Genomic DNA, 239,504 nt, shown 5'->3' with positions numbered 1-239,504 from the left:
CAGGAGGCTGGACCCTGGGGGTGGAGAAGGTGGATGAAGCAACCCAGCTTATGTCATCCCACAGGGGAGAAAGAGCACTTATGCCTCCAAACCCCTCAGGCAGTGGGGTCAGCTGTGACAGAGCTGACCCCACTGCAGTGACAGTGCCTCAGGACAAACTAGACCTGCCAGGAGGAGAGGAGCCGCTGTGCCCTAATCTGCCAGGCAGCCCCTTCCAGGTGGGCTCTACCCACAGGGTTCCTTCCTGAGGATTAGATGGAGATGCCCCTTCCTCCCAGTTCACTGGCTACTCAGGACTGCCCAAGCTGCCAGTGGGGCAGGGTCATCACAGGGTCTCACACAGCAGCCTGGATTGGGGGAGGGGGAACCACAGCACTCTTGGGTTTGTGAGCTGAGAGCCTTGTGGGTTCTGTAGGAGGCACCCATCATCCTTTGGTGGAGTGCAATCCTTAATGTCCCCCCGCCCCCAAAAAAACAAACGTTGCCCAGAGTCATCTGGGGGTTGTGGCATCTGTCTCTGAGGCTTGTGGGCCACTTTGGTACCTCAGGGCTCCTGCACTGCTCCCACAAGTATTTGAGGAGGCTCGGTCAGGCCAGTTCCAGAGCTTGGCACGTGTCTCAGTCTGGGAGCTGCCGCCCTGGGGGCAAGGGGGCTTGCCCTCAGCACTGTGGCCAAGCCTCTCCCCCCACCCCCGCCCCCACCACCTTCAGAGCAGGCCTGAAACCTCCCACCCAGGCAGGGCTGAGAGGTCAGGTCAGGGGCTGGAGCACAGCTTTCTCCTTGTATCATGTCCAGACAACAAGCACTGCGTACAACATGGTGGGGTCGGGGAGTAAGGTTGGGGGGAGAAACCAGTGTTCTGTGTGGTGTCCCTCCAAGGCTACCCATGCACCTGTGTGGCTGTCAGTTGAGGTGGGGGGACCAGACTTCCTGGGGTGGCTGTGCTGTCCTTCCTCTCACATCACCCCCATAGCCCATTGGCTCTGTGTCTTGTCCCATTCAAGGCTAAAAGATAAGGACCCCCCCCAGCCCCAGCTGCCCCCTCTGTGGGGCCGAGCTGGGCAAGGCCTGTGACCCTGAGAGAGGAGAACATGTCTATGAAGTCTGGGCACAAGCACACCCCCTGGCCAAGCTGGCTCTCCTTTCCACCCCGGGTGCCCATCCCTTGTCCCTCCCCCCCAGCTGTGTCAAGGCCACCACAGTCCTGCCCTGCATCATCTGTGCTGGCTGCCCTGGTCTTCCTGGTGGCCTGGAGCACAGTGCTAACTTACTCACCCTGGGGAGATCCGGCCGGGTGAGGGGTCTGGGGTGGGGGGGGCCTACATCCTGAAAGTACATGTTCTCGGCAGGAGAAGCCAGGCTGATGTGAGCTGAGAGCCCCTCCTCTCCCAGGCACCCCCTCAGGCCAGCGTGGAGAGGGGAAGGACAGGGCCTGTTGATGGGCAGATAGGCCTGGCCTTGATGGTGGCTAAGGCTACTAGACCCTAATGTCCCAGCCCTGCCCACGGGCCTTGTCTGAGGTCAAAGGTTGGGTCCAGAGCCCTTGGAAGGGCTCCAGGGAAGAGCAGCAGAACAGGAATGGTCCTGACAGGTGGGAGGGGAGGCAAGGGGAGGGGATGCAGGACAGGCTGGGGATGGGGTGGGGTGGGGTGGTGAGAGAACCCAGAGGTCCCCAAAAGACACTGAGCCAAGGGAGGGGGGAGCCAAGGGGGAGGAAGGCCAGGTTGTAGGGGGCTGGCAGCAAAGTCCAGGCTCCTGCAGGGAGGAGGGCAGAGCTGATCTCCCCCTGAGGGGTCTTCCCAACCTCATGGTTCCCAGGACTCAATAATGAGCACCAGAGCTGCCCTGGCCTGGGGACAGAGCCAAAGGGCATGGGGAGGGCCCAGCCAGAGCCCAGGAGAGGTCAGGGTCTGGATGGGCCTGAGACCAAGAGTTCAGCTTGGTTCTCCTGGTAGGGTAGGAACCCAGACCAGCCTGGCCTCCCCTTGACTATGCTGTCCATGACGGCGGGCCAGCCTGCCAAGCCCCCACAGAGGCATCGTCTTGCAGCCAGCAACATTCCCTGTTGTCGGAGAGGCTGGGAACCCATCCCAGAGTTGGAGTAACGGGCAGCTGCACAGGAGGCAGGGGCATCCCACAGCAGGCAGAAAAAATGGGTGTCATAGTAAGAAAAGGCCTTGACCTCACTGACCCCAGTTAATCACAATAAAAACAAATACTATTTTTCTCTTTTAAAAGGCTATAAATATGATACCAAAATTTCACGTTAAAGAATAAATAAGTTGAAGTCTTCAGTTGTCCTCAATCACTTTCCAGACCGGAAATCCATGCCCTCACCAACCCAGACTGGACAATGGGCTTCTGTCGATGAAGGGTGATCAGGGTGCCCCAGGAAAGGCTCTGACTGGCTGCTCCCACACCTACCACCGACTTTCTAGGGAGGGATTGCCCATCCCTTTTTCTTTTTTCTTTTTGGCCCCGCGGCTTGTGGGATCTTAGTTCCCTGACCAGGGATCGAACCTGGGCTCTAGCAGTGAAAGTGCTGAGTCCTAACCACTGCACCACTAGGGAATTCCCAAGGGATTGATTGCCCATTCCCATACCCAAGCTTGGTGAGTTGAACAGCGGCCCCCCAAAGATACATCACCCAGAACCTCAGAACATGACCTTATTTGGAATAATGATCTTTGCAGATATAATTAAAGCAAGGATTTTGAGATCAGGTTATCCTGGATTAGGATGGACCCTAAATCCAATGATGAGTGTCCTTGTAAGAGAAAGGAGACGGATATTTGGACACAGAGAGACACAGAGGAGAAGACCAGGTGAAGGCAGAGGCAGAGACGGCAACGAGGTGGTCACAAGCCCAGGAACGCCTGGAGCCACTCAGAAGCAGGAAGCTGTGATCATGAAAGAGCTTCCTATAGGGCCACTGGAGGAAGCTGACATCTTTATTTTGGACTTTTGGCCTGTAGAACTGTGAGAAAATAAATCTTTGTTTTAAGCCACCAAGTTTTGGGGTCATTTGTTACAGTAGCTCTAGAAACTTAACATACTGGGGGAAGTGGTAGTGGGTGAGGGAACAGGAGGTGAAGCACCCTGGGTGCAGCACTGGAGGGCTTGGGAGCTCAGAGAATGGTGGGCAGGTGGGCCTGGACCTCAGGAAGGAAGCTGGGCCCTGCTGTTGGCGCAGCACATGATGGGGCAGTACTGGGGGGCTCACTCCACAGCCCTCTGTGATGAGCATGACTAGCAGGAGACAGCCCTTATGGCTCCAACAATAATTCTCCGGAGACGTAACCCCGGAGGTACCACTGAGTACAGGCCCAGGCGTGGGACACTGCCAGACACTTCCATGTTCAGCATCCCCTGGGGATCTTGGACCCTCCCAGAGCCTGACACACATCTGGGACTTTACAGAAAATGTGTGCTCACCCATGTTCACACAGCTCACACATGCTCACATTCACACACACGCTCACAGGCACTGCAGCAAAGGCCACCGCTTAGCTGTGTCCAACCGCTTCTGTTCCAGGCTCTGAGCTTGGTGAGTGCAGAGAGCAGGTGTCAGTACACACAACATCCAATCCAGAGCGAGGTCTAGTGCTGTTAAACAGAAGATGTTGCTGGGCATGTGGGCATTTCCTCAAGAGGCACCATACAACATGGGGGAAGCAGGCACCTTCCCTCTTACGTGACATAGCTACAAAGGAAAAACTTCTTTTCCTGTACTCACAACACTACTGACACCAAAAGTGGGGAGTTTTCTCACTAAGCGATTCTCTAGTTCTCTTCGGACCAACTGGCTGTCCTACAACCTAACTCGATTCTAACGGGCTGAGGGCTCAGTCCCACAACACCACCCCCACTTCAGATGCCAGTCACAAGTCCAGGTCATCACCTGCGCTTCTGACCAATCAGCTGTAAATCAGGGTTCCCACCACCCCCTCCATGGGTTCCATAACTTGCCAGAATGGCTCTCAGAACTCAGGAGAACACTTTGCTTACATTACTGCTTTATCATCAAGGACGTGACTGGGGAACAGCCAGATGGGAGAGATGCCCAGGGAAGGTGTGGGAAGGGGTGCGAAGCCCTCACGCCCTCCCCGGGAGCCACCCCCCCAGAACCTCCACGTTCACTGGCCGGAAGCTCCCTGAACCCCTCCGTTTGGGGTTTGTGTGGAGGCTCCATTACACAGGCAGGGCTGATTCAATCCCTGGCTATTGGAAATGAGCTGCGTCTCCAGCCCCTTCCCTTCTCAGGAGTCCGAAGTCTGAGTGGTGCAGAAAGTTCCAACCCTCTAATCACAGGTTTCCCCTGGCAACCAGCCCCAATCCTGCTAGAGTCACCTCATTGGTATAAACCCAGGTAAAGTTGAAAGGGGCTGGTTAGGAATAAAAGATGCTCCTCTGACCCCATCACTCAGGAAATCTCCAGGGTTTTAAGAGTTCTATTCCAGGAACCAGGACGAAGACTAAATATGTTTCTTAAGTGGTAATATCACAGGATGGCCCGTGCCCAGGAATACCATGTGAAGTCACCAGGAAGCTTGGTGCCTCTTCAGTGGGCAAGGAGGGCTGAGGGGCCTGGGAGGTGAAGCCTCAGATGACCACTGATCATCACAGGTGGGGGGGCAGGGATTCACATTGAGGGACACCTCTTCTCCACTCAGAGACACAGAAAGCGCTCAGCCAACAAACCAGGAGGTGAGGCAAAAGTGAGTCAGGTAAAGAAAGCTCAGGGCCATGAAATACTAAAGTCAGCTAAGGAAAAAAAGTGGTCGTAATGCAGAATGCCAAAGGGGCTGTTTGGAGGAGGCCCACTGAGTGGAACTTTCCCAGGGAGTTGTGTCCAGACCGACGAACCCAACACCACCTCCCGTCCATAACATGCAAGGGTGTCCTCCGCGTTTGACCACATTCACACCGCAGCCTCTGGTCCCACGCTGCATGATCCCTAGACAGCTATCCCAGGCTAAAGTCCCAGTCAGTGCCATTCTCAGAACTCTTGCCACAGCGACGTTGAGTATGGGGGCGGCGGGTGTCTCATGCGAGAAAAACCGCCCAGCAAAGGAGATAAGCCAGTCCTGACTGCGGAGCACGGCCTCCAGCCTGCTAAAAAGGGCCACTTCCGACACAAGGGGCCCAAGAAGACAACCAGGGAAGAATACAACAAAACAGCCTTCGACTTGACTCAGAGGTTACCGACCCCTCACAACATCCGTGAACCCCAGGCTGGCGCTGGTTATCTCAGTGTCACAGATAAGCCGTGAGTATGACAGGCTCAGTTCCTGTAGGCTGGGCCCGCCCCGCCCACCACACAGCTTCCGCCCCTCCCAGAGGCCCACCCACCACAAACACACCCACCGAGTACAACCCCGCCCACCTGCAGCCCTAGCCCCGCCCCAGCGAAGCCCAGTCTACCACAGGCAGATCCACCACGCAATCCGACCCACCCGCAGCCCCCGCCCAGCCCCGAGCCCCCGGCAGCCACAAGGCCCGCCCATGGCCCCGCCCCCACAATTTCCGAAATGCCGCAGTTGCCATAGTTTCCACGGCGCAAAATCGAATCCAGCCTACCGCAAACCCGCGTCCCTCATCCCCTTTCCTTCCTTTCGAGCGCTAGGTGCCCGAGGGACACCGCGAGACCCCCACCATCGGGGACTCCGCCAAATCTGATGCTCCTACCCCTGCTGTCCGCGCGGCGGCAACGCATGCGCTCTACTGTTTCTGCGTGGGGCCGCGAAAGCGGGAGAGGGACCCGGGCAAGGGAAGCTGGTAGTTGCATCACAATCTCCTAAGTCTCGCGGGCGAGATTTCCGTCAACAGCGCCGCTGGTGTAGTGGTATCATGCAAGATTCCCATTCTTGCGACCCGGGTTCGATTCCCGGGCGGCGCAACTTGAATTTTTCCCCCCCCAACTCAAAAAAACCCAAGAGATTTCATAAAGAAAAGAAAACCAGAGAAGGGGTGGCATCCTTTCCGATGCGACAGGAACGAGCTAATTTTGGAGTAATAAGCGCTATGAAAATGTATTAGGACAGCCACGGGCACCTGGTTCTGAGCCAATGGGCGCCTGTAAACCAGCGACCCAAGCTTCTCGCCCCGTCCCCGGCCGGAGGCCGTGGCTCACTTACACGCCTACCGCAGCTGCGGGGCCTTTAAGGTGCGGCGCACGTCCTCCTGGGAATTGTAGTCCGGGTGGGAGGGGCGGCGGTTGCTCGGCGGCCAGGCCACAGCCCCCGACAGACCCCGCGGCGCCCGACCAGCTCTCCCGACGGGCCCCGCGGCGCCGGACTACCACTCTCAACGGGCCTCGCTGCACTGGGTTGGAAAGATGCTGGTGGCGGCAGCCGCCAGACGGAACAAGGAACCCATCCTGCGCGTGCTGCAGCAGTACGTGGACCCAGCCCAGCGCGGCGTCCGCGTGCTCGAGGTGGCCTCGGGCTCTGGCCAGCACATGGCCCACTTCGCGCGGGCCTTCCCCCACGCCGAGTGGCAGCCGTCTGACGTGGACCAGCGCTGCCTGGACAGGTGCGGCGGAAAGGCGGGACCCCGGGGGTGAAAAGTGGGCCCCGTCCCGCTGCCCTGGATCCCCACGCTATTGCCATCCCTCTAAGCCTCCGCCAAGCAGGGTTGCAGGGGCTCAGAAACGGCTGCACAGGCCACCCTCACCCACGGGCTGCCCTCCCGCAGCATCTTGGCCACCACTCAGGCCCAGGGACTGCCCAACGTGAAGGCCCCGCTGTACCTGGATGTGACCTGGGATTGGGAGCAGTGGGGCGGGATCCTGCCGCAATCTCTGGACCTGATACTCTGCATCAACATGAGCCACATCAGCCCCATGAGCTGCACAGAGGTCTGTGGGAGAGTGGGCGAGCCACCCAGGGGCCACCCACCTGTGCCCTGCGGCATTCCCTCCCCTGCATGGGGAGGGAGTGGGATGCCAGGTTTGCCCTGAATTAGAGACAGGGCACTCAGGCCGGGAGAAGTCAGGCTGAGATTCCAGTCCTGGGCCCAGGGCTCTTTTGGGGGCCTAGGGAAATTTCCTCACTGCTGTCTTGCCTCCCCCGCTCTCCAGGGGCTCTTCAGAGCAGCAGGACACCTGCTCAAACCCAAGGCACTGCTCATCACCTATGGAGTGAGTTCTCCTGCCTGAGACGGGCCTCTCCTGGCAGGACTGCCCCAGTGGGCCTTGGCTTTCCCCGCCTTTCTGGACTCCCTTCGTGTCTCCTATTTTCAGTTGCCCTTTTCCGCAGGTTCCTGTCATCACTGAAACACCCAGGCCCTCCCCTCTCCAATATTCCCCTGTCACCTGTCAGTCTCCCTGCACTCCCTTGGCTCAGCAGCTGCTCCTCAGCTGTCCCCTTTCTGGGGGGCAGTGAGGGGTGTGTCCTTTCCATTCTGTGGGTGCCATCCTGCAAGTCTCTCCAGTGGATGACTGGGATGGCCGAGCCTGGGGACAGAGGGCAGAATTGTGTCCTCCGTCTCCACAGCCCTACGCCATCAATGGGAAGATTTATCCCCAGAGTAACGTGGACTTTGACCTGACCCTCAGATGCAGGTCAGAGCTGGGTGGGTAAGGGGCTTGGTTGGGGGGCAGGTGGGCTGGGCGACCCCCAGGCCACAACTCTACCTCCTTTTCTCCTGCAGGAACCCAGAGTGGGGGCTGCGGGACACAACCCTTCTGGAGAACCTGGGCCAGGCCAATGGTCTGCTCCTGGAGAGGATGGTAGGTGGGGAGGGCTGTGGTCACAGGCAGCCTCCCTGGGGACCAGGACCAGCTTCTCCAGTGAGATATCTCCCGCAGGTGGACATGCCAGCCAACAACAAGTGCCTAATTTTCAGGAAAGAGTAACCCCTTCTATGCCATGCTTGTGTCTCTGGGACAAACCCAGACCACCACCCCTGCCACCCTGGGCCAGACTATGGGGACTGGCCCTCTCCAGGCTGGGGATTCTTAGCCAGTGGCCACAGGGCTGCTGAGAGCCTGGGAATAAAGTGTTTCCTGCTGCCCCACTGCTGGTATCTGCCATACCTCCTCCTGGGAGCACCCCTGCAGGGTGCCGGGTGGGCAGGCTTTGTCGCCCAGGGTTCCATACTGGGGACAGAAGGGGTCTGGCCTGTGGGTCAGGCCTTGGGGGGCAACCTGGACTCTTGCTGCTCCACTCGGACAGTAAGGGGAGGGAGGGAGGGAGGACCAGGGACTGCTGAAGCAGGACTGAGCTGGCTGCCTGGCCCTCCTGCCATGGGAGGTGGCACCCGCCTCAGAGGCTGGTCCTCATCGGTGCTCCCTCATGACCTCAGACTGGAGCCAAATCCCCATGTGGTGGCAGGCCCCCCAGCATCGTGCTCCATGAGGTCCAGGAAGCTTTTATTCAGGTGGAGGTCGGGGCCGGCCAGGAGGTGGGGGGTGTGGGGCGGACGTGGCCGTCAGGGGTGTGGGTGTGTGGGTGGGTGTGTGTGGGTGTGGGTGTGGGTGTGTGGGTGTGGGGCGGGCGTGGCCGTCCGGGTGTTGGTGTGGGTGTGGAGGGCGGAGCCGGCTGGGAGGGGAGGGGTGTGGGGAGGGCGGAGCTGGAGGGGGAGCCACATGGGGGGCTGGCCTGGTGGGCAGGCTAGTCCTGGAAGCGGTTTAGCAGCTCGCAGGCTTTCCTCTCTAGCAACTCCGATATCTTCTTGACGCGCTTCTCGCTGGCTGCACGGACGTAGCTGCCCGCGTCCAGCATGGCCACGCCGTCTCGCACCTCGCCCATAATGACCAGAGGGCCATCGCCAGCCGTCACGTTGGGGCAGGGGCAGGCTCGGTCCATACCGCTCAGCGTCACCTCCAGGTACTTGGTGCCCAAGAACCTGAGGCCCATCTTGTCATCCTTGAGCACGTCGTCCAGGACCACGCGAGCGATGCCACCGCCGCCCGCCTCAGGCTCCTCCAGCACCTCGGTGAGCCGCCCCACGATGGCGAAATCGCTGCGGCACAGGCTGAGCGCCAGCTTACTCCGGAGCCGGCAGGCCTGGCAGGGCGGTGTCCGCGGCACGGGGCAGGCGTCCTCGCAGCTCTCGCGGCTCTCGAAGTTGTTGCCGTTGCCCTCGCAGCCGCTGTACTCGAAGGGGTGGCACTGCTGCAGCAGCGGGCTGTAGGCCCAGCGTGGCTCCCAGCCCTGGCAGGGGCCCTGCACGGCTGGCAGCACGCAGGTGTCCCTGGGGCCGCGGGCGCAGGCCTGCTGGCATGCCTCGTAGGTCTCGAAGCCCTGGGCACTGCCGGCACAGCTGCCAACCTGGAAGGTCATGCATCCGCCCCGCTGTGGGTCAAAGTGCCAGAGGACCCGCCTGGAGGGGGGACCGACACAGGCCTGCGTGCTAGGCAGGCACTGGGCCGGGGCGGTGGCTATGGGCGCCCCATCCTCCGCCGGCTCCCGCTGAACCACGGAGAGCGGGAAGTCGGCCCGCAGCAGGCCGGCGGCATTGCGTGCAGTGCACGTGTAGAGGCCAGCGTCCTCTGGCCTGGCGTTGTAAAGCACCAGCTGCCCAATGCTGGTCACCACCACGTTGCCATACATCTGGTCTGGCCGCATGATCAGGTTCTCCCGCTGGTCACTCTGCTTCTCCCAGGTCACAGCGGGTGGCGGGCGGCCACTGACGTCGCAGTGGAGGCTGGCTGTGCCCCCCACATACACCGCCTGCGGGGAGGGGCTGCTGTAGAGAGCAGGTGGCACCGGGGCATCTCCAGGTGTTGGGCGGGCGGTGGTCTCCGGGGGCCCGGGGCTGCTGGGTGGCCAGCTGAAGACGTGCTTGCAGGGCACAACGTGCAGGTGGAGCCCGCGCAGGCAGGCCTCGGCGTCCATGTAGCAACGATTGTAGTAGGTGAGGCCATCTGAGGCGCAGGTGAAGCTGGGCTCCTTCTCACAGCGGTCACGGCAGCGGCACACAGGCTGCCCATCCCAAATGTCGCAGTCGGAGCCCTGCTGTGGGCACACGAAGCCCTCGCATGAGGCCGCCAGCTTGGGTGTGGCCAGGCCACCGTCAGGGAAGCGGGCCGCCACACAGCTCTGCAGCCCACACACGTTGGTGCAGCACTTCTCTGTCGCTGTGCAGTCCTGGGGGGTGGGTGAGGACAGCTCAGTGGGCACCCAAATACCCCTTCCCCTTCAGCCCTGCCCCAGCATGCCCAACAAGGGCAGGGGTGAGCCCCCTGCTGCTTCTCACTGAATCTATTTCCCCTCTGGGAGCTGAGCAGGTTAGCAGGTTTGCTTTCCATCTGGACAATGAACTACAACTGCCTAGCACACCCATCATATAGGTCATCTCATTGGACCTCACAGAATCCTCAGGCCCCTAGCCCCCAGAGCAGCTTTTGTTATTGTGCCATCATACACATGAGGACACCAAGGCCTGGGGAAGATGTAAAATGTGCCCAAGGCCACTGCAGTGGTTCAGGGCCAGGCTGTAAGGGTGGGATCTCCAAACAGGTCCCCGCCTCTCTGCCCTGCTGGGCCTGAGAACAGCTAGCTGCAGGGTGGGGGTGGGCAGGTCCTGGGAGTGAGAAGTGGGCCTTCAGTCTTTAGACACATTTAGGTAAAGGCTGGGGGTGTCTGTCCCCAGGACCCCTCATAAAGAGGACAGAATGAAACCCCAGCTGAAGAGTGGGGAGCCCGAGGAGGAAGTGACTTTCAGGGTTGAGGGCTGCTGGGGTCCCCTCTGCAGGCAAGGCCCCAGGCAGGCATGAGGTCTGGGCTTCTCCCATGCTGACTAGGCCCCCAAGATGCCCTGAGCCCCCAGTGTAGTCTGTCTCCGCCCCCCAGCTGGGCCGGTGGGGACAGTGCCTGTGCTCACCTGGTCTCCAACGCACTCCCGCTCACAGGTGCTCTGGGCGTCCACCCACAGGTTAGGGCTGAGCTGGTTGGGGCACACACCCGGGTGGCTCCCGGGCCCCGGCGGCAGGCTGGCCCCCACAGTCGGCCCAACCAGGAGCAACAGCAGCAGGAGTGGCCTCAGGGCCGGCATGGAGACCGCGGGACCAGGGGGTGTGGCCGTTAGCCCCTCCTCAGGCTTTGCCAATCCCCACTCCCTGCAGGCATCCACCTTCCCAGATCTGTGGTCGGTGCCCCTGCCCCCCGCCCCTGGACTCCCCTCTGTCCCCCAAGGTCGTGGAGCTCAGAGCAGACGCTCAGTCTCGGGCTGGGTGGGTTCCAGGTCTCTCCAAGCTGAGTCTGTGCATGTGGCACCAGCCCCTCCCCCGCCTGGCCCCTCTGGTCAGCTCGGGGCAGGGGGCGGGGAGAAGAGAGGAAGGCTGGGGAGGGGCCCGCGCCCAGGAGCACAGAGACACTGGCCGTGAGGGTCACCAAGGGGCGGAGAAGGGCGGCTCTGGCCGGAGAGGGGAGGGGTAACACTGTAACCGGAGCCCCTCCTCCCTCCAGGCCCTGGGCTCAGGGATGGAAGGGCCCCGGCATCAAAGCTGCCCTGCAGGAGTGGGCAGGGCTGGCCAACCCCTCTGGCTCCCCCACCCAACCCCAGGTCTGGGTCTTCTGCAAAGCAGGCCCAGACTGGCCCGCAAGCTGGTAGTCACTACATCCAGGCAGAGGTGCAGGGGCTCTGCGTTCAGCCCAGCAGTGGTGGGGTTCTGGTGCCTTTCCAGGAAAGATTCCACAACCTTCCCCACGCCCCATCTCATGGTCACCGTGCCAGCAGGTCTTGGAGTCAACTCTAAACCCTTTCTGCTAGGGGTGAGGCCTTTGCAGCACAAAGGTACTTGATGGGTGCAGCCTGGACTTCCTCTGGCGATCAGTGGCAGATGGGGGTGAGGGGAGGTTGATGCACTTAAGAGAGTCCGCTCTGCGTCCCTGCTGAAACCCAGGCACCTGACTCCTGGTCCAGGCCCTTTCTCAACTGACTATGGGGGAGGGGGGTGCCAAAAAAGCAGGGTCCTAAGGCAGCAGGCAGGGAGGAAACAGTGTGTGCTGGCTGCCGACACAGGCGCCAGTCACAAGGGCTGTGGACACTAGAGACACAGCTGAGGGTGTTTACTTGGACTGATTTGAATCTCGGTGGCTGTGTGTGGCGCTACGTGGGGCGGTGCAATCCTAAGAGAGATCAAGGGCATCTAAAAGCACCCTCAGAACAGCATGTCCTAGGAGAGCTTAAGGAACTTCAAGGACCCCCCGTGACACGGAGCCTCCCTCCAGGTGGGATGGAAGCCCCTCCTGGGCAGGGGGGGCAGCGGGGAGATCAAACGCACGAACCACCAGAATGTGCTCTTCCCAGAGGTCTGGGGCCCCAGGAGTGCTGCTCTGAGACTGGATGGGAAAATGTCCTGTGACCCTGTGTCTGACCAGCTGACCTGAGAAGCAGAGTAATAAAACCCTGGTTTGGTCCAAATGAGACCGAGACACCCCAGGTGTGAGGGCACATGGGCCCCCCTGCCCTGTAGAGCCACAGCCAGAGGCAGTGGTCTCCAAGTGTGGGGGCTAAGTTCAGAACAACTGCCCCCCCCCAACCCCAGCCCCGCTGACCTCCAGGGCATTTGCTGCATCCCTGAGCCGAGCCCTACACACCCTTGTAAGTGGGTGGCTCTCCCACTGAGGGTGCTGATCCCAGGGCCCAGGTTCTCCCCGTTGTGGTGAGTCTTGGGGGACACTCCTGACCCACCACCCACTCAGGCAACAGAGTGAACTTGGTGGTCAGGCCCTGCCCAGGACACTAGTGAGGGCTCAGTGTCCCAGGTTCCAGTCCCAGGGCCAGGAGGAAGCAGAGGGTCCCAGTGGCTGTGGGTTGCACTACTGCATGGACAGAACATCTGGGGAGAGCTGCTTCCAGGTCCACCTAGAAACACACGGAGGCCTGAAACCCCGCGGAGCTCAGCAAGGCAAGTCACAGCGGGGTGGAGTGGGAAGAAAGTGGCCCTCTGCAGCACCTCCCTCCACCCGTCACTCAGCCCATTCGGTTAAAGCCAGACTTCATTCATTCACAACACAGCCCGGACACCAGAGCTGAATTATGTTTACTGTACAAAGAAACTAAAACCGTCCAAAACGAGCCCGGGAATGGTGCAAGTGTGGACAGCAGCAAAGGGTAGTGTTGATATGGTGAACGCAGGATCGTCCATTTCCTCAAAACAAAGTCCAAAGAAGGGGCGCCCGTTGGCAGGACAGGACGGGTGGGGCCTCCTCTGCCCCACCCAACCCTGCTGGCAGCCAGGCTCCTGCTCATAGGCACTGCAGCCCCTCCCCACTTTACCTCCCAGAACAGCAGCCCCCTGGGGCACCCACCACAGAACAGTCCCAAGCAAGGGGGTCACATGGCAGGGAGGGGCCCGCAGGCAGGAGGTAGAGTTGAGCACCAGTGTGACCCGTGGCCACGTCACCAGCCAGGCGGATGGACGGAGGCCAGGCCTCCAGCTCAGGCTGGCTGGTGGGTCCTTGAGGAGGGGCTCAGCGTCCACCACTAAGAAACGAGTGAGAAAGGTTTTGGTGACGTGACCTTACAGAGGGGTGAAACCAGGTGAGGAGCAGCTATGGGATCACACTCAAGGTCAGGAGACAGAAGCTGGCCAGAGCAGGGTCTAGACAGCCCAGGAGGCAAGTGGGGCAGGCTCAGTCCAGACTTGCCCAGGGCCTGGTGGCCCCAGCGAGCACTGACTGTCTACAAATAACTGTATCTTCAATTCGCAGATGCTGAGCAGTTTCATGTAGCAACAGATGTAAACGGAACGGAAGGGGCAGTATCACAGAAGGAAGTTGTCAGCCCCCATGTGGGGAAAGAGGGAGCTGGGGAGGGATGTGGGGGTGCACCCCACTTCCCCTTTTCCAAGCAACATGTGAACCTGTGAGTCACCCCGGCTCTGAACCCGCAGCTCCGTAACACATGGGGATGACATCCAGGAACACTGGCAGGGGCCCTGGCAGCTGCAGCCCCACCGCGCAGACTACTGGGGCCCCCACCCTAGAGGGCACACCGACCAGTACACTCAGATAGGCCAGTGCATGTAGCTGGGGAGTCCAAGATTGCTGCCCAGGGCTTCCACGTGTTCCCCACTAGCCACTGCACAGCCCACAGTCCCATGTGAAGTGTTATGTGAACTCAGATTCAATCTTTGATGCTGGATTCCTTCCCATCTTTGCCTCAAACACCGCCCTTCCCCATGTCCCAAAGCTCGGACCCTCAGCTGTCACGGGCTCACCATGTGGTTGCATGGAGGCCTCCCTGCTGGTCCTTTAAAAATGTACAAAAGGCGTGAACCATCTTTTACATTAAATAAGAAAGGGAACCTGGCCTCCCAGTCCCCAGGGACAGCCCCCTCTCTGGGGCTCTTCTCAGCCACACCTCGGGGTCTTGAGCGTGTCCCGCCACCATCCCAGCAGCATGGCTGTCCACTGTCCTGTGGAGCTGGTCTGGTTGAGACCACCAGCTTACTAGGTGCATCCCCATGCTTCCCAGGAAGGGCTGTGTGGCCAAAGTTTTCCCTGCACGTGGTGCTGGGCCCAGTGCCCAGCCAGGAGCACTCCCCAAGCGTGAGCCCTCCCAGAGTGCATCTGGATGGGGCGCAGCCTTCCGGGCTAGGAGATCTTGCAGTTGCTCCGTGAGCAGTTCTGGGGTGGGCTCTGGGGTGGTCGGATGGACTTGGACCGCTTGAGGCTGTTGCCCTTGCTGCCGCCACCCCCTGCTCCACTAGCCAGTGAGTAGGAGCGCCCATGCATCATGACAGCATTCATGCCATTGGCCATCGAGAAGGACTTGAGGTGGCTCTTGATGGTAACAGGCAGTGGGAGCTTGTCGATGAGGTGCACAGGGGTGCAGGAGACGATGGCCCGGCAGCAGAGGTCCTGCAGGCTGAACACTGCGGGGGGGGGTCAGGAGATGGGGGGGTCAGACCGTTAGGAGGGGGATCAGACCATGGAGAGGTGAGTGTGAGGCGTGGAGAGATCTCGGTGGCAAGTGACGATCTTGCCAGCAGATGAGCACAAATGACATCTAAAGGGGGCTGGGGATTGGGGAGGTCTGCAAAGCTCCCAGGGTTCCTGAACTGCAACAGCGATCCAGCGCTAAGCACGCCCAGGACAGCCACTGGACACCCTGATCCTGTTTCATCCCCGGAGCCACGGCACATCGAGAGGTGCCTTGGGGGACCCCGCAGAGCTCTGCGGCTAAACCCCCAGCCCCTCAGCCTGGGTGGGTACTGAGCTTCCCTGGCCTCCTTCGAGCTCTGCTCTGGTGGGACTGCAGAGTCCAAGGGGCTGGGGGCAGGGGGGTGGAGGCTGGAATTCGTTTGCCTGCTAGGGGTGGGACATGGCCCTGCCCCTCCAGAGCCCCACCCTTCCGTAGCCAGCCCCGCCCAGCACACGCCTCACCTCGGTTGGGCCTCCAGATCTTCTCCATGCCGTGGCGCATGAGCACAATGCGGGACAACTCAGTGAAGGACTCGATGACATTGAAGTTGCACAGCGGGCTGACCTCAAAGAAGGTCATGCAATTCTTCTCCGCGTAGGCTCGCGCCTGCTCTGTTGGGACTTGCCGCTTGAAGGCCAGGTGCAGCCGGTTCCCAACCAGGATCCGGGGGACCCCGGGTGCATGCTAGGGGGTGCACAGGACTCAGCAGAGACACGAACACGGGACCGCCCTCTCTGTGCTGCTCCCTCCCCCAACAGGCAGGGCCCTCTGTCGCTTCTGTGATGAAGTGGGCCCCTTGGGGCAAAGGTCACCACCTGTAGACGGCCATAGCAGTCAGTGCCACTGCCATAGCAGTCAGTGCAGGAGAGGACGCAGAGCCAGGGCATCGGAGGGGCTGCAAAATGGGAGCCACAGAGACTCCCCATGGGGGATGGGAGCGCACATGCTGGGGAAGGAGGTGACCCTGGAAGGAGGTGTCCGCAGAGCACACATACCTCATCGATCTCCTTGATCCACCGGTCAATGCCGTCAAAGGACCAGCGGTTGGTGATGTCATACACCAGAAGGATCCCCTGCAAGGGAAATATGGGCATCACGAGGCCGAGGGGCTGCCCGACGGAAGGGGTCTTGCTCAGGCTCAGCCCTACACCCCTCCCTCCCGGCAAAGGCAGGGCCAGGGACACCCGGGCACCAGCCAGACAGCTGTGAGGTGGACTGAACAGTTTACTCAACAGGTGGCAATGTGGAAAACGCATTTTGAACTTTCCTTTTGCGTGTCAGGGGGGGCTCTGTGCGCAGGGCTCAGCTAGCCCTGTCCCTGTCTCCTCACTGTGGCCTGGCCCTGTGGCCCGGGATGCCATCTGTGTGGGGGGGCCATCTGACTATCAGGGGTCTTGTGGGCTCAATACTGCCTCCTCCGTCCCCTTGAAAACTCAGCTGGGGTAGAACTGGCATTTTTTTCAGTGTCTTCCCTCCAAGCGCGTTGTATTACCCTATGATCATTTAAAAGTCACTCAACCTGAGACAGGTGCACACAGGACTACGTATGGTGACAGGCCGTATAGCACTCTGTCCAGCATGCACTCCTCCGGGGGGGGCACCAAGCAGAGGTGTTTCTAAGTTTTCCAACCCACATCTGCAGAGGGCTTCAGTCACTCCAGCAGCTGCCCCCAACGAGCCTCGCCAAGGATTTGCTGCAGACTTTCCCGTCACATCCCTTAGAGACCAATTACTCCATCTGCCTGATACATCTCAGCGGCGAACTGTCACGAGCCTCAGGAAGGTGACTCCAGCAAGTGATCGTGGCCCCCAAGCCCACTCTGCCTGTCTTTGGCCTCACATTCCACTCTGAAACAGGCTCCACCAGAACCCATGCACAGGCACGACTCACACCCTTCCCGGCCCAGGAAGTCTTCTTCATTCAGCCCATGTCTCCATCACACACGGGTAGGGGAAAAGTGCAGCTGAGATGGAAGGAATAGGGCACCCTCCATCACAAAATGAGGAATTTTAAAGCCTTTCCCCTTAAAAATATCCTTCAAATTCTGAAGATGAGGTCTTATTAAAGTCGAGATTACTTTAACCCGGGCCTGGTGGCTCCTGCTCCCTGGAGGGAAAGTTTTGTGCAGGGCAGGGCGGAGCTGCCTGCTAGGGAGGAATGCCAGGCCTGGAGGGAAACAGTCTGCTGTGGTGGGCGACAGAGTACACTGAAATGGAATTCAGTTCTGTTGCCTGGAGCACAGGGACCAAAGCCCTCTCCCTTGGTGTGGGGGTGGGGGTAGAGGGTCACCCACCTCCAACTCAGAAACCCCCTTCTAAGAAGTAACTGAGGATGTAACTAAAGACCAGCCTTGCTCATAAAACAAAGATTAGGAAACGAACTAAAGGTGTGGCCCCCAGGGCTGCTGAGCAGTCAAGCCCCGGCAGGCAGGCAGGCAGGCAGGCAATGAAAGTAAGGATGCACCTGAGGGCACCAGTGCTGATCACATGCACAGGAGTCTGTGAGGTGACACAGATCCCAAATGTTACATAAAGGGCAGTTTTTAAAAAATAGAAATATAAACAGTCCACACACCACACAGAAAAGGTTTCCATGGACATGAGCACACATGGAAGGGCTAGATGGAGACTTACTTTCTTGCTTATGCTTCCTATGTAATGTCTATTTTTTTATTTTTTTGGATGCAATCATCTTTATTAACCTATCAGTGTTACATTTTATAAATGACCTCTAGTTGTGTTCTCAAAGGGCTCTACTTCAGGAGACTTCCCTGGAGGTCTGGTGCACGTTTCCAGAACAGGGGGCGTGGGTTCAATCCCTGGTCAGGGAATTAAGATCCCGCATGCTGTGTGACTGGGGGAGGGGGGGAAGGATCTACTTTAGTCCATCATGTTAACAGGAAAAAGCCAAGTAAGATGGCTGAACTTCAACCTAGCATTTTAATACCCTCTGGAAAAGGCAAGCTAGAAAGTCAATCACTTTGCACACATGTAAGAGTAGTGTTCCAAAATGACTACAAAGCTGCTACTTTTAAGCAGGGGAGGAAAAAAAACTTTCATTTTGGTCTTTTTCTTTCCCAGCAAATTATTTCAATTAACAGCAACAATGATATCATTAAAAAAATGCTCTGTTTTTTGGGGACTTCCCTGGTAGCGCAGTGGTTAAGAATCTGCCTGCCAATGCAGGGGAGACATGGGTTCAAGCCCTGGTCAGGGAAGATTCCACATGCCATGGAGCAACTAAGCCTGTGCGCCACAACTACTGAGCCTGCACTCTAAAGCCTGTGAGCCACAACTACTGAGCCCACATGACACAACTACTGAAGCCCGTGCGCCTAAGAGCCCGTGCTGCGCAACAAGAGAAGCCACCGCAATGAGAAGCCCGCGTACCGCAACAAAGAGTAGCCCCCGCTCGCTGCAACTAGAGAAAACCCATGTGCAGCAATGAAGACCCAACACAGCCAAATAAATAAATAAGTATATTTAAAAAAATTAAAACAGTAGTACTGGAGTCTTTTGGGAGTGTAACTGAGCCTCTTTATCAATAACCTGGTCCAGGCTGGGTAGAGTCCTGACCAAAGGGAGGATGGCTACGTGCATAAGGATTAGACCCACTCAGTACTTGCAGGAGGTGGAGTGAAACGCAGTCTTGGCTGATAGGCCCTGGGTTCACGTGGAGCCACACCAGGTAGTGAGGCAGGGGCCACAGTGTAGTTACTGGGCTCTAAGTCTGTGGAGGGTGGGTAACTGCTCGCCTGGTACTGCTGAGCCCAGTGAGCAGGCAGTCGCTGAGGCTGACCAGAAAAGGCAGGAATCGTTGCCTGGGAAGCTGGTTGCTGGCCATACACCCCTGGAACTGCTGCAGTTGTTGGGGTGCAGTTGGCTGATTACAGCCTGAATGCTGGACAACATTCTGCTGCGGCGGCTGCAGGGTGCCTGTGGCTGCTGAGTGCCATGGCCGACCTGCTGCAGGTACTGCCAGTACATCTGACCTTCACTCTGACCTGCTTGAGTCTGAGCTCCTGGCAGCTGCTGTGGCTGAACTCCTGGAGGGTGAGCTGCGGAGGAGGAAGCAATGCTGTGGGGAGTTCCTGAACAGTCTTCTGCAGGAGCACTGGGTGGCCCTGAAAGCTGATCATCTGTTAAGCCAAATGCTGGCAGGACATTTTTATTGATTTCACCTCGGTTTTTGTTTGTTTTAATTTATTTTATGTATTTATTTGGCTGTACCAGGTCTTAGCTGCGGTATGCGGGATCTTCACTGTGGCATGCGGGCTCTTAGTTGCAGCATGCAGGCTCTTAGTTCCCCAACCAGGGATCGAACCTGGGCCCCCTGTATGGGGAGTAGACTTTTCCAGAAGAATCAGAAGCAGGCAAGCTTTTTTATTTTATTTTTTATTTTTATTTTTTAAATGTCCTTTTTTAGCAGCAGGCTTTTCTTCCCTACCATCCACAGCATCATTTTCAGGAATGATGGTAGATGGTCCTGGTTCTCCAGCTTGTTCCAAGCTATCCAATAAGCGATTCACTTTACTTCGAAGTTCTGTCAGTTCTTGACGAAGATATTTCACCTGACTTGATTCAGTTTCAGTATCCTACTACACTGAATTGCAAAGGAAAGGTCAGAATTATCAAAAATTGTTATAAGATCTCCAAGTTTATATTTTACTGTAACTTCATCATTACTCAGAAATTTTCCTCTGAAGACTTGCATCATTAGCACTAATTCATCCTATTATCTTCATTATGAATGGGAATTCGTCAAATATCTTCCCCAAGTTGAGCTTTGATGATCAGCTTCCCACTCAGATCCAACTGCCCGATCATGGTGGACTCCAGGATGTTCTATCTGTAAATCTCTAGAGAAAGATGGTTTGCCCAGGCCACCACTGCCGCCCCACCGCAGGTCGCTGCTGATCCGACCAGTGCAAGGCCACCACTGCCGGACTCTAGGGCACTGAGGGAAGGCTGTGGTCACGGCCCACTGGGTTGCCCTCCAGGGCTGCCAAATCTTGCTGGCAGGCTCACGCACAGACCCACCAAGCCTAGTGAGAGCTCAGGGCCCAGTACGTGGCAGGTGGGGAAAGGAGGGGCGGGTCGGTGTACTGTTTAGAAGCTCAAGCAAATGAGGAGAAGCCAGTCTCTTGGGTTCAGCCTTCAACTGCACGTGAGGCTGTGGAGGAGCCCCTGGCTGCTCCTCCTGCCTGGCCCCAGCCTCTGCCCACCACCACCTAAGTCTGACAGGTCAGGGTCATGACAGAGAGGTCACAGGAGGAAGGACACAGAGCTGGTCACATTGCAGGCGGGGACCAAAGTGATCACGGACTTGGCAGGGAAAAATACCTGGGGTCGACCACAAGTGGGACAGCTGAGAAATCAGAATGAGGCCCCTGGTTACCAGGACCACCCTTCATAGGACTTAAGAGTCAGCTGTGTATCACAAAGGGCCAAAAGGAGGGGCAAAGACATTCTCACTGTATTTCTTTTCTTTTTGCTTAGCTTGTTAAAAGTTAGTAAGTACTCTAGGGTATAAACAGAAGCTCTGGTCCCCTAACTACCACTACCCACCCTGCCTTGGAATCACCTGTCTTTCAAGCCTCTCCCAGGCATTTCCTAATCCAGACAGGGTCATGGTGCAAACTGCCCAGCACCCCCAGGGCCCTTTCCCCACAGCAGCCAGTGCCTCATGCCAGACTCATCAGCTAGCACTGCTGCTGGGTGTCAGGTAATGCACTTAATTTTATTACAAACATCGGCAATGAACCGCTGAGCACATACATATAACTCGAGCTGTAAGAGAAAATCTCTAGATGTGGAGCTTGGGGCTAGGAGTGTGCACCCTTATTGCTACCAAGGTGACCTGTTGAGCTTATACACCAAAAAAATGCACAGGTTTTAGGTTTGAACAGTTCGATGAGTTTGGACAAATATATATACCTGCGCAATCACCACCCCAACCAAGGCACAGAGGTGCGGTTTTTAATTAAGTTGGTTTTGGAATGAGTAATGCATTTGCGTGGTAAAGCTGCCAAAGAACCAGAGGCTGTGGCTGAACACACCTGCCCACGCCCCACAAGCACGGGCTCTGCCCAGAAGCCAGCGCACTGACAAGGGGTGCAGCCGTCAAACCTGCTGACCAGCACATGCCCCACCCACGCAGGGACAAGTGTCCTAGAAGCACACACCCAAACCCCTCTCCACGTGAAACCTGAAACCCTCCCTCCAAACCAGCCTGGCTGAGTGCTCCGCTCTGTGGTACTAACCCAGCTAACCCCAAACCCCAATTAAACAGGACATCGCCCACCCCTGGCTCCCTCCACACGCACAGCCTGGGGGGACTGGCACAAGGGACTGCTCTCCCCCCGCGCCCCCAGCAGAAAGCACTGGCCTCCTGGGCCACGAGGGGCCATCTCAGGCTTTGGCAACAGAAAACAAGGTCCACAAGTCAGGAGGCCCAAGACACAGAGGGCCGGGGTTGGTCACTGGCTGTGTGGCCTGGGCCCTGAGGGATCTGCGAGGTCTCTTCGGTCTTAACCGAGGGTGGGAGGGTGACAGGAAAAACAAGACTTGAGAAGAAGGTGCTGCTGGTCTGCACCATCAGGCCTCACAGAGCCGCACTGCTGCCAACTCTGGAAAACACCAACAGAAACGAGTCAGGCGAAGTACTGCTGTTTAGGCAGGAGGACCCGAGGTCAACTTCGTGGCCAGACACCAGCTGCCCACCCGCCACCCAGGCCCGAGATGCACACTCAGAATCTGCAACTGGCTCCTCCAGCCCAGAAGTAACAAGAACGTCCGGAATTAGCACAGAATTAAGTGCAAGCAACAGCATATACACACCGACTGCTGGCTGCTCTGGAGAGGATGTGGACGTGGTAAAGGTGTTCCCTCCCCAAAGCGCGGGCTCTGGTGAATGCCCAGGCTCTCAGGTGTCCCCTTCTGTCCTGCTCCATGTTCACATCTGAGCAAGCGGATACCTGGGCCCACTCAGGTTCAGTCTCCCAGGACCTTCCTTGCTATTTCCCAATCGCCCAGTTATCATAACCCAAGGTAACTACTCCCCTTATCTCTTCATTTTCTTTTTTATTGAAAAAGTAACAATGTGTGTGCCATAAAAAATTGGGAAATATTCAAAAGCAAAGGGAAGACAACAGAACTCATCAGCAATCCCACGGTCTAGAGATGATGAACGCCGCCCCTTGAAATACGGCTTTCTCACCTTCTTGTACATATATAACCATTGTCATGGTCCCTCCTCTACAGGAGGGTGACCAAGAGACACTCCTTGGTGCCCGAGTGCTCCTCTGAGGGCACAGGCTGTGGGAGCCTTGTCCTTCCTTAACCTCAAGTCAGACGCAGTCCACACCTGAGGGCTGCTGTTCCTGACCATCCAGGACCAGCTGCTCCAGGTGGAACTGCCAGGTTAAGCACCACCTCTGTGGCCCCTCACACCAGGCACACACTGTGGGGTGGAGCCAGTGGACAGGTAGCACCATTGCTGGACAGCACCCCCAAGCCCAGCCTGGGAGTCCTCCACCCACATTCATACCCTCAGCAGGGAGGGAGGCACGCTCATCACCCCTGAGAGGCTCCAGCTCAGAAGGGGAGCCTGCGTACCTGCAGACTCCATCACCTCCCACTCACCAGGCAGAAAGTACGCCCCAGGCTCCCCACTGCCCAAGCCAGAGTGAGGGGGTGACAGGCCCCACATAGCCAGAGGCCCTGACACGGGCTCACAGGTGCCCCCCACCCTCTCCCCAGGCCTCCTGGCAAAGCACCTTGTCTGGGGGGCATGGCTGGACAGGACTGACTGAGGGGTCTCCTCAGCAATTCCAGGTCATGGCCCTGCCCTTTGCATAGACGGAGCTGATCTTGAATCCAGTCTCCACACGCTGAAGCAGTGAGTGGGTAGCTGGTTTGTTCACACAACTGCTTCCTCCCCTCCTTCCAGCCTCGAATCACACACAGACCCAGTTAGCATGCAAACCCGTTGCAGGGAGCCCAGGAGACACAGAGAGGGGCGAGCAAGTCCCCAGGCCCCTCAGTGAACCCCTTTCGCACCTGTACACACCTCAACTTAGCTGCTCTTCCACAGCAGGCCCCACCCAGGGCAGCCCCCATCTCCGCTCCCTGCTGACACCTTGCCTTTTAAGACCTACGGCAGCCCCAGCTCCCAGTCCCATGGTCTGATGAGTGATCCAGCCCGGATGGCCCTGGGAGCCCTGGCAGCCTCTTCATTCAGCACAGGGAGACGTCACCTCTGGTGAACCGGGTGACAGGGTCCCCCTCCACAATATGGTCCCCACACACCTCCTGCAGCAGCTCTGGGCAAGGGCCACAGGAGCCTGTGGAAGGCTGAGCCCCTCCACTCAGGGGGCATCCTTGTCTGGGCTCCTGGATGGAAGCCTGATGTTCAAACGTAAAACTTCCTCAGAAAGAACCCTGCACATGGAGCCTGACAGCACCCCACGCATGAGGACAGTGGCCTCTCTGGAGAACAGCCCTGGCGGCACCGCTGGTCTTACCTGCGCACCCCTGGAGTAGGACCTGAAGATGGTGCAGAACCTGCCCTGGCCCGATGTGTCCCTGAAACAAAAGGGGTTGGGGATGCGGCCCGTGGGACCCCAGCATGCGCAGCATGACCCCCTCCCACTCCGCCACGCACCCTGACCAAGCTCTGTGGGCCTGGGCACCCGGGGAGACTGCCCTGCAGGGCTGGAGAACCCCGCACCCGGGGGAATTTACAACTCAACTTTGAGGTTCTGGAAATGCCCTTAACGTGGGGCCCAGTAAAGAGCGAGGTGAGAGGGGCTGTGGCCCCTTGTGGAAATGAGTTTCTGTGGGCAAAGGGAGCTGGGCTCTGTTCGAACAAGCAGCCCTGGACCTGCTGGTTTCTGCATCATGTTCCAGCCTGTGTTTACACAGGGGCGGCGTCAACAGCTATTCTACTGACATGTAAACAGGGCGCCTTCCAGTTTCTTTAAGGATTCTTGACTCACTTCACCCACCTTCCCGGCCTCGCACAACAACTGAAGCGTGGCAGCCCCCGCCCCAAGCACCTTGGCCGCACAGCCCAACTCACCAGAGCTCTAGCTTGACCCGCCGTCCGTCCAGCAGGATGGTGGTTGTCTTGTAGTCGATCCCTGCAAGCAAGCAGAGGGCGGCTGAAGGACCCACCTGGCCAGGGCCCAGTCCCTGAAGCTGAGCGGAGGCATGGCTCCAGCCCAGGGAGCCCAGCGACCCCAGAGGCCCCAGCCAGGTGCCGATGGCACCAGCCAAAGGGAGGGTGGCTGGTCTCAGCACCAGCCCATGTCATGTAGTTCTCAAAGCTCGTGTGGTTCTGAGTTCTTGGGCTCACTGCAGCTCCCAGGTACTGACAACAGGAGCGTGCCTGGAGCATCATTAAGGATACAGTAATGTCTAAAATGCCATTTCTCTGGAGAGCCTCTGCTTGACATGTCTTTAGTTTTTATTCTTTATACTTTAAAAAGCTGAAGTATAGTTGAATTACAATTGTTTCAGGTGTACCGCAAAGTGATTCAGTTATACATACATATATATATCTTTTTTCAGACTTTTCCATTATAGGTTATTACAAGATGTTGAATATAGTTTCCTATATTATACAGTAGATCCTTGTTTATTTTTTTTTATACTTTTACGTGAAAAAAAATCAGTCCAAGAAAGGTTGGTAGCTGGACGCATTACCTTACATGTAAGATCTTCAACTGGCTTATGGGCCATTGGGAAGCTTCCTGAAAGCTCAGTCTTTCCTTCTCCTCCCTTAAGCCTTAAAAATGTCATCAGTTTCTTGGCTGTTAATAACACTTGCTCCAAGAAGGCTTGGAAATGGACATTTTTAATGCAGACACTGCTCTCATACATTGTGTGTACATGTGTTTGCATGTGGAAAGCCAACCTCAGAGCACTGCACGTGAAGCCTCTACCCCAAGGTCCTTCCATCTGGCTGACTTCTAACCATGTGTCAAAACCTGGCTCCTACCACCAAAGACATTCAGCAAAATGAAAACACAATTCATGAAATGCGAGATAACATTTGCAAATCACACATCTGATAAGGGACTGATATTCAGAAAATGTGAAGAAATCCTACAATTCAACAACAAAAATCCAATTAAAAAATGGGCAAAGGGACCTCCCTGGTGGTGCAGTGATTAAGAGTCCACCTACCAATGCAGGGGACACAGGTTCAATCCCTGGTCTGAGAAGGTCCCACATGCTGCAGAGCAACTAAGCCCGTGCACCACAACTACTGAGCCAGACCCAATGCAGCCAAGAAATAAAAATAAATAAATGTCTTTTTTTAAAAAAAGGCAAAAGACTTGAATAGATTTCTCCAAAGAAGATATGCAAATAGCTAATAAGCACATGAAAGGATGCTCAACACCACCACTTATCAGGGAAATGCAAGACAAACCACATGAGCTACCACCTCACATCCATTAGACGGTTATTATCAAAAAACCAGAAAACAAGCAGCGTTGGTGAGGATGTGGAGAAACTGGAACCTTTGTGCACTGCTGGTGGGAATGGAAAATGGTGCAGACACCATGGAATACAGTACAGCATTTCCTCAAAGAATTAAACACAGAACTACCATGTAATTCAGAAATTTCACTTCAGGTTTATACCGCAAAGATGTGAAAGCAGGAAATCGAACATGTATACATTTGCACACCCAGGTTTACTGCAGCATTATTCACAATAGTCAAAAGGTGGACGCAACCCAAGTGTCCAAAGATGAATGAATGAATAATCAAAATGTGGTCCAGAGACATTCCTGGGGGTCCAGTGACTAGGATTCTGTGCTCCCAATGCAGGGGACCCGGGTTCCATCTCTGGTCAGGGAACTAGATCCCACATGCCACTACTAAAGACCCCACATGCCACAGCTAAGACCCAGCGCAGCCAAAAAAAAAAAAAAAAAAAAAAAAAAAGTGGTCCATTTGTACAACAAAATATTATTCCACCTTAAAAAGGAAGGAAAAGGACTTCCTAGGTGGCGCAGTGGTAAAGAATCTGCCTGCCAATGCAGGGGACACGGGTTTGAGCACTGTTCTGGGAAGATCCCACATGCCATGGAGCAACTAAGCCCTGTGCGCCACAACTATTGAGCCTGTGCTCTAGAGCCCGTGAGCCACAACTATGGAGCCCATGTGCCACAACTATTGAAGCCCACACTCCACAACAAGAGAAGCCACTACAATGAGGAGACTGCATACCACAATGAAGAGTAGCCCCAGCTTGCAGCAACTAGAGAAAGCCTGTGTGCAGCAACGAAGATCCAAAGCAGCCAATAAATAAATAAAATAAATAAATAAATTTAAATTAAAAAAAAAAAAAGGAAGGAAAGTCTGACACATGCTACAACATGGATGAACCTTAAAGACATCATGCTCGGTAAAATAAGCCAGACACAAAAGGACAAATCCTGTATGATCCCGTCTACAAGGTCCCTAGAGCATCATTCAGAGACAGAAAGTAGATAGAGGTAGCCAGGGGTTGGAGGAGGGGGTGGGGAGTTAGTGCTTAGTGGGGACAGTTTCAGTTGGGAAGATGAGAAAATTCTGGAGCTGATGAGGGTGCCACTAAACTGTGCACCTAAAAATATTTAAAATGGTAAATTTTATGTTGTGTATATTTTGCCACAATTTTTTTAAAAAGTGAGAGAAGATTCTCCTGCACATATTCTCAAGCTAAAGAAACACTCTTCAGGGAGAAACAGAACTCAGGCTCATTTCCACCATCCTTCCTCTGCATCCACCCCTTCCCTCCAACTGTCTGCTGATAACCCAGTTCTTTGGGTGGAAATTCTTGGAATTCTCTGTCAAACAGGAAGCTCAGATTTGGCCCAGGACACCCTCTTTTCACAGTCCTGGCTCTACATCTGTCATGAGCCAGACCCCATGAGGACAGTGTTAGAAACAGCAATTTCCAGGAAGGCTGTGGATGGAGATGCCCATCCTCTATGCAACGTCACCTCCATTTGGCAGATCAGCCCAGCAGGTCATGGGGACTAGACACCGTCCACCAAAGCCAATCCCCACAAAAGGACCCTGACCGAGGTGGCACCATGGTCCAAGGGTCCAGCCTGGAGCTGCGGGGAGGAGCAGGTGCCTAGGAAGGGCCCAGGAGGATGCAAGGCACAGGTAGCCGGGCTGCTGCCCTCACCAGCCTCTGGGTAGGACGCCAGCTTCCACGCACTGTGAGGCTGTTTATAGCCAGGAACCTCGTCCATGCACCTGCCCTCATCCGCCCGACCCCTTACAAAGGACTTCAACTTCAGAAAGGGTGACCAGATCCCACCCTCCAGGCGGAGGGACCTGTAGGGACAGGCACTCAGAGCTGGGAGCGGGCACCATGGGGGGGATCAGCTCTGCTCTCCTCCTAGCATACTCCCACAGCCCATCAGCTGGGTCAGAGGGCTCCCGGAAAACAGGGTTCCCAAGGAATCGGCCATAAAACCAGCGAGACTCCCATCCAGGAGCCCTCCCCACGGCCTGGCACTCGCACCCTCAGGAAGGCTGAGCGGCCATGTGAGGGGACTGAGGGCAGTGGTCGGCAGGTCCCCACAGCAGACAGCAAGGTCCAGCTGAGAACACCAGGGAGCTGGCCGTGCAGAAAACACAAGAGAGCCTGCAGGCTGACACGCTCCCTAGGAAGTGAAAAAAACCTCAAGTAGGTGACTTCCCTGGTGGTCCAATGGTCAGGACTCTGTGCTTCCACTGCAGGGGGCAGGGGTTCCATCCCTGGTCAGGGAACTAAGATCCCACAGGCCGCATGGAGAGACCAAAAAATTAGAAACAAAACAAACCAACCAAAAAAACTCAAGTATATTCTTCATGCTTGCTCTGCCTCTCACCTGGCCACCTCCCAAATGTGGGTAAAAATGTATCGTGTGCTTTATAAATTCATAGAAAATCCTGAGATAGAAAGTCCAAAGAGAGGCCTGCCCAAAGAGGCAGCACCTCCTGTAAGCGAGGACAGCGCCAGCCAGACTGCACGGCTGAACCAGCCCTGACAACTCTTAGGGCTCAAGATCTGCTGTTGCACAACCTCAGTCAGCCCTCTCTCACCTCACCCCACTCGTGTTTGACAACGTTTTGAACAGAGGTTACAGCACAGGCATGACCGCTGAGAACACAGACCAGCTCTCAGGAGCTGGGGCAGCTGCCCAGCGCACAAGGGGGCGGGGGCAGCTCACACCTTGGGCCCCAGGACTGCAGACACTCCCTTGATAGACACAGGACTTGGGAGCCCTCCAAGAGCCAGAGCAGACCTCCTGTGTCCCTGCTGGGGCCACCCAGCCACTTGGCCCCTCACAACCCAGGCTTCAGCTCTCTGAACCTCCCAGACTGTCAGCCCCTCTCATCTGAGGGGTTCACGAGTTCTTAAGAAGGTCTTTCTACTGTTTCATGAGGTTTCTGAAGGGAGTGCAATTCCCTTGACACAAGTGGCTTTTTACACTTCTACTGTCTACCCGGCACCCAGCTGTCTTGGGCAGCACCTGGCCAGAAGGTGCAGCCTGAGCGTTCAGATTCCCACCAACGTGCAGCACAAGTGCTCCAGCTCTGTGCCGAGACCCTGACCTGCCCCACACAACATGTGGGCCCCACCCTCACACCACGTTTCGCAGGGATGCTTCCACCTTGTGAATCACAAGAGGCTGTGTCTTGTTTGTTCAGAATTTTAATAAGAATTGTTTACCATTTTGGAAAAAAATCACATCACCCACAGTAATATCTACACCAGGTACATTTTCAGTGTCACCTTCTCAGCATCCAGCACAACTGTTCCCAAGCACTGACTTACTTAACCACAAACGATCTTATGACATTGTACTGCACCCCTTTCTTCCTCCTTTATGTTACAGACGTATGTACATGCACGTGTGTGTTTTAGTTCCAAGAGTGGGCAGAACAGACGATCTACTAACTTCATTCCTTTTCAGGACAGTAAAGGGGTGCTGCAAAGCACTGGTCCAGAAGGGCCTGCCAGCCTCTCGACCCCATGTCTGCATTGCTGGCCTCACGCCCAGCAGGAAGGAGCTGAGCACCAAGCAGCTTGCCAGCTCTGGGGAAACGTGACAGGCTGGAGACACAAGGGCACTGTAATCACCTGGCTGCGGACACTGCTGCCCGTCCAAGAGGGGCTTCAGAGCACAGACTCAGAGGATGGAGCAGGTGGAAGCAGGAAGGCTACAAAAAAGGTCACTCAAGCTTCATCCTGACAGCTGCCCACGTCCTAATGACTGGGAGAGTCTACCAGGCACCTTCTCAGGCTTCTCGAGACGGGGAAACACTCAGGAGGAAGGCTGAGTACTGGGTGGCACTGACCAGCAGGACACCCCCTCTGTCTTCGCAGCCTCCCACACTCGGGGATGGGGCATTTCCACCTGAGTGGGGCACCCACAGCCACGGAGCCAGCCTGCCAAAGACAACCTGGTGCAGAAGCCACCTTCCTTGGGCTCCTTTCCTCCCACACGATCCTCCCTCAGGAGTCACACTTCCCACGTCTGTTGGCAGCAACTCAGGACAGAGAAAAACCTATCTTCACTCCACCCCTAGGAAATTACAAGGTAATCAGGGCAAAGGGAAAAAATCAAGTTAGTTCTCAGCTTTAGCTGGTGTGTACTAATAAAGACTGCAGATGTTTTAAAGCCCGAGGGAGCAGGAGTCGGTCAGAACAAAGACCACCACCAGGCACAGCCTGACTGACCTCCAGGTGGAGGCATTTCCCACGCACCTGTCCAGGCTCAACTCAGACCCACCTGCAGGGAACAGCAAGGAGGGACGTCCATCCACACAGCACGTCCCCCAACCTCCCTTCTGTCTTTAAGTCAGTTCAGTCTTTATGGAGGAGTCAAGCAACACAAAGTGCATAACCATCAGCTACTTTCCAACAAGAAGAAAAGCCACAGGACAACCTGTTAAAAATTCATAACAACAAAAAAATTCATAACAACGAACAAAGTGATAAAAGACTGGGTCAAGAATGAAAGAGAAAATACTAATCAACACCCTCCTCTGCTGTGTTAAATCCAGCACCTGAAACTGGCGTGCAGTCCTAAGCAGCGTGGCCCCAAACACACGCCCTCCCAGGCAGCAAGGGAGCCCACGGTTTCACGCAGTGGGCAGGGGTGGGGGGGGTGGGGGCCTGCTGCAGACACAGCACGGTCCCCACACTGGAAGAGTTGGTCTTTCAGCAGACCTCCGAGACCTCGCCTCCTGGACCCAGTTAGGCTCCCTGTGCGTTTCCAACACGAAGCCAACACACAACATCAGGGCACTGCCCCCAAACCCAAGACAGGCAACTGCTGTTTCTTAGTGTTACTCCTTAGGGAGGGAAAATAAAGTCTCACCAAGTTCCCAGAGACACACAAAAGCAAAAATATGTCTAGGTCCTCTTGGAACCAGAAAAACCTTTCAGTGACACAGGCAGACACGCAGAAGTGCCTGGGACCTACACTTGGCCGTGCAGGCAGCACCAGGCCAAGCAGTCCTCCTGAACACACCTGACCGGTCTTCATGTGTCCTTTCCCAAGGGGGAGGCCATAGCACAGGCCTCTGTCAAGGCCACACCAGGGTGTATATGAGGACAGAGGAGGGTCTCGGTGCAGTGTGGTGGGCACAGGTCCCACCTCCTGGCACTCGCACCCCAGACACGCCCCTCCCCTGAGGGTCGTGGGAGCTGAGTCTGGCTTCTGACCCTTGGAGTAGGGCGGAATGACGATATCCTCTCCACGATCACATTGCACAGGACTGTCCCTCCTGCTCCGTGAAGTAAGGCGAGCCAGGGAGAGGTCCCTGGCCAGGAACGGAGGGTGGCCGGATGCTGCCAACAACCACACGCGATCAGAAGGGATTCTGCCCCAGCCCACACCTGAGCACAGCCTGGGAAAGACAGAGGCCCCCTGAGGCCCAGTCAAGCTGTGCCCGGACTCCTGACCCAAGGAAACTGGGTGCTAATGAGTAGGAGCTGTTTGAAGCCACTCAATTTGTGGTATTTCTTGGTCGGCTCGAATTCCACAGACTGGGACTTACGGACAGCAGACATTTATCTCCTACTGTCTGGAGGCTAGGAGTCCAAGACCATAGCAGCTGCCGATTCTGTGTCTGGTGGGGTGGCTTCCCACTGTGTCCTCAGGAACAAACCGGGCAAGGGAGCTCTCCAGGGTCTCTTTTACAAGGACACTAACCTGCCCTCCTGAATTGATCACCTCCTGAAGGCCCCACCTCCTAACACCATCACCAGAGAGTCAGGTGTAAATATGTGAATTTGGGGGGACACACGTTCAGTCCACAGCAGTAACTAATCCTGGCAGTATTTCGCAGAAATGCAAACGTGCACTCCTCTGACCAGCCTGCAAAAACTTACCAACACAAAACAACAAAAAGAACCTTTCATCAGGGTGTGGTGGGAGAGTCCTAGTCCCTGGAACCTGTGAACATGCTTTCCACAGGGCAGGGGGCTTTGCAGATGTGACGGGTTACGGGCCTCAAGAGGGGAGAGGACCCTGGGTTACCCACGTGGACCCAATGTCAGAGAGAATCCCAGAGGTGGGAACCCTTTGCCGGTGAATCTGACAGATGAGATGGAAGAGGGCCCTGACATGGCTTTGAATGTGGAGGAAGGGGACATGGTGAAGAGTGCAGGTGACCCTGAGAAGCTGGGACAGCCCTCTGTTCACAGCCAGGAAACAGGGACCTCGGTCCTACACTGTGACTGATCACTATACCTACTGAACAGTAAGATGACAAGACACAGCAGCAACAGAGGGGGAAAGTTCCAGGGTACCAGTAACCAACCTTATTGACCTCAGCATCGTTTTCTATTATAAACAGACTTGATACAGGCCCAAAATCCACTCACTGGGAGAATTTAACAGGAGGTGATCCACAGATGGAACGCTATAAGGCCTCAGCATGGTGAGGATGGAAGCGAGCACAACTCTCAAACCCTCCTGATGGGAGAAAGAATGCTTGATTGCTCTGGAAAACCGCTGGGCGGTATCTACTAAGGCTGCACGTGCAGCCCAGCAACACCCACCCCTCACTGTTTCCTTGACAGAAACAGGTATGCTCACTCACAAAAAACACATGTGACAATTTTCAAAGCAGCACTACTCAGAGTAACCCAAACACGGAAACTCCCAAGACCCACGTGCAGAGCAGATTAACACACTGCTGTCCTCACGTGTGGAACACTGCACACGAAGCAGGCACGATCCACAACTACACACGGCAACATGACCAAATCCCACACACAACTACACACCATGTGGTTCCACTTGTAGAAAAACTCCAGCAATGCAACCAGCCTGTGACATAAAGGTCAGCAGTGGCCAGGTCTGGGGCAGAGGGTATGGTCTGAAAAGAGTGGAAGAAGGTGATGGCATCTCAGGTGAGCAAACCTATCAACACACCTGTCTACAGCCACTGAACTGCAGGCTTTACACAGATACAGGTTCTTGTTTATATAAATTATACCTCAATAAAGCTGATTAAAAGGAAAAGAGGCCGAGGCCTCCCTGGTGGCGCAGTGGTTAAGAATTCACCTGCCATCAACAAATGAATGGATAAAGAAGATGTGGCATATATATACAATGGAATATTACTCAGCTATAAAAAGGAATGAGGTGGAGCTATATGTAATGAGGTGGATAGACCTACAGTCTGTCATACAGAGTGAAGTAAGAAAGAGAAAGACAAATATTGTATGCTAACTCATATATAAGGAATCTAAAAATGGTACTGATGAACTCAGTGACAAGACAAAAACAAGGACGCAGATGCAGAGAATGGACTGGAGAACTCGAGGTTTGGAGGGGCGGGGGGTGAAGGAGAAGCTGAGACGAAGTGAGAGAGTAGCATAGTCATCTATATATACTACCAACTGTAAAATAGCCAGTGGGAAGTTGCTATATAACAAAAGGAGTTCAACTCGAGGATGGATGATGCCTTAGAGGACTGGGACGGGGAGGGTGGGGGGGAGTCGAGGGAGGGAGGGAATATGGGGATATGTGTATAAAAACAGATGATTGAACTTGGTGTACCCCCCCCAAAGAATAATAAATAAATAAATAAATAAATAAATAAATAAATAAATAAATAAAAATATAATAAAGCTGAAAAAAAAAAAAAAAAGAATTCACCTGCCAATGCAGAGGACACGGGTTCGATCCCTGCTCCAGGAAGATCGCACATGCTGCAGAGCAACTAAGCCCACGGGCCACAACTACTTATCCTGTGCCCTACAGCCTGCATGTCACAACTACTGAGCCCATACGCTCGCTGCCAACTACTGAAGTCCGAGTGCCTAGAGCTTGTGCTCTGCAACAAGAGAAGCCACCGCAATGAGAAGCCTGCACACCACAACGAAGAGTAGCCCCCGCTCACCACAACTAGAGAAAGCCCGTGCGCAGCAACGAAGATCCAATGCAGCCAATAAATAAACAAATAATTAATAACTTAAAAAAAAAGGAAAAGAGGCTGACAACACCCAACGCTGGCCCAGATGTAGAGTCACGGAACTCTAAGCATTGCCGGTGGAGACTCAAAGAGACAGGCCACTTCAGGACCCAGCCTGACCATTTCCCGTATGGGAAGCAGACACACATGTGGCCTGCAACCCCACTCCCAGAGACATGTCCACATGAGGACTTGTGCGTTCAAATGTCTCATGCCACTGAACCACACACTTACAAAGGACCAACATAATAAACATGCATATTTCACCACAAAAAAACTTTTTTTTTTAATTTTAAAAGATTTGTACAAGAATGTTCATAGCAGCATCATTCAGTAGCCAAAATCAGGAAACAACCCAAACTGTGTTGATAGGTAAATGGACGAACAAATCGAGTGCCTGTGTGCATAGGAGTGCCACCAGGGACAGGAAGGCACGTGCTGAGGTACCGAACATGAATGGACTTGCTGAGAGAAACAAGCAGACGAGAAAGGCCATGCTTACAGGAAGCACTGCCGAAAGGAACCTAGAGACTCAAGAAACAGGCTAATGGGGGCTCGAAGGGGCACGAGAGAATCACAGTCAACATGCTGACCACGTGGACGTTCTAGGGACAAGGATGACCTGCTGACCCCAGTGCCTGCCCTTCTCCGGCTGGGGTTGGCACCACAGGTGCATGCGCCAGCCTGCTGCCAGGCCTGGTGAGGCACGGAGAGGACACAGAGGCACCTCATACAATTCAAGACACCCTTGTACGCTGGTGTGTGGGGTGGGGAGCAGCTCAAGGGGGGTTTGTGGGCTGATTTCCTCAATGCCTTAAAAACCACGCCAGATCAAAGCAAAGCAAAAGCTCTCTGCTGTTCATAAAAAGCAAGCACACTTCACACAATATCTGGCAAAGCATGGAACATTATTAAAAACAAAAGCACAACTACTCAACCCCAAAACTTGAAGATTACCATTAACGTTCTCCCGTATTTCACTCAATGATTCTGTCCTTCATTTTACATACATTTATACCCTATGTAATTAAATGTGCTTTTCCCCCCAAGAAAACAAGATAACAGAAATTTCCCCATATCATTGAATATTCATTAAACATTCCTCCAAACCAGCATTTTTAAAGGCTCTATAATATCTCACCTTACAAATATACCATATGTCCACTGCCAGACCCCTGGGCTGCTTCAAGTTTTTCATTTTTATTAAAAAAAAAAAAGCCTTGCTTTTCTCTACTGTGTCCCCCTGTGTTTGCCAGGGTAGACTCCTAATCACTTGGTGGGAAGGGAAGACTCACAACTTTGGACACAGGCTGCTGAGTCCTCCAGCGAGAATGCGAGCATCATCAGACTTGCTCTGTGAGGAGCTCAAAGGTGAACATTCCACCCCGCTGGATTTTAAGGTTAAATGTCTTCCCACATATTCTCACCAGGACCTCTTCTGAAGACTCTACATGTTGCCAAGTGACTTGAAGTGAGGAAAACACTCCCAGCAATGACAACACGACGAAGTTGACCCCACTCGTTGAGGGACCTGGTTGCTGCTGACCGGGATCCAAGTCAAATCCTTGCAACCCCAGCCGTGTGCACAAGAATGTGTGTACGTGTGTGCCTGTGCACATGTGTGCCAGTGAGCGTGCGCCACGCTGACAGGGGCCTCTGCTGGCCATGCCACACCTGAGCCCTGTGTTCAGGGACACACCACTTCCTGCCCCAACAGCATCAGCAGGAAAGTCAGACTCAGCTCCCAATGCACTCCAGCAGTCTGTGGACCAACAACATCAGACCTAGGAAGAGAGAGAGGACTAAACAAGGGAAGCAGAGGTCAATGCAAAACAACTGGCTAAAACCAAGGGACTGCTATAAGCCACACCAGCCCAGGGTTTAGGGGGCAAGTGGCCGGGCAACGCTGCTGCCGAGCTGGAGCTCCCAAATCCTCCATGGTGGCTTCTGGACCTAAACACAGACCTTGGCCCCCTGTTAGACGTCTCCATGTTTCCTCAAGGCTGCACAAGGCACCTTATGTCCCTATTACCAGCCCTCCCAGCGAGGTGTCACATAGACCTTATCTGCAGGCACCCACCCTACCTCGGCCCAGATGACAGACAACCACTGCCCGGGAAGGTACAGGCCGGAGACAGCTCAGCTTACACCCCCAAGAACCACCTTAGTCTCAGTGCGTCCACCCAACCCGGGGATCACAATGCCGTGCTCTGATTCAAAGAACTCACCAAGTGACCTCTCAGGCTCGCAAACGTGTTTATCACCAATCAAGACCACTGTCCAGGGGTGACACTGACTCCCTTGCCCAGACCTGGCACTTGGCTGCCTGTAGAATGCCAGCTCATGTCAAGGGCCTGGGCCTTCTTTACTCTGTTCTTCCTCTCTGGGGATGGGGCGTCCTCTCTCTATACTGGGCCTGCTTACACCACACCCTCTGCACTCCTTGGTGAAATGATAGTTAGACCCTCCTCACTTTCCTTCTCCCTCACCATCCTGGAAGCCTGTCTGCCAGGCAGCCCTCCATCCCTCTTGGCGTTCTAGCTGAAAGGCCATGAAGAGCCGAGGATGCCTGATCATGCCCCCACTGCTTCCATCAGCAATAGGTTTACCCCATCACCTCTGTTCCCCTGTCCTTCCTCTACCTTCTGAAGGACACATGTCCACCGCCAACGAGGTCCTGAACATTCTGACCTCCACAGAAAAAAACTGTGCACCACGGACACTGGAGTCTGCCCATCACTATCAGACCCCAATCATGACCGGGAAACCTAAATCACCACCTCATCCTTAGAGTTCGAGTTCACTTTATTCCCAGCTCATTCCCAAAGGACTTAAAGGGCCCACCTTCCCACCCTAAGGGTGACCCTGCACACCCGGCTTTGGCGCGGACACCCCTCCCCGATCTCTGACGCTTGCATCCAGTTCCAGCACCCTTCTCCTGAGTGCCCAGGGAAGTAAATCCAGCCCCACATGCCATCTTTCCCTCCCTTTGTGCACTCCTCCTGTAGCTCACTCACTCCAAGCCAGGGTGCTGGACACTGAGATCTTCCCCACTTTCTCCAATCACCTGATGGACGACACCATGACTGATGTGGCCCTGGGGCCCCATGACACCCTGTGAGAGGCGTGTCCCCTACATTAGGTGCTGCCCGCTCCTAGGCTACAACCCCATCTCCTCCTCCTTCACCCAGGCCCAGACCAAGTAACTGGCCAGCTCTTCACAGACCAGCCACTGTGCATCTTGCCAATTCCAATTCAAACAGAACAAGAGGTGAGAGTGCCACCTGCTTCCCCACCCCCTCTTAGGTCTTCCTCCTGGAACACACCCCACCTGGCTCACCATCCCAGCCACACACAACCCTCTTGCTGATGGGAAGGATGATGTCACATGCACCGGACACAACACAGCAGTGTTGCTAGGACCACACAAACCCGCAGAGGAGACCAGCTCTGTGCTGCCTGCACTGCCACTGAAGCTTTCACTGTCCTCTGCTCAAGCTTACTCATGTGCTAAAGCTGAGGAAAAGCTTTCTAAAGTTGAAAATATTCTAGCTACACACTTAATTGTCTCCTGAAAATCTAGCAAAAGCCATACCAGTCCAAATTACAATCAACGGGACTTCCCTGGTGGTGCAGTGGTTAAGAATCCATCTGCCAATGCAGGGAACACAGGTTCGATCCCTGCTCCTGGAAGATCCCACATGCTGCAGAGCAACTAAGCCCATGCACCACAACCACTGAGCCTGAGTGCCAGCCACTACTGAAGCCTACATACTTAGAGCCCATGCTCCACAATGAGAAGCCACCACAATGAGAAGCCCATGCACTGCAACAAAGAGTAGCCCCTACTCACCACAACGAAGACCCAACACAGCCATAAATAAATAAATAAATACTCAAATGACAAGTCAATGTAATTAGCATAATCTGAATCTGCAGCAGGTACCAAAATCTGTCCCTCAAAGCCTGCCACCCTCTCGGGTAGGATAAGGTAGGTTGATCTTTACATCACATGTAGCACGTGAGTGCCTCCCACAAAGGGGCAGACTGGATGAATCCCGCCATGCATGCAGATGGGTCTATGCGTGGCCCCTTCTGGCTTCCAGAAACTTCTCTGCGAACTGGTGGTTTGCTCTCTTGGTTAGTGGCTGACCCCGGGGCATTCTTGGGGCTCTGCTCTGCTGGCACAGCCAGGAGGGAGGCAGGCAGGGCAGGAGCAGCACAGTGAAGGGAGAACAAACAGGCCTTGGTGACTGGTCCCAGGCTCCAGAGCAGAGGGAGGGGCCCCGAGACCCGGGACAAAGATGCCAGGAGGGCAAGAAAGTGCAGGGAGGAAGGAAAGAGCTCAACCTGGGATGCACTGAGGACAGGAAGCACTGGAGAGGAGGGCTGTGGTCATCAGAGAGAGGAGCCAGGCCCGGGCCCAGGGTGGAGGTGAGGGTAAGGACCCAAGAGTGAGTGGTGAGAAGGCGTCATCCTTGCAACCACAGTGCCAGGCTCCTGGCAGCCAGACTCTGACCAGGGGAGCTCAGCACCCAGCCGTCCAGCGCTGTCTAAGTCTCTGTTCCTAACCTATAAAATGGGAGGATGCTGGTGCCTCATCCAGGGTGGTAGGGAGGATGGGATGAGGAGTACCTGGCACACATCACAGTCGGGCCCACACCTCACTTCAGAACCTGGCACCTGATAGAGGAAAGGGAAACCCCCACGTCACCCAGAAAGATGGGTGACATCCAGACACAGATGCCCAGGGAAGCGCAAAGGAAGAGAAAGGGCTGGGAGGGATTGCACGGTGACTGTCAGCACAGTGTGCCACAGCAGGCTGCTCTCTGCGCCTCCCGTGTGCAGGTCTCAAGCTAGCACTGGGGACAAAGCAACGAAGAAAACACCAGGGATGTACCGTCCAGCACGAGAACATCTGAAGGTGCAGTTTGCTTTGGATCTGCACTGAGGACGGAAACCAATTTCCAGCCAGAGAAACACCTGGAACTGTCCAAGGACATGGTGACCCTCCGGCACACTGGGGTGCAGGCACACGGCATCAATGGGTCCCAGAAACATAGAAACTCTCAGCAGGCCCCACACGTTCAGGGCAGACCTCCATGCTGGCCATGCTTTGTACACACCTGTCAGTCACCTCGCTGCTCTGGCCACCAGACCACCTTCCTTCCCTCCCCCACACCCCGGAATCAAAGAAGGTGAGCTCCCGCCAACCCGGACCCCAAGAAGTTATGCCCACTCTCTGGCCTTCCAGGACGTGTACACATCAACCATGATGCGTTTTCCTGCTGGCCCTCAACCCTCCACGTGAAGACTCATGGTAACCAGGGTGCAGAGAATGGAATTGCCTTAACTGAGGGGTGGTCACCGGGAAGGGCCCGAGCTCCGGGGTGCAGTGGACATGCTGCCTCGGGGCCAACACGTACCCGGCGCCCCAGGACCCACCAGGCCAGAGTAGAGTCTGGCGGTGCACTGGGGAGAAGCTGCTCACAGAGCCCGGAGCCTCCCTCCTGCCAGCTTCCACCACGCAGACTCCTGCTGCCTGTGCGCGCAGAGCCTAACTCCCCAGCGGCTGGCCCTCGAGGAGCCTCGAAGCCGAGTCTTGCCCCTCCCCCTCAAGCCACTGCTTGGTGTTGAGAGAAAGGAAACCAGAGCTCCGGAGGGGAGCGAGCTGCCGCCTTCATCTCCACGAGGGCTCTCCTCACCGTTCCTGGCAGACAGCCCACCTCCTGGCCCAGGCCACCACGAGTCCCTGCTGGCTCCGCCGCCTCAGGCAGGCCTCAGCCTGGTTTTGGTCAATGTGTCGTGGGAGGGGCGGCAACACACCGCTCCCCCACAGCGGGGACGGGAGGCGGGTCCGCCTCTCCACCTGCGGCTGTGTGTCCCTGGGCGCTCGGCTGCACTGCCTGGAGGACCCTCGGAGGCAAAAAGCACATCTTGGGAAACTGCTGCTGCCCTGACCCAGCCCAGGCCCTCACGCACTGCCAGCGTCCTGGGCATGCGGCTCCGGAAGCAAAAGCACCTCTGGGGAGACAACTCAAGCGCCCACCGTCTGCCTCTGGAGAGACACCCAGCAGGGGCCGCCAAGGGGCCGACTCAGCCCTGGAGGCCCCCCGCCCCTAAAACGAACCCAGGGCCCTGCTTTCTCGGCTTCTGCACATGCTTGGAGAGGGGGCACAGCCCCCAGGAGGAAGGGTGCTCGGCCAGCCCAGCTCACCCCACGACCCTAAGCAGCCCTAAAAGGAAAGGGTGGGAAAACAGCGCCCACACTCCCGGCTGCCACAGAGAAGCGGTTTAGTAAGCAGCCGCTGCTTGTAGTGGTCAGGAAGGACCCACAACAGCCCGAGACACAAAGCCACGAAGGGTGTGGAGAATGAGGACGCCAAGAAGCAGAATTCCTCAGGAGAGACGGCCAGGCCGGGGAGGGAGCGCCCGGGAGCCTGGGAGGGACCGCAGGGCAGAGGAGCCGGCCCCGTCAACCGCGGAAGCTGAGAGGAGCTCAGGCAGGTGCCAGAGATGCGTATTTGCTGTGTATTTTGGCCACACGTCCAGAAACATGGAGAAAACGTTTCACCCCGTCAGGAACGGGCGTTTTCCTCCAGCACAACGCGCTGTTGCTCTGAGCCCTGAGCCAACGGCCTGCTTTTGAGGACGCCCAGGTGTGCACACCTGGTGCGGACCCAGAACCAAAGAAAAGCCCTTCTTCCTCTGGAGGCCCGCGGCCAAATCTCCGCCCCAAAGGCGCCACGGGCCCCAGAGGGCCTCGGGGAGCTCGGGTCGCTGCTCTCCCGGCCCCCGCCTGGCCCCGGCCCAAGACCAGGCGGACCGCAGGTCGCTGGGCGGCGCCAGGTGCGCGCACCGGCCAGCAGGCCGGCCTTACCGTTGCTGTAGGCGTACGGGGACTCCGCTGCGCCGTCCTGCAGGCTCTCCAGGATCTCGCCCTTGCCCACGTCGCTGTCGCCCACCAGCAGGAACTTGAGCAGGTAGTCGTAGCTCTTGACCGGGCTGCCCTGCGTCCCCATCGTCGCTCACGCGCGCGCGGGCCGCGCCCGCATGCCCACGGCGCCGCGGAGCCCAGCGGCGGAGGCCTCCGACCAACCTGCGGGCGCCGGCGCGGGTGAGCGGGGCCGGCGGACGGCGAGGCTGCCCCGCCCGCACCTGCTCCGCCGCCCCCGCCTGGCCTCCTGTCGACTCGCCTTAGCGCCGCCGCCGCCCCGCCGCTTTCCCGCACGGCGCCGCGCAGCCCCACCGCCCCGCCCCGCCCCACACGCCTCCATTGGCCTCCTGCCACCCCTCTTCCCGCGGCCATTGGCCGGTGCCCACGTCCGTCAACACCACTAGAGCCCCAGCCCCCCCCCGCTTCCCAGACTTCACAGCGAGACCCCCGCTCGCTCCGCCCCATCACCGCCCCACCCCCACGTTGTCGCCATAGGTCTCCCACCGCCCTCTCTTCCCGCGGCCATTGGCCTGTCGCACGTCCATCACATATGCCCCGCCCCCACCCTTCCCACGCAGTTCAGCAAGGCCCCCAATTGCCCCGCCCCATCGTTGCCCCACCCCGCCTGCCCACCGTCGCCATTGGCCCTTCGCCTCCCGCTTTCCCGAAAGCACTGGTCCGCCTGCACGTCCGTCACAGCACTACCGCCCCCGTCGCTTCACGCAGAACATCTTGGACTCACCGGTAACCCTGCCCACAGCCTCACAACTCCTCGGCCCTCTCCCGCCCCCTCCTCTTCTCCATTGGCCGCCGCTAACGACCCTCCCAGAACCATTGGACCGCCTGCACGTCGATCACGGCCCTCTAAGCCCGCCCCGCTCGCCCGGAGCTTCCAGTCCCCTTCCGAGACGCTCACCAATCAAGAGCTTGGAACTCAAGGTTGTTTGCATACGCCCCCTTCCTCCCGCTGACTGAGCAGGATGGTGGCAGTCCCCGCGGTGAGGAGAAGCGGCTGGGTTCGGGAGGACCCCTAGAAAGCTGCGGCCGCTGCTCCCACAGAGACCCTGGAGAGGACAGCGCGGCCCACCCGGAACCGCGCTCTCGGAAGCCGCTCTCCCCGCGACGGGGGCGTGGCGGGATGAGGACCGCCAATTGGCGCTCGGAGAGGCCGGAAGGCGAGACTTCCGTTTCCCCGTGGGGGGCGAGGCCGCGGGGGGTGGCGAGGTAAGGTAGGGACGCCCGCGGAGGTACTGAGGGGCGGCGCAGGTGTGCTGGCGGGGGCGCAGGGCCCCCAGCGCGGCGGCTCTGCCCGGGCTCCTCGCGTCTGCCCCTCCTTTGGCCGGGGCCTTCAGGTGACAGCTGGGTTCCGAAGGCCCGACGCTGCGGAACGTGGTGGTCACCTGGCTGGTTGCCCTCCAGTCCAGAGACGACGGCAGCACCGGCTCTGAGCTGTCTACCTCGGGAAGAATCGGGGTCAGGCCGAGTGGGGGACCAGGAGGGCCCAGGAAGAGGGTCAGTGCGTGGAGTTTTGAGGCTTGACTAGGAGACCTCATGGAAGAAGTGACTTCGGGGTTGGTTACAGAATAGATGGGTTATGAAAAGCGTGTAAATTCGTGTGAAGATAAGAGTTTTGTTCTGCAAGATGTAAAGTAAAGCAAAATAATACCTTTTTCACCTAACAGATTGGCGGTGTCGCATGTGGGGAAGGATTGTGGCGAACAGCTCTCTGGCAGGGAGGTTGGTCAGCATAGTAGTTCCATATCTCATTTAGCCTGGAGAAGTTCTCAGAAACGAGCTCAAAGAATTTCGCTGTAGCTTTGTGGTGATGGTGAAAGTAGTGAAACCATCTGGAGCCCCCCAATAGGGTACCATTAAATCAGCCAGGTTCACACAGCCCCTTCAGTGAACAAGATAAGGTGCAGACAATAATTGACCTGAGAAGACAAGTGAGCAAATGATAGTACAGTATACCCAGTGTAACTTCAACAATTATGCTTTAAAAACAATTCATTTCATTCAAGATTTATGTATAGAGAAATGTGATGTGTGCACAGGGTAAAGTCTGGAAGGATGCTCACCAAATCGACAGCATTGTTTCCTTTGGGGTTGGAGGTGGAGAGATGTTCTCGTTGATGACATTTTCACTAGAACATATTCACATAATAACATGTAATTCACAACTAGTAACTCAAAAAGTTCAGCATAAAAGTACCACACAATGCAGCTATTCCTGTCCTACAGGAATGAAAATACATGTTTATACAAGAACTTGTGCGTAAATGTTCACAGCAGCATTACTCACAATAGCCAAAATGTGGAAACAACCCAAACACCCATCAACAAATCAATGGATGAACAAAATGTGGCCTATATACACAATGTATTTTCATCCATGAAAAGGAATAAAGTGCTGATACCTGCTACATTTCATTTATACGAAACATCCGGAATAGGGAAATCCACATAAAATAAATTAGTGGTTGCCAGGGCCTGGGGGAGGGGGAAATGGTGATTAACTGTTTAATGGGTACTGCATTTCTCTTTGGGGTGATGAAAATGTTCTAAAACTGGTGATGGTTATACTACTTGGTAAAGCCATTAAAAATCCTTGAATTGTACACTTGAAATGGGTGGATTTTATAACATGTAAAATATGCACTCAGTAAAACTGTTAAAAATAATAAATCAATCAAAAGCAAAAGGATACGTTGTCAAAGTTGAGCCACTACACTCAGCTAGATGAGATGCTGAGGGTGCATGCTAGGGAGAGGCCATGTGTGAGTTGGGGGTCCCTAAAAAAGCAGATTTGTATAGAGGGAACAAGCATGTCATCACAGTCCCAGGGACTGCACCAAGGACAGCTGGGCTGGCACATCTGTCCAGTAGGTGAGAAACAGGGCAGCAAGAACTCCTCCCAAGGGGTCACTGAGCCCAGGCCATGTCTCCAACAGCAGGTGGTCTTCACAGAGAGCAGACCCCTGCATGGGGGAGGAGGGCACAACAGCAAGTGACCACCCCCACAAGCTGCAGGTAACCCTCACTGGACAGTGAGCCATGTGGACTCTGCTGTTTCACTATGGTGGGTTGCCTAGGGAGGCTTCCTGAGAAGCTGGTCCCTCTGCTGGGTGGGCAACAAGCACCTGGGCCCTTCTCACCTGTCTTCGGGGAGAGGCTCTCCTGGTGTCCTCCTGGCCCTCTGGGACACTTAAGGGCAGAGGCTGGCCAGGGACAGGCAGGGCCACCTGCTACTTCATAATCCACAGAGTGACCACACCTGGATTGCTGGCTTAGAGCAGACATGGCCCATCCACCCACAACACAGCATTTAGGGAGACAACAGCCAGTGGGCAGTCTTGTTAGCCCTCAGCTGGTGGGGGCAGGAAGCCACCCCCTGCCACTCCCACCACCTGCCACCCGCCAACTGCAGCCAAGCCAGGCCTCTCCAGCAGAGGTCACTACACCCATCCTGGAGCCCACCCCAGCCTGGCCTTGCCTATTCCCTGCTCTGAAGTCACTGAGGCCCCTCTCTGGGGCTGGAAACCGTGTGGAGCTGACGTTTCTGTCTTGGTTTCTGAGGCTGCCCGGAAGGGATGGTGGGTCAGAAACTATTATCCCACTTTGCAGAGAATTTAAACCGAAAGCACCCTTTGTACCTCAGGACTTCCCCCAAACGGGTTCCAGCAGCTGTAGGCCCCACTTTCTGGTTCTCCATCACCAGAGACGAAGCAAGGCCACCTGGGTCCTTCCCAGCACAGCCTGTGCAGCAGGTGTGACCATCCCTGCCACCTGTCCACAGGGTCTGATCCTGGGAGTGAGACTCAGCAACCTCTATCAGGTGCCTCCTAGCCTCCTGACTTACCAGTTTCCTGTACTGCTGCCATCGCCTCTGACCCTTGTCCTCCCAGCCTCAGAGCAGAAAGGCAAGAACCCACAGGGTCTGGGGCAGTGGGGCCCAGTCGAGGAAGGGATGGCTGGAGTGGTGCCATTCCCTGCTGTCCAGGAGGCCCTGTGGGTGGAGGAGGTGGCCTCCCATGTAGCTGCATGCCCTTCTGCAAGGACATCCTGGGACCCACTAAGTGCCAGGCCTGGCCCCAGGGGACCACAGAGGAACCTTAGGCCAAGGACAAAGCAGCCCAGAACAGCCCTCTGCTCACAAGTCCTGGGTCAGCCCTGCAAGGTGCCCAGGTGTTGGGTGGTCAAGGGTAACTCTGGGCCCCTCTGGAAGCCCGGGAGGTGTCCGGTGAAGAGCCCCGACAATCTCCCCTGCGGTTCCCACACCCACTGGCTCGGAGCGAGGATGGGAGTCAGGCCTCCAGACCAGCCTCTGTCCAGGAGGGAACAAAGGAGTGGTCTGGGGTGTCTTCTCCCCTCCTCTCCAGGATACCTGAAGCCCTCCCCTCTGAGAAGGGCCTGGGGACCACCCACTGGGGCAAACAGACCTTGGACCCAGTGCCCTGGGAGCTCTCACACAAGTGAGCGGCCCCACTGAAGTCCCACAGGTGGAGAATGCGGAAAGCTGTGTGCACCCAGCAAGAACCAATGGTGGACGCTGAGACTAGTGGGCCGGTGGCGGGGGGGGGGGGGGGGGGGGGGGGGGGCTGTCACATGGTCGCAAATATCTCTGCACTAATCACTTGTTACATAAAAGGGAGAGTAGCTTTGCAGAGGAGAATCTGGTGAGTCAGGCTGACATCACCAGCCTGGACAATGTTCCTCCCAAGGCGATGTCTGAGGACATAGTTCCCACCAAGAGCACAGGAGCCAAATCTCAGAATCATCAGACGAACTCCATATAGGGACAGGCTGCCAAGTGACTGGCTGAATCTTTGAGGACCCCAGTGCTGGCGAAGGCAGAGACGTGCTGTGGGGTGCTTGAGAGCAAAAGACCCTCCAGACTGGTGCCCGGGAGCATGGGAAGCAAGATGGCCCCACCCGTGTTCCTGACTGTGCCCTGGTTACATAGGTCAGTCCTTGGCCTTACAAGATATACACTAGGCATTTTAGGGGCACAATTAGGGGCAACTGATGACCAGGTGATTCAGAAAACTTAGAGCATGAGCATGAAAAAATAGCTGTGGTGAAACATTAGCCACAGGGAATCTGGTGAAGGGTGTGAAGTATGTGCTAGCTGTTTCTCTGAGTTGAAATCACATCAAAATAAATTTTCAAGAACAGGAAGGAGTTGGCGGGAGCGAACAGTGGGACTCAGACCACCTGCTTCAGCAGCTCACCGCCCCTCTCTGAGCTTGTCTCCCACCAGAAGAGCATGGGACCCTTCTCTGTGGGTGGCCATGTGGCCCTGTCTGGGTGGTGGCAGCTCCAGCTGAAAGAGGAATCGTCTGCTTCTCAGGGCAGCCTGAGGGCCAGCCCTGGAGAAATTGTAGCACAAGGCTCTGCCAGGTCAGCATGGCAGGGGTGGTCAGAGCCCCCTGGGTTGGGGATGAGGGGCCACAGCTGAAGGCGATCTCTAGGCAGAGGCTGAACAGGTCCAGGGATGACAGACAGGATGGGAACAGCCTGGGACGTGCGGGTGGCATGTCTTGGTGGCTGCTAGTGACTGGAGTGACCAGGGCTCCCTTGGCCAACTCTAGTACCAGGCCTAGGCTGACCATCAGGAAATGGGCAGGCAGCCCCGCACCCAGCACAAGAGTGACAACTGCCAGACAAGGCCTGGAACATGGCCACCACTGCCCAGCCGGTTGGGCAGAGCAGGGGAGAGAATTCAGTGGGAGGTGAGGCAGGCCCCACGTGCTGTCTCCAAGTCTTGGCATCTGGTGACCGGGAAGGCAGCCCCAGAAATGCAGGTGATGGAGGCTCTTCTCAGCAGGCTCTGGGGTGTGGTCCTGCCAACCAGGACCCATGTGGGGCCCTCTGCTGACCCTCAGTGATGATGCAGGCCTGGTAGTTGCTGAGTGATCTCTTTGGGCTCCAACCCTTCCCCTCCATAACCAGGACAGCAGGCACAGAGGAAGCCACCTGAGGGTCCCTGGAAGCTGCAGGTCAGGCAGAGTCCATCTGGGAGTGCCCCTTCCTGCATGCAGTCCACAGGTTTCAGGTGGTGATATATACATCAAAGCTCACCCCTGCTCCCAGAGAGGCCTGCACCCCTGCCCCCAGCCCTGCCCTGGGAGCCCCTCATGCCAGGGCAAGGCCAAAACTGGAAAGTGAGTGGCCCTGGGTCCATCCATCCACACCAGTACATCTTCAAGGGACCAGAGCCTACACACCCACCCACCAGACCTGCAAAGAGGCCTGCTCCAGAGGACAGGGGGCCCAGTGCCCCCCAGCCTGGCATCAAACAGGCATGTTAGTCATTTCGGGGAAAACAGTGGGGGCCAGCTGTCCCGCTCCCCAGACCCACTGCCCACATGGTGATGGGAAGGCAGAGTGGCGCACTCTAAACACGTGGGAGGCTTTATTGTCCGAGCAGAAAAGACAGAGCCAGGACCCCTCCTGCCCGACCCTGGGCTGTTGGGGACTCCCCCAGGCCAAGGAGCTTGGGTGGCAGAAGTGGACGGTTCCGAGTGCCCAGGATGGATAGGGAGCACTGCCCCGCTGCCTACAGCATGAACATCTCTGACCTCACAATAACACACCGCATGTGACACCACCAGCGTCTTGAGGCTTCCTCCCTCTGGGGATTCCGGGGCTCACACCCACACTCAGATTCTGACTGCGGCCAGCAAGCAGATGCAGTCTGAGTGCTAGGACCCCTCCCTGGGGGCTGCAGGAGTGTCCACCCAGGAGCTGCCTGATTCTGCGAGAAGCCAGTGAGTGATATGGAAGATCTGCAGGGGTACAGGGCAGGAATAGGGTAGCCGGGTGGGTGGGTCTCTGCTGCCAGCTCTGGGCACCCCATGTGGCCTGGCTTCACACAGGGACACCCAAAGGCCTGTGGGCAGCTCCTCCTGCAGAGCAGTCTCTCCAGGAGCATCAGCAAGTAAGCCCTGGGCGAGTCAAGGTATGAGGGGCGCTGCCACCTAGCTTCCTGGAGCTGCTGGACTGGGCTGGGAGTCAGCAGCGGCTTGGATCCCCAAGATTGGCTGGCTGTGGCTCCAGTGAGACAGCTGGAAGGCACTGGGGAACTAGGAGGGCATCCCCCAGGGAAGGAGATGGTTGGGGGCCAGAGTCTCAAGGACACTTGAGCGCACCTTGGGAAGGGACCCCCCACTCCATAACAGGGTGGGGTGCTGGGGAGCAGCGAGGAAGACCTGCCAGCCCACCCCACTGGGAACAGGCAGAGTGGGCAGAGGTGGGGCTCTGTACCCCCTCCTGGGGTCTGGGTGTGGACTGGGGAGTGGGCAGGATGGGGCTCTGGGGCAGGCGGGCACCAGGTTAACTGTGCCATCATAACAGATCAGCAGGGGGGTCCCAAGGCAAACGTGCTGGTGCTGGAGCATGGGCCGCTGACCCGCTGGCCACTCCTACGTCCTCCTGGTCACCACTGCCACGACCTTAGAGTCAGGAAAAGACGTGACGGGCAGGGTCCCACCAGGGTGGGCAGAGGCCCCAAACAACCAGGGGCAGGAAGGCAAAGAGCAGGACCCTGTGCTGCCCTGACACCCTGGCAGGCAGCAGTGCTAGGTGGGCCAGTGGCCGGGGTCCCTCAGTCCTGCTTGTCCCCTCTCTGCTTCCAGGGGTAGATGAGCTCCCCGAAGAACAGCTTGCGGCACAGTGAACCCCAGGAGTGCTTGGGGTGGCAGCCACAGCTGGGGAGGCGGTAGGTGTGCACCACGCGACTGTAGGGCAGGGGGTTTATCTGGAAGCACAAAGGCAGCAGTCAGCCAGGACTAAGCCCCCAACTCCCTGGGAGTCCAGCTCTCTAGGCCTGGCAGGCCTTCGTGGGGAGACCCTGGGCTGGATAACCATGGGGCAGGGCCAGCTCTGTGCCAGACATGCTTGTGCCTGGGGTACACGGGGGTCTGAGTAAGTGGCTTGGGAGGCAGGCTTGGGCCACAGTCAGGTGTGCTCTGCTCTGGCCTGGCTGCAGGGCACTGACCCCTCCACTCCAGGACTCACTCAGCTCCCAGAAGCCTCCTCAAGCAGGACTCAGGACATCCCAAGAAAACCACACGAGCCCAGCTGCCTCAGCATCTGACCTCTCCCCTCAGGCCACCCTGCCTGCCTGGAGCCAACACGGCATCAGGTGCCACAGGCAACTGGTCTGCTCCCTCCCGCAGCACAGGCCCCAGACTGCTTAAGATACAAGAGCCCAGCAGAGTAGGCCTGTGTGTCCTGAGGCCTTCACCAAGTCTGCACTTTTTCACCTGGAAGGATAGTCCAGGGGCCCAGGGCAGGAGACAGGGATGCAGGGCCCAGCAGGCAGGAGCCCTGGGTGGCCGAGGGTATCTGCACAGCACATGGGATCCCATGCATGGGCCCTGCTGGGGGAGGTTCCAGGCACTTAGGGTCATGGTGCCCAGAAGCCTTGGGGGTGGGGGATCCTCACCAGGGCCCCACCCCTCAGCTCTACTGGGCCCTCCTGCCTGTACCTCACCTGGGCCTGTGAGGCCCACACCCAGGGTGGCACAGAACATGCCCCAGAACATGGGTGACCTCATGGCAGGCAGCAGCATGAGGGCTGCGTGGAGGCCTTACCTGCATCAGGAGGCGGAGGGGCCTGCCAGCCTCATGCTCCGAGACTTGGAACTTCACGCCGGCTGTAAGGAGAACAAGGTCCCCATGAGGGAGAGCAGCCTCCGCCAGGGCTCCTGGGGCCCTGCAGGCCGCCCCCATCAGTGCTCCTGATCTGAGCGGCACTCCCAAGGGCTGCCAGCTGCCCAGGCAGCAGCTCGCCTCTCCACCCCTGTCCTCCCCGTCTGCCTCCTGGAGCTGCTGCGGGGCCCTCGTCAGGGCCTCCTGCAGAACTGCGCTGAGAGACCAAAGCCGCGACAACAGGCTGTGCTGCTTTCTGAGTAGGACGTGGGTTTTCCCAGAGTGGACAAGGCACTCTCTGGGTGGTGAGCACCCGGCTGGCATCTCAGTGCCTTCCAACTGCTGTGTACACGGCTGACTCAGGGACCCACCATGCTCAGGCCTGCAGTGTGGGCTCCCAAGCCTGGGGATTCCCAAGGCGGAAGGTTCTTGAAAGGAGAAACAGGAGTTAATTATCAATTGATGAAGAGGCCCCAAGGCAAACTCAGTGGAGAGAAGAGGCGGTATCTGTGGCCTTTTACGTGAAGTTAAAAGGACTCCACTCCAGCTGTGAGCTGAGACAGTGTCGGGTTCAGGCTCTCCACCTGCCTGGTCCAGGCGTGCTGAGGTGTGGGTGGGGGCTGAGGGCCCATGGAGCATGGGCAGCACTACAGATGGGCCCCTGGCCTCCGCCACCTGGGGTCTGTGAAGAAAGTGTCTGGGAAAGGGGGTTTGAGGACATCCAGCAGGCAGACTCGAGGCCCAAAGCCCATGGAAAAGGCATTTTCATGTCTTCTGACTCGGAACTGGCTGGGAACAGTCACCATGAACTCTGGTGTGCAGCTGAGCTGCCAGTTGCAAACCAGTCCAGGGCCTCCTGGGCATGCTGGTCAGCTTGAGGGCCGTGCCAGGAACTCCCCAAGTTCTCTGATATGTTCAAAGCCCCTGAACCAGGGGCTTCCTAGGTGGCGCAGTGGTTGAGAATCTGCCTGTCAATGCAGGGGACACAGGTTTGATCCCTGCTCCAGGAAGATCCCACATGCTACGGAACAACTAAGCCCATGCGCCACAGCTATTGAGCCTGTACTTTAGAGCCCGTGAGCCACAAGTATTGAGCCCATGTGCTGCAACTACTGAAGCCCATGCGCCTAGAGCCCGTGCTCCACAACAAGAGAAGCCATGGCAATGAGGAGCCCGTGCACCACAATAAAGAGTAGCCCCCACTCACCCGCAACTAAAAAGAAAGCCCGCGCACAGCAAAGAAGACCCAACACAACCAATAAAATAAGTAAATTAATTAATTAATTAAAAAAAAAAAGCCCCTGAACCAAATGGGCCAACCCATAACTCTGTGACCACCTGGGTCAGGCCTCCCTAAGCCTGCTGTGTGGACGGCCTCCTGTCAGGGGCATCTAGCCAACCCGTGGCTGCTGTCAGCGTGCAAACAGGGGTATTGCCTATAGAGGGTAAGGCGGGGGCAGCTGGGTTGGTGAGTGTTGTCCCCAAAGGCAGTGGCCTGCTGGGGGCGGGGCAGGAGGCACGCCTGTCTCACAGCTCCAGCCAGCCAGCACCCTCCACCCTGGCCAGTCCCCTCCAGCTGAAGGGGCACCAGCAGGCACACACAGCTCCACACAACCACACACAACACATCTTTTCTGAGCCACATTCAGGCACTGCCTTCACTACTACTGCAGACAGACCTCAGAGCAAACATCCACACTCGTCACAGGCAAGGCTGAGCAGGTGGGAGGGCTACCTGTGCAGCCTCTGAATCTGAGGGCGGGGGGCCTCTCCCTCCAGCTCACGCCCCAGGGACCAGAGTCTTGTCCTTCCTGTCCCCCATGCACACGGCTGCTTCCAGGGCCCACAGGTGTACTGCCCAGCCAATGCACAGACCCACCTGCAAGCCTGTAGGGTCGACAGAGCCGGAGGCCAAGCGAGTACAGTGGCAGGGAGTTGATGAGGTCCACAAGCAGATGGATCAGGCCCTGCACGGTGACCACCAGGAGCCGGAGCTGCAGCACAGACAGTGCTCAGGGCCTCTGACCTGGGACTGTGGCCAGAGCCATGCTGCATGCCACTGAGCAGAGCAGCCCGATGGGTCCCAAGAAGAGGGCAAGGACCCTGCCCTGAACCTGAGGCCTGAGCACAAGGAGGCAGAGAAGCCGCAGATGGGAGCAGTCTGCCCTCCCGCCAGGTCAGAGGAGGTAATGCTCCAGCCCAGGGAAACTTGCCACTGGCCCCTAGGCCTGGCCACCTGGGGGCTACTCCCCTCCTGCTATCTGCACTCACCGCCCCTGTACCACAGGAGACCCCTGCCTGCTGTGCACTCAGCCGAGGGGCCCAGAGGAGTAGTGGGTGGTGTCCCCCCAGGGTGGGACCCCTGCCCACTTCAGGGCCCAGCACACACTGTCTAGAGTCCAGAACAGCCACACCCTGTGTGGCCAGCAGGGGTGGACGGCCTGCCCATAGCTGCCCGCTAGCAGTCACCACTCCAAGTACTGTGGGCCAGGCCCATCGGCCAGGTGACATGCCCAGCACCCCCATGGTACACGGCCCTTGGCTCACCAGGGTGAACACCAGGTAGTACAGGGCCGTGGTGGGCAGAAGGAAGACCAGGATGGTGAAGAGCAAGGTCCCGATGAACAGCTACAGGGAAAAAGGATGCTGGCATCAGCGAGAGCCCCGGGCTGGGCTGCAGCCCAGCCAGCACTGGCCACACCCCTGCTGCTCGTGCCATCAAATCTGTCCTATAACTGAGCAGATACGGGGCGCCTGAGACCACTTGGGAAAGCCCGCTCAGAACAGCTCTCTCCACTACTGATAGGGACGCCTACCTCCAGGCCTGGTGACACGTGGGGAGACAGGTTGGGGAGACAGGACCAGCTGACAGGGTGTGCAGTCCATATGCCAAAGACGGGAGGGTGGTGAAAATTAGGCAGGAAAAAACATGCCCCAGAAGGCAGCACTCAGGGTCCCCGTGTCAAGTCTGAGCACGCTGATGGGACGAGCCAGAGCCAGGCCCCGTGCGCAGTCGCCTCGAGCGCCTGCGGCCCCACGGCCTCCCGAGAGCAGGGCCCATCCCCATCTGGAGCGAGGTTCTGCCCTGTCTGAGGCCCTGCGTACACCCTGCCCCTTGTAGCTCCCCGTGGCCCCCGGGGCCCTACAGATCAGGACTGAGACTGCCCCTCGTATCGAAGCAGCTGCACCGACCCATCTGGAGGGGCAGCTGGATGGGAGCTATTACCTGGTCCAGGTCGTAGGAGCAGGAGTCCACGCGCTGGCGCAGAACATTCCACTTCTTCCCTCGGAACAGGCGCCAGAGCGAGGACAGGCCATGGATCTTCAGGCAGTACAGCCTGCAGGACATGGTACCAACAGGGCTGGGCTGGTAACCCTGGGAGCCTTTCTGTGGTGCCCAGGGCTCAGGGGGCTGCACTGGGCCAGCACGTGGGGTTGGGGGCACATACCCACCTGGCGCCATAGACATAGAAGCAGTAGATGTGGAAGGTGAGGAGGGCGATGATATCCGAGAGGATGGACAGGGCGACTGTCAGGCCCAGGCAGGCTGAGAGGCCCACGTGCCACAGGATACGCTCAATGAAGGGGGACATGAGGTGGATGTAGCCTGGCAGGATGGGGGTGAGCCTTCAGGGGGGCACCCAGGAAGGTTCTGGTCCCCTCAAATCCACCCTGTGGATGGCTGCCCCAGGCTTCTGGAAACTGTGAGTGGCCAGCACAGCACAGCAAGGCTCCACACACAGGATGCTGGGTCAACAGGAAGCAGAGACCAAGGGGACAGGGCCTGGCTGGGTCCCACTGCCCCCCTCAGCCGGGGCCTGTGTCCCTGGGGGCATGGGCTTTAGGAGCCGAGGTAGGGGTCAGCGGGACTGGTGAAGCCCTGAGGCAGACCACCCGCCCACTGGCACTCACTGATCCACAGGTGGATGTGGTACAGGAAGAAGCGGCCCAGCACCTGGTCCAGCGCCCGGTTCATCTTGAGCCCAGCGGGTGCACCCATCAGCCACTGCAATAGATGCTGAAGCTCTTCGGCCACGTGCTGCAAGGACACAGGAGGGGCACACTGTCCATCAACTGGCTCCAACCCGGTTACCTGTCTGGGTGACCCTGAGTGAGCATGAGGGGGTCAAGCCCATCAGGGGCCCACGTAGCAGATGGAGGTTGGGGGAGGGCTGGAGGGTCCTGCAGGGGGGAGAACAACATCAAGTGAGGGCCAGAGGGACCCTCACAAGCAAGCAGGGGGCCGACCACTGTCCTGGGCGACCCAGGAGGAGAGTTGTGCCAGCCCCGGCAGGCAGGCTCTGAGGACCCCTGACCTCATCACCAACACTGAGCCCACAGGAGTGACACCCCTGCCCCACAGTCTGCCACCTCCCTCCCACCCACCCACCGTGCAGGCCTTTCCCAGCCCTGGGTGAAGCCCTCTGCCGTGTCAGGAGCAGCGAGAAGAGGAACAGAATGATCTTTATAAATAGAGCTTATTTAATATTTAAAGGATAAGAGCTTGGCGGCAGGAAGAGGCTTTCATTTTTAAATTAAATATTTATATTTCTGAGCAATTTTGCTAGGATGAAGCTGGCCAAAAGGCAGAGCGTGGATGAGCAGGGCGAAGCAGCCAAGCCCCCAGGTCCTCTCTCCTCCTTCTTGGGCCAGGGCTCCCTGAGAAGCCGTGGGGCTCTCGGCCCGTGGAGGCCCCTGCCCTGCAGCGTCCTGGCCTGGCCACAGCAGGCCCAGTGCATACTTGTGGCTGGACGCTGATGACGGCAGGCAGCAGCTGAGCCCACAGGGACCTTGCAGCCAGGCCTCAGCTGCTTGACCACACCCAGGGCCAGGAGGCCCCCACAGAGGCAGGGGGAGAAGGGGGTTGAGGGACCAAAGGGGCTGCCCTAGGCAGGAAGACAATCTCCCAACAGAAGTGACAGGGCCTCTAAAGGAGGCAGAGAAGATGAAGGGGCTCAGAGCCGGCACAGCCGGATAGTGGGAGGATGATGGTGGAAGGCAGAGGAGACTGGGGTGGCGTCCAGGCCCTGGGAACGGTGCACAGACCGTGCAGGGAAAATTCGGGTGCACGGCCGATGAGCTGGTACCTCTGGCTCTCAGCACGAGAGCTGCAGAATAAGTGCTGGGAGCAGGTGGGAAGCTGAGCTCAACCACACAGACAGCCCTGGACGCACGCAAGGTCTCCACAAAGCTGACCGTGCAGAGGGTCCAGGCCGAAAGTGAGCCACCCTAAAGAGCCAGGAGAGCAGAAACGATCATGCACAGTGGGGAGCTGATGGGGATGCCATGACACTGGGCCTGGCAGGGAGGTGGCTCCCCCTCAAGCCTCCAACACAAGGGGACTCCAGGCACAGCCACCTTCAGGAAGGGAAGGCAGAGGCCAGGAGCTGGAGGTCCCAGGTCTGCACACAGCCCCATGGATTCTGTGAGACATAGCAGCTCCTAGGGGACCTACCTGGGGTCAGGGGCAAGCTGCCCCAGAAGGGGCCCTGCCCCCTACCCCTGGGAACCAGGTGTTCAAGTCTAGCCTGGGCTCCACCCCAACCAACTCACGTCAGCCACAGGGATGAGGGCGTCAGCCAGCTGCCCAATTCGGTCCTTCCTGTGGAGCCAGGACAGAAGCACAAGGCCGAGGGCCACGTCGAGGAGGACAGACACAAGCGTGTTGGCCTTCCTGGAAGGAGGGGTCCAAGAGGAGTGAGTGGTGAGGGTGGCGTGGCCAGAAAGGGTCAGCATGGCGGGCCTGGTGCAGGGAAGGGGCTGGGCCTGTGGCACGTCTGGCCACTGTGGAGACCAGGTCAGGCCCCGCACCTCATCAGCTGGGTGGGGTTCTTGGCCTTCTGGGTGCTGAAGATGAGCGTGAGCTGCTCCAGCCGGTGCCTGAGCTGCTCGCACGTGGAGAGCTTGCTCCAGATGAAGGACAGCGGCCACAGCTTGAACACCCTGCGGAAAAGAGAAGGATGGGCCTTCGGGTCCTCTGGCGCTCTTCTGCTCACCAGGGAGGGAGGGACCATCTTGGCCGTGGCCAATACCCCTCAACATGCCTAGAGCAAGGGCCCTGCTGCCCCCAAACACCAGTGGCCACACTCCTGAACTCAGCAGGGTGGGGACACGGCAGGGAAGGCCCAGGTGGGCAGCCCAGTGGGGGTCGAGGTCGCTCACAACTCTCAACTGGGAGCACGAGGTGCTGACTCTAGGCACTGAAGCTGAGTGCCTGCCGGACAGCTGACCATGTCAAGGGTGTCGACTGATCTGACTGCACAACAAGACTGGTCTCTCAAGAGGCAAGGAAGCACCAGACCCTTCACAGACATGCAGATGTGGAGGGAAGATGTTCTCAAGCAAAGGTAAAGAAAGCATCCAACAGCAACTCAGAGCCTGGCTCCCACCCAGAGCCCTGCTGCCAGCAGGAGGGGCCCAAAGGGCTCATGCAAACTGCAGAACCACCAAATGACCACACTCAGGCCCTCAGAAGGAAGGTCTTAACCTTGAAGGTTCTGTCCTCAACCAAGTGACTGTGACCCAGTTCCAAGAGTGAAATGTGGTCCACACAGCACCCTGCATTCCAGTCCAGTGGAAGGCAGTCTCTCTCATATGGGCTACAGAAACCCCCATGCAGGGTCTCCCCAAGGTTCAGACCAGCCCTGGGCAGCACCCCTGAGGCTTAGCTCCTGCAGCAACAGCCATCCTCACACAGATGTCATGGGGCTCCTGACCACTGCCAATGGCCAGCACCTGCCGACCTAAGGGGCAGATCGGGATCTGGGGCACATGAACAGTTTATAACTTTCCTTGCGTCCTCTGAGAGCTGACAAAAGCAAAGGACCTTCTATTCCCAAAGTTGCACCCAGGCCCAGACACACTTTCACATGATTCATTCCAAGGGGTCGTGAAGCTCTGAAACCTACCCCTCAGGCTGAGATACCCAGCAGCTCCCACAAGCCAAGGTGTTGTCCACACACAGCTGCTGGAGTCTCTCTGCAGGGACAGGCCCAAGAGCTCCCAGAGCCCTGGTGGGCTGGCTAGGGGCTCTGATAACTTCATACCACGAGGTGCTACTGGGGAGGTGGTTTCTCACAGAGAGGGGGCGCTGTGGTTAACTTGCCAGCATCCCCAGGGCCCCTGCGGGCTTTTACAAATCCCTTGACCAGGCCCACAGCTGGGAGTGTTCTAGTGATTCTAGAGAGCAAGCACCACAGCTGAGCGGTTGCTGCCCCAGAGCCTCCCAGGGCTGCCTCTCCTGTGAGGCTGGGGCCAGAGAAGCAGGTGGGCCTGTGTGTCTGCAGGAGGACAAACAACTTCCCAGCAGGGCAAACAGTGGCCTCTGGGAGGTGACAACTGGGTCTGTTCATCATGTAATTCCCCTTTTAGAGGCCTGAGCTGTCTGAGGGTCACCACGTATCTGTACTTGGTGGGTCTCATGCAACCACAGTGGCAGCCGGGAAGCTTGGCTTTGCCCTGGGAGTGAGGGGCACCAGGACAGCAGCCACCACCGGGTGTCCTCTGAGCCACAGTGGGGAGGGAGTGTAGGATGAGAGCCAGGGTGCGGCGGGGGGGGGGCAGCCCCAGAAGGGCCATCTAGGCCTCCATGACTCCTGCACACCAAGGAGTGGGCTAGGCCTCAGGGGCCCGACTCTCTCCCACCCAGGCTGCAGGGGCACCTACCGACAAGCGCCGGCAGCAGAGACGAGTGACAGCAGGAATGCAAGCAGCAGGCACACAGGCCCCGCTGCCCACTTGGCCAGCTCCACAAGGATGCTGGCCTCCACGCCCTCCGACTGCCAGTGGCTCAGCTGCACGGGGCCGTCATCGAACCGGTCACTTCGGAAGAGCACCTCACTGCGCGCCACTGTGTCAAAGACAGCAGCCAGGCCCCCCGCGCTGGCCGTGGCATCCCCAGCCTGACGGTTGGGCAAGGCCGCGGGCGGGTGCAGCTGGGACAGCAGCACCTTGCGCTGGTCGTAGAAGATGAGCATGACCTGGTCCTCGCCGGAGGCGGCAGAGGAGGCAGGCCCCTGCCAGCGGGTAGCCTTGCAGCTCCAAGACTTGCTGCCCCTCTCCCGGCACAGCTGGAGCCAGGGCTCATGGGAGAAGATGGTGCCCAGGCCCTCCAGGAAGTGGCCCAGGCTCTCCTCCGGCTCCTGCCGGCGGTGGCACCAGGTGCCCAGCACAGCCACGCGCACCCGACTGGCCTGCTGCACCTGGGCTAGGAGCTCCTTGACCTGGATGGGGATGAAGGGAAAGTGCACCACAGCCAGGACCACGGCGCTGCTCTGCTCCGGGACCCACCGTCCAACCAGGAGGCCACTGTCCGCTGAGGCACAGCACGTGGGGAAGAAGGCCTTGAGCACCATGCCGAGGCCACTGGAAGAGAGGAGGGGCTCAGCTCAGAGCTTCTGCCACTGCCACCATGCCCCAGGGTGGCTGGCAGTGCCAGGGCTGCAGGCCCTGGCCAACACATGACCCTGACAGACACATCCACATGGCCACTGAGCCCACAGGTGGGGGCAACGCAGCTTTGGGTCTGGTCACAAGGTTGGCAGGGGCCCGGGCTGTCCGTCTGCGTCCATGTCCCCACCCCCTGCTGTGAGCACAGGCCCAGGCCACTCCCACCCCCATCTTGAGGCAGGTCAACGCTTTCCCCCTCCAGACACAAGAAGGCTGAGACAGGTGAGGTCATGTGACCTGCTCAGCACTACTCACAGGCTGTGTGGGGCTCAGCACAAGGCTTTAATTTTTGTTTTCAAGGAACCAATCAGTTTTTGATGTGTAGCACATGGAGAAATCTACAATCTCATTAACAAAGTAATTTAAATTAAAAATCTAACAAACCTTGATTTACTTACTAAGGTAGCAAGAATAAAGGTGAACATTTAAACAAATTGCCGCTGAGCTGAGGGAAATCAGATGCGTGCACACAGCTGGCAGCTGTGGGCCTTGGTGCAGGTGCCCCAAAAGACGCCTGGGGACATGCCTGGTGCCCAAGTCCACCTCCCTTCCCAGTGAGACCCCAGGGGGAGCCTTGGTGCTCAGGGAACAGGTTCAGCTCCATGGGGCTTCTGCCTCTACCCCAACCCTCCAGGCTGCAGCTGTGCACATCCTTCCTTGGGAGCCCCATCCTCTTGTCACAGCTGAGCACCTCCTTCAGGACCTATTCCCCCAACCAGGTAGTGTTCTAGAAATGGGTGTGGAAGAAGTTCTCTAGCCCTGGAGAATGGCTGAGGGGATGCCAGCCTTCCCAGCCTGCACATGACCTCTGAGCAGCAAGAACATCCCCAAGCGGCTGCAATTTCTGAATCCTGTGGGACTGTGAGCCCTGCCTTGCACAGGAGTCAGCTCACTGTGGATGTAGATTCTCAGCAAGCACCTCATTTCCCACTGAGCCCTCCCGGATGGGGCCTAACGGGCAGGAGGTTCACATTGGTGAAGGTTCGCCGTGGAGCTCACCCTTTCCTAGACACTAATGACCCCACTGTGTTAGCACAAAGGACAGAGCAGCTGCCCTAAGCTAAGACCCCCAATTTGGAGCCACACCTGAGGGAGGGACATAGGCCTCAGACTGAGCCTGGCCCTGGGGGCCCAGTGCTTACCAGGCCCTTGGGGAAAGGGGGAGAGAGAGGGACACACATGTTGGGGAGGTGTGGCATTGAGGGAGCCCTTTCCTGAGGGTCAGGGGGGCTCTGGGAGGGGTCTCAAACGCCCAGGGCTTAAGAGGCAACTGGTGTAGGTGCTTTCCTTCCCTGCAGGTAGTCCAGAGCGGGAATGGAGCGGCGAAGCCTCTCCCACCCATGAGTTTTGACTGAAAAGGGTCCCTCTGAGTCCAGCAGCAGCCGGACTCCCAAATGCCCCTCCCCTCAGAGACCAGAGAGAGCAGGCAACATGGGTATCGGTAGGGAAAAGCCTGGAGCCCGCAGGCAGCCCCGGGCCAAGTCCCTGTGGCCGTTGGCAAAGGCATCAAGGACCACCCTGTCATCCTGACACTTCTGCACAGGCATTGTGGGAGAGGGAGAGAGCAATTCTGCCTGTGAGGGTCCCATGTGCCTGGCTTGGTGACCACCATAGGGAACCAGTCAGCATTGTCCAAGCCTCTCAGTACCAGCCTGTCAGGACCCACCAGCTCAGTCAAATGACACAATCACACCCTGCCTGGGGACTCCTTTCACAGGAGCTAAGGAAAACTGCCCATAGCTACCATCAGAAAATAAGCACAACTGGTCTAACAGTGAGCAGATGCTCTGGGCGAAGCTGGTTACACGGTGGGTTCACTTTCAGAAAATTCACTGAGCTGTACACATACGATCTGTGCACTTTCTTTGTGTGTTTTATGCTTCATCTACAAAGTTGACCCCCCCCCACAAAAAAAAGGAAGGAGAAAAAAAGCTCCTCATGTCTGGGGAAGAGTGGAGGACAGAGGTTGGTGTTCCCATCCGAGGGATAGTGAGAGAGAACTCTTAAATCGTGGGGCAAGTTCCCATCCCCACCCCCACCTCAGCCTCTGGGAGTGACCAACACAAAGAAGTCTGCTCAGATCAGACAGCCAGAAAAAGATGAAAGAGCAGGCAATCGATAGCAGAGGTGCAGATGGGAGAAAGCGGGGCAGTAACTCGGCACTGTGTGCATCTTTAAAGACTGTGATAAAAACAAGGGCACAGGCCTGGGAAAGCTGCCTGTGTTATGAATGACACCCAGTTCCCTGTGACCCAGCCCCTTCCAGATCAGTCTGTCTCTGGGACGCCCCGCCCCACACAACCTGAACTCAACCAGCTATCTTGTGAAATGGACAGCCTCTCATCCTCCGCAAGAACTGATTCAGGGCAAAAGTCCAGTTATGACTGGCCAGGGACATCTCACCGGCTAAAACTGTCCTCTGTGGAGCCTCCTGGTCACTGCTCCTCTGTGACTCACAAGAATTCGTTGTTACTCCATGTGTTTGTGTTTAAAAAACAACAGTAAAAAGTGCTCTTCCCCTCCCGTTTCAGAAGAATGGACACGAATCTAGGGCTCTGGTTTTTGACTGCCCTGTACTGCAGTCAAGGACAACTGTAAAGCGCTGATAGCCAGTTCCACTGTCTGTGAACGCTCTTCCAAAGGGTCCACAGCGGGATCCGGGTTGGAGCGGTCCAGAGATAACCGGCCGGCCGCCCTTCACCCCACAGGGCAGGGGCCCAGACTCCCCGTCAGAGCATCCACGCGGCCAGGCCTCAAACCCGGGGCTGGGCGGACGGGCTCGCTCCTGGAGGGGCTGGCCGGGCCTCACTGCCCTCCCAAGTCTCAGGCCCGCCCTGGCCAGCGGCCGGCAGCGTCTCCATTTTACGGATGAGGAAACGGAGGCTTCGAGAGGCAAGAGGCCTGCGCCGGCTCCGGGAGGCGGCTCCCGAGACCCTCTGGTCTGCGCCCGGGGCCGCCGCGGAGGGAGTGGGGGCCCACAGCCCGGCGGGGGCGCTTCCCAAGGTCGCGCCGCACGGACGCTGGCCCTCCCCCCGAGTGCTCACCGGCTGCTCCCCGGGGCCGCGCCCTCGGCTGGCAGGGTCGAGATGGGGTTGGGGGACCGTGTCGGGCGGGCCCGGGCAGACGACGGCGAGCGCCGTTCCCAGCACCGCCGCGGCCGCGCCGCGGGACACAAACCCCATTTCCGCCCGCTCCTGGCGTTGCCGCGCGACGGTCCGCCCCCAAAGGAGCCCGGACTGCCCGCCGGACCCCGCCCGAGCGTTCCGCGAACGCAACGTTCCGGTCCCTGGAGCTGGTGGCCCGCGCGCAGCGCCCTTGCTGCTCCCGCGTCCTTGTCCTTCCCATTCCCTGTTCACAACGTCCTTGTCCCTCATGTCCTTGTCCCCCTCACAGCATCTTTTTCCCCCTCCAGTCTACCCACAATGTCCAACACACCTGCCTTCCAGTTCCCCACCTTCCCACAGCCACCAAACCTGGTTTCCTCATCTGAAGGATTCAGTAGACCTGACATTGGAGGGTCCCAGACCTCACCTTGCTCCCACGATCCCTGGGTGAAAGGACCGCCCGGCCCTGGGTGGGGTCCCAGAAGAAGCTGCCTCCCCAGCTCCAGGCTGTCTCCCTTGCACCCTGGTCCCTGCAGAGGCCAAACGAACTATGAAGGTTGGAGGGCCAGCCCAGAGGCTGAAGCCATCTGATCTGATGGTCAGGAGGCATCCCTGCCCCCTCCTGCGCCAGGGAATATACCCCTAACACCAGCAGCAACTACTAACGCTTACAGAGCACCTGCTCCACACACTTCATTACACTGGCCCACTTAATCCAGCCCTGCCTTCACGGGGGCCTGGACGTATGGAGGGGACCTTGTCAGGCAATAGCCTAATCTACAGACCCCTGAAACCATCCCCTCACCAGGCCGCAGGGGCAGCACTAGGCACTGGACCATTCCCCTGAAGACCCCTCACTGTAACTAGGAACCCAGCTGAGCCCCCAACTCAGAGTGACACCACACCCACATCCCCACCCCCACCCCTTCCTGCCCGATTTTCCTGCTGTTTTTAACCATCAGGAGTCTGGCCTCACAGGAAGGCTCTCCTGCACTTGACCACTGCCCAAAACTCTCCCAGCACCCCCAACCATGAACTTGGAGCTGTTAGATTCTCGTTTGCAGAGGAGAAAATGAAGGCTCAGACAGTCTCACGTGGGAGTAGTGGACCAGGAACATGGAGGCTTCCAACCCAGCGGTGTGTTGCCCCAGGGTGCCTCTAGGGTGGCCCCTCCTCTGCTCCCCTCTTACCTCAACTGGGCCCAGGGAAGCTGCAGGAGGCTTGGCACCTGAGGCACGTCTGGAAATGGGGGACAGTGAGGGGGCGCGCCCCTACCCAGCCTGGCCACACCCTCCCTGCCTGCCTCTGTCTGATTAAGAGGCTGGGGCTGGGGCACCTGGCGGGAGATCCTGCCTGGATAAGTGCTGGCAGCTGGCCCAATAGGCCGAGGATCTCCAGGCTTCAGCTGCTGGCCTCAGAGCACAGGCCTCTTGGGCCCTGGAGGCTGGGAGGCAGCTGATTCAGGCTGCAGACCAAGACTGAATCCTCTCCAGGAGGAAGACAGGAGGCCAGAGCCTGGCACAGTAGTGCTCAGGAGTGTCAGCAAACGTGCAAGTTCAGGAAGGCATAGCCAGCAGTGCGGGAGGATCCTGCAAACCCTGACCATTCCTCCCGTCCTGGTCTGGACCCACGCACAGTGAGGGGCTGCGCCCGTTCAAGCGCACCAGATCAGGCCAACTCCAAGTGGGACTGGAGTAGCCGTCCTCTGCATCCGCCACCACAAGCTGGCCCTGGGGCGCACAGGCCACACCCAGGGGCTGCCTCAGCCCCTTGGACACCAGGCAGATGGGTGCCCTGGCCCAAGGGAACAGGGTCACCTGGCGCCGCTGTCCATCTGCCACAACGATACTGTCCGCTGCGTCGGTGCACACTCCTGCTGGGCTGCCAAAGCGGTGGCAGGTCAGGTCCACCAGGGAGCCAAGGGGCTGGTGGGCCACTACCGAACAGCCTCACGTCCCCAAGCTCTTCTCTCACAGCCAGGCCCCCGTCGGGCCCTAGGCCCACCCAGCAGGGGCCCTCCAGGCCCAGCATGGAGGCGGGAGCCCGTGGCTCCAAGGTCAAGCCCAGTGTGAAGCTGTGCACAGCCCCGGGCACATAGTCTGTCACCAAGAGGCAGCCAAGGGCATCCACAGCCAGCTCCCAGGGGGCCAAGAATGTGCCCACTGTTACCCAGTGGCCTTGAGGGGCTTGGGTGGTGTGCTGGAGCACACGGACAGCCCCGTGGACCAGGTCGCTGACCACCACAAGCCCAGCAGCTGTCACAGACACATCCTCCGGCACGAAGGCCCCGGACCCTGGCACATGGCAGGGCAGGTGGCAGACAGAGTGTCCCTTGAGGTCCAGCACATGGACACAGGATGCAGTCCCAGCCGTCAGGAAGAGCAGGCCATCTGGGGAGCAGTGCAGACCCCGGGGCCCCCCTGCAGCCCCTGCGGGCACTGGGATACACCCAAGCAGCCGGGACCACCAGGAGCGAGTGGGGTCTCCCGGCAGCTCCAGAGTGAGACGCAGTCCCTGGCACGTGGCTGATGCTCTGGTTGGGGAGGCCCAGGAGGTCGGGGCAGGAGGCCAGAGAGCAGGCGGGTGGGCTGACGTCACAGCCTCGGCCTCTCTGAACCAGTCCTCCAGCTGGGCCAGGTTTGGGGCTGCAAGAAAAATAACACCCCGCTGTGTGCCAAGCAGTGTGACAGTGTACACTTCCCAGTGGTGCCAGTGTCCTCCTGTTTTACAGATTTGACTCTTCCACCACGTTGTGACTGCCAGCCATGGCTCTGGGCCCTATTTTCCCAGATATGGTCCCTGAACACAGTATGGGGAGACACACAACCCTGGAGAGCTGCTGTGGGTTTCTCTGTGAAGCCAGAATGAAATCAGGGGCATCTAGGTATCCGAGGTGGGAGGAGGGGTTACAGCCAAGCAGTGTATCTCAAACGCCTCTGCCCACAGAACCTTTCCTCCAGGCAGGGAAAATGACCCTTGTTGGGGGCAGCCCAAGCCCCCGCCCATTGCCCCACACAGCCCTTGGAGACTTCCAATCCCTGAGGGGTGAAGCAGGGGTCCTTTCCTAGGCCTCTCTGGCTGTGGGGAGGAGTCTCCTACCTGGGGCCAGGCTCCCTGGGTCCTGCTTGGTGCTGGGTCTCTGGTGTTGGAAACCAGAGCCTGAGGGGGTGGGAGGAGCCACCTGGTGGGGGGCGGGGTGGGGGGCCGGGCGGAGCTCTGGCCGGCTGCCTTTGAGCAGCAGCCCAAGGAAGCTCTGAGTCCAATCACTCAGCTGCTGACCCCCCCAGGTACCCTCCAGTGCTGCCACATTCCTGCCTCAGGGCCTTTGCTCTGGCCTATGGGACATTCTTCACTCTGCCCCTGCACGCATTCATGGTCCTCCCAGGCCACCCTCCCCAGGGGGTCCAGGGCCTCCACCACCTGCTGTCTCAGGAGACAGCCCTCCCTCTGTCCTCCAGCAGGACTACAAGCTCAGGACCTGGGGGAAGGGGCTGTGCCCCCGACCTGCGGGCTGGGTCACTCATCAGAGTCCAGGGTGGGGGCGTCCAGGGGCTGCATCTTGCCGCCCGCAGACTAGACAGGTTGGGTCCTCTCTCTCTGATCCTGTTTCTGAACCTGTGAAGTGGGAGTCATGCAGCCCCAGCAGGGTCAGTCTTGTGTCTGTCCAGTGGGTGATAAGTTGGGGGGCGGTAGCCAGGTGGGGGTGCTCACGGGAGGCCGCGGTGGGGCGGGTCTCCCTCAGACACAGGACCTGGGGATTCTCCAGACACTTCCTGACTCAGCCCACAACTCCCTGCAGCCCCTCCAGGAAGTCCCTGGAAGGCGGGGGTCAGCCCGTGTCTGTGACCCACAGCATGCCCTACCTGGCTGCAAGCACCCCAGCTCTGGACACTGCAGAGGGGCGGGCGGCGATGCTATCTTCTGCCGGCGCGGTTAATGGGGCAGCCGCAGGTCCTGATCCGACTGGCCCCAGCCCGGCTGGCCCAGCGTGGAGAACCAGACACAGGCAGGAACGGCCCTCCCTGGGGCCATTCCTGGGTGGGCATGGAGGCATGGCCAGCTCCCAGGGAGATAAGTGATTCGCTGGGTCCGGGTGTCCCCTGGGCACCCCTCCCCTCACCCCCCACCCCCCACCCCCGCCTGTGGGAAAAGCCAAGTCTGGTTGCACTGGGAAGGACGCAGCGAGCTGTGAAGGCCACCGATGCCTATCATGGCTGCAGGGGCTGGCAGGGGCCCAGCGGAGGCCACGCTGGGCGAGCAGCCCTGGGCCACAGAATGTGGGGGGCACCATTTAACCACAGAGGGAGCGGCCTCTTGCATGAATCTGACATGAAGCCCGGCCTGCCAGACAGGAGCTGGAGCATGCCCAAGGGTCCCTGCCCACCAACCACATACAGAAACACAGGCGGGACCAGTGTTGAGACAGCGCACCCCTGCCTCCCTCCCTACCTCCTCTGCCCCCCCATGGAAAGCTCCCCACTCTCTCCCCAGATTCCGACCCCCCAGCAAGGGCCCAGTCCACAAGAGGAGACCCCGTACCCTGCCCCCCGATGCCCAGTCTGGGGACATTTCTGTAGAAGGTGACGCTGAAACAGCAAGGGAAGAAGGAGGCCCAGACAGGGTGTGAAGATAGTCTCCATTTTAATGTCCACAGTGGTGATCACTAAAGAGCCGTGACCCTCTGCTGTGCCTGCGTGGCCCCAGAGACGGGTGTGGCCATGGTGGGTGGGGTCTGTCCACGGGCATGCTGGGGCAGGTAGGGGGCCAGGCGGCAGGCACTGGGTCGGAGGAGGGCCCCCTCTATTAAGGATAGAGGTGGCAGCAGGAGCTGTGGTCAAACCTCGGCACCTGGGGGGCTCTGCAGGCCAGGCACAGCCTCGGGGGGCCAGGAGCCCCCAGCCCCACCGCGGGCTCCCCAGCTGCCAAGAAGGACAGGGTCATCTGGGGCCTGGAGAGGAAGACCCGGGGGAGGGACGCTGGAGTCAGCCTCACACTTGGTGGTGTGGCCAGACAGAGACGGGGCTGCCAGCAGGCCGGGGGGCTCAGGGGTCCCCCGGGCCATCGTGGGGCCCAGATCTGGCTGCCCCCAGGGCCCCTTGGTGGGCGCCCGTTTCATAGAGAGGTCGAGGGGGGCATCGGGTGGCCTCACAGCCCGCTCCAGCGCCTGGTGGATGGTGAGCAGCTCCCGGCGGATCTTCCCCAGCTGCTCCCGCAGAGGCCGTGGGGTCAGGCCCCCGGCAGGCGCCAGCTGGCCCAGGCGCTGCTCCACCCTGGCACAGTCGCCGAGGGCCCGCGTCAGGTCCTCGCCCACGTGCCCGGGGCTCCCTGGCACCAAGCCCAGTGGTTGCTGGGGCAGGGGGGCCACAGGGCCAGGGGTCTCGAGGTCACTTAGCTCCTTGTCCTCAGGCCAGAGCATCACAGAGGGGCCGGTCCGCAGGCTGGCGGGGCAGGAGCCAGTCAGGAGGCTGCACGGCCCCCACAGTGCCCCAGCCCCTTCACGCCCCTGTCCAGCCTGGCACCCTGGCCTAAGGCCTCAGAGCCCCAGAAGGAAGGACAGTCTCCCCTCTGTGGCACGAAGCCCATATTCCTGGTGACTGAGCTCCGGTCCGGGGCCCCGTCACCGTGCCCCCCAGCCCTCCTCCCACCTCTCCTAACGCCCCCACGACTGGGGCCCCTGACACCCACCTGCTCTGGGAACTGAACTTCACCCTGCTGCAGGGGGCCTTCGGGGGTTCCGGCCTGCCTCCCAGGGCCAGCTTCCTCTTGGGGTCACTCCGGGCAGCCCGCTCCAGCTCACCCTCCTGCCCTGGGTCCCTGAGAGCACCACGGGGCCAGGGCCCGCCCAGCCCAGGCACTGGCACCTTCAGCTGCCCAGGGGCCAGAGTCCCAGGGGGCCCTTTGGGGGGTGCAGGGGGCTTGGCAAGGGCAGTCTTGCCTGCTGGCAGCCCCAGACTGTGCTCCAGGAGCAGGGGGTAGTACAGGCGAGGAACCAGGGCTGGGCGCTCAGGGGGCTGTGGAGCAGGGAAGGCAGTGGCTGGGGGCAGCAGGGGGCTAGCTGAGGCCAGGAAGGGCACGTGGGCGGCAGCGGCCAGGGAGGGTCCCAGGTAGGAAAAGAGGCCCGGGCCGAGAGGGTAGTTGACGCCCAGCAGGGACAGGTGGAGGCTCTGGGCCTCCGGGAACTCCCCGGGGGTGGGCGGGGGGTAGCAGGGGACACTGCTCTCAGGGCCCGCGGCAGCTGTGTCCACCACGACCACAGCCCTAGGGCCCCCACCCGACCCGGGCTTCCACGACTCGGCCAGGAGGCCACCGAGGCCTGCACCCTTCTGGGTGTCCCTGGCCTCAGAAGGCTGTGTTTCTGGGGACCCCTCGGCCCTTGGCCTGGGGCCCCTGACCCGGCGGCTTAGGGAGAGGACGTCGGTGGCCACGAGGTCAGGCGTGGCAGGAGCATCTGGGAGCCTTGGTCCTCGGAACCGGCCACCAGGGTCCGTGGGGTCCGAGGGGTCTGCGGGGCAGCCCGGGGTGGGCGCGCGTGGCCGAGGCATGGCAGGGGTGCGGCGGCAGGCCCAGTCGGGGGAGTCCAGCAGGAGCGAGAGGGAGTCCTTGCAGAGGCTGTACTTCATGTGGTTGTAGAGGTGGGACTTCTCCAGGCAGGTGAAGGGGCACTGGAAGCACTTGTAATTGTAAGGTTTGCCCCAGGGCCGCGGGATGTAGTGCGGCTTCTTGGGCTTTCGCGCCCGGGCCCGTGCCCCGGGGCCCAGGCGGCACGAACCTGCCTCTCGGGACATGGCAGCTGCTAGCGGGTGGGCCCCAGCCCCATGGCCACCTGTGGATGGGGCCTCGGTCAGTGCCGGCCAGGCTGGCCGACACCTTTTCTCCTCTGTCACAGCTCTGGGCTAAGCGCTCAGGCACCGGCACCCACCAGGCCTCCCCAGCCCCCATCCCTTCACCCCCCTCGCACCCTCATCCCCTGCCTCTGCCTGGACTGGTCTCCCTGCCTCACCCTCTGTAGGGTCAGCAGACATGGCAGACAAACGTGCAGGACGCCAGGTAAATGGGACTCGGGTAAAGGGCAAATACTTTTTTAGTGTAAGTATGGCCTAGCCAACATTTGGAATGTACACTAAAAAATTATTTGTTGTTTATCTGAAATTTGAGCTTAAGTCCTGTACTTTATTGGGTGACCCAACACACATCACCACCCCCCGCCAGCCCAGCCAGTCCCCAGCAGGCCCATTTCTGGGGTGATTCCATCCGCACCTGTCTCCCCCACACCAGCAGAGCCTGGGTCTCCGTCTACCCCATGGACACCGGGTGAGAGACTGGAGGAAGCTAAGTATGACCAGACTCACTCCTGGGGACATGGCCCTTTCTTGTCTTACCCCCCTCCAGAGGCCCCTGCTGTGGGGGAGCCAACATAAGAGCCGTGAGGGTGAGGGGAGAAACCAGCAGAGGCTCTGAGCACCTGTTTATGTGGTGTCCCTGCTCTGCAGGGAGTCAGGCGGGCACCGCAGTCTCTGAGGGGGCCAGCCTCGTGTGGGCCAGGCCAGGCTGAGGGGCGTGGACATCCAGCATGGCCCCACGGCACAGCCACCTGCTCAGCCTGGCTCCATCTGGGTGTCTGCCGGCAGGTTAGCGGCTGAGCCTGCAGCGGCCAAGCTTGGCCAAGACCCTCCTCTCCCCACGCCCCACACGCTTGCTCAGAAGCCGCTCTGCACTCCATCTGGGCTGCCACCTGGGCCGTCCACCACCCCAGTGCGTGCCTCAACCGCGCACTCGGCAAGTGTGTGCATACGTGTGCACAGCTCCTGCTGAGCCCTCCTCACGCAGTGCCTGGAGGGACCACCTCTGCATGGCTGGGCCGATTCGCAACAGAGAGCAGAGTGGCCACCAAAATGCAAGGGGCCTGGACGCACGAGGCTCACACTCCACTCAGAGTGGATGGGGTCACCGCACACACGCGTGCACTCGGCACGGCCGGGGGTGTGAGCAGTCACAGTGCGCGCATGGGCACACATGCACACACACACCCGAGGACACACAGCATCACAGTCATTCACGGATGTGGACACACGTACACGTGTCCTGCTCTCTGAGGCTCCGGGACGGCCAGGGGGCTGAGCAGGGCAAGGCTGGGCGGCCGTTGGGAGCAGGCCCTCCTCCCTGCTGGCCTTCAGGCTCTACACATGGCAGGCAGTCGTGTCTGCTGCTCCCGAACACTGTGTGGGCACCCCCATTATTGGAACAGAGAGGTGGAGAGGGCTGTCCATCCAAACAGGCCCTGTAGAGTGGGGCCCGGCTACGGCTAGGGTGTGGAGGGCAGGGTGAGCAGAGGCTAAGTGACTTGCTTGTGGAGGGATGTCCACATCGGGGAGGGGACAGGGCTCTTAGAGGAGTGCAGATTTAGGAGAAGGGGGCTGGGCCCAGGAGAGGAACTGGAGCTCCCCTAGGGGCTGCAGACACTCCCTGGACTTGGTGATGGGTGCAGTGGCAGGCCCCATCCCTGCCCGCCGCCCCCACAAGACACAGATGACAAATGGGTGTGTGTGCTCTGGAGACAGAGGCGGCTGTGCTGGGGCCATCGATCACCCAGCCCTGGGAGCCACACAGCTGTGCCGCCTGGTGCCACCACCCACCCACCTCCCAGCCGGGCCCCTGGACTGGGCTTGGTCCTCCTAGGTCTCTGGACTAAGGAGGCAAGGGGCCCCTCCCGTGCTCCCGCTTCAGATCAGTCACCTGGCTTGGGGGGGGGGGGCTTGGTTGGGAGCCATCTCAGCAGCTGCTGACCCCACAGGGACCCAGAGGACACCTGGCACCTGCCCAGCGTGCTTGTGCACAAGCAGAAGACACCCCCAGACAGCAGCACTCACCCCCATGCCCCCAAAGGCACATTCATTCGCACACGTGTCCCAACCCGTGACTGGGTGCATAAGCCCAGGGCAGCCTGCACCCTCAGCGTGCCCACCCAGACACCTGGTCCCATTAACCTTTCCCTGTCTAGAGGAGAACTGGTGGCAGGTCAGGTGCAGGAGGCCCCACCCCAGGGTGGGAGAGGGGGCACCCGACACTTGGAGCCATACCAGCCACCAGCGAATTATAGCTCAACCCTCCCTGTTGGCGCCCTTCGGACTTGGGAGCACCCCTCAGGATGTGGTGCAGAGGCGGTGACCAGGCTCCTCCCGGGCTAACTAGAGACCCCAACTCCCTCCCCGCTTCTCTCCACAGCTGCGCCCCGGAGGGCGCCCTCCTACAGGGATAGGGCTGCTGCTCCCAGATGGTCCGGTGCACGGAGCCTGGACGCCGCAAAGTCGGGGACATTGGGGCTGGGGCTATCCCACCCGCTCCCCGACAAGCCTGGAGTCCCGCCGCCCCCGCGCCCCTCGCGCCCCGCCCGGCCCCGCGCAGCCCCCAAACTTCGGACCCGCCGCCGCCCGCTCCCGCCGTACCTGCCCCCCGGCAGAGCGGAGCGTGCAGCGCCCCAATAAGTCTGCGCGCGGCCCCGGGACCCCGCGGGAACTTCTCGCCCCACCCCACCCGGCGCCCCTCCCCACCCGGCGCCGGCCGCGACCCGCACCCCGCGGGACCCTCACAGGTTCTCTGGCCGCGACTCGGACTCCCGCCGGGGAAACTGAGGAGCGGCCCCCGCGCGGTCTGCGGTCACTCACTAGGCAGCGAGTCCCCGAAGCCTCCGCCACGGACCGCGTCCCCCCGACGCCGACTCGCACCTACCGAAGTTGGCGGCAGGAGCGGCCGCGCGTGCGCCACGGCGCCCGGGCTCCGGGGGGCGCAGCGACCTCCGACTCGGGCTTGCGGGGGTGGGGGGCGGGGGCCAGGCGCGCGAGCGCCGGCAGAGTTCTGCGCCCGGCCACCTTAGGTGCACCCCCGTCTCTCCCACTCCCCTGCCCGCAGTCGCCCCCTCCGCTCACTCACCGGCCTCGCGCGCCCGGGACCCGCTCAGCAATCTCCGTCGCGCCGACAACTCCTGGATGGAGCGGCGGCCGGTGACACCGGTGGCACCACCCGACCAGGGCAGGGACGGGCAGCGTCGCGGGGGAGCCGAGAGTGGAGACGCAGGTGTGCGGCCGAATGAGGGGCGTCTGGCACCGTCCCCGCCCCCGTCGCCTGCAGGCTGCCGCGGGGGTGCGCAGAGGCAGCCAGGTCTCCCGGGGTCCCCGCAGCAGTGTGATGGGGTGTCAGCGGCCGAGGGCGCAGGGAGTGGGGCCGTCAGCACTCATTCGTCAGGGCAAGGCTCTGGCCCCTGACAGCTCCTCTGCCTGGCCAGGGCCTGGGGGTTGAGCCCCAGGACCGGGGGACCTTGGAGAACAGAGCTGGCCTGGGGAGGGCTGCAGCCCAGGGCCGTCAGCAGAGCCTGGCCGGCCCGCGCGGTGGAGCAAGTCTCCTTTTCTGGCCAAGACTTGCCTGCAGTGCCCTTCCCTCTTCTCCAAACAGGAGGCTGAATGGGTCTGCACCCCCAAGCCCCTGCCCTGCCCACTGACGGCCACCAGCTCAGGAAAAGAGGGTCACACGTGCTTACTCCCCCTTTCCGGAAGCATCACCCCTCCCCTCCCCAGCCCTCACTCCTCGCTCTCCTGGCAGGTGCCCGAGGTGGGCTGCACGGCTGGGACCTGCGTTTGCCCGCTGTTGGCAGGACTCTTCCACTGGCTGTCCTTCCTGGGAGAACCTGGGTGACTGAGGCGGGGCAGGGGAGAGGGCCCACCAGGAAACCCCCGCCCCTAATGTCGTTGCAGCCAAAGCTGCTCCCAGCCCCACCTCCCACGGTACTAGGCTCCGTTTTGATCCCCAAACTGTCCAAACTTAACGGTCTGGGGTCCTACTTCTCAGCTGGGTCCTAGCGGAAGTTCCTTTGACCAGCCAGTACCATTCCGGAAGTGGACACAGATACTTAGGCCAGGCCAGTCGTGTTTCTCAGGGAATTTTTGCCTTTGTTCAGGGGAAGGTGCCTTAACCCAGAGATGTGTGATGCATGTAACCTGGGCATGGGGGGGTGGGTCTGCCATTGCAGGGGTGCGTGGTGCCCCAGGCCCACTCTGTGGAGGCAAGAGGGCCATGTGAGGGTCCACTTGACCTTCCCTGCCAGCTCAACTACAGACTCCTGGGGTACCCCAAGCTCAGTTTGGGGGGTAGGGGTGCTTTGGGGGAGAAAGGAGTATCCTGTAGGGGTCTCTGGGATGGAGGACACTGGGTCCAGAGTCTAGCACCTCCTGGGCCCTGTGATCCTGGCCTCAGTTTCCCCAGCTGTGCAGGAGGGTGACAGGCCATGGCCCAGTTGTTGGGCTTCTGGTCAGCCATGACAGGTGTCTGTAAGGAGCAGGGTGCCATGTTCTGGGGGTGCCCAGTGCAAGGACATTGATGTGAGGGTGACTGCCCAGTGCCACCTTCCCTGACAACCTGGGGGACCCCACTTCTCCCCATCAAGTCTACAGGGCAGGGCGGGGGTGGTGGTGGGAGGGCTGCTGTGGGTGACACGGCCCACCAGCCTTTTCCTCTCTGCCCGCCTGGCCTGGCCCAGCTGACCAGCTGACCGTGCAGGCAGCCCCAGGCTGGGAGACAGCTTGAGCCGTCGTCACGCCAGCAGCCCTGCGGAGAGTGGGGGCCAGGAGGCCTGCTCCTTCTGCACACAGACCCCACTCCGGACATACTCAGCCAGGCCTGGGCCCCTATCTTGGGCACTGCCCAGAGAGGGCAAAGGGCACAGTCATCCTGAGACAACGGGGGTGGGGGTCCCAGGGATGGCTCTGTGCTTCCGTCCCTGCACTGCTGACTCCTCTGAGGGTCTGGGGAGGCCGTGCTGCCAGCACAGGGGGCGGGCTGGTTGGAAGCTGTTGCAGTCCTCCAGGGGAAGGGAGGGGCCTCCTCTCAGCACGTGGAGAGGACAACTCCGTGAGGCCAGGTGACCTAGGGGCCCCAGGGAGGGGTGAGGAGGCCAAGTCTCAGCATGTTGGGAAAAGCCGGAGTCCAGGGAGGGCAGCTCGGCAGCAGCCGTGGAGGCTGCCCCTGTGGATGAGCCTTTCCAGAAGTCTGGGTGGGAGGAGAGGTGGCAGCTCCTCCCAGGAGTTCAGCACCCAACAGTCATGGCTGGGCTTCCAGGAGGGGTCTTGCCAGGGGTGCAGGTGGGCCCTGAGCTCACTCCAGAGGTCCTGGGAGCTCGGCCACGGCTGCAGCCTAATGGCCTGTACATGGGGGTGTGAGGCAGGTCAGCCACCAGATGCACAGACCGTCCCCCGGTCCATGGCCAGGCAAGGCTGGACAGCGGTGCTAGGCCCTGTGCCCCGTGCTCTCTGCCTGAGGCACTCTTAGGCACATCTGCTCCCTCACAGCTGGCACACAGTGTGCCTGGGGCCTGTCCCACTTTCCACCCAGGAGTGGGGCGTGGTGGTAGGTCATGACCCGCCCACTGGGCCCTACCCCCAACATGTTGGGGCGAGCTTGGGCCTAGGGATGTGGCCTCTGGCCCCCGAGGCAGTGTCAGGGAACCCCAAGCTCTGGGGCTCGATCCCCCATGTGGCCTGAGCCCTGAAACCCCTGCCCACACTCCCTGGGCATCAGTACCCTCGTTTGCAGATTGGGTCTCTGGGTGCTTCTGGCACCAGTGGGGTCCTAGGGAGCAGCCTTCTCTCCACAGCTTGTCCTGGTGCAGGGCAGGGTGGGGACTTGCAGTCCCTCCCTCTGCTCCCAGCCAGAGGCATAGTGGCCATTAACCTCTGCCTGCTTGCCCAAGGCCACCTGCCTGTCACCTCCATTAATGCCGGTACTTGTGCACTGGGGGAATGTGGGTAGGGTGGACAGTGGGTCCAGCGAAGGCAGGGGGACGGCGGTGCAATGCCCAGAGCAGGCCTGTCTCCTCCCCTCAGCGTCCACACACAGCCTCACTAGGACAGGTATCGGGGCCGGGCCAGCCTCTGTTTGCCTCATGGGTAGAGGGATGGCAGTAGAGCCCCTGGGTAGGGTCTAGGAGCCGCTGGGAGGGGTCAGTGCCGTGCAGGATGGTGGCCATGGCCCATGTTCACCCTCTTGCTGATGAGCTCTGGGATACATGGCAGCCCCCAGTGTCCGAGAGCCCCCCACGGGCCAGAGCATGAGTTGTCCTTGGCACTTCCTTCTCCTTGCCCATTTGAGGTGGCCTCAGGGACCCACAGCTTGGGCCAAAGGGGCAGGGTTGGGACTTCCCTGGCAGTCCAGTGGCTAAGACTCCGAACTCCCAATGCAGGGGGCCCGGGTTTAATCCCTGGTCAGGGAACTAGATCCCACATGCCGCAACTAAGATCCCACATGCTGCAGCGAAGACCCGGCACAGCCAAATAAATATTTTAAAAAACCTAAAAACACCACAAAGGGGCAGGGTTATACCTGAGGGTTACCTGGGTGCCCGTATGAGTCCAGTGACCCTGAGAGCACTGGGGAACCACAGCAGGTTCACAGCAGGTTTTTGAGGGAGCAGCAGAGCCAGAGTGATGGGGCTGCATGACTACATGGACAGGGCTGCAAACAGGTTTGGGGATTTCCACTATAGACTCGTGGCGGGTGGGTGGAGTGTGGCCCATGGTGGGCACATGCAGGGCCCAGGATTCTCCAGAGATTCGTAGGGGGTGCTGCTCAAGCTGGCTCAGGGACATGGGGTGGAACAGGACCCCCAGAGGAAGAGGGCATCCGCTGGCAGGCTCCTGGCACCAGAGACCCCAGGAGGCCTCTGGCCCCAAACCTGCTCACTGAGCCCCTCCCCCGACCAGGTCCCTCCTCTGGAAGCCCCCTGCCCCCGCCCCGGCCTGCCCCTCCCCGCACACTTGATCAGCGGCCTCCCTGTGGTGGGGTGGGGTGTGATCAGTCCTTCATCTGCCTCAGGCCTTGGGACGGAGAGGCTTCTGGACGCTCTCTGGAGGCACCAAGGAGGGCTGCAGCGGGAGTGAACTCCCCGTCATGGGCGGCATGCCAGCCAAGGCAGGGGCCCTTCGAATCACCGAGGGAGCAGCCTTGCCAGGCGCGTGGGAAGAGCGGCTCAAGCCGCAGAGCCCCCACCCCGCTTCTGAGCCGCCCTGGCCGGGCACTGCCCGGGGCCGACAGCAACCATATGTTGGAAGAAGAGTTGTGCGCGTCCCTCTGCGGCCCCCAGGGCCCGGCCTTCCTGGGCCTGTCACAGGCGATTTTCCCTGCCTGAGTGGCAGGCCGGCCAGCAGGCGGGGTAGGCGGGCGCTGCGGAGCCTCTGTGCGCTCTGGGTCCATCCCCCTCGGCTCTCAACACTGGCCCTGCCGCTTGCGGCAGATGCAGGTGCCAGGCCTGGAGCAGGAGACCCCGACATCCCGCCGGACACCTGCCCGAGGTCACCCCTGTCCAGGTCAAGGTCGTGGGCCTGGAGAGGAGCCCGGGAGAGGAGCTGGCCAGCGGGAGCGGCCCCACTGCTCCATTGTGGGCGGGTGCCCGGGGCAGGCGGGAGAGTCAGCCCAGCGCCCAGAGCCCAGAGCTGCGCGGAGGAGGCGGGAGGCCGCGGCTAATTTGTACACTAAGTGCTTCTGACAGGGACGCCTCACAAGTGAGAACACACCACCGCCCACCTCGGGAAGGCCTTGGCGGCCAACGGGTGGGCAGCCAGGCGGCCTGGGTGACGGGCCGGGAGGGGATCACAGGAGGACCCAGCCTGGCAGAGGTGGGGAGCAGGCCAGGGAGCATGGGGAGTGGGCTCGAGCTCAGGACAAGGAGCCCACGTGGCTGGAGGGTCAGAGACGCAGCAGGCAGTGGGCCCAGGCAGGGAGCGGCCGGGCGGTGTGGAGGCAGCTGCCCCTCCCTCTCCCTCCTCACAGCAGCTGCCTTCCCCAGGGGCCCCCGACCCTGGCTGCGTTCCCACCTTGGCCCCCACCAGCACCACCCGTGAACCAAAGGTCTCACTTGTGGGTGGGGGAGCCCAACTCCTCACTGTGCCCTCGGGGGTGGGGGGGCACCCGGCCCCCACTTCCCTCAGCCCCTCCCTGCTGGAGCAGGGGTCCAAGGGGAGCAGACCTGGCTGGGGTCACTCGGAGTCTCCAGGTCAGCTGGCAGGGTGGGCACGCAGCCCCCACTCCACTGTGGAGACCCCAGTGGGGCCTCTCAGATCTCACTTCCTGGGCCATCCCAGGGCTGGAGAAATGTGCGTCCACGCTGCCTGGGATGCCCCAGGGGTGATGGAGGAGCCCGGCCCCCACCCACGGGAAAAGGTCTGGCGTGGCCGCGCAGCCGCGGAGCAGTGGGACAGGCATCTCCAGGCGCTGAGGGGAGATGTGTTGTGGCAGCTCCCCCGCTGCCTGAGGCCCGCCTGGAGCGAACACTGCTGGTGGCTTTAATTGCTTTCACATTCGATAGGCTGGCCTGTGACAGGCTTCTTACACCCGCCCAATGGCCTCTGTACCCCAGCTCCCCTCTCGGCTTGGAGGCTGGCCCCCCTGCTGCTGGTCCCACCCAGGAGCTAGCCAGGCTGCCATCTGTAAAATGGGAGGGGAGAGAGGGGGCATAGGACCACCACCCGCGGGGGACAAACTCTTCTCCCTGCTCTTCACCCTGTCTGCCCCACCCGTGACAGATGGACCCGGACAGGCGCCCCAAAGGCAGGTGCCTCTGGGAAAAGCCGAGCACACGTCGGTTCTTCTGAGGCTCCATGGGGACCAGTTGGCCAGCCACTGCGGCGTTGGGCCTGAGCCTCTGTCCCGCCTGGATGCTTAGTCCTTCCTTGGGTGCAGGCAACCGCTGGACAGGGTGCACCCAAAGGCTCCCTGTGAGGCTGGCCTGGGCCCTGGCTCAGCCACCGCAAGCAGCTGTTGCCAGGTGGGCCTGGGTGCCCTTCAGCACAGCTCTGCCCTTGGAGGGGAGGCGAGGGGCCAGGAACCCCTGGGAGAGACAGATGAGGAGGAATCCTTACAAAACAAAACATTTTTATTTGGTCCATCGGAGCCTGAGTCTTGGAAACACCCACGGAGAATCATCCTGCAGGGATGGTACTGACAACTGATAAAATAGCCTCTGTGTTAGAAGAGCTGCCGTATGTACAGGGTTAAAAATACTCACAGCTCAGAGTAAAAGGAGGAATATAAAGGAGGCCCAAAAGGGAGTCTAGTGCTTCTCCAGGTGTAAACCTAACCCCCTGCAGGCCCCACGGGAAGCCACGGGCAGGGCCACCCACTGCCTGGGGGCTACAGGGCAGTGAGGCCAGGTGGCCCAGGAAGCCAGCCTCAGTCATCCTTGGGCAGACACAGAACTCAGGGCTGAGCAGCCACAGGGAGGACACGGGGCTTCTGAGGAGGGTCGGGGCCGCGCCCTGCATGTGCCTGCACAGAGAGGGCCGAGGATCTCTCCTGGACTCTGCTCCTCCCAGCAGAGGTCACGGAGTGCTGAGGACAAAGCCCTCGCCAAGCACAGGGCTGGGCCCGGGCCCACCTGACCTACCGCCCCAACCCCAGCTGGAGGCATGGCTTCAATCCTGGCTGGCGCTCCAGGAATTGCATAGTGTCCCCTCCCTCCTCCCCCTGGCTCGAGCCCATGGTCACCAGGCACCTGCCACCTGGGACACTGCTGGGACTCCAAGGACCCCTGCCTGCTTCATGAGGGCTTGGGGAGAGATGGGATCTAGGGGCAAACTGGGGAGAAAAGGCTCCTGACCTCATGGCCCACTAAGGGGGTGGTCCCTGCTCTCATCCTGGGGCCCTGGCCTTTGACTCGACAAGGTGGATGGTCCCTGCTCACCCCAGGGTCCCGGCCTCTAACCCCCCAAAATGGGGGTGGTCCGTGCTCTCACCCTGGGGTCCTGGCCTGACCCCACAAGAGGGTTGGTCCCCGCTCACCCCAGAGCCCTGGCCTCTGACCCCCCAAAACAGGCATGGTCCCTGCTCTCACCTGGGGTCCTGGCCTCTGACCTTCATGAGGGGGTGGTCCCTGCTCTCATCCTGGGGCCCTGGCCTTTGACTCCACAAGGGGGGTGGTCCCCGCTCACCTCAGGGTCCTGGCCTCTGATCCCCCAAAACAGGGGTGGTCCCTGCTCTCACCTGGGGTCCTGGCCTCTGACCCCTCCTGATTTGGTTTTGTGAACAGAGCACTTGGCTGCCTCACCCAGGCAGGAGGCCTCAGGCCCATGGGGAAGGGGCAGCCTCACCTTGGCCCTGGCAGTCTGGGCCAGACTTCAAGATAGGCTGGTCAGAGGGGCTGGCACAGAGCCCCCTCGAGCTAGAGGCCGCTTCGAGGTATTCTGCTTTGTGGCTCGGAGGCCCTGGGCAGGAGGGAGGGGCAGGAAGGAAGGCCCAGGGGAAGCTGCACCCTGCCATTGGTGCTCCCTGGGTAGGGGTCCTGAGATTCTGCTTCAAGCGTCCTGTGTTGGGGTCTCCCTCATAAAGTGCGTGTGGGGGCAGGCGGGGGGGGGGCAGGGTGGTCACAACGGCCGGGGCCCGTGCAGGCCAGCAACCTCAGGTGTGAGTGGGGGGCTGTGGCTGCCCTTGGAGGCCGTCCAGTCGCTGAGGAAGGCCTGGGCCGCCTTGCGGTGCGCCAGGCGGTGGGTGATGGAAAAGCCGGCGTTGCCCTCCAGCTGGGACAGGATCACCAGGACCTGCCTGGGGGAGGGGGGCCGGTGAGGGCCTGCGGAGGCTGGGGGCCGTAGGGTGGGGGGGGTGGGGCCCACCTGTGCAGGGGAGGCACACTGTCCTGGGTGCGCAGGCTGCCGCGTGTGGACACCACGTTGAAGCTGTCTGAGCAGTCACACTGCACGTGCAGGTAAGACTTGGGGTGCCGGTTCTCCACCACCACGATGAGCCCTGCCCAGCCGTGCGTCAGGTAGTAGCAGGTCATGCCCTCACGTCCCTGGGTGCAGGCAGTGCAGGGGTGGGTGGGTGGGTAGCTGCCTCCCCCCCCCCTCCCCCCAGGACCCACGCCCACCCACCTCGTGCCTCTCGCCCCTGCTCTCCGTGAGCAGGATGATGGCGTCGGCCAGCGTGGTCGGCTGGGCCTCCACAGGCTCCACCATGACGAGCCTTGAGCTGTACACGGCCAGCACGTGGCCTGGTGGCTCCGGGGTGCCGCGCGGGACCCCTGTCGAGTGGCTGGAGGCTGTGGGGGGGTATTGGGTGAGGGGAGTGGGCAGCCCAGCCCGCTGGATGCAGGTGGGGCCATGCTGGTGTGTCAGGGCTGTCACCCTGCGGAGTGGCCAGAGGGCGTGGGTGGGGGTCCGTGCTGGGCTTGGGTGGGACCTGGGTCCCACCACCAAGCGTGAGCGGGGGTTGCACAGGTGGGCATGGGTTGCTCACCCTGCGCGGCCGGCGGGCCGGGCACAGGGCTCCAATGGTTAAAGGCACAGCACACCACGGCATACTCGCCGGGCTCCAGCATCACGTCACAGTTGACAAACTTCTTGACAGCACGCTTGCTGTGGGCCAGCAGGCGGCCCAGGCTCAGGCGGCCGCTGCTGCCGAAGGACGCCCGGAATACCAGGACGCACAGGTCCAGGAGATGGCTATCCACTGAATCAGCGCGCCTGCAGCAGCCAGCAAAAGTCACAGGAGGCTGGGCTCTGCCCCTGCCACCCATCCCCTAGGCCAGCCACCCCCCCTGCCGTCCACCACCAGGCCAAGCCCTGCCCCTGCCCACCTGCTCCCCTCCTGAAAGAGGGCGAACTCCAGGGACGCGCGCTCCAGCACCGTGAGGGCCGTCACACCCACCGGCCCGCTGGCCGAGCTGGGGAAGCAGCCCTGCACCCGCGCCTCCTGCCAGTCCGAGTGCACCTTGCAGATGTCCACAGAGTCGAAGTACCTGGACAGTGAGAGGATGCCCCCGCTGAGCAGCCCCCACCCCCGCTCTGGACACCGTGCCCGTCCCTGGGCAGGGTGACCCCTGCAGGCATCCTGCCCATCGCCGTCTCTTGGGATCAGTGTCCCAGAAATCCTGGTTCTGGCTGTTGCCCGTGGACACCACCAGAGGGCGTCAGGCCCTCAGGCGGACCCACAGAAAGAGCCCTTAGAGAAGCACCCTCACCCTGTGCTGACCCAGATTCCAGGATGGCCCAGACCCCTGGTTGGCAAGAGGGACAGGCCAGGCTCCCCGGGGAAGGACACCACAAACGCAGGGGCAAGCGGAGGCAGCCATAGGGCAGGGCGGACACTGGCCATGGCTGCCTGGTGTCCAGTACCTGATAAAGTCAGTGTACTCCATCCAGAAGACGCCCTCGCTGCTGCCATGTGGCATGAGCTCGCTCCGCAGATGCCCAGGCCAGTGCGGCCACTCGTCTGACCAGCTGCCGTTCCAGGAGAAGCGGCCCCATGGGTTCCGGAGGCGCAAGAGCCTGTGGACCACAGGGCTGAGGGCCACACCCATGCCCCCCACGCCCCCGCCGCATCCACACGCTGGCCCTTACCTGGAGCCTTGGACGTCACGTACGTCCAGGATGGAGTAGGCGTGGCGGGGGCGCAAGCCCAGGCTCTCGTACGCAGCATCGTCCACCTTCATGTTGCCCCCCCCACAAGAGGCGCCCATGAGGAACCTGTGTGGGCAGAGCAGCCCCGCTGACCGGGGAGCCCCCTTGGTAACAGGGGCCCCAATGACTGGGGGTGGGCCCACCCCAGCCAGCCCGGCCCTGCCCTGCCCTGCCCTGCCCTGCCCTGCCTCCAGGGAGGTGCAGCATCAGGTGGGGGGCCCCTCCTTGCCTGCGGGAGACCCACTTGAGACACACGGGACTCAGGAAGTGCTGGCCCAAGTGCTCAGAGGGCTTGGGCTGGGGGATGGGCAGGCCCGGGTCACTCAGAAGCCTGGTGAGGCTGGCTGGTCCTGCCAGCTCAGAGCTATGACTCCCTGAGGGTTCGGGTGCCTAACTGCCCAGCAACAGCTGAGTGCAAGGGTCCTGGCACTCATGAGCTCTCTCTCCCAGGCCTGGGGTCTGGGACCCTCCCCAGACACTGGCCAGTGTGGGCCAGGGCTCAGAAGCAGCCCCCTCCCCAACTCCCCCCACCCATCTGCCCCAGCTGCTCCCGCCAGGTGCCTCCATGGGGCTTGTTCCATATGGCTCCATGAGGGCGCTGACTGTCATCACCAGCCCAGGTCAGGACAGGGCCTTCTAGGTATAGACCAACAGACAGCATCCTGCCTGCCCCCACCCCTCCCGGGCAGGTGGGACGGCTAGTGCAGCAAGGGAGCCAGGGGTCAACCCACGGCAGAGACATCTTGTGAAACACGGTGCATGGTCAGAGGGTGCTGGCCCTGCCTCTCCCACCACTCCAGGCGCTGATGTGGCTGCCCCTCTTACCCCGCCTCTTTAGAACTCAGCATTTTGGCCCAGATGAGGTCAGTGTCAACCGGTTCCTCTCGGGGGTTAGTGGAGCTGACCTGCAAGGCCAGGCTCTCACAGGGGGCGCCAGTGAGCGTGGCCAGGCCCTCGATGGCACGCCCGGCCTGGAGGGCAAAGTAGGAGCCGTGCAGCTTGGCCAGCGCCTTCTCGATGAGGGCCACCCACAGCTGCTTGCGCTGAGCCTGCAGGGGGGACTGGAGTCGTGAGCCCCACCACCACCCGGCCTGCGCCTCCCGCCCACCCCACGTCCACTGGCGCCACCTGGGAGAAGAGGAGGAAGCCGGCCTCATCACAGGGCAGCATGTCGTCCACCAGCACCGTTGTCCACGTGCCGTCCTTGCAGAGCCGCACCTGGTAGGCGCCCTCCGCACACAGGCTGCGCGTGACCATCACCCGCTCGACCAGGTCCGGCCGCTCCGCCAGCACCGCCAGTGCACTAAGGAACCTGCGCGAGGCCAGGGCTCACAGAGAGCACAGCCCGCCCGCCTGCTGCCCACTGCCTACCCCAAGTGGGTGCCCCAAACTTACCAGCAGTTCCCCAGAAGCCCCTGCAGGATGTCCGAGGGCCGGAGAGTGTGGAACACGGACCATGAGGTGCTATGGTCCCTGAATACGGAGCAGTTGATCTCATGGGGCCGCAACCACTGTCGCACACGCTGCTGGACGCTGTCGCCCGCGGGGAAGCCCACAGACTCAGGCCCAGGGGGAAAGCTATCATCCACAAAGTTCACACCATTCTGCAGAGACCACGGCCACAGGCTCAGGTTGGGCTGGACCCACTTGCCCAAGAGAGTACCCTGCTGCCTGAGCCCCAGAGGAAGAGGTGGGCATGTGTGCAGCCCCTCGATCCCTGTGGGTGGCTCCGCTGGGCCTTGTGCAGACGTGGTACACCTGGCCAGCCAGGACACTGCAGGCCGGCAACAGGTCAGTGGGAGGTGTGTGTGCCTCAGGGAGACGGTGCGGCACCCAGCCTGGAGGCCACGGGGGTGGTGGGTGTGGGGTGCAGGGAGCCTGGGCGGCTTCCCTGCACCGAAGGCCCCAGGAAAAGAGGTGGGTGGTCCTGACAGGCAGGACAGCCAGGACACAAGCTCCGGGACAGGCTGCCGAAAATGACAGAGGGTGGCAGCCTCAGGGGGAACAGATACCCTCTCCAGGTGATAGGTGATGCCCTGGGCTCAGGCCCCCTGCAGCTCCAAGGGAAGAAGAGCATGAGGGGGCACCCCAACTCTGAGTTTTAGCAGGTCTCCGTGGCCTCGGGAAGCACCAGGCCTGCCTGCTGGTGTTAAGCTGCTGCCTGTCCCCACCTCCCTGTGGGGCCACAGTCTGCAGGAACTCACACCAGGGCTGAGGGGTCAGGACCACAGACTGTGGGGTCACAGACCCTTGTGGACACAGAGGGAGAAGGGCCCAAGACTCTCAGGTGAGTGGTGACTTGGTGGCTCCACCCAAGCTCAGGGCCAGCTGGTGCTCTGAGCTTAGGGAAGAGGGTCCCACTCTCCCCCGGGCTGGAAAAGGGACAGCAGGGGACAGACAATGAAGAGAGGCCTCACCTCCCGGCAGAAGGCCACGATGTTCTCCCACAGGGCCTTGGCCTCACCCTCGTCTGTCTGCCGCCGCTTTTCCACGTGCATGCTCTCCCTGCGTCTCAGGGGTGCTGCGCCCCGGCGCTGGGCCACCAGGAGCTGGGGGGTGTGGCAGGCGGCACAATGCTTGGCCCAGGGTGCATTGAGTAGGGTGCAGGCAGGGCAGGCCCACTGGCCCGGGCGCTCAGACGGCACCATGGGGAAGAGGCGGCCAGTCTTGTGGGCCGAGCAGGGCCCGGGCTTGTCTGCACTGCAGTCGGGGCAGTGGGCGGGGGGCTCGCCATGCTCCTGGAAGCCGTGCAGCTTGGAACAGCCGCATGCTGTGCACCGGGGGGTGGCTGTGGGGTTCCTGAGCGTGCATTTGGCGCACGACCAGGTAGTGAAGTCGGGGCTAGAGGGGCTGGCGGGCGTGTAGCGCACAGTGTCGCCAGCCAGGTCGATGACGTCGCTGCCAGGCGTGGCACCACCAGCCTCACAGTGGGCAGGGCTGGTGGGGCCAGGTGGGTGCAGTGTGGGGCCACCCTCGGCCACCTCCTCCTCCAGGAAGCTCAGCCGCTTGCCCGACAGTAGCTCCGCTAGGCGGGAGGCCCCGGCCGTGGTCCGCCCCAGGCCTTGGGGGGGCCCCTTGGAGCTGGCAGAGGGCGATGGCTGGGTGGCCTCAGGCACCGGTGGCTGCAGCTGGGGGGGCACCTCGCGGCGGCTGCGAGGCACGGGGTTGTTCTGGAGAGCAGGTGAAAAGGGGCTGAAGGGCGGCCCCCGGGGGGGCTCCTGGTCCACAGCAGAGGGAGGGTTGGCCTCGGTGCCTTCCCCGGGCTGGGGAGGGGCAGGCATGATGGGGAAGCCAGCGGGAGCCACGACTTCCGGGACCACCAGAGCCTCGGGAGGGATTCTGGGCAGCGAGAGTTTTCGCGGCCCCCCACAGGCTGAGCAGGAGCTGGCCACGGGCGTGTTGTGCAGCGTGCAGCGCTGGCAGGCCCAGCCACTCCTGGGAGCGGCTGCACCCCCCTCCTCCCCCTCTGCCTCCTCTGGCTGCCCCCTGGCTGGCTCCACTGCAGCCAGCCCTGTCGTTCGCACGGACCCCGCCTCCTCCCCGCAGCTTCCCTTGGGCTCCGGCAAGACCCCGTTGATGACAGGCAGCAGGGAGGCCCCGGGGCCGGGCTCGGGGGCGAAGCCGCACACCTCGCAGGCCCCCCTGCCCAGGAGGTTGCGGAATGTGCAGCGGGCGCAGGGCCACTTCTGCTCCTCAACGCTGAGCCTCAGGATCTGGTCCAGGTCGGGCTTGTGCCTTGGGGCCTCACAGATGGAGCACTGGCGCTGGCCGGCCGGGTTCAGGAAGGTACAGCGCACGCAGGACCACTCCCCAACCGCAGCCATGGGCCCAGGTGAGTGTGTGTGGCTGCAAGGGAAGGCCGCGGTCAGTGATTTTGACAAGGGTGTCAAGATCATTCAATGGGGAATGGACAGTCTTTTCAACCAATGGTGCTGGGAAAACTGGGTTTAAACGCTAAAGAATGAGTCAGACCCTTACCTGATGCCATATTCAAAAATTAACTCAAAAGGGATCAATGACCTAAATATAGGAATGAAATCTGCAAATCTCTTAGAAGAAGAAAATGTGGGTAAATTTTCATGACCTTGGATCTGGCAATGTAGTATCAGATATGACCCCAAAAGTACAGGCAAACAAAGGGGGAAAAAAAACATCACAATTAACAACTCCTGTGCTTCAAAGGATGCCATCAAGAAAGTGAAGAGATGACCTACAGAAGAAAACATCTGCAAATCATGTATCTCTGGTCAGGGTTTAGTATCCAGAACATATAAAAAGATCTTAACACTACACAACAAACAATCCGTTTTTTAAAATGGGCAGCGAGGGGCTTCCCTGGTGGGGCAGTGGTTAAGAATCTGCCTGCCAATGCAGGGGACACGAGTTCGAGCTCTGGTCCAGGAAGATCCCACATGCCAAGGAGCAACTAAGCCCATGCGCCACAATTACTAAGCCTACATTCTAGAGCCCGTAAGCCACAACTATTGAACCAACACGCCACAACTACTGAAGACCGCGTGCCTAGAGCCCATGCTCCACAACAAGAGAAGCCACCTCAATGAGAAGCCCACACACTGCAATGAAGAGTAGCCCCTGCTCTCCGCAACAACAGAAAGCCTGTGTGTAGCAACGAAGACCCAATGCAGCCAATAAATAAATAAATAAATAAAATAATTTTTAAAAAAAAGGGCAGCAATGGGGACTTCCCTGGTGGTCCAATGGTTTAAGGCTGTGCTCCCAATGCAGGGGGCCGGGGTGTGCTCCCTGGTTAGGGAACTAGATCCTGCGTGCTGCAACTAAAACATCCTACATTCCACGACTAAGAACCAGTGCAGCCAAATAAATAAATAAATATTATTTTAAAAAAAAAGGGCAGAGGACTTGAGAAGGAAAAGCCCATGAAAAGATGCTAAGCACAGCAGCCATGAGGGAAATGCAAATCAAATTGCCACAAGGTACCACCGCACACCCAATAGGGCAGACGGTAACAGCGAGGGTGAGAAGCTGGAGAAACACTGCTGGTGGCAACATAAAATCTTACAGCTGCTTTGGAAAACACTGTGACGGTTCCTCAAAAAGTTAAACAGGGGACTTACTAGGTGGTGCAGTGGTTAAGAATCCGTCTGCCAATGCAGGGGACAAGGGTTCGAGCCCTGCTCTGGGAAGATTCCACACATCACGGGGCAACTAAACCCGTGCGCCACAACTACTGAGTCTGTGCTCTAGAGCCCATGAGCCACAACTATTGAAGCCCACGTGCCTAGAGTCTGTGCTCTGCAACACGAGAAGCCACTACAATGAGGACCCTGTGCACCACAATGAAGAGTAGCCCCCGTTTGCAGCAACCAGAGAAAGCCCATGTGCAGCAACGAAGACCCAACACAGCCAATTAAAAAAAAAAAGTTAAACAGAATTATCACATTTATGACCTAGCAATTCCACCCCTAGGTCTACGTTCAAAGAATTGAAAACTGGTGCTCTTCACAAACACATGTCCACGTGTTCACGGCAGACCTGCTTACAATAGCCAAAAGGTGGAAATAAGCCAAGTGTTCATCAATGAATAAAAGACACAAGGGGCCACACATGGTGTGATTCCATCTACGGGAAATGTTCAGGACGGGCAAACCCAGAGGCAGAGAGGAGCCTGGTGGTTCCTGGGGGCTGAGGGGGAGGGTAGGAGGAGGGCTCCGGGAGCCTCTGAGGTAGGCAGGGTTGGCCCGGCAACCCATCTCTCAAGGCTAACCCGGATGCGAGAGGTGTCCACGCTCCACACACACAGTCTCCTACCCTGACTGTAGTTGCTCTGCTTGGCAGGAAAATCAATTGTTCTTTACAACAAGGCATGAAGCTTGTGCTTCTAATGCTATGTCTGTGCCAAACCCTTCAGCAAGAAAGAAAACTTCCCTCTTTTTAAAAAACAAAGAGGGGACGTCCCTGGTGGTCCAGAGGTTAAGACTCTGTGCTCCCAATGCAGGGGGTCCAGGTTCGATCCCTGGTCAGGGAACTAGATCCTGCACGCTGCAACGAAGATCCTATGTGCTGCAAGTAAATAAGACTTGGCGCAGACAAATAAGTAAATAAATACTAAAACAAACAAAAAACCTCCCCTGAGCAGCGTGACTGTTCCTTGGGCCACAGCAAACCGTGAAGCCACCTTCCTAGGTGAGCGGCTGAGACTCACGGGCTGCCTACAGCCTTGCCCACAACGTCCAAGTGGGCAGATGGGCCCTGGGATGAGTGGGGTGCCCAGCACCAGCGGGGGGCCTAGCCAGGTCAGCTCTGGTCCTGGCTTCTGTGCTACCAAAAGCCTAAGGAATCTGCCTGCAGATGACGGGGCCTCCCCTGCTGCTCCCTACTCAGAGAAGGGCCCACGGTCAAGGCATGGGCACATGCATGCCCACACAAACACACAGGTGCACACACACATGCTGGGTCCTGAGCAGCCTCCACCTGGGCCCCAGGCTCAGAGGACAGTCTTTTGCCCTGTGTGCCCCACTGCCCTGCAGAGCTGGTCTGTCCCTTTGTGGACCACCTGCTGCTGGAAGGGGTGTCTGGGGAGAAGACTTGGGCCCCTACCCCCAGCACAGGGCAGGTGGGCCCGGGGCCCTCCTAGGACACACCTGCCCTCAGTTCTAGGCTCCTGGTAGTCCCAGACATGTTGAGCAGACACAGGATGAGGAGGGAGGCCAAGTCCCAACCACCCCCATGACCTAAAAGCTGGCCAGTTCCTGAACCGGATAAACATGAGGCCACACCTGGGACACACGGCAGGTGTCACAGCGGTCCTGGAGGCAGTGGGGGCTGCGCTCCCTCAGGGACCCTGCGGCCCACACCTCAGTCTGCATCTCAGTGTCACCAGGTGGACAGAGACGAAGTGGATTAGGGGTCAGTGACCGGGTGTCTGCAGGAGTCCTGGGCCTTCGCCCCACCCTTAGCTCCCCTGCTCTGGTCTCCACACCCAGGGTCATCCTCACGGCCACCCTGACGTGCCTGGGACCTGGGACCCTAGAGCATCCAAGGTGAGGCCAGAGCACCAGACAAAGCCTGGAAATCGGAGACCAGTGCCAGGAACCTGGAGTCAAACCAGAGCCTCGACAGAAATGCTCCCAAGCACTGGGTGCTCTTGGAGGCCGGCATGCCGAGCTCCAGGACAGGGGCATTATTCCTCATGACAGGCAGGCCAGTCAAGGGGGAAATGGACACCAAATACCTGCTTTGCCCTCAATTCTCTGGAGCTGCAACACTCAGCTCCAGTTCAAAAGGGAGATGATGGAGGTGCCTGAGACACTAGGAGTCTGTAGAATCCGGGGGCAGCCTGTCACCACCTCGGCCGCAGCCCAGGCCTGGGGACCGCCTTTCCCTCCCCAGGAAAGCTGAGAGGAGTAAGTCATGTCCCCACTTAAGGGCCTCGCTTGGTCAGTCTGGCAGACCTGAGCCCAGGCTCCCGGGCAGGATGTGGCCACCTGACCCTTGACCCCCTGCTGGTTCTGAGGTGCACTGCACGTGGGCGCCTCCCTCTGAGGTCACCCTCAGCCAGCCTTGGGCTGTCCTCTCCACCTCTGTGTCCTCAGGGGAGGCCCGGAGCTTGTAGGTGGCTGATGCCTGTTACTCCTCAAGGCCTCGAAGCTCCTGGCCTGGCCTGGTGGTGGGTGGAGGCTCTTCAGCAAAGGCGGGGCTGCATGTGGTGGGTTTCCTCACGATGCCCAGGGCCCATCAGAGCACGGGAAGGGTCGGCCAGACCATCCACATGTGCGCGTTCACGTGTCCAGGTGCGGGTGTGGGGCGGGGTCCTGGTGGCTGGCCTTTCTCCCCTTCTTCCCGCATCGGTTGCGCCCAGACCCCCACACTGCTCCTTCTCACGTCCAGTCTGGGTGTCTAGATTCCTCAAGGTTAACAGCAGCTCTTCCTCCTGACCCACTCCCAGTGGCAGACTGTACCTGCCCGGCATGCCAGGCCAGATGCACCAGCCTGTGGAGGGGTCTGGCAGGAGGCCGGAGAGTGAGAGAGGGCGCTGCTCACCCAGGCGGCTGGCTGGACAGAGTGAGCCAAGATCCAACAGGCACACATGTGCTGGGGCAGAGGGTCTCCACCTGGGCCTCTTGCCGTGGCCCACCCCCTGGGAACCAGTGATTCCACCCCTGGCTATCTATCCTGAGAACATAAATACGTGTAAATAAAATGACACGTGTGCATGGAGAAAGGTGTTAAGAGGTGCACCAGCCATGGGGGAGATGCACATCAAACCAGCATGAGTGACCACCTGCCACCACCAGGAGGCCAGGATCAGATTGCGGGTGGTAACAGCGCTGGCAGGATGTGGAGAAACCAGAACTCTCCCTGCCCAGCTGGTGGGGTTGGGAAATGGTGCAGCTGCTATGGAAAACAGCCTGGCAGTTTCCCAGAAACTTAAACATAAACTTACAATAAGCACCAGCAATTCCGTTCTGTGTACCTACCCAAGAGAAGTAAAAACACACATCCACGCAAAAACCTGTACACAAACATTCACAGCAGCACATTCATAAACATCAAAGGCAAAGAGCCCAAATGTCCATTGACTAATAAGCAGGTAAACTTCACACAGTGGGGCATCATTCAGCTATAAAAGGAGCGAAACACTGACATTCGCTATACCATGGATGAGCTCTGAGAACATGGTGCTCAGTGAGAGAAGCAGACACAAAGGTGTGATCCCTCTGACATAAACGTCCAGAACAGGCAAATCCACAGAGACCAAAAGTGGATGAATGATTTCCAGGGGTCGGAGGGCAGGAGGGGATGATTGCAAATGGGCAGGAGATGGGGTCATGGAGATGCTGTGATACTGGATTGCAGTGATGGCTGTACAACCGCACACGTGGACTAACACCCAAGCAGAGGATCTGACGGTAGGTAAGTTACACCCAAATAAAGTGTGTCACTGATACAGTTATGAGGGAGCTGACCGGTTCCCACTACCAACTGCTTCCCAGCGCATCCCTCTGGACCTTAAGCCCCCAGGACTCCATCCACTAGGACAACTCAGACAAGCCCACTCAGACTCCCCCAGAAGCCTCCCAGGAGGCAGTCTCCCATATGCCTGCTGGCCACCTACACAGTGAGTCCAGGACACACCTGGGGCCCACAGACACTGGGAAACTGTCCTGCGTAAGTGACTGGTGTCCGAAGGAAACGACAACCAAGGGCGGCTGGCAGGGGCCTTTAAGAGACGGAAGAGGGTGTACGCAGCCCACTGAGCACAGGCCTGGGTGCCCCGGAGAGTGAGGGCTGTCGCTTCCTCCAACGAGGCCGCAGGGCAGGGTGAAGGCGGGGGCATCAATGTGTGTTGGAGGGACATCAGAGCTCAATCCACCCAGACCTGGGCAATGGGCACAGTGCCCGGGCTGCCCCACGCCCATCATCCGGCACCCAGAGGGGAAGCCCTCCAGGTGATGCAGGGCAGCCTGGGTGAAGAAACCTGGGCCAAGTGTGGCCACGGCTGCAGCTGGCGGGAGCTGGCGTGTGCAGGCTTGCCAGCGGGGACCCACACCCCCCTCTGCTCCCCTGCAGGCAGCCACTTCAGAGCAGGGCACCACCCACAGGTGGGGGCCAAGGCAGTGCCCCCAAATCCCATGGGAAGCAAGCCAGCATTCTCGGTGCGAGCCACACCCCTGCACCACAAAGCAGCAGCTCCAGCAGCAGCTCCAGCCCCAGCAAGACAAGCAAGCCCCAGGCTCGAGAAGAGCTGAGCAGCCCGTCCCAACCACCTCCAACCAGCCGGGTAGCCCAGCTCTGGGAGGGGCTGACGTCTCGGGCCCTCTTTGCCTTGTGAGCAACCCCAGAGCCTTTCGGGCCTCTGGGGGGGACGTGAGTTGCCAGAGGACCCTAAGGAACAGGGACCCCACCTCTCTGAAAGCACTTCTGCCAAGGAAGGGGCACCTGACAGCAGCACCCACCCCTTAGGGCCACCCCCTCTCCACCTTCTTACCTTCGGGCCCGGGGGCGCGGGGGCTGGTGCTGCCGGGTGACCAGGGTGTCGCCCCAGACAGGCCCCCCAGGGCCACTCCTACACCAGCCAGCCGCTGCCGGGGTCCCCGGGTAGGGCGGTCCCCTGGGGAAGCCGTGGTCCGACTCGGTCTCGGCGGCCAGCGAGGAGGCGGAGCTCCCCATGGCCCCCGCGACGGTGGCCACGCTGAGAGCCGGGCCTGGTCACATGTGGCCGGCGGCAGTAGGCGAGTCGGAGCATGGAGGAGGGCACCCACGCCGGAGACAGGGCGGCCGGGCTGGTCCAAGTCACACAACAACAACAGAAATGACACAGAGAATAAAGAGAGAGAAGAGACAACGTGATTCACAGGCACCAAGCCCTCAGAAGCCCTGGGAGGTTCCCAGCGCACAAGTGGCGTTGAGGCGGCAAAGGAGAGCCTGGAGCAGCGGCCCCCACAGCTGTGGTCCCGACAGCACCACAGCCTCAGCACACAGGTCCCCTCTGCCCTGGAGCAGTGCCGCTCTCTGCTTCCACAGGGGAGAAGTGGCTGTGCCATGGTCACTAGGCCTCACGAAGGGTGTTATCCTTAAAAGAAAGGATCAAGATGATATTTAACCAGAGAAAAGAAAAACAAGGGAAAAGAGACCAGCAGGCAGGCAAGCCCTGGCAGGACCGCCTCTGGGAGGGGCACTGAGAGCTGTCTGAAGTCACAGGGAGGTGCAGTCGCCACCGTGGTCCTTCCATGGGGACGGCCTCCCCCACCTGGAGATGGGTCACCAGGGAGGGACCCAAGAGACTGTTTGTCCTCCAGGGGAGGCCAACAGGCCCAAGAGCATCTGCCCTGAGACCGGAGGCTGGGTACATCTCATTTCAAACAAGGCAAGTCCCAGTCAGGTTCAGGGAAGATGCCTGGGCCAGGCTCTGGACCAAGGTGGGTGTCCGCTTGGCTTTCTGGCCAAGCAGGTGATCAGCAGCCCTGCCCCCACCCCCAGGTCCACCATCACCCAATGACACCCTTCTCCCAGCTTCCAAACAAGTCCCTTGGACACAGGGGCCAGCAGCAGGGATGGAAATGAGGGACGTGTCCTTGCACCCAGGCCCCCAAAGCAATGGTCCATGCTGTGTCCAGGGGACATGGGTGGGGATGCCCACACCTGAGTGACAAGCAGCATGTGCAGCTCTGGAGGCTGGAGGGGCAGGAGAAGTCTGGGCTCCTGCCCCATGATGGCTTCAGTCAGACCAGCCGAGTCCCCTCCACCTGGACTCTTTCCTCCAAGGGACACAGACAGGACAGCGCAGCATAGGCCCCGAAAGGCCTGGAGATCCCAAAAGTCACCTACCACTCAGGGTCCCCTGCTCAGCACGACCGGAGCCAACAACAGGGACACAAAACTGACACTGCCCACCTGGACCCTGAAGAAAGGGCTGTGGCTCCAGCTGATGGGGGTGCCATCCAGTGGGAGTATCACATGTGCCACAGGTGTCATTCCTAACCTTCTGACAGCCACAGGAAAAAAGCAGGACAGGTAAACAGAGTCTCTGTAATGTATGTTACATCACCCAACACGTCCAACATGCCGCCGGGTCAGTTTGGAATCAGGAGGAAACCCTGCGGGAGCCACGCACCGCATGTGTTCGGTCAAGGGCCTTCCTCTACTGTGTTGATGCTCACCTCTACGGGCACAGGCACCCGAGGTTTCTGCACTGGGCTGCGCTAGAGCACGCGCCCAACGGTCACGTCCACATCCAGCAGGTTAACTCAAGACACCTGCCTCTCCTATGGTTACGAGTCGGGCGCTACAACAACTAACAGCCCCCTGCACTACTGAGCCCCACTCCATGCAGGAGCCCTTCATGAGAAAAGAGCCCAAGCGTTTCTGACATTCTCCTTTTGCAGCCAATTCCTGAGCAGGTGAGAGCAGGTACGGGCTTGAGCTGAAGCTGAGCCCAGCAAAGGTGCTCACGGAGCAATGCTGCTCAAGCCCACGTCCAGGCTTGGATGACAAAGAGCTCGGCCGGTATCCACTGTGACAAGAGAGGACGGGTGGGGGAAGCCAGGTCAGGGCTGGCATCACGTGTGCCCGATGCAGGCAGAGCCGAGGGAAGTGTGAGGCTGTAGCCCCGGACCTCCTGGGGGCTGTGGGCCTGGCTCTGCTGGAAGGAGGGCGCACCAAGGTCCTGCGAGGACCTGCCTGCTCTTCACGGACGCCCTTAGCCTCTGGGCACTGAGCGCGCATGCCTGGCACAGACACTTGTGGTGCACACTGGTGTCCCCGCCGCCCATGGTCAGCACTCGTGGCACCAAGCAGGGCCAGCCTTGCACCTCAGCTGGCTGCGCCCTGCGCACCAGCCTCCTGACACGCCTTCAGGAAACCCTGACACTGTAATGGAGAGGGTCTGGGAGGGCAACCTGGACGGGCCTCTCTGGGGAGTTCTGGGACGCCAGCACCAACAGCCCCACATCCTGCTCAGCCTGCTGGGGTGGTGAGGAGCCCAGGCCCCGTGCTCCCGCCCCGCGTCAGGGCCTTTCATCCACGCCTTCCTGTGTCCAGTGCCCAGGCTGCCTGGACCCCGACGGCATTGCCCGGGGCCGCTCCCTGGCTGCTGTGCCTCAGGAGCAACGCTACATAAGCATGGCTCCTGGCAGAAGCCTGAGCTCAGACACCAGCAACGCCAGCCTCCCACAGGCAGGTGCTCCAGGGCACCGCGGGGGGGATGAGGCGCCTGCCTCACTGCCCAGACCACGCTGGTGCCTCCGCTGCCCTAGATCTGAGTGGGACGGTGGCCTAGATCTGGCCTCAGGGAATGCGGGAGTGGGACCACAGCCGCGCCCCCAGGACAGGAGTTACCAGCACCCCCAGCCTAGTGGCTGGGGACAGCAGGGGATCCTCTCCCAGGGTGACGAGAGCAAGAAGGGCCCGACGAGGCTGACTGCTCCTCAGGATCCTGCATCGGGCATGCCTGTCTCAGTGGTGGCAGGCCAGGTCTCCAGGGTGACATCCCAGGGCCTCACCCAGCTCACCTCCTCCCACTGCCTGCAGGGCACTTCCCCGCAGATTACCTGGCTGAGGACTGGGCTGAGCCGACACCTGGCAAAGGCCGAACCCCAGGTTCCAGGCAGGGAGGACTCGGGGTCCGTGTGCCCTGTCCCCACAATGCTCTGGAGGCTCCTGCGAGTCCTGCGGGCATCAACACAGGATGCTCCCACCAGCCTGTGGGAAGCACATATGAGGCACCAGAGTCCCGTGGGACAGCCCTGCTCCGTGGACATGGGCCGCCCGACGATGCCTCCACACGCGTGTACATGCATCAGCCAGCCAGTGTTTACCACACACGCACACCATGCCTGGCTGGTTCGACACCTCCCATCCAGGGCCCTGGGCGCAAATCTTGTTAAATTTCATCTCATAACGACGGTTCTTTCACAACTGCAGCAACCCCAATAGGCTGCCTGCAACCAGCCCGGACGGGTCACAGAAGGAGAGTGGCCGCGAGGGGATGCCATGCTTTTCTGGAGCATTGCTCCTTGTGCCCAGGCGCCCACGGCCACACCCACCAGACATGAAGCCTGGTAGTCCTGCCTGAGGTAGGGACAGGCCAAGACAGTGAGTGAACCCGCCTATGTCCCTTCCAGAAACAAGACTGGGACCCCACCCCAGGAGGCCATGACTGACCTCCTGCCCCCAGCATCGGCCGGACAGCATCCTCCCATGGCCACCCTCAAGGGGTCAGGTGCCCGTATCAGCAGCTCACAGACCCAAGCCCTCAAGGTGGGAGGGCAGTGGGGCGCAGAGTCAGGGGCTGGGCCATCGGGGACGTGGTGGCTCTACCTGGGAGAGCACCAGACGCAGTCCAGGAGACATGTCTGAACTGCAGTGTACCTGGAACACCGGGACCATAGCCCCAAGCCTCAGGGGCACAGCGGCCTGCAGGGCTGTGAGGACCAGGGTTCTGAGGGGGGTGCCCACACCGCTCCACTGCAGCCGCACAAACCCAAAGCCCCCGTGCCTGGGCTCTGCCGTGGGAGGCCAGGCTTCCTGGCAGGTGTGCCAAGAGCACATCTGCCCAGAGGTGGAGGATCTGGACTCTGGCCCCGGGGCGGCAGCCCCAGCCCCAGGCTTATCGGCAGGAGCCAGATAAGTTCCTGTAGAGAGCGATGCTGACTGGCCACGTGGCTCTGCCCACCAACCCGAGGCCAGGGCCACACAGAGGCTGTCCCACCTCTGCTGCCCTGGGGAACACTCCTGTGGGAAGTGGCCGGGGACTGTGTCCCTTTAGAAGCCGCAACTGTCCCTCACCCAGAGGTGGCTGGAGGCCCTGGGGGCATGGCCTGTTTCAGCTGTTCCTTGCTGCCTGGTCCAAGGCCACGATTATCTCCAGGCCAGCCAAAGCCACAGGGGACAAGGCCTCCCTCAACCTGGCTCTGCCCATGGCTGGGGTCACCAGGCAAAGGTGCCCAGGTGGGGCAGGGCTCTGGGCAAGTAGCCAGCAGCCATCGAGATTCACCTGGACCCAAGTCCTGGTACCACCTGGCTACTCCAACTGCCCACGGGGCACATCCCCCCCCACTCCTGACCTTTCCAGGCACACTGTGAAGCCCAGACGTCCCCCACCAGCCAGGCCAGGACCCCCCGACAGCATCATCAACCACTGAGAGGAGACTGTGGAGATTCTGATGAAAGTTATTATCAACACCCCCTAAGAACCAGATCCAGGAACAAAATGGTAACCAGCACTCCCTGTTATCCAACTTGGAGAGAAACACTCCAGCCCCAGATCCCTGCCTGCAGCCACTCTGCTAGCATTTCTAGACTCCTCTGCCTGCCCAGCACCTCAGCCCTGAAGCGTCCAGCCATGGGCCAGAACTCAGGGTCCCACTGGCACTGGTCACATACATGACCAGCAGGTGTCAGGTGGGATTCGCTCTGCTCCCAGGGTCCCTGCTTTCTGGAAAGGGATGAGTGGAGACAGGCCCCTCAAAATCAAACCTGCAGGGGAGGGGCAGCTCTCCGGCAGGGAGGCCGGAGGACGAGCACTTGGGGGTCCTGGCTGCCTCCTGGAAGGAGTCGTACCTCCTTCGCTATGTGTCAGGAAAAAGGAAATTATTTCCAGGGAGCCAGGAATAGCACCAGGATTCCATCTTCCAGTTCACAGTTCAATGCTATCTGATGATGCACGCACTCAGCTTTGGCACTTCCATGTTTCTGTTCGCCAAGTGGTGGCAGGAGCAGCTCTGGCCCAGCAGCCCAGTGACCTCGGGCCTCACAGGTGGCAGAGCGGCTTCATAGGGACGTGTGGGCACTGGAGCCTCTAGCTCGCCCCAAAGGGAGGCAGCCAGGTAGCGGAGGAGCCTTCTCTGCAGCCACCTCTTCAGGAGCTGCAAGGACTCCAAACACACTGCCTTTCCCGTTTTGTTGGGGGGAGGGGCAGGAGGTCCTGGCAATGTGGACATGGAGGGGCCAGGCGTCGGAGGTCTTCCTCTTCTCTGGGCCTGGGCCAAGATGACCCAGAGCAGAAGCCACGGATGCCTTCCTGGAGACACAGATGACCTGATTCTTGTCAACAGCAGCTATCGACCTGTTTTCCTTCTGATATTTTGCAGCACTGTTGAGGTACATCCCCCAGCCTGGCTAGCAGGGAGAGGGGGTTGCAGCCCTTGACCTCAGGGAAGCAGAGAGCAGGGTGTGGAGCAGCTGCTCAAGTGAGATGGTGCTGCCAGGACAGACAGTGAGGCCGTGTGTTCCACTCGGTCTTGTGCGAGTCCACCCTGGGTGCCCCGGACAAGGAGGGACTGTACTGGAGGAACAGCATGTCCTGAAGGCATCAGGAGGCCCCACACTGCTCTCCCACAGCCCCCAGTGCCCTGCACTGTCCTAGCAGCACCAACACAGCCATCTGCAGAGTGACCCAGAGGGACAAGGTGTGGCTGGGCAGGTCTCCAAGCCCAAACTCCACCCACAGCCTCCTTCCAGCTCATTCAAAGAAAGTGGAGGCTGGCAACCTCTCCTCATCCCCAAGAGGCTGACAGGGCCATTCTGGACCCCACCCCCCGGGGAGCTCCCCTCTGAGTTCAGAGCTGGGTCACCAGAGCTGCCTGCCAACCAGCAACTCACAAAGGATGGTTGCTGACCACCCCGCCTTGGTGCGAATGGGGCAGTGCTGGGCACAGGGGGAGCTGGGGACAGCCAAGGGGATGCCACAGTCCTGCTGGGCATTCTCGGCAGAGTGGGGGGTGGGGGTGGCGATCCCTGCCTGTGAACTTGGCAGAAGGGATTAGGCAAGAGAGACAACCATATTCCTGCTTTGGAATGTCCCCGCAGGTGCCAGATGGCAGGGCCTGAGGCAGTCCAAGCAAAAGAGCAGGGTGAGAAGCCAGCTGACCCGGAGACTAGGGAGCACCCTTGGTTGGGGTTTGGGCTGCACCCCTTGGGCTCTTCATCAAAGAGCTCAGGCCCATGAAGACATCTGCGGTTTTAGAGAATTTTCAGGGCAGCAGAGTCCTTCCTAACTCTGTGTATAAAAGATAAACTGTCAGTGACGGAAGGAGGGGGTGGAAAAGCATCCTCGTGGGTCAGAGACCTGGATGTGCAGCCCCATCCGTTCCTCCCCCTCAGCCACGCTGCCTCTCAGCCTCAGCCTCCTGATCTGTAAAGCAGGGCTTAGTAGAATGCTACCCGAGAGACAAGGGCCCAGAGAGTTTGATGCAGGGCCTGATAGCAAAGCTACTCTTGTCAAGAAAGGCAGAAGGGCCCGGAGCCATCCTCAGAGCGTCCCACTACTTCCTGCTCTCAGAGCCTGTGGGCTGGGGGCGCTCAAAGCAGAAACACAAGATCAGAGACCTAAGGTCCCTGTCTAAAGCCGTGCAATCACTGAGCCCCGGGCCCAGCAGGGCTTAAGCATGGATCTCAGTAGGTCATGAGGTCACCAGCCTGGCTGCTCAGGGGAAGCAGCTCTAGAGAGTTTCAGAAGCAGAAGAAAAGAGGGGCACTCCGCCCGGGAGCGGAACAACCCAAGAGGAAGTAAGAGGAGCGCAACACCAAGGCCAGGCTGAGCTGGCCTCTCCAAGACCTGCTCCCACCAGCCAGGCTGCAGAGCAGTGGCTCTCAGGATCCCTGTCCATCTAGGGCCCTCTTTCTGCGACTTGGGCCAGGAAAACACTACCTCTCTCCCCACATTTGAAAAAAGGCACTCAGAAGTGGAAGGATCCACTTACCCCCTTCGTCCCCTAGCCCAGCCTCGGGGGAGGGGGGGTGATCAGCATCTTCCTAACAGCGGCTCACACAGCCTCCCTGACCCAGGCAGAGGGAGGAGCTCATGGATCCCCAAAGGAGGGGCTCCCAGGAAGAGCGTGGAACTACCAAGCACCCAGCTGAACCCCAGTTTCCCTCACAGGACACCACGGCCCCAAACCGCAGGGCCCCAAACTCCCAGGCCTGGCCTCACTAAGGTCCTGCTGCCTGCAGTCCAGTCACAAATTCCTGTGTGTTAAGGGGGCCCGAGAGCCAACACAGTCAGGGCCACCTGACCACACAACAAGGCTGCGCTGGTCAGGTTCAGAAAGGCCCCTCCTGTGGGCAGCAGGAAGAGCTGGGTCGGCCGGCAGCCTGGCAAACATTCTCAGGGCCACCATGGGTAACTTTTCGGTTCGCTCCAGCGCCAGCGAGAGAGATGGGAAGAGGAAGTGTAGCTGGTGGCCAGTGGGCTCACAGGGCGCGCCTGCTCCCCCACTCCACGGGACCGCCACGGGACACATCACCTAACGTCGCCGGGGCCGGGACACTGCCCGGAAGTAAGGGCACTCAAGGGCAGGAGGGGTTGAGGCCGCCTCCCGTGTCCGCAGCACCCTGGGCTGGTCTCCCGCTGACCGAGGTCCCGCCGGCTCCTCTCCAGCGGCGCCCCCAGCCCGGCCGGGACCAGCCACTGCCTGAAGGCGCCGCCCGTCGGCCACGGCCCCTCGAGGGTCCAGGCCGCGCGTCCCCGGCCCCGGCCTGGCCCGAGCAGCGGGACTCACCTCCGCAAACCCGCGACGCCTCCTCAGTCCCCCGCGGCCCGGGCTAGCTCTCCTGCGCCGGCCGGCCCACAACTTGTTCTCGGAGGGAGGGCGGGCCCTCTGCTGCCGGCGCGCTGCCTCGACGGCCTCCCGCGCTGAGTGGCGGAGCCGGTGAGAGCACCGACCCGGCCCGACCCGGCCCGGCCCGGCCCGGCCCGCGCCGCGCCCTGCGCTGCCTCCGTAGCGTAGCGCCCGGCCGGGGCCCCGTGGCTACGGCGCGCCCGGGGCGCACGCGGCGCTGTGAATCGCGCGACCGGACTACCGTTCCCACAACGCGGCGCGGCGCGCGAGGCAGGCCGGGAGGCGGAGTCCGGGGCAGTGCGCGGGGCAGGCCGGGAGGCGGAGTCCGGGGCGGTAGCCAGTAGCAGCCTAGACTGGCGCTTTCGACTTCGCGGGGCGCCCCGACCACGGGCGCCGAGTGAGGTGGCCGAGTCCAGTCCCGGGCGGCGCTGCATGGTAGAGGAGGCGGCGAGGACGGGACCCGGACTACAACTCCCAGAATGCCCGGCCGGGAGGAAGGGGCGGGGGCTCCAGCCCGCCCGGTCACGGTGCTTCCGGTTGCAGTGTAGGAAAGCGCGGGGTTGCGGCCGCTGGCCTCGCTCGGGCCTCTGAGGTGCGCGGGGCCCGCAGAACCGCCAGCTCCCTCCCGGGGTCCCTCTGGAGTTCTTTACGTCCTCGGGTCCCCGCAAAAGCTTCATGGTCCGAAGCTCCGGTTTCGCTGGGACCAACCTGGGCTGACCACGGCCGCACCAGTGTGACTTGGGCACATTGCTTGTCTGAGCCACAGTTTCTCCTCGGCCAACGGGGGAACCAGCATCCCCGGGCCGCTGGGAGGACGGAGGGAGGCGTAGCCCGGCGCCTGGGAGCAAGGAAGCCGGCGTGGTTCGCGGGGGCTTCTGAGCAGAACCCGCCGCCATTCGCAAAGAGTCTCCTCAAGCGCGGCCTATCACTGCCCTTTGGGCAGCCGGAGGTCACTCTCACACCCAGCCGCCGCAGAACTGGGGGATAGGCCCCGCCTCCAGTCCCCTTCCCTTTGTCGCCTAGAGGCACTGGAGGCAGCACGACCTGCTGAAAGCGCTTTGGTGTCAGCGGTTTACCAGGCGCAGCCGAAGCACGGAGAGGCCACAGCGGGGAGTTGGGATGCTGAGGGCCGAGTTCCAGGGACCCTGGTATTCAGGGGCACGTGGGGAGCCTGAGAAGGCACGGCCCACGCAGGAGACACGGAAGCAAGTCCCCTTAGACAGATTTAAGGAGAGAGGTTGTGGTCCAATTCTGCCTCCAGATGGAGAGGAGTTTTGCAAGGGGAGCTTGGGTGATCTTTGCTCCAGCGTCCGGCCAGTAGGACCTTCAGGGACAGCTTTCAGTGCTCCTAGAAAACCTCCACCTTACTCTCCAGATGCTGCAGCCAGGACACCCACGTGCCAACTGTAGGTGGTTGGTCTTCAGACACAGCCAGGACAGCCGCTTCCCGAGTGCTTATGGGGACTCGGCCCACCTCCAGCTTCCTCACCTGCACTAAAGTGACAATAACAGACCTCTGACCAAAGCCTGGTGGCTGAAAAATCACTAGAGGACAGAGTCAAGGGCCGACTCCTAGTGGTGGCCCTTTCCTTCCTAGCCCCCTTCCCTGTGTGCTGCCGGGGGTGATTGGGTCAGAACCGGTGTCCACAGCCCTATAACCCTCCAACAAGCAAAACAGCTGATGTTGAGCCTGGTGACCTGATAGCTGAGGTTCCTGCTAGTTCACTGCAGGGTTTTGCAGAGCCAGTACCTATGTGGGGGTGGGGCGAGAGCAGAAGCATCCCAGTCCTTCCCCAGTAAGGAGCCAAGGCCTACTGTCTTGGGGAGAAAGCCCAGTCACCAGAAGAGGGCCTCAGGAGGAATTTTCAAGACTGTCCCACTGGGGAGCTGGAAGGAACATGTTTCATGTGCAGGGGCAGCAGGAGGACCAGAGCAGCAAGACCAAGGATGCATTTGTGCAGTCAACCTGTGATCATTTTAGGTGTTCTCAGGCACACAGGTGTAAACTTTATAAAGCAGAAGATAAGTGACTTTCATAAGACAGCCATCCGGAGGGGAGAGGGGGTGGGGGTAGGGGGCGGCATTAGTTCAAGTGTCTGTGCAGGTCTCATTCGTGCTTTTCTCAGCTTTGGGACAGCAGTGAAGAAGACACCCAAGTACTCTCAAGGAGTGGAGATTCTATGGGGATGAGGACACAGGGACCCTCTCTGGTGTGATGGGCACATGGGAGCTGAGGCCAGCAGGACGCTAAGGACAGGACACACCTGTGCTCTAATAGCCTGCTGTGTGAGACCTTCACAGGACCTCCTCCTCCTGGTCTCCAAATCGCCAGCAGGTCGAGCGACAGGGACTGAGGCCACTGGGCTGGGAGTGAAGGCGGGCACCCTTCCTTTAGCATGGACAGGCCGGAGCAGGCCTGAGCCAAGGGCCCAGGCAGTGCACTTGGGACACGAGGAATCAGGGGCCAGGGCCAGCTGTACAGCCACCTGCCACCAGTCTGCTTTCAGGGGAGGGGCAGAGTCTTGCTCTGTGCTCTTTGGTTAAGAATTGGCCAAGACAGTGAAGGGTGAAGCCATGGCTCTAGCAACTTGAGAGAGGAGCTGAGTTGAGACAGGATCTGCTTTGGGGCTGGGGACGGAGGGTCCCCACATGGGAGAGATGCCCTTGGGTGTGGGAGCGCAAGCCTTGACACTGGCCTCACATGTCCCCTGCAGCCCCCTCCAGCACTCTCTGGGCTTGCTCCGCTTGGGCCACCTTCTGTAAGAGGCTCTCCAGGAAGCAGCTCCTAGGCAGCAGCCAGGCACTGCTTTCCATCTACAATGGGTTTTTGTTACGTGTTCTCCCACCCCACCCTGTCCCAAAGGGGCTGTCTCTCTAGTTGGGCTGGGACCCCTGCAGGACCAGGGCAGAGATCTCAGCCTCGGCTGGGAGGACCAGCTAGACTGTGGACAGGCCCACACCTCTCTGTACCCACCAAACAAAACCTTCCTGGTTTTGGCCTCACACGGTGGAGTGGCCCCTCCCCACACCTAGCCTCTCCTCCTAAGCAGAGATGGGCCCCGCAGGCTCCAGACGGACAGACTCGGGACGTCACCTGGTGTCAAAGCAGAAGCACTGGCCTCCTCCCAGGCCAGCAGACATGTCCCCAGTGCAGCCAGGCTGGGGACAAGGCCCTCCCAGGCCCCCACTGACCTCCTGTAGCACCTCGGCACTCCCAGCGCTGAGCTGGTGCCCCTCGCACAGCACCACCAGAAGCCTGGAGGTGAAGCCCGCATCTCAGGCCCTAGCACAATGCTGCCCTCTGTGGCTGCCCTGGCCATGTGGCCAGCCAGTTGCATCTGGCAAGGACTGGGCCCTGGGGGTGGCCAGGTGCAAGTCCCAGCCCCACTAATGAACTTGATCATGTATGGGTAGACTCTGGGGAGCTATGCCCTCTGAGCCCCAAGAGCATGGCTGGGGGCCTGCATCCTCTCCAGGCCCTCCCCCAAATCCTGGCAGGGATGTGGGCTCTAGGCAGGAACTCCTGCGACATGTCCACACCCTCCAAGTGCCCCCTCAGTGCTACCCACACAGCACCCAGGGCTGTGTGACCCTCCGAGTCCTAATGCCACACCCTTAGTTGAGGACAAGGCCTGGGGGCCCTGCTTGTTGCAGGCCAGGCCAACCTGCTCTCACCCTGGGGCTGAGTGGGCGGCAGACCTGGTCAGGAGGGGCCTCAGTTTCTCCATCTGTGTCTGATACGCAGGTAGCTCAGTGCTGGGGGCGGTGGGAGATACCTGGGCCAGGGAATCAAGTTTGGGGAACTTTTAGCTAACAACCCCCCTTCAAGTCAGATTTGGTCTGACTTGAACCTTAGAACCTCCTTGGTGGCATCCCCATGAGGACAGTGGCACCTGAGCTCTCCTTCTCTGGCCTCCCTGCCGAGCCTTTCCAGCCCAATCCCATGGGGCCTTTGCCTTTCCTGTGTCTTCCTTTGGGTTCCCCCTTTGGCCTGGCTGGCCCTCAGCACCATGTTGGCAGCACTTGGGGGCCATGTCCTACCATGAAAATGTGGCCCTGAGGCCCCACCGTGTCACCCCACCCCAGGAGCATCCCTGGTTGGACTCCCCTGGGAGCCCAGCCTGGAAGGGCAATCCCGTGACCTTTGGGGGTTGGCTGGATCAGAAGGCCTCCCACTATCTGAGTCCAGGTGACACCATAAGGAGTTCCTGGCCTGCCCCTCAGCCCCTGCAGATGCAGCACCAACTTACATCGGTGCCAGGGCCCCTCAATCTCATGCTCCCACATCATCCAGGCCACTGTCACTCGGCCTGGAGGTCTTTCCTGAGGGAGTGAAAATAGGGTCAGCGTGCAACTCCATGCCCAGTGTCTGCATGAAGGTCTCAGGGCAGTGGGTGTTCACAGAAACAGAGCCAGTCTGTGTGGCAGGGTGCGGTAGGGCGGGGAGCAGAGTTCCAGTGTTTATTATCATACATATATATATATATTTCATGTGTATACACAGATAGTTTTCTCTCTTAGAAGTATTAAAAAATTGATCAACCTTCAATCTATAAAAAATACCTACTCTACATGATAGAAAAATCTCTCCTCCAAGTTTACACTGATTTACACCCAAGGCTTCCCCCAAAATGTACAATACGAGGCAACATCTTAAATCTTAGTGTAGAAGGTGGGCCACGTGGAGGGTGGAGGGACACTGGGCCACACACACTCACGTATGCACATGCGCGCGCGCACACACACTCACACACAACCCCCCCCCCACATATGCGCTCGCACACAGCAGCGGCCCGCCTATGTGCAGGGTCGTGGCCCACCTGGGAGCACCCGGAGGCTCCTGGCCAGTGCTCAGGCTCGGGGAGCAGCCCCAACAGCTCCTGTGGGTGACGCTGCTGCTTCTGGCAGTGCAGGCGCTGGGCAGGGGCTTCCTTGAAGGGCCTCCAAGCCACCAGGAAGGCCTTGATCTGTGTACTTGGGAGAGCCTGTCCTGCCCAGCCTCCTGTAAAGTGCACCGTGTGGAGGCATGACGACTTCTAAAGACCTCAAACTCCCAGAGGAAACTGGTTCCAGATGTTTGGACTCCTCGGGGCAGAGGAGATCCGCATAGGGAGGAGAGGACACACCCCTACCTGCACCCTGGGGTCAGAGGGGGACAGCGACACCCACCCAGTGCAGACAACATGTTCCACACTGTGACACTCAAGTCACAGGGGGGTCAGCGCCAGGGTTGCTGCAGCGAGGGGCCGGCTGTGAGCACAGCCCTGTGGCCTAGAGGCCCCTGAGCCTGAAGCTGGACCAAGGGGCCCCTTCAGGTTGGGTGTCAGCCCAGGCATTCCCAGGAAACCTGGGGGGCCCTGCAGCTCCTGGCCAGACCCTGACATGCACTGACCTCACCTGCCTGTGCTCCCCCTGCCCCACCAGGTCTGGGGCCAGGGTCAGGGTGCCTGGCGGACACAGGGAGCAGCACCCCTGGCAGGGACCCGTTTCCTTCCTTTCTTCCCTGGCAGGAAGCGGGAGAGAGGTCACAGAGGGGTTCACCCCAGCCTGAGAGACCATTCTCCATTCTCTGCAGAGAGGAGGGCGTAGCAGGAGGCCAGAGCCACTGCGGGCTCCAATCCCGCCGTCCCTCCTCCCCTGCTCCGCCCCACCCCGCCCAGCTCTGTGCTCTGCAGTGGGTGAGGGACCTTGGTCTCAGCTGCGTGCCTGCTGTGCTGGAGCCCTGCCGTGTGCAGCCCGGGTGGGGCCTTCCTGCCACTACTTGACCTCCAGGATGGACGGGTTGGTCTCCATGATGGCCACAATGATCCTGTCAATGTAGTCCTGCAGGCGGAAGTTGATCTCCTCCTGCTTCTGGATGGCGTCCATGAGCTGTGGGAGGAGCCAGGGGTTGGTGCCACGTTCCCAGACTGCGGATGCCCGCAGCAGGCTGTGGGCGCGTGTGGGCAGGGCAGGGCGGGGCGCTACCTCGTCACGGGAGACAGAGCTGATCTCTGCGGCCAGGGACTCAGAGAAGGCCGTGGAGAAGAGATTCTTGGCGCCCTGGATGCTCAGGTTGATGATCTGCCCGTTGAGCTCGTCATTCTGCTCCTTCAGGCTGCGGTTGTCCTGAGGGACACGGAGCGTCACTCCTGGGCTTGAGGCAGGACCTCCAGCTCGGGCACTGGCCCCCACGTGCCCCACGCCAGTCCCGGAGGTGCAAGCCCAGCCTCACCTGCTTCAGCCTGCGGACCTCCTGCTCCAGCTCGCTCTCCCGCGCGCGGCTGTTGTACTCCTGCAGGCCCACGCTGCTGCTACGGCCCCTCCTCTGCTCGGCCTCTAGCTTGAAGAGCTGCAGGTGCTCCAGCTGCTTGCGCAGGTCCTCGATCAGCTGCGGCAGCGGGTGGTGGCTCAGCTTGGCTTCAGGACCTCTGGGTGGGTCTGAACCCCGGGGGGCAAGGCCTGTGTGCTCCCAGGGTTCCGTGCTCACCTCCTGGGTCTGAACTTGGGGGGTGGGGGTGGGTGCTGCTGTGCTCACCTCCTGGGTCGCCTCCTTGTCCCTCTGGAACTGGTGCCTCTCGTGGCTCAGCCTGTCGCCCAGCCTCCTCCTGTTCTCCTGCTCCTCACTCAGCCGCAGCGACAACTCCTCGATCTCATCCAGCAACTTCTGCTTCTCCTGCAAGAATGAAACAGTCGCCATGGACACACCTGCCTACCGCCCGTCCACATAGCTCTCCTCAGCTGTCTGTGCCTGACAAGTGGCAGGTGGGCCTGTGAGGCCCCTAGGACTGCTTCTGGGGGGAGGCCAGAGCCCAAGTGCTCTCAGATATCCATAGGGTGCAGAGCTGCCCAGGGGTCCCTGGGTGGGGAGGGGATGACGGGCACGTGGGGTCCACCTGAAGTAGCCCCTCGAGGACATCATCCTGGATTCAAATCAGGGGTTCACCTAAGTGTGACTCTCCAGGCCCGAGGACCCCGAGAAGCTGGGCAGGGTTGTGCCTCTTCCAGCAAAGGGACGGCCACACCCAGCCTGTCCTGGCTCCCTCACCCTTGGGACTGCAAGGGGCATCACCAGCCTGCTCTTGAGCAGCACAGCTCCCCAGCCTGCAGGCACACCCCTTGGTGGGCCACACCCCGCAGGCCCATCAGCGGACCATGCAGCTGCCCCGCTTTGGAGAACCTGTCTCTCAGGTCCCAGTGGCCCATAGGCATCCGGGGCGGAAAGTAAGGAGAGCCCGACTGGCAGCTTACCTCCTCCAGGCGCTCGATGCTGGCCTTCAGACAGGGAGTGCAGGACCTCAGCTCACTGTTCTCTTCGTCCAGCTGCTGCAGCCTGGGGCACAAGAACAAGGCTAGGACCCGTGGAGCTGTCCCCCGACTGCCACACGCACCCACACAGGCCCTGGGTCAAAATTTCTCATCAGCCAGGATGGGGTCTCCACACACCGTGGGTCTGGAGACAACCTCAGGCTCACAGAGAAGCTGCAGACGCAGAGCGAGGCCCATGGACCCGGAGCCCCTTTTGGCTTCTCAAGACATCTGTTCATCCTCGTGGTGTTCGTCACACCCACAACGGAAACGCCAATGAACACACTACAGACTGACTCAGCTTTCCCACCAATGGCCCTTCCCGACCGTGGTCCCTGCACTGTGTTAGCCATCACAGCTGCTCTGTCCCCTTTGCTCTGTGGCAGTCTCTGGACTTCCCTGGTTCTTCATGACCTTGATGGTTCTGAGCAGGTCTGGTCGTGTATTTTATAGAATGTCCCTCAAATTGGGCTTGTCTGCTGTCTTCTCGTGACTGGACAGATTGTGGGTTTGGAGAGAATCCCACAAAGGAGAGGTGCCCTTCCCATCACAGGTGATGTTGGCCTGGATCACCTGGTTGAGGTGTGTCTGCCAGGTGTCTCCTCTGTCAAGTTCTTTTCTCATCCATTCTCTGACCTCTGGCAGCCAGTTATGAGGTCCAGTCCACACTCCAGGGACCCCCGAGGGGGCATCTCTGCTTGTTCTTTGGTCTCCTCTGCAGGAGTCCACATTGGGTTACACTCTGGGTGGCTGTTCCTGCCGTGTCCCAGCTCTGCCCACTGGGAGCCTGTGACGTGCCACATTCTGTGTGTTTTTCTGTTCAAGCACCTCCCCACTTCCTGGCACTCCAGGCTCTGCTGGTTTTCCTCTGTCCCAGCCATAGACCCGGTCCTTCTCCAAGGAGACTCGGTTCCCTCCATGGCCCTGCTGTCCTCACCCCCGCAACAACCCCAGGGAGCTGTGGGAGGCCGCCAAGGTTCAGGCACACTGAGCTGCTGGCTGAGGTGCAGGCAGTGGTGACCCCGAGTCCCATCTTGCTCCCTGAGGGTCTTATGAGGCCCTGTCTACCTCGTGCCCCTGCAGCTGCTGTCCTGATTGGCCAGCAGGATGCCCCTGCCATGCAGGCTCTGGTGCTGGCAGCCACAGGAGGCAGGTTGGCCTGCCCCTGGGCACCCACAGCCCGGTGGACAGGCCCCATGGAGGGGCTGTGGCCTGTAGGTCCGCTCACCAGCACTGCGCTGAGGCCTAGGAAGAAGCCTGTCCCCAGTGGTGGCCCTGGAGGTCTGCCCCTGGGAGGCCTGAGGGTAGTGCCTGAAGGTAGTGCCTGTTCAGTTAAAAAGACTCTGTGAAATACCCACCTCCCTGTCACTACCCACCCAGGAGCAAGCTCTGAGGAGGGGGGACAAGCTGTTACCTTGTGGACATTTAGGTTCTCTGCCAGTTTTCTTTGACGAACAATGTTTGAGATGCACATGTCACCGTCAGTGGACGCCCGCCCCCAGCCCAAGTTCCTGGTCCACCCCTGTGCCTCTGTGGGGTGTCTGCACAGAGGATGTTCCCCTTTTCCTGACTCATCTAAGGCTTATGCCTTCAGAGGAGCACAGGGGTAATTCTCTCAAGCCGCCTTAAAAAAAGATTTTGACTTTGATTTTGATTGGTGTAACATCCACTGCAGAAAGATTAGAGAAAGTGACATCTGGGTAGTGTCAGTCTTTGACTTCAAATATTTTGTGGCCTTCAATAAAGTTTTATAGTTTTCTTCAGAAAGGTTTTTCCACTGTTCCTAAAGTCACATTTGTTCCTAGATATCATGCCCTACCCTGCAGTGGAGGGCTGCTGTGGTGAGAGCCAAGCTGCATTTTTCATCAGTGCTCCCCTCGACCTGGCCCAAGGGTCCCCCAACCCCCTCCCCCACACCTGGCCCACAGGTCCCCCCTCTCCCTCACTGGCCTGCAGGTCCCCCATCTCACCCTCCCCCCAACCTGGCCCACGGGTCCCCTGCCCCCCCTGACCTGTCCCTCGGGTCCCTCCCTCACCCTCTCCCCAACCTAGCCTGCGGGTCCCCTGCCTCCCTCCCCCACACACGCACCCCCCATCTCACCCACCTAGCCTGCAGGTTCTCGATCTCAATGCTCTTCTCTCGCTCCATCTTGCACAGGAGCTCCTTCTGCTTGCGTGTCTCCTCCAGGACCATCTCGCAGGCTCTCAGCTCCTGCTCCTTCAGCTGCTCCTCCAGGGCATTGGCTCTGCAAGGCAGAGCAAGAGGGGAGAGACCGTCCTGAGATGCTGTGCCCTGACCTAGAGAGTGGCCCTGCCCTGAGGAGGGACAGGAAGGCACTGAGACGTCCCCCCATGGCCCACAGCTCTAGTCAAGGGCAGTTCTGAAGCAGGACATGTATCCCCCAAACAACTTTCACCCCCACACTGAGGGCACCTGGCTTCAGACCACAGCACAGTCCTGACGGCAGGGACAGTCCCCATCATTCTTGGGAGAACTCACCCCCATCCTGGCCTACACCCACAGATGCCGCCTGCTCGCTGGGTGTGGGCAGGAGACCCTCCCCTCCAGGTGCCTGGCCCCGGGGCACCCTGCACTGATACTCCAGGCTGGGGACATGGTGTACAGACCCGCCCCGCCCAGGTCAGCCATGGCAGATTCCAAGGCAGGTGTAGCAAGAACACAGGAACAGATGGAAGGCTCACATGGAGACCCTGACCCTGGCCTCTTCCCAAACCATCACACCCAGCTGCAGGAGAAAGGAATGAACCATCCCAGAGAGAAGGGCTCCAGACCCTGCGTGGACAGCCGGAGCCCATGCCCCCAAGCTGCCCATGCACACAGGGCTTCTCATCTGCCTTTTGCTGCCTCGCCCCTGAGCGTGACCAGACGGCCAAAGACCACCAGACACCTGAATACAAAATGGCTAAAGCAAACAGAAAAAACGACCTGAAGGAGACACACATCGTGCGGGAAACACCACGGAAGCCCTGTAACTATCACCCTCAGAGGCCTGAGATGCCACCTCCATGCAACAGGAACAGCTGTTGCAGAAGGAACGGGTAACAGAAGTAACTCCGAGCAATCAAAACTATGACATGACAAAATTTTAAATTCAATATAATAACTGAAGGAGAAAACCAAGGATTACTACACAGGAAAAAAAAGGAAAAATGAGAAAGAGAATAGGAAAGTAAAGAAAATGTGGGAGGGTCATGAGATCTGATTAATAGAATTTCAGACAAATAAGAAAATGGAAGAAACCGTACAGAGAAATAATCCTCCTGAAGCCAAGAGACACATTTTCGAGATTTAAAGGCTGGAAACCACGTGCCCCCAGCACAGGAAATGACAAGAGACCCTCACAGCATTGGGAGAGAGCAGGACCTTACAGAGCAGTGAGCCCAGTGGTGCTGGGACCCTGGTCACAGTCGGGACAGATGGCAGTGGATCAGGCTCCCAGCGACCTGGCTCCCAGTGGGATCCCAAACTCTGCCACACTGTCAATGTGGGGGAGGAGTGGGCACATGACACAAACACATTTTCAGACACGTGAGGCTTTAGGGAGCCTGGCTCCTACACCATGAGCAGGACACCTGCTCAGAAAGTGAGTGAGCAAAGAAGAAACGCAGGAGCTGGAGAATAAGAAACCTAGGTGGAACTCCTAGGATGGCAGGGAAGGAGAGCCATGTGGCGGGTTGGTGTGGCTGGGAAAGGCCAAGCAGCAATGGCAGGAGCGTGTGCTTGTGTGGAACTTAGGCAAACGCCAGAAGAAACGGCCCCAGGAAGTGGATGTGGCAGGCCCTGGGGCTGGGTGGCCAGGCAGGGCACAGAGTGTGGACTTTCTACCATGTAAGTGAATAACTGATAAATGCCCATCAGATTAACAAACCTCCGGTCAGCTGGAAAAAGGGGTCTGGTGGCCCATCCAGATCTCCCTGGATAGGGACGGAAGGAGTAACGAATGACCCTGCAGATGCAGCACTGGAGCCCAGCCCCTGTGTGAGCAGGGCCGACCCCTTCCCACCCCCCGCCCCCCACCCCCACCCCCGGCTCTGCAGCAGGAGAGCGGGCAGCCCCCAAACCAGGATCTTGACTGCACATGAGAACGTGTTTCTGCTCTGTTACAGCAGCAGGTGATGCAGCCCAGGACAACACAGCACATCCTGGTTCCCAGCCTCCAAGAGCAGAAGGACAGGTCATGAAGGCCCATCTTGCTCAGGAGGAGAAACCATGGCAGGAGGCCAGCATCCCCTGGGGCCTTGGGGCCCATATGCAGCGCTGGTACGACCACGTGGAGGGTCAGGAGCCTGGGGCTGCAGAGGGTGGGGCAGAGCCAGGCTTCACCCAGACCATGCACCGTGCACCCAGCCTCTGGACCTCCTGAGAGGGGGTCTCTGTCCCCAAGCCTCCAGCTGCACACAGGGCAAGCCCCTTGTTCTCTGCAGGAAAAGCACTGCAACCCGGGGCGAGGGACACGGCATGGTGAGCTTCCCAACGCCAAAAACCATACCATGTGCTGTGAAAAGTCCACAAAACAGGAGATGGGGAAGCACCCGCTCCCTCTTTACGCCACCCTCCACACAGCTGTTACTTCCCACTCAGAGCCCACAGCTCCCATTCGGGGCTTGGTCCTGTTGCTGCATGCCCCCAAAGACCCCACCTTTCAAGGGTGGGTCAAATCCCCAAGTGCGGGGAGCTCTGGTGGCACTGGCCCCGCCCCAGAGCCTCCAGTGGCTGCCTCAGTTTCCTGGTCTGGGAGATGGCGGAGAGGAGGTGAGCCCGCATCAGGGGCGCTTGTGGTCAGGACGGGTTCTCAGAAGGGGGGCACACGCTGGACACCTCCAGACAGGAATCCCAGGTGGGCACTGCGTGGGCAGGATGCCAGCCCCAGCTGCTTCTGAGCGGGGCCCTCCCTTGCCCTTTCCTGTGGGGAGAGCCCGCAGTGGGAGCTTCATTCACCCCACAGCATCCAGCAAGCGGCCCCCAGCAGCTAGATGGAGGGGAGCGCCCAGAGAACCTGAGGGGAGGAGAAGCACCAGGGGGCGGATCACACCCCACAGACACCAAGAGGCCTGCGCTCACCTGTGCACCAGCTGCAGGTTCTCCTGCCGCAGCCGGCTGTGCTGCTCCCCATTGGCAGCCGTGTCCTTTTCCAGCTCTGACACCCGCTTCTCCAGGAAGACAACCTGGGGAGCAAGATGGTGGCTTGAGAATCAAGGGGGCAGGAGAGTGTGTGCCCCACACAGACTGTCCTGGAAGCTGCGCCCACCAGGCTGGAGACCCCCCAGGAACGAGGCAGTGCTGCCCCGTGGGCACCAGTGAGGATGGGAAGCACACGGAGCCCTCGAACCTCAACGGCAGAGGCACTGAGGGGCCCTAGGCAGGGCCACTGCTCTCCCAGACCCAGCCCACAGAGGCAGCTCGCGCTGGGGACTTGAGTGACAAGGGGGCCTAGGGTTTGGAGCCAGACACACTCAACAGGTGGTGGGAGACATGACGGCCAGACCAGAGAACTAGGGGGGGCTCTGCAGAGCTGAGATGCTGGAGGTGCTGCAGAGGTCCAGAAGGTGGGGGGCAGGAGGGATGGGTGAGGGGGGCATAGGAGAAGGTGAGTGGATGGGGAGGTAAGGGGGAGGAGGAGGTGGTGGGGTCTATAGCCACCCTGCCCCTGCACTTCCTAGAGCTATTTCTGGAGCCCCAGGGCCTTGGCCACAGGGAAGCTGCCCCAGCCCCAGGAACCTCTCAGGAATAGCCGATTCCACCATCCTGGCTCTAGGATCTCTGCAGACTGTGGGCCCTCCCGCTTCCCCACACTTCTCCGTGGACAACGTGACACCTATCATATTCACCCCATGGCCACCGACCCAAGGAAACCCACCAGAGATTATCAGGGATGGCGGATGGTCTGATAAGCCCCAACGGCGCCATCACCACCTCCCACTATGCTCTCTGAGCACCCCACCCAACACACCCACTAGGGGCTGGCGCCCAAGGCCGCTGAGTTGTCCACACGTGGCCCTCTGGCCCCGCCACCCGTCCAGGGCCTACCTTGTCAGCAATGTCCTCTTCCATGCCCTCCATGGGGTCTGGGGGAGGGTCCTGCAGGGCCTCCATGGTCAGGGCCCCTGACTGGTGCAGATGCCTGGGGAGAAAAAATGACAGTCCCGTCCAAAGGTCCTTCAGCAGAGCAAAGAGAGCAAAGAAGGGGAAAGACCTCACAGCCAGGATGCACATGAGCACCCCCAGGCCAGTCTGGAAAGCAGAACCCAGCAGCAGGTGGGCAGGTCTCCACTGAAGGGGCCTCCGGGCAGGAAACCAGTACTGAGGGACAGGCGAACAGGCCACAGTCAGTGGAGCCTGATGGGCCCGGCCTCCTTCCCCAACAGCTCCTGGGCCCAGGTACTTTGAACTTGGGCAATAAAACAGGACGTCACTCCTCGGGTGATACGAAATAATCTCATCTTCCCCGAGCCCACGAAACATCCATTCAGGGTCACGACCTGTGGGCACACTGTGACTTCTCTTCCCTCCATCTCTGACTTCCAGGCGCACCTCCTGGGGCAGCCAAGGTGAGACATGCTTGGGGCCTCTGGGGGTGGAGCATGAAAGGGTGTAGACTCTCGCCCTTGACACATGTGGGAGAAGTCTCAGCACTGCGTGACCCTGAGGAAGCTAGGCACCCTCACTGTGCTATGGAATGGGGATCTACAGGCTGCCACATAGCTAAGGACACAGCACAGAGAGCCAGTTCAATAAAACGCTACTAAAAAGTACACTCTTGGGACTTCCCTGGTGGTCCAGTAGTTAGGACTCCATGCTTTCCACTGCAGGGGGCTTGAGTTTGACCCCTGGTGGGGGAATTAAGATCCTGCATGCTACAGGGCATGGCCAAAAAAAAAAGTACACTCTCTTTACCAAACACATGAAATTCTATTTCCTTTTTGGCATTGATCGAGTTTATACACTCCTTAAATTTTTTTCCAGAAACATTCTAAGAGGAACAAAAAAGAAGGGCATCTTCACTCCTGGGACCAAGAGCCCCTGATTGTGCCCTGGGGGGTATGGATCAGCACCTTTCTGTGGATTTCACTTGATTCCCCGAGGGCACCGAACCTCAAGGGCCAGGGGAGGACAGGCCATCAAGTTCCCATCTAATTGCTCCTCTTAACACCCATGACCGTGACCCAAACATGAGCTCCTGATGCCACTCCTGGGGCAGAAAGCTGCTCCCCCCAGACCATCCTGAGGAAGGGCCACAGCCAGAGGGCTGACACCCGATCCTGATCTCAGACCAGGGGCTCAAGGCACTTTCCAAGGGTTGAATTCAGGGTTGGGGTGTGTCAGAGTAAGGCCAAGTTTTCTCATGTGGTGGGTGGGGAGCTTGTTTATTTAAACCCATCCCTGCTCATGAGACCATCAGGAGAAGGGAGGGGGGATGCCTGATCCACCCCAAAGGGAGGCAGGTCAAGTCTGGCAGGTGGATGGGACTGTACCCTAAACGTCACCCAACCCCAGACCTGTGGTCGCCCTGTGGGCTTCCCAGGCACACAGATCGCAGAGCCATCTGCACCCAGGCGCACGTACAGCCAGGTCAGAGGCCGGGGCTGAAACACTGCCAAGAGTGAAATGACAGCAGGCATTCTGAGTTTCTCGAAGGGCTGGTGGCAGTTTCAAGGGCAGAAGAGCAGCAGATTAAAACTGCACGTGTGTGTGAGCGTGTGTGCATGGACAGCAGACGATGCCTGTTTGTAAATGACAAATACCTGCAGGCTGGCCTTTTTTACACCAAAGGGTATCTGTGAAGGAAGGTCAATTCTCAGAGCAGCAGCCACAAAGGCTGAGGAGCAGGGCGCTGGTGGCCCCAGGTACCCCGTGTGCCTGGCGTGGGAGCTGGGATGGCATGTCACCTCCCTTAGTCTCACCAGCTGCAGGTGAGAAGGAAAGTAACACTGAAACTATGATCAAAGTGTGGTCTGGAATTACTATCACATTCCCAAAACCCAAGTGATGGAGAGGGCGAGTGAGGAGGGTGGGCCTGTGGATTCACCTCCACTTCCCCTGGACGTTCAGCCCCTAACGTGATAGGAAAAGAAAAACAAGTGCTTTGCATCTTCAGGCACAGACAGCAGGAGAGTAGACAGTGTCAGAGACGAGATGTCCAGGGCACAAGACGCTGGAGGAGAGGCCCTGCGGCCAGCACCTGAGGAGTAGCAGGGAGGAATGCAGACGGGGGGAGGGGTGGCAGGACCATGGGCCTCCAAACGGGTTGCACACAGCCTGTGAACTACCCAAAAGCCAGCAGCCAGGCAGGACTCCTCTCAGAGGGAGACCTCTAGCAAGAGACACAGAGCTCAGAGAAGAGACAGGGAGAGAGCCAGAGCAGGAAGCCCACCGGCAGGAGCTCCGGGGACAGGAGAATGGCCCACAGAGCTCAGGGCAGGTGCTTCCGGACTGAAACCAGGCCTCTTACTCTGCCCAGCGTAATTCATGGGGAAAAGAACGCACAAGATTTGCCCTAAAATATCTGAGCTTCAGGGATAAGGAGAACATCTTAAAAGCTTCCAGAAGGGAAAAGCAGTCACAAAGAAAAACCAGAAAGCACTAGACTGTCCTGCAGCAGCACCAGGACTAGAGGATGATGAGCAACGCCTTAAATAATTGCTAAATGGAAACCACTTCTGATCTGGAATTCTACACCAAGCCCAACCACAGGAGTAAAATACCCAGCAAGGGCTCAAAAATTTCCTGGGCACATCTTTTCTCAAGAAGTAACAGGAAAATGTGCTGGACAGAAAACAGAGATTAAAAAAAGGAAGAAGGGGTCCAGGGGGCGAGATGATCCAACACCTGAAACAGACACCAGGACACGGTGTCAGGGAGACACAGGGCCACAGCCACTCAGACGGTGTAGCATGGGCACAGAGGGCCACGGCTCTGGGGGAACCGTCCAGGCAGTGGCAGGGCCAGGCAGTAGAGGCAGAAGATGACGTAAATAAAAACATAAAGGCAATCACTGCCTCCAGGAGAAGCAACAACTTGTCTCAGAAAGGAAACCAGTAACACATCATGTGGCTTCCTGCAAAGAAGGCTGGCATCTTACAAACCCTGCGAAACCATCCCCAGAGCAGGCCTGGTGGGAGGATGAACCCAAGTGCTGTCACCTCTCCCTGTGGGAAGCCACTGGGCAGCTCCCAAAACTGAAAAATGAAGAAATGGTCACAAAGGCATGCTCTTTAGAAGCTCCTCAACCTCCTCCTCACCTTGGGGAACCAGAGCGGGTGGAAAGGGCACAGCCCTAGAAGGAGGTAGACTCAGACTGGGTCTGTGGCATCAGGGCCCCCGCTGACCCTCCCGAGCTGGTTAACCTACAGCCCTTACATGAGAAAGACTCAACCGAACTGGAGGAATGACAAAAGCTTTCACCACAGACCCCCAGCCACAAACCCAGGCCCCAACCCACTGCTTTGGAAATTCTTTTTACAACCCATTTCCTCAAATTATTTCCAATCCCAAACCATGTGAAGTAACTTTCAGAAATTTTTTTAAAAATACCTTGGAAAATAGTATTTTCTAAACAAGTTTTTAAAATGCTGTGACCAGTAACACATTTCAGAAGAGCACCTTAGCAGACACCCAGGGTTCCTACCTTGCCACCTTCTTGCTGGAGAGCCGCTTTGAAGGACTGCAGAATCAAAACAAACAGGAAAACGGTGTCAGAGAACAGCCGGGGAGGATGGAGAGGAAGCAGGAAACTCGGGCAAAAGAGATATGGGTGGGGGCGCGTCACAGGCAGGCATGCAGCACCCGCTCCCGAGGCCAGCTCCATGCATGGAAAACCTCGCTCAGCAAAACATCCAGGGACACAGGGACAATCTCAGGGCCGGTCAAGGCCTCCGCAGGTCACGTGGCTCCAGCCCTCAAGGAAGTTTCAGATGGAGTCATAACCGGGCCTCATTTCAGGGGCTGGACCCAGAGGTGGCTGCGCTGGGTCCGAGCCATCGGCCAACAGCATGTCCCAAGTGGCTTGGCTGTCAGAGGCCCCCCACGAGGCGTGACATGGGCTCATGTGCACAGGAAAACTCTGTTGTTGGTTTTGACTCTGGCACTGACATTGCACACTCTACAACCCCAGCTGCGCAGAGACTCGCAGAGCATTCCTGCCACCGTCTCAGGACCGGAGAGTCAGCTCCTGCAGTGGCAGAGGGGCCAAGCTTACCCTTGCACCCCTCGCTTCACTTCCCAACTTAACTGCTAGACTATCAGCCTCAACCTGTAAGAACAAGAATGGCATAAAAGCCAGGCAGACACACCCTCGTCAGTCACTGGGACTTCTGGGGACCAGCAACTGTACCTGTTACCATCCTCTCCAAGCTCATCCTGCCCACTAGCTCCTGGCCCCTGCGATGTTGCATCAGCAGAGGGTGCGGGACAGGGAAGGGACATGCTGCCTGGGGAGCACCAGGCTGTGAACTTGGGCCCTGACCCCCCTGCCCCTGACACCTCCCGGGCAGTTGCGTGATGGAATCGCTCTGCGGAGACCCCTCCCAGTGGACAGCTTTCTTGGCAGCCAGAGGGCGGACTTGAACAAGTTCTAGAAGGTGTGGCCACGCCCCCCTGCAGCAGCCAGTGGGCGCGAGCAGCTGCTCCTCCCTCACAGCTGCTGCCCAGCTCCTCCAGCCACGTGCCTTAGAATCCCCCGTTACAGCTGGGTTACAGCTGGTCGCTCTTTTTATTAAACCTTCCTGTTCAAGCTACTGTGTGCTCCCCTCCTCTGACTGGGCCTGGACTGAGCTGCATGCTTTAACACAAATCGAACTTTGTCCTGAAGCAAAAGGACAGGACAGACTACTGTCCGGTGTGCTGTCCCCTCCAAGGGGTGACAGCACGTGCACCTCTGGGTAAAGCAGACTCCTCAGTTTCTACAAAATGAACTGTTTTACAGAGGCTCCCAAGTACATGGAAAATATTTACGTTCTGAGGTTCAATAGGTAGAAATTATATCTGACATCAAAGCTTCTGGATACAGTTTGGACTAAATCACCTCTCACCAACCACAAACCATGACCAAATATGTTTATTTTGAGGCAATTTCGTGGAAACCAATGGGTAAGATTCACGTCTCCTTAAATGAGTGTGTAGGGAAAGTCCCTGACTGACAGCTGTGTCCTGATTGTGAGGGTTCTCATGGCATATTAGCCCATGTTAGTGACTGTCTTAGTGAACAGGTGGCTGAAACTAAACGACAGACCCCCCCGGACTTGCTGGCTGGACTCAGCCACATCCTGGTCTGTTCTCTGCCCCACAAAGCCTAGCAGAGGCGACCGTGGCCATCCTGGAGCAGGTCCTCAATGTGGGAAAAGATCACTTCCATGTCAAGAACCTTCAGAGAGTTAGAGCTGAGATACGTGTCCTCGTGGTCACTCTCAAGTGACCCTCCTGGCCAGGCCGAGCGGCCATCCCTGAGTGCTGAGCACTGGGCTGAACACTGGGGTAAAGGGAGGCCAGCAGGTCTCTGGAATCCCCAGTCTCCCTGGAAGCCGCTCAAAGAGCACCTCCAGTTCCTCCTCAGCACTGCTGGGACCCCAGGCTCCCCTCTGAAGCTGTCGATCAGCCCCGTACCTCACTTGACCAGGCACTGGCTGGACCTCAGCCTGAGTTCTGAGCTGTACGAGCACAGGAGGAAGGGCTGGACTAGCATTGGGGGCATGACCGGCTGTGGGTTGTAGGGCTACCAGGCAGACTGAGCGGCCGAGGCCAAGCCCAAGGGCAGACAGCAGGCCTGGGAGGAAATGGACATGCCAAAACCATTAGGATGGTTCACCTTCCATGTAACTTTCACCAGTCCAAGGCCCCTTCCTCCAGGAAGTCGCCTGGGAGCCCGCAGCACTGGTAGGCATATTCCAACCCCTGCGGCCTGCGCAAGAGTACCTGATGGTCCCTCACCTCCTCCGTTGGGCTGGGGCCGCAAAAGGGTCCACTCTCCTCCACACAACAAGCTAAATCAACAATCTGCCTAACCGACAAGTCAACATGTTCAAACCACCCAAAATGTTTCCTGCAGCTAGAGTCTGTGAGGAGCCAGCTGCCTCCTCCTGCAACTCTGACCTGGGGTCGGTACAGGGGGCAGAGAGGGAACCAGGAGATGAGGAGAGGGAACTCTGACCTGGGGTCGGTACAGGGGGCAGAGAGGGAACCAGGAGATGAGGAGAGGGACAGGCGAGGAGCCACAGGCATGCTGGGCCCGGTGGCCTGTTCTGGGGATAGGGCAGCCAGTGACCCTGCCGCTGACGGAGGCTGCACAGCCTCCCAGACACCAGCTCAGGGCAGGGCTCACCCCAATTCAAAATGATGCCCCTGAAAGCTGCTCCCAAGTCTGCACTTAAGACCTACTCTCACTTTAGATTTCCCAATGCTGTTTCTTGGGACTCTCAACTTAAAACATCTTTTAGTAAAACAGAGAAAGCACATCTAAGAGCAGACTTTCTCCCACACGCTGGCTGTCCTCAGGTTGGGCAGAGGCACAGACCGGACCATGGCATGCACATGGGGCACCAGACCGGGCACAGCGCATGCAGGGTGGGGCCGGAGAAGAGTCCGCTGTCCACATGCCTGCCTGGCCTCTGGCCTCTGGAGGAAGCCCCCAGAGTGGGCCAGGCACAGGGAGTGGCACCTGGGCGAGGGCAGCGGGTGGGAGCGCTCTGCAGGCAGGCAGAGTCTCCCTCCCCCTGGGACAGAGAGCAGGCCAGGCACCGCGCAGGTTACCTATTCTTTTCAAGATCATTGAGGCGAGCAGAAAGATCCTCAAGACGGTTGATTTGTTTGTGGCACTGGCTACAGTAAAACTCAAAAGCCTCATCAGTGAGGATGCTGTGCAGCTTGGCGGCAAGCGGGTCGGCACTGGAGGGATGAGAGGTGTGGCTTCAGGAGAGAGCAAGGACCAGGGAGCTGGACAGGGCAAGCTGTCTGGCGGCTGCTGCGGAGGCCACCCCTGCCCTAGGCACCACCTCTGGGACCCGCGATGCCCACCGGCGCAGCGGCTGGGGGGCACCTTCCTGGTCAGGTGCTCAGAGGACACAGGTGCAGCCCAGCGGCTTCACTGCAAAACAAAAACCCTTCTTTGCCAAGAAGTAAATGATTGGACACACTGTGTCCTCCTTTTTCAGAAACACACCAGCGTGAGAGCAAAGCACGTGGCGAGGGGTTGTCTTATTTCCCATTCTGTAACCATGTCAGTAACTAAGAACCACCAGAACCAAGAACTATGGGTGGACAACTTTCGTTAAAAACTCAATTGAGTTAGCCACTCTGCGACCTAATCTCAGCTGCGTCTAGCAGGTATTAGGACTCCAGGCTACAGAAAAGTTAACGTGAGACGTCAATGGTAGAACAGAAGTTACCCTGCAGACAGAAAACAGTGTGGACATGGGATGAGGGACAGACACATGGAACAAATGGAGAGGTCACCAAAAGGGGAGACACATGCCCTGCAGGGCCGCGGCCTGGCCCTCAGGGCACCGCCATTGGAAGTGCGTCCCCTGCCCAGGTCCTTGGCCTCTGCTGTTGGCAGAGATGGAGAATTTCCAAAACTGGGAGCAGAGGGGAGAGATGACTGACGTGGGCAGGCTGTCCAGCCAAGCCAGGGTTTCCCCGAGGGGCTGGCATGTCTCTGATCTGGATATGAGGGGTAGGCGCTTTTTCCCAGGGCCTCCTGCAGCCCAAAGAGGAATGAGAGCTGGAGAAGAGCCAGCTCCATGAGCGAAGGTCTTTGCCTGTCAGATGCCACAGTTCAGTTTATTCAAAGCCAGAATTTTCCAGGCAGTTTCGGGATGTCAGGTAATTATAAGAAAACAAATCCGAAGAGCCATTTGTGATGTTAAAACCTCCCTCAGAGGCCAAAGGGCACAAACTTCCAGCTATAAGAGGAATAAGGTCTGAGAACATAAGGTAAAACATGGCGACCACAGATGATAACACCATGCAGGCAGACCTTCGATATGCTGCAGGTCTGCCTGTAGCCTGTCGCAATAAAGTGAGTTGTACGAAGTTTCTGGTTTCCAGTGCGTGTAAAAGTGATGTTACACTATACTGTAGACTAATAAATGCATAGAAGTATCACATCTAAAAAAACAATGTAGGGAATTCCCTGGCGGTCCACCGGTTAGGACTCCGTACTTCCACTGCAGGGGACACAGGTTCGCTCCCTAGTCAGGGAACTAAGATCCTGCAAGCCTCGTGGGGCAGCCAAAAAATTTAAAAAGAAAAAAACAAAAAAACCCCATGCGTATACCTTAACTAAAAAATACTTTATTGCTAAAAAATGGTCACCATCATCTGAACCTTCAGGGAGCTGCAATCTTTTTGCAATAGTCACATCAAAGATTGCTGATCACAGATTCCCACAACAAACATAATCACAATGAAAGTTTGAAACATTGTGAGAATTACCAAAATGTGACACAGAGACATGGTACAAGCAGTGGCCTTGGAAAAATGATGCAGGGTTTTCACAAGCCTTCAGTGAGTAAAAAACACAAAGGGAAGTGCAGGACGAGGTCCCCCTGCGCAGCAAGACTGGGGTTGCCGAGCAGGACATCAACATCCACTCACCCACACATTCATACACACTCACACTCTCACTCACACACACACTCTCACATACACACACTCACTCACAGTCACTCACACACACACGGCCTCCCTCAAGCTCGCTGTGAACCACAACGTGATCCACAACCAACACTACTAAAACCTGTAAAGCTGAGTTTCCCAACCCCGGCTCTGTGCCCTGGGACTTGGCTGAGGCCTCATAAACATGGAGTGACTGGGACCATAAATGGACGAGAGGAACCACAGCCAACTTTCATCCTGAGAGAAATCTTAAAATTTTGGGGACTTCCTTGGTGATCCAGTGGCTAAAACTCCATGCTCCCAATGCAGGGGGCCCGAGTTCAATCCTGGTCAGGGAACTAGATCCCACATGCGGCAACAAAGATCCCACATGCCTCAAGGAAGACCTGGTGCAGACAATTAATTAATTAATTAATTAAACTTTAATAAATCTTAAAAATTTGGCTGTGGCATCATTCAATTATATTACTGTGACTAAAACGAGTTCTCTATTACCAATCTGTGAACCAAAAAGGGACCCTCCCCCATAACTGAAAGTGAAGAGACGGGGCCCTGGTGCAGGGCTGTTACCTGGGTGTGAGGAAGGCGGGGTCTCTGCAGCTGTGCTCCCCATTGCAGAGGGTCTCCGGGGACAGCTCCACCTCACTGCCCTCGCCATAGTCCTCGAAATGCTCCTCACCACCTATCACCGTGACAACCGACTGGCTGTGCAGGTGGGACCTGCAAAGGCAAACGAATGTCAGCTACCAACTTGGGCCACGGGTGCCCCAGAGCCGCCGGCGTGACTCCAACCTCCAGCAGAAATGTAGCGACCACACATTTGAATTTGTGTTCTAGCAGCTGCACTAGGAAAGGTAAACACGCAGGTGAAACTGACTTTAACAATGTACTTCACTTGGCCCAACATTCCCAAGTATCATCACTTTCAAAACAAGACCTTTATGTTCGTTATGTTCTTGTATCATAATAAGCCTTTGAATCTGGTGTTCGCTTCACCCCGTGCACACGGCAGGTGCTCCTTGCCCCAGGGCCGGGCCACCTCCTCACCACAAATGCCCCCCACCCCCCAAGAACCTGTGAGCAGGCACAGGAGCTGCCCCCTCAGAGGCGGAGGCCTGGGAGTCAGGAGGGGCTGCTCTCCGCCCGCTGCCCAGACCCACAGCCACATGACACGCAGCTCAAGCTCCGCCGTCACCTGACCCCAATGGTCTCGGGATCCCTGACTGCTCTCTGAAGAGTGTTTCCCTAGTCTGACTGCCACCCGCCTGCCACAAGCTCTCATCTTCTCACACAGAGATGGGGAGAAATGACTCCTTCCAACAGCCACCTTTTCACACTAAGCCACTTTCTGTTTCTGTAGATGAGCTGCTTCCTGGATCCTGTGCCTGGACCCCGGACAGGAAGCTGCCCCCAAAGCTAGAGGGACCATGAGCAGCCTCTGTGCGCTGGATGCGGATGCTGGCAGGTGGAGAGGAGCCCAGCACCTGTCCTCAGGTCAGAGGGGACGTGCGCTTCATGCTGGGGACCCAGGGCGGACCACGCAGCTGGCACGCATGGTGTCGACAGAAAATGGGTGACTTTAGCTTACAATCAGCATCCTCACACCAATTCAAGATATTTCTCATGTTGACACCAACATGACTTGAACGAATCCTGAGGGCAAGTCACTGCTTACGCAGCACAACAGCCCAGAGCTTAGAAAATTCCAGAGAAAAACTAAGACCTCATGACGGTTTCCAAGACTTCACACTTCATCTGATTACTTGACTCAAATTGAATTTAATGAAAAGAACTTATCCTATTACCTTAAAAATGCTACAGCGAAGGCGGCATCCCCAGCCCCGCATATTTCACCTTCACACCTCCCTCCCTGGACCCTGCGAGCCATGCCGGGCTCCATCTCTGCACGCTGGGCTTGGTCCCCAGTGCCCTCAGAAGGTGTCCCTCCATCTCAGCAGAGCCCAAGGACCCAATGTGCAGGCATGACCACCAGACAGTCACCCCTCAACCACAGCAATCAAAGGAAGACCCCAATAAATGGAACAATAAACCATGATGTTCAAAGACTGGGAGACCCACGCTGTCAAGATGTTGTTTCTGCCCAAATAATCTACAGACCTAGCAAAATCCCAACCCAAATCCCAGCTGGTACTTTTTTCCAGAGACTAACAAGCTGAATCTATATAAAATCCATGTGGAAATGTGAAGGCCAAAGGTGCCAACACAGCCTTGGAGAGCGAGGCTGTAGGGTGCACATGGCCAGATGCGGGCGACAAGCCTGGAGCAGAAGGACTGAGTGGCGCTGACCTGCGCAGGGCACACAGGGCTGAGTGGGGAATCCAGCACAGCCCACACACTCGGCCACCCCATGGGGCAGTGAGGAAGGAGGGAGCTTCAAAACCAAGCCTGAGCTGATGGACGTCCATACAGGAAAAGTGACCCCTGCCTCACACCATGCACAGAAAGTCCCTTGTGGTGAGACGACAGAGCTGAAAACAAAGGCAAAACAATAAAGCTTTTAAAGAAAACAGCAGGAGACACCACAGTGATGTGGAGTAAGCAGAGAGCTCTGAAGCAGAACACAGACATGCCAACCACAAAAACCAAACAGACACACTGGACTACAACGAATTAAAAATGTCTGTTCTCAGATGTCCCAGGGAAGTGAGCAGGTGACTTGCAGGGGGGCAAAAGATGCCTGCCACACATCTGGGACAAAGGAGCCCTCTGAGACAGAGCAAGAGCTCCCATGATTGAGGAGGGAGGAAAAAGCCCATGGGACTAGGGAGGCCAGACCCACCCAAGGCCTGTCCCTGCAGAGGCGTGCCATTGGCCGCAAGCCCGTTTACGATCTGGCCTCCACAGAAAAGCTCGTCAAGCCCTATGATCACAAACAGGCGAGAGCCTAGAACAGGCGCCGCACAGAAGAGGGTCTCCACGGGTGCAGCCTGTGCAAGAAAGGTGCCGCCCCCGTCATGCACCTGGGAAACCCCAGTGAGGACTGCCCACTCTGTGCACCTTTAGACAACGGGCGCGAAGAAGCAGATGATGCCAGGTGCTGCGAGAACGGAGAGCAGCCAGAACTAAAGGGCGGCTGGCAGGCAGGGAGCTACCAAACCCCGCCTGTAAGTATCTGACCCGCAGTAGTCCCTATAGACGACCCTGTGGCCCAGGTGCGCCCTCTGCCACCAAGGAACAAACCCAGCTGCCAAAAGACATGATGCTTACATGCAGCAGCTTTATTCACAAAACCAAAACTGTAAGTGATAAGTGGCTCCAATGCCCCAATACCCACTGACAGTAAATGAAGAAGCTGCGTGCATTCACACAGTGGGACACTCTAAGAAGAAGAAACCACTCATGACGGGGCACACAGACTCAGATGAACCTCACGGCCACGACACTGAGTGGGGGAAGCCAGGTGGAGAGAGGATACACACGTGTAAGGACAGTGAGGAACAAACCAGGAGCCAGGGTGCCTGGTGCAGGCGGATCTACACACCTGGGAAGGGAGCGCTGGTTTCAATTAAAGAGGAAAAACATAAGCTCTGTGGGGGCCAGACAAGAAACAAAACGAAATAAAATAAGCAAAACCACTTTCAAGGCTTCCTAAGGAACCCAGGGCGGAACCGCCAGCCGTCATCTGGGCCCACATGGGCTGCAAACGCGAGGAGTTGGGGTGCTGTAAAAATGAAGATGTGGGACTTCCCTGGCGGCACAGTGGATGAGACTCCACACTCCCCACGCAGGGGGCCCGGGTGTGATCCTTGGTCAGGGAACTAGATCCTACATGCATGCCGCAACTAGAGTTTGCATGCCACAACTAAGACCTGGTGCAACCAAATAAATATTTTAAAAATAATAAAAAATAAATAATTAAAAAAGATGAAGACATTCACTGAACAGTGTGTCTGGGTCATAAGAACTGTGATGATAAAACCCCTAAGACTGAGTGAACTGAAAAACAGCATTTTCTAGGATTCCTATCTGTACAGAAGAGCACCCCCTGACGGAGGCTGCATGGTCAGCTGGGCACAGGCTCTTCCCAAGATTGCAGCCCTCCACAGGCCCACACGCCCCTGTGGACCACCCAACTTGAACCTCCCATGACCCCATCTGCCATCAGCCCCGGGCCACGCAGGCGGAACAGACCTGCCCGGGAGCAGCAGCAGGGCACCGTGACCGGGCTCCTCCGCGGCGTCCAGGCATTCGGGGGGCACCAGGGTGCCTGTGTCCTCGTCTGTGAAGGTCTCACACTCGCTGTAGGTGCTCTCGGAGCCCATGTACGCACTGTCTGTTACCTCGTTGGCCTAGGAGAGAATGTCAAGAGTCAGTCCCGGCACCCAGGAAAGGACCCTGTGGAGGGAGCGTTTCCATGTGGGAGACGTCCCTCCTGTACTTCTAAGCAGAAATGGTAGCTTACAAAACACCTCAGCATTTTTAAAAATGAAAAATAGGCACATGTTCGAGAGCAGAAAAAAATGACTGGAGTGATTTTTAAAGTTAGTTATATAAATATGCCTAAAACGGACACGAAGTATCCCAACATCACAGGATACGCGCCAGAAGACCCGCCCCTTTTGTGGCTTCCAGCACTGGAATGACTCTACCCCACGAACTAATGTGTAATGATGTAAGGATATGCCTTTTTAAATTTAAAAGTCCCCATCAATATCTGTTACGTACGTACAGGCTACTGCTTCGAAATTCAGTTACATGGTCTAACCTCAAAATATGAATTCATCAATTATTTGACCAATTATGTTCACTGCTTAAATGTCTATTTTCCCTCTAAACACATTTTGTTTTTACTCTTGTGGACCCAGCACCGACCACACGGCCAGGCGTACAGTAGAGAGTAGATATTTGTGGGTTGTCCAAATAAACTTAAAACTGAAGAACCATTAAACAGGCCATTTTCAATTTACAATCTCAGCTTTAACTGAAGCGCAACTGCACTGTTTAGGAAAAGTAGCCAAACTTTCAGGCTTGAAAGAATCAGAGGTTAACAATTTGCAAACGAGTAAGAACTCAGAGAAGCAACTGGAGGTAGTGCACTTTGTCCTCAGGCTCTGGTGTCACGAAATGAGGCTGGCAGGAGGGAGGGGGTGGCCAGAGGGCCCTCCATGGCTGCCCCGGCACCCGCGCCCAATGGAAACCCAGGGCCTGTCCTCAGTCTGCCATCGACCAGCCGAGTGACTCTAGACCGGGCTCTCGAGCATCAAGCTGTGCCACCTCACTTGCAGATCAGGGGCTGCAATGCTGATCTCAAGAGGTTGCAACCACTCAAGATTTAGAGGTCACACAGGCAGGTGAGGTAACAGAGCCTGACAGCTGGGGGCTCCTGTGTCACAGGTAGTGCAACCCCGCCTGCTGCATGTAGGAGAGAAGGAAGCAGGGAAGGCACCAGAGGTACCTACTGCAGGCCTTCCACGACGCTCCCTATTTTTGAGGGAAAATCTGATATTCCTTGGACTCTCAGGCAACTAAGTAATTCACAAAGAGCATTCACTTCAAAATGTGAAACCAGGAAATCCCTTCAAGAGGCCCCCACTCTCCTTATCATCATCACTGAGGAGGTGGCTCTGGGCTCAGCCTGAAAGCAGGGATGCTGTCCAAGCCCAGCAGGCACCGCCACGTGTGAGGCTGGGCCCGCTGCCCCTGGTCTGAGGGACAGCTGCCCGGAGCCCTCTCCTCCACTCCGCTCACCCTTGACCCAGAAGCAGGCGGGGCCCACGCACTCCGGCCTTGGACTGGGAGCCTCAGAGATGGCTTCCTGTAGGGAATAGAACTTGACTCTCGAGGTCAGTGTTTAGACAGCCGACTAGCCAGCACTTCCAACAGAGGCTCCTCTGGCCAGTGTGGCCCCAGGTCTTGCGGGCAACGGTGCGTAGAACTGCCAACTCAGCGCCAGAGAAGGCCTGGTTCTCAGGCCTGCTGACCTCACCCACAGAGGCCAGACTGCAGCCTGAACCCCCCGTGGGGCCTGGAGGACAGTTCAGGATGGAAGTAACTCCCCACTGATGCAGGACGACGAAGGAGACGCCATGCAAATCTGACTGCACACACACACTCGTCTGGGCAACTCACCCACCTTGTGAGCAGACAGAGGGGCACTCGTGCCCACCTTCCACCCTCATTCCTAAAGCAAGACAGGCCTCGGGGCACAAAGAGCAGTGCCAGGGGGCAGGAGGCCCAGAGCCTCCAAGAGGACCCATGGTGAGGCCCAGGGAGAGCCGAGGAGGCCAAGAGGATGGACCCGGCTCAGTTCGCAGATGCTGCCCACCTGCTCAGCCCCTGAAGTCCAGGCTGCCCTGAATAAATGTCAGCAAGTTTTCTAGGGGAGTTTTCTAGGGGAGGCGGGTAAACACCTGCCTTTCAAGAGAGCAGAAAACTGTCTGTGAGCGTGGTCCACTGGAGGAACAAAGGACTCAGAGACGTGCCCCAGCAGCCCCTGTGTGCCACCAGACAGGACCTTGCTTTGCCAGCCCACCGTCTATGCCGCCAACTTAAAAATGATTACAAATTACATGTTAGGATGAGCTCATGTGGAAATCAAAGTGTACCTTAGAAAGCTTGGCTGTGTTTCCTCACCAGTTAACAAACACTGTGCCAACAGGCAGACAGGGAAGCCTGTGCTCATGGCCAGCGATGAGGAGCTCAGGGGCAGCCAGGCCTGCCTGGGGCTCTTGCTGTCTTGATCATGGTCCCTCCGAGGGGAACCAGCTGCTGGGCAGAGCATGGCCGGTGTCCAGCCTCCTCTTACCCTCAGATGCCAGCCTGGCCAGGGCCTGGCTCCGCACACCAGCTCCAGGAAGGGCGCGCTCATGGAATCGAAGTGCTGGGGGCTCTGTCCAGACCAGTCATCAGCTTCCATCGGCCTTCTATTTGCCTGTCGTGCTGAGGTTCTGCAAAACCCGTGTGTCCACCTGAAGGTACATCACTGCCTGGGAAGGAGTTTAAACCCGCTCCCAGACACGCTCCATTAAACCTGCTGCGCTGGGCGGTGAGGAAGGCAAAGTTCAGGAAGTGCTTGCTGGGTTTCTAACAGTCAGATCTCAAAACAGAGCAGCTTTTGTTCTTGATTTTCTAACCTTTCTGATAAGAGTTTGCACAAAAGTTACCTTACTGAGGCCGGCAGTGGCGGGATGGGGCGGGGAGGGGTGGAGGGGCGTGGAGAAGGCACAGCAGAGACCATGCTTATCGGCCAGCTTGCGCCTGCTTTCTGCGACTTTCCCATCGCCCCTTCAAAAGTCCTGATACACGCTCGTCCCCACAAGCGGGGCCTCTGCCATCTGCCCTCCACCTCGCTCAGACTCAGACCCGGAGCCTTCTCATTCCCAGAACATCAGCGACACCTGCATTCACCCCCCAACTTCTTTCCCTTCTCAGAAATGCCACATCAGAAACTTTCTCCTGGGGAACTCCCTGGTGGTCCAGTGGTTAGGACTCCGTGCTTTCACTGCCAAAGGCCCGGGGTTCAATCTCTTGTCAAGATCGCACAAGCTATGTGGTGAGGTTAAAAACAAAAACAAAAACAAAACAAAAAAACAAAAACAAAAAACCCCAACTTTCTCCTGGGAGTTCTACTACTGGAGTAGAGAGCTGGGGCCAATGGAATGCTCGGAGAAACACCGGGAACCACGGGCTCCCCAAAGTATCCCCAGCAGGAAAGGACCCAGGAGCAGCAGTCCACCAAGGGTTACTGCATAGGGCACCCCTGACCAGCACCGTTGTGTGCCCAGCAAGCAAACGTTCAACAAAAGGCTTATTTATCTCTGAAGATCACCAGCAGAGGGTCTCCAAATATGGTATTGGATGTAATAAACATGGGACTTATTGGGATTACACGATTTGAAAGTTTTTCTAAAAACAAAACAAAACAAAACAAAAACTGCTTTCTACAAGTTTCTGTATAGCACTTAATTCCACTGCCTTCAAAATTACATCTAAAAACCTTAAAAAGCATTAAAAACACACGGAGGAAGTGTTTAAGGCCCAACACTGTATGATTCCAACCAGTTCTATGACATTCTGAAAAAGGAAAACTATGGAGACAGTAAAAGATCAGAGGTTGCCAGGTACTAGTGGGAGGAAGGAATGAATCTGGGGAGCAAAGAGGATTTTTAGGACAGTGAAACTCCAATGGTAGATACATGTCATGCATTCACCAAAACCCACAGAATTTATACCACCAAGAGTGAGCCCTAATGTAAACTGTGGGCTTCAGTTAGTAACAATGTATCGACACTGGTTCACCCTTTATAACAAATGGAAGATGTTCATGGTGGGGAAACCATGTATGTGTGTGGGGTGTAACGGGAACTCTCTGTACCATCTGCTTCATTTTCTATAAACTTAAAACTGCTAAAATATAAAGTGTATTAATTCCTTTAAAATAACAAAAATACTTAAAAAGAAATATTCCCTCCTTGTTGAAAAAAAATTTAAGATCTAAAACCTGAGACACATTTCTGTTGCATTCTCTGTAACACCAGGTTCCCGGCCACACCACTGTAAGGTGACAAGCGCAGGTGGGGGCGGGCATGCCAGAGAGCCAAGGCACCACAAAGGCAGGAGGGCCACACTCGTGGGCTGCCGGGGAGGTCCACGCTGCAGAGGACAGGGGGTCAGGGGTCGGACAGCACCCCAAGCTGCTCCTCTCAGGCTTCAGGAAGCAGCCCCAGCATCAGTGGGCCTCCGCCTTTCGGATCAAATGTGTTAATGCCTTTTACTATAATGAGTAACAAAACTCACTGTATTAATTCCCTGGGGCTGTCAATTTCAGACTACCATAAACAGGTGGCTTAAAACAACAGGAATGTATTCTCTCAGAGATCTAGAGGCCAGAAGTTGGAAACCAAGGTGTCAGCAGGACTGAATTCTTCCTGAGGCTCCAGGGGAGGATCCTTCCTGCCTCGTCCAGCTCCTGGCGGCTCGGGGACATCTGGGCTGGTGGCCATCTTCCTCCAGCTCTGAGTCTTCATACCGCCTCCTCCCCATGTGTCATCTCCCTTTCTCTTCAAAGGACACTGGTCATTGGATTTAGGGCCCACTCACCCAGCATGATCCCATCTTGAGATCCTTAACATAATGAGATCTGCAAAGATCCTTTCTCCAAATAAGGTCATGTTCACAGGTTCCAGTGGACCTTTTGGGGGTTACCATTCAACCCATGACACCCACGTACACATAAAATACAAAGAATTTATATAACACCCTAACAGAAATACAAGAGAAGAACAAAATGGAAGACACTGATGGCAAAGCGTGTGCTGATGTGTCAACAGGCAGAAGAGGTGGGCTGCTGGCCAACCACATAAGTGAGGAGACAGGGTTCCCTAGATGCTCCAAACAAGAAAAGCAGCCTCTCCCCCTAACTCCTGGTAAGTTCAAGGTGTGTCAGTTAGCACAGAGCCTTCTATCCCACAGTCTCGGGGTCTGGCAGGTGGCTTGACAGCTGACATGTCAAGGTCCTGCACACCCTTGGCCCCACCCAGCCACACCATGCCTCACAGCCAGCACACGTCCCAGGTGGGCACCTGGCCTCCATGCACTAGGACTGGACCTGGTACCCCCCAGGCCACACACAGAATAAATATACCAGCCACTGCTGAATGGGGGACATGAGGTGGGGTGGTCCCTACCCTTAGGGGCCTCAGGGACTCTGGGACAAAGCTGTGTGGGGTGGACGCTCCCAGGTGGCCTGGAGGTCTGTGCTGGCAGAAGTGACAGACAGTCAGGAAGTAAATCTGTGTCATCTGAGGGGTGACCAATACCTGGGCAGTTTCTCAGAGCAGGGAACGAACCAGAGAGACACCGCCGAGGGCAGTGGAATCCTGTGGGGCGTTAGCATTCAGAGGGAATCTCAGAAGCCGTTCATTTCATAGAGGAGCCAAGGCCCAGAGGACTGAGTGCAGGGTCTCAGGCCCACTGAGTCACAGCTCCCCACACCCTTCCCTGGGCAACAGAGGGCTGCAACGCTGCCACAAATATATTTTAAAAAAAGAAAAATTCCAGACCAAGCCACATGGGCCCTCCCAGCATCTGCTCCCCCATCCCAATAGGTAATGAAGTTGTCGTGGTCTTTCTTCTGTGGCTGTGCTCACAGACCTTCTCCCCACCGTAGCAGAGGCCAAAACCCCACAATTACAGGCAACATCATGTAATCACAACAACCCTGGCTTTTTCTGGGGGTGGGGGCAGAGGCCAGCAAGACATAAGTCAAACGTCCCTAGGCCCATTTTCTGGGTCTATGGACATTTTTGATAAACCAAAAACCTCATGACACACCCCATGCTCTGGCCTTGCTTGGCAGTCTGGCAGAAGGGGACAGCAATGTCACAGGAGAGCCTGTCCCTCTACTGACAACAGGCCCCGGAGGCCCTCCTGCCACCAGCCCCGGGTGCAAAGCATGGAGGGCAGACACCCGCCAATCACAGCATCCCCTCCAGTGACAGAGTGAGCCCTGCCTGCCCTTCCTGCCATTCCCCACGGAAACAGCCTGGGGACAAATTGAAGCAGGATTTAGGGTGCCTGAGGAAGAGGGGGTGTGTCTGTCAGAGGCCCTCTCAGCTCTCCTGGGAAAACCACTTGCCTCAAAGGTAACGAAGTCATCGAACTCCTCGGGGCAGGCTGACGGCTCCTCGTAGGGGGCAGGCGTGACGCTGCAGAGCTGGCCTTCGGGATCTGCTGGAGAAAGAAGACTCGGCTCAGCGGGTGGCCCAGAGCATCCCCAGAAGGATCGAGGGGGAAGGTGTGTGCATGGTGGATGTGAGCGGGGCCTGGACTGGCCGTGAAAAACCTGGGAGAAGGAGGCAAGAAGTGTGGCCCCCAGGGGAACAAGGCTTCACGCCAGCTCTGAGGAGGGGGGAGCCCAGATAACAAGAGGGTTGTTTCCTAAAGAGCTGGCAGCATTGTAAAGAGAAGGAGTAAGACACCACACTCTGCCATGCCACCCTGGCTCGAGAAAGAAGGAGGTGGCAGACCCCACCATTTATTTCTTTTGGCAGCGCTGCATAGCTTGTGGGATCTTAGTTCCAGGACCAGGGATTGAACCCGAGCCCCCTGCAGTGAAAGCACGGAGTCCTTATCACTGGACTGCCAGGGAAGTCCCAGACTCTGTGTTTGAAAGAATCCATCCTGTCTGGGGAGGTGTCAGTGTGATAACGTCTGTCCAAGGTGCCTGACCCATGGCAGCTTTTATTTTCTCCTTTTTTACTTAACTTTATCTTCTACAACACGTTGTATTTTATAATAAAAAGTTTGAAGGAAATGCTATCTTTCATGCTAGATAACGCTGACATCAGCACCAGAGACCTCACTTCTCAGACATGAGGCCCAAGCAGTGGCCCTTCGGCAGGAAAAGCTCTGCTCCCGTACCCTCCAGACAATGTCAAGGTCCAGCCCATCCCAAAGAGCATGTGAGGCGCCCGTGTTTCCTGAAGCTGCTTCACTACTGTCATATCATAAGAAATATTTATTTGGTCTTCATTCCGGTTCCTGGCACAGAGCTCTTAAAACCCCAGGGATTTCCTGAGTGAAGGGGTAAGAGGAGCAACTGTTATTCATAACAAGCCCCTTTCAACCTTACCTGGGTTCAAATCAATGAGGTAACTCTCAGAGGATGGGGGCTGGTTGCCAGGGGAAATTTCAGCCCCACTCCTGACCTCTGACCTCCCAGGACGGGGAGGGGCTGGAGATGCAGCTCATCTCCAATGGCCAGTCCTGCCTATGTTATGGAGCCTCCACACAAACGCCAAAGGAGGGGTTCAGGGAGCTTCCAGGTTGGGAACACATCCAGATGCCAGGAGTGTGGCACATCTCAAACTCCATGGGAACAGAAGCCCCTCCTTGCCAGACCCTGCCCCATATACCTCTTCACCTGGCTGTTTATTTGTAACCTTCATAATATCCTTTATAATGAACTGGTAACAGTAAGTAAAGCGCTTCCCTGGGTTCTACGAGCCATTCTAGCAAATTATCAAACCTGAGGAAGAAGTCGTGGGAACTCTCAATATGCAGGCAAGTCAGACAGAAGGGAGGGTAACCTGGGCACATGGGCAGTTGGTGGCCCAGGCGGTGTCCACAGAGCACAGAGAACTACATGGTGAAGAAAACCCGAGAACTGCGTGGTGAGGAAAATCCACAACACAGAGCCCAGCAGTAAGTATTTAAACACCCCGGTTCCCTGTTGAGTGTGCTGCCCGTGACCTGACATAACCTCGGTCACTTATCTGTGTGCAAAAGAGGCCTTGGACGGCCAAGTGGACCAGCAAGCCTCCCGATGCTCCTGGAAAAAGGACTCTGAAAGGTTAGCACCTGCCTCCTCAGCCAGAGGACTCTCTTCTCCGGCGTCTGGACCTCCGTCACCGAGTCCTCAGCCAGGCTCTGAGGTTAGTGGCTTGGAGTCACAGGACAGCCTGGGGAGGAGGATGGACGCTGCCGGAACCTCAGCACAGAGCAGCAGCTGGACATGTGGCTACTGTCCTGTTTCTGAAGAGCCCTCAATTTGAACAGAGCAACCAAGCCTTCCCTCGACAATCAAATGGATTCAGACATCTACACATTCAGTAATTGTGAGATGCTGCTGCCAAGTGAAGACTGCAAAAGCCCCTTGGCAGCTTCTGTCTTAAGAATCAGCAGCTTCTGGGCTTCCTAGGTGGTGCCAGTGGTTAAGAATCCGCCTGCCAATTCAGGGGACACAGGTTCAATCCCTGCTCCAGAAAGATCCCACATGTCGCGGAGCAACTAAGCCCGTGCGCCACAACTATTGAGCCTGTGCTTCAGAGCCCATGAACCACAACTATTGAGCCCATGTGCTGCAACTACTGAAGCCCATGCGCCTAGAGCCCATGCTCCACAACAAGAGAAGCCACGGCAATGAGGAGCCCGTGCACCACAACGAAAAGTAGCCACCACTCATCGCAACTAAAGAAAGCCCGCGCACAGCAAAAAAAGACCCAACATGGCCAATAAAATAAATAAATAAATTTATTAAAAAAAAAAAAAAAAAGAATCAGCAGCTTCTACTGCTGTTGCTTTGTACCGTTTTCCCTGGGGAGTGTGGCTCAGATGGTGGCCGGAGTGAAGGAACCTCAGAGCGTGGCATGCTGGACCCAGACCCAAACCCCCACCCCCTCTCGCTGCCCAGTGCACCAGCTCACAGCCCTACAGCCCCTCACTGGAGGCCTGGTCCTTGGTGCAGGTGAACCATGGCAGAATCACGGGAAGAGGGTTACCGTGGATGGAAGCCTTGGGCATATGGGGCAGGGGAGGGAAGAGGACCAGTCACCCCAGCACAAAGCTAGGCTGACTCTGCCTATCTCTCTACTTTCAAATGTTAAGTCTTGCTTGCACTTCCAAAAACTGAAACAGAGAATTTAAAACTCTCAAAATGCAGCCCATCATTTTAGCCATGGTGGACATATGCTCAGTTTCCAGAGGTGGGTCCTGCCCCATGTGGTGGAAGGAGATGTGAATGCAACTGGCTTTTCTACAATCTCGATGGGAACTAAATATGGTTCTTCTATCAGTTTTCTCTATAAGAACTAAAACAATTATCAGTTAAGTATCAGTTTCTACCTTGTACTATCTTATTCTTCTAGAGCTTGGGCAGTGGGTGGTGGGTGGTGGGTGGGGGTAGGAGGTAGGGATGAGCCAGAGCAACGGCCCATTTGTAACGACACCCCTCGATCTCATTCTATTCCTGAAACGAGGCCTGTGGTGAGGACAGCAACTCCTGTGCTTCTCTGCAGAACTGGGTCAGCACACAGAGTCGGTGTTCCACACCCAGACGCAGGACAGAAGCCCGACAGACGCGGCAGGCCGATTGCCGCGGCCGCAGCAGGCGCACTGGCAGGCACTCTGGCAGGAAGACCTGAGGTGAACTTTGGCTGAAAGCAGTTTGGGTGATCACGCTCCCATTCTCCCAAATGCTATGAGTTAAAAACTTCAAAGTTGTCTCTGACTTGCTTTTATTTCTATTTTATTTTCACTCTCATTCCTAACAAAAGTTAAATGACAACGTCAAATTACCAAAAAAAAAGGAAAAGCAGGGGGAGTTCCCTGGCGTTCCAGTGGTTAGGACGCTGCGATTTCACTGCTGGGACCTGGGTTCAATCCGTGGTCGGGGAACGGAGATCCTGCAAGCCGCGGGGCTAAAACAAACAAAAAAATCAACAACAACAAAAGGAAAAGCAGGGCCCACAGCCCTGACTGGCCCAGCAGTTCGCTCACTGTTCAGGGAGGGGCGTCCCCACCAGCGCTGCCTCCCTGAAGGCCCAGCCCCTACGCCCAATCCAGGAGAGACCCAATCTCCCGCAGCACCCAAGCTGCCCAGCCCAGTCCCCTGGCCTCCCTGCAGCCCAAATGTGCAGCATGGCCCCAGGTGGTCCTTCCCAGACACTCTCTGGAAGACCTCCATGCCCCCAGCTTTACCATCCCCCGAGTCCCGTCACCTCCCGGGCTATCCAGGCTGTCCTCCACTAGAAAACCAGCTCCACGGGCGCTGTGTCCCCAAGCCTGGAAGGGTCCCCTCAGCAAAGCCGATGGTCCTGACAGGTCTCAGCTACCCCCTTCCATGGCCACGGCCCCTTTATCGCCTGCTTCAAGCTCTCATCATGGCAGCCTCCCCTCAGCCTACCCACCTGAGGACCCCACCTCATTTGCTGGCCAGGCCAGGCCCTTTCACCAACCCTGCCCACAGCCCCCACCCTCTCTGTCCCCTCCAGCACACACTTCAGGAGTGGGGTCTGCTCTACATAGGCTGAACTGGGGCAGGCGAACACCACTTGCAGTGTGGCATCATGCTGAGACCAAGGCAGTCCCCCTTGCCCCTCGCTGGGGACACTGCTATTCCAGACTATCTGAGCCACTTAAAAATCACAGCACCACTTCTTGGAGCATTCAGGCTAATTCTGGGCCGGCCTAGGAGGCTTTTTTTTTAAATTAAAGTGGAAACATTACCAAAAAGAATGCAAAAATGAGACTCAGAGGTGTGTGGGCCCCAGAGGCAGAACTTTCACCAAGTTGTCCTGACCTGGGGACCTCCCAGGTGGTCCAGTGGTTAAGCAGGGGACGCCAGTTTGATCCCTGATCAGGCAACTAAGATCACACATGCTGCGAGGCAACTAAGCCTGTGCACCACGACTAGACAGAAGTCCACGCACCACAACAAAGAGCCCTCGCATCACAATGAAGAGCCCACGCACTGCAACTAAGACCTGATGCAGCCAAAAAAACAAAAAAAAAAAAAAAAAATATATATATATATATATATATAAAGTTGTCCTGGGACTTCCTAGGTGGTGCAGTGGTTAAGAATCTGCCTGCCAATGCAGGGGACACGGGCTCAACCCCTGGTCCGGGAAGATCCCACATGCCACGGGGCAACTAAGCCTGTGCACCACAACTACTGAGCCTGCACTCTAGAGCCCATGAGCCACAGCTATTGAGCCCACGTGCCTAGAGCCCATGCTCCGCAATAAGAGAAGCCTCTGCAATGAGAAGCCCAGGCACCACAATGAAGAGTAGCCCCTACTAGCTGTAACTAGAGAAAGCCCTCGCACAGCAACGAATTCACAGATTCAATGCAATCCCGATCAAATTATCAATGGCATTTTTCACAGAACTAGAACAAGAAATTTTACGATTTGTATGGAAATGCAAAAGACCCCGAATAGCCAAAGCAATCTTGAGAAGGAAAGACGGAGTTGGTGGAATCAGCTTTCCTGACTTAGGCTATACCACAAGGCTACAGTGATCAAGACAGTATGGTACTGGCACAAAAACAGAAATACAGATCAATGGAATAGGACAGAAAGCCCAGAGATAAACTACAGTCAACTAATCTATGACAAAGGAGGCAAGGATATACAATGGAGAAAAGGCAGCCTCTTCAATAAGTGGTGCTGGGAAAACTGGACAGCTACATGGAAAAGAATGAAATTAGAACACTTCCTAACACCACACACAAAAATAAACTCGAAATGGATTAAAGACCTAAATGTAAGGCCAGACACTATAAAACTCCTAGAGGAAAACATAGGAAGAACACTCTCCGACATAAATAACTGCAAGATCTTTCCTGATCCACCCCCTAGAATAATGGAGATTAAAACAAAAATAAATCAGTGGGACCTAACGAAACTTTAAAGCTTCTGCACAGCAAAGGAAACTATAAGTAAGACGAAAAGACAACCCTCCGAATGGGAGAAAATATTTGCAAATGAATCAACAGACAAAGGATTAATCTCCAAAATATATAAACAGTTCATCCAGCTCAATATCAAAAAAACAAACAACCCAATCAAAAAATGGGCAGAAGACCTAAATAGGCATTTCTCCAAAGAAGATATACGGATGGCCAAGAGGCACATGAAAAGCTGCCCAACATCACTAATTATTAGAGAAATGCAAATCAAAATGACAATGAGGTATCACCTCACACCAGTTAGAATGGGCATCATCAGAAAATAGACAAACAGTAAATGCTGGAGAGGGTGTGGAGAAAAGGGAACACTCTTGCACTGCTGGTGGGAATGTAAATTGATACAGCCACTATGGAGAACAGTATGGAGGTTCCTTGCAAAACTAAAAATAGAACTACCATATGACCCAGCAATCCCACTACTGGGCATATACCCAGAGAACACCATAATTCACAAAGACACATACACTCCAATGTTCATTGCAGCACTATTTACAATAGCCAGGACATGGAAGCAACCTAAATGTCCATCAACAGATGAATGGATAAAGAAGATGTGGCACATATATACAATGGAATACTACTCAGCCGTAAAAAGGAATGAAACTGGGACATTTGTAGAGACATGGATGGATCTAGAGACTGTCATACAGAGTGAAGTGAGTCAGAAAGAGAAAAACAAATATCGTATATTAACACATATATGTGGACTACAGAAAAATGGCACAAATCAACCAGTTTGCAAGGCACAAATAGAGACACAGATGTATAGAACAAACATATGGACACCAAGTGGGGAAAGCGGGGAGGGTGGGGGGGGGAATGAATTGGGAGACTGGGATACCAAACTGTACACTCTAAATATATGCAGTTTATTGTTAAAAATAAAAAATTTAAAAATAAATAAATAAATAAAATAAATAAAAACTAAAAAAAAAAATCCAATGTAGCCAATAAAAATAAATAAATTAAAAAAAATAAAATAAAAAATAAAGTTGTCCTGACCTGGAGGCTTTGATCCAGAAAGAAGTGTGGCGCACCCTGGGGAGGACAGAGGGACCCCAGCTGCAGCGGGAAGGGCCCAGGCAAGGAGGGAAGAGGGGTGTTGCAAGCCCCATCTCAGCATCAGGTGGAAGGTTGACCACAGGGGACGAGAAGGACCTGGGAGACAGGCAGTTCTCATGACCGTCTTCTCCCACCAGGTTGGTAAATCTACACACACAAAACTTCGAGACATGTGCAACCCAGGGGACAGCCACAGGGACTGCAACTGGCACCCCTCCTGTTCGACAGACAAAGGTCACTGGTGGGCTGGCTGCTGGAGAGCTGACAGCGCACTGGGTCGCACCCACTTGGTCGTGAGTTTTCCAGGAGCACATTCTGACTCCTGAGGCCCAGGAATTCCTACAGCTGAGATCGCTCCGTTTCTCATTACCCGTGGGCATATCAGAACAGAGCAACCACTACCTGGCAACAGAATCGTTGACCTGGGTTCAGAGAGGCTCAGAGAGGGCCTCAGAGCCATACAGATGGCCCTGGCACCGTCCCTTGGTGGCCACTGTGCTGGGCTCCTTCCTGCCCATGCCCAGGGGCCTTGACCCTTCAGAGGAAGCCCACTCTCAGCCCTGGCTGGAAGGTGTAGACACCACCGAGCTCCTCCCGGTCCCTTTGACTCGAGGCCTAGGAACCACTGATGCATCGTCCCCTCAGCTGGTAAATTCATCAGGAAGGTTCCCGCCAACAGGCAGGGCCAGTGCCCCATGGTCAGCAGTCACTCAGGACGAACCCAGGGAGTGGCCCGCACCACTCCCCCCAAGGCCATGGGCTGAGAATGGCCAGCAGCGTGCCTAGCCTGGCTCATGTCCTGCCGAGTATCCCGGCAGTCCCCTTTAAGTTCCTGAATTCTAGAATGTTCTGCTGATGTCCTGGTACAGCATTCAGGGACTTTTAGCACACCCTTTCCCACAAAATGGTTTAGTCCTGTTCTCTGCTTACCTGAATATTCAATTTATTTGATTATTGTGACCATATAAACACTGATCCCCTCTGGCCGAGCAGTATCCCACAAGTACGTTTTCCTCTTACTCCACGTCTTGTTTTTCCTGGTACGAGTGACTGCTTGCTGGTGTCCTGGGCTTGACCGCATGTACCCCCCACCCTTCCACCTCTAAGCCCTTGGGCAGAGCTGCAAAGACTTCTCCAATGATCCACTAGTCCTGGGGCCTCAGCTTCTATCACTGCCAACCCATGGCCAACCCGTCACTTGGGGTGAAGGTGAAATGAAGCTGCTGCAGATGAGGATCCACGGAGCCTCCTGGATAAATGACCTCCTTACTGACCTCGGCACTGAGACCAGGCCGCCCAATGAGGCAGCTCCAGCCCTGCAGGCGGCACACGTGTGAAAACCGACCACACAGCAGACCTCAAACTCCACACACGGCACAGAGACCCCATTCTCTGACTACCACACACGATTAGGTTTCAAATTAATGACAAGATCTTAAAATACATTTAGAAATTAATATGTTCTAAATAATTGATGAGTCAAAGAAGAAATCACACTGGATTATTAAAACTAAGAGAAAAAAGCCTACAGCTAGAGCTTCCTGAAGGTTAACTGAGGAAGCCATGGGCGAACAAGCCAGTCCCCAGTGTCCCAGGCACAGCTGCAGCGGTCCTGGTGACCTTCTCAAAGGCCTGGTCACCTGCTGTGCCTGCTGTGGGGCGGTGAGCACACCACATCAGGAAGCACCAAAATGCACTGCAGGTGGAGGAGAAGCAAAAATCTTCATGAAGCCACCAAAAAACTTTGTGCAAGGGGTGAAGGTTTAAAAATTTTGTTTTTTTTTGGTTTTTTTGTTTTTTTTTTTTATTTTGGCACACGGGCTTAGTTGCTCCGTGGCATGTGGGATCTTCCTGGAGCTGGGATCGAACCTGTGACCTCTGCAATGTCAGGCAGATTCTTAACCACTGCGCCACCTAGGAAGCCCTAAAAATTTTGTTTTAACCATACACCTAACTTCAAAAAAAAATCACTGAAGGACTACAACCCACTGGTTTCATAGATCCAGACACAGACACGAAGCCTCCGCCTGCAGACCCTCAGCCTGCAGCCCAGGGCTCACGTCACCTCCTCCACCAATACCACCTCCGGTGTCTCCCCCTTGGACCCAGCTCACCACACAGGCCTTAGGACTGCCCCGCACCTGGACCAGCCTCGCACAGCCAGCCCCCCAAGAGGGCTACCAGCCTGGAGCTATCCCTCAGGGTCCTCCAGCCCAGCCCCCACCCACCGTGCTGAGGGCAGATGCACAGCATCAGTGTGCGCTGCTCATGCACTGGGTCTCCAGGCTGTGCGGGGCCTCTGATGACGTGAGTGCAGACTGACTGGGAGAAAGAGCCAGAGGGGACTCGGGATTTAGGAAGCCTCACCCACTGACACCGCTGGGCAGTAATCTGGGGACTGGAACAGACAAGACAGTTGACTACCGGCAACTGCTGATAAGACGGCAGACCCAAGCGCATCCCTCGACCTGACCCCACTGGGTAACCGACGGCCCTGCTCAATTCTGTACATCCTCTTCCTCCTCCACCAAGAGCAGGAGGGGGGAATGAGCCTGCGACGGGGGCTTCCCACCACCATCAGCCAAGTACCTGGCCACAGACGGCGAATGAGAAGGAAAGCTCTGTTCAGAACTTCGGGATTTATTTAAAAGGACAGCATATGGGCAACCAGTGAGAGTACGAAATGTTCACTCTGGCAGTTCTGTAAGACACTAAGCTTATAGCCAGCATGCGACCACCCCTGGGCACAGGCTCCAAAGCCATGACAACACTATCCACACAAAGACTTGGACCCCAGTGTCACTAGAAGATTCATTCCTCATGGCCCCAAACTGGAGATATACTACTGTCCATCACCTTGGGGGTGGACAGACAAACCGCACAGGCACGCAGGCGAGCACAGCTCCACACGGGAAGAGTCCCCTGACATGCAGCAGCACGGGTGAGACGCAAGCATCACACATGGGCAAGCCTGACACAGGAGCATGGCTGATGGTTTATTTATGTGAGTCCACGAGAGGCAAGGCTAATCCCTGCTGACAGAACCAGCCAAGGAGGTGCCAGCAGGAGGGAGAGGATCACTGGAAGCCCAGCAGGGAGCTGTGTGCAGAGGCATAAAGCTCCGGGCAGGGGTCTCTGCCCCAGCAAAAGAATGTCAATGCTCATGGAAGGGCACATGAGGTTTGTGCATTTCTCTAAAGGTAAATTTTTACTCAAAAAAAGACTGCAAACAAATACTGAACTCTGAGTAATGACTGACACGCACGATGAGGTGTTTGGGGAAGTGTATGACAGTATACCCATCTAAAATGCATCCCATTAGGGACTTTCCTGGTGGTCCAGTGGGTAAGACTCCTCGCTCCCAATGCAGGGGGCCTGGGTTCGATCCTTGGTCAGGGAACTAGACCCCACATGCATGCTGCAAAAAGATCCTGTGTGCCACAACGAAGATCCTGTGTGCTGCAAATAAGACCCAGGGCAGCCTAAATAAATAAATAAATAAATAAATAAATAAAATATTTTATAAATAAATAAATTAAAATAAAATAAAATGCATCTGGGACTTCCATGGTGGTGCAGTGGTTAAGAATCCGCCTACCAATGCAGGGGTTCGATCCCTGATCCAGGAAGATCCCACATGCCATGGAGCAACTAAGCCTGTGCACTACAACTACTGAGCCTGCACTCTAGAGCCCTCGAGCTGTAACTACTGAGCCCACATGCCACAACTATTGAAGCCCACATGCCTAGAGACTGTGCTCCACAACAAGAGAAGCCACTGCAAGCAGGCAACGAAGACGCAACGCAGCCAATAAATAAAGAAATAAATTTTTAAAGAATGCATCCCATTAAAAAAAAAAGAGATGGATTGCTGGACAGACTGATGGGTGGATATGTGGTAACAAACGCAGGAAGATGTTGCCTGCAGACTGTGTATAGCAAACACACGTGTGGGTGTTCATTGTGCTAGTCTTGCAATGTTTTTGTATGTTTGGAAGTTTTCATAAAAAAAACTTCTGGGGAAAGGAGCAGTAGACTTCTAACATTATGAGTAAGGAGCTGAGTCAGTGAATTCTGGAGGACAGGGTGTGAGCAGCAAAGAACCAGGCAGGAGAAAGTGCCTCCTGAAACCTGGGGTGTTTCAAGGGCTCCAAGGAGGAGGAGGCTGTGCAGCTCAGCAAAGGGAGTCTGAGGAGTGAGGGTCACCAATTGGGGGGGCTGAGGGAGGGGTGAGGCGATGGAAGCACACGGTGGGGTGACTGACCTCCATTTCTGATCGCCGTGATCCCTCGGTAGAAGTCTTCGAAACTAATCACGCCGAGCCCACTGGGATCCAAGTACCTCGTTAAGTCCTTCACCTGCAATGGCCAAGTGAGAATGTTACCCGAGCTTTCACACACTGGGGGCGGGGGTGGGGGGGGAGGTCGTGCACATGACAGTCTCACCATATTCAGAGAAGCACCCAGCTTGCAAGGGGTGGTGCTGAAAGCAAGGGCCATCGGGTCCTCTGACCAGACTGCCAGCAACAGCTCCAGCCAGGGCACAGGCTGCATCTGGGGAGACTCTGCCAACAGTGCCCAGAACCATGAACCACGGAATAAGACCCTGCTCTCAGGCCAACAGCTGTGCTTCCTGAGTGCTCAAGTTTTAGGCATCACTGCAGCCAGGATCGAGGTGCTACGCACAGCACAGACCCGCCCATCTCAATGGCCTCCCAGCCCTACAGAGGTCTTAGCAAAAAGGACTCTGGCAAGTAGACCCTGGACATCAGAAATAATAAAAAGTAAACAGGATAATTCACACATGATGTTCTAGAGAATGAAACTCTCCAAAAAGAAGATAAGTTTATGTTTCTAAGTATAAACTGGATTTCATCAAAATGTAATACCTTTGTTCTTTAAAAGACACCATTAGACAACAGTGTAAATTAATTATACTACAATAAAAATTAATTTTTTCAAAAAGGTACCATTAGTATAAAAGACAAGACACAGACTGGGAGAAAATATTTGCAAATCACATATTTGATAAAGGACCTGCATCCAGAATGTATAAAGGAATCTTACAATTCAATAAGCAGACAAACACAATTTGTTTTAATGGGCAAAAGACTTAAACAGACATTTCATCAAACAAGACATTTAAATGGCTGATAAGTACATGAAAAGATGGTCCAGATCCTGAGTCTTTAGGGAAATGCAAACTAAAACCGTGATGAGTTATATCACTCATTAGAACAGCTGTAATGAAAATGACTGACAACAACAAGTGTTGATGAGGAAGTGGAGGCACTGGAACCTCTGACGCTGTGGGGAAGCATGGGAAATGGTCTGACAAACCTGGAAAACCAGAGCCAAACACATAACACAGCAACTCCACTCTTAGGGATCTTCCCAAGAGAAAGGAAAACGTGTGTCCAAACAAAGATGTGTATGCAAATGTTTATACCAAGCGGCATTATTCAAAACAGCCAAAGAGCAGCAGCAACCCAGATGTCCACCAGCTGAGGAACAGATAAACATGACGTGGTCCCTCCACACAACAGACTACTCTTCAGCCTTGAAAAGAAATGAAATACTGATACACAGACAACATGAAAGAGCCTCAAAGACATTCTGCTAGATAAAAAGACAGACACAAAAGACTAGAAATTATATTCTTTCACTTACAGAAAATTTTCAGAAAAGACAAATCTACAGAGATCAGTGGTTCTCAGGGATTCTGGGGTGGAAGCAAGGATTAACTGCAAAGAGCAGGAAAGATATCTGTGGGGTGTGGAAACGTTGTAAAACTAGGCTGAAGTGAAGGGCATAACAATAAATTTACTAAAATTCACTAATCATACACTTTTGATGGGTGATTATATATTATACTTCAACAAAGCTCTTAAACAAATGAATAAAAAAGGTAAAAAAGGATTCAAGTGAAAGTGACAAATATTGCAGTAAGGCAAAGAAGATATAATATATAGATAGTAGAATTCCCTCAGAAGAAAAATCAAAGCAAAGAACAAATATTAAAACTATACTTAAGAAAAATTCTCTAGAATAAAAAAAAAAGTTTTTCATTACAGATTTGGTTTTTTCCTTATTTTTTTCCTTGAGACTTTATTTTATCATTTTTTATTGAAGTATAGTTGATTTATCATGTTTCAGGTGTCAACTACATATTGAGAGAATATATCAGCTCCCTAAGAATATCAACTCCCAACCCCAAAAGACCTCCTACAAGACTTATTCTGGTGAATTTCTTAGACTTTAAAGGAAAAGAAAAAAATTCTTTCAATATGCAAAAATCAAGTGATTTACAAAAGAAAATTAGATGATCATTAACCTTTTTGGCAGCAACACCAAGTAATAAGGGCTATTCTAATTCTACCATCCCATGTGTTATTGAGGACTGGGATCCTCACAACTGAAAAAGGTGAAAAAGATGAAAAAGATATAATAAGACTGAAGTTGTCAGGCAAATATCCTATAATCCTGATTTTGAGTTTTAAGCATCACCATGAAGCATCACTCATGATGTACTAAAAACAAAACAAAAACTTTCTCTCCACTTAGCAGTTAGCACCCCTCACACCCAGGTGATGGTATTTCCATTCCATTTCCCATTAGAGGGAACCAGGACCCTTGGAGAACTACTAGGAAACAGGCAGGCTGAGCTTGGACTATCTTGTCATTCCTGAAAGCAAAGATGCCATGAAAGACTTTGTCAGGTCACATCCAAGAACTCAGGAGCCAACCTGAAAGTGAGCCAACCTGAGCACTGACTGAACACACCAAACTCGCCTCAACCCATGACGGAGCAACTGCAGTAAAACTCACTGCTCATCACTAGGGACACTAGGGAACCCGCTCATTATTGTGAAAACTAACCCATGAAGGGAAAGAATCAAGTGGCAAGCCTGCCTTCCCTACACAGGCGTAACGGGGCCACAGCAGAGGAACAAGGGCAGTAGCTCTGTACAGAGCGTCCTGGCTACTAAGCGCAGCAGCCAAGGGGTCAGAACCGCAGGTCCTATCTGAGATCTTCAGTGAGGTAACGACACGGAACACGTCACAGGATATGACGCTCAGTGCCCCTAAGGGCACAATAGACACAACCAGACACCACATCTGATCTGATGAAACTAGAATCCAACTGCCAATTTATAGGAAATACAATGATCAAAGCCACATGTCAAAAAAAAAAAAAAAAGCCACATGTCAACAATATCGAGGGGTGTAATCAATAAAACCCAGTCCCTGAGACCTTGACAGAGACAAGGGACCTGCTGTCTTCAAGGGAAAAAAAGTTGGAGAGGAACCTTCATTAAGAGACTCAGGAGAGGGACTTCCTAGGTGGCGCAGTGGGTAAGAATCCTCCTGCCAATGCAGGGGACATGGGTTCAATCCCTGCTCCAGGAAGATTCCACATGCCACGGAGCAACTAAGCCCGTGCACCACAACTATTGAGCCTGTGCTCTAGAGCCTGTGAGTCACAACTATTGAGTCCATGTGCCGCAACTACTGAAGCCCATGAGCCTAGAGCCCGTGCTCCGCAACAAGAGAGGCGATCGCAATGAGAAGCCCGCGCACCACAATGAAGAGTAGCTCCCACTCGCCGCAACTAGAGAAAGCCCGTGTGCAGCAACGAAGACCCAACACAGCCAATAAAATAAACTAATTAATTAATTAATTAATTAATTAATTAAAAAGAGAGAGAGAGGAGACACATCAACCTACTACCATACAGGGACTTTTTGGATCTGGACTCAAATTTTAAAAACTTTTAATCATATTTATAAGATAATTAGAAACTTTAGCACTGACTGATGCAGGATAATGAATACTGATTGTATATTTGATGATATTAAGGAACAGTGGTTAATTTTTATAGGTATGACAATGATATTTTAGTAATTTTTCCAAGTGCATTGCTTTTTTTTTTCCCTTGGCCATGCTGCATGGTATGTGAGATCTTAGTTCCCTGACCAGGGACTGAACCAGCATCCCCTGCATTGGAAACATGGAGTCCTAACCACTGAACCACCAGGGAAGTCCCAGTACATTGCTTTTTTGACATATACTTACTAAAATATTTAGAGGGTAAGGCACATATGTGTTTACACGTTATGTACCCAGCTGGCATGGCTGAGAGATGCCAGGGTGGGGCGGGGGGCGGGTACCAGGGAGGCATTACACCATTCTCTCTAGTTTTCTATAGGCTTGAACTTTCCATAATGAAAATAAAAGAGAAAAGGAGAAAAAGACCAAAAAGACCAAGAAAGAAAGAGAAGAAAGATGGGGGGAGGAAAGGGAGCAAAGGAGGAGGCAGTCAGCCAAGGAGAGTGGACCTCTGACCACAAAAGGCTGCTGCGTGGACAGGGCACACTCAGGGAGGGGTACAGGCAGACAGGGCACTCAGCGGAGGAGAACCCGCCCCCAGCCGAGGCCTACCCACCAGTCCTCGCCCCCCACATACACCGCTCTGCAAGGGGCAGGCTGGCAGACGCTGCAGCGGTCAGCCTTCTCTCCCTCCCCCCATCTGTTGACATGCGTGGATGGGGACCACTCAAGCTGACTGACCCACAACCCAGGATTCTCTAGCCTGAGGCAGCGTCTCCCATGCTGTCCCTTCGTCCCAGGGCCCATGCGTTCCTGAGACGCTGGGCTCATAAGTCCACCCAGAAGCTGACTTCTTGACACCATGGAGTCGGAGTCCTCCCTCCTTATCTCACAAAGGCCTTAAGTCCTAAAGCTTGTGATATCTGCGGAGCATCTTGCTGGGAACCTGAAATCCATAGTGGCCAATCTGTCCTTAAGATTCCTAAGAATTTCAACAATGAAGCTACCAACTGGACACAAAGTACCAAGCTGTTAATGTTTCATTCAGAAACATTTAACCAATGCATTTTAAACAAGTTGTTAATTAGTTACCATGTTAGAAGGAGCAAGGATGAATCAAAGCATTCATTTTTTAAAGTCCACTTTATTTTTCTTTATAATTTGGAGGATAAATCAATGTCCACACAGCTGATGATTTGGGGATGGTTCTAATTCTCCAAGCCCAAAGTATTCTATTTAGAGGCCTTCGGGGGCTTCCTAGGTGGCGCAGTGGTTGAGAATCCGCCTGCCAATGCAGAGGACACGGGTTTGATCCCTGCTCCAGGAAGATCCCACATGCCACGGAGCAACTAAGCCCGTGCGCCCAAAAAAAAAAAAAAAAAAAAAATAGAGGCCTTCGGGAAAAAAACGAGCCTGGAAATTAAGAACTTGCACTTTCTTGCAAAGAGACATAAAACCAAGCGCAGAGACGCACACCCCATCCAAGCCAGCCAACACCCCATCAGGCAGACAGACACAGGAGGCCACAGAAACAACCCAGGAGAGAACCTCGCTCTGCAACCAGCTGCAGGCAGACAGGCCCAGCTCCCAGGCGGCTTTTCTAGCAGGAGAAATTTACTGGCAAGTTATACTGATTCTGCTATAGACGTGCAGACATAACCTGCAGGAGAAGAAGCCAGAACAACTTCTCCAATCACAGCGAACTCCAGCCACGGAAGCACCAGGCACAGAAATCACGGGAAAGCAAAGCCCTTCACGGGGAGAGCAACCCTCCTTCCTGCACCCGATCTTTACTACTGTCCTTAAATCATAACATTGTCCGAACAGCTTGTCTTACCAGAAGCACCTCATCCTAACTAACATTTACAGAACACTCCAGCCTACAAAAGTAGAATCCTGTCAAGTGCACATGGAACATTTATCAAGACAGACTATATACTGTGCCACAGAACAAGTTTCAAAAGACTCAAGTCTCAAGTCAGCATCCTGAACTTGATGTAAATTCCCACTGCAATGGGATGTAAATTCCCACTGCAATGAGGTGCATGTGCATTTGAATGGCTAGTGTGTAAGACTTGTCGCACCACCACGCACACCAGGTGTCTGGAGGATGTGGAGGAATTGGAATTCTCCCACACACTGCTGCAACTGGAAAATTCCACAACCACTTTGGGAAACTGTCTGGAAATTCCTTAGAAGGTCAGCCTTATTCCTACCACATGATCCAGTCATTTCACTTCTAGGTGTTACTCAAGAGAAATGAAAGCAGACATCCATACCAAGACTTGTATACGAAGGATCACTGAATCCTTATTTTAATGGCTCAAAAAATGGTGACAATCCAAAAGTCCATCCACATGAAAATGTATAAAATGTGGTATTCCCTGGGTGGGAAAGCAAGCAGCAACAGGCATGGTGACAAGAAGCAACATGTTCCCAGGGGCTCTGTAGCAATTCATAAACTTCTCCCTGAGGTGTGGGTGGGCAGGAGAGGAGCTGATCGTATTTCATCCTGAGTGTCCACAACAAGGCCTGCAGCTCACCCACTTAAAAGGCATCGGACCTTCTTTCCAGGAGCATCTATAAAGCATCTAAACTACACGCTGTATGTATACAACGGCTTTCCCTGCTGCTGAGAACACCTCTTAGCTGTCCTGAGCTGCTCCACCCGTGCACCTGAAGCCAGCGCCCAAGACATCCAGAGGCCACCTGCCTCTGCACCTGTAGGAGTGATCCTAGATCACCTGTAACAATGAACTGATTAACTGCCCCTGGTTTAAGGGGGAGGGCTTAGAAAATTCTAAAATAAAAGCATCATGCTGGTCTTAGATGGAAAAGGTCATTCCTCATGTCCCCCAAGAAGTGTGTGTCGCATTCAGGAGTCCACTTTTGTCTTTAGACACAGGTGTTACAGTGTCTAAAGCCATGTCCTTTGTGGACAGAAGGCGCCTACTCAGCACCCAGCTGTAACCCGTGACTGGCAGCCTGCTTCTGTTTGAAGATCTTGGTGTGGGAGGTGGGGGTCAGGGAGGCTGGGATCTGGAGTAGGGGTGCTTCCAGCTGCTTCAAGGGATGCAGCCGTTCTGACCACATTATTTCTGTTTACAGCTTTATGGACATACAATTCACCAATTCAAAGGGTACGATTTAGTGGGTTTTAGTATATTCACAGAGCCGGCTCCATGTTCTTTTAAAGACAATAAAATCTTAAAATGCACGTGAGAATACTTGGAAAAATAGTCAAGTGGATACACTCAAGCTTTATGCAAACGCGCTGAAAAGAAACAGAACTTACAGGAGTAACAGAGAACACATCTGTGCAACTTATGCAACCCTGTTAATCAGGGTGAAGTGGAGTCATCACTGGACGCAGAGGCCTCTCCACTTGTCCCTGCATCTCAGCTCGCAGGCGGGGCACTGTGGGCCCCCCAAGGGGCTACAAAAGGGTCCCCCCCACAGGTCTTCTCTGGATCAAGGACAATCAGGCCTTGTTCCCAGCCACGTGAGGGGAGCGTGCCCTCTAGCCTAGCTATCCCCTCTCCGCACCTAACAGAAGTGGAAGCGTCATTCCCTAGAGGACACCCCTGGACTCCCGGCCTAACCTAGGCCTCTGAGAATAAGAAAAGGAGGGAAAGAAGAAACCGCACAGTTATGGAGCACAGGTACACACAGATACTCAGTGCAGCAGTCACAGCATTGCAGGCTGGAGCAGGACAGACCTCCCACCTCCCGCCTGGTTCTGTCCAGAAGCCCTTCTACTCTTCAGCTTTGGATGGTTTTTGGGGGGGTCACTGCCTTCACGTCTAACTAAGGTGCTCCTGGTGCTATTTTGTGACTTGTCAAATTCACATGCTGCATTTTGTCCTCCTGTGGTGAAAAATAAGAATTCAACCCCGCCCCCCGCCCCACCCCCTCGGTTTAGCTAGGCCTTCTGCAGTGCTTACATCATGGACTACATAAATATCTTTCACTGGAGAGCACTACCTTCCTCACTCGATTCCCTCCTCTGCTTGGCAATTCCCTTGCTGCCCATGCCTGCGCTGTCCACTCACCTACTGCTCCCCAGCCCCACCAGACCCCTCGTGTTTCCTCAGGCCACTGCTTCTTGCCCGCATTCCCACCTTCCATGCTGGAAGCCCTGGTCTCAGAGAAACCCCTATAGCTTTGTGAGGAGGGGTGTGCGGTGTGTGTGCCCTTGAGCATCCTCGTGTGAGGCCAGCACTCTCCCTTCACCTGGGCAGGTGCCTGCACCCGGCTGTAGGTGGAAACCCATCCCGATGCACTGGGAAGGCTGCCCATCCCACTCCTGCACGTGCTGTGGCCTCTGATACCAACCCCTTCCTGATGCTTTGTGTGGGGCCTGTTTTAATCTCCATTATTGGCAGGATTTGCCGTATTTGCTGGGGGTACTTTCTCCTCACAGGAAGAGCCTTTTCACCTGGAGATGCAGTCCTCCTGAGGGCCCCTCTGATGGTGTCTCTGGGCCCCTCCCCCCATCTGTCATCTGGCAGGCACTGTGCCTTGTTAATCATGTCCTCTCCCTATCTTTCATCTCCTAGTCTCTTTGTCTTTTAAAGAACTTTCTGGGATGTATTCTCAACTTGATCTTTTTTCAATTTCTTATTAAAGAAATGCTTTTATTTCATTTTTAATTTCTGAGGGTATGTTCTAGTTCTCTGTATGTGATGTAGTCTTTAAACTGACAATATAAATCAAGTTTCATTTTCTGAGTTTCGTTTTGCTCTCTGCACTGACTCTTGTTCCCTTCAAGTGCCTTCCACTTTTCTTTCTTGTTCTTGGTTTTGGTCTCTGCATTTCTTGTTGGAAGCCTTCCTAAACTATCTGAGGTCCTAGACTGTCTCTCTATACTTAAAAGTGGTCACTAAAAAAGCTGACAAGCTGGGCTTGTCGACTGGGGGCCCGACTGCAGGTGCCCTGGGCAGAGACCTGGCTCTATGTTGTCAGCTGCTCCAGGACGCTGTGGGGACAGGGTCCTGAGAGCGCTTGTATGACTGGATAGCTGTGCACGGCAAACATGATGGCCAATGTGTGTGTTAACTGTAGCAGACAGCTGGCCACAAAGAAGTAAGCTGTTGCGCTGCATGGGCCACGTGGCTGGACCTGAGGGTGGCCACTAAGACCCAAGGGCCATTGCCTGCCAACCACTAGCAAGAAAACAGGGATCTCAGCCCTACAACCACAAGAAACTGAATTCTGTCGACCCTCTGAATGACAGTGGTGGAGAACCCTGAGCCCTAGGCAGGAACGTAGCCTGGAGAGACGCTGGAGAGAGAAGGGCATGACAGAGTGCTCTAGGCAGAGGGCACAGCCAGTGCAAAGGGCCGGAGGAGGCAAGCCTGTGGCACACAGGGAGCCTCAAGAGGGCGGGTGGCTAGAGCAGAACGAGCGAGCGGTTGGCAGCAGAAAGGTCAGCACCCTGGGAAAGCACAGGAGTCATAGGATTTACCTTAACACTACTGTCTGGCTGCAGGGTGGGAGCAGTGAGGCAGTACTCCCACAAGCCTAGCAGAGCAGCAGGCAAGGCCTGAGAAGTGGTGGGACTCTGGACATATCCTGAAAATAGAGCCAGCAGGACTTCCTGATGGAGCAGAAGTCGGGTGAGAGAAAGATGTCTTGGCCCGAGTCACCGGACGGGTGGGGCTGCTGTTTACTGAGATGGGGACACTGCAGGTGGCACTCAGAGCTTCAGCCATGAGTCTGAGATGTCCACCTGACATCCCAGTGTGAGCACAGCATCCAGGAGTGGGCTCGGCTAGAGGAGAGCAGTTGGCTTCATCAGCACAGAGGCCACATTTACAGTGTGAGCCTGGGAGTTAATGAGACGGAGGAGGGAGGAGCAGCCCTGGGCCTCCAGCCCTGGATGAGGAACCAGTGAGATGAGACTCAACAGCCAGCAGCATTCAGTGCTGCTCACCCAGGGCAGGTTGGACAAGTGAGGCAGAATCATGAACCAATAATAGTGCAGGCGTCCAGACAGGCAAGGCCTGTGTGGAGAGAGTCTGCAGCTTTCCTCACTCTGATTAGAAATGTGGCAACTCTGTTGAGCCTTCACTTTTCAAAGGTTTTTAATGCCTACTGTTACTTTACCTTCAGAAAGGCTATGATGGCACGCTTTCAAAAATCTTTTAGTTGTAATAAAATATACATAATATAAAATTTACCATCTTGTACAGATCAACCAGTTTGCAAGAGAGAAATAGAGACAGATGTAGAGAACAAATATATGGACACCAAGAGGGGAAAGCGGGGTGGAGGGGGTGTTGGAGCGGGATGACCTGGGAGATTGGGATTGCCATATACACATTACTAATAAGAAAAAAAAATCAAATTGAACACTTTAAATATATGTAGTTTACTGTATGTCAATTATATCTCAATAAAAGCAAGGAAGGAAGGAAGGAAGGGAAGGGAAGGGAAGGAAAGGCAAAAAAAAAACTAAAAAAAATAAAATTTACCATCTTAACCATTCTTAGGTGTACAGCTCAGTGGCATTAAGTACATTCACACTGCTGTGTGACCACCACCCCCAGCATCTCCAGAGCTTTCTCATCTTCCCAACTGAAACTATCCCCACGAAGCACTAACTCCCCACCCCCTCCCTCCAGCCCCTGGTGACCCCTATCTACTTTCTGTCTTTGAATCCGATGCCCTAGGGACCTGGTAGAAGGGATGATACAGGATTTGTCCTTTTGTGTCTGGCTCATTTCACTGAGCAGAATGTCCCCCTGGTTCATATATGTTGCAGTATGTGTCAGAGTGTCCTTCCTTTTCAAGGCTGAACAGTCACTGTACCCATACACCGCATTCTGTTTATCCATTTATCTGACCATGGACACTGGGGTTTCTTCCACATTTTGCTGATTGTAAATAGTGCTGTTATGAACAAGGGTGTGCAAATATATAATGGTATAATTTTAAGAAGAAAAAACTGCACATGCAGTATGATTCTAACACAATGGTATTTAGCAACCTGGGAAAATATTATCATATTACTTCTCAAGACGGTCTATGTGTAAAATGCTAGTAGTTTCTTCCCATTTCCTATTCTCCCTCCACAGCTACTGAAGGGCTTTGAATTTTATTTGCTCTGTTTGAAACTGGTTGTTTTCCTTTCTTGGATCAAGGACACTTTCCCCTACTGTATTAGCATTCTGTTGCTGCTATATAACAAATTACCACAAACTTAGTAGCCTAAAACTACAGAAACCTATTCTCTCTCAGTTCTGGAGGTCAGAGTCCAAAATGTGTCTTCAGGCTGAAATCAAGGAGTCAGCAGGGCTGGTCCCTCCCGGAGGCTCCAGGGGAGAATCTGCCCCTGGTCATCCGGCTGCCAGCGTTCACTGGGGCTGGACACCCCAAGACCAGCTTCCCTTGCCATAGAGCCAACTCTTCTTCTCCCCGCTGCCTCCCTCTTTTAAGGATCCTTGTGGTTCCACTGAGGGCCCACCAGGATAACCCCATCTCAAGACCCTTAATTTAATCAGAACCACAAAGTCCCTTTTGCCATGTAAGGTAACATTCACAGGCTCCAGGGATTAGGACCTGGATGTCTTCGGTGGCCACTGTCAACTTACCACATCTACCCTACTTTTTTAAAATAACACTTCATTGAGATACAACTTCCACCCTTACTGTTTCAAGTTAATCCACTCCTTTTGGAAGAAATTCAGCTTACCTGAATATTGATTTTATTTTATTTTATTAACATTTATTTATTTATTTATTGAAGTATAGTTGATTTACAATGTTGTGTTAATTACTGCTGTACAGCAAAGTGATTCAATTACATATATATATATTCTTTCTATATATATTCTTTTCCATTAGCTATCCTAGATCATAGGATATTGGATACAGTTCTCTGTGCTATAAAGACCTTGTTTATCCATTCTTTATATAAAAGCTTACATCTGCTGACCCCAACCTCCCACTCCATCCCTCTTCCAACCCCTCCCCACCAGTCTGTTCTGTATGTGTGTGAGTCTGTTTCTGTTTTGTAAATAGGTTCACTTGCATCATATTTTGGATTCCACATATAAGTGATATCATATGGTGTTTGTCTTTCTCTTTCTGGCTTAGTTCACTTACTATGATAATCTCTAGTTGCATCCATGTTGCTGCACTGAATGCTGATTTTAAACTTTTATTCTCACCCTTTTTTGGGGGGGCACTGCATGGTCCATTTTGCTCACTCTGTACCCCAAGGCAAGAATGTTGCCTGGCCCACAGCAGGTGCTCAGTAAACACTCAGTGAAAGGTGGGCTCCATCACAGGGACCAGCAGCTGGACACAACAGCAGGGGGCTGGTAGAGACCCCCTAAATGTGGCCAGAACAAACCACGCCCCAGAAGAACACTTGAATCTCCCAGAGCAGGTGGTTGCCCAGAGTGAACTTTCGTGTTCCCCTTTTATGGGACAGACCCCCACCTCCCCACTGGGGAATTGACACCCTCTTAGACCCCATGATCTGCCTCAAGGAAAGGCCTCTTTCTCTTTGGTGGAACAGGTAGGCCAGAGCCGCTGAACAGGGACAGTGCCTAAGAAAGACGCCAACCGCAAAAGCCCAGGCTGGTGCGGAGCACGTGCACAGGGCCTGGCCCGTCATGAGTTGCCCCTGAAGATAAGCTCTTACACGATCACAGTGAAGACGTGGTACAACTCTCACCTTGTCCGTAGGAAGGTCACACAAAAGCACAAGACAGAGCTGGGGACACACATTTCAGGGCCCTCCAGCAGCCACAGCTCCGGAACATGGCAAAGCCTCTGATCTGCACACACTTACTTTTCTAGATACGAAGAGACACAGCGCCACAGGCCATGTGAAACAACAGATAAAACCCCTACTTTAAGGTACCTGACCACCTCAGCCCTAAGGCTGCCCCCATGTGCTCCAGCTGGTTACAACCCAGGGCACTGGGTGAGCACAGCGTGGGACCCAAAACTCTTTCCCTTGTCCCTTCAGCTCCCACCTGGGTGTATCTGAAGACAGAGACTCACAAGTGACACAGGGACTTCACTATGTGATCATTCTGCTTAAACAAAGAGCTCTGAGGTGCAGGAACAGGCAGCACCATAGGCCCCAGCAGTCCTCTGCCCTGCCGCACGCCACCCAGGTGAGCCAAACCACCCAGGTGAGCCACACTGAGGGCCATGCTGGGAAGACAGCCTGCGAGTGTCACTCTTGAAGTTCCCAGAAGGAGACACCCTCTACAAGGAGAGCCGACCCTGCAGAGTCACCACCAGAAACAAGGCAAACCTCACAGCCCCGCCCTCGAGTACTGCCAGTGTCTTACTTCACTTAAACTGACTTGTGACTTGTGGGCCAGAGATGCCCAGGGAAAAGAAGAGATGACAAGACACAAAAGAATGTCCTCCCCTGCAGGTCCCAGATCACCAGGAAGCCTGACACCCCCACCTCCAGCAGCATCAGGATGCACCTCCTCCACTCCTCATGCAGCACCCGTACAGTCGCTCCCCACACCCGCCCCACCCTGCTCCCTGAGCCTCCGGACTCATCCAGAGAACACCTTTCCTGGAGAGGCTTCTAGGTGCACGTGTCTTACGGCCCAGGCTGTCCCATCTACCACTGGGAGCCTACACCTGGCCCAGGGTGGTACACATCTGGGAAGAAAGGGGCAAGTGCCCAGGAGAAGACAGGCTCTATCCCGTGGCCACTTGGGTCTTCAACAGAACTGTTTCCCCACAGGAAACCCAGTACAGGAGCCAAAAGTTACCTGGTTCAGCCACCTGACTGGGGACAACACCCTTTAGATCTCACTCCCCAGCACCAGACCAGGTCAGAAACAGCCACACCCATGTAGTCTGTGGTTGGGTTTCAGTAGTTTTGTTTTGAGGTTTGTTTAAACATAAAAGTGACAGTTCCTAGATTGTGACAGTACCTAAGATAAATCTTGAGAGGACTAAAAAACTCCAGAAGCTCTAAAATGCAAAGCATTACACCTCGGAGTTGAATAAGGCTAACTGTAGAACTGGCCTAATGTCCATGATCATCACAATTTTTTTTTTTTAATTATCAAGAGATCATTCAATCGTAGAGAAAACTTCTAAGTCGGCACAAAATAAAAATTCTTCAGGCGCTCATTCTGTCCACTATCATCCTGTTTTTCTCTGCCTTCATCTCCTGCGCTTTGCTCTTTAAAAGCAGAATGCTAAACCAAAACAAAGAGTATTTATTCCTTAACGATACAGACTGCCGGTACCCATCTGAAACATATAAGGGATAATAACACAAAAGAAAGGAACTCTACAGAAACTCGTCACGTTTTTACAGCTCCACAAGATTTTAGAGGCTGCCTGAGCCAACCCCCACATCACAGGTTAAGAAATGGAGGCCAGTCAGCACTCGGAAGATACACACACAAAAACACTGTTCACTAACACTTTTAGAGAATCATCAGGTCAAATACACTCACATGACAAATGCAAGTTAAAACTACACTGTTAAGCCATTGTTCCGATATCAGATTGGCAATACTTTTGTAGAGGACAATTTGGTGTTAAAAAACATTAAATAATCATTTACGATCTATACATGTTTCCCCAGCAATTTTATTCTTAAGACTTTAACCTAAAGACACAATAAAGATAATGCAGGAAGATTCAGCTAGGAGAGAGCTTATAACAGCAGAAAAAATGAAAACCTAAAATACCAAACACAGAGGATTAATCGAGTGAATTCTAGCACATTCATTCATATGATGGAAAAGCAGGCATTAAAATCATGCTGTAGAAGTAAATCTACTGACGAGAGATACTGACAATATACTGATTTAAAGTAAATTAAAACTGTAAGTTAACTGTGACTATGGTTTTATTTATCTCTGTTATATAAATAATGATTTAAAGCCTAGAAGGTTGAAATGATTCACAATGCCAGATGTGATTTTTGTTTTCTCCTTTGTTTACAAGTTTTTATGTAAATGTACATTATCTTGTTATTGCTTTAAAGGCAATACCAACCTGAGAACGGGTTCTTGATTCACATGTTACAAATGCTAAGATTCCTCCTACAAGAAAGTTCTTAGTGTAAAAGAGAAAGCCAAATGTTCCTCCAAATGCAGATAAAGCCCCACTAACCAGTACTTCTCGCAAAATGCATCATAAGGCAGGCTCCTTGAAGGCGGTTTTTAAAAATAAAATCATCGAGAGGAAAATGTCTGGCGACTTTGTGGCTTTTCTCTCTTCACCAGCCCAAGTGAATCACACTGATAAGGATGGATTTTCTCATAAAAGAGCCTTTTGTTTCCCACAGCAAAAAAGCCAGCCTTGTTTTTCCTGGATTTTAGTAAACTAACCCACCCAAAGCTGGAATGAAACACAACCGTAAACAATTGGAAAAAGAAGGGCATGGAGGGAGGGAGGAGAGGGAGTTACCTGCCCCTGCAGGGTCTCTCCTGACTCTCCGGAGAACCACACCCAACAAGGCAGACTGTCCAACTCCTGTGGTCACAGAGCCACCTGAGAAGCAGCCTGCAGAGCCCAAGCTCCTGCCCAGAGGATCACTCACAGGCACTGCCCACGAATCTCACGCACACACGGGAAGCACAGCTCTGTGCTTTCCCGCAGTTCAGCAAACAGGGCCACTTCAACAGCACAGAAAACAATTGATCTCCTCCAGACTACCTTGGAGTGCCACTCCCATGAAAACACCACCACCTGGAGCGTGAAGAGCTGAGCAGAAGAGCCAGCTCCTGCACACAGCCTGGCCCAGCCTCTGCTCCTCCGCTAACAACAGCAGCAGCCTTCACGAGAACCACCCAAGGCTCCAGACGAAAAGGAAAAACTGCTTTAATTCAAAGTATGTGCCCCCCTGCCCCCCCAGTCTCTCCCTCAGTACCCCCACACTGACTGTGCATGGGCGAGGCAGAGGGGCAGGACCCAGGAAACACACCTGTTTACTGATGATTTAAAAAGTCCCCACTGATGCTCCCAGCTGGCAAGGCCCCAGTCACCCGTCACCACAGCACTGGGACTTTCTCTTCAGAAGGCAGCACCCCAAAGTGGAAAGTAATGGGACTTTGGGTCTGACAGCTCCAGGTTTAGATGCAGCCTCTCTCAGCAACTGCCTTCTCAGACAGGCTCCTCAACGAGCTCCCGGTCTCACCCTCAACACACCTGCTAGGGTTGCCCCTCACAGCCAAGCTCTCCACCACTGTTCCCAGTCCCACCAAAAAGAGTTGGACAGAAAGTGCCCGCAGCACAGTGGGGCCCAAGGGTCACTGTGTGCAGGCAGGGTCCAGAAGCATGACTCTGAGGTCTCCCAGTGATGCAGCAGCACCACCTAGGCACTCATTAGGGATGCAGACTCTCAGGCTCCACCCAGGACCTGCTGAAAAGGAGACCTGCTGGTGAGACCTGGCACTGTGTTCTAACAAGCTGTTGGGGCCATCTGATGCCGCTGCAGCTTGAGACCCTCTGAGCAGAGGGAGGAGCAGAGGCCCAGTCCCAGGAGGACTTCACAGGACCAGAAAGGACGAGACTGAAGGAGCCAAAGACCGCGAGTAAATATGTAACTCCAATCACTATCCCCAGACTTCCCAAGACACCCACCAGCAGGAATATTAACCCACCTCCAAAAAACAGTGCCACATAGGGACCCTCCTATTTCACATGCTGTGAATCTGAACCTGGATTCCTCCTTCCTTAAACACACAATCAAAGGTACAGGCCTGACCAGCAGGAACGCGCAAACTGTGTTATTACATTACAGGAAGAGGGCCTGGGGCCAGGAGTGCGTGTGGCTCAGTGTAGGACAGAGCAGCCTGTGCACAGCGCCACCGACTGGGCATGCCCCAGCTTGCAGGAGGGTTTGTGTACAAAATCACTTTGTGGTGGAACCTACAGCGTTATCAGGCATAAGGGATTATTTTAATTACCATTACAGGAAATTTCCAATACGTATTTAATTTTCGTGACTTGTCTATCTATGGGTCTTCAAATAAATTAGCAATGCTTTCCTGGGGAGGGTAGTGGACATGGAGACAGGGCAGGCTCCACTGTCAACAGCAACAGGGAAGATTCTGTGTCCCAGGGTGTGCACTGGGACACTGGGACATCTGTTGCTGCAGTTTTTTCAGGAATGGACAAACATGACTTCAGTCACCAGGAATATCAAAGGCTGAAGGAACAAGGGCCCAAGCTGAACTTCTCAGGTCTCAAGAGGCTGGATGAGGAAGAAAGTGGGTGGGCATGGACAGAGTTCACCTCCCCAACTGTGCAGCCCAGACTCAGGACACAGCATCTCCAGAAGTGAGTCTGTCTTCCCTTAAGGGATAAAAGGGTCTCACTGTGTCTCTTGAGCATCTTCGTGAGGAAGACACATCTCCAACTTTCTGATAAACCAGAGGCAGGATGCTGGGGCAAAGCAAGGAGCTCTCCTGCAGCAAAGAGGACGTCCTTCAGGAAGTTAGGGTACCAATCAGGCCACGGAGCACCCACCATCAACCCATCCTCAGGGGATGGTGAAGAAAGGGGGAGAAAGGAGCCACCTGGTCCTCCTCTCCCTGCACTTCTGGCTTCCATAGAAAGCAGTTTCATCTCCAACATGTATTCCAGTCCTTTGAGACACTGAGTAAGTTTCCAATACAGAAAAAAGGAATACAGGAAGGTAATGTCCAGAAACATTTTAAGCACTTCCCAATTTTTGAAACTATTTACAAGTTTACCACATGTAACATATTAATTATACAACATAATAACATTTAACACACAACCTGGTAAATGTGACATGGTTTTGCAGCATGACTATACTTATTAGGAAATGAAAAGGTAATACTGAATATGCTACTCAAACCTACAGAATTGGGAACAGGAGATTCTTAAGAGGCAGAGTAAATGTTTTTCACAAAATAAAAATTGATTAAAAATCAACAAAAGGAAAAAATAGGGTCTGATCTGTTGAAGGGTCCCCGATAATCAGACCTGGCAAAAACAAACACACAGAAACCACAGACAAGAAACAGAGCCTCCCTTTGAAAGTATTTACTTTTCCTACCCAATTTCAAAGAGCCTCCAAACCATTAACTCCTAGAAGGCAGGAAATGTGTTCCTAATTTTTTCTGGCAACTCCCCCTAAAGCCCAGCACCAGCTTCCTACACACCTTCAGGTAACCCCATGCAGCCCCAGAGCCAGGTTCTTGAGCCACAAGCCATGAATATACATGTAGCTTTTTTTAAATAAATTTATTTATTTATTTATTTATTTATTTATTTATTTTATTAGCTGTGTTCGGCCTTTTTTTTGCTGTGCGCGGGCTTTCTTTTTAGTTGCAGTGAGTGGAGGCTACTCTTCGTTGTGGTACGCGGGCTCCTCATTGCTGTGGCTTCTCTTATTGCGGAGCACGGGCTCTAGGCACGTGGGCTTCAGTAGTTGCAGCACATGGGCTCAATAGTTGTGACTCACAGGCTCTAAAGCACAGGCTCAATAGTTGTGGCGCACAGGCTTAGTTGCTCCGTGGCATGTGGGATCTTCCTGGAGCAGGGATCAAACCCATGTCCCCTGCATTGGCAGGTGGATTCTCAACCACCGCGCTACCTAGGAAGCCCTACATGTAGCTTTTTAAAGTTCCTTTAGGACGTCCCAAAGGGAATTAAAATCCAGAGAACAGGGCTCTGCAAACAGTAAGCCCTCAATCACTCAGAGCAGCCCCCTGCCCCCATGTCAGCACTACACCTGCCCTATTCACTGTTCACAAGCACCTGTGAACCAGGCCCTGCCAGGACCCTCACTTGGACAGAGGCCTGGAGCAGGTGAGTATCTTGCCAGGGGCCCCAGCCTCTGGCCCTCACACCCCGTCCTCAGTGTCCTCTGTCCCCCAGTCTCAACACTCATATTTCCCCCGAGGCTTCATGGGTGACTCCAGCTGGACACTATCAGCCACGGTTGGTGACCCACACCACCCCCCTTCTCCTTTCTGACAGACCCCATCCTGTCCGGGTCTTCCTTCTTTCATCCACGTATGTCTGCAAATACCTAGGAGGCCCACCAGGCATGTTCACGGCAGGCAGGTGGGAACGGAGACAGAGATGACAAATAACAGCATCAGTAAAACATGGAGTCTGCTAGACCGTTTAAGCGCTAAGGGGAAAGCAAAGTGGGGAAAGAGGAACAGAGAGTACTGGTGGCAAAGGATGGCCTGTTGGTGCAGGGGCAGCCCAGCAAGGAAGGCTGCCTGGAGACAGGCCAGCAGAGTGGTCCTGACTGGTCAACCAGTGGTGCTCACACGCCTCACCCTGCAAAGTCAGTGCTGCATCTCTAACAAGCCCCTGGGCCTGCTGCTGGTCCAAGGACCCCACTTGCAGGGACCGGCCTGGGGAGTGCCCAGGAGCAAACTGGCCAACAAAGGGCAGGGGACCAGTGGGCCTGGGAAGGACTGTGGGAGAGTTCCTTGGACAGAGGCACAGGGGCCTGGCTGCTGCAGCACAGACAGGCAGGATCTCAGGATGCTGTCAAGGGTCACCCGCCAAGGGCTTGTCCCACGTGAGAGGACGCACCTTCCTCGTTCTTGGAGCCCGGCTGTTACGTTCTGCTGAGCCCCCTACCTACTGACCTCTCAGGCTTTACCTCCAGCCCAGACTAGTCTCTGAGCTCCAGGCCAGAGAGCACTGGACATCCATGGAAATGCCCCCACCTCCCCCCAGGCCCAGGCCCTCCCCGTCCTGCCCACACCCATTCAGCTATGGGATAGGAACATTACTGTTCCCCGGGGTCCCTTCTCGCCCCCTCTGCTCCATCCCCTTGAGCAAAAGTGGTCACCAGTCTTGGCCGAACTCCGCACTGGCCTCTTGTTCGGTTTCCCCATCCACCCTTGTCCTCTCCAAACCAAACCATCTTCTGGAAGAGTCAGTCTCACCTTTGACCCTTCTCCACTTAAACTCCTTAGTGCCTTCCACCTGCCCTGGGACTAAAGACCAAATCCTCAGTGTGGTAAGGCCCTGCAAGCCCTGCCCCAGCACTTCCTCCACCCTCGAAGCTCCTCATCCTGCTCAAGCACCCTCTTCCCTCCCACTCAGGCCTCCACAGGCTGTGCCTCCACCTGAAACGCTCTTCCTCTCCACCCTTCACCTCAATAATTCCGCTCAGCCTCAGACTGTTGGCTCAAAAGTTACTCCCCCCCAAAAAAAAAGAACAAAAGAATAAACTGACTTCCTGAGGGAAACATTCCTAACTAGGCTGAGTTCCCTGTTTCACAGCCTCAAACGCTCTGCTTCTCCTGCACAGCACTTCTATGAGCTTGCAGCTCCTGGGGATGACCTGTCCCACAGCCTGAGGAGGGCATGAAGCGGCCAGCCCTGCACATCACCGTGTCCACATGTCCCCGCACCCACGGCACCCCCTGGACGGACAAAGTGCTCACAGACACCATCGTGCACAGGTGCTGAGTGAGCAAATGACAGGTGCCTGTGCCTGAAGCCACACCCAGGTCCCTCCAATGGTTTTGTGTCCTTCAGCATGTGCAACATTCACCTTATGGATGGAAAAACAGGGGAGCCAAATATGACAGAACACTACATTCAGAGTCCATGAACTACAGCACAAAGGACTCTCGCACCCTGGGCTCAGTTCCCTGGTACGTGGGTGCCGGCACTGCAGGGTCACACTGGCAGCACCACCCAGGGCTGAGCCCTGCAAACCAGGCAGAGAAGGACCAGCGGGCGGGCAGCACTGTCTGCAGGTTCTCAGCTTACAGCTTCAGGGACTACATTTTAGAGCCAGTAACAGGAAGCCCTCAATGAGCAGCTGAGGTATTTCCAGAAGCATAGCCAAGGACTTTCTGCCGCCTCCCTTTATTATCTAGTTGGATCCCACAGAAAAGCTCTGAAATGCTAAGAAAGCCTGAGCAAACCTCTTCCACATGTCTACAACTCCAAGCCCAAGGCAATAACCTCCATTTTCCCAGCACAAAAATTAGGTCTTGCTTAGAACTTAGGTACATGAAAAGTGACCTGTGTGGTTGGGGATACAGTGGCAGTATTCCTAGTAGAGAAACACTGGAAAAAATAAACGCCTACCAACCACAGCACAGAGATATAACAGAATGTTCTAAGGTTACAACAACCTAAATTCATGGTTGTGGACTTTGTTAGAATATGAAAATTTTTGCACACACGTGAAATACAGAGGAGAAAGACTAAACCAAATCATCTGCTGACCCAGATTTCCTGCAGACAACATTCAGGGGAGAATGGAAAGGGGCAACAGAGCCTGCATCCGGTCCTGCCACCCCAGTCTGGGGACACTGATAAGTCCTGCTCTGCCCAGGTCACAGGACGCAGTGGAGCAGACAGAAAAGCCCGCAGGCAGATGCCTAAGCCTATCCTGACATGCACATGTGGGACACTGAGGAGAGAGAGGGGCCTAAACAGGGGACACAGGAGCTTCTCTCCACGCCCTCCTGAAGTCCAGGAAAATGCAGCTCCAGAGGCGAGGCCCCAAGGTTCCAGAAGATGCATAGGAACAGACAAGCTGGAACTCGCTTAGAGCAGAGAACACAGAAGTGTAAGGGTACAGAGGGGATGCCAGATGACCCAGCACTGGGCGTCGTACCTAAAAAGAAAGTCTGGTCAAGGGACTGACAGGGAAGCCCAGGCCAGGAGGCCAACTCAGGAGACACAACCACAGGTGCTCCCAGAGATGGGAGACGAGCCCTGCTGGAGCCCCAGGGTGTGAGCAGAACAGTGAGACCCCAGCAGACAGGCTACAAAGAATTACTGACAGGTATGCAGAAAACTGAGCAAAGGTAAACATAATATGATCACTAACTCCAGGAAAAGCAAAAGGCTGCATTAGAAAGGAAGTGTAATCACAGCACACTAAATATTCACAGACATGAAAAATATGTGCGGTCAAAATAAGATAAACCCAGAATGCCTACTTAGCCAAGACTGGGATTAACTGTGTTGAAGGAACAGAGGAGATTGAAGGGAAATATGTAGGTGTACCTTCTACAAGAAAATGTCAATAGAAAGTACCTAAAACTGGGGGAAAACACCACCCGAGGAAACAGCCAGGAGCCTGGAAGCAGAGGTGGTGGTCAGAAGACTGCAGCTACTTCCGTCATATGACGATGTGCAATATACTATTCAACTTCTTAAACTATATGCATGACAAAAAATTAAACAGAAACATAAAATTAAGCTGAAGCGAGAGAGTAGCAGGGACATGTCAGGAAGAACAGGCCAAGGTGGATGGACTTGTCGGCCAGGGTCCTGGCTTCTCTATCAGACAAAGCAGAAAGGGCAGAGGGCAGCCCAGAGGCCCCCTGAGCAGCCAGCAGAGTGGGCCCCAAGTAAACACCAGTGAAATTAACGTCAGGATAAATACAGCAGTGAAGAGGGATGCTAAAATATGACTGGGGAGCATGGTCTTTAAAGAGATGCAAACATTTTCAAAACTCTCTGGGACAGTGGCTCTCCAAACACGACCTCAGGACCAGCGGCAGCAGCATCACTAGGAACTATGCCAAGGAAACAGGCCCCACTCAGACCAGATAAATCAGACACTCTGGGGCAGCCCAGCAGCCAGTGTATACGGGATCTACAGGTGATTCTGATGTGTGTAAACATGTGAGCTGTGTAAACATGTGAGGTTGGGCCACAACTCGGCCACTCCAGGAGAGTAAGGCATCTGTTCTCAACCAGCGGTCAAGGGATGCTGGGGGACCCCAGTGTCTGAGGAAGGGGGCTCTGCAAGATCAAAGCCAGTTCCATAACATGCTAAGACATCCTTTGCCTTCTTTCACCACACTTTCTCCTGAATGTACTGAGGAGTTTTCCATAGGCTACATAACACAACAGACTGCTTACAGAAGGAGATATTAAAGAAACCAGCTCTCTTCAATCAAGCCAGACATTTAAGAGACTTCACAAAATGTAAAATAAGGCCACTCCTTTCACTATTTTAGAAAGAATCATTTTTCCCAAAAATGTTACTAACGTTAACATGTGATGAATTATTTTTTAATGAATTAATAAAAAGATACTTTAGAGGGACTTCCCTCGTGGAACAGTGGTTAAGAATCCGCCTGCCAATGCAGGGGACATGGGTTCGAGCCCTGGTCTGGGAAGATCCCACATGCCGCAGAGCAACTAGACCCATGTGCCACAACTACTGAGCCTGCGCTCTACAGCCTGCACTCCACAACAAGAGAAGCCACCACGATGAAAGCCTGTGCACCTCAAGGAAGACCCAATGCAGCCAAAAATAAATAAATTTATTTATTTATTTATTTATTTATTTATTTTTAAGATACTTTAGGGACTTCCCTGGAGGTCCAGTGGTTAAGACTCTGCACTCCCAGCACAGGGGGCACAGATTCGATCCCTGGTTGGGGAACTAAGATTCCACATGCTGCACCACGTGGCCAAAAAAAAAGAAAAGAAAATGATACTTTAGGTTTTTTCAGTTTTACTTTCTAATACAACAAAGACCAATAGAAATAACCCAAATAAACAAAGGCTCTTTGGTAGTCAACAACACTGAACAATGTTACAGGGTCTGAGACAAAAAGCTGATGAATCAGTGGTCTAAGGCATCAACAACCTGCATACACAAGGAGTCTCCTGCCCATCACCAAAAGGTCACAATATACACTATACCGCCTTTAAAGGCCTTCTACATCGCTAGCAGTGACAAAAGCCATCTTGTGTGGCTTAAACCAACCCCACACAAGTCCATTTTGCTGTACTCTGTTGATACCTAACCCACAGTGAATGAGCCTCATGACCGCTATGTGCAACACCCGTCATAAACACTCAATGCATGTGTACATACACACTCCATAGCAGCACCTGGCCATCTTCATGATAAAACACAAAGCAGAAAATACATGAAGTTACCCTGAAAGAACTCATTTTTAGGTCCCTAAGCATTTCTAAGCTCCTTTCACACATTTTTTCAAATACGAGTTTATCCCATTTCAGTACTGTCACCAGAGAGGGAAAAGGGGCTCTCTCTGAAGTTCCCTCTGAGTGAACCTGTAGGCTGAACAAGATATTCACGTCCCTTGGGGGAGCAGAATCTCTTGATAAATAAGCATATGGTTTTATCATATGGCTATTCCTAGTTTGAGAGAAGTTTTAATTTCCCATTTCAACCCCTGTGTCAAAGAGAGGGGTCATTTCATACCCCACACATTCAATGAACCAACAAATGCTAGACTGGGCATTGAGTCAATAAGAAGGAAAACCTGTGTGCGTAGGTGTAATGTTCCTGTTAGTTGTTTGGGAATAAAGGAGCTTTTGTTTCTTTTTGCTGGTTGTTTTTAAGATTGATAAAAGCCACACAACCTAACCTTCCATACAAAATTAAGTGTAGGTTATCAATGAACTTCCCATATTGCATTTTCCCCTTTTATTTTGAAATACGCTGAACTCACTGAAAAAGTTCAAGTAACAAGAAACATCTGTGCATCCCTCCCCTCGAGTCAGCAATGATTAACGTCTTTCCACCTTTGCTCCACGTCTCTTTCCACACGCGTGCTTTTTCTGTGGAACTACTAGAAAGTAAACCACAGACATTACCATACCTCCCTAACACTTCCAGCATCTACTTCCAAGGAATGGGGACCCCCTCCTACATAATTACAACAGTATTATGAACCCCAAGAAATTTAACAGTTATTATCAAGTGTTCCATCAATTTTTCCCAATCATCCCAATAATAGCCTTTGTAGTTTTGTTTTGTTTTCTTTTAATCCAGCATCCAGTCAAGGGCCAGGCCTTAGTGGTCATGATTCTTTAGTCTTCTTCAATCTAGGCTTTACGACACTGATATCTGAAGAATCCAAGCAACTGTCATGTAGATGCCCTACAGTATGGGTCTGATTTTTTTCTCATTACTTAACACAGCTTAAACACTTTTGGCAAGAATGTTGTCCCTCCCACTGCATCCCATGGAGGGGCACAGTCTGTCCACTAACTGGAGTCTGATCACCTGCTCAAGGCGGAATCTGCCAGACTTCTCTAACATGAAGAGATCTTCTCCCTTTGTAATCAATCATCACTGGAAAGACACTTTAGACTGTGTGAATATCCTGCCCTCTCTGCTGCCAGCCAGATGTTTACACAATGTTTTTTGACAACCACTGATGATCCTTGCCTGAATCAATTATTACCTTGGTGATTACAAAATACTGACTGTCTAAATCTTTCAGACTTTCTACCTTAACTGGCATTTGTCTACAAGAAGCTCCATGCACCCCCTCTGGAGTGTCGCTATGACTGATTTTTACTCTCTGTGCCATGGACTTTTTAAATTCAACGTATCCATTATCATTATTCTTTTTTGTGCTCAAAATGCCCCAGATTTGCCCATCAGGAACCCATTCAAGCTGCTCTTTTTTTGACATGTCCCCATCAATTTTTGAACACTTCCTTGCTTTCTGATACAAGATAACCCAGGCTCACATTGAATTTTCCCTGCCCAGAACCTGGAATATGTCATTTCTCCAAGGATCCCTACTCCCTTTAGTGGAAAATATTATTTGGCAACCAAGATCTGGGGACTAGGTGTACTCAGTGCTACCGGGGCATCATTGTCCCTGACCCTCCCAGAAGTCAGGGCTAGGAACGTTTGTTCATCATGCATTCATGCTGACACCTCCCCCATTTAAATCCCCAGACAGCAGGGTCCTTCCTCACCTCTTCCCCACCACATTCCACCTCCTTCCTCCCAGAGAACCCTGGTTCCCAACACCAGTACATGTGCTCATTTGCTCTACCCTAAGATACAGCCAAAGTCACTTCAGAACTACTACTCTGATCGATCAACAACAAATCTATTCGGTAGTACGTTTCTCTGTATTTTTTTTTCTTCTGCATATGTCTGAAAGGAATACAGAGCACTCTGTGTGTTACATTAATTCAATATACTTCTAGGTTCATTTGTTTCTATTTGAATTCAATATTAGTTTTTCTATCATTTTTTTTTTTGAGTATGCAGGATTATTGCATGGTTCAAAAAGCCAAAATTATATAAAAAGGCATACTCAGGTAAGTTTCACTCCCATCCAGATCCCTTACCCCTTGCCCCCACCTACTCGGATAAGTTATTTTAATTAGTTTCTAGACTATCCTTCCTATGTTTCTTTCTGCAAAAAGAAGCAAATATACATATTTTCTTTAAAAAATTTTCTATTGTAGTATAGTTGATTTACTATATACACATATTCTTATTTGCTCTTCTTTATTATTTCACATTCTTTCTCCCTTTTTTTCTTTTCAGCCAGGCCCTGTTCTGGAGCCTCTGACTACAGAAATTCGATGGGTTGAGGATCAGACTAGAGGCTGAGAGAGTAGGTGAGAAGAGCCTGCTTGGGGGCAGTCAGGAGGGTCCTTCTTCTTCCTGTCAGTTTCTCCTCCTCTGAACTGAAGTCCATCACTCAGGATTCCAGACCTCAGATCTTTTCTTTTTTTTTTAATGGGTAAATTAACCATTTTTAAGTATACAGCTCTGTGGCTTTAAGTACATTCACACTGTTGTACAACCATCACAATTATCTATCTCTGGGACTTTTTCAACTTCCTCAACTGAAACTCTACCCACTAAACACTAATTCCCCACCCTACTTCCCCTGGTGACCACCATTCTACTTTCTGTCCCCATAATTTACTGTAGCAGCCTCCTATAAGCACCCATTCTTTCTTACCACATATTATGCATATTAATTTGTACTTTCTTTTTTCACTTACTATACCTTAGAAATAACTCTCTACCAGTTCACAGGAATCTTCCTCTTCTATTTTTGCAGCTGCACAGTTCTCTGTTAAGTGGACCTACTTTGGTCCACTCATCTTGAATGGACATCTAGGTTGTTTCCACTTTTATATCACAGATACTGCTGCAATGAACAACCCTGTGCATCTGGTGTTTTGCATCTGTGGAGGTACATCCTCAGGGTAAATGACGGGAAGTGGGACCGTGAAGTTGAGGGTAAACGCACACACAGATACTGCCAAGTTCCCCCCATGAGGACTATACCACCCTGCACTCCCACAGCAATACCAGAGCATGCCTGTTTCCTAAGAGCATCACCAAAAGAACGTGTTCAGGCTTTTACATATTTGCCAAGAATGAGAAATGCTATCCCAGAGATTTTAATATGCATTTCTTTTTCTTTCTTTCTCTTTCTTTCTTTCTCTCTTTTATTGGCTGTGTTGCATCTCTGTTGCTGCACACGGGCTTCCTCTAGTTGCGGCCGAGGGCCACTCCTCGATGCGGTGTGCGGGCTCCCCATTGCGGTGGCCTCTCCTGTTGTGGAGCACAGGCTCTAGGCATGTGGGCCTCAGTAGTTGCGGCACATGGGCTCAATAGTTGTGGCCCATGGGCTTAGTTGCTCCGTGGCATGTGGTATCTTCCTGAGGCAGGGATCGAACCCATGTCCCCTGCATTGGCAGGTGGATTCTTAACCACTGCACCACCTAGTAAGTCCTTCATTTCTTTTATCATAAGTGAAGCTGAGCATCTTTCCATATATTTAAGGGCCATCTGTGTATCTTCCGTGGAATGTCTTCATATCCTTTGTTCATTTTTCTATCAGCTTTTGGTCTCCTTTCCCTTTGACTTTTTAAAAAAATTTTTTTTTATTTATTGGCTGCACTGGGTCTTCGTTGCTGTGCATGGGCTTTCTCTAGTTGTGGTGAGCAGGGGCTACTCCTCATTGCGGTGCGCAGGCTCATTGTGGTGGCTTCTCTTGTAGAGCACAGGCTCTAGGCACGTGGGCTTCAGTAGTTGTACCATGCAGGCTAAGTAGTTGTGGTTCTCAGGCTCTAGAGGGTAGTCTTAGTAGTTGTAGCACATGTACTTAGTTGCTCCGAGACATGTGGGATCTTCCCGGACCAGGGCTCGAACCCACGTCCCCTGCATTGGCAGGTGGATTCTTAACCAGTGCACCACCAGGGAAGTCCCTCCCTTTGACTTTTAAGAGTTTTTATATCAGTCTTTTATCTGTGATTCATATGTCTTTAAAAAATCTTATTGGGATCTCCTACTCCAGAACACTGGGGCCAAAGAGGTACCCTGGGCTGGCTGTGCCCCCCACTTCTCCCAGATGAAGTCCTGCGCTCCTGCACAAGTGTGGTCAGGAGGTCCAGGATGGGCCTAACATAGAGCCAGCCATCAACTCTGGAAGAGCCAGGAGGCGGGTCACCCTCTGCTCAGACCTCTTCAGCAACTCACACCTTCTAACCATCCTCATCTGTTTGTCAAGTGAGAAAAATATTCTCACCAGCTGAAGTTTTTAAAGGTATTTTAGTAGGCTTTCAAAGGAAATGCTAATCTCTCTAATCTAAGTGTAAATTTTTACTTACTTTTATTGTGGCTCAAGCAATCTGAGTAAAATTTAAATTACCGTTTAACTTTACAAATATATAAACAACAAGGTCCTACTGTATAGCACAGGGAACTATATTCAGTATCCTGTGACAAACCATTACAGAAAAGAATATGAAAAAGAACGTATACACACACATAAAACAGGCCCTTTGCTATACAGAAGAAATTAACACACTGTAAATCAACTATACTTCAATAAAAATTTTTAATTAAAAAATTAAAAATTAATTAAAATATATATGATTAATCAGTTTACTGGCAGGAAGCTTAATCTAAACAAAAAGGTTTATAGGACTTCCCTGGCGGTGCAGTGGTTAAGAATCCACCTACCAATGCAGGGGATTCGGGTTCAAGCCCTGGTCTGGGAAGCTCCCACATGCCTCGGAGCAACTAGGCCCGTGCGCCACAACTACTGAGCCTGCAGTCAAGAGTCCACAAGCCACAACTATTGAGCCTGCATGCCACAACTACTGAAGCCCACACACCTAGAGCCTGTGCTCCACAAGAAGAGAGACCACCGCAACGAGAAGCCTGTGCACCTCAAGGAAGAGTAGCACCCACTCACTGAAACTAGAGAAAGCCCATGCACAGCAACAAAGACACAATGCGGCCTAAATTAATTAATTAATTCATTTTTTAAAAAAAGGTTTATAAAACGCCCCTGGATTGCTAGTGACAGTAAATGCTAAGCCACTGTTTTGTTTACTGACCTAGTGATTTATGTCCATAAAGGACTTTACAATTCTGAACAATGCCTCTGGTCCAAACAGATAAATCACCTGGAAACATATGTAGCCAACAGGTGCCACCACAACATTCACAACAGGAGTTTTAGGCTTTAAGCTGGTTAAACTTGCTTAAAGAAAAATCAGAATAAAGTACGTGAAATAAAAAAGAACAATGAATCATGAAAGCCTCTGACATCAATACCACTGGTGAGGTCCCAACACCATGGAGCCCTAGCTCAGAACAGGCATATAAACAGGCAAGCCCACTTCTGACTACAGCAGGACTACTTACCTGTGGGCACAGAGGCTCTAAAACTTTTGTAAAAGCTTTTTTAAAAATTATCCAACAAAAGAAAAAGCAAAGTAGATCATTCAACAAACTAGAATTACAGGAGTCGTATATCCTTAAATTCTTCTGAAGACGCGTCTTTAGAAAAATAGCTGGGATTTCAAGAAAATAGCTAAAAATAGCTAAAAATACCTGGGATTTTAGAAATCCCAAATAATCAACATATAGACACTGTGTGCCAAAGGGACCTCCCTGGTAGTCCAGTGGATAAGATTCCGTGTTCCCAATGCAGGGGGCCCAGGTTCAATCTCTGGTTGGGGAACTAGATCCTGCATGCATGCAGCAACTAAGAAGCCCACATCCTAAAACTAAAAAAAAACAAAGAAAAGGTCCCGCATGCTGCAACAAAGATCCCATGTGCCACAGCTAAGACCCAAGGCGGCCTAAATAGATAGATAAATAATTTTTTAAATGCGTAATGACACTGCTTCCTGTAATTTACAGCTAATAATACTAAAATGTCATTGGCCCTCTGGTCTGTCACACATTTAGAACCACCACCCAGGGCACCCTGCCCACAATAAATCCCTGCAGAAAGGGGGCAGCACCCACTCCAGGCTTGCTGCTCCAGCCTGAGGCTCAGCTTACCCAGCAAGAGGCTTACAGACAAGGAGCCAGGACGGCTGACCCACCAGCAGACAGGACACTGGCTCAATATGAGCTCTGGTTTGAAACTTGCGAAAAACACATCATCACAAGATTGTAACCAGAGTAATACCAACTTGCCAAAAACAAGTATTAAATATTTAGACAGAAAAACAAAACTGTACCTACTGAAAAAATTTCTTTTTCTCCCTATCCATGATACTGAATCCATTTACACTAATCAACTAGTCTCAAAAGCTTCTGAAACTTACTATGCAATCAGTGCAATTCTTTTCACCAGGAAGTTCTTAGTTACTTATGTTAGATACTGATGAAAGCTCAATGCCAACCTTCAAGAATTACAGGCATTTTCTCATATATATTTCTCCAAATACCAATAAAAATTAACAATTCATCTTCAATAAGCATCTGAACATGCTAATTCAATGTTCTATAAAGTTTTTAAGTTTACTAGAAAATCTGTTTCTTTAGATGTATTTTGTATATTGATCTAAAACCTTAACAGAGTCAAAGTAAAACATGTAAACATTTTGTTTTTAGGGTTTATTTACATTTTTTATTTCTAAAGATGACTATGAAATTTTTTACTAGATTCCTTTTTATACTGCTTGAAATTTATGGTATATGTATAGGCACTACTTTTCAAAATAATTAAAATCAGTAACATAGAAAATTTGGCCAATACTTCAAATAAAACTATCCCATTTCCACCACACACTCATACAACAAAAAATAATTTTTAATATTTCCTTCAAGACATTTTTTTTCACATGGATAACTTTTACACAGTTAAAATCACAGTATACATACAACCAATTCATACATGACTATTCACTTATATCAGAGGTGATAATCTAGGCTACTCTGGAGACTTCGAAATTATCACAAATGTACTTTAAAGGGCCACCTAACAGTCTTCAGTGGGAGCCTAACCCTTATGTCTGATATTTCAACTATAATTAATGTTTAGACCCCGTGTCCAGAATTTAAACGAAATACGTGTTTAAAAAAGGAAGCAACCCCCAATTTGGCGCCCTTTACAACCTGGTCCGTGTAGTCCACATGGAATTTAATTCTTCCTACATGTTAGATCCTGAACTGGAATAATATGAATTTCCCTGGGGACAAGTAAGCCTTAGGCTTCCATTAAAGTACAGCTAGCCCTCCATATTTGTGTGTTTCACATCCACAGATTCAACCAACTAAGGATCAAAAACATTTGGGGGGGAATGGTACTGATGAACTCAGTGACAAGAACAAGGACGCAGATACAGAGAATGGACTGGAGAACTCGGGGTATGGGAGGGGGCAGGGGGTGAAGGGGAAACTGAGACGAAGCGAGAGAGTAGCACAGACATCTATATACTACCAACTGTAAAATAGATAGTCAGTGGGAAGTTGTTGTATAACAAAGGGAGTCCAACTCGAGGATGGAAGATGCCTTAGAGGACTGGGGCGGGGAGGGTGGGGGGGACTCGAGGAGGGGGGAGTCAAGGAAGGGAGGGAATACGGGGATATGTGTATAAAAACAGATGACTGAACTTGGTGTACCCCCAAAAAAATTAAAAAAAAAAAAATTTGGTGGGGAGGGGGTGAATTTCCCTTGTGGTCCAGTGGTTAACACTACAAGCATTCACTGCGGGGAGGGATGGGTTTGGTCCCTGGTCGAGGAACTAAGATCCCACATGCTGCGCAGTGCAGCCAAAACAAAAACTGAAAACATTCGCAGTGGGGGGAGGCTCCAGAAAGTTCCAATAAGCAAAATTGGAATTTGCCACCTGCTATCAACTATTTACAAAGCATTCACATTGTATTTACAACGATTTATATAGCATTTGCATTATATTAAATATTATAAGTAAAACAGAGATAATTTAAAGCATGTAAGACGAAAAAATTAGAAAAAACAAAAAACAAAACAAAAACAAACCCCAAAACTCAACAGAACACTGTAAATCAATAAAATTTCAATTAAAAATATTATAAAACAAAAAATAATGAACTATATGGGAAGATGTGTATAGGTTATATGTAAATACCACACCATTATACATAAGCAAGTAGAGCATCCACAGATTTTGATGTCCAAGGGGGCTAAGTCCTGAAACCAATTCCACCACCAACCCCCCCATACAGAGGGACGAATACATACATCTGAGATCTTCAATTTTAAAAAACAGGTCAAAAAGCTGGTTCAAAACAACAGACATGGAATTATACCATTTTTGGACAATGAAGCATTATTACATATATTTTAATTTACATATTAAATACTTAAGTAGTTATCTCTGGATGGTGGATTATAGGTGATTCTTATTTCTATATTTTGTTTATTGGGGTTATTTAGTTTTATTTTTTTAAACAATGAACATCTGGGACTTCCCTGGTGGCCCAGTGGCTAAGACTCCACACTCCCAATGCAGGGGGCCTGGGGTTTGACCCCTGGTCAGGGAACTAGATCCTACATGGCGCAACTGAAAGGTCCCGCATGCCACAACGCAGATCCCTTGTGCCGCAACTAAGACCCAGCACACCCAAATAAATAAATATTTTAGAAATAATAATAAAAAATAAACAATGAACATCTATAAAAATAATTTACTTCTACCCAATACGACCTCAATTGTGTACTTCTATACAGTTGTGTGTGTGTGTGTATTTACAAAAACGTTTGGAAGAAAATGCACTAAAACGCTAATGGTGTTTTTTTCAGGATAGTGAGATTATTGGTCATTTTTTTGTTTTATATTTTATACCACTCTGTACTTTCCAGTTTTTAAAATAATAAGCATGTGTTACTTTTACAATATGAAAAAGGCATTTTTTAAGACACTAACAAAACTGCCTGTGATCCAAGCACAGAAAGGAACACCATCTGCCTTTTAGCAATTCCTCCAACACACAGACCCAGACACACACACAGACCACCAGCTCCCATGCGCACCTGCCCATGCACACACACACATTCTCTCTCACACACGTTCACACACATGCAAATCCAAGGGTAGCACAGAAACTGGAAAGGACACTGAAGCAACTACAAGATGCGGCCAAATGTCCCCAGGGAATTCCAAGTGCCCACCAGCAGAGGTATGAAAAGGAATGAAAAGCTGGGAGACCTTCTGTGCACTGACACCTCCTCCAGCAGCCTCCTTATGCAAGTACTGAGGAGGACGGACAGGGCCCACAAGGTTACTGAAGGGCACTCACTGCTCCAACATGCAGGGCTCTCTGAAAAGGACCAGTGACTGTTAAAATGCAAATACTTAAGTGAGTGTCATATTATGAAAATAATCATTACAATTATAATTAATTCCTTTGAAAAATAACACCAAAAGAAATGAATCCTTTCTCACAATACTCTTACAGTTTATTTTACAATTTCTGCTTTACGATAAGTTGGTAATGACTACAAAAGCACCAGTCCTCTCAGTATGAAGGGGTCACATCAGTGAGGGGTCTTCAGAGACAGTCGAGGTCTTAAAGATAACCTACTGCAACTTCACAACTTTATGCCTGGGCACATGTGACTATAAATTCCTGGTCAAGAAAATACAACCAGAAAGCTCCACTGTAGTCCTCTTTCTCCTTTCAATTCCTGCCAACACTGTGTTATATTACACCACACCTGATCTATCACCAGATGAGGTAATGAGAGCCAAACACACCATGACATTGCTAAAGAAAGAGGGACACAAAAGCCGTCTGTATTATGAGTGGGAACTGCTTCTATTAAAAATTCAGATAATCCATTTAAATAATTTAAAACGCTTCCTTCATAAACAGATTACATAAAAGATACTGAAAGTGCTACCTTTGAAAATTTGACAATGATCAAGATAATCGAGTTGCTATCATCGAGGACAGTAATGTGACCAGCCTAAGAGTCTCATGCACTCAGGATTTTGAAATCTCAAGGTGGAAAGTACAAAAACCCATGGTCTTTATTGCTGTTATCCAGCTTATCCAAGCCATCCCTACAGTTTACAAAATCATGAATGTTTAAAAAAGAATTCTTATCTTTTAAAGATATATACTGAAATATTTACGGGTGAAATGATATGTCACGTATGTGCTTCAAAAGTAACCTGGGGGTGGGGAGTAGGGAGTTTACAAATGAACCAAGACTTCGGAAACTGAGCAATGGCTTGGGGGCAGGTAGAGTGTTTCACTGGACTATTCTCTCTACTCTTATGTACGTTCAATACTTTTCATTTTAAAAAATTAAAAATATTTATCATGAGGTAAAATTCTTCACTTTTCTCTAAGTTACTTCACTATCAAAGAATATTTCTTCTCTTTCCTCCTCTGTAAATGTATTCTGATGCTGGACTTGGAAAAACAGCCTGAGTCACAATAAAGGCTAGCAAAGCTTACACAGACACAAAAATTAACCTTTCACTACCCTGTTAATTATCTGCTCCAAAACAAGAGCTCTCCTCGACCATCCCAGGAAGCTCACCCAAGTCTGGTACTTAGATCACATCCAACAATGCTTCTTCCTGAGCAGTCCGGGAGAGCAGACAGAAGGGGCAATGCCATAGATCTCCCTCACTCGCCCATCCCCACCAAATCCTGAGTCATCCTGGTCTTACCCCCAAACTTAAAATTCCATCAGGAACTACCAGAGCAAAGAATGTTGACTCATTTCTACTTTGTATTTAGAAAAAGCTCAGCCCCAAATAGCAACCCGAAGTTTTTCCCACTGTGATCAATAAGGATGTTACAAAAAAAGGTGGTTCTCAAATGCAAATGATTTTATGGAAGTCAATCAGATTTTGTGGGATTATTTAGAGCCACCAAACCTAAGAAGTTGAGAGCCATCCAAACGTTACAAGCCAGAAGACCTAGGTGCAGTCCCTGTTCTACTGTTGACAATCTGTGAGGACTTGGAAAGTTACTTAACCTTTCTGGGCCTCCAGTTTCTCACCTGTAAAGTCGGATGAATCCCTTTTGCCTACCACCACCTCAGAGAAAGGCTGATGATCCAGTGAAAACATAAATGAGCCTCATATAAGCCGGAAAGCACTCTATCGTAGTCAGATTATAGAAAAGAAGAATGAATGTGCCACTTTCCTAACATTCTTGATTGGTGTAATGAGCAAGGGTATGTTTGGAGAGAAGACACATCACACTAATAAAAAACAACCAAAGAAGAAAAAAAAAAAAAAAAACAACCAAAGAGACCCAAAGTGCCCTCCAGTCAAGGGGCAAGAAAGAAAAGCATCAAAAAACTTGGACCAGCAATCACAATTCACACTAACCATAGCAAACTGTCAATCATGTATCTCTCTCTGGCCATTACACTAAGAGATGAGACACCTGTCCTGAGCAATGTCTTTAACTCAGAGCTAAATAGGAGCGTCACACGGACCCAGACGCCGACATTCAGGATGCCCACAGGGACATGCCCAGGCTGAAAACTCAACAAGGAGCCCTGACTCAGGACGGCCCAGTTCTTTACACGACAGCTCAATGGACACTGAATACTCAGGGGGCACACAGATTCCTTAGAAAGGTTCTTAATGCTACGGCAGACACCCTAAATGGTAGGGTGTCAATTTTACCTCTTGGCTTAAACATGCATACATACCTGAATGCCCACTTAACAAACATCCACATGTATGAAAAGTCAATAAAATAAAAAAACTAGCAGATCAGCCTTTTGAGATTTCCCACTACTAGGTAAAATATTTAAAAGTGGACACCAGTAACCTATTTGATGTCTATGTGGGTTAATAGAGAACACACACAGCCCTGCTGCTCTCTCCACCTAAACTTTCATAAGTGCTGAGGTGCAGGAAGGCCTGGATCTTGAGGCCCATCTTCTCCAGAGTAGCTGCAGCCCTGGGAGCTGCACAGGACCCCTGCCACACTGTCCTGTGCATTTCTGTCACCTGTCCAGCACCTCACCTGTCCTACAGGGGTGGAGGTGGCCCTGATGGAGTTCTGCTCGAGTCTGTATTCACTGCAGTGCTCTTAGGCTCATTCCTCTCCCCCTGGGGTTCATATCTTTCCCTTCAGCACAGAAGGTACGGAAGTGACCATTTTCAGCGTTCCCTGTCTACCAAACAACGAATCTACCTAGAACATAAGCCAACCATATACAGCAAAGAAACTGCGCTCAAAACGCATCATTAGCATGATCTTAAGCGTCCAAGTGCAGCCTGGCCTTTGCAGACCGAAGGAGTGAATTACTTCACCCAAACCAGACCTGGGCCCTCAACTAGGGGAACTGCTGGCACTTCTCCATCCAGGGGGCACTTCTATCCGGTAGCCTGGGGGCATGTCCCCATGTCAGGAGCCCCCCTCAATTTAGGAAAGATCCAGCTTGTGTGGTTTGGGATGCCAGGGAAAGAAACTGACTCGCGGGAATAGAACCCCTTTAAAGGGGGAAGAGGAGCTTCAGCGAAATTCAACCACAGGTGAGGGCAGAAGAAGTGAATCAAAAGAGAACGCGGGACTTCTGGCCTCAACTGCACTTCGTGACCACCGCGCGGGGCCCGGCTCCCACGCTGCGAGTTACCTGTTCTGCCCCGTAGGCGGTGGCGAACTGGACGAAATCTTCGATGCGGACGAAGCCGTCCCCATCCCCGTCCAGGGCATCGAATACGGCTCGGAGGCGGGGGCCGTCCTCCGGACACCCCGCGGGCTCGCTCGTTAGGGGGCGGGTCTGGCTAAAGTCCGAGGGCCGGTCCGGGTCCCCGGGACCCAGCTCCAGGGCCGGCTCGCCCACCGCGGGCGACGCGAAGGAGGGAAAGAAGTCGACCTCGCCCCTCAAGTGATGCCTGCGGCTAAAGTCCTGTGCGGGGACAGACGCGCTGTGCTGGAGGCCGTCATCCTCCGGCTCTGTGGTCCAGAAGAGCGGGCCCAGTTCCGGCGGGTCTGGGTCGGGGTCCCGGCCCACGCGCTGCGGCCGCCGCTCCCGCCCCGGAGCTCGCCCGGCATCCGCGCTGGCCGCGGGGTCCTGCGTGCCGAGCCCCGAGCACGGGGCGGGGGCGGGGGTGGGGGCGGCGGGCACGCTGGGCCCGCCGGGCTCTGGGTCGGGACCCCGGCCGCCCGTGGGGGAGGCCGGCCGGCCCGGCTCCATCTTCATGGGCGCGCCCCCGGCCGCGGCGCGGGCCCGCGAGGCCAGTGGTGCGGCGGGCGGCGCGGGCGGCAGACAAAGGCGCTCAGGGCGCGGCGGCGGGCGCGGGCATCCCCACGGCGGCGCGGGCGGGCGCGCGCGGGGCGCCCGGGCTGCTCGGGCTGGCGCTCGGGCCCTGCTCCGCCCTCGCCCATCTTCGCGCCGCGCCTCAGCTATCCTCGGCCCGGCGGCGCGGCGGGCGCGGGCCCATGGCGGCGGCGGGCGGCCGAGGGAAGCCGAGGGGGAGGGCGGGGAGGGGACGCCGAGGAGGGGGACGCCGAGGACGGGACTCTGAGGAGGAGGACCCTGAGGAGAAGAACGGCACAGAGGTGGACGCTGAGGGGGACGCGCAGTAGGAGGACGACGAGGAGCTGCCCGAGATTCCAAGCTCACGCCGCCGCCCTCGCCCCGCCCTCCGTCCGGCCTGACGTCAGCACGTCGCGCCGCCGGCTGGCCCCGCCCCTCGCCGGCTTGGTATAAATGCAGGCACCGGGGCAGCACGGCGGCTTGCGGGCTTCGGGTCCTTCTTGTTTACCTGATCATGAGGAACAAGAGGCGGTTCTGCTCGGAGGCTGCGGGTCCAGGCGTGACGTCACCGACCCACGCACCGGGCGGATGGACTGAGTCCTGCAAAAGTAAAGCGCTCCGATAATTGGATAAGCAAAGAACACGATCCTATTGGGACCAGGGGAGTGCACGTGCTCGTGGCGCCCTCCTCAGACGCCTGCCGCGGGGAGACGTTCAGGCGTTGACCCGCGGCAGAGCGCTGAGCCCCTGCCTGAGTGTGGAAGGGCCCTGAAAATGTGCTCCATCACTTGTGGCCGAAGGAACGCGTGGCCAAACAGAGACCTTTTTTTAAATCTATGACAAGGGTTTTTTCCCGTAGCATATCCAGCGTTCATCGCCAATGTACAGTCAAGCTTCCCAAGCACTGCGGCTGTCTTTGACAACTGACATCTGTTTCTCTAGTTGTCACCATCATCAGTGGGGACACAGGGCGCCAGACAGCAACATGGGCACCTTGCAGCAGGCAGGAAAGCAGAGACATGCTAGATAGGAGCCAGTGAGCTGCCAGGCCTCAGACGAAGTGCATTTATCGGGGAAAGCACCAGCACCAGGTATGTTCATAAACAGCTTTAGCAAGAACCAGAGGAAACTGAACCTGTTTCCAAGTGTACCATGAGGAGCAGTGTGTTAATTAACTGAGTCATCTCCCATGACAAAATCACAAGGCACGTGGCACCAGCTTTTTTGAGGTTGGTATTGGGAAAAGAAGGGTGAGGATATACCGCCTGCAACCCAAAAACTATATTCTCAATTTCTTATAAGCGCTGTATGTTTTCATGAGGAAGATACTGCATTCAAAGAAAAAAAAATCTCCAGTTTTTGCAAGAATCTAAAATTGGACTGATGCCTTTGGCCAGATACAGTTTTCAGAGGTAATTACAGTGATGTGTCAACCTTTCTAAACAGGGATGTTAATATGGGGGAGGTACAACCAAATGAGGCAAGGGCTGCACCCCAAGGGAGCAGCACTCCTCCTGCTGCTATGCCAATTCATGAAAAATCTGCATTCCTTGGCTGGCTGATGTGCCCAGACAGAACCCCAGCGTGGAAAGCATGCACCTTCCTGCTTGGACCACTTCAAGGTGACAACTTCCTGGGTAGTCATTTGGACCTCAAGCACCCCCTATAGACATTTTTGATCTCTAACATTCAAGATGAAATAAACCAGCTCAAGGGAAGCAGCCCCTGCTGCCATTTTGAACTGCTCCTCCATGCCAACCCCATGCACATTTTAATTTAGCCATGTAACAGGTACACAGAAGAGGAAGGGAGAGGGTGGGGGTATAGCTCACATCCGTTGAATTTGGATCTGAGTGAATGGCTGTGAAAACCTCCCTCTGTGAGTCTTTCTTTCTGAAAGGTACCTGTGATAAACGCTTATCTTTGGAACTCTCAAGCAAATGGTCTCCTTGATCCCTCTTCCCTAATGACCTCTGACCTATGGAGAAAGATGGGAAAATGAAGACCAGCAAGGTGACTCAGCGGATTCTTAGTTGTATAGCACAGCGCCGTTGGACCTGACAGGGAGCAAAGGGAAAGTAGGTCAAGAAGCCTCAGTTGAAGAATGTGCATCTCCCCTAGGATAGGGCCTCTCCACCACCTGGGTGAGATCTGACCACTGACAGCAGGATGGAGAAGGTGACAGGCAAGGGTAAATTTGATCACAAATCTATCTTATTTAATGCACATTCTTAAAAACCAGGAGGAAATACACCAAAATTATAGTAGACATTACTTATGATTTCCTCCATTTTTGCTAGTTGGATGAACTTAACATGGCATCTCATCTTGTCTTACTTGAATTTAGCTGAAGGCTAGTTTGGTTGAGTGTTTCTTACTGTGTTTACAGACCAACTAGGAGCTGTGAACTGCCCAGTTGTAGCGCTTGCTTGTTTTTCATTTGGGTTCTCTGACTTTTTCTTTACGTAAAATCCGTCATTTTTGTTTTGTTTTGTTTTGTTGTTTTAATTATTATTATTATTATTTATTTATTTATTTATTTTTGGCTGCGTTGGGTCTTTGTTGCTGCACCCAAGATTTCTCTAGTTGCACCAAGCGGGGGTTACTCTTCGTCGTGGTGCGTAGGCTTCTTATTGCAGTGGCTTCTCTTGTTGCGGAGCACTGGCTCTAGGCGTGCGGGCTTCAGTAGTTGTGGTGCACGGGCTTAGTTGCTCCGAGGCATGGGGATCTTCCTGGACCAGGGATTGAACCCGTGTCCCCTCTGGACCAGGGATCGAACCCATGTCCCCTGCATTGGCAGGTGGATTCTTCACCACTGCGCCACCAGGGAAGTCCCCCCTCATCAGTTTTTAATGTTGCAAATATCTTCTTCCTGCCTGTGACCCCTTCATGAACTCTGCTGGGGAAAAGTAGACATAAATCTTTAATTTTGAGTAGTCAAACCCGTCATTTTTATCCTTGGTGGCTTTGCTAATTATGAGAAAAAGATCGACTTTTCTGTAGCTGGTGCCACTTGTCTGTACAGAAGTAGATCCTATGTCTCATCAGATACAAAAATAATTAGAGCGCTTAAAGACATAAAAGTGGAAAGCAAGGAAATTCCCTGGTTGTCCAGTGGTTAGGACTCCACTCTGCTGAGGGCGCAGGTTCAATCCCTGGTCAGGGAACTAAGATCCCACAAGCCATAAGGTGTGGTCAGGAAAAAAAACAAAGAAAGAAAAACTTTAAAACTTTTAGAAGACGTAGAAAAATATCTTTATGACCTTGGAGCAGGAAAGTTTCTTACACAAGAATAAAAATTACAAACCATTAAAAAAAAGAGAGAGAATTATTTAAATACATTAAAATTTAAGCTTTCCAAAAGTAAAGGGACACAAACCAGTTTGGGGGAGGGTGCTGGGGGAGAGGGAAATTTGTTGGAGTGAATGAACTGTTTCATATGTTGATTGTAACAGTGGTTCTATAACTGAATGTGTTTGTCAAAATTCACAGAACTCTATGCTGCAGAGAGTGAATTTTACTGTATGTAAATTATACCTTAGTAAAAATTCATTTTAAAGAAATTAGCCTTCTGATTGATGAAAGACACAGCATAGGCTGGTGTGCTAGTTGCTCATGCAGCTGTGACCAAATACCATATACTGGGTGGTTAAAAAGGACATTTATTTTTCACAGTTCTGCTGTCTGGGAAGTCTAAGATCAAGATGCCAGTGTTAACCTATAACAATTAAAAAGCCAGTATTTTACCAGCAAAATGGGTTTATTCAGGAGCCACAAAGAATTATAATTGGAGATATGCAACTATGTCCAGCAAATGAGAGGAAATGCTTTTATAGAGGAGAAAGAGGAGTTGGGAGGGGCTGTTATAAACAAAGAGCCCACTGGAGGAAACTGGGAGTTCAAAGTTCAGTGGCTTTTCATTGGTTGAGTTGTGATGGTCTCTCATTGGCTGGACTGTCGCTAGGCAAAGAGAAATTGTTTCTTCCTCCTGCTGGGTAGTAAAGTATTGTCCTTTCCTGCTGGGAGATGTTGGGATCTGTGCTGATGTTGAGTGGTATGTGCATGAAAGTTCACCCTCTGGCATCCCAGCTCCATTTTGGTGAGGTTTCCTTTTAATACTTTTCAAACCAGCAAATTCCTTCCTGTTGAGAGCTCTGTTCCTTGCTTGTGGTGAGGGTCTTCTTGTAGGTGTGTCCTTGCATGAAGGCGAGAGCCATCTCACCCTCCTCCTCTTCTTATATGACACTAATTCTACCATGGGAGGTCATCTACATGACCTTATCTAATGGTAATTATCTCCCAAAGGCCTCATCTCCAAATAACATTGCACTGGGGGGTACTTCCCTGGTGGCGCAGTGTTAAGAACCCACCTGCCAATGCAGGGGACACGAGTTCGATCCCTGGTCTGGGAAGATCCCATTATGCCTTGAAGCAGCTAAGTCCATGCAGCACAACTACTGAGCCTGTGCTCTAGAGCCCACAAGCCACAACTACTGAGCCTGCGTGCCTAGAGCCCGTGTTCCACAAGAGAAGCCACAGCAATGAGAGGCCTGCGCACTGTAACAAAGAGTAGCCCCCGCTGGCTGCAACTAGAGCAAGCCCACGCACAGCAACGAAGACCCAAGGCAGCCAAAAAACAAACAAACAAAACATTGTATGGGGGGCTAGGGCTTCAATCAATACATGAAACTGGGGGGGGGACACAATTCAGTCCATAGCATGTGGGAAGAAACATTTAAAATAGATGTAACTGACAATGGATTTATTTCCAGAGTACACAAGAATTCCTCAAACCCAGTAAAAGAACAGCAACCCCGGTAGAAAAATGAGCAATGAATACGAATAAGCAGTTCCAGAGGAAGAAACACAGTTGGTCAATAAACATATAAAAAAAGATGCTTAACCCCACTGATAATCAAGGGAATGAGTAACGATAGCAATTGACATCAATCAGTAGAAATTAAGTCTGATGCCAACCAAGTGTGGGGATTCACAGAACCAATACGGCTGAAGTTCTGTGTCCCCTTAACTGGGCACTTCTGCTTCTCCACCTTCAGGTCCACGAGGAGGCAGGAAAGGGATGTTCAAGGCAGCCCTGGTTTCCATAGTTCCGTGAAGCACCTGCTGGCTGTCTGAGGGGCAGTCTACTGTGATGGAATACTGAGCAGTTTCAGCAAAATGGACCACATCCGCACACATCCACATGGGCAGACTTCTAAGACAAGCGGTGTGAGAGCAGATACTGTGACATACTATTTTTGCAAAGTTTCAAAACACATCATCAATACATATATTGTTTTTGAACACCTTCATTTGTAGTAAAAAATACCAAAACGAAAGTGGGAATTATATTGAGGGGGACAGAGGAGGAAAGTGGTGAAGGGTAGCTGTACCTATATCATTTATTTCTTTAAAAGACAGGCAGGCTAGGAATAAACAGGACAAAGTACCAACATCTGGTGAACCTGGCTGGTGAGTACGTGGGTATCTGGGTTTGTCCACATATTTTAAGGATTTCATAATTAAGCACTTTTTAAATTCAGTAAATAAATCCTGTACCCAAAGTCTCAAAGATAGTCACCTCTGTTTATAGTTTTTCCTTTCACAAGTATGTCTTTAAGCCATTTGGATTTTTTTTTTTTTTTGGTGCACAGGCTTAGTTGCTCCATGGCATGTGGGATCTTCCTGGAGCAGGGATCGAACCTGTGTCCCCTGCATTGGCAGGCGGATCCTTAACCACTGTGCCACCTAGGAAGCCTGGAATTTTTTTTGATGTGGTGTAATATAGGGACCTGATTTTATTTTCCTCACTTAATTAGCTGGTTTCCCAAAACTATCAGTTCTTCCCCCACCTATTTGTGAGATGGTCTCTATTAGCCATTTGAATATTGACAGTAACTTGTGTCCATGGTGGAGGGATGCTAGGAACCAAGACCAGAGAGTTGTGGAGCAATTCTCGGGGTGTCCCAGGGGGACAGGATGGCTGAGGCCGTAGCAGGCCCTTCCTCAGCAAGCACTGAGGGCTGTGCCAGGCTGTGCATCTGCACTTGGCCTGAGCCCTCTGCCCGGAGCTCAGGAGGAACAAGCCTGAGGCCAAGGGGAAGCCTCTCAGCTGGCCAGCGGTCGCCCTAGTGCCTGAGGGAGGCCCTAGAGGTGGCCCTGGAGACAGACAGCAGGAGGAGGCAGAGCTCTGTTCTGCAGGAAGAAGGGACCTGCCACTGGGCACCCCAGGAAAGGGGTTCTGGACCTGGCTGAGGGCCCAGTGCCTCTACTTCCCGTCCCACTTTCTCCCTCACAGAAAAGGCTGGCCTCGCCCTCCCAGGCCTGAGCTGACATCCTGGCTGGGTCACCTGGGGACGAGGGCGCAGGGAGAGGCAAGGGGGTTCCGAGGGGCTGGAGGAGATGTTTTGCAGGCGATGGGCATGTTCATCTTCTTGATTATGCTGATGGTTTCACAGATGTAGACAGGTCAGAACTCAGCAAACTGTACACTTCACTCATGTGCAGTCTCTTCTGTGTCAATTGTACCTCAACCAGGCTACAAACAAAAACTGCTGGCCAAATTTTTTCCCCCATATATTTTCAATTTACAATTTTGAAAACTACATAAACATTTTGTGTGGGATAATTAAACCGAGAGCAGAGTCAGTTTTAGGTCTGGATCACATGCACCCTCCCCGTGGCCTCCTGCAGCCGAAAGCACAGTCCACACTCGTGTTTACCGATATTTATTCAGTGGGGAAGGATTTTTTTTCTCACTTTTAAGTTTAGTAAAGTACATTTCTTAGAGTAAAAATAGACCACGAGTTTGTAAGGCACAATTTAATTCCTCCTGACTCAGCCGAGGTTTGGATGAATTTCTTATTTTAACATTTCACTCTGCAGTTGCTGGCATCTGCTCCCATCTTCCTGTGACGACAGGCATCTCCAGTCCCCAAAGCACCCACATCCTACACCCGTCCCGCCTCCCCTGCAGCCAGAATCACAGCCCATGCCGGGGGATGGGCCCTGAGCACCAGGCGGGGAGAGGTTTGCATGCAGATTCAGAACTTCCTTTTTTAGCCTCAGGTCACATTTTCCAAAGGTGAAGATCTAAATCACACCACTCTCCTGTCATGGGGTAAAGATTGTCCAAATTACACGTGATGGTGGAAGAATTAAATGTTAATTCTGCCTATTCCTAACATTCCTTAATCTTTCTTCAGCAGATGCCTGTCAGGTCCTGTCTCATCCAGATGCTCTGATGTATGGATGTGATGAGGTGCCCCCCAAATACTCCAAAATTTGGAAATGAAGTTATCCTCTGGGAGTTCAATTAATGAACTCCATACTGATAATATGTGTCACCTAGGAAATAATGCAAGATAATCAGTAAACAAATGACTAAAGAGTTATAGAAACCTCTATCTGCTGACAAGGTAACGTAGGTCTAATCCCATAGACCTGAACCAGAATGCAGCGGTAAATATGAAATCTAGCAATCCCCTGTCTGAGGGGCTGTTCCCTTGAAGGGCCTTATTAGCATGAGCAAGGAAAAGGGAAGTCCAAACAAGGATCCAGTCCCCTATGGCCCCTAGGACAGAAGAGCCGAGCTGGGCAGAGCTCTGGCCCAAGAGGTGGGCAGGGAGCCTATGCCATCTCCCACTGGCCCTTGGGTTTTGCCAGCAAGGGGACCCGAGACTTGCAATCTCACGCGTGTACGCACACACATGCAACCCCACATATTCTCAGCACACTGGTCTACACATTGGTCTCTAGTGAGTGTGTTTGGTGTGAGTCAGGACCCACACAGGATGCCTGCTTACACACATTTTCTAGAAGCAGTGGGGGTTGACAGGTCCATATGATGCAATTAACCCTTGACCACAGTTTATTGAGCAAGAGCCAGACCCTGACCCGAAGGGAGCTCCTTTCCCAGGAACTGGGACATGTGTCTCTCTTTAGGAGACTGGGCTACAGCTGGCACACAGGTGGCTGGGACCCGGGCAGAGACAGCAGATGGGCAGAGAGGGGAGGGGCAGGTTCACAGGGAAGGTCAAGGTGGGAGAAGGAAGACCTCCGAACCCCAGGCCCCAGCTTTGTCCCCAGGCTCCAGTGCATCCCACCCCTGGAGCCTGTGAAGGTCCCAGATCTCCCCCCTGCCCCGCCCGTATCCCCTCTTCGTATCTGTCGCAGCATCCAGCTGAGACAGGTCTAAGGGCCCAGAGGGAAATGCCCCAGGGGGCCCACACCCAGCCCTCTCCCCAGCCTGGGAAGCCCTGAGCCCGGAGAGCCCCTCTGCCCTGCTCAAGAGTACATGGCTGCCTGGCCACAGTACAATCAGGCCTCGGGGCAGAGCCAGGGGCAGCAGGACACCTGCCTAGACACGCAGCCCAGGGTCAGGGCTTGACCACTACAAGGCAGGCTTGGTCTGACCCACACAAGAAGGGCAAAGCAATGTGACGGTCAGAGGAGAGGGGAACATCTTCTGAGCTTCGAACTGTGAGGTGCTCAGGGATTCACTATCTCTTCCTGCTTCACTCAGTGAACCCAAGTGCATGGCCGAGAGGAAGTTCCTGAGGGCCAGTTGTGCACATGCCGGCCCCCAGCCAGGGCACAGTGCAAAGGGCTCAGTGTGCACCTGGTGGGTGGACTGCGTCCAGGCAAGGTCAGCCTTGGCCTGTCGTCTCCTCCTCCACCGTGGTGGCCCAGCCCCGCAGGTACCACAGTACCCGGGGCCACCAGACACCCACGCAGGAAGGATGCCAACCCAGGGACCGAGAAACAACACAGCACGACTTCCAGCCCTTTCCACAGTGACCCGCAGACAAAGCGCAGGCAAGCCAGTTTTACCCAGTTACCATGGCAACAGGAGGAGTTGGCAGAGAAACTCCCCCAGTTTGTTTATTTAAAGCAATTTTAAGGTTCACTGCATCATGGCGATGCCTCGGAGACATGCTGTCTGTCTCACAACACGCAGGGATGGACAAGCCGGGGTTTTCATATATTCATTCAACGAAATGTGCAAAGTGGAACAGGGGCTGAAAGGCTGCACGCCGGTGGTGGACAGCCCTCTGATGTGGCCGTGATGTTTTAATGTGCAGTTCTGAGAAGTTCTCAAGCATCCTTACCCCATGGAAGGGGGACTCAGAGTGGGTGGGGCCTGTAAAGCAGCTTCCATAGCTGGGGTTCACACATAAAAAATGATTCTTCCTTTCAGAGAACCTGCTGTTTTTGTTTCTGTTTTTTTTTGTTTTGTTTTGCTTTGGCTGCACCACGCGGCATGCAGAACTTCCCCAACCAGGGATCCAACCCAAGTCCCCTGCGTTGGAAGCACAGAGTCTTAACCACTGGGCCACCAGGGAAGTCAGAAGCTGGCATTTTCTAAGGCAACTGCAGAGATTGTTAATCTGGGAGGGGACAACCTAGTTCTCTGCCAATTGCCACCAAGTCCAAGCGCCACTTCTGGGGCTAGTGCTGTCCCCCTCACCACGTGCACCTGGCCTTCCTTGCTAGCCTGACCCAGAGCCCAGCCAGCAAGTGACACACACTGGTTGTGCCTGTGACCCACAAGCCCCCAGCAGGTGTCCTGGACCTGTAGGAAGACAGCAGGGACTAGAGGACTAAGGCAAACAGCGAGGTTGACTTCTTACAGCCAAACTGACCACTGCATTCAGATGACAAACTTGGGCACGGACCTTGTGCTGTGGGCAACTGTGATGATTAACTCTGTGTCAACTTGACCAGACTAATGGATGCCCAGATAGCTGGTAAACCAGAATTACTGGGTATTTCTCAAATGAGATTAGCATTTGATTCAGTAGATGGAAGACCTGCCCTTACCAGTGTGAGCCAAGGAAGGGCAAGTTCCCTTGCTCTCTGCTTGACTGGGACATCCACCTTCTCCTGTCCTTGGCCGTCAGAGTCCCTGGTTCTCTGGCCTTCAGACTCAGGCTGAATCACACCATCTGCTTTCCCAGGGCTCCAGCTTGCAGTCTGCAGATCATGGGACTTCTCAGCCCCCACAATCACATGAGCCAGTCCCTATAATAAATCTCCTCCTGTAGATCTATATATATCCTACTGGCTCCGTTTCTCTGGAGCACCCTGACTAACAGTAATAAAAGGCTCACTCCCAGAACCTGGTTTCCATTCTCTTCTGTCCTCCTGGAGCTAAGCTGCCATTAAGTCCCAGGCCTTCGAATACGGCTGGCAGGACAGCCTCCCCAGGGCCTCCTCCATCTCCTCTGGGGACAGCAGGCCCCAGCTCTCTGGCACAGGGGGTCTGTTTGGCTGCCTCTGCCTCTCACCAGCTGCAGCTCCCCAGGAACTGCCTTCACAGTTCTGATTCCTCCTCCCGCGGCATCACAAGCACCCATCTGCTTGCCTTGCTGGTGGACTTGATGCCACATGCTGGTCTCCATTTAAATGGCAAGTGGAGCTCCCATTGCCCAGTGGCCTCCCTGCCATGCCCCTGCACCCACAAAGGCAGGAAGGAACTCAGGTAGGCGTGGGCATGTGGGGCAGAGGGCTCAAGCCCAGGATTAGTGACAGCACCAGGACCTTGCAGAGTAGGCAGCCCCACCGGGGACCAGCCGTGGAAGACACCCCTCCCACCAGGGGAGCAGACAGCCTCCCCTCACCCCAGGGTGGGCTCCCCTTGCCTGAGGACGGGGGCTTCAAACATTAGGTAGAAAGTGTTTTCTAAACTCTTCACAGGCAAAAGACAGGAAGGAGACACACCGCTACCTCTAAATGCCCAGATTACCAGTCATTCTGTTCAGTGTCCTCCTCCTCCTTCTGAAAACATTTGTGAAGTCCAATGAATAGATGTTTTTATAGTACAAAGATTATTTTTTAAGGAAATGCGTTTTCTGGCAAAACTCTAAGACCTATGCTTATGCAAATAGATGGTGCAGATGGGGGCGTGGTGGGAGGCAGGAAAGAAGGGGGCCCTGAGCAGCATGTCCAGCCAGAGGGCAGACCAACAGCTTTGAGCATCTCAAAGTTTTTAACAGCACAGGAAACAAGCCCAGGATCCAAGTGGCCCCCCCGTAAGTCCTGGCCTGGATGTGTGTCAAAGAGTGGTCACTGAGGAACAACTGAGGGTGCAGAGATCCTCCTCCCCCGGGCTTGAGTGCTAGTGACAATGGGGACTGGCCACCTGGAGGACCTAGGAAGTGAGCCCCTGAATAACCAAGGACTAACTTCTCTGGGGATGTCCCAGCAAATGACAGATTCCAGGGCAGGTGGGGAGCAACCCTACCCACATCACCGGAGACCAACAGAGGTCCCGTCTGCAGCCCACACACCCCGTTGAGAGGACCCAGGACACAGGCCTTAGAGGGAGGCTCGAACATGCTTCTCCAGCCTCCCTAGTTTGGCATCTCTTTGCCAAGCAAAGGTCTCAAAGTGGGAGAGCAAGGAAGAGAAGGCAGCCTGAAACGCCCCCTTCTCTCCACCCAGGCCATGGGAGCTACCATAGGACACCCATTGGACACAGGCAGAAGGAGAAAGGAGGCCAGTTTAGGCAGAGGCTGAGCCAGCAGGACAGCCCTGACCCTGGGTTGGGGGTGGGGGGGAACACCCTTGCAGCCTGGCCCCCTCAACACTCTCGAAGCACTGGAATGCAGACTTCCCCAGGGTGTATGGGCAGGTCAGTAAGCCAGCTGCACTGCCTGGTCATTGCCCCCCATGCACAGGAGACGGGGCCATGGGGGGGGGGGGAATGCAGACACAGCATGGCTCCAAGTTGAAGGGTCAATCTCTGCTTCAGATGCTCTGCTGGGATTGTTGGGTTTGGCGCTCAGGCTGGGCAGGCAGGAGGCAGGTCACAGGGATCTGAGAGCGGCTGCGGACTAACACCTCTGTAGCATGCTGTCCCCTGCCTGTCAAATGCCAGCAGACACAAGGTCACCTGGGAGCCCCAAGGGGCACCAGCACTCGCCTCCTACACAGCCCCGGGGGTTTGAGTGGCCAGGCTGGGGCGGGGGGAGGGAGCAGGCCTCCAGGCCTTATGTATCTCCTGGAGGTGGACACAGCAGGCCCCCTCTACCCCCTCCCAGCCCCCCACCATCAGTGCTCCCCACCCCAGTGACCAGGGGCCCACCCAGTGCCCTCACCCTCCTGCCACCTGGGTGCCCGAGTACCACAGGCACTGAGATTGTGTCTGCCGGCCACCAAACCACAGAGGGCCGATCAGCAGCACCTGTGCTATGAACAGGCCCACCTTTGAGACGGGGGGTCTCTACAGAAGCCCCACCCACTGCAGCTTCATGGCATGACTGTGAGCTCCTGGGTGTCCCTCCACCACACCCACCTGCAGAACGCAAAAGGAGCTGGCCAAAGTCCTAGAACGTTCCTACCACCATCCTGCAATGGGGACCCAGGAGGCCTGGGGGCCAGGTCCCGACCAGGGGTATTACACCTCCTCAGCCATCCTCAGAGGATGCTGCTGCTCAGAGCACAAGGACGAGTAGGTCTCGAGGCTGGCCATACCCTGGGATTGGTCGGGGAGGAGGCGAAGCAGAGAACAGTGGCTCTCTCCCCCCACCCCCACGGGCTTAGCGAGCCCTCAGGCCCCTGGAGAGGGTTACCCAGGGGAGCTCCCAAAGAGGGGGGAGGGGGGGTTCCCACCCACTACAGGCAAGCCGTGCTAGTCCTGGTTTGCAGGGAGGCCCCGAGGTCTATAGTGCAGCTCTGTGGGGCGGGCCCCTCCCAGCACCACCCATCTGCCCAGGAAAACCCTCCGAGACTTGCCCTACCTGTGGAGCAGGGGAACCCAGAAGCACCTGAGAACACATCTAGAGATACATGTAACAGATTGAGGGGAAAGGCATCAGGCCCAGCGCAGTGACCACCAGTCCACAAGGTGGGTGTTTGGGGAAGGGGGCCTAGGACACAGGTGACCCTCGCAGGTGGGAGCAGCACATCACCTAGAGCTTAGCAGAGGAGAAGCCCGCCAGCAACTGGATGTCGTTAGGGACCGTCAGCCAGGTCCCACCATCAACCACCAGCAGGGCCCCAGTCACGTAGGACGCCAAAGGGCTGGCCAGGAAGAGAGCACTGTGGGCGATCTCCGTCTTGTTCCCCAGCCTCTGCAGGGGGCTGGCCAGGACCTTTGCCCTCATGCCAGCCTGCGGGCCACCTGGGAGGGAGTGGGAGGGAGGCTCAGCCCCTGCGGACCCCAGGACCCCAGGGCCCTCCACCCTCCCCTGCCCAGCTTTCCATGAACCACATGGAAACCATGGGAATGGTGGGGACACTGTTAGCATCATCCTGGAGGAGCAGGAACAGTAATAGGTACAGTAACAGCAGCCACGTACACTAACACCACCACAGGGCCTATCACCACTCACCCTGCCAAGGCTCTCAAGGCTTCAGTGGGGCCCCACTTTGTGTCCAGCTCAGACATCAAGGTCAGCAGCTTCTGACCTCTAGTTCTAGGGGGCAGCTGCCCAATTTCGGCTGACCCTTAGTCCATCGCAGGGCTGTGCGAACCATCCCCAGATTCTTTGCCCGCCCCAGGGAGCCATGAAGACTTGGCATGGATCCCAGGCCTGTCCCAGCCAAGTAGGAGGGGAGCCCTCGGAGGCACTGTGGGACCTGTGCCCAGGGGAGCACTCACTGCGGGTGGTCTGGGCTCCCCAGGAGCCTTACCCAGCCGCCGGAATCCCTCTGTGCCGCTGATGGGGCCAGGAGCAAGGCTGTTGACGCGGATGTTCTGGGGGCCCCACTCCACAGCCAGGTGCCGTGTCATCGCATCTGCATGGGAGGCAGGCAGGCATGAGGGAGAAGCAGGGCTTCTCTGCCATCAGGGGTGGGGGCCCTGGTTGGGTGTGGGGGCTCAGCATCACTCGGACACTGCCGGCCTCTGGGGATGGGGAGGAATCCAGGAGGGCAGACTGTACCCACGGCTGCCTTGGCAGAGCCTGCGTGCACTTGGAGCACCTGCCCCCGGGTACCCAGGGTCGCGGTGATGTTCACAATCACCCCTCCATGGTCCTGCAACACAGGAGAGGGGCAGTGAGCAGGCAGCCAGAGCGGGGAGGCCCCGGCCACAGGACACTCACCCGGAAGAACTTCTCGTAGAGCACGCGAGACACGTTGAAGGTACCCAAAGTGTCGATGTCCATCACAGTCTTGAAGGCGTTAAAGGACAAGGCACTGGCGGGGCACAGGAAGTTCCCGGCTGCACCTGCCGGTGGAAGGAGATGGCGGATGATGCTGAGGCCCCGGTGAAGAGTCTGGACCCTCAGGGCGGTCCAGGGTGGCCAGGGAAGGAAAATTGAGCATGTAGACAAGTTCCTGAATGACGGGCAAGATGGATATTATGGATTGGATTGTGTTCCTCAAAAAGACTGAAGTCCCAATCCCTGGTGCCTGTGAACATGACCTTATTTGGACAGTCCACCAGTTTTGTTTTGTTTTGTTTTTTTGGCACATGGGCTTAGTTGCTCCGTGGCATGTGGGATCTTCCTGGAGCAGGGATCGAACCTGTGTCCCCTGCATTGGCAGGCAGATTCTTAACCACTGCGCCACCTAGGAAGCCCCATGACCTTATTTGGAAAGACGGTCTTTGTAGATGTCCTCAAGTTAAGATGAGATCATACTGAATTAGGGTGGCCTAAACGCAAGGACCTGCGTCCTTAAAAAGAGGACACAGATGTGTACGGGGGGATGGCTGTGTGAAAGAGGCAGAGGCTGGAGGGATGCAGCCCAGAGCCAAGGCACACCAGGCAGTAACCCCAGGAGCTAAGGGCAGGGCCTGGGATGGAAGCTCCCCCCAGCCTTGCTTTCAGACTTCTGGCCTCCAGACTGTGAGAGAAGGTATCTCTGTTGTTTTAAGCTGCCCAGCTTGTGACTTTGTTAGTGGCAGGAAAACAATACCCCAGATGTTTTTAAAGGAAATTTCAGCAAAAATGAACCTGAATGTAAAATAGGGGCTATAGTTAACAGTATGTATCAATATCGGTTCCCCAGTTGTAACCAATGCAAGATGTTCAAAGCAGACACTGTTTGGGGGGGAGTGTGGTATGTGGAGTTCTCTGTACTATCTGCTCAATTAGTCTGCAAATCTAAAACTATACTAAAATAATAACGCGTAGTCCTTTTTCTTTAAGGGGGAATTTCAGGACATGAGAGTGGCCCTGCTCTGTGATTCAGCCTAGTTCATGGGGCATCCTCTTGAGCCACAGCTGTACCAACCTGGTAGGAGCAGAGTCGGGCCAAGACAGAGGCTTGGAGCCAGGACTGTTCTTGGGCCTCCAAACAAGGAGGTCTGGCATTGCTGACCCATCAGAAGCCCCCTGGCCAGAAGACCAAAGCAACATGGAGGAGACGGTAGTGACTTCAGAGTGCAGCCACCACCCACCGCCACCATGAGCCTCCTGAACAAACCCAAGAGTGAGATGACCCCAGAGGAGCTGCAGAAGCAGGAGAAGTTTAACACGGGGCCACTGTCTGTGCTCACGCAGGGGGTCAAGAACAACACCCAAGTGCTCATCCACTGCCACAACAAGAAGATCCTGGGCTGTGTGGAGGCCTTTGATAGGCATCGCAACATGGTGCTGGAGGATGTGAAGGAAATGTGGACCGAGGTCCCCAACAGCGTCAAGGGCAAGAAGGCCAAGCCAGTCAACAAGGACTGCTGCATCTCAGAGATGGTCCTGCGCAGGGACTTGGTCATCGTGGTCCTGTGGAACCCGCTCACTGCCAGCAAGAAGGGGCTTCCTTCCCACCCTCTGAACTTACCCCCTTATTTTTCGAAGACCTGCGCCTTGTGCTGGGAATAACGAAGTCCTGTGTTTTTTCTCAAAAAAAAGAAGCCCCCGGCCTCGCCCAACAGTGACTCACAGTTAATGAGAATGTCGATCTTCCCAAACTCCTTCAGTGCCTGCTCCACGGCTGCTGCAGTGGCCAAGGGCACTCGGACATCCAGAGATAAAGGGAGGCACCTCTGGCCGGTGGCAGCAACCAGCTTTCTGGCAGCCTAGAAGCCAGACAGGAAGAGGGTGGTGGGCAGCAGCCCGGTGACCTCGGCCTGGAGGAACAGCCCTTTAGAATCCGATGAGGATGATGAGCCAGGTTCTGCCAGGAAGCTAGGCTCTGCCGCTGAACCCACTCTGGGTGGCACAGCTGCAAGTGCCACTCCCCAGAGCCACGACCCCTGGTGGATGCTGCTAAGACATCCCGCACCCTCTCCCCTCTCATCACCCTCCAGGCCACTGGTCACTGATCACAGGTCAATGGCAGCTCCAGCTGACGTCCAGTCGCTGCCCTGAGACCAGCCATGGCAGTGGGGGAGACTCTCCACCCTCATGACCCTGGTGAGCCCAGAGATCTATCTTGGGGCCACAGTACCACCCAATACAAGCGTCCCCTCACAGGACCCAATAAGTGGATTGTTTGAAAAGACAAGGGTGTCCCTGGGGGCCACTTCCACTGAAGCTCTGTATTTGGGAGAGGGGCAGGTTTTGGCGGTAATCATCCTCTGGACCTCAGGACCCTTCAGGCCCCGGCTCCCGGCCCCCAAAGCCACCCATGGATGGGTGGGCACAGGAAAGACCCCTCACCATGGACACTCTGGGAAGACTTCTGCTGGCGATGACTGTGTGGCAGCCGTGCCTGCAAAGCCAGAGGGTAGGCATAAGGGCAGCAAGGTGCAAGGGACACACCAAGCTGGGCTCCTGCCCAGCTCAAGAAGCAAGGCTCCCCCTCCCCCAAGGGTCTCTCAGGCTTAAACACTAGCCCAGGGCTGAAGGCACAGCTGGCAGAGGAAACAGGGGCATACACGGGGCTGAGTGGCTGTGGCGGGACCTCAGGTAGGCACTGCTGGTCTCTGAGCTGGGTCTCTCTGGGACGAGGTAACCCAGACCCAAATACCATGTGAGCAGCTATGAGTCTTGGACACAGGGCCCAGGCTCTGCATGAGGCCTGCTGAGTTCACCTGGCTCTCCCCAGGAGGCTGGAGTGAAGAACAGAGAGCCCATTCTGGGGCCAGGGCACCTCCCCTGCCTCCCTCCCTTCCTGACAAACTCAGCCTCAAACTCAGTAACAGTAGCAGCTACCACCTGCTAAGCCAACCCCACTGAATCCTCAGAACACCCTAGCACAGCTGGCCACACTCTGCTCAGAGAAGCAACAAAGCTTCCAGCTCGGAAAACAAATTCACCTGGGATGGATGAGTTCCAAAATTTCCTCCAGCAGGACCACATCTCTGAAAAGCAGGGTCCTGGAGAAGTGGCTTCATCTCCCCTAACCCCAGCCTAACTCTGGGCCTCTCCTAGGTGAGGATGACAAATTGATGACCTGGGCCTGAGACCACAGAACTAGAGTCCCAGGAGACACTGTGCTCTGCATGGTGCTAGGGTCAACTCAGCCCACCCTGACCCTGGCTCAGCAAAGTCCTGGGGGACCCTGCAGTAGAGTTACCTCAAACTTTTGAATCTTCTCTCTTTGTACAAATAGGGGTGCTGAGGCCAGAGCCAAACAGTCTAGATTAACCTCTAAGAAAGGCTGGAGTCCTGCCTCCCCCAGGACAGCACCTGACTCCTTTCAGATTCTCTCTGAAGGCCCTGGGCCTAGAGGGGTTCCCACCACCCACCAGCACTTTGCCCAAGATCCCAGAGTCCAGTGAGGTCCATGCAAGGAGGAGCGGGGAGCAAGATGGGGCAGAGAGTACACAAAGTGGTGCTTACCTCATGAAAATCTCAGCAATCCGGAACCCGATTCCAGAGCCACCGCCTGTGATGAAGGCCACCTTATCCCTGAGAGAAGAAAAGAGACTCTTTTTTATTTTAGGCTGCATCTGGTCTTAGTTATGGCACGTGGGCTCTTCGTTGCAGTGCTCAGGCTCAGTAGCTGAGGTGCTCGGGCTTCTCTCTAGTTGTGGCTTGTGGGATCCAGAGCGCAGGCTCAGTAGTTGTGGCACACGGGCTTAGCTGCTCCACAGCATGTGGAATCTTCCTGGCCCAGGGATCGAACCCCTGTCCTCTGCACTGGCAGGTGGATTCTTAACCACTGAGCCATCTGGGTAGTCCCCCAACAGAGGTTCTTTAAAGAGGCCTCTGCTAAATGGGGGCAGGGGAGGAGGTGCTCTTGGAGGACACTGACCCTACGCACTGGGCACTTCTGTTAAATTTGAGAAACACCACTTTTTAAAGCCTACATTCCTCAGCTTTCTGAATCTTTGGGGAAAATGATTTCAACATAAAAGTCATATGCAAAAAGTTCTCAATTAAGTGAGACATGTTTTCAAAACATACAAGCCTTCCTCCAGTCGCCCTCTAAGCAGATAGGGTAGTGGGTCCCTGGAGAAAGAGAAACAGGCATGGCTTTCTTGACATAAGAGAAGCCATTATTGGCCTAAGCCATTCTATGATCTAAGCCTGGACACAGAGCTTGTCCTCGAATAGGTCTCAAAAGAATACAGAAACTGGGACTTCCATGGTGGTCCAGTGGTTAAGACTCCGAGCTCCTAATGCAGGGTCCGTGGGGTTCAATCCCTAGTCAGGGAACTAGATCCCGCAACCCACAACTAAAGATCCCACATGCTGCAACTAAAGATCCTGCACACAGCAACTAAGATCCCATGTGCTTCAACTAAGACCTGGCACAGTCAAAAAAGTAAACAAGTATTTAAAACAAAAAATAAAAACGGGTAGGGGTCAAACTCAAACTCTACCCAAGTTTAAAAAAAAATACAGAAACTAACCACTGTAATCCAACAAGAGAAGTAACAATAGCAAATATAATACATCAGTTGTAAAGCCTCCCAGTTCTGTTTCGATGGTAAAGATTAGCCTGAAGCGCAACCAGAACAACTGGAACCTCAGGGAGGATGACCCTCGTGACTTCAATCAACTAAAGCTTGCACTCCGTCAACAGCCCAAACCGCTTCATGAAAACGCATGCACCCTTAGCTTAAAACTTCCCCAGATTTGCTGTTTGGGGAGACACTGCTCTGGGAAAAATCTCCAGTGTTTTCCTTACTTGCTGCTAGTAATAATAAATCCTTCTCCTGACCTCTGGCTTGGTTTTTTACACCCACCCCCACCTCTGACTATTACTAATCAACACCCACCACCACCTGCCAAGACAAACAGAACGTGCTCACTGTAGGGCAAAGATTAGAATACCAGCACTTGCACCTCTGGGATACCCAGGCCTGTGGACAGTCTAGCCACCAGGCATGGGGGTACTCACGCATCCCTGTAAAACCGCAGTCCCCGTGCCGCCCGCACCGCAGGCGCCCCCCCCCGCCCCCCCCCCCCCACCCCGGTCCGGCTCTCTGGGGCTTCCCCGACGTGGCCTCACTGGAGCAAGTCCGGACAGAAGAAGTGGCGGTACTCCAGGAGACAGTCGTCCTCGTTGACGTCGGGCGGTGGCTGGGCCATGGCGCTCGGTGCGGGCCTGAGCGGCGAGAATAGCAGGGACCCACGGGGATCAGCGCTCCGGACTAGTCCACGGTGGACAGGCGGCGCTCTGCCCACGGTCTCTTCACTGGCCTTCCAGGGAAGCGGAAGCCCCGCCCACCCGACCATCGCCCCTCCCCCGCGTCACCTCGCTCCTCCCCAGACGCCACGACCCCGGGCTCCTCGCCCCTCCCAGGACGCCCCGCCCCGCCCCCGGCTCTTTCCCGGCCCTCCCCCCGCTTCTCCCAGGATGTTCCGCCCCCGCGGCCGCACGGCCTGCTGGGACTGGAAGTTATTCTGGGCGCCGCGGCGAGCGTAGGCGCAGTACGGCTGGCGGGTTTCCGCGGCCGAGGCAGGGTGAGTGCGGCTGGTAGCTGTCAGCTTTCTTGATTCCTTTTCACAAGGTTGGGCGTCAGTGGCAGCCCAACTCAGGGGACACTCGGTTTCCGGGCTAAGGTGGAGCTCACGGGCCGGCCAGGGTCCCTCGGCTTCCCTCACCGCCCTGGGCCCTGCTGTGCATTTAAAACACCTGGTCGGACTCGCCCAGCATTTAAAGGTCCTCGCCTCCCTGGCGCTTCCCTTCGCTGTTGCAAAAATGTGATGGTGAAGAGCGAAGGAGACTGGAGTCCAGGAAAGTCACGGGAAACTAGGAAGGCCTTTCCCTCACATGGCCAGCCCCAGGATCAGCTTCCAACATGACCCTTTCGTGGCCAGTAAAGAAAGGTCAGGACACTTCATCCATGCCCTCATGTGTAGGCACAGCGAGCAACCGAAGCCGGGAATCCAGGACCAGCGCATCCCTGGACCGGTGCATCCGTCGGCAAGAGGTGGAAAAGTAGAGTGAGGACCAAGTCGGCCTCAGCAAGTGTAATGTTGTGCAGTGTACATTACCCGTGACAAGTGCCCAGGGACACACCTGAGGACCAGGCGTGAGGAGTGACGTGTGTAGTGTTTGTGTGGTCACCAGGCTTTCTGCCCTGGGGGCAGCTTCAGTCTTGCCTAGGGCTCCTCCTTCAGGGAGAGCACTAGCTTTTTGGGGCTCAGCGTGGACTCCCCAGATTTCAGGATGGAGGTTTTGGGACCTCTGCCTGTCTCACACATTTGACAGCGTTATTGATACCTTCCTGGTGTGAGTTGGTAAGCTACATTTCTACTTTCAAGCAGCTTACAACTTTGCGTAAAGGCCTCATTCCTACCTCGTAGATGGCAGCAGCCATAATGAGCATTCCACCCACACACACACAGCACAGTGAATTTTAATGTCCCCACTTTGGGGGAAGGGAGGTCACATTACCAGCTTTTGGAGACACCCCAAAGCTTATCTGGCACTTTGGTATAGAAAGGATTTGGCCCAATCTCTTGCTGGCTTAGGATGATACTAAAAGGCACATAAAGTTGGTGGCTCAACCCCTCTGGGCTGGGGTGGGGCAGAAAGTGGACAGGCAAGTGTTCGGGAACAGATGGGCAGAGCATGGATGTGGGCTCAAGGTCTCGTGGACAGAGGTAGTTGGTCCTGGGTGGATGCTGGGGTGACCGAGGGCAGCCTGAGTGCTCAGGCTGGTTAGATGCTGCTGTGGTGCCCTTCGTCTGCCCAGTCCACCAGCTCACTGCTCTGGAACCACAGCTGGATCTCCCTCTGGGCCCCCTCCACAGAGTCGCTGGCATGGATGACGTTCCTGTGCCAGGTAACAGGTGGCAGAGGTAGGGCACAGGCTTCAGTGTGCACCTTGAGGGTCCCAGGGACAATCTGCTGATCCCCTACTGTCTAGGGGAGCAAGCCAGGTGATTGTGCAGAGAAGAAAGGAAGAACAGGGAAGCTGGAAAACTGGGTTCCAGCCTGACCTCAGCTTCTTACCCACAACCTCATCTGTCTCTTGCCAACTCCCCGGCGCGTGTGGTGATAAAGTCAGGTGACAGACAACGATGGCAGAGCACATACACAACACACAGGGAATGCTTTATCGTCTTCTGTGTGCACGAAATGGTTTTGAAAAAAACTGCACTAACAAACATTAGGTGTAATGTGCCACGAATAAAAGTCTCTTCTGGCTTTACTTTCCCCCTGAACCAGACGCCCAGGGCCGTGCATCTGCCTTAGGAGCAGGCTGCCACCCCAACCCCCTAGTGAGCCTGGCCCTCAGCTCCAAGTGGCTGAGTGTATCAGGGCCCCCGTACCTGCTGATGTGGATGCTGAAGTCTCCCCGGATGGTGCCAGGGGCAGCCTCAGCTGAGTTGGTGTGTCCTATCATGGCCCTAGAGGTGCAGACCACATTGGGGCCTTCCCAGACCTGCAGCACAGTGATAAAGGAGGTGGGGAGAGGTGGGGATCACCAAGGGCTCAGTTCAGGGCCCTCCACCCCTCCCCACCGCCCCTGCCCCACCATACCATGGCCACCACCGGGCCGGAGCTCATGTAGCTGATGAGGGCTGGATAGAAGGGCTTCCTCTGCAGGTCATGGTAGTGCGCAGCAAGGATGCGCTCTGGCGCCTGGTGCATTGAGGGAAGGGGTGAGAGGAGCCCCTGGAGAGGGAGCCCCACCAGGCACTGGGGCAGTGACTGTGGTGTCCTGACCGCAGGGCCCTTTGCAGATGACACCTACACGGGCTGGCATTCCAGCCAGAAAAGCACAAGGCAAGACACCTCCCCACCCCTCCCCTTCTACTGCCAGCATCAGGATGTCATACTGACGCATCCTGAGATGTGAGAAGCCCCCCACCCCAGTCCCCTCAGGAACACCCACAGGCTGAAAGCCCTGGTACCTGCAGCATCTTCATCCCCACCAGCTTGAAGCCCCTCCTCTCAAAGCGCTGGATCACATCCCCGACAAGCCGCCGCTGCACCCCATCTGGCTTCACTGCAACCAGGGTCCGCTCCCGGGCCCAGGAGGGTCCTCCTTTAGAAGAGGGGGATTCGGGGCTGCCGTGGCCTCACCCTTTCATGTCTCCCAGACCTGGGTTTCCCTGCCAGGAGCCAGGTGTCACCTGGACTTCAGAGTGTCTGCCTCAGCCAGAGGCTCTGGAGGGGAGAAGTGTGGTGTCCACAGCCAGGACTGTCCACCATGGTGCTACCCCTTGGGACAACCAGCACAGTAGGCCCCTGGGGTCTTCAGCCTGTCGGAGGGGCCATTCCCCCTCCCAGGCAGTGGCAGAAGCTACCCATGATGGAGCTACTGTCCCCTGAGGAGGCATCTATCTTAAGCAGCCTGGAGGCCCGGGGAGGCACAGTCCAGCTCAGCGGCCACCTGGAGGCCCAAAGATGCCACAGTGGAGAGAAAGAATAAGTCTTGGCCTGATTTTCACTCCTGTTCTTTGGGGTGCTGGCACAGACAATGTCTGAATCCCCAACCTGCCATATCAGGAGGGACGCAGTGCCCATCTTATGGCTCTGAGGTAAAGGAATGGCAGGGGACAAGGGAGACTGAAGTGCACTTTCCCCACCAGGTGGGCCACAGAGAGCGGGATAAAGGGACCTGGGGATTGAGGAGAAAAATCAAGGGGTTCCTGTCTGCAGGTGGGGAGACTTGAGAGGGCTCCTCCCCTCACACCATTGGCCAGGCTGCTGTGGAGTCTCTGGGTGGGACACTTTCAGACATAAGGTCAACACTGCCACGGTCTTCCTCCTCCTGGGGAGACACTGCCAGGGAGACCCCAGTGTCATCACCCTCCTACAGCCCCAAGCCACTTCCAGAGTAACACTGACCCTCAGCATTGGGTCCAGGGTCAAGTGTACTTTTGAGAGGAGCCCAGACCCTGGATGTCCGGCTAAGCCCTGCAAAGAGGGAGGAGAGAACTGGAGGAGAGATGAGAGGTAGGGTCCAGGAGCCCTGGAGGCATCTGCAGCTGCCTTCCCATCCACAGGAGGAAAATTAACCACAGTTGTTCAGGGCCTGGAGAGCAGGCAATGGGCACCCACCACATCCCTTCAATGAAGCACCTTGAAGGAAGGCCCCCCCACCCTTATGCCTTCCCCCAAAGACCAGTGCCTAGGGCCCCCCCCACGCTGTCTAGCCAGGCCTGCTGCCAGCTGGCTCCTGCCTCGGACGGTGGCAGTACACTCTTGCCAGCGTTTGGAACGCCAGGACATCTACCGCTTAGGAGGCGCCCAAGGGCCAGCAGCTAGGGCAGAGGTCCCTGCGGATACCAGAGGGCAGGATACGCCAGGCAGAAAACCCCCCCAGGAGGGAAGTGTTCATCTGCTGAGAATGACCCTACTGAGGAGCTCCAGGTCCGCTGGGACCCTCATCACCGCCAAGTGTGGCCACCATGCTTCTGGCTTCCTCCTGCTTAGAAGCAAGGTGAGGAGGTGAGCGGGGGCGTGGCGGCGCTGGGTGGGAGTGAACGGCGGTGGCGGGGTAGGGGGGACGCGCGCAAGACCCCACCTCGGCGGGAACCCGAGGAGCGCGCAGCTCCAGCCTGCCTGCCGCGAGGTCCCCGGCGCCAGGGCCTGCACGTGCGCCACCAAACGCCTGCGGCACCTTCGCCCGCCCCACCCCGTGCGTGGCCGCCGGTCGGGCGGACTCACCAGAGCTGGAGCACGCGAGCAGCCTGGGGCCCGCGGCCCGCGCGCCGCACAGCAGCCCCCGCAGCGCCGAGCGCCCAGAGAGGCCGCGCATGACTCCCTGTCCCCGGGTGCCGGCTGAGCCCGCAGAGGGGAGGCCCTAGGATGGAGGGGGAGGGGCGGAGGGGGGAGGGAGAAAAGGAACCGGGGGAAGGGGGAGCGGGCGAAGGGGCGTGGGGGATGGGGAGGGAGGAGAAGGGGCGGAGGGAGAGAAAGAGGAGGGGTGGAGGCGAAGGGGAGGGAGGAGAAGGGGTGGAAGGGAGGGAGAGCAGCACCAGGCTTCAGCCCCACCACGGCCCCTAGCCCCGCGGTTCCATCCCGGCCCTGCTTCACTCGAGCGGCCTCCAGAAGTATTTAATGTCAACTTATGTTAAAATTAGAAGAAAACAATAATAACGATGAACCCAGCATGGATTGTATTTGTCTTTTTTTTTTTAAGCTCTTTATTGGAATATAATTGCTTTACACGCTTGTACCAGCTTTTGAGGTACACCAAAGTGAATCAGCTGTATTTATACATATATCCCCATATCTCCGCCCTCCCACGACTCCCTCCCGCTCTCCCTGTCCCGGCCCTCTAAGGCGTCACCCATCATCCAGCTGATCTCCCTTTGTTATACAGCAACTTCCCACTAGCTATCTATTTTACAGTTGGTAGTGTATATATGTCTATGCTACTCTCTCACTTCGTCCCAGCTTCCCCTTTGCCCCCTGCACCCCCAACCCCATGTCCTCCAGTCCATTCTCTACATCTGCATCCTTATTCTTGCCTTGTCACTGGGTTCATTAGTACCTTTTTTTTTTAGATTCCGTATATATGAGTTAGCATACAGTATTTGTTTTTCTTTTTCTGACTTAACTTCACTCTGTATGACAGACTCTAGGTCTATCCACCTCATTACATATAGCTCCATTTCATTCCTTTTTATGGCTGAGTAATATTACATTGAATATATGGGCCACATCTTCTTTATCCATTCATCTGTTGATGGGCATTTAGGTTGCTTCCATGTCCTGGCTATTGCAAATAGTGCTGCAGTGAACATTACGGTACATGTTTCATTTTGGATTATGGTTTTCTCTGGGTATATGCCCAGTAGTGGGATTACTGGATCATATGGTAGTTCTATTTTTAGTTTTTTAAGGAACCTCCAAACTATTTTCCATAGAGGCTGTACCAACTTACATTCCCACCAACAGTGCAGGAGAGTTCCCTTTTCTCCACACCCTCTCCAACATTTATTGTTTCTAAATTTTTTGATGATGGCCATTCTGACTGGTGTGAGGTGATTCCTCATTGTGGTTTTGACTTGCATTTCTCTAATGATTAGTGATGTTGAGCATCTTTTCTTGTGTTTGTCTTTGTACCAACACAGTATCGTTTTGAGTTCATGCTGGTCCTCCTATGCCTGTCTTGGGCTGCAGGGCCTGCTTCTGGAGGTGGGGGTGTCCTCCCGCCTGGGTCTACCTCGGAAATTACACCCTGCATCTGGGGAGGGTAGACCTGGATGGTCAGGCAAGGTCAGGCAGGGCATCCCTGCTTTTGGATAGGGAAAATCCCACCATTATTCTCAACTGGCCTGTGATGTAACAGCATTCCTCTAACTGAAGGAATTTAGCTTCCACTGAAACCTCTTGAAATGCCTGTGACTTTATCGCAAACAGAAATCACAGATATTCTCATTTACAATATTGCTCCAGTTGAGAAGGTGGCATGCCACTGTTTGAAATATGAGATCTACTGCAAGATCTTATGTAATGAGTTTTTTTGGTTTGTTTTTTTTTTTGTAATGAGTTTTTGAAAAAGCATATATACTTCTTTATGCTGTTGTGGATAGAATTGTCTTCTTAATTTCAAGTATTCATTGCAAGTGTATAAAAATACAATTGAGTTTTTTATATAGATCTTGTATCCAGAAAATTTGCTGAACTCATTTATTAGTTCTAATAGCTTCTCAGTGGATTCCTCAGGATTTTGTACGTACAAGGTTATGTCATATGGGAATAGAGATGGTTTGACTTCTTCCTTCCCAATCTGGATGCCTTTTGTTTCATTTTATTAATTGCTCAGCTAGAATCTCCAGTACAATGTTAAATACAAGTGACCTTCTTTTTCCACTATCTTAAGATGGGACATTAGATTATTGTTCTGAAATATTTTTTCTTTCTTAGTATAGACATTTACAGCTATAAATTTCCCTCTAAACACTGCATTAACTATATTCCATAAGTTTTGATGTTTTCATTTTCTTTCATCTCCAAGTATTTTCTGATTTCTCTTTTGATTTCATATACTCTAAAAACTATAAAGCATTGCTGAAAGAAATTACAGAAAATCTAAATAAAGGGCAAAACATCCCACATTCATGGATTGGAAGACAACATTAATATGGCAATACTCCTCAAACTGATCCACAGATTCAACTCAATTCCTATCAAAATCCTGAGTTCTTTGTAAAAATTGATAAGTTGATTCTTGAATTCATTAGGTTTGCAAGAGACCCAGAATAACCAGAAACTCCTGAAAAAGAACAAAGCAGGAGAATTCACACTTCCTGATTTCAAACTTATTACAAAACAACAATAATCAAGTCAATGTGGTACTGGCACAAGGATAGACATATAGACCAATGGAGTAGAACTGAGAGTCCAGAAATAAAGCCATACATCTATAGTCAACTGATTTTGGCGAGGAAGCCAAGACCATTCAATGAGAGAGAGAATAGTTTTTTCAACAAATGTCCATTGACAGATGAATGGATAAAGAAGATGTGGTACATATATACAATGGAATATAACTCAGCCATAAAAAAAGAATGAAATAATGCCATTTACAGCAACATGGATGGACCTGGAGATTGTCATACTAAGTAAGTCAGAAAGAGAAAGACAGTTACCATATGATATAACCTATATGTGAGATCTAAAATATGACAGAAGTTAACTTATCTACAGGACTTCCTTGGTGGCCCAGTGGTCAAGACTCTGTGCTCCCAATGCAGGGGGACCAGGTTGGATCCCTGGTCAGGGAACTAGATCCCGCATGCTGCAACTAAGACCTAGTGCAGCCAAATAAATATTTTTTTTAAAGTATCTTTTTTTTATTTTTTATTTATTTGGCACACGGGCTTAGTTGCTCCGTGGCGTGTGGGATCTTCCTGGAGCTGGGATCGAACCCGTGACCTCTGCATTGTCAGGCGGATTCTTAACCACTTCGCCACCTAGGAAGCCCCTAAGGTATCTTTTAAAAATTTACTTATAATTTATATGAAACAGGACAGACTTGTGGTTGCCAAGGGGGAGGAGGGAGGAGAGGAATGGATTGGGAGTTTGGGATTAGCAGATGCAAACTATTATATATGGAATGGATAAACAACAAGGTCTTACTGTATAGCACAGGGAACTATATTCAATGTCCCATGATAAACCATAATGGAAAAAAATATGAGAAAGAATGTGTGTGTGTGTCTGTGTGTGTATAACTGAATCACTTTGATTCAGCACATGAAAAGATGCTCAACATCATTAGTCATCAGGGAAACCATCAAAACTCTGAGAGACCACTTTATATCCACCAGGATGGCTAGAAACAAAAGGTCAGATAATAACAAGTATTGGTGAGGATGTGGAGAAATTGAAAGCCTCCTACATTAGTGATGGAAATGTAAAATAGTGCAGCCACTTTGGGAAATAGTCTGGCAACTTCTCAAGTGATTAAAAATAGAATTATATGACTCTGAAATTCTACTTCTAGATATATACCCAAGAGAAATGAAAGTACATGTCCATAAAAACTTGTACACAAATGTTCACAGCAGCATTATTTATAGTCGCCAAAAGGTGAAAATAACCCAAGTGCCCATCAGTTGATGCATAGATAAACAAAATGTACCCTGTCCACACAATGGAATATACTGTTTGGCCATACAAGGAAGGAAGTACTGACACATGCTGTAACCTGAATGAACTTTTTTTTCCACTAACCACTGGACCGGCAGGGAATTCCCTCGAATCAACCTTGAAAACATTATGCTGAGTGAAAGAAGTTGGTCACAAAAGGCCATATATTGTATGATTCCATTCATGCGAAAGTAAAGAATTAGGGAAGTACACAGAGAAAGAAAGTAGTATTAGTGGTTGTTTAGGGCTGGGGGTGGGGAGTGGTGGGAGAACAGGAGGGTGATAGCTAAAGGGTATAGAGCTTCTTTATTTAATTTTTATTTATTATGTTTGGGGGCTGCGTTGAGTCTTCGTTGCTGCATGCAGGCTTTCTCTAGTTTTGCAGAGTGGGGGGCTACTCTTCGTTGCAGTGCAGGGGCTTCTCATTGTGGTGTCTTTTCTTGCTGCAGAGCACGGGCTCTAGTGCATGGGCTTCAATCGTTGCAGCACACAGGCTCAGTAGTTGTGGCTCACGGACTTAGTTGCTCCGTGGCATGTGGGATCTTCATCCTGGACTAGGGATCGAACCCATGCCCCCAACATTGGCAGGTGGATTCGTAACCACTGTGCCACCAGGGAAGTCCTAGAGCTTCTTTATGAGAGCTTAACTTCTTTTTATTTTTAATATTTATTTATTTGTTTGTTTTGTTTATTTTGGCTGCTCCATGTCTTAGTTGAAGCAGGTGGGATCTTTGTCATGGCATGCTAACTCTTAGCTGCAGCATGCATGAGGGATCTAGTTCCCTAACCAGGGGTCAAACCCAGGCCCCCTGTATTGGGAGCACAGAGTATTACCCACTGGACCACCAGGGAAGCCCCTTAGAGCTTCTTTTTGAAGAGATGAAAGTGTTCTAAACTTGACTGTGGTGATGATTATGCATATGTGTGAGTATAGCAAAAATCATTGAATTGTACATTTTAAATGGGTGAATTTTTTACTATGGAATGATTTCTCAACAAAGCTGTTTATTCAAAGATGAAAAAGCAAAAATTAAGAAAAACAAAACACGACCAAAAAAATGAAAAAGCATTTATTATTATGTCATATACTTTTAAATGTCTTGGGAGATCTTGGCTATTTCATCAAACCACTTCCAACCCTGCACAGGTCAGGCCCTGCACTGCTCTGGGACTCTGAGGCTGCTGCAGCCCAGCCCCTGATTGATCCCTGTTCCCAGAGAGAGTGCAGTACGTGGCTTACCCCCTGCTCTGTGCAAGATAGCCACTTCCTGTCCGGAGAGGAGACTGTTTCCCCACCCGCTTTGCATGTGGGCTGGCCCTGTGGCTGGCTGTGTCTGCACAAACTCTGGGTAACATCCTCATCTGGGCCTCAGAGATCTGCACTTATGCCTTTGCCATGTGGGATGCATATGCTTGGGCTTTTCTTTCCAGGTAAAGAAGCTAAGGCAGCCACAGAGAAATAGAAAGAGAGAGTTCCAAGCCCCCAGTCATCCTTACCAAAGCACCAGAAGTGTGGGTAGTCATCCTAAGAGTTCCAGCCCCAGCTTAGGCCTCAGGGAGCAGAAGAGCCACCAGCTGAGCCCTGCCCAAGTCCCTAACTCAGCAAAGAATCAACAGAAGCTGTTGAGTTTTAGGATAGTTTGTTGAGATGCCCCCCACTCAACTCAGCCCAGCCCAACTGATCTCATCTGAGGTGTGGGACCACCTGGCTTCTCTGTGGCCAAATGAGGGCTCAAGCAGAACAGCCCTGGGTCCACTGCTCCTCTGACCACGGTTCCCTGCATCCTCTTCTGTCCAGAAGCTTCTGTGTGAAGACTTCAGGCTTATAGGCGGCTGGTTGCGTGAATTAGGAGACCTGAGTTTCGACCCTGGTCCTTCTCCTAAGGCTATATACCCTTACCAGCTCTGAGCCCCATCCCCTCCTCTGTAAGGTGCTGCTGATGGTGCCTCAGGGAATAGGGCTCTGTCAGATGGGCTGCTTCCTGCCCTGTCCTGTCTCATCCTGTCCTCTCTGGTTCCTGTCCTTGTCCCTCTTCTGTACCCTGACACCCTCCTCAGGCTTCCAGACCCACTCTGACTGTGTCAGATGGGATTGCTGGGGGATTTACCTCCCCCAGAGGCAGAGATGTGCACCCTGCATCTCCCTGGCCCCCAGATCATGACAGTTCTGGGGTGTCTTCAGAGGTTCCTCAGAGATTGAGCTAGGCCTCCTTCTCCTCCCTTTCCAGACCCACTTCCTATTCCTCCCAGAGTATTCTCTGGGACCACATCCTAAAACATCATTCTCACATTTTCACACAAGTCCGCATCAGGGTCCACTTCCAGGAAACCCAGCCTCAGATAGGGAGGTACCAGAAGAGAGCACTTTATGAGCATATTTGGATACATAAACATGAGGAGCATAACACATGGGGCATAACACACAGAAACACATGGAGCATAAGTGCGAGGCTGTTTATTTCTCCTCTGATGCTGACTCGCATCCCGCACTGAACGTGGAAGCACTTTATTAATTCCTTTGCATGGTTTTTATTTCTTTGTGACTGTGTTTCTCCCTTCTAGACTCTCGTCTCCCATCTCTTAAGGAGCAGGTCTCATAGCCCTCAGATCATTTTCAGCCGTTATAGGTCCAGTTTAGAGTGGATTAAAATCCCCACCGTGTATCTACCTGAAGACTTCTTTCTCACCTACCTCTGAGCCCACCAGGTTTGGCCCAGGATGAGGCGGATCTGTAATATCCCTTCTCTCAAGCTCTGTCCTCATCTGGTGCATGACTTTCTTATGTCCAGGTTGTTCACATTCAGCTTCCTCATGGCAGGGCAGCCCTAGTTCCTTCCGAGACTTAGGACAACTTAGACATCCTGTCTCGAGCCCTGCAGCCCTGAGCCCTTCAGATAGAGCCAGGGCGCAGGGCCAGTGGTCAGCTGTCCTCACCTTGACCCACGGACTCCAATCAATGTCCCAACAGGATTGTTCTGTTGTCTCAAAATACAATATGGAAATGCAAAGGGCCTAACTACCCAGACCCTCTGAAGAAGAAGAGAGTGAGAGAGCTTGTTCTATGAGCTGTCAGTCTTTGTTTCATAGCTGTAATAATTCCGACTGTATGTTGGCCCAGGTATTGACAAGTAGACCAAGGGAACAGGATAGAGAACCCAAAAACAGACTCATACACATATGAGCACTGAATATATGACTGAGGAGCCACTGCAGATTGGTGGGAAACGCAGCCTTTTCAATAAACAGTGCTTTTTCCATATAGCAAAAGAGAGAGAGACCTAATCCTACACACACAGGAATAAATTTCAGGCAAGTTAAAGACCTAAATATGAAAGGTAGATCTATAAAGTTGTCAGAAGATAAGAAAATACAAGCAGGACCTTCTAAAGGGAAGAACTTCTTTAGGCACAGGAGGAAGTAATCATCAAGGAAAAGATCGACAAATTCAACTACATCAAAATGAAGAACTTCATAAAAAACACCATGAAGACATTAAAATGGCCCAAATCTAAAACACTGTCAACACAAAATGCAAGAATGTGGAGCAACGGGAACGCTAGTTCATCACTGGTGGGAATGCAAAATGGAACAGTCACTTTGGAAGACAGTGGTGGTTTCTTACAAAACTAAACATACTCTTACCATGTGCTGTAGCAATCATGATCCCTGGTATTTACTCAAATGAGCTGAAAATGAATGTCCACCAGTCTGCACATGGATGTTTATAGCAGCTTTATTCATAATTGCTTTATTCATAAATTGCCAAAACTTGGAAACAATCAAGATGTCCTTCAGTAGGTGAATGGATAAACTGTGATGCATCCAGACAGTGGAATATTATTCAGTGATAAAAAGAAATGCGCCATCAAGCCCTGAAAGGACGTGGAAGAAACTTAAATGCATTTACTTAGTGAGAGAAGCCAGTTTGAAAAGGCTACATACTGTATAATTCCAGCTATATAACACACTGGAAAAGACAAAACTATGGAGACAGTAAAAAGATCAGTGGTTGGACTTCCTAGGTGGTGCAGTGGTTAAGAATCTGCCTGCCAGTGCAGGGGACAGAGGTTTGATCCCTGCTCCAGGAAGATTCCACATGCCATGGAGCAACTAAGCCCGTGTGCCGCAACTATTGAGCCTGAGCTTTAGAGCCCATGAGCCACAACTATTGAGCCCATGTGCCGCAACTACTGAAGCCCATGCACCTAGAGCCCATGCTCCACAACAAGAAAAGTCACGGCAATGAGGAGCCCATGTACCATAACAAAGAGTAGCCCCCGCTCACCACAACTAGAGAAAGCCCATGTACAGCAATGAAGAAGACCCAACACAGCAAATAAATAAATAAATAAATTTATTAAAACAAACAAACAAACAAAAAAGATCAGTGGTTGCCAGGGGCTGGGGGCTGGAAAGGATGAACAGGCAGAGCACAGAGGATTTTTAGGGCACTGAAACTACCCTGTATGGTACTATAATGATAGCTACATGTCATTATATATTTGTCCAAACCTATAGAATGTACAATACCAAGAGTGAACCTTAATGTAAGCCATGGACGTGGGTGATTAGGATGTAGGTTCATCAGCTGTAACAAATGACCACTTTAGTGGGGGATGGTGATAGTGGAAGAGTCTGTATGTTTGGGGGCAGGAAGTATATGGGAACCCTCTGTACTTTCTGCTTAATTTTGCTATGAATCTAAAACTCTTAAAGGGACTTCCTAGGTGGCCCAGTGGTTAAGAATCTGCCTGCCAGTGCAGGGGACATGGGTTTGATCCCTGCTCCAGGAAGATCCCACATGCTTCGGAGCAACTAAGCCCGTGCACCACAACTACTGAGCCTGCGCTCTAGAGCCTGCAAGGCACAAATACTGAGCCCATGTGCCACAACTACTGAAGCCTGCGTGCCTAGAGCCCACGCACCACAATGAAGAGTAGCCCCCGCCCGCTGCAACTAGCGAAAAGCCTGTGTGCAGCAACAAAGACCCAACGCAGCCAATAAATAAATAAATTTATAAAAATAAAAAATAAAAAACTCTTAAAAATAAAATCTATTAAATACACACACAGAGACCATGAAGAAAGAAAAAGACAAGTCACAAAACAGGAAAAAATATTTCCACCACCTAAAACCTGTGCACATCTAGGGCTCTATGACCAGAAATCAGTGACTAAAGGACCAGTGACCCAACAGCACAGCAAATACTTAAAGATTCATTTCTCTGAAGAGGAAATTTAAACAACCAGTGAATAATACAGAGGTGCTCAGCCTCGGGAGTAATCAGAGAAACACAAATAAAGTCAGGGTACAAATCTTCAAGTTTGAAAATGCCAGATATTATCGAGGATGTGGAACATTGCTAGTGAGACTCTCAGCTGACCAAACTCGCTTAGGTGAACAGCGTGGAATTATCAAGAAAGGGAAAAAAATTACAGAGCTGGAGAAAATATTTGCAACTCATATATCTAATCAGGGTCTAGTATGAAGAATTTACAAAGGACTCTTACAAGTTAACAACAGAAAACCACTCCGCCCACACCCTCAAGTAACCCTCTCCCCTGGAGTGTGGGTTGCACCCAGCGACAGAGAGAAAACAGCAGGAGATGGGATTGGTGACCAGACCCGCTGGTCTGCTTCTTCCTTTCTCCTCCCCATCCCATCTTCCGTGGAGCTCCAGCTGCCCTACAGGCAGGTCCATGTGACGAGGAACCCAGGTCTCTGGCCAACCACCAGTGTGGACCTGAGGCCACAGCCACAGATGTTTAGAAGCAGATCCTACCCCAGGACAGCCTTAAGGTGACCAAAGCCCTGGTTGACACCTTTGCAGCCTAAGGATGAGGTGGGTGAGGAATGAGGGGTGACAGTCTTGAATTTCTGGGACATTCCTTCTTGGAGATACCCTGCCCTGCAGGGTGAGAGGAGAGGGCAGCCCAGGAAATCCAGACTCCGTCCCAGACCTGCTTCTGCTGCCTCCTTGCCCTACACGGGACTCTCTGGCTATTTCTAATCTTTTGTGCCTCTTTGGGTAACTGTGGAAGCTTCTGTCTGGTATGACGGGAGGTGAGTCTTTGTTCAGAGACAGCCTGGGTTTCCAGGAGCCTGCAAGCGAGCGTCCAGGAGACTCTTAGTCTGATTTTCACTGATTTATAGGTACCTAGTTATTGTTATGGATTTCTCATTTAATTCCATTGTGCTCAGAGAACATATTCTGTATCACCCAAATCCTTTAAAATTTATGGAGAACTGTTTATGGCCCAGCGTATGATCTATTTTGGAGAACAGACCCTGTGCACTGGAGGAGAATGTCCCTCCTGCTATAGGTGGAGGTAGTGACCTACAAACTCAGTTCAAGCTGGTTCATAGTAGTGTCCAAATAGTCTATGTCGTTACTGATTTTTTCCTCTAGTTTGTTCTGTCAGCTGCTAAGTGGGTTGTCAAAATCTCCTGATTGTGTGGAAATGCCTATTTCTTTCTTTAATTCCATCAATTTTTACTTCATGTTTTTTGAAGCTTATTTATTTATTTATTATTTATTATTAAAAAAACCTTTCTTTGGCAGTGCCACGCATGGCAATACAGGATCTTAGTTCCCTCAACAGGGATGGAACCCGTGCCCCCTGCAGTGGAAGCTCAGAGTCAACCACTGGACAGCCAGGGAAGTCCCTTGAAGCTCTTTTAATAGGTACATGCATATTTCTGCCTTATGAATTGACCGTTTTATTGTTATGAAAAGACTTTTTCTTGGTGATACCTTTTGTCTTGAAGTCCACCTTATCTAATAGAAATATAGGCACTCCAGTTTCTCACGCTTTTTTAAAAAAAATTTTATTTAATATTTTATTTATTTAGGCTGCACTGGGTCTTAGTTGTGGCAGACGGGAGCTTTGTTGTGGCATTCGGACTTCTTAGTTGTGGCATGCATGAGAAATCTAGTTCCCTGACCAGGGATCCAACTCAGGCCCCCACCATTGGGAGTGCGGAGTCTTACCCACTGGACCACCAGGGAAGTCCCCTTTCATGATTATTATGGCATGCTGGGTCTTTGTCCATCCACTTACTTTCAACCCACCTGTGTCTTTATAGTTGTAATGAATCATTTGTAGATAGCTGGGTCTTACTTTCTAAAAAATCTAGTCTGATAATCTCTGTCTTTTAATTGGAGTATGTAGTCCATTAATACTTTTTTTTTTAAATAACTTTTTATGGTTTGTTTGCTTGTTTGTTTGTTTGTTTGTTTTGGGCTTCGTTAGGTCTTCATTGCTGCACTCGGGCTTTCTCCAGTTGCAGCAAGCGGAGGCTACCCTTTTTGCTGTGCGCGGGCTTCTCATTGCGGTTCCTTCTTTTGTTGAGGAGCACAGGCTCAAGGGCTTCGGTAGTTGCAGCATGCAGGCTCAGTAGTTGTGGCTCATGGGCTCTAGAGAGCAGGCTCAGTAGTTGTGGCACATGAGCTTAGTTGCTGCATGGCATGTGGGATCTTCCTGGAGCAGGGATCTAACCCGTGTCCCCTGCATTGGCAGGTGGGTTCTTAACCACTGCACCACCAGGGAAGTCCTAAATGAATATTTTAAAATACTGTTTAATTTATTTGTCGGCGTTTTAGGTATACCTCAGCATTATTTTTATACTGGTTGCTCTAGGGATTGTAATGACATCCTCAATATTTCACAGACTATTTAGAATTTATACTGAGCCACTTCAGGTAAGATGCAGGAATCTTGCAACTATGTAGGTCTGTTTTCTCCTCCCCATGTTGGGTCTGCTCCGCTGTTTCTGGGGAGAAGTCTTAAGTTGCTTGAGTTGTTATTCCCTTGAATGTCGTTTTTCTCTGGGTGCTTTCGATATTTTCTCTTTTTGTTTGGTTTTCAGTAGTTGACTGTTACATGCCTGGGTGTGATTTTCTTTGTACAGATTCTTCTTGGGATTCACTGAGCTGTTTGAATCTGCAAATTAATGTCTTTCACCAAATTTCACATTTTTTCCTGCATCATTCTCTCCTGTCCTCTTGGGACTCCAACTTTAGACATGTTAGACCTCTTTTCACTCCTGCTCAGGTCACTGAAGGGGGAACCATGATGGGTGGTTTCTTCTCGGAGCAGGGGTCCCAGGTAGCCTTGCCCCCATCTGCCAGCCCAGAGAAGCTGGTGAGGGGTGTCAAGGGGGAGCCCTCAAAACAGAGCACCACTCTCGGGGCCTCCTGCCCTGGCAACATCTTCTGCCCCGTCACCCTCTGCCACTACCCATTGGAAGGGGAGCAGGAATTTGCTCTGATCACCATGCTGCTTTACAGCTGGACCTTGTCCCAGGCTCACTGTTGGCCAGGAGCCCTGAGGGCACCACCTGTGCCTTTCATCTTCGGGTTCCTGAGTGCCCAACACCCAGAACAGGAAGCGTTCATTTACCCAGATAAAATGGGGGTAAATGAGAACCACATGCCAAACTCTAAAAAAACCAAACTTTGTTTAAGCATAATTCTTAGAGTATGAGCTTCCTAAGTTTTTTGGTGGGAAAACGATCCTTCCTTTATGGAATGATAATAATGGATGGTAGTTGGACTTAAGAAAAACTTTGTTTCAATAAAATAAAGATTCAGAAACTCTATGCTGTTCCCCGAACTTCAGAGGAAACTATTCCTCTGGGACCCAGATGTCTGGGCACCCTGGTCTCGCTTATGCTAAGCTGGGGCACCGGGTGAAGAGGAAAAGAGACTACCTGCACCCCACCCCCAGACCACACAGGGGGAGGCTGAGCTCCTTCCTTGAGGAAGCTTGCAGTGGAGTGGGGTAACAGGATACCCTGTCTGTATAGCAGGGGGCTCCTTCCAACCTCGGCCTTGCACAAAGGAGGAGCCTGGGGTGAGTTGGGAGGATGGGGGCAAGAAGGGGGGCTGAGGGCCTCAGCCTTTCCCACCATGTGCGCAGGGCTGAGCACCTGCCTGCAGCTGGAAGGGAAGCTGTGGGGTGAAGCCAGCTAGTGGCTGGGACTGGGCCCAGGGTGGTGGCACTGCTGGCCTGAGATAACCAGGAAGGAGGAAAGGAAGACTTAAGAAATGAGGCTGGGTGGGGAGGTGGGGGGGTGGGGGGTGGAGGAGGGAATGGGCAGCACTTTCCTCCTGCTCTTCTGGGAGGATCCAGAGGCCTCGGCAGCATCCCCAAAATCCAGGTGTTGCAGCTCTTCCTCTGATTATTTTTTTTAATTAATTAATTAATTAATTTATTGGCTGTGTTGGGTCTTCGTTGCTGCGCGCAGGCTTTCTCTAATTGTGGCGAGCGGGGGCTACTCTTCATTGCCATGTGTGGGCTTCTCATTGAAGTGGCTTCTATTGTTGCAGAGCACAGGCTGTAGGCGCCCGGGCTTCAGTAGTTGTGCCACATGGGCTCAATAGTTGTGGCTCTCGGGCTCCAGATCACAGGCTCAGTAGTTGTGGCTCACAGGCATGTGGGACCTTCCGGAACCAGGGATGGAACCCATGTCCCCTGCATGGGCAGGTGGATCCTTAACCACTGTGCCACCAGGGAAGTCCCCCTCTGATTATTTGGATAAAATTGAATTATAGTTTTGTTTTTCCTTTTGTTAACCTTTGAAATTTTTGTCGAAATCAAACATAATCTAAATATAGGCAGTTTATTGTATGTTAACTGTATCTCAGTAAAAGTTCTTAAAAAAAAAAGAAAAGAAAGAGATCAAACATGATAATGCTCACTGTGCCATACACGGACTGTCTATGGGAAAAACATCTTTCCCTGGGTGGGTGGGCAGCCGTCCACTCAGTCCATACTCACGGGGCCAGCGAGGGGATCCGAGGGTGTTCTAGTTTGGAAATGCGATGTATCTAGAAATTAAATTGGTAAGACCGGCAGACCTGTGTGAAAATTCATAGGTTATCTAGGTCCTAATCTACTCACCATCCCCCTCATTGAGCCCCCAGGTTTCCACAACCACAAACACCTCTGTGGCCAACACCCCTGTGAACCTGTCCTTGGGTCCTTGCTTCTATTACCTTTTAATGTTGCCACATCACCTTCAAGAGGTAGCTCACACTCTAACCACAAAGTGGAGGTGCCTGTTCTCTGCATCTGGAGAGGGGACAATGTGCCTTGTTTTCCTTAATATTCAGCTTGACTGCTAGTGGACCCGTCTTTCTCATCTTCACCTGTAAGTTGCTGGACTATGAGATATTTCCAGTGTCTTCTTTTGGACTGTCTTTTTTTCAGTGTGTGCGTTATATTCACCTTTTATCACATGCAGGTCACACGTTTTCTCCCATTTGTCTTTTGACTTAATTGATGATGTCTATCCTGTTTCCTTTTACACTTTTTATAATTATAAACTATTTTTTTTAAATGTAGTTAAAGTAACTTTTTCTTCATATTCCCCAGTTTCCTGTCTTGCTTAAGAAATTCTTTCCCACACCTGTATGCTAAGGGACGTGTTCTAGTTTCCTTTTAATATTTTTATTTTATTCTTGACAGTTGACAACCTGATCCAGTTGTAACGCATTTTTCTGTGTAGTGTGAGGCAGGATGCAGAACCATGTATTCACAAGACCTGCAGACAGGGCCTCCTGCCACTGGGCCTGTTTCCATCTTCAGATGAGGCCCCCCAGGTGGGTCCTTTCCATTTCTTAAAAATATTTATTATTTAGGCTGTGCCGGGCCTTAGCTGTGGCACGTGGGACCTTTTTGTGGTGTACATGTGGGATCTAGTTCTCCCACCAGGGATTGAACCTGGGCCCTCTGCATTGAGACTCACCCACTGGACCACCAGGGAAGTCCCTCCTTTCCATTATTAACACTCTGATACTTAGCAGAGGTCTCTGGAGCCTCCCAGACGAGCACTGATGCCTCCCCTCCTGCCTGCTGGGGAGCTTGGCACAGGAGCCTCACGTTGAGGTGACCCTCAGAGTGGGTAGGGCTGGTGGGGGACCGCTGAGTCCAGCCTGGGGCAGGGATGGATCTTGGATGGAACAGTTGATGGGGCTCAGTGCTGACCACAGCTGCTGCCCCAGCATGATCTGGGTCAGTACAGTGCACTAAAATAGAAGCTCAGCAAAATTCAGAATTGCTCTTTGTCCCTTTAAATTAAGAACCTGGGCACCTCCTGTGGCCAGGGGTGAGGGGGGCCCAGCCTAGATTCCAGAGGAATAAAGGGTCTCTTTTAAGGGTTCACATCTGGGGCCTCCTCCCCTCCCCTCCAAACCTTCAGTGGCCTTAGGCTCCCTGGGTTAACTTCTCCTCTCTCCCAACCAGTAAACCCTCATACACGTACAAACAGGTATAGCCCCTCCTCCCAATCCTCAGCCACCTGGTTTCCTTCCCTTCGCAGTCAGTTGCTGGATGCTTCCAGGCATTCTATGTATTTAATAAAAGCAAATTGAGAAAAAATTTTTGTCTACAAAATGGTAGCTTTCTGAACACATTATTCTGCCCTTTCCTTTTTTCAGCTAATGGTCCCCCCCACCCCCACCCCGTAGACCATTCCCAATCAGTACACAGAGCTTCTTGGTCTTCCTTTTACAGCCCATTGGATCAGTGTTTACCATATCACAGCGTTTGAATCTCAATCTGGGTACCCATGACTAATGCCCCATTCCGTTATGACCGATATTCGGGTGCAGGCTGCACTCAAATGCAACCTCATGCTTCTGTGACCGTCTCTGCAGAGAAAAGGCACAGCAGTGGCAGGACTGAGGGTTCCGGGAGGCTCAGCAAACCTAAGAAAGCCTGTGGGCAATCCCACCCTTTCGGTAGGATCAAATTTTTTGATCTCTGCAGATTTATTAGTGAAAGAAGAAAGGCCTCTGGGTGCTTTTTAGTTTACATTTCTCTAAAGAGGGAAAGATTCATTTGCATACCCTTTCCAGGAATCTTCTCCGGTGGTTTCCTGTTGGAGAGTTGGTATTTCTTTTTACTTGTAGGAACTCTTTATTATTAATAATCTCATTTAGATCGGCCCTTTGTGATGTGAATTGCAAGTGTCTTCCCATTTGCCGCTTGTTTTTTGAGTTTGGTTCAGCAGTTTTGGGCGGAGCTAAATTTCCGTCTTGCCTCTAGTCTTCTGGGTCACATTTAGAAAAGCCTTCGCTTCCCCTAGACTCTGAAAAAGTTTCCCCAAGTTCTCTTCGAGTCCCTACATCGTTTCCTTTTCACGCTGAAATCCTTAATCTGTTGGAATCTACCCAGGTGTCAAGGGTGAGGAGTGAGTCTAACCCACCGACGTGAATCGCACCTTCATAGTGTACGAAATATGTACAAGGAGTCTTCTCATCTTTCCATGAAAGTGTTTTTCACACATACTCGTAGTGCCTTTGTGGTGTGACGCGCCAGGAGGCCCGGCCAGGGGGTCCAGATCCGGAAGGCGGGAGCGGGTGCAGGCTGGCCGGACCTCGCGCGGCGCACGGCCCACGAGCAGGGACCCAAAGACACTCGCGTCCCGGCGTCCCCCCAGAGCGTCCAGAAAGCATGTGGGGCGCTCCGCGGCCGCTTCGAATCTCCTTGTTCCAAGTCACGCCTCACCATTTCTCCCTCAGAACCAAGACCCCCGCGGCCCCCTAGGTCCCGCACCACCCCCCGCCCCCATCCCGCCCCCCGCCCCAGGTGTCCCATGACTCTCCACCCCATCCCGCCCCGCCTCCCCCACCTGCGCGCGATCGCGGATCCGCGTTCCCCCTCGGTCCGGCCCTCCCTCCGACCCATTTTCCCCGCGCGCCCTCTTGGTCCCCGCATCGTCCCTTCCCCGCGTCGGCCCCCGCCTGCGTCGTCCCCCGCCCCGCGTTGTCCCCAGTCCCGCGTCGCCCCTCGTCCCGCATCCCCCTTCCGATCGCCTTCCCCGCGCTGCCCCTGCGCCCAGCTCGGCGCCCAGCACCCCGCGCCCCTCTCCGGCCTTGCTCCCGGCGGGGCGGGGCCTCGCAGGCGGAAGTGCCCGGGGCGCCGGCGGCTGGGACCGGCCCGGACGATGGGAGCCCTGGGCAGAGGCAGCGGCGGGGGCCGCAGTGGCGGCGGTCGCTGCCCGGGCGGCGGCGGGGACGGGCGGCCGGGTCCGCGGGCCGGGTAGCGCCGGGCCGAGCGCGGAGCCATGCGCGGGGCTGGGACCGGGACCTGGGGCACGGCGGTGGCGGTGGCGGTGGCGGTGCCGCTGCTGCTGCTGCTGCTCGCTTGGTGCCCGGCTGCCGCCGCCGGCGACTGCAGAAAGAGCGGTGAGGGAGCGCTGACCCGCGGGCGCCATCCCGGGGGCGCGGGCTGAGGGGTGGGGGGGTAGAGGCCGGGGGGCGGGGCCGGGGCCGGGGCCGGGGCCGGGATTGTGACTCACCTTGGGGCACCTGTGAGCTCACCTGGAGCGGACGCAGGGCCCAGGTCCCCACCCCGGGTTGGGGGCACAAGGCGACCACTTGCGGGGGCCGAGTGTGAGAGCGGGCGAGTAGAAAGGGTGCCCGCGCCCCTCCTCTGTCCCCAGGGCCGGGTTCGGCCAGATCTGCCCCTTGGAGTGAATCCTCTCCTCCTCCTTCTCCTCCCAACGCGTTCTGGTCGGGCACAAGCCTCGCGCACCAGTTCGCGGAGATGGAGCGGCTCAGGGGGACTCTTCTGGGACTCCAGGAGCTGCGGGGCGGGGGGCGGGAGCAGTGAGCCCCTGGGAAGAAACCTTGGGCCATGGGATTCCCGGGTCCCCATCTGGTCTGGGAGAGGGGCAGAGTTGGGAAAAAGTTCTTAAATCCTGGAGTAGCAGCCCAGGTGGGTGTCATGCCTCCACCCTTCCCAAGGTGATCACCACCCTACTGCAGTCACTTTCAACAGCTAGCCTTGCTTGTTGGAGGCTAGACTCCCAGTGGTCCTAAGGAGCCAGAGTGGTTCTGAGACATGGGCACCTCTGTGTTGTTTGGGAACTTCCACTCCCTTTGACGTAGGCCCAAGAAGGTGGTCAGAACAGAAGGTGCTGCCCTTGGGGTTCTGCAGGATACCTGGGGATGCTGAGTAAACTGCCTGACTCCTGTGGCCTTGGGCTCTCTGGTGGCCAGGCTGGTGGGGCTGGGAGGGCCCAGATGCCCCCCTGGACAGTAGACAGCTTATCCTGCCCAGCCTGGGGCTGGCTCCCAGCCCTTCTCCCCCTCTGTGAACTCTTGCTCCTTCAAGCTCCTGTTTCTTTGAGGGCTGTGCCTCTGGTTTCTGAGCTTGGCATAACTTGAAATGAAAGGCAGTTTCCCCGAGATGGGCCCCACTGGATATTGCCACCCTTACTTTCTCATTTTCCTCCTTTTCTGGGGTCAGGGCTAGGTGAGGAGTCACTGGTGGGGAGTTTATGGAGATGGAAAACCTGAGACAGCCCCTCATGTTCCAGGCCTGCTGAAGTGATCCTGGTTTCTGTGTGATCCTGGCTTCTGGGGTCTCTGGGTGGGCAGGGTCTCTGCACTGCATGTCTGTCTTGGTTTGGAGAATGTGGGAGAGGGTTCCCTTACTAGGGTTCCCAGGACAGGCTCAGGGACTTTCTTTCTCCTCCCCCCTAATCCTGTGTCCTTGGAGGGGGTTGTGGGCAGAGCAGATGTGCATATGGCTGGTGCTCCCTGCTGTCAGAAGTGTGACTTCCACATCTGGCTCAGACTGATGTGTTCATGGCCTGGTGCCTTTACCAAGATTAATGGTATGGGCGTCTTGGGCAGGGAGGTTGGGTGATAGAGCTGGGGGTGGGGTGCTGGAGGGGTTGTGTGGCCCTGGGAGTGGGGACCACTGGGTCTTAGGGTGATCTCTCTCATCTCTTGTGTACCTGCTGAAATTTCACAGCCACCAGCTGGGTTGCAGGTGTCCAGGGCTGGCGTGGGGCAGAGAACCCAGCCCCTCTCAGGTCAGGGGGCTGCACACTGCAGTGGGACCTCCTCTGCCTGGCCCCATCTAGATGCTGGGTGCCCAGAAGGCTAGCTGACTGTTTCTCTAAGGCCCTGGGGTCCAGGGATTGGGGGCAGCGGGGGGCTATAGCAGCCTCAGGAGAAAGTTTGTGTTAGTTCAGTGGCTCCTAGTCTCTTAGCACTCAGGCCACAGCTGGCAGTTGGGACCTGGTGGCTAGTAGACACCTAGAAACCCTGGAGTGTGTCCTATGTGGCACATACCCTCCCCAGCTCCCCCATACTGGGCTCCTCAGAGCTCAGACTGGCTTTGCAAGTGGGCTGCTATCTTTTCTCAAGGTGCTTCCATGGGAGGGTCAGGAAGCCAGCAGGAGAGCCAGCTGCTCTCCTTGTTCCCTTACCTGCTCACCTGGTCCTCCTGGAGGGGCCCCGGGCATGCTGCTGGGGTGGTGTGAGCTGCCACTCTCCCAGTGGGGCAGGGGGAGGCACCCAGCTCAGGGGAGAGGGAGGCCACACCCTGTTGTGTCCACAGCCCGTTTCCGCCTGAAGCACTTTAACATCCATTAACTTTGGAGGGAGGGGCAGCTGAAGAAAGGTGCTGTCTGCCTTGGCCAACTCAGAGGAAGCTAGGACCCAGAGAGGGGAAGGGATGGTCAAGGTCACATGGAGCACAAGGCCTGAGCTGGCGCTGGGGCCACACTTCCTGCCAGGCAATGCAGGCGCCACCCCTGGGGATGCAGAGAGTGCCAGGGCGTGCCTTCTGTGGGAGGCCCAAGAGGGCGGGTCTGAGTGGGCACCTTCACCCACTCATGGGTCAGGTGGTTACACTGTGGGCCCTGGACATATGCAGCAGCGGAGGTTGTGTTGGTTAATGGATACTCCCAGGAGGGCCCTATTCCAGGGTGGGGCCACTGGCCTCTGTGCCGAGTCGTGGAAGACCTTCAGAGCTGGTCTAGGAAAGGTTGGCATGACAAGAGGGGGCCGCAAGTGCAAACTTTTGGAGTGTATGGGGGAGGGGAGCTGGGGAGCCTCAGAAGTTGGGGCTTGGAAACCACTGCCAGGACTGTGGCACCAGGGAGCCCCAGGTTGGGACTTTGTCCCTGTGCCACTCTGCAGGGGCAAGTGCCCACTGGAGCTGGGGGCCAGCTGTTCCAGCCTCAGGTCCCTCCCTTCAGGGTCTCTGCCCGCCTCCTCTCTGGGTGAGGAGGGACGAAGGCTCTGGTGCAACTGTTTCCCAAATCATGGCCTGAGCAATGGTCAGCCTCCAGGCCTGGACACTCTGGTCCATCCAGTGGAGCCAGGATCAAGGATGCTGGAGCTGGGGAGGCTCAGAGGAGGTGGGGGGAGTGTCCTGACGTCCAGGGCAGATGGGGAAGGCTCCTACCCTGACCACTTTCTGTGCCCTTCAGCCTCCATCCCGCAGCCCAGGATGTGCCAGGGCTGTCGTGGGCGGGGGGTGGTGGACACTGTGACCGGTGTGGAGAGGAGTGGCCCTCTGAGTGGGGCTTTTCCTGCTTCTAAGGTCTGAGACCTTTGGAGTGATTGGTATTGGGGGGATGTGGGACTCATTGTTGATAAGGGGTGCCTGGTGGGTGGGATGTGGAGACCTGGGGAAAGTTAGCAGAGGAATAGTTGTGGGGACTAAGCCTGTGAGCTGGAGATCGCTGGCAGGCTGGAGGGGTTTAGAAAGATGGACGTGTGGATGTGAGTGGGAACGTGATGCCTGAGTGAAACCTTCCAAGCCCTGAGCCCTTGCCCTGGGCTGGGTGGGGGGGCACAGTGACCTCTCTGAGGTCAGGGTGGGCAGGCCTGGCATCGCAGGGGCTTCATGGCTTCATTGCTCCTTCTCTCCAGGCAGAAGGGCCTCTGCCTTTCTCCATCTTCTCCCCAGGGGAGGGGGTCCTGGGCTCCCTGGCCCAGCTGACAACGCCTTCTCCACAGACACCAGGCTGGTGTCGGAGCAGTTTTCACAGGCCCCACAGAAGCTGGCTTTCTACAGCTGGTATGGCAGCGCCAGGCTCTTCCACTTCCGGGTGCCCCCAGACACGGTGCTGCTGCGCTGGCTGCTGCAGGTGTCCAGGGACAGCGGCCCCACCTGCACCAACGTGGAGATCACTGTGTAGGTGCCCGCCCCCCACCTGCCCCCCACCACCCCCACCGGAGCTGCCTGGGCCCACACCTGAGCCTGCCCTGACTCCCTGCCTCCAGGTACTTCCGCTATGGCGCCCCTCCCGTCATCAACCCACTGGATACCAGCTTCCCTGACAACACCTCGGTCCAGCCCTCCTTCCTCCTCAAGATGCTGCACAGCAACGCCTCCCTCAACATCTCCCACCCAGCACCTGGAGACTGGTTTCTGGCTGCCCACCTGCCCCCCTCATCCCATAAGATTGAGGTGAAGGTAAGGGGGCTCTCTCCAGGGACAGGGGGTGGGCAGGACCCCAGTGTGCACAAATGGCATGTCCCTATTGTTCATCTCCTCAGGGCAAACTTTGCTTCTGGCTCTGCTGCCCAGCCCTGTCCCCTAACCCTAAGGCTCTCTGGTCTAGCCCTGACCTCCTCCCCGCCAGGCTCTGTGGTCCAGCCCCAACCCCCTCCTAGGCTCTCTGATCCAGCCCTGACACCACCCCGCTCTGGTCCAGCCCTGCCTCTCCACCCTAGGGCTCTCTGGTCCAGCCCTGATCCCCTCCCCCCAGGTTCTCTGGTCCAGGCCCACCCCCACTCCCCACCCTTCCCCACTTTCTCCCCTGTGCCTACTCTCTCCTAGGGCTTTGTTCCCACCTGTGCCTACATCTTCCAGCCTGACATGCTGGTCATGCGAGTGGTCGAGGTCTCCATCCTGGAGCCTGATGTGCCACTTCCACAGATCCTCCTCTCCCACCCCAGCTACCTCAAGTGAGTGGAGGTTTGATGGAGTAGGTGAGAGAGTGGTGGGTCTGGGTCTCTGGGTCATGCTGAGAAGTGGGGACCAGGTGTATGGCCCCCTTTGACTACCATCCTGATGGTGAAGCAAAAGGGGAGGTTGCTTGAAGCTGCAGAGCCCAAGTGAGGCCGTATTCCCTTGGCTGCAGAGTCTTCATCCCTGAGTACACCCAGGAGGTGCGGCTGGAGCTGCAGGGCTGTGCATCCAACAGGAGCCTGGACTGCCCTGTGCGCCTCAGCGTGGGCTCGGCCACCCTGCCTGGAAACTTCCAGAAGGTGCTCACTTGCAGCAGCCCTACTCAGGCCTGCCGCCTGCTGCTGCCCTCACCACCCTGGGACCGGTGGCTGCAAGTGACGGCTAAGAGCCTGGCGGGGCCCCGTGCGTCCGTGGCTTTCAGTGCTGTGGCCACCCTCACAGGTGGGCTGTGTGGGGTGGTGGCTCTGCCCCCTGCCCTCCACCCCCAGGCCCTCCTCCAGCTGAGCCCCTGTGGTCCCAACAGCCTGCAGGCCGTGGAGTGTGAACTTCCAGCACCTTCTGCAGAGCAGCCCTAACCAGAGCAGTAACGCCTCCACCAGTCTGCCGCCCCCGAGCCCCAGCTACCAGGACCTGGACCGGAGGGGTGGGGTGGGTGGTGGCACCTTCTGCCTCAGGAGCTTCCCGGTCCTGCGGGAAGACATGGACGTGGTATCTGTGCGCTTCCGGCCCCTGGACAGGGTCTCGGTGCTCGTGCAGTCGGACATGCCCTCAGTGATGCGGCTGAACCTCAACACGGGCATGGACAGCGGGGGCTCCCTCACCATCTCCATGCAGGTCAACAAGGTACTTTGGTCCAAAATGCCCTCGAGCCTGGCTTGGATCAGGGCCTGGGGCCCAGGGCTCAGACCTGTCCTGGCAGAGTGATGCCGCTCAGGCCTTCCTGTGTTGACTTTGGCACGGAGACTGGATTGGGGTGGCCTTTCAGGCAACAGAGTGAGCCCAGCAGGTGTTGGACCAGAATAGGTGCCATCTGAGAAACAGGAGGGCTGTCCTGCAGGGCAGCAGGTTCCTGTCGGCAGGCCCACGGCTGCGGGTGGGGTCAGAGGCTAGGTGTCCTAGGCCTGGAGGGGAAGGGTCCTGGTGGGCCCTGAGCCAGCAGGAGCCACAGAGAACAGCGCCCAGCACCAGGGGTGAACTTGAGGTGGAGGCCAGGGAATGACCTTGAATGGCCTCCCTTCCAGACTGCGATTGCTGACAACACCTCAGTGGTGGCCTGTGTGACCGCCGCCTCGCCCTTCCTCAGCTTCAATGCTTCGCTCAACTGCACCACAGGTAAGGGCAGTGTCCGGCCCAGGGACCTGCGGGCCCTCTGGTTCCCTCTGACCAGGCCTTCTCCCTCCCTGCAGCCTTCTCCCAGGGCCACCCCCTTTCTCTGAGTGCCTCTTCTCCCGTGGCCAACCTCATCATCCCATATCCAGAGACAGATAACTGGTACCTCTCCCTGCAGCTCATGTGCCCTGAAAGGCCTGAGTAAGTAAACTTGGGGGCGGGCGGCCAAATGGTGGCACTCGGGACCATGGACGGGGCTGGGGGCTGCCCGCGTCCTAGTTTGGGGATGACCCAAATTCCTGCAAGTTGTGCAGGGTCAGTTGCCTTCTGGGAGTTCTAAGGGGTTTCCTATCTCCACCTGGCCACTCCTCCCATGGCAGTTCTGAGAGCTGGGACACAGGCAGGGGGACGGGTCCAGGACACAGAACACAGCCCCACACAGGCTGGTACTCAGGCAGGGGGAGGAAGAGCTCGTGGCTGCTGTCCTCCAGGGCTCAGAGCCCGGAGGCCTCAACTCTGGGTTCATGTGTTCAAGACCCTGCTGGGAGCACTGGTTGGGGACTGACTGGCAGACTTTGGCAGCCAGCCTTCCTGTGGCCCTTTCCTCACAGGGAGTGTGAGCAGGCCTCGGTCCTCGTGGAGACCACCTTGTACTTGGTGCCCTGCCTGAACGACTGCGGACCCTACGGCCAATGCCTCCTGCTGCGCAGACATGGCTACCTGTATGCGGGCTGCAGCTGCAAGGCAGGTGAGGGCTGGTCCTGATGTTTCCCCACACTCATGCCCTTGGCCTCCCAGCCCTGTGCCTTCCTCTGGGAGCCCGTCCCAGCTCTGACCCCAAAGAGCAAGGGCAAACGCCCCCTTCCCACCCCTACCATGCCGCCCAACCCCCACGTAGGCACAGAGGCACCCCCAGAGATGGTACTGCCTTCTGATCTTGGCGTCTGCTGCCCACACCTGCCCACACCTACCCACACTGGCCACCACCTACCCATGTGTGCTCCACACTTACCCACACCTGTCCTGGCCTGCTCTGGGGTGAAGAAGGGGCTTCTCTACAGGGCACTGGGTGAGGGGTGGGCCCTGAGGTTCCGCAGCGCCCCTGCCAAGCCTGCCCCACTGCCCAGCCTCAGCCCCCGTGGTGCTGCGTTGGCCCACAGGCTGGCGTGGGTGGGGCTGCACAGACAACAGCACAGCCCAGACTGCAGCCCAGCAGAAGGCGGCCGCCCTCTTGCTCACCCTGAGCAACCTTGTGTTCCTGGCCCCCATTGCCATCTCCTTGCACCGCTCCCTCCTGGTGGAGGCCTCTGTCTACGCCTACACTATGTTCTTCTCCACGGTAGGCCTGCCCACTTCCCTGGGAGTGGGGGTGGGGGGCCGGGGCTGCTGCTCACTGCCTGGCCCTGCAGTTCTACCATGCCTGTGACCAGCCGGGCGATGCGGTGCTGTGCATCCTCAACTATGACACGCTGCAGTACTGCGACTTCCTGGGCTCTGGAGTGTCCATCTGGGTCACCATCCTCTGCATGGCCCGGCTAAAGGCAGCCCTGAAATACGTGAGTGATCTCCTGACACCTGGGGTCTGGGTTCTGTGGGGGTGGAGGCCCTTGTGTACAGTGTGTCGAGGGAGACACCCGAAAGGGGTTTCGCCACTGCCTTTAGAAACCTCTTGTACTGACCAGTCACCTGCTGGAATAGGCTGCCTCCAGCTGTGAAGGGACTATGCCTGCTGCTCAGAGGATGCCAGGAAAGGAAGGTGGTGGGCAGGGTTAGGAGAGGCTGTTTCTCTCCCAGGGCCCCATTCAGAGAGGAGGCCTGGAGCCCCAGCTCTGGACCACACCTCCCTGAGAAGCCCCCAGCGGTGCTCCTGGAGTCCCTGGTGCCGAGGACACTTTGGGGACTTTTCTGCTGCACCCGGGCTTGGCTGATGGAGATGCATGCCCTGGTGCCTTGCCTGGCCAAGTTCGTGCCTCAGAAATTCATCTGTGGGGACTTGCCGGTAGTCCACTGGTTAGGACCCTGCGCTTTCATTGCTGATGGTGTGGGTTCGATCCCTGGTCTGGGAAATAAGATTCCGCAAGCTGTGCAGTGCAGCAAAACAAAACACAACACAACAAAACAAAAAAATTAGAAATCCCACCTGTGGATGGACCCTTGGGACCGATGGATCCCAGAAATACAGGAGCCAGAAGAGGGGTACTTCCCTCCCAGCCAGCAGAGCAGGGCAGGGCAGGCATGCCAGTTGCTCCAAGGGGGCTGGCAGAAGTTCTGGGGGGCAGCTCCTGCTGAACCTTTTGTCATTAAAGACAAACCAGGCCTAGGGCTTCTCTGACCCTGCCATCATCCTTGTGTTTCGCCCAGGTTCTGTTTCTCCTGGGCGCTCTGGTCTTCGCCATGTCCTTGCAGCTGGACCGCAGGGCTGCCTGGAACACGATGGGGCCCTGCCTCTTTGCCATCGTGGTCATGGTCACCATGTGGGTAAGGAGCTGGGGCAGACCTGGGATCCTGCCCAGACTCTCTCCCTGGTAATTGGAATAAAAGAATGTGGGCTCCCCACACACGCTTACTCTGGGAGGAGAGAGCCTGGCCCCTCATTCTGGCCATGTTCTCAGTCCTGGGCCTGAGTCCTCCACATCCTCCAAAGGCTGCTAGTGGTACCCCCAGGGGCCCAGTGTGGCTTCATGCCTGGGGCCTGGGCCTGGGGAACCCACAGATCTTTGTGCCCTTGAACCCCTCCAAGCAGCCCACACTCCCAGACCTGGGCAGGCCCCCGGAAGCTGTGCCTGCAGCCCCTGTGCCAACACCATGGGTGGTTTTCTCCAGGTGTACCGCTGTGGGCGCCGGCGCCACTGCTACCCCCCCTCCTGGCAGCGTTGGGTCTTCTACCTCCTACCCGGCATCTCCATGGCCACTGTGGCCATCGCCATCTACACGTCCATGATGACCAGCGACAACTATTACTATACCCACAGCATCTGGCACATGCTGCTGGCAGGGAGCGCAGCCTTCTTGCTGCCGCCACGTGAGCAGCACTCTGAGCCCTGGTCCTGCTCCCAGAAGCTCACCTGCCACTATGAGATCTGCAGGAACCGCCAGGACGAGCTATACACGGTGACATGACACAGCCAGCTCAGGGACACCTGCAGCTTTGGTGATCTCTCCAGCCAGGGCAGGACCAAGGGAGAGGGAGCCTGTCCAGATCGATTTCCAGCTGAATAAAATTGCCCTGCGCTCTCTTGCTTCCTGCTCCTGAGGAGCGGACCACACCCGCAACTCATTTGTCACTGGCTTCCAGCTGACTCGGTCCCTCTGCAGGTCCCAGCTGGTGTCTGCAATGGCCCCTGGGGCCTGGGCCCGGGCCTGGCTGCCTGGAGACCACAGGTAGCATGAGTTCTTCTGGCCTGGGTATGGTTAGAGGGAGATGTGCAGTAAGAGTCCCCCATTGCGCTATTCCCCTGTGAGGCTGGGGTATGAGAGACCCAGGTGGGCAGAGGAGGCCTGAGCCCACCTCCCATGGGCCCACCCTGCCCCTTAGGCTGTGAGCTGTGCCATCCCTGGCTCCTTGACACCTTGTGCCCCTGAATGCCAGCCTGCCTCCAGCTTGGGGATGCCCCCTGCTGACATGTTTACCATGGGAAGGAGTGACCACACTCACCAGGGAGCTGATGGCACTGGGCTATCCTAAAGGCCAGTTGCCATGGGTGGCATGGGGAAGGCTGACTTTTGGCTCTCCAGCCCTCCCCCTTCACTCCCTTTGTCTCTCAGTTTTGGAGCTGCAGGCCCCTGAGATGAGCTTCCTGGGGAGGGGGCTCTGGGAGTGCTGGGTCCACAGGGCACACCTTGTCCCAGCTCTGTGTCCCACTGACCCCTGGATTCCTGGGCCCTTGTCTAGAGAGCATCTCCTTGAGTTACTCCCAGGAAAGGAGGTCATGGCGGCTACCCTGCACTGGCCCAACCACACGTCTGGGAAGGGGGCTCCTGGAAATCTGGCCCTTCCTTGCTCCTCCTCTGTGTTGGAAGCATGCTTGACTGCTGACTTCCCCAGGAGCAGTGCCCTGCCCCTCCCTAAGGGGCTGCTGTCTGTTTGAAGGTGCTGGACAGGCATGAGACGCTGGGCCACTGAGCCCAGGGTCAGGGGCACGCAGCTCTCCCACCTTCTGGCCCTGGTGTCCTCTCTTCTGAGTCCTGTCCAGGGTGTGACCTCCCTGGAGGCTTCCGGCACCCGCCAGTCATCCAGCACTTGGCCACCGGAGCATCCTCTACGCTTGTAAAGGGGAAACATATACGGTATTTTCGGGAGAAAAATTTTCAAGACATTTAAGACATTTTTCTGTAACTCTGATTTCACTGTGGTGAATTTAATATTCTACAATGATGTTTCAAGGCAAGAGAGTTTTTACATTGTTTTCTGCACCTCTGGGAGGAGGGGAGGTGGGACCGAGAATGACAAGTCCCACGAGCCCGCACTTGGCGACTGTACCTGGAGCTGCAGCTGTCTCCGCAGGGCATTTTCCACGGTCCCTAAAGACGGGAAAGGGGGCGGGACGAGGCGGGTAGACCGACGAGCTTTGCAGCCAGTCGGCGGCGGGTGGAGGGCAAGCTGCCGCGGAGCGACTTCCGGTTCCGGCCAGGCGCGGGGCTCAGGAAGGTAGGTCCTGCGGCCGAGTCTGTGGTGGCGGTCTTGCGGGGGTCGGGCCGCCCGGGGTCACGTGGCACGGGGCCGGGGTCGCGCAGGGGCCGGGGGCGGGAGTCGGGGGGGTCGAGCCGCTTGGAGTCACGCGGTTGGCGTCGGGGAGATGCGGGGACATGGGGCCAGGGTGGCAGTGGGGCGGGGGGCCTGGGACGGGAGTCGGGGCCCGCGTGCAGACGGGCGCGCGTGATGGCGACCCCTGCCTCCCGCCAGGCTTGCCGCGATGCCCCTGCACAAGGTTCCGGTCGGCCTGTGGAAGCAGCTCCGGATGCGTGAGGGCATCTGCTCCCGCCTGCCCCAGCACTACCTGCGCTCGCTAAAGGAGGCGCGGACGCCTACACCCGTGCACTACCGGCCACACGGGGTCAAATTCAAGATCAACCCCAAGAACGGGCAGCGGGAGCGAGTGGAGGATGTACCCATTCCCATTCACTATCCCCCGGAGTCTCAGCTGGGGCTCTGGGGCGGCGAGGGCTGGGTGCAGGGTCACAGATATGTCAACAACGACAAGGTGGGTGAGCAGGACCGACTTGAGCAGTACTTCCCGGGCCTCGCTGCACTGCTCCGCGTAAGCCCTGGAGGTACCTGGACAGTGAAAGGGACCCCCCACCCCTCGGCGAGAGGGGGCCTACAGGCTGGTGGAGACACAGCTACATCTGAGGAGTGTCCACAGGAGTAAAAAGTCACAGTTCTGGCAGCCAGATCAAGTGTATTGTTGGAGAGGAGCCGTGTGTGTTAAGAAGAGGTGGGGGGTGAGATTTCAGGTCACCTTGTCAGCTTGACCGCTATACCTTCCCTACTTCTCTTGACACCTACAAGGCTAGCATTTAGGAAGGCTGAGAGGCTCACCTGGGAGCATGTCTCCTGAATGTGCCCCCTAAGCTGTGCTGCCTCTGGTGGGGAGCCTGGGGGGTGCGGTGAGGGCTTGTGTCTTTGAGGCCTCCTAGGCTGGTGTCTCCCTTCATCTTTTGCCCCTTGGTCTCTGGTTTGGAATGTGATGATTTGTGAACCATGGAGTTATGGTTGTGTGTGATATGTGTCTGGAATAAACACCAGTAACCTGGGCAAGGTATGGTGAGAAGCTGGCCTGGGGTGGGGGTGCAACCAGGTCCCCAGGTGGGGGCTGGTCCATGCAGCTCCACATGCCTAGTCTCCCCACTCCAGTGTGTGGGGAGAAGCAGCAGCGCTCACCAAGCTTCTTGTCCCCTCAGCTCTCCAAGAGAGTGAAGAAGGTGTGGAAGCCGCAGCTGTTCCAGCGTGAGCTCTACAGTGAGATCCTGGACACCAGGTTCACTGTGACCGTGACCATGCGCACCCTGGACCTCATCGACGAGGCCTATGGGTTTGATTTCTACATCCTCAAGGCAAGCAGATCAGCAGCACGCTGGGGTCCCCCATGAGATGTGAAAAGGACTTCCCCTTTCTGTGCAGCCCCAATGGGAGTTCATCACTGTGGATGGCCATCTCGCTCTTGGGCTGAGGGAGCATGCCACCTCCTTCTTTGCTCTTTGACCTTCCTTTCTTCCGGCCTGGGTGCAGGGGCTGCCCACCTGGCCCAGAGTGCTCCACCAGGATGGCCTGGGGGCTGTCAGCTGCTGGGAAGGAAGCTGGAGGGGTGGGCGGGGCCCTGCCCGTAGCTCCTGGCCCCATGTTGAGCCTCTTGCCAGACCCCGAAGGAGGACCTGTGCTCCAAGTTTGGGATGGACCTGAAGCGAGGGATGCTGCTGCGGCTTGCCCGACAGGACCCCCAGCTGCACCCAGACGACCCGGACAGGAGGGCGGCCATATATGATAAGTACAAGGTCAGGGCTCCAGCCTGTACTTACTGCTTCTTGTGGGCCCCCAGCCAACTGTTCCTGGCCTCACTGTGAGCACATCTCTGCCTGCCCAGGCGTTTGTCATCCCGGAAGCAGAGGCCGAGTGGGTCGGTCTGACGCTGGACGAAGCCATGGAGAAGCAAAGGCTCCTGGAAGAGAAGGTGAGCATGTGTGAGCACCAGGTGTGCTGCCCTCTCAGGAGTGGGCATAGCTGCCGAGCAGCAGCCCTGGGGGCACATGAACAAGGGCACTGGGCGGACTTGGGAAGGCACTGCTGCCCAGCAGGAGTGGCGGGCTATGGGCTCCGGTTGGCACACTCCCTCCTTCAGGTCCTGACCCTCTCCTGCCCCCCTCTGGCTGGCTTCCTGAATGGATGCTTGGCACCATTGGTTTTCTTGGCCTCCTAGTATTCCTCAGGGTATGCCCAGTACTGCATTGAGGCCTTTTTGCGTCTGTCCTCCAGAAGAGTCTGGAATGTGTGGTAGCTGCCAGGACAGGGAGCCCATCGCTGCTGCTGCCTCTTCCCTCTGCCCGTATTCTCTGCAGCCAAGGCCCCTGCAGCCCCTCTCCCGTGAACAGGGCACTGTCCTCTGGGCTGGGGTCTAGCAGATGGCGGTAGCCTTGCTTGACCCCTTGGCCAAGCCTGAGGGGCCTGGTCCTCTCTTGCTCGATTCCTCTCGATGTTTGGTCAGCAGCAGCTGGATCCCCACCCTACCCCCGCCCCCAGAGCGCCTCACTGTGACCTGTGTTGCCCCTCTAGGACCCCGTCCCTCTGTTCAAGGTCTACATGGAGGAGCTGGTGGAGCAGCTTCAGCAGCAGGCGCTGTCTGAGCCGGCAGTGGTACAGAAGCTTACCAGCAGGACATAGCCACACAGGGACCTGGGCCTGGCAGCCAGGCTCAGCACCCCGCACCCTTTGGCTCCATGGACAGAGCTGGGGGCGGTGGTGAGGGCCGCCCGTGGGCAGTGTGTGAACCCATGGTTGTGTGTGCTGGCCGTGCAGCTCCCAGATGGGGTGGGCTTTGTGGAGACCCCAGAAGGCCTCCTTGTCCCAGGATCCCCAGAGGCCTGGGGCCATCTCGCTGCCTCTGTGGTGTCCCCCCCACCCTGTAGTGGAGGCCCCGCAGAAGCGGGTCACCACCCTTGGGGAACAGCGTGAGTAAAGTCTGAGCCAGGCTGTGTGTGTGCTGCTTTGCTTAGAGGATCAGGCTCACCCCCTGCTCCAGAGACTCGTGATGTGGCTGCAGTGGGTGGTGATCCCCAGGTGTGCAAGGTTTTGGTGCTTTTCTCTCTTCTGGGAGAACGAAGCGTCGTGGGAGGCATCCTGTGATAGAGCAGGATGGTGCTCGCTCCTCCTCATTGCACAGCCCTTCCTGTCTAGAATGTTCTCCAGAACAGAGGCAGGTGCTCTGGATCTAGGAGTGGCCGGACGATGTCTACACCAGCACTGCCTTTGGGGTGGTGAGCACCCAGCTCTGGGAGGTGCAGGGGCCCCAGAAGTTGCTGCTGCTGCCAATGTCTTGCAGAGAAGGCCTCAAGTTCTGTCACCTCCCTGTCAGTGTCCAAAAGGAGGCAGGGACCACGTGGCCTGTGGGACCTGTGATGTAGGCACCCCCGCCTCAGCTGACTAAGACCTGAACTTGGGTGGGAATGTGGCCTCCAGTGGGAGGCTGGGCCTGGCCACTGAACCCTTTCCTGCTCTGAGATTTGGGGGAGGCATGACCCTCTTTGCTGATCCTTGCCTGGAAGTCCTGAACACTGAGACCTATTCGGGTTTCTCTGCGAGGACACAGATGGGTTCTCCTGACCTGGTCCTGGCAACTGACTGAGGGGCACTAGGTTTCCCTGAGGGGTGCCGTGGAAGTGATGCCACATGGACTGTGTTTATGGGGCGGGAGGCCAGAGGGAGCATGTAGCTGGCCGGTGGGCATGGCTACAGGAGGGCCCTAGAGACCCCATGGCTCGCAAGGATGTCATCCAGGATTGGGGGCTGCCTCGGGGTCAGAGCCCTGGGGGGAGTGCCCCAGAGGTCACCAGTCCCAGTCTCCTCCAGGGACAGCTTGAAACCCTACATGTCCTAATCCCTATATTTTGACCAGTTTTAACTTTTTAATAATTTTACCAAAAGCTGATGATGCCCAGCTCACCCCTGACCTGTCTCTGTGGGCTGGCAATGCCCAGTCCAGTTGTCCGAACCACAGCCCCTGGCTCAGCCAGACTGGTGGTGCTCCAGGCGGGCCAGCCACCACATCGTGGTTCCTTCCCCCATTCAGAGTCCCCTTTCCACCCCCACAGTCTGCTGCCTGGGTCCCCCTGCAATGTGCACCCAGGACATCCCCAGTTCATTGACCTTGACTCAAGTACCTCTCCCTTGTCTGCTCCTTCCTGCTCCAACTAAGGCCAAAGGGCGAGGGGGCACCTGTGTCATTCCTGGGGCCTTGAGGGACCTGGCGCTGGCATAGGGCATGTGGTCTGAGCAGGTTGGGGCCTGGGCCAGATGTGAGCAGTGGTGGGGGAGGGGAGGATCAGCCTTCCTGTCAGCACTGATGGGCCCTGGCTGGCCTCTGCTGGCTACTGGAAGGAGCTTGGCATGCCCTTAGCAGGTCACTTCCCCCCACCCCCTAACCTGAAGCTGGACTGAGGTGAGGCTCTGGGTGTGGCCCTGGCTCCAAATCCCTAAAATATGAGCCCTTTTCTGGTGGTGCAGTTCACAAATATTCTTGACTCAGGAAAGGTTCAAAAGTCCTCACTGATAACTGACTCACTCCCCAGCCCCAAGAAAACAATAACCAAGGCCTGCCACTTTGGTCTGGGAGGTGGGAGTGGGGGGACACTGGAGACAGGAGCTGAGCTGCCCACCAGCCACGTCCCTGCCCTCCATGTGTCCCACCCTCCAGGCCCACCCACTGTGTCCCAGTGGAGGCCCCTGAGCTGCCTTCGTTTCTGTCCTCCATCAACCACACCTCCACCAGCCTCTGTTGCTCTGTCAGAGCCTCTGGTTCCACCCTGACTGAGGCCCTGCAGCCCCTCAGGACCCTGGGTTGGTGCAGGGCAGGGGGCTATGTTGATCAGGGTCAAACCTGCAGAAGCTGGAGCTGCCCTGCACTGGCCTCTGGTGTGAACAAGTCATGCCCGTCTCCACACCAGCTGGGGTGATCCTCTGTATGTGTTTCCATGACAACAGAGCTCAACCAGTCAGCTTCCATGCTGGGCTGTGGACGGGGTTGAAGCATCGCTATCCAATGCTGATCCCAAGGGGAGGGGCCCTTGGGATCAGCATTGGGGGCCCTGACAATAGCATGGCCGTCAACACCATGGTGTCCCAAGGCTCTGTTATGTCCACCGTCTCATTCTGACGTCCCTGTGTCCCAGGGTGGGCAAAAGGACTGACCCTATCTAGAGAGGGGACAACCTAAGCTGAAAGGGGCAGGGCCCAGTCCAGAGCTCTGTGCCTGAATCCTCACCCTCATGGTCTCACCTGAGTCCTGCTGGGGTGTGCATTGGCTGCAGGGTGGCACGTGTGCAGAGGGCAGCCTGGGCCCTGTCAGGGTGTGGGGAGTGCAGGGGAGAGCCGCTGTGGGGCCCATCCGCACGCACTGGGATCCACCGCAACCTTCACCATCCATTGCTGCCCCTTGGGCCCCTCTTCCTTCCACCCCCACTGGCTGCCCCCAAGCTGGAGTCCTGGGTCAGGAGAACTTGCCCAGCAGCACCAGCCCTGTGCAGGTTGGCACCCTATGCCACAGCATGCCGGAGCACTCCTCTGCTTACCCCGAGCCCCAAGATGCAGCTCCAGGCCCTGGTCCCTTTACCATCCACAGGTGACCCAACCTTGAGTCCCCACCCACACTTTGCCCCTGGACAAGATCTCTCTGCGTATGGTGTCCAGCACAGCAGGGGAAGCCCCGAGGCTGGGGGGTGGAAGCCCTGTGATTGGGCAGCTTGGAGTGGGGCCAGGCCAGTGTGAAGAGGTCGGGGCAAGTCCAGGGTCCTGGCTGAGCACCTATGTGCCCTGTGGCTCTGGGCCCAGCCTGGCCTGCCCTGTGCCTGTTCTCTCAGACGTGTGACCCCTCTGGATTTCTGTTCCATGCTCCCCTGACTTCTGGGTCCCTCTGGCTTTGGCAGTGGCCTCAGCAGGGGCCTGCTCAGCCCTGGCCTCTTCCTGGGGGCTTGAGGCTCACAGCTGCTCCTCCAAGCTCTGAAGCTGTTCCTCACTCCATCTTCTGCTCAGCAGGTGGGGCTGGGCCTCCCAGAGCTCTCAGGTGGCCTTCATGGGGGCCTCGACCAGGTGGTGCTGACCCCAGGGGCGTTTGGAAAGGCCAGGGGCCGTCACAGAGATGGGGTGGGGATGGTTCTGGGCTACTCTTTGCCCTGCAACACCCTGGATGGCCAGTCCTTGGAGTGATGCTGTGTTGTACCCTTGCTGGCTATCTGTGGCCTTGAGACATCAGGGAAGGTCTCACTGAGGCCAGCAGACCCTGGGGCAGGCCACAGGAAGAGCAGGTGCAAAGTTGCAGGGTGGGACAATGTCCCGGGGTCTGTTGGGTGGGGACACAAGGACTGTGGGGTGGGAGGGCCATGCTGGGGCCATGTGATCCTGTCTATATGTGCAGAGTGCTAAGGAGAGTACTGAGAAGGGGTTGGCAGGCAGAGGTGAAGCCGGTAGGCCCTTTGGGGTCTGAGGTGGAGGAGAGCTTGAATCTGCCCACTGGAGGTGGGGAGTTCCTCCTGCTCCTTCCTCCTGCTGCCCTCACCCATTATTTTCTCACCAGACTGGGCCTGGCCTTCAGCTCCTGGGGCAAGCCTGACCTGAAGTCTTCCTCTCAATAGGGTCTGGAAGGACACTGTTCCTGCCACTGCCAGGGTGTCATGAAGAGCATGGGGTGGCCTGGCACATGTCCCAATAGAGGGACAGGGACCTCTCACACTGGACATGCATGAAACACACACACACACACTCAACAGCTGGTGCAGGAGCAAACACCATCCAGCCACATCTGACCCGACCCTCTGAGGGGACCCTGGTGCGGGCCCACCAGCAATGCTGCCTGCTCCCTCCGCAGTCAGGAGTGGCTTGGGGGTGGCGGTGTCTAAAGGGGCTGGTTGCCATGGCTACCATAGGGTTCCGAGGCCGTCATCTGGTCCCTGTCTCAGCCAATCGGCGGTGGGAGCCCGAGCTGCAGCCTAGAGTCACGCTTCTTCCTCGCAGCCACACAGTGGCCAAGAGCAGGGACCCGCTTCCTGGAGTGGCTCAGACTGCTCGGACGGACGGCCAGGCCCAGCATGGCGGAGCGCGGGCCAGTGGGGCGGGAGCAGGCACACGGAACCAGGCAGGTGAGGTAAGCCGGGCGGGCTCACGGACAGACAGACGGGCGGACAGGCAGACAGGTGGACGTGCTCCCTGCTGCCCATTGTTCTTGTGGCTGAGCCTACAGCCCTCAGCCCACCCCGCCCTCTGCACCTTCATCCTCGGACCCTCTCCCCAAATATCCCAAGGAAGGGTCATGGGAAAAGAGACAAAGGAGACGGCGCGAGGCAGGATGAATCCCAGTGCACCGAGGTCCCGAAAATCGCTCTCGTGGGTCTCTCTCATCAGATTTCACATAGAGGCTGCATCAAAGACCCCCAACTGGCCGGGGCCCTGGGCGTAACGGCTGCCCGGCCCCTCTCCCGGCCACCGCTCCCAGGGCTAGGCAACAGACATGTCAAGGCAGTGCGGTTTCAGAAGCATTTTTTCGAGAAGAAAAAAAAAGGCGGAGAAAAGGGAAAACATGTCCACCTGTAACGGGGAGCGGTCAGCCCAAGATGGATCAGAAGCGCCAAATCCCATTACTCGGGACTTCAGAGGACGGGCCCCGAAAAGGCAGCTGCGATTACGAGCTTCCAAATGGAGCGTCCTTTAGAGATCAAAGAGGGATATGCTCGTGTGTGTGTGCGTGTGTGCGCGCGTTCATGCGTGTGTGCAGGAGCGCGCATTGAGGGGTGCCGGCCGTGGGGCCATGCGCCATGGTGTGGTGGAGTCCAGCGTGTTGCCTGCTGGCCATGGCCACCCTCCACGTTGCAGTGTCCTTGCTGCTGGGTGCGACATGTGGATGCCCCCGGGGGGCCGGGCCTGTGCAGGTGGGGCCTGCTGCCCACCACCCGCACCTGGCCTTGGGCAGCAGGCCCTCTGGAAGGAAGTCCTGCCTGGCCCTTGGCCCCCAACCTGGGCCTCCACCTCCTCCTGGAGTCTGGTCTCGTCCCCACGTTGGGCCCAGACGGGCCTGGCGGGAGCCGAGGGCTCAGGCCCGCCATGGCTGAGCCGGGTGTGAGGCCTGGCGGAGGCTGCCGGTAATCATCACGACTGTCCTGCTGCCCACAGAGGCCGAGAGCTCCCAGATGGCCTGGTGAGCGTGTCTCGGAGGTTCAAAGCCTCCGTCAGTGCGATTGTTAGGTTATTAGGTAAACTCTGAGAAGCAAATCTTTTAATCCACTGTGGCTAATCCAGTGCACTTTTGTTTGCCATGACAGATTCTGAAGTAACAAAGAGGCCAGAGGGACCCGGCATACATAATCACATACTTATAACTGGGCCGCGCGGCCACAGGGCTCCTAGGCAGCCGAGAGAGACATCGAGGGACAGCAAAGTGGAGGGCGGGTGGCGGAGGCCAACCTAGCGGCGTGGGCTGGGGGCGGGGGCAGCTGGCCTACCTTCAGCAGCACCTCCCTGCCTCCCTTCACCGAAGCCCCTAGCTATCAGTTCAAGGGGTGGCCCTGGTCCCCAGGACTATGTGGGCTTGAGGGGGCAGAATGAGGTGTGTCAGGTGCAAGAAGAAACGATAACCCTCAGGTGGGTATGAGTGCTCACAGCACCAGGAGAGGCCTTCGTGGATGGGGCAGTCAGGACACGGAACAGAGAGGACAGAGGTGGAAGTCTGCCCAGCATGAGGGTCAATGCAGCAGGAGGGCAGGCATCCCCAAGACTGGAAGGGGAGTAGCCTGAGGCTGACTGGGAAGGTGGGACTTTACCTGCTGCTTCCAGAAATTGGGTTGAGGTCCCCCAGGAACTTGGCCCATCCACATGGACGCCACCATTCCTGGGGCAATAGCACTGGGAGTGGGCAAGGCCAGGAGGCCCAGTCCTTTGTGACGTGTCTGAGACACTTGACCTGGACCATAGCCCGTATGGGCTCCATCCTGTGGCCTAGGCCATTCATGGAGTGTTACACATGGACCTCTGAGGCCAGCAGATCAGGTTGGGACCCTCACTCTGCTAAGGAGGATACTCTGGCTCAAAGAGGTGCCCAGAGTCTCTGGCTGGTCAAAGAGACAGGCAGATGCTCATGTGTCCAGGGAGGCAGGAAATGGGTGGGTGATGCCAAGGCCCCCAGGTTGGGGAGATGCTGGGTTGGGGATGGTGGGAGGGGCTCACCCCTCCTCTTTCGCAGGCCCCTGTGGCTGGGGAGAGCCATCTTGGCCATCACCCTTCATGTCCATCCTTCATCCCTATGCCCACTAGACACATCCTTGCAGTCAGAATCCTCCAGAGAGGCAATGGAGAAAGGTGTCCCTGCTGTGCCCCTCAGCCTGGGGTGAGAGGACCCCCTCAGGACACAGGGTGAGACCTGAGTTGGGGGTGTGTGGAGGGCACCCTGGGATGGAGTGTGCTGGCTTTGGGGCTTGACCCTTGACTCCTGGGAGCCAGCAGGAATGAGGTGGGCTATGTCAGGTCTGCTGGGTGAGTCGTCTGTGTAGGGACCCTGGGACAAGCATGGCACAGGCTTGCTGGGCCTGGAACTCAGGGCTCTGAGTGAGCATGAGCAAGCAGGTGACCACCATGGCCATTTGTGAGCTGTTGCCACATGCCCACAATGGCAAGTGCGCAGCTCTCC

The 239,504-nt window shown here is 55.3% G+C and overlaps 13 protein-coding genes, 1 non-coding gene and 1 pseudogene across 41 annotated transcripts; 5 read left to right on the top strand and 10 right to left on the bottom strand.

The window, feature by feature from the left end:
- The first annotated feature begins 5,829 nt into the window (after positions 1-5,829).
- On the top strand, positions 5,830-5,900 carry TRNAG-CCC (transfer RNA glycine (anticodon CCC)). The gene has a single exon. It is a non-coding gene; the product is annotated as a tRNA-Gly (tRNA).
- Positions 5,901-6,251: 351 nt separating this feature from the next.
- METTL26 (methyltransferase like 26) lies at positions 6,252-8,020 on the top strand. Of its 6 annotated transcripts, XM_057749861.1 has the most exons (6): positions 6,254-6,535; positions 6,698-6,860; positions 7,083-7,142; positions 7,498-7,565; positions 7,655-7,733; positions 7,812-8,020. In XM_057749861.1, the coding sequence occupies exons 1-6, from the start codon at positions 6,339-6,341 to the stop codon at positions 7,857-7,859; spliced, it is 615 nt and encodes a 204-aa protein (XP_057605844.1). In that variant the 5' UTR covers positions 6,254-6,338; the 3' UTR covers positions 7,860-8,020. The 6 variants fall into 6 exon arrangements, with proteins under 6 accessions (XP_057605847.1, XP_057605842.1, XP_057605845.1 ...); XM_057749859.1 differs by having other exon boundaries at positions 6,253-6,535; positions 7,655-8,020; XM_057749863.1 differs by lacking the exon at positions 7,083-7,142.
- Positions 8,021-8,509: 489 nt separating this feature from the next.
- WFIKKN1 (WAP, follistatin/kazal, immunoglobulin, kunitz and netrin domain containing 1) lies at positions 8,510-11,169 on the bottom strand. The gene is made up of 2 exons (XM_057747976.1): positions 10,832-11,169; positions 8,510-10,095 (listed from the first exon to the last, which is right to left on the bottom strand). Exons 1-2 carry the CDS (start codon positions 11,000-11,002, stop codon positions 8,617-8,619), a joined length of 1,650 nt encoding a protein of 549 aa, XP_057603959.1. The 5' UTR covers positions 11,003-11,169; the 3' UTR covers positions 8,510-8,616.
- Positions 11,170-12,978: 1,809 nt separating this feature from the next.
- On the bottom strand, positions 12,979-40,612 carry RAB40C (RAB40C, member RAS oncogene family). Its single transcript, XM_057747977.1, has 6 exons — positions 40,253-40,612; positions 23,964-24,024; positions 23,407-23,467; positions 15,877-15,954; positions 15,343-15,565; positions 12,979-14,831 (listed from the first exon to the last, which is right to left on the bottom strand). Exons 1-6 carry the CDS (start codon positions 40,392-40,394, stop codon positions 14,551-14,553), a joined length of 846 nt encoding a protein of 281 aa, XP_057603960.1. The 5' UTR covers positions 40,395-40,612; the 3' UTR covers positions 12,979-14,550.
- On the bottom strand, positions 15,961-19,708 carry LOC130860126 (protein TFG-like; annotated as a pseudogene).
- Positions 40,613-46,703: 6,091 nt separating the features above from the next.
- PIGQ (phosphatidylinositol glycan anchor biosynthesis class Q) lies at positions 46,704-60,583 on the bottom strand. Of its 7 annotated transcripts, none has more exons than XM_057695509.1 (12): positions 60,457-60,583; positions 56,630-57,328; positions 54,776-54,907; positions 54,518-54,638; positions 52,877-53,003; positions 52,418-52,571; positions 52,191-52,302; positions 51,512-51,592; positions 50,844-50,958; positions 49,336-49,392; positions 48,908-48,969; positions 46,704-48,068 (listed from the first exon to the last, which is right to left on the bottom strand). In XM_057695509.1, exons 2-12 carry the CDS (start codon positions 57,316-57,318, stop codon positions 47,916-47,918), a joined length of 1,803 nt encoding a protein of 600 aa, XP_057551492.1. In that variant the 5' UTR covers positions 57,319-57,328; positions 60,457-60,583; the 3' UTR covers positions 46,704-47,915. The 7 variants fall into 7 exon arrangements, 6 of the variants coding, with proteins under 6 accessions (XP_057551492.1, XP_057551493.1, XP_057551491.1 ...); XM_057695510.1 differs by lacking the exon at positions 60,457-60,583 and adding an exon at positions 59,816-60,447; XR_009047467.1 differs by lacking the exon at positions 60,457-60,583 and adding an exon at positions 59,816-60,447 and having other exon boundaries at positions 47,997-48,068; positions 52,414-52,571.
- Positions 60,584-62,072: 1,489 nt separating this feature from the next.
- On the bottom strand, positions 62,073-62,547 carry NHLRC4 (NHL repeat containing 4). Its single transcript, XM_057749532.1, is given in 2 exon segments — positions 62,073-62,450; positions 62,452-62,547. Coding segments are annotated over 2 exon segments (474 nt in total).
- Positions 62,548-65,350: 2,803 nt separating this feature from the next.
- On the bottom strand, positions 65,351-67,301 carry PRR35 (proline rich 35). Its single transcript, XM_057747660.1, has 2 exons — positions 66,202-67,301; positions 65,351-65,954 (listed from the first exon to the last, which is right to left on the bottom strand). The coding sequence occupies exons 1-2, from the start codon at positions 67,299-67,301 to the stop codon at positions 65,351-65,353; spliced, it is 1,704 nt and encodes a 567-aa protein (XP_057603643.1).
- Positions 67,302-67,816: 515 nt separating this feature from the next.
- LOC130861028 (nascent polypeptide-associated complex subunit alpha, muscle-specific form-like) lies at positions 67,817-76,219 on the top strand. Its single transcript, XM_057749531.1, has 8 exons — positions 67,817-67,827; positions 68,145-68,268; positions 69,739-70,318; positions 70,423-70,587; positions 71,110-71,198; positions 74,374-74,591; positions 74,792-74,964; positions 75,963-76,219. Exons 1-8 carry the CDS (start codon positions 67,817-67,819, stop codon positions 76,217-76,219), a joined length of 1,617 nt encoding a protein of 538 aa, XP_057605514.1.
- Positions 76,220-76,417: 198 nt separating this feature from the next.
- CAPN15 (calpain 15) lies at positions 76,418-98,210 on the bottom strand. 8 transcript variants are annotated; one of them, XM_057749615.1, is made up of 14 exons: positions 97,928-98,210; positions 89,917-90,211; positions 83,576-83,792; positions 82,364-83,116; positions 81,342-81,550; positions 81,075-81,258; positions 80,772-80,995; positions 79,887-80,012; positions 79,662-79,829; positions 79,124-79,285; positions 78,784-79,010; positions 78,420-78,586; positions 78,162-78,340; positions 76,418-78,093 (listed from the first exon to the last, which is right to left on the bottom strand). In XM_057749615.1, the coding sequence occupies exons 2-14, from the start codon at positions 90,096-90,098 to the stop codon at positions 77,916-77,918; spliced, it is 2,976 nt and encodes a 991-aa protein (XP_057605598.1). In that variant the 5' UTR covers positions 90,099-90,211; positions 97,928-98,210; the 3' UTR covers positions 76,418-77,915. The 8 variants fall into 8 exon arrangements, with proteins under 8 accessions (XP_057605598.1, XP_057605599.1, XP_057605591.1 ...); XM_057749616.1 differs by having other exon boundaries at positions 82,364-82,495; XM_057749608.1 differs by having other exon boundaries at positions 82,364-83,792.
- Positions 98,211-102,434: 4,224 nt separating this feature from the next.
- Positions 102,435-178,601, bottom strand: RAB11FIP3 (RAB11 family interacting protein 3). 6 transcript variants are annotated; one of them, XM_057749259.1, is made up of 15 exons: positions 177,590-178,601; positions 141,443-141,536; positions 130,501-130,595; positions 124,056-124,213; positions 120,474-120,623; positions 118,038-118,172; positions 114,922-114,957; positions 111,324-111,417; positions 110,358-110,461; positions 107,380-107,520; positions 105,218-105,299; positions 104,505-104,642; positions 104,202-104,357; positions 103,955-104,095; positions 102,435-103,858 (listed from the first exon to the last, which is right to left on the bottom strand). In XM_057749259.1, the coding sequence occupies exons 1-15, from the start codon at positions 178,157-178,159 to the stop codon at positions 103,745-103,747; spliced, it is 2,208 nt and encodes a 735-aa protein (XP_057605242.1). In that variant the 5' UTR covers positions 178,160-178,601; the 3' UTR covers positions 102,435-103,744. The 6 variants fall into 6 exon arrangements, with proteins under 6 accessions (XP_057605242.1, XP_057605243.1, XP_057605246.1 ...); XM_057749260.1 differs by having other exon boundaries at positions 130,501-130,592; XM_057749263.1 differs by lacking the exon at positions 118,038-118,172 and having other exon boundaries at positions 130,501-130,592.
- A 5,856-nt stretch (positions 178,602-184,457) lies between these two features.
- On the bottom strand, positions 184,458-197,715 carry DECR2 (2,4-dienoyl-CoA reductase 2). 4 transcript variants are annotated; one of them, XM_057750765.1, is made up of 9 exons: positions 197,513-197,549; positions 195,895-195,963; positions 193,403-194,186; positions 192,268-192,392; positions 192,106-192,199; positions 191,855-191,959; positions 191,131-191,342; positions 190,960-190,998; positions 184,458-190,083 (listed from the first exon to the last, which is right to left on the bottom strand). In XM_057750765.1, exons 3-7 carry the CDS (start codon positions 193,881-193,883, stop codon positions 191,131-191,133), a joined length of 1,017 nt encoding a protein of 338 aa, XP_057606748.1. In that variant the 5' UTR covers positions 193,884-194,186; positions 195,895-195,963; positions 197,513-197,549; the 3' UTR covers positions 184,458-190,083; positions 190,960-190,998. The 4 variants fall into 4 exon arrangements, with proteins under 4 accessions (XP_057606748.1, XP_057606746.1, XP_057606749.1 ...); XM_057750763.1 differs by lacking the exon at positions 190,960-190,998; XM_057750766.1 differs by lacking the exon at positions 184,458-190,083 and adding an exon at positions 194,770-194,821 and having other exon boundaries at positions 190,214-191,342; positions 194,051-194,186; positions 197,513-197,715.
- A 1,135-nt stretch (positions 197,716-198,850) lies between these two features.
- NME4 (NME/NM23 nucleoside diphosphate kinase 4) lies at positions 198,851-202,240 on the bottom strand. 2 transcript variants are annotated; one of them, XM_057695944.1, is made up of 5 exons: positions 202,133-202,240; positions 200,371-200,504; positions 199,997-200,098; positions 199,786-199,898; positions 198,851-199,286 (listed from the first exon to the last, which is right to left on the bottom strand). In XM_057695944.1, exons 1-5 carry the CDS (start codon positions 202,221-202,223, stop codon positions 199,172-199,174), a joined length of 555 nt encoding a protein of 184 aa, XP_057551927.1. In that variant the 5' UTR covers positions 202,224-202,240; the 3' UTR covers positions 198,851-199,171. The 2 variants fall into 2 exon arrangements, with proteins under 2 accessions (XP_057551927.1, XP_057551928.1); XM_057695945.1 differs by having other exon boundaries at positions 199,239-199,375.
- Positions 202,241-219,142: 16,902 nt separating this feature from the next.
- PGAP6 (post-GPI attachment to proteins 6) lies at positions 219,143-228,560 on the top strand. The gene is made up of 13 exons (XM_057695943.1): positions 219,143-219,263; positions 222,840-223,017; positions 223,107-223,299; positions 223,666-223,793; positions 223,970-224,238; positions 224,321-224,640; positions 225,039-225,129; positions 225,204-225,327; positions 225,738-225,874; positions 226,287-226,465; positions 226,536-226,682; positions 227,488-227,604; positions 227,950-228,560. The coding sequence occupies exons 1-13, from the start codon at positions 219,143-219,145 to the stop codon at positions 228,244-228,246; spliced, it is 2,301 nt and encodes a 766-aa protein (XP_057551926.1). The 3' UTR covers positions 228,247-228,560.
- A 1,365-nt stretch (positions 228,561-229,925) lies between these two features.
- MRPL28 (mitochondrial ribosomal protein L28) lies at positions 229,926-232,809 on the top strand. The gene is made up of 5 exons (XM_057748614.1): positions 229,926-230,327; positions 231,028-231,180; positions 231,484-231,618; positions 231,708-231,794; positions 232,394-232,809. The coding sequence occupies exons 1-5, from the start codon at positions 230,040-230,042 to the stop codon at positions 232,499-232,501; spliced, it is 771 nt and encodes a 256-aa protein (XP_057604597.1). The 5' UTR covers positions 229,926-230,039; the 3' UTR covers positions 232,502-232,809.
- Positions 232,810-239,504: the final 6,695 nt, after the last annotated feature.

Source organism: Hippopotamus amphibius, chromosome 9 (genome assembly GCF_030028045.1).
Source record: "Hippopotamus amphibius kiboko isolate mHipAmp2 chromosome 9, mHipAmp2.hap2, whole genome shotgun sequence".
Classification (NCBI taxonomy): Eukaryota; Metazoa; Chordata; class Mammalia; order Artiodactyla; family Hippopotamidae; genus Hippopotamus; species Hippopotamus amphibius.
The sequence above is the reverse complement of the archived record's forward strand: the minus strand, read 5'-3'. Positions and strand labels throughout refer to the sequence as shown.

Coding starts and splice junctions, on each gene's coding strand:
- METTL26 (XM_057749859.1), top strand. CDS start 6,339: ATGCTGGTGGCGGCAGCCGCCAGACGGAACAAGGAACCCATCCTGCGC. Junction 6,536..6,697: donor GACCAGCGCTGCCTGGACAG/GTGCGGCGGAAA, acceptor GCCCTCCCGCAG/CATCTTGGCCACCACTCAGG. Junction 6,861..7,082: donor GCCCCATGAGCTGCACAGAG/GTCTGTGGGAGA, acceptor CCCGCTCTCCAG/GGGCTCTTCAGAGCAGCAGG.
- WFIKKN1 (XM_057747976.1), bottom strand. CDS start 11,002: ATGCCGGCCCTGAGGCCACTCCTGCTGCTGTTGCTCCTGGTTGGGCCG. Junction 10,096..10,831: donor GGGAGTGCGTTGGAGACCAG/GTGAGCACAGGC, acceptor CCCACCCCCCAG/GACTGCACAGCGACAGAGAA.
- RAB40C (XM_057747977.1), bottom strand. CDS start 40,394: ATGGGGACGCAGGGCAGCCCGGTCAAGAGCTACGACTACCTGCTCAAG. Junction 23,468..23,963: donor CGGGTCAAGCTAGAGCTCTG/GTGAGTTGGGCT, acceptor CTTTTGTTTCAG/GGACACATCGGGCCAGGGCA. Junction 15,566..15,876: donor GGATCAAGGAGATCGATGAG/GTATGTGTGCTC, acceptor TGCACCCCCTAG/CATGCACCCGGGGTCCCCCG.
- PIGQ (XM_057695509.1), bottom strand. CDS start 57,318: ATGGTGCTCAAGGCCTTCTTCCCCACGTGCTGTGCCTCAGCGGACAGT. Junction 52,572..52,876: donor CCACATCCACCTGTGGATCA/GTGAGTGCCAGT, acceptor CCATCCTGCCAG/GCTACATCCACCTCATGTCC. Junction 49,393..50,843: donor TCGACCCTACAGGCTTGCAG/GTGGGTCTGTGC, acceptor TCTCCTTTCAAG/AACCTTCCGCCTTGGGAATC.
- PRR35 (XM_057747660.1), bottom strand. CDS start 67,301: ATGTCCCGAGAGGCAGGTTCGTGCCGCCTGGGCCCCGGGGCACGGGCC. Junction 65,955..66,201: donor AAGTTCAGTTCCCAGAGCAG/GTGGGTGTCAGG, acceptor CTGCCCCGCCAG/CCTGCGGACCGGCCCCTCTG.
- LOC130861028 (XM_057749531.1), top strand. Junction 70,588..71,109: donor AGCCGAGAGTGGAGACGCAG/GTGTGCGGCCGA, acceptor CTCTCCTGGCAG/GTGCCCGAGGTGGGCTGCAC. Junction 74,592..74,791: donor GGCACTGCCCGGGGCCGACA/GCAACCATATGT, acceptor CGCTTGCGGCAG/ATGCAGGTGCCAGGCCTGGA.
- CAPN15 (XM_057749608.1), bottom strand. CDS start 90,098: ATGGGGAGCTCCGCCTCCTCGCTGGCCGCCGAGACCGAGTCGGACCAC. Junction 80,013..80,771: donor CTGAGTTCTAAAGAGGCGGG/GTAAGAGGGGCA, acceptor CTGCCCACACAG/GTTCCTCATGGGCGCCTCTT. Junction 78,341..78,419: donor GCAGGGGCGAGAGGCACGAG/GTGGGTGGGCGT, acceptor GCCTGCACCCAG/GGACGTGAGGGCATGACCTG.
- RAB11FIP3 (XM_057749259.1), bottom strand. CDS start 178,159: ATGAAGATGGAGCCGGGCCGGCCGGCCTCCCCCACGGGCGGCCGGGGT. Junction 120,624..124,055: donor CTGCTGCTGCTCCCGGGCAG/GTCTGTTCCGCC, acceptor TTGCCTTTGCAG/GTCCCACCTGCACAGCCAGT. Junction 104,358..104,504: donor ACAAGGAGGCGACCCAGGAG/GTGAGCACAGCA, acceptor CCGCTGCCGCAG/CTGATCGAGGACCTGCGCAA.
- DECR2 (XM_057750765.1), bottom strand. CDS start 193,883: ATGACCAAGTCCCTGCGCAGGACCATCTCTGAGATGCAGCAGTCCTTG. Junction 192,200..192,267: donor TCTACGAGAAGTTCTTCCGG/GTGAGTGTCCTG, acceptor CCTGTGTTGCAG/GACCATGGAGGGGTGATTGT. Junction 191,960..192,105: donor CTCTGCCAAGGCAGCCGTGG/GTACAGTCTGCC, acceptor CCTCCCATGCAG/ATGCGATGACACGGCACCTG.
- NME4 (XM_057695944.1), bottom strand. CDS start 202,223: ATGCGCGGCCTCTCTGGGCGCTCGGCGCTGCGGGGGCTGCTGTGCGGC. Junction 200,099..200,370: donor TGGGGATGAAGATGCTGCAG/GTACCAGGGCTT, acceptor TCAATGCACCAG/GCGCCAGAGCGCATCCTTGC. Junction 199,287..199,785: donor TTCAGCATCCACATCAGCAG/GTACGGGGGCCC, acceptor TACCTGGCACAG/GAACGTCATCCATGCCAGCG.
- PGAP6 (XM_057695943.1), top strand. CDS start 219,143: ATGCGCGGGGCTGGGACCGGGACCTGGGGCACGGCGGTGGCGGTGGCG. Junction 224,641..225,038: donor TCTCCATGCAGGTCAACAAG/GTACTTTGGTCC, acceptor CCTCCCTTCCAG/ACTGCGATTGCTGACAACAC. Junction 225,130..225,203: donor TTCGCTCAACTGCACCACAG/GTAAGGGCAGTG, acceptor CCCTCCCTGCAG/CCTTCTCCCAGGGCCACCCC.
- MRPL28 (XM_057748614.1), top strand. CDS start 230,040: ATGCCCCTGCACAAGGTTCCGGTCGGCCTGTGGAAGCAGCTCCGGATG. Junction 231,619..231,707: donor CCATATATGATAAGTACAAG/GTCAGGGCTCCA, acceptor CTGCCTGCCCAG/GCGTTTGTCATCCCGGAAGC. Junction 231,795..232,393: donor AAAGGCTCCTGGAAGAGAAG/GTGAGCATGTGT, acceptor TTGCCCCTCTAG/GACCCCGTCCCTCTGTTCAA.